The sequence below is a fragment of the Pogoniulus pusillus genome, chromosome Z (genome assembly GCF_015220805.1).
Source record: "Pogoniulus pusillus isolate bPogPus1 chromosome Z, bPogPus1.pri, whole genome shotgun sequence".
Lineage (NCBI taxonomy): Eukaryota > Metazoa > Chordata > Aves > Piciformes > Lybiidae > Pogoniulus > Pogoniulus pusillus.
In genome coordinates this window covers 90,454,787-90,657,905 of record NC_087309.1, presented here as the reverse complement: position 1 = coordinate 90,657,905, position 203,119 = coordinate 90,454,787, and the positions used below count along the sequence as shown (strand labels likewise).

At 46.2% G+C, this 203,119-nt stretch overlaps 6 protein-coding genes across 10 annotated transcripts; 2 read left to right on the top strand and 4 right to left on the bottom strand.

Moving 5' to 3' along the window:
- Positions 1-15,055: 15,055 nt before the first annotated feature.
- Positions 15,056-60,642, bottom strand: TBC1D2 (TBC1 domain family member 2). 4 transcript variants are annotated; one of them, XM_064176736.1, is made up of 15 exons: positions 60,539-60,642; positions 59,962-60,129; positions 57,596-58,097; positions 56,848-56,980; positions 42,213-42,354; positions 41,736-41,872; positions 40,977-41,164; positions 39,537-39,920; positions 38,643-38,753; positions 32,299-32,486; positions 31,363-31,833; positions 28,880-29,000; positions 20,092-20,277; positions 19,414-19,535; positions 15,056-18,167 (listed from the first exon to the last, which is right to left on the bottom strand). In XM_064176736.1, the coding sequence occupies exons 3-15, from the start codon at positions 58,001-58,003 to the stop codon at positions 17,966-17,968; spliced, it is 2,793 nt and encodes a 930-aa protein (XP_064032806.1). In that variant the 5' UTR covers positions 58,004-58,097; positions 59,962-60,129; positions 60,539-60,642; the 3' UTR covers positions 15,056-17,965. The 4 variants fall into 4 exon arrangements, with proteins under 4 accessions (XP_064032806.1, XP_064032807.1, XP_064032808.1 ...); XM_064176737.1 differs by lacking the exon at positions 60,539-60,642 and having other exon boundaries at positions 59,962-60,196; XM_064176738.1 differs by lacking the exon at positions 20,092-20,277 and having other exon boundaries at positions 15,057-18,167.
- Positions 60,643-62,894: 2,252 nt separating this feature from the next.
- ELP1 (elongator acetyltransferase complex subunit 1) lies at positions 62,895-117,853 on the top strand. The gene is made up of 36 exons (XM_064176661.1): positions 62,895-63,115; positions 73,532-73,684; positions 75,396-75,477; positions 77,369-77,449; positions 77,778-77,863; positions 80,546-80,645; positions 82,666-82,756; positions 83,429-83,552; positions 84,753-84,843; positions 85,294-85,524; positions 85,793-85,963; positions 89,078-89,177; positions 89,868-90,050; positions 97,095-97,201; positions 97,806-97,909; positions 98,475-98,528; positions 98,624-98,729; positions 99,389-99,504; positions 100,752-100,825; positions 101,639-101,717; positions 101,972-102,051; positions 102,903-103,043; positions 104,120-104,205; positions 104,768-104,916; positions 105,698-105,821; positions 106,443-106,540; positions 107,645-107,846; positions 109,083-109,144; positions 109,630-109,692; positions 109,799-109,859; positions 110,684-110,797; positions 111,483-111,594; positions 113,431-113,558; positions 113,933-114,087; positions 116,572-116,650; positions 117,461-117,853. The coding sequence occupies exons 1-36, from the start codon at positions 62,966-62,968 to the stop codon at positions 117,529-117,531; spliced, it is 4,008 nt and encodes a 1,335-aa protein (XP_064032731.1). The 5' UTR covers positions 62,895-62,965; the 3' UTR covers positions 117,532-117,853.
- A 479-nt stretch (positions 117,854-118,332) lies between these two features.
- LOC135192971 (actin-like protein 7A) lies at positions 118,333-119,445 on the bottom strand. Its single transcript, XM_064176359.1, has one exon. It carries the CDS (start codon positions 119,443-119,445, stop codon positions 118,333-118,335), a length of 1,113 nt encoding a protein of 370 aa, XP_064032429.1.
- Positions 119,446-123,341: 3,896 nt separating this feature from the next.
- Positions 123,342-144,254, bottom strand: APTX (aprataxin). 2 transcript variants are annotated; one of them, XM_064140582.1, is made up of 8 exons: positions 144,079-144,254; positions 142,860-142,996; positions 141,207-141,253; positions 134,838-135,167; positions 133,326-133,385; positions 130,411-130,637; positions 123,938-124,041; positions 123,342-123,668 (listed from the first exon to the last, which is right to left on the bottom strand). In XM_064140582.1, the coding sequence occupies exons 2-8, from the start codon at positions 142,987-142,989 to the stop codon at positions 123,514-123,516; spliced, it is 1,053 nt and encodes a 350-aa protein (XP_063996652.1). In that variant the 5' UTR covers positions 142,990-142,996; positions 144,079-144,254; the 3' UTR covers positions 123,342-123,513. The 2 variants fall into 2 exon arrangements, with proteins under 2 accessions (XP_063996652.1, XP_063996651.1); XM_064140581.1 differs by lacking the exon at positions 144,079-144,254 and adding an exon at positions 143,851-143,974.
- A 141-nt stretch (positions 144,255-144,395) lies between these two features.
- DNAJA1 (DnaJ heat shock protein family (Hsp40) member A1) lies at positions 144,396-152,563 on the top strand. The gene is made up of 8 exons (XM_064140580.1): positions 144,396-144,654; positions 145,244-145,421; positions 146,555-146,659; positions 146,762-146,989; positions 148,193-148,307; positions 149,901-150,016; positions 150,585-150,685; positions 151,331-152,563. Exons 1-8 carry the CDS (start codon positions 144,523-144,525, stop codon positions 151,547-151,549), a joined length of 1,194 nt encoding a protein of 397 aa, XP_063996650.1. The 5' UTR covers positions 144,396-144,522; the 3' UTR covers positions 151,550-152,563.
- A 7,559-nt stretch (positions 152,564-160,122) lies between these two features.
- Positions 160,123-174,302, bottom strand: SMU1 (SMU1 DNA replication regulator and spliceosomal factor). The gene is made up of 12 exons (XM_064140117.1): positions 174,189-174,302; positions 173,697-173,907; positions 173,450-173,602; positions 172,620-172,730; positions 171,919-172,047; positions 170,510-170,629; positions 170,032-170,148; positions 169,728-169,855; positions 166,254-166,380; positions 164,379-164,546; positions 162,749-162,901; positions 160,123-161,759 (listed from the first exon to the last, which is right to left on the bottom strand). Exons 1-12 carry the CDS (start codon positions 174,212-174,214, stop codon positions 161,661-161,663), a joined length of 1,542 nt encoding a protein of 513 aa, XP_063996187.1. The 5' UTR covers positions 174,215-174,302; the 3' UTR covers positions 160,123-161,660.
- Positions 174,303-203,119: the final 28,817 nt, after the last annotated feature.

Sequence of the window (203,119 nt, the reverse complement as noted above, 5' to 3'; positions counted from 1 at the left end):
GCCAATGACTCTCTCAGTGAAGAACTTTCTCCTCACCTCAAGCCTAAATTTCCCCTGGTGTAGCTTGTGTCCTCTCATTCTGATGCTGGCCACCTGAGAGAAGAGAGCAACCTCCTCCTGGCCACAACCTCCCCTCAGGTAGTTGTAGACAGCAATAAGGTCACCCCTGAGCCTCCTCTTCTCCAGGCTAAACAATCCCAGCTCCCTCAGCCTCTCCTCATAGGGCTTGTACTCAAGGCCTCGCACCAGCCTCATCGCGCTTCTCTGGACACGCTCAAGCATCTCAATGTCCCTCCTAAACTGGGGGGCCCAGAACTGAACACAGTACTCAAGGTGTGGTCTAACCAGTGCTGAGTACAGGGGCAGAATGACCTCCCTGCTCCTGCTGACCACACCATTCCTGATGCAGGCCAGGATGCCACTGGCTCTCTTGGCCACCTGGGCACACTGCTGGCTCATGTTCAGGCGGATATGGATCAGCACCCCCAGATCCCTGTCTGTCTGGCTGCTCTCCAGTCACTCCAACCCCAGCCTGTATCTCTGCATGGGCTTGTTGTGGCCAAAGTGCAGCACCCTGCACTTGGAGCTATTGAATGCCATCCCGTTGGACTCTGCCCATCTGTCCAGGCGGTCAAGGTCCCGCTGCAGAGCCCTTCTGTCCTCCAACGCAGCCACATCTGCCCCCAGCTTGGTGTCATCTACAAACTTGCTGATGACTGACTCCATGCCCTCATCCAGATCATCTATGAAGATGTTAAAGAAGATGGGGCCCAGCACTGATCCCTGAGGGACACCACTAGTGACTGGCTGCCAGCTGGATGTGGCACCATTCACCACCACTCTCTGGGCTCGGCCCACCAGCCAGTTCCTAACCCAGCACAGAGTGTTGCCATCCAAGCCGTGAGCTGACAGCTTAGCCAGCAGTTTGCTGTGGGGGACAGTGTCAAAGGCCTTGCTGAAGTCCAGATAGACCACATCCACAGGCCTCCCCACATCCACCAAGCGGGTCACCTGATCATAGAAGGAGATCAGGTTGGAGAGGCAGGATCTGCCCTTCCTAAATCCATGTTGGCTGGACCTGAGCCCTTGGCCATCCCTCAGGTGCGCTCTCATCACCCCCAAGATAACCTGCTCCATCAGTTTCCCTGGCACTGAGGTCAGGCTGACAGGTCTGTAGTTCCCAGGTTCCTCCATCCGACCCTTCTTGTGGATGGGGATCACGTTGGCCATTTTCCAGTCTCCTGGGACCTCTCTGGTGAGCCAGGACTGCTGGAAAATGATGGAGAGCAGCTTGGCCAGCTCAGCTGCCAGTTCTCTCACACCCTAGGATGGATCCCATCTGGTCCCATGGACGTGCGGGTGTCCAAGTGGCTCAACAGGTCCTGAACTAATTCCTCATGAATTTCCAGGGCAACACACTGCTCCCTGACCCCATCCCCCAGTTCAAGAGGCCACTTGCCCTGAACTCCTCACTGTTGAAAATTGAGGCAAAGAAGGTATTCAGGACCTCAGCCTTTTCCTCGTCGTCAGTTCTGATGTTCCCCTCCTGGTCCAGTAAGCAGTGGAGGCTCTTCTTGCCCTTCTTTTTAGCATTGATAAATTTATAAAAGTGCTTTTTGTTATCTTTCACGGAAGTGGCAGCCTAAGTTCTAACTGGGCCTTAGCCTCTCTAATTTTTCTCCTACGTAATCTGGCTACCTCCTTAAACACATCAGGAGAAGCCTTCCCCTCCTTCCAAAGGTGATACACCCTCTTTTTTCCCCCAATTCCTTCAGGAGCTGTTTGCTCATCCAGGCTGGTTGCCTTCCCCGCCGGCTCGTCTTTCGGCACATGGGAACTGCCAGCTCCTGTGCCTTCAAGAGCTCCTGTTTAAAGTAGGTCCAACTATCCTGGACCCCCTTGTTCTTAAAGACTGCTGCCCAGGGGACTTTGCAAATAAGTTTCTTGAACAATTTGAAGTTTGCCCTCCGGAAGTCCAAGGTGAGGGTTCTGTTATTGTTCCTCCTTATCTCCCTACATATTGAAAACTCCCCTATCTCATGGTCACTACACCCCAGGCAGCCTCCCACTGTCACATCTCCCACCAGTCCTTCTCTGTTGGAGAACAGCAGGTCAGACCCACAGAGATCCAGACCTGCCAGAAGGAACATCTACCACCTTTCTTGCTCCTGCAAAAGTGCAAGCAATAACTAAACATTTGAAAAAGAGTGATTGAAGGGAGGATTTAGGGAAGGGGACCTCTGGGACACAGGAGGAAGAAGAGGAGGAACACAGACTTAGAGAATTCGCCTAGGTACTCAAACTGCAATACAGTGATGAGAGAAGCTATCTGCGATTAGCTGCCAAGAAGGAGGATGGTGTGGTGGTTTAGGCCTCCCCCCCACCCCCGCACTTTTGGAAATGTCCCAGCTAGCTCAGATATACTCTAGGAATATAAATGAAGCTATTTATTTACAGCAGCACAATATACAAGCAGCTATTTACAGTATATACAGTTATATACTGAAATATACAAAGGATAAACAATACAGAAGCACAACTCCCTTCCCAGAAACCTTAGTCCCCAGGAGGGGTTCTCAACCACCCCAGCACCTCCCCCTGCCCCTCTCAACCTTATCCCAATCTTGAGAAAAGAATAGAGGTGCAGCCAAGAGGTTAAGGAGCAAGGTTAGTGGCAGTGAGATTAAGGAGATGTGGCTCAGTCTGAAGGCAAAAGCAAAGTGAGACAAAATGGAGAATGTTATCTAATGTTTACTTTTTGTTCCCGGACTTCTCAGCGAGACTGATAAGGGAAGAAGACATCACAATTGTTTTCATTTCACAGCCTATTATCTATATCTTTTCACCAAAATATTCTAGCCTGCTTCAAACTAGCACAGATGGCTCTGAGGAGTTTAAAAATGCTCTTAGGAAAGTTCTGTTTCTAAGCCAGGGACAACCAGGACAACAAGAGGAAGAGAAAGAGGATGACATCCAGGATTCCAATGATCCTGCAAAAAGCTTAGGGAAGTTAGAAAGGTATATGCAAGGCAATCAGGAGAGTCAATCCTAAGCTGGCTGGTGACATGCTGTGTTGTTGGTGCCAATGCCCTACAGGTAGGAGACAAATCTGCCAAGCAGCTAGGGCCACTCACAAAGGAGAGTGGAGTGCACAAATACCTAGCAAGTCCTCTTGGTAAGGTGTGGACATGCCTTCTGTTGGCTGTGGCTATGAGATATCCTTCTCAAGATGATCTACTATGGGTGGCCAAGATGTGGAACACCACTGAGCAGGGAATTAAGCTTCTGAAGGAGTTTGCTGTGAAGGAAGTGCTTTATAGAGATCATGGCACACATAAGCCTGATGACATTCCACTTCAAACAGGTCTCATGAGGAAGCTTATTAAGCTTGCTCCTTCAACCTATGCTAACATCTTGGCCAGCAAGTTTCTATCAAGGAATGATAATGAAAGGCTGTTGGTGAATTTGCTGACCACCTCAGGCAGATAGAGTTCAGATTGTCACATTCTGCCATAGTCTCTGCCATAAACACTATGACTACAGAGATAAATGAGATAAAGGATGACATTAAAGACAGCATGAGAGAACTGAAAGAGGATCTTAAAACCTCCACTTCCAACCTGGTAGAGGATACCATCCCTGCATCATCTGAATGGGTGCATGTTTCTTCCATCAGGAACAGACACCCACCTCCTGCAAGGCATTTCCAGCCTAGGAGGAGACAAATTCCACCTAGACATCAGCAATCATGTGGGTCACTGCAGATAATTCTGTGTGAGCAATTTGGTGAGAACATGAACAAGTGGGATGGTCAGCCTACTTCAGCTCTTTCAAAGAGAGTCAGGGAACTGCAGAGTGTCAGAAACAGAGGCAACAATGCCAGAAAAGTAGCTCTCACTTTTTCAGCTCCCCAGAGCAACTGCAATTATTCCAACAATAGCAGTTTCTCTCACAACAACACCAATTACTATGTACACCCTACATGCCGTGTTCAGCATTAGGGGTGCCCTGCCTCCAGCCAGCAGGAGGAAAGGGATAGTGGAGAAAACCAAATCTATTGGAATGTATTCATGAGGTGGCCTGGCAGTTCAAAAGTTTGGAAATACGGGGCTTTAGTTGACACAGGTGATCAGTGTACTTTATTACCATCAAATTGCAAAGGGACAGAGTCCATATCTATTTTTGGAATCACTGGTGAATCTCAAGAGTTAACTAAGTTGCAGGCTGAGATCAGTTTAACTGGTAAAGAGTGGAAGACACATACTATCGTAACTGGTCCTGATGCACCTTGCATTTTGGGAATTGACTTTTTGAGACAAAGTTGTTTCAAAGATCCTAAAGGTCACAAATGGGTTTTTGGAATAGCATCTGTAGAGATTGAGGATGGTAAATTGAAATTGTCCATTAGACCTGAACTTTCAGATGAATCTGCAGTTGTGGGACATCATGACATAGAGGATCTCAAAGTGCCAATTGCTACTCAAACTGTGCATCACAGGCAGTACTTCTGTATTGTGACTCTTTGTTGCCCATCCATCAGCTGATTTATCAACTGGAGAGTCAGGCTGTCATCGAGAAAGCTCATTCACCTTTCAGCAGTCCCATCCGGCCTGTGCATAAACCTAACAGAGATTGGCATCTGACAATAGATTGTTGTGCCCTCAACGAGGTGACTCCACCCATGAGCACAGCTGTGCCGGACATGCTGGAACTCCAGTACGAGCTGGAATCGAAGGAGGCTAAATGGTATGCTACCATAGACATTGCCAATGCTTTCTTCTCTATTCCCATAGAAAAGGAGTGCAGGCCTCAGTTTGCATTCACCTGCAGAGGAATTCAGCACTTAGTTCAACTCTTTGCCTCACGGGTGGAAACACAGCTCAACAATCTGTCACTCAGTGATGCACAACACATTGGAGAAAGCTAAAGCTCCAGAGCACATACAATTCATTGACGACATCATTGTGTGGGGCCAAACTGCTGAGGAAGTCTTTGAGAAAGGTAACAAAATCATTGACATTCTTTTGCAAGCAGGTTTTGCCATTAAGAGAGACCTGCCAGAGAAATTCAGTTTCTGAGGGTGCGGTTGTGGTCACATGCCACAGGATGTGATCTCCACCACGGCAGTTCTCACAAACAAGGACACTCTACCTTTCTCGGGTGCAGTGGGATTTTGGAGACTACACATTTCTGGTTTCAGTCAAACTGTTAAACCTCTGCACAATGTGACTTATAAGAGAAACAATTTTGAGTGGGGACCTGAACAACAAGCAGCCTTTGATCAGATCAAGTGAGAAGTAGTCCATGCAGTGGGATTGGGACCTGTGCGATCTGGAGCGGACATTAAAAACATTCTGTACACAGCTGCCAGTGACAATGGTCCAACTTGGAGCCTTTGGCAGAGAGCTCCAAACGAGACACATGATCATCCACTTGGTTTCTGTGGTCTACAGAGGTTCAGAGGTAAATTACACTCCAACAGAGAAAGAGATACTTGCAGCCTATGGAGGAGTGAAAGCAACTTCCAAAGTGGAAGTTGGAACTGAGTCACAATTGCTTTCAGCTCCTAGACTGCCAGTTCTAAACTGGATGTTCAAAGGCAAAGGTTCATCACCGCATCATACCACAGATGCAACCTGGTCTAAATGGATGGCTTTCATAACCCAATGAGCACGAATGGGTAATCGTGATCGACCTGGTCTGGTGGAGGTGATCACCAACAGGCCAGAAGGCACAGACTGTCAAAACCTCCAGAGGAGTAAATAATCTCTGCTGAAGAAGCTCCTTCTTATGGTGATCTCTCTGATCAGGAAAAGAACCATGCTTTGTTCACAGATGGTTCCTGTTGTCTTGTTGGGAATCATCAAAAATGGAAGTCGGCAGTCTGGAGTTACATAAGCGAAAGATGGTGAAGGTGAATCAAGTCACTTCACTGAGGTAAAAACTGTCCCACTTGCTCTTGATGAGCTGAGCATGAAAACTGGCCAATCCTTTACCTCTTCGCCATCTCATGGCTGGCAGCCAATGCTCTATGGGATTGGCTAAAAGACTGAAAAAGAATGGTTGGCAGAGGAAAGGAAAGTCTTTTGGTGTGCTTATCTATGGCAGGACATTGATGCACAACTGGAAAAAATTCCAGCTAAGAAGAGCTTTGATGCCATGGTGTTTGATGTTCTAAAGGTTTCTCCAGAGGAATATGCGGGGCAGACAACACTAATGGATGTCCCTGTACTTAAAGCGACTCAGCCAGATGAGCTGGCAAGCTGTGGCTGGAATAAAAAAGAGAAATATAGTTTAGCACCAAATGCTGTTACTTTCATCAGAAGATTCAAACACGTAAGCTTCTGGGTTGTTAGAGAGATTCTGCATGCACAAACCTTAAAAACAAGAGTTGAGGTTTTGAGCCACTACATTAAACTGCAAAGATGTGGCATGTAGAAGCACACATGCCTCAAAGCTGAGCTACTGAGGAACACCAACACAACCCTCAGGCAGATCAAGCTGCTAAAACGTCTCAAGCTGGTACAAACTGTGGTCCTGACCTTGATTGGAAACACTGCAGTGAACTGTTCTTAGCTCGGTGGGCCCATGATTCATCTGGACATCAAGGCAGAGATGCAACCTACTGATGGACAATCAATAGGTCAATGGACTTATCCATGGATGCTATCACCCAAGTCATTCATGACTGTGACATTTGTGCTGCTATTAAGCAGGCTAAGTGAATCAAGCCCTTATGGTATGGTGAGAGATGGTCAAATACCAGTATGGTGAAGCCTGGCAGATTGACTACATCACTTTACCTCAATCTCCTTCTGGCAAGCAGTATGTGCTAACGATGGTAGAGGCAAGCACCAGGTGGCTGGAAACCTATCCAGTTCCACATGCTACTGCACGTAACACCATTCTTGGCTTGGGGAGACAAATCACGTGGAGACATGGAACTCCAGAAAGAATCAAGTCAGACGACAGCTCTCATTTCAAGAACAATGTGGTGAAAAACTGGGCCAAGAGCACAGTATTGAGTGGATCTACCACATACCCTACTATGCTCCAGCTTCAGGGGAGATTGAGCACTATAACCATTTGCTGAAAACCATCCCAAAAGCCATGGCGGGGGGTGGGACTCTGGAAAACTGGGATAAGCATTTAGCACAAGCAACCTGGTTGGTAAATAGTAGAGGTTCAGTAAACAGAGCAGGACCTGCACAATCCAATTTGATACCAACAGTAGTTGATTATAAAGTTCCTGTTGTATGTGAAAAGAATCTGTTAAGAAAAACTGTTTGGGTATTTTCTCCTTTTTGCAAAGGGAAAGCTGTCCAGGGGGTGGTTTCTGCTGAAGGTCTTGTTCATACCTAATGGGTATGAACAAGAGAATGGTGAAATCCAGTGTATTCTACAGAAAAATTTAACTTTAATGAGGGAGTTTAAATTCAGAGTGTGTAATCAAAGCTCTTAGGATTATTCTGTTCTAGGTACTACCTGGTGTCCAAAGATAGATTCTACCAGAGAATCTACAGTATGTAAGCACAAATCCAACATCACCTGGGAGTCCTTTTTTTTCTCATCTGTGAGGAGACAAACTGTTTGCTGTTTTCTAAGCTTTTGAAGCACCTACATCTGAGATAGCTGGAACAAAGTGTGAACGGAACTTATAATATTCATTAGTGTAAATATTGTTTTAGATTAGACAGAATAGTTCTCAGCAATACTCTGAGTGCAATAGATAACGGTGGATTGCACTAGTTTGAGCTTAGCTAAATGTTTTGGTGAGAAGAATTAGATTACAGGCTGTGAAAAGGAAACAATGGTGATGTCCACTTCACTCATAGGCTTGCTGAGATGTGTAAGAGCAAGAATCCAAACATAGATAAGGCATTTGGGCACTGCCTGTGCTCTGGGCTGCATTTCTCTCTAACCTCACCTACCATCTCTCTGATTAACTCACTTGCTTCCTAACCCCCCTGGCCAACCCTCCATTCTTTCTTGGGCACAAGGCAACATCTGGGGTAAGGTTGAGGGGTGGGATCATTGGGAGCCCCTCCTGGGGACTCAGGTTTCTGGGAGGACTGTTGTGTTTCTGTAGTACCTTTTAACTCATATATTTTTGTCTCATCTGTGAGGAGACTAACTGGTTGCTGTTTTCTGAGCTTTTTGAATCACCTGCATCTGAGATAGTTGGAATGAAGTGTGAACTGAACTTAGAATATTCATTATTGTAAATATTGTTTTAGATTAGACATACAGTTTTCAGCAAAACTCTGAGTGAAATAGACAGGGGTGAATTGTGCTGGTTTGATTCTAATTGGAATATTTTATTGAGAAGAATTAGCTTATAGTCTGTGAAAAGAAAACAATGGTGATGTCTACATTACTCATAGTTTTGCTTAGATGTATAAAAGCAAGGACATCCCAGCTCCTCACCAGACCTGTTCTCCAGACCCTTCACCAGTTTTATTGCCTTTCTCTGGACATGCTCCAGCATGTCAGTGTCCTTGTAATGAGTGATGGGGAACCTGAGTCCACAGAGCTCTTTCCAAGGAGGTCCAGATCATCAACGTGGTTGTGTCCAACCCCTGGATGATATCTGCCCTGGAAAGGGGTTTAATATGCTACCGGGGTGAGGAGATGTCCTCCATAACCACAGCAAAGTGCTCAAGCATTTATCATTTTCCTGTGGTCAGGTAGCTAGCCCACCTGAACCAACGTGCAGTTCCCCATCACAACAACCCCATGACAGAAAGAGCACATGTCTCAGTGTGCTGATGTGCCTTGCAACCGTAGGAAAGGCATGGCCAGTTTGCAGACACAACATCCTCAAGCAGGTTCAGCTCAAGACTGTTACACTAGCACATGGTCTCACACCTGCACTGGAGAGGAGATGCTGCTCAAGCAGTGTGCTCTGCTTCACCCTAGTCTGTTGAGGACATGGGGTAAGTTTGGACAGAGCTGTGTTGAGGAAGCCATTAAATTAGTTATTCCCAGTTAGCATCGTACTTAACAAAGAGTTTCCCACTTCCCACTTCTCCTGTTGTAATTAGTTCCAGCTCCGCAAAATTCAGTATCATCAACAGTGCCACACAGGCAAGGGCAGATGGCATGGAGAGGTGGGGTGGAATCTTGGCCCACCCACCAGAGTCAGGGACTGGTTTGAAATACTGTTGTGATGGCAGAGTCAAAGCTGGAAGTCTTCTCAGGGTCCTTGGCATCAGCATTCCCTTCAATATGAGAGAGATTCTATCACATTGAAAGATGTTAAATCACCAGAAGATGTTGCATAAAACCCCACCAGTTAGTTTTACTGTCTTGTTGGAACTTTTCCCTGCAAAATGATGCCATAAATACTACTTTTTACTAAAAGAATAACAGTTGGAAGAGATCTCTAAGATCTCTTAAGATCATCAGGTCCAAACATCAACCTTACACCACAGCCAGAAAATCATGTCCCAGTATGCCATGGCCACATATTTCTCGAACACCTCCAGGGATGGTGACTTCACCACCTCCCTGGGCAGCCTGTTCCAATGCCTGACCACTCCTTCAGGAAAGAAATTATTCCTAACATCCAGTATAAACCTCCCCTGGTGCAGTTTTAGGCCATGCATAATTTCAGGGCACCATTTTGCAAAATAAAAAACAAAGGTATCATTTTCAGCAGGTGGCTGAGATGTTTGGCTCAGTACTGGTTTTTCACAAAGGATATGGAAATTTAATTGTCCTTACCTTGTATGTTGCCTCAAATCTCAGAACTTCCTGCCAGCTTGACACCAGAACATGCTGAAGAGGATCAGTATTATAAAAATCAAGTAAAAAAACACAGCAGATACTCATTCACCAGCTGGAATCTGAAAGCCAGACTTTGCACCTTGCAGAAAGTCACCAGTCAGTAACAAAAAGAAATGGGGACTTTGTCTCAGTGGTGTTGGACCATGTGCCTAAAACAAGCATCTGGCCACAATAGGACAGGGAACCCTACAAGAAACTCTACAAGGAAAGAAACTCTACAAGGAGTGGAAGAAAGGACAGCTAGAATGGGTGGTATATAAGGAAGCTGCCCAAGCAGCTAGGCATCTGGTTAGGAAAGTCAAGGCACAGATTGAATTGAATCTAGCCAAGGAGGTCAAAGGGAACACCAAGAAATTGTACAGGTATATTAATGGTAAGAAGAAGACTAGGGAAGGTGTGGGCCCCTTCAGGAAGTAAAAAGGTGAAGTGGTCACAAGTGACATGGAAAAGGCTGAGGTTCTCAATGACTTCTTTATCTTCTTTACTTCTTCACTGCAAAGGCCTCCAGCCACATTCCTGAAGTCATGGAAGATAATGGCAGGGACTGCAAGGAAGAACTGCCCATCATAAGTGAGGATCAGGTTCGTGATCATCTGAAGAACCTGAAACTGTTCAAGTCCATGAGACCTGTCAGGATACACCCACGGGAACTGAGAGAACTAGTGATGAAGTTGCTAAACCCCTCTTTATTCTATTCCAGAAGTCAGCAGTCTGGTGAAGTCCACACTGATTGGAAAAGGGGAAACATAAATCCCATTTTCAAAAAGGGCAGGAAGGAGGAGGGAAGGAACTACAGGCCATTCAGTCTGTCGTGTATTTTAAAGATAGCCAACAGAAATGAAGCTCTCGAATGAAATTGGAGAGAAAATACAGAATTTTATTTGGAGAGAGATACAGAGATTAAAAGCAATAACTGCATCCCTGGCAGACCCCCTTGAATTTTTCCCCCAACCCAAAATCTAATACTCCCCAGTGCTCCAATCGTCCCCTCCCACCAATGCCTCCACCATCCAAGAGGCCTGAACAAGCCTCTGGAGGCCCCAAAACAGGCCTACTGCTTACATGTTCTTCCCAATGAAGTGGCTACAGGGCAGGAGGAGAAGGAAAGGAGAATGAGCTGGTCTTGTGAGTTTATAAAGAGATAGCAGAATTATGGCATTGAATAACAATCTTCTAGTCCCCAGAAGATTTTTTGAACCCTATACTCTCAACCTGGGCAAAGTCTTACCTCTGTGTCTGGTAAGATCATGGAGCAGATCCTCCTGGAGGCACTACTGAGACAGGAGAATAGTGAAGAGGTGATTGGCTACAATCAGGGTAAATCCTGCCTGACAAACCCGGTGGCCTTCTATGAACAGGTCACAACATTAATAGATAAGAGGTGAGCAACTGATGTCATTTACCTGGACCTGAGCAAGGCCTTTGACATTGTCCCGCACCACATCCTGGTCTCCAAGCTGGTGAAACATGGGTTTGACGGGTGGATGACAAAACGGATAAAGAACTGGCTTGATGGCTGCACACAAAGATTGGCTGTCAATGGGTCCATGTCCAAGTGGAGGCCAGTGACAAGTGGTGTCCCTCAGGGATCAGTGCTGGGCCCCATCCTCTTTAACATCTTCATAGATGATCTGGATGAGGGCATCGAGTCAGTCATCAGCAAGTTTGCAGATGACACTAAGCTGGGGGCAGATGTGACTGAGCTGGAGGGCAGAAGGGCTCTGCAGCGGGACCTTGACTGCCTGGACAGATGGGCAGAGGCCAATGGGATGGGGTTCAATAGCTCAAAGTGCAGGGTGCTGCACTTTGGCCACAACAACCCCATGCAGAGATACAGGCTAGGGTCGGAGTGGCTGGAGAGCAGCCAGACAGAGAGGGATCTGGGGGTACTGATTGATACCCGCCTGAACATGAGCCAGCAGTGTGCCCAGGTGGCCAAGAGAGCCAGTGGCATCCTGGCCTGCATCAGGAGTGGTGTGGTCAGCAGGAGCAGGGAGGTCATTCTGCCCCTGTACTCTGCACTGGTCAGACCACACCTCGAGTACTGCGTTCAGTTCTGGGCCCCCCAGTTTAGGAAGGACACTGAGATGCTTGAGCGTGTCCAGAGAAGGGCGACGAGGCTGGTGAGAGGCCTCGAGCACAAGCCCTACGAGGAGAGGCTTAGGGAGCTGGGGTTGTTTAGCCTGGAGAAGAGGAGGCTCAGGGGTGACCTTATTGCTGTCTACAACTACCTGAAGGGTGGTTGTGGTCAGGAGGAGGTTGCTCTCTTCTCTCAGGTGGCCAACTCCAGAACAAGAGGACACAGCCTCAGGCTGCGCCAGGGGAAATTTCGGCTCGAGGTGAGGAGAAAGTTCTTCACTGAGAGAGTCATTAGGCACTGGAATGGGCTGCCTGGGGAGGTGGTGGAGTCGTCGTCCCTGGGGCAGTTCAAGGCAAGGTTGGATGTGGCACTTGGTGCCATGGTCTAGCCTTGGGCACTGTGGTAAAGGGTTGGACTTGATGATCTGTGAGGTCTCTTCCAACCTTGGTGATACTGTGTGATACTGTGATCTTTGTCAGTGACATGGACAGAATTGAGTGCACCCCCAGCAGGTTTGCTAACAACACCAAGCTGTGTGGTGCAGCAGACAAGTTGGAGGGAAGGGATCCATCCAGAGGGACCTGGACAGGCTGGAGAGGTGGGCACAAGCCAACCTCATGAGGTTCAACAAGACCAAGTGCAAGGTCCTGCACCTGGGTTGAGGCAATCCCAAGCACAAATCCAGGCTGGGCAGTGACTGGCTGGAGAGCAGTCCTGAGGAGAGGAACTTGGGGGTGCTGGTGGTCGAGAAACTCAACATGAGCCACCAGCGAGTACTTGCAGCCCAGAGGGCCAACCAGATCCTGGGCTGCATCAGGAGAAGTGTGGCCAGCAGAGTGAGGGAGGTGATTCTCCCCCTCTGCTCTGCTCTGGTGAGACCCCACTTGGAGTACTGCATGCAGCTCTGGAGCCCCTATTAGAAGAGGGATGTATACATGCTGGAGTGTGTCCCAAGAAGGGCCACTGGGATGATCAGAGGGCTGGAGCTCCTCTCCTATAAGGACAGACTGAAAGAGTTGGGGCTGTTCAGTCTGGAGAAGAGGAGGCTCCGAAGTGACCTTCTTGTGGCTTTCCAGTATCTGAAGGGGGCCTACAAAAAAGCAGTGGAGGGACTCTTTAGGATATTGTATAGGGTTAACACTCCAGGGGGAGTAACCCTGAACCTGACCCTGGGTGGTCTTGTCCCCTCCCCCAGGGGTGTGTCTGAACACCACCAGGTGATGGTTAGCCCACTGCCCCTTCCTGTCCCATAAAAGCAGGGGGACTTCCTGTTCCTCTCTCTCTGCAGCTCTCTCTGCGCTCCCTGCCTTGGTTATACCATCATTACCATCTGCTCCTGGTTTCTCTTTGTTACACCATGTGGCCATCACCCACGAGGCGGACCAAGACATGACAATTGGGTTGTATTTATACCATTTTGTATTTGCTATTTTCCCTTCACTAATCTTAGTAACTTCCCTACCTCAGATACCTTTTTTAAGTTGTTGTTAAACTTTTCTTTTTAATTTCCAAATTGAGTGAGATTTGATTTATTTGTGTGCTTACCTTTCCTCTCTCTCTCTCTCTCCATCCAATCCCTTTCTTTTGGGAAAGAAAGGGAAGAGGGAAGGACACTTTTATAAAATTTATCTGAGTATCTGGAAATTTAAATTAGAACTGAGACAGATATCAGGTTGTGACAGGACTAGGAGGAATGGAGCAAAGCTGGAGGTGGGTAGGTTCAGGCTGGACATGAGGAGGAAGTTCTTCACTGTGAGAGTGATGAGACCCTGGAATGGGTTGCCCAGAGAGGTGGTTGAGGTCCCATTCCTGTAGGTGTTTAAGGCTATGCTGGATGAGGCTCTGGGCAGCCTGATCTAGGGTAGGGTGTCCCTGCCTATGGCAGGGGGGTTGGAACTAGATGATCCTTGGGGTCCCTTCCAACCCTGACTGATTCTATGACATCCCCTCAGCCTAAATGTGAGGTGCTGGTTTTCTCTGTGGAGAGGTCATGAGGCTCAGCAGAAAGGGTATTTGTGTTATGGGAAAATGATTTGTCTTGCACCTGGCATGGATAATGTTCTGTAACGGGAGTCTTAGCACCGAGAAAAAGCTGGAGAAGTCCCAGCTTTGGTTCAGGCCACCAAAGCGAGTTCCTAAGTGGGAAAAAAGACAGCCCCCGGTGTAGTGCATGCACTGGTGGCAGGAGGCTGCCCAGTCTGCTAGTTGGAGGAAGAACTCAGTGCTGTGGGCATAGCTCCAGCTGCAGGTTGTTGGTGTTGCTTCCCTCTCATGGGCAGTGTCATGTCCCTCAGCTCTCTCCTTCACCCCGGAAGCGGGAGCTTGGGGTAAATATTAACTGAGCAATGACTCTCTCAGGAATGCCTCTTTCCAGGGCAGTGTGCCAGGCTCCAGGAGCAGGTCAAGTAGCTTTGCTGTGCATTTGCAGCAAGGGCTTAGCCACAACATATGGAGGTAATGGTGGCTCAGATCAAAGATCCTTCCAACCCAGTACAAACCAGGGCCAAAAAGCGGTGATGAAAGAAAGTCTCCTGGCCTTTGACTGTTTGCAGCTCAAGAACTTACTGAGGCAGCAGTCCTGTCTGTTTGGCCACTCTCCACCAGTCTGCCTCTCTCCACTCTTGCTGGCCCTAAAGTCCTGCAACAAGATGACCTACAGATTAACTATACATTCAGGGCAGGAGGAGGGAATTGAAACCACCTTTTTGAGGGCTGGAGCTGGTATCCCCAAGTTTAGGTTTATGCAGAGGCAGAAGGCTGTTTAACGAGTGGTGTTCACCCACAGCACAGTGCAGGATGGAGACATGTTTCGTCCACAGGCAGAGGGAGCTACTGGGCTGTGCAATCAGGTCAAACTGTTTTCGAACCACCACAGTTGTTCTGCACCTCGCATAGGGACAAGCTCTGTTCAAAACACTCCTGTGACTGACTGACACACAGTGCGAGCCTTGCAGAGTCCTGAGGGACTTCATAGAACGGTTTGAGTTGGAACAGAACTTAAAGGTCATCCAGTGCCAACCCCCCCCGCCATGGACAAGGACGCCTCCACCCAGACCAGGTTGCTCAAGGCCTCATCCAGCCTAGTCTTAAACACTTGCAGGGATGAGGCATCCACAATTTCTCTGGGCAACTTGTTCCAGTGTCTCATACACACACCTCCCCCCAGACAAAAGAACTTCTTCCTAATGTATAGTCTAAGCTCTAATTTAAAAGCATTGCTCTTTGTTCTATCACTACAAGCCCTTATAAAAAGTCCCTAGCCAGCTTTCCTGTAAGCCCCCTTCAGGTACTCAAAGGCAACAGCCTCCCCAGAACCTTCTCTTCTCCAGGCTGAACAGACCCAACTCTCTCAGCCTGCTCTCTTAGGAAAGGTGCTCCAGCCCTCTGAACATCTTTGTGCATAGAGCTAAGCTAATCTCTGTGTCCAGGTGGCATCCTGTGACTCCTATTCAGTGCTTTTCGATAGCCTCAAAGTCTGTGGGGCAGAAGGGTGGTAGCAGCCACAGGACATGCTAGCTTGGCTTCAAGGTGCAGGTCTGCATAAGCCTTGCAAGATAATCCCACATCTACATCTGATGAAATGGCCTCTAGCTGCACCACACGAGGTTTAGGTTGGTCATTAGGAAAACTTCCTTCACTGAGAAGGTTGTTAAGCTTTGAAAATATTGCCAATCTCTGGAAGAGGCTGCCCAAGGAAGTGGTTGAATTACTATTCCTGGAGGTATTTAAAACATGTGGTGTTGAAGAACATGGTTGAGAACCAGACTTGGGAGTGTTAGGGTTACTAGTTGGACTCAATGGTCTTAAAGGTCATTTCCAGCCTAAATAATTCTGTGATTCTATGATTTTAGTAAAGAACAGGCACAAGTGACTGGGTGGCATTATGACCAGAGGAAATGGCCTTCAACAAATGCACATGTGGTGCAAACCCAAGAGCTGAAGACACAACAAAGAGAAACTTCTAGCAACCCAGCTATGTTCTTCCCTTCTGTTTTCAATTACCTTCAGAATTTCTCAGCAAGGACAACGACATGGTCCTTGTGTCTTCTTCAGAAACATTTTTAATATGTCATTATATACCAGATGTTTATTTATAAACTGTAGACACCCATCAGGATCTGTTTTGGTCTAATAATGCATGTTCCAAGTATCTTCTACTAATTAAAAAACAAAACAACACAAAAAAACAACCAAACAGAAAAAAAACCACCAAACAAACAAAAAACAAGGAGAGGACAGAGGAAGCCTCTAGGAAAAATACAACTGTAAGCACATTTCTAATTTCCAGGGTCTTGCTTTAAAAGAAAAGGTCTTTCAAAAGTTCATGACAATAGCAAAAACCTTTGTTTGTGTATGCCCATGCACTAACCAATGTAAGTAAATAAAATAAGGGCCATCATCTGTGAAGACAAATCTTCTGCCACCTGCGCTTTTCTAGCCAGGTGGCACCACTTTAAAACCAGTGCATTTTTCTGAAATACATTTTTTGTCTTGACCCACACTTCCAACGTGTGCAGCTGTCAGTGACGTGCAGGCGATCTGCCTTGCTCTTGCCCATCTATCCACTCTTCCCAAACCTCAAATCACTTTGATTACTTGCATACTGCATGGTTGACCTCTACATCTCTCTCCAAATTCAGGCTTTAGTAATTCTTTGAATCTACCTGTCTGTCCAGTAGTGTCTAAGGCAGAGCTGAAGCAAACCACATCTCATCTGAATAGAGGCTGGTGCTGTTTTCACTGGAGCCTGAGACCTTAGCTGCAGCCCATCTGGCTGAGAACAGTATGGGCTATGAATGCTTCTCTTCCCTTACTCTGCCAGCACTGACAACTTTATGATGAAGTTTAAAGAAGGCCTCATCCACTGACTGGGCTTGGGTTCAAGGTCAGCAGAGCAAAGCTCCTCCTCACAGTGGGGTCTGCTGCATGCTGTCAGTATCAGCAGTACAGGCACACCTGGAATCAAGCCCTGCTCAACAGGAAAGCAAGGCAGCAGGACATCACAATAGCGTAAGTCGTATTTAACTGAGGCACTTGGTCTATCTTGGGTCTGTGGAGCACTAAGCAGCACAGGCAGGGAATAGGTGAGCCTGGGAGAAGGTAATCAGACCCTGCTTGCAGGGGTAGGCAGGACATTTCTGTGTGCTGGACTCATGGAGGCCAGCTCCTTGGTTCAGAGGAAATTAATCTTTTTTTTCTAAGGAATATCAAGCCATCTTTTGTTGTCTAGCCCAAGAGGCTTGCAGGTTTATTCCAAGAGAGCCATAGTCCATGAGTCGAACACCTCCAGTATCGAAAACCTCTGCAGGAAAGTCCACTTCACTCTCATTATGAATGAGAGTGAGAGGCTGGGATATCAATGTAGAATCCTGGCACAGCATGAGCCTAAATGGGGCAGAGTCAGATAGCTGCACACATATACTGGCCAAGTGTGAGGTGATCAGAAGACTCAGGAGTTCTCAGTAGGCAAAGTTTCCTTAACATTAGGCCCTGCTTGCTGCCAGGCTGTGGTTTGTTTTACACTGAGAGCAGAGGTTGTCTGTGGAGCAAACTCATCTCTCAAAGGCACAGCTCCCAAGACTTTTTCAAGGCCCAACACTCATTGAGAGACTGTCATAGCTTAGTAACTGGAATGTTAAACACGCTCTCCTAGCAGGCTAGCCACTAAGATATCATACCCTCAAAGAGCATTTTCCTTCCTAACCAATTCAAAAGCTTGAGACACCAATGAGGGAGTGCTCTCAGTTCATTATTTCTGGTGATTTCACTTGTGCCTGAAGATCTCTTTCAAGCCCCCACCAGAAAAGGTAAAAAAGCCCTGGCTGGCTGGGTCCTTTACACCATACCAACTTTTGTCATAATAGCACAACTGGTATTTCTAATGGACTTTCATCCATAATCCCAAGCTAAGCAGGACAGGGTGGGCTGAATAGGGAGAAGTACAGAAGAGAATGAAACTCCTTTGACATCTTGCTTCCTGGGGCAGATGAACTCCTGCTATGATCACCTTCCTCCCTCTGCTTCATCTCTTACAGACAGTTGCTACTGAAGACCTTCTGTAAATTGGGAGGGAAGTGATGAGGAAGTCTGGTTTTGTTAAATCTCTTCTTCCTCTTCACTAACAACCTCCTTCAGATCCTGAGGCATTTGCTCTGCTCTCTCTTTCACATAGGCTGCCTTGATCTGTTCTAGCTGACACAGCTCAGCCTCCAGCTCTTCCCTGTGTGCTGACCGTCGGTTCCTCAGCGCTTTCATGGGGAAGGGGTTTAAGTCATTGAAGGCAATGTTCATCAGCTTCCTGTGATGGAAAAGACAGCTCTGGTGAACCAGTTTACTGGCTGTTAAGAGATGATAACAGATACCTGTGCATCCTGAGGAAGGCAAAGAGTAGGCTCTCATATTTCAGCCTGCTGCACTCAAAAGTCACCAAGCATCAGAGTCCTAAAGGGACCACCAGCAATTCCTTCTCATGCAAAGCAATTCCTTCTCGCACCAGCCTAGACAATGCTTTACACAGCTTCACTCAACACAACCTTTTAAGGCACTGGGGTGCAGCCACCAGTGAGGAGATGGCTGATCAGAAGCCAATTCTGATGGTCCCTAGAGGAGGAATATTCCTGATAGGGAGCTCCTCTGATCACAGAAATCTTCCTCTGAGACATATGCTGCCACTACAGGGTGTGAGTGGTGCTGCATCCCAGACACCTCAATCACAACTGAAAGAAACTCAGCAAATGTCAGCATGAGCATTTCTGCAAAAAGAAAGCTGGCTCAGACTTTGTGGCCTGCTCTGCTATCAAATCCTTGCTATCAATACAGACTGGGGGATGAGGTGATAGAATCACAGAATGTTAGAGGTTGGAAAGGACCTCCAGAGATCATCAAGTCCAAAGACCCTACCAAATCAGGATCACCTAGGGCAGGCCACAGAGGAATGCATACAGGTGGTTTTGAAAGTCTCCAGAGAAGGAGACTCCACAATTTCTGGAGAAAAGAAGGCTCCACGGAGATATAACAGCAGCCTTCCAGTACATGAAGGGGGTCTGCAAGAAGAATGGAGAGAGACTGTTTACAAATGCCTGCAGTGACAGGACAAGGGCAAAGAGATTCAAACTAGAGAAGAGCCGATTTAGATTGGACATTAGGAACAGATTCTTTACAATGAGGATGGTGGAACACTGGAACAGGTTGCCCAGGGAGGTGGCTGGGGCCCCATCCCTGGAGATATTCAAGGAGAGATTTGACAGGGCTCTGGGCAACCTGATCTAGTTAAGGATGTCCCTGCTACCTGCAGAGGAGGTCGAACCTGATGACCTTTGGAGGTCTCTTCCAACCCAGACCATTCTATGATTCTATGACAAAGATTTAAAGTAGCACCATGAAAGGAAAGTTAAAAAGAGACAAAGTGATCCTGCCAATCCCATGAACCTGCCAGTGCACACCCATCTCTCTTCATAGGCTGGTCATGACTCTTTTTAGGCTGACCTAATAGTCAAGGAATCAGAAGCCTAGAGCGGAGAGCTGTCTGCAAGCCCTGATCCTACCTGCCATCTGTGATCATCCTTGTGAAGAAGCGCAGGTACTGGTAGATCTCCACACTGTCATGGATTCTGAGGATTTCCTCCTCGTTGTACTTGAAAATAGCAAGAGCGTAGCGAAAAATCACCTGGAGGGTTGAAAGATATTTGATTTGGAATAATCTTAGGCAGTTGTGGGACCAGGTCCTGCCAGTGTAAACTACAGGGTGGGGCACAGAGCACTCAGTACAGGCTGGAGACTGGGCTTCTCTTGCTCTCAGTATGCCTAATGAAGCACAGAGCTAACATCAAGAGAATGACCCTCTGTGAGCAAATTTACCACCTCAGTGGTCCAAGTTCTCCAATTTTCCCCAGGCACAGGAGAAATGCAAGGCTCGTTTTCAACTCTTTGCTCATCTTCTGCTCCATCTATTTGTCATACTCTCAGCCATGTCTTGATCACAGAGCAGGAGACACCATGGCCTGTCAAAGAGTTGTCTTATAGAAGCACTACCTGCTAAAAAGCACCAAGGACAGGGACAGGTCTGACTACCAGCACACAACACAGAGGCTGAAGACTTCAAGGCACCCCACCAAACAGGCAGGGTGCAAGAAGATCAACCTCACATCTATTTGACATATGCATGTACCCACCGCCCTACTATCATGTCACAGAGGTGGCATGGTCTAGAGGAGGAGTAGTACCTTGCTTCCCTCATACAAGAAGGCATCCCACACTCGCAGCAGAATGTCGCTGACCAGGCTGTCCACAAAGGCCACCAGAAACCAGTTGAAGGTGATGAGTGAGACATCAATCTGATACTGCTGAAAATGAGCTGTGAGGTGAGGCACCTTCTCTGACAGGAAGTCTTTGAAGACTCTCTGATCTACCTAAAGTTGACAAAATAGAAAACAAAAAAGTCCTAGTCAAGTTCTGGTGCTGGAGGAAAGGAGCAGTGCAACAGGACAGTGGCCCACACATGTTATGGTATCATGGAGGGCTCGAAGGCCTGAAAATAGGCCTATTTATGCCTTGACTTGCCTGGACATGTTTTTCTGCCCAAACCAGAGGTAAACACATTAAATGGATAAAAGGAGCACAATAGACCTGGTGCCATAAAGTCTGGCCTGCCCAGGACCCCTGATTGTGTAAACATGTTTGTGTAAGCCCATGCGCCCAGCTCATGCTTGCCGGGTGCAAGGCCTGTGTGTTCACCATATCAAGAAAGTCCAGGCCTGTGGCTTTTGCCTATTATGGTATTGTTTGGCTGACTGCCAAAACCTGATTTGCCATTCTAGTGGCCAAGGGGCCATTAATCTCAGCCCACATTTAATAAATAGGGGCACACAGGTAAACAATGTGCTCAGACTCCCTTGCATTACTTACGCTCATCTGCTCATTTTTAGGCTTAGACTCACCAGCACTGTTATTACGGAGACAGAATCTCCCATAGTCTCCCAGCCAGTTGTGCACACTTGCACGCCACTGTGGTGAGTTATCATGACCAGATCCTATATTGCCTGCCTTTACCTATGGAGCTCAGACTCCCGTGCAGCCACATACACTATTGCACGCCCTCTGCCTTATCATTGCCATTGCCACCGAGTTACCAGGAAGCAGACTCTGAATTGTCTGCATGCTATCGGCCCGCTAGCCAGCATGAGACCGTGCTCAGACTGCATGGCATCCTACTTCTGCACCTGAGGTCTTGCCAACAGTCCCTGGACAGAGCGTCCAGAAGAAGCCAGGCGACAAGGGCAGAGATTGCATCCTTTGCCAGAAGAACAAGGTCAGAGACTGTCATTTTCCCCAGAAGCTGAGAAGATTCTCCTTTCCTCTCAAGCCAGGAGGATTCCAGCCTAAGTCCACGGGCAAAGACTCCCCTGAAGTTTGGACGCTAGTAATAGGCTGTGACATAGCCCCGGAGGGTGATTGATAATTAATAAGAATTGTAAGTGAATGCTTTAATGCCTCTGTAATTTCTATTGCCTCCTGCCATAAAGCAGAAAGAGCTTTCAGCCCACCTGCTGGGCAAATAGTATATAGACCCCAAGCAGCATTAAGCCACAGGGAAACTCCTCTCTCTGTTTATAGTTTGAACTGTTTGCTGGTTATTAATGTTATGGCTTGATATTAATCCTAGGATGTTTTCATGACCATGTAAGATCCTTTTAATATTAAATTACAGTGGTTGGGGGTGGTGATAGTTCAGAATATTGAAGTTAATAAATATATTTTTTGATAGAATATTATCTCACACCAATTAATTTCTCCCCTCCACCACAAACGGCATAGGCAGCAGAATACCCCTCCACTACATATGGTAAATCACTGATGCTGCCTTCTAGCCTAACCACATTCTAGGAGGAGTACAGCATCTTCTGTCTCCCAACCCTTCCAAATAACCAAGCAGTGTACTTGTGTAATACTCAGTGCAGTGTGTGGAGCTGAAACAGAGCCAAGATACAAGAACAGACATGTTCATTCTTCTCACTCAGAGAACCATAGTCCTTCCCAAGCTCACAGTGAGAAAGGAACATGCTGCCACATCATCTCACACCAGTCTTACTGGAGTTTCCCGCAATGTCACAAGTGTCCACCTTAACAAGAAGGATTAAAACATGCCCACGTCCAAAGGACTGTACATGGCTGTCATGGAGAGTAGCAAAAGCCCCTCTAAAATCTCCATGTCATGCGGATTTCTAATGCCTCACATTCAAGCCAGAAGCATCGAAAAAACCAAAACAATCTTTCAGTCCCATGGGAAGATTTCTCCCTAGGGTAAGTGAAAGGTAAACACTGGCCATGTTTCTCTTTCACTTGGCCTTGCTTTCCAGACAACAAGGTATTGTTTTGGTTAGTAGAAACGACTTTCTCAGGCCTGCCCAACACCTGCAGGTGGGCTGGCCTGAGGAGGGGTCTTTATATTGTTTTAGGTAATGTTATCCAATTGTATAAGTTGCTTATTGTTTTTTACCAATGTATGTGAACAACGTAAAAGTGGTCCGAGTTGTGGGCTAGTCCTATTTTGGAACATTATAAAAATGGTGGACAGGCCAGGATCGAGGCTTTTGGCCCTTGTGCCCTTGCCTTTCTGGACCTCACCCTCGCTCCTTCCTCGGACAACAAGCTGCTTGCCGATCTAGCCTCGCCTCGGGCGGATACCCCGAGCCGCAGAGGCAGGAAAGCCTGCATATATCTGGACCCTCACCGGGAGAAAGGGACTCCCTACCAAGCTATAGACTGTGAGTAGCTGACGAACTGTTAACTCAAACCAGAGACTCAAAAGAACTCTCTTTAAACATCATAGACTCTTTAATTTGCCATTTTCGGAAATGTTACTTTGACCTCGATCAAAAGAATTCACAAGGGTGGTGTAGTTTCGGGAAGAGGGAATTCGAATTTTTTTTGCAATAAATCACTGATAAAATAGTCAACACCTCGCGTATTTTCCCCATAAACTCTGCCGCGAAACTGCGTTCCACGACAATGGCCCAACAGAATAAACACCCAGAACTCCTCTGACTTCACAAACAGGACCTGATCTTCTCCCTTAGCTTCTCTCTGAGGTCATGAGTACTGCCTGTGCTCTACTATTGGTTGCATGAGCCAAGACACAGAAGTGCAGTTGGTGAGACCCTTGATCCATGTTTATGAAGAATAGAACCATGGAATCATTAAAGTTGTAAAAGACCTTGAAAATCATCAAGTCCAACCATAATCCAACCACCATAACTATGAAACCATGACCTGAAGTGCCACACGTGGATACTTCTTGAGCACCTCCACAGATAACTCTCCAGCTCCCTGGGCAGCCTGTTCCAATGCCTGAGCACTCTCTTAGTAAAGAATTTTTTTTCCTAATGTCCAAACAAAACCTCCCCTGGTACAACTTAAGCCCATTCCTCTCATGCTATTATTACTTAACTGGGACAAGAGACCACAACAGCCTCACTACAACGTCCCCTGTGCCATATGTGTCAGCCCACTTAGCTGAGGCACAGTGGAACAAAACAGAGTATTTAAAATCTACTAGAGCTAAACCTCAAGTTTTCCACCAGTTCAGAGCTTTCACTTTATCAAGCAAACCCACAAAGCATCACCCTTAAGAATCCACTTTACATGGGTCTTGGCTAGGTTTTCAGAGACCAGCCATGAGTCAGGAAGCCCTTCTACACAGGCTCCCTCAGCTGACAGACTTTTCTAACCACATGTAGGTGAATCTCTGTGTCTTCAATGTTTGCCCTCTCAATCACTATCTGTCAGGCTTTGAGCACTACCTATTAAATCCCACAGCTGTGGGTTTGGTCTTTCCACCAGCAAGCCACTGTCCCAGCAAACATCAATCAAGCAATTCAGTGGCACAATCAGTCACTCCCGCATGCTGATGCTTGGAGCCTCACCTATTGTAGCGGGCCTCTTCCCTCTGAAAAGGCCACACAAGATATCAAGGTCACAGCCAGCTTCACCTAACTGGGCACTGCTGGGTATGGTTGGTGTGGTGACACAACTATAATACTTTATGTCTCTGTGTCTGCCTGGGAGGACATAAGACTTCTGATGCAAACCATCACAAAAACCATAAAATTCAGTGACTTCAAACCAGGAGGTTGTGTTACTCATGAAATATCTTACTTCAATGGCCAGAGGGCTTTCTGATCTGCAAGGAGCCCCAAAACCAGAACTAACAATGTACCTGATTGTGAACTAAGGCAAGTGCAGAACTAAGGCAACTAAAACTCTCAGTGCTTTCTTCCATCTGGCCATGGTGCTCCACACACTTTGTGCAGCTTCCAAAGAAACATCTGGAGGGCTGCAAAATGCTGCCTTCCTCATACTTTTAAACATGTTGGAGTTTGCTGCTTCACCTCAGAGAATCAAAGAAACATTCAGGTTGGAAAAGACCCTCAGGATTGCCAAGTCCAACTGATATCCCTACTCTACAAGCTGCACTCTAAACCACATCCCCAAGCACCACATCCAAAAGACTTTTAAACACATCCAGGGCTGGTGACTAAATGCCCTCCCTAGGCAGCCCATTCCAATGCCTGACCACTCTTGCTGTGAAAAATGTTTCCTAATGCCCAGGCTAAACCTGTCCAGTTGCAGCTTGAGGCCATTCCCTCTTATTACAGTACCACAGTATCATCAGGGTTGGAAGAGACCTCACAGATCATCAAGTCCAACCCTTTACCACAGAGCTCAAGGCTAGACCATGGCACCAAGTGCCATGTCCAACCTTGCCTTGAACTGCCCCAGGGACGACAACTCCACCACCTCCCCGGGCAGCCCATTCCAGTAGCCAATGACTCTCTCAGTGAAGAACTTTCTCCTCACCTCGAGCCTAAATTTCCCCTGGCACAGCCTGAGGCTGTGTCCTCTTGTTCTGCCGCTGGCCACCTGAGAGAAGAGACCAACCTCCTCCTGGCCACAACCACCCCTCAGGTGTTTGTAGACAGCAATAAGGTCTCCCCTGAGCCTCCTCTTCTCCAGGCTAAACAATCCCAGCTCCCTCAGCCTCTCCTCACAGGGCTTGTGCTCAAGGCCTCTCACCAGCCTCGTCGACCTTCTCTGGACACGTTCAAGCATCTCAACGTCCCTCCTAAACTGGGGGGCCCAGAACTGAACACAGTACTCAAGGTGAGGTCTAACCAGTGCAGAGTACAGGGGCAGAATGACCTCCCTGCTTTTGCTGACCACACCATTCCTGATGCAGGCCAGTATGCCACTGGCTCTCTTGGCCACCTGGGCACACTGCTGGCTCATGTTCAGGCGGATATCAATCAGTACCCCCAGATCCCTCTCTGTCTGGCTGCTCTCCAGCCACTCCGACCCTAGCCTGTATCTCTGCATGGGCTTGTTGTGGCCAAAGTGCAGCACCCTGCACTTAGAGCTATTGAACGTCATCCCCTTGGACTCTGCCCATCTGTCCAGGCGGTCAAGGTCCCGCTGCAGAGCCCTGCTGCAGAGCCCTTCTGCAGAGCCTCCAACCCAGCCACATATGCCCCCAGCTTGGTGTCATCTGCAAACTTGCTGATGACTGACTCCATGCCCTCATCCAGATCATCTATGAAGATGTTAAAGAAGATGGGGCCCAGCACTGATCCCTGAGGGACACCACTAGTGACCGTCCGCCAGCTGGATGTGGCACCATTCACCACCACTCTCCGTGTCCGGCCCTCCAGCCAGTTCCTAACCCAGCACAGAGTGTTGCTATCCAAGCCATGGGCTGACAGCTTAGCCAGCAGTTTGCTGTGGGGGACAGTGTCAAAGGCCTTGCTGAAGTCCAGATAGACCACATCCACAGGCCTCCCCATATCCACCAAGCGAGTCACCTGATCATAGAAGGAGATCAGGTTGGAGAGGCAGGATCTGCCCTTCCTAAATCCATGTTGGCTGGACCTGAGCCCTTGGCCATCCCTCAGGTGCGCTCTCATCACCCCCAAGATAACCTGCTCCATCAGTTTCCCTGGCACTGAGGTCAGGCTGACAGGTCTGTAGTTCCCAGGTTCCTCCATCCGACCCTTCTTGTGGATGGGGATCACGTTGGCCATTTTCCAGTCTCCTGGGACCTCTCCAGTGAGCCAGGACTGCTGGAAAATGATGGAGAGCGGCTTGGCCAGCTCAGCTGCCAGCTCTCTCACACCCTAGGATGGATCCCATCTGGTCCCATGGACTTGTGGGTGTCCAGATGGCTCAGCAGGTCCTGAACTAATTCCTCATGAATTTCCAGGGGAACACACCGCTCCCCGACCCCATCCCCCAGTTCAAGAGGCCACTTGCCCTGAACTCCTCCCTCCTTACTGTTGAAAACTGAGGCGAAGAAGGTATTCAGGACCTCAGCCTTTTCCACATCATCAGTTATAGTATTCCCCTCCTGGTCCAGTAAGGAGTGGAGGCTCTTCTTGCCCTTCCTTTTAGCATTGATAAATTTATAAAAGTGCTTTTTGTTATCTTTCACGGAAGTGGCAGCCTAAGTTCTAACTGGGCCTTAGCCTCTCTAATTTTTCTCCTGCATAATCTGGCTATCTCCTTAAACACGTCAGGAGAAGCCTTCCCCTCCTTCCAGAGGTGATACACCCTCTTTTTTTCCCCCAATTCCTTCAGGAGCTGTTTGCTCATCCAGGCTGGTCGCCTTCCCCGCCGGCTCATCTTTCGGCACATGGGAACTGCCAGTTCCTGTGCCTTCAAGAGCTCCTGTTTAAAGTAGGTCCAACTATCCTGGACCCCTTTGCTCTCAAGGACTGCTGCCCAGGGGACTTTGGAAATAAGTTTCTTAAGCAAATTGAAGTTTGCCCTCCGAAAGTCCAAGGTGTAGGTTTTGTTGTAGTGCCTCCCTACCTCCCTGCATATTGAAAACTCCACTATCTCGTGATCACTACACCCCAGGCAGCCTCCCACTGCCACATCTCCTACCAGCTCTTCTCTGTTGGAGAGCAGCAGGTCAAGCTGAGCTTGACCCCTAGTAGGCTCACTTAACAGCTGGGACATGAAGCTGTCCTCCATGCACTCTAGAAATCTCCTGGACTGCCTCCTCTCTGCTGAATTAAGTTCCCAGCAGATATCTGGCAGGTTAAAGTCACCCACAAGGACAAGATCTGATCTTGAGACAGCCTCCAGCTGTTTTTAAAATATCTCATCTGTTTCTTCATCCTGGTTGGGTGGTCTATAACAGACTCCAACCAGGATGTCAGATTTATTAGTCCTCCCTCTGATTTTAACCCACAAGCTCTCAACCCCTTCATCCCTCACCTCAAGCTCAGTGGCATGGAGTGACTCCTTAATATACAGAGCCATCCCTCCTCCTCTTCTCCCTTGCCTATCTCTCCTGAAGAGGTTATATCCCCCCAGCATAGCAGCCCAGTCATGCCTGTCATCCTACCAAGTTTCTGAAATGGCAACTATATCATAGTCACCCTGGTGGACCAGGACTTCCAGTTCCTCCTGCTTGTTACCCAAGCTGCGTGCATTGGTGTAGATGCACTTCAGCTGGGCTCTGGGTTCCCCAATTGTCCCTAGTTTCCTTCCCACTCTCTCCTTCTCAGAGAGAGTAATTGCCTCACCCACCCCCTTCAGACCTAGTTTAAAGCCCGCCTAATGAGCCCTGCCAACTCCATTGCCAGGATTCTCCTGCCCCTCCTAGACAATTGCACCCCATCACAACCAGCAGGTCCGGTGCAGTAAAAGTTCCCCCATGGTCAAAGAACCCAAAACGCTGCCGCTGGCACCATCCCTTGAGCCATTTGTTGATATTGTAGGTTCTGCTGTTCCTCTCTGTGAACTCCCTTGCCACAGAGGGAACTGAGCAGAACACCACCTGCGCTCCCGCCCCATCTATCAATTTCCCCAGGGCCTTAAATTCCTTTTTAATTGCCCTGGTACCCCTCTTTTCAATTTCATCCCTGCCAGCCTGTATTACCAGCAAGGGGTAATAATCAGAGGGCTGTATTAGATTAGGGATTCTCCTGGTGATGTTCCTAACCCGGGCACCAGGAAGGGAGCAGACCTCCCTGTGAGACGGGTCGGGACAACAAATGGGTCCCTCTGTCCCCCTCAAGACGGAATCTCCAACAACTATAACCCTTCTCTTTTTCTTGTTTTTTGTGGAGCTAGTCACCACAGTTGGTGGCGACTGCTCCACCCTAGGCAATGTCACAGTTGGATGCTCCTCATCGCTCTCACTCTCTGTACCCTCTGCATGCAGGGCCTCATACTTGTTGTGCAAGGGTAGAGGAAGAGGAGGAGAGGGCTGGGGTGGATTTCCCTTACTACCCCTGACAGGGATCTGTACCCATCCCTCACTGTTTCCAGGGGCAGCTTCCTTAGCAGGGGGGATCTGCAGAGCCTGCACACACAGATCCAGCTCCCTTTCATTCTCCCTTATTGACCAGAGCCTGGACACTTTGTCCTTCAGCTCGGCCACTTCATCTTTCAATTCCGCCACCAAGGTGAGAAGGAAGTTCACCTGCTCACACCTGGTGCAATTGTTCTCCCCTTCCCCTTCTGCAGCAAGTGAGAGGCTGCAGCACTCCCTGCATCCAGTAGCCTGTACTCCTGTGCTTTCCCAGGTCACGTCAGTCTATCACTATTGACCCGTGAGAAGAGACCAACAGCAACAACCTCTCCACGACATCCTTTCAGGCATCTATAGGCAGTGATGAGGTCTCCCTTCAGCCTTCTTTTTTCAAAGCAAACAGCCCCAGCTCCTTCATTCACTCTTCATAACATTTATTCTTGACTTATACTATTGACTGTGCCATTAATGGGCACCCTCCTTCTAACTAACTTGACCTTCAGGTGATTCCTGTGGAGTGGTGCCCAGTTTCCTGATTCTGTGTGTGCAACAACTTGGTACTGCAACAGAAGGGATTGCAGGGTGGTATCACTGTTTTGTGAGAAATCAACCACACTGCAAGCTAACTGCTTACTTTGAAACCTTCACTGCAAATCGCTGTATCAAAGCCCAGTCAGATGTGAGGTTGCTCAGCTCACCTGTGATGTTATCAGCGTGTCACTGTAATAATCTGCTGGCATTAGGTTCTCCACAATATGAACTAGGCACCAGAAAGCAGTTTCCTCCTCTTCCAGGACTAGGAGGGCCACAGCTGCCAATCTGTGATGGACAAGACAGGGTGAAGCAATGCAACACTGCAGGAGGAGACATAGGCAAACACAGGAACTGGAGAATCCAAAACTCCTCATGGCATGCCTCTAGCTCCATGAGTGTCCAAAACACCAAATGTGGCAGAGCAGTTGGTCAGAGAGGCAAGTGATCTGTTCTCTGGGTTTCTGATGGAATCACTGAACTGTGATTTTCTCTCCGTGCATCTGTAGCAGAAAACAGGAAGCACTAGAGACAGAACTTGTGAGAAAAAGCCAGACTCACCAGCAGAGGTGTGGTGCCAAGGAACATGGTTAAGGAGCAGGCTTGGATAATGATTGGATTTGACCACCTTAATGTTTTTTCCAAGCAAAGTTATTCTATGATTCTTCCACAGCACTTACTCCAGCTCTGACTTAACCCGCTTCGAGCAGACTGGAAAGATGACATCTATTAACAAGGGCTCTCTAGAGTGTAAAATGTCTTTCTGAAGATCATCCAAAGACAACAGAAATAGCCTACAAGGACTTTCCTCATGTGAAAAGCTCCAACCAGAAATTCCCTTCTTGCAGTGTCCAGTGCCTTGTTTACTCAGTGCCACACTTCTGAGAAGTCTGGTTTTGTCTTTCCTATAGGTTTCCCTGGGAAGTGACAGAAGCTTCTAGATTCCCTGAACCTTCTCCAGACCAAACAACCCCACTTTCCTGAGTCTCTCCTGTCATTTGCTGCAGCTCCCTCATCTCCAACAATTTCCAACCTCTCCTTCAATAATTTCTAGCAGAAAAAGGAATCATCAGGGAGTTCTGCTGAGCTCATTTTCAGAAGTTCGGCTTCATGTTGTTATTCTGGGTCTGCCTCACACTACCTGGCTGGAACACTCCTGCTATGAGGATAGGCTGAGCAAGCTGGTGTTTTTCAGCCAAGAGAAGAGAAGACTCTGGGGATACCTTACATCTGCCTTCCAATACTGTGAGAGTCTAAATCCCCTCTCATGTTCATCAACAAAGATAAAGACTGCCTTTGTTAACTTCCAGGACTCAGACTAGGTACTTGGGCCTAAAGCTCAGGGATGCAAATCAACAGACAACGCCTTGGAAGCTCCTGGACCTCAGCCTGGCTGGAATGCCCAGGATGCATACACCTCAGCTACCCCGAAGAGAAAAGGCTTATGTGTATCCAGGGTATGGACAGGTACAGCCAGGGAGGTGGTGGAGGCCCTCTCCCCGGTGGCGCCAGACCCCTGCGAATGCATGAGGATATACAGAAAGATTTCCTGTGGAGCTGCAGCTGGACACCAAGCAGAAAACTGTTTAAAAAGGCAGGAGGAATGCCTGCCAAAGTGTGGCACTCCCACCAGACCACCAAGGGTGCATTTCTACCAGGCTACCAGGTGTGCACTTCCACAAGACCACCAAGTGGACCTCCACCAGACTACCAGAGCTGCACCACCACCAGAAGAACCCCTGACGAACTTCACCGAAGATCATCCCTGGGCCCGCACCCATCTCTCTCTGTCCCCCACATCTGCGACTGAGGGTAATATGATCCCAGCTCTTTACCTTCCCTGCTTCTTCTCTTCTTCTCCGTCGTTCTCTTTATCTCCCACCCCCCACCCCGCCTCTGTTTTGTGCAACCTTATCCTTTAATAAATAGTTTTGTGGTGATATATGGTCTCATTTGCACCTTAATTTCACAACACAGAAATCCATAAAAACAGATCTTGCTTCTCTGGACAGAGATACTGTTAATCTCTGTTCTCTGGACCTTGACAAATACCTGGAGAGATCCTATAGGAAGGCTGCAGAGGGACTTTTAATAAGGATATCCAAAGAAAGAACAAGGGGGAATGGTTTTAAACTGAGGCAGAGTAGGTTTACACTGGATCTGAGGAAATTCTTCTCTATGAGAGTGGCAAGACTCTGGAATAAGCTGCCCAGGGAGGCTGTGGATGCCTCCTCCCTGGAGGAGTTTAAGGCCAGGTTGGATGAAACATTGAGTGGCTGAATCTGGTGGAAAGGTGTCTCCACCCATGGTGGGGAAGCTGGAGCAGATGATCTCTGTGGTCACTTCCAACCTAAGCCATTCTGTGATACCTCCTATAGTCGCTCCTTCCTGTTCTTTAGCTGTGAAGATGCCAAACAAGTGCATCCTGCTGCTTCCTTGATCCCAGCAACCACACTGGGTGTTAAAAAACAAAGACCAAAGGCAGAATTCTGAAGGAAAATACCTACTGCCAGGAAAAAACTCTAGAAAGACAGGGAACTGGGGTCACTTGAATTATAGTACCTTATCAGTGCTATCCCATGAACAAGCGGCACACTTGGCTCCTCACCCATTCCTCCTCACCCGCTCCTCCTCACACTGACTTCCTCACCTGTTCAGTCCCTGGCAGTATCCAATGGCAGGGTTGTGCCAGGAGAACGCCAGCAACACCCTGCGGAGCTTGGGGATAAGCTGTGAGGTGGGGGAGGAGAAATGCTTGTTGTTGGTGAGTGTGCGGGGTAGGTCGAGCTCGATCTGGCGGCAGGCAGGGTGCTCCGTTGCCTTGCTCTGCTGCAGCAGCTGCTGGTAGTGATGGGGCAGGTGGCCACAGCGCCAGCTGACAATCCACCTCCAGACCCGCTGACGGTGCTCTGCAGGAATGCCACTGCGAATCAGACTCTTCAGCTCTGCAGAAGGGTTCAGCTCCACAACACTGTTCCACCTGTCACGGAGAGGCTTCTCCACTACTTCGTGGCTGCGCAGGTTGTTGGACTTAATCTCCAGGGCTTGGATTTTGGCTAGAAGTTTCCAGTCCTCAACTTCATAGTCAGGTACAGTCATAAACCCATACTCATCATACTCACTGGAGGGACACAAGGCAAAGGTTAGTTCAAAGGGCAGTGCTGGTACCTGCACCAAGGGCTAGTCATTGCTTGAGGCCACGCCCACCACAGCCTGCTGCCAGGTTCCTGTCATCCATGCTGGAGCACAGGCATGACTTTGCATGTCTAGGACTAGAAAAATCTCAAGGATGGAGACCCCCACCTCCCAGGTGGCTTACTCTCCTGCAGAAGGAGTTTATCCCCAAATCCAGTGTTCACCTTGAAGGCGTAGTATGTCTTCTGCTATTCCCAAGAAAACTTCAGCTGTACGACCTTTAACTTCTTGTTCTCACAGTGATATGCTGCTATCAGATACTTATGGTTGCACACTACCAAAGTAAGCCAGCCTCCTCAACCTCAACTCCAAAGTCATGACTCCAGTGCATTCCCCTCCATTGTCAAGATTTCTAGATAGGTGTGAATATCATCATGCTGTTGCCTCTTACCTTACAGGGTTCACATTAAAACTTTCTTCTGTTTCCTCCTTCACATCCCACTGAAGTGCTTGCTGGATGAGGTTCCTCACCAACTCACTATGGGAGCTGGGTAAGCCAGGAACAGCCTCCTGCAGCTTCCGCAAGACTGTCAGGTATTTGCTCTCCATCTGGCAGTTTTGTGCTTGCAGGCAGGCACACTGAGGTAGAAACAAGAGGGAATGAGCTGGCTCATTGATGGTTCTTCCTGTCTTCACAGTGCTCTCTGATGGCCTGGTCTAGACTTAAAAGAAGGCTTTCAGAGAGCAACCCCCCCCCAGAACACATCCAGCAGTTTTCTGCAGTCATAGGAGAACTGCAGCCATAGTGAATCAGTATGGTCTGCAAAGAAGCATGAGCTGCAGCAGCCAGGATGCAACAGAAATTGCTTACTGAGTAGGAGACCTACTATAGGATCACCAACTGTAGCTGCTGCAGTGTTATCAGTGGACACCACCCAGCCTGGTTCAGGACACAAGCAAAGAACCACTACTGCTGCTGGGCTCTGTAGTCTTTTTCTCTGCTCCTCAGACGAGTTTTCTACCCCACACTGAGCTGTGCCCTGACAAAACACGATGCTCCTGTGACTGAGCTTTTATCATACCATTCTCAGGATACACAACAGCACCGCATACATGGTGAACTCATGCAACCCCAGGCTGGTGGTACTGGCGTGCAATGTTTCTCAAAAGAGTCCAAACAGCAGGACAATCTGTACCACCACCATATTGCCAGCCACATAAAAAAGAAAAAAATGGAACTATGACTGTTATTCCCACTCCACAAGAGGAGAACAGAGACCACCTGACTCACCCAGCACCTCACAGGAAGCTCTCTGAAGATTCCTACTCATTGAGAAGCAGTAGTTGAAAAACTAAACAGAATGCACAGAAAGAATTAGACTTCATACAGAAGGGACTGAAAGGAGTGTGGGATGCAACATTCTGCCTTGTATTGAGCATGTTTGCCTGATGACTTCCTTTCAGAAGTTCATGGCAGTTTCAGGATCAGAGGGGAGTGCAAAATTAGGGGGTAGGCAGGGTTTAGAATCATAGACTCAATCAGGTTGGAAGAGACCAAAAGGATCATCTAGTTCCAACCCCCGTGCCACGGCGAGGGATACCCTACCCTAGATCAAAGTGGCTAGAGCCTCATCCAGTATGGTCTTAAACACCTTGTGATGGTTTGGGTGTTCCCCACCCTCCCACGCTTTAGAAATCACCCAGACTAGACTCAGCCAGCTCTGGAAATATGAATGAAGCTTATATTTACAGCTGGCACAACATACAAGCAGATATTTACAGTATATACAGTTAAATACAGAAATATACAAGATAAAAGGTAACACAGAAACACAACTCCCCTCCCAGAAACCTGAGTCCCCAGGAGGGGCTCTCAACCACCCCTTCACCTTCCCCCTATCCCTCTCAACTTTACCCCAGTCCCAAGGAAGAATAGAGGTTCGGCCAGGGGGTTAGGAAGCAAAGTGGGTTAGTCCAAAATGGACAGTGAGGTTAGAGAGCAAGATGTAGCTCAGCCAGCAGCCCAAGCAAGAGTGATGCCGAGAGTGTTATCTATGTTTTGACTTATATTTTTTTACATCTCAGCAAGCCTATGAGGGAAGTAGACATCACTCCTGTTTTCATTTCACAGCCTATGATCTAATCCTTTTCACCAAAACATTCTTGCTAGCTTCAAACTAGCACACACCCACAGGGATGGGGCTTCAACCACCTCCCTGGGCAACCCATTCCAGTGTTTCACCACTCTCATTGTGAAAAACTTCCTCCTCATATTCAACCTGAACCTACCCACCTCCAGCTTTGCTCCACTCCCCCTAGTCCTATAACTACCTGCTGTAACAGCTTGACCTGCTGTTCTCCAATAGAGAAGGACTGGTGGGAGATGTGACAGTGGGAGGCTGCCTGGGGTGTAGTGACCATGAGATAGGGGAGTTTTCAATATGTAGGGAGATAAGGAGGAACAATAACAGAACCCTCACCTTGGACTTCTGGAGGGCAAACTTCAAATTGTTCAAGAAACTTATTGCAAAGTCCCCTAGGCAGCCGTCCTTAAGAACAAAGGGGTCCAGGATGGTTGGACCTACTTTAAACAGGAGCTCTTGAAGGCACAGGAGCTGGCAGTTCCCATGTGCCGAAAGACGAGCCGGCGGGGAAGGCAACCAGCCTGGATGAGCAAACAGCTCCTGAAGGAATTGGGGGAAAAAAAGAGGGTGTATCACCTCTGGAAGGAGGGGAAGGCTTCTCCTGACGTGTTTAAGGAGATAGCCAGATTATGCAGTAGAAAAATTAGAGAGGCTAAGGCCCAGTTAGAACTTAGGCTGCCACTTCCGTGAAAGATAACAAAAAGCACTTTTATAAATTTATCAATGCTAAAAAGAAGGGCAAGAAGAGCCTCCACTGCTTACTGGACCAGGAGGGGAACATCAGAACTGACGACGAGGAAAAGGCTGAGGTCCTGAATACCTTCTTTGCCTCAATTTTCAACAGTGAGGAGTTCAGGGCAAGTGGCCTCTTGAACTGGGGGATGGGGTCAGGGAGCAGTGTGTTGCCCTGGAAATTCATGAGGAATTAGTTCAGGACCTGTTGAGCCACTTGGACACCCGCACGTCCATGGGACCAGATGGGATCCATCCTAGGGTGTGAGAGAGCTGGCAGCTGAGCTGGCCAAGCTGCTCTCCATCATTTTCCAGCAGTCCTGGCTCACCAGAGAGGTCCCAGGAGACTGGAAAATGGCCAACGTGATCCCCATCCACAAGAAGGGTCAGACGGAGGAACCTGGGAACTACAGACCTGTCAGCCTGACCTCAGTGCCAGGGAAACTGATGGAGCAGGTTATCTTGGGGGCAATAACTGTGCACCTGAGGGATGGCCAAGGGCTCAGGTCCAGCCAACATGGATTTAGGAAGGGCAGATCCTGCCTCTCCAACCTGATCTCCTTCTATGATCAGGTGACCCACTTGGTGGATGTGGGGAAGCCTGTGGATGTGGTCTATCTGGACTTCAGCAAGGCCTTTGACACTGTCCCCCACAGCAAACTGCTGGCTAAGCTGTCAGCTCACGGCTTGGATAGCAACACTCTGTGCTGGGTTAGGAACTGGCTGGAGGGCCGAGCCCAGAGAGTGGTGGTGAATGGTGCCACATCCAGCTGGCAGCCAGTCACTAGTGGTGTCCCTCAGGGATCAGTGCTGGGCCCCATCCTCTTTAACATCTTCATAGATGATCTGGATGAGGGCATGGAGTCAGTCATCAGCAAGTTTGCAGATGACACCAAGCTGGGGGCAGATGTGGCTGCGTTGGAGGACAGAAGGGCTCTGCAGCAGGACCTTGACCGCCTGGACAGATGGGCAGAGTCCAACGGGATGGCATTCAATAGCTCCAAGTGCAGGGTGCTGCACTTTGGCCACAACAACCCCATGCAGAGATACAGGCTGGGGTTGGAGTGGCTGGAGAGCAGCCAGACAGAGAGGGATCTGGGGGTGCTGATCCATACCCACCTGAACATGAGCCAGCAGTGTGCCCAGGTGGCCAAGAGAGCCAGTGGCACACTGGCCTGCATCAGGAATGGTGTGGTCAGCAGGAGCAGGGAGGTCATTCTGCCCCTGTACTCTGCACTGGTTAGACCACACCTTGAGTACTGTATTCAGTTCTGGGCCCCTCAATTTAAGAAGGACATTGAGATGCTTGAACGTGTCCAGAGAAGGGCGATGAGGCTGGTGAGAGGCCTTGAGCACAGCCCTACGAGGAGAGGCTGAGGGAGCTGGGATTGTTTAGCCTGGAGAAGAGGAGGCTCAGGGGAGACCTTATTGCTGTCTACAACCACCTGAGGGGTGGTTGTGGCCAGGAGGAGGTTGGTCTCTTCTCTCAGGTGACCAGCACCAGAACGAGAGGACACAGCCTCAAGCTACGCCAGGGGAAATTTAGGCTTGAGGTGAGAAGAAAGTTCTTCCCTGAGAGAGTGACTGTATACTGGAATGGGCTGCCCAGGAAGGTGGTGGAGTCGCCGTCCCTGGAGCTGTTCAAGGCAGGATTAGACGTGGCACTTGGTGCCATGGTCTAGCCTTGAGCTCTGTGGTAAAGGGTTGGACTTGATGATCTATGAGGTCTCTTCCAACCTTGGTGATACTGTGATACCTGATATCCTAAAAAGTCCCTCCCCAGCTTTTTTGTAGGCCCCCTTCAGATACTGGAAAGCCACAAGAAGATCACCTCGGAGCCTCCTCTTCTCCAGACTGAACAGCCCCAACTCTTTCAGTCTGTCCTCATAGGAGAGGAGCTCCAGCCCTCTGATCATCCCAGTGGCCCTTCTTGGGACACACTCCAGCATGCCCACATCCCTCTTCTAATAGGGGCTCCAGAGCTGCACGCAGTACTCCAAGTGGGGTCTCACCAGAGCAGAGCAGAGGGGGAGAATCACCTCTCCCGACCTGCTGGCCACACTTCTCCTGATGCAGCCCAGGATCTGGTTGGCCCTCTGGGCTGCAAGTACTGCATGAGCTGGTGGCTCATGTTGAGTTTCTCGTCCACCAGCACCCCCAAGTCCCACTCCTCAGGACTGCTCTCCAGCCAGTCACTGCCCAGCCTGGATTTGTGCTTGGGATTGCCTCGACCCAATTTCAGGTTTCCAAGGACTGAAAAGCAAGCAGACATACAAATGGTAATAACACTTCAGAAATTGGTTGTTGCCCTGTTCCAGAACCCAAAATTCTGGAGAGGTACATTAAAAAGCCAGGAAAGTAAAACACAATGCAGAGAAAAACTCAAAAAACAAATGCCATCACTCATCACCACCCAGGGAAAATAGTTCAGGATTAGAAGTCTGGAATAGACAAATCTGAGAGTAACCAGGTTATTGTGATGGTCTGGGTATTCCCTGCCCCCTCACACTTTACAAATCACCCAGACTAGCCTCAGCCATCTCTGGAAATATAAATGAAGCTATTTATTTACAGCTGGCACAATATACAAGCAGATATTTACAGTATATACAGTTATATATAGAAATATACAAGGTAAAAGGTAATACAGAAACACAACTCCCCTCCCAGAAACCTGAGTCCCCAGGAGGGGCTCTCAACCACCCCTGCCCCTCTCAACCTTACCCCAGTCCCAAGGAAGAATAGAGGTTCGGCCAAGAGGTTACAAAAAAGCAAAGTGGGGGTTAGTCTGAATGAAGGGTGAGGTTAGAGGGTAAGATGTTGCTCAGCCAGCAGCCCAAGCAAGAGTGAGAGAAAAACGGCAAGAGTGTTATCTAATGTTTTGCTTTCTTGTTCCCATACATCTCAGAGAGACAGCGAGGTAGACATCACCATTGTTTTCCTTTCACAGCCTGTAATCCAGTTCTTCTCACCAAAACATTCTAGCTAGCTTCAAACTAGCACAGTTATGCACATTTAAAAAGTCAGATATGAAAACAGAGCTTAAGAATATCCACAAACTCTGATCTAGCTGCAGGACTGTCGGAATGGTACAGCTATTGCAACTTGAAATACTGGAACATAAGCCATGGACAGGCGAGAGTGCACGAGCTCAGAAGTACTGAGTTAAGATAAAATAGAAAGCTGGAATTATCTTAGAGAATGGTGTAAGAAATATAAACAAATGTAAGGCTGGAGCCTGTGGTTTTCGCCTATCTCTGCTGACTTAGATTGCTTAGACACTCTACATATTGTTGAGAGAATATGATGTATGTCTATGCCAATTAGTATGTAATTTCTAACGCAAGTATATGTAACCAATTACCAAATACAATTTGTAGCCTTCTGATGAAAGGTATATAAACACGTGTTTGGAATGCAATAAACAGATTGGATTGGCTTGCATCAAGTGTCTCACCATCTCTTCTGATGCCTGTAGCATGGTAGCCCATGGCACAGGACCTAAGAGCATTGCCACCTGACAGTGCCAAGCCTGGTGGAGAAATCAAGGTGAGATAGAGCCAGAGCTCAGTCAGTCTGACAGCTTTCAGGATTTTTTTCTGATTCCCTACATGTATTGCTCCTTTCTTATTTGCTTCCACAAGCACAGATGAAATGCAAAAATTTGGGTTAAGCTTCAGCATCCTTAAGCCTAAGCTCTTAAGGTATGTTGATTTTATTGAAGGATGAAAACAGTTGTGTCTGATTTGGGAGCAACACAAAGCAGAAAAAAAGGCACACTAAAGGAAAAAAAAACACACTGGAAACAAAGCTTATTTCTGGTGTGTTTTGGACCAAAATCTATTCCAGCACCAACTCTGGGGAAAAATTGGTAAGAGCTGTCAGCAAGGGGGAAAAAAAAGAATTCATTATTCCTTACCTTCATCAGAAGGGCTTTTTCATTCTCAGCAGCTCTCGTCCAGAGTCGAGTAACCTGGTGGATCTCTGAGTTGAGAAATTGGTTCTGGGTTTTGTACGCACCAATATCATCCTGCCACAGAGCACAACAGTCACACAAGAACAATTATGTAGAGGTCTGAAATCCCTTCCCAGTTCAGGGATCTCAGGATAAGGAAATACCTCAACATTTTTGTGTTCTGGGAAAAAAACAGAACTCCCCAGGGCAAATATTGCCTGCAGAGGAAATCAAGACACAACATTAAACATGAGTGTCATGCATAGACAAGATACTTGGAAATGCTAAGTGCACTGCATGTGCATGCTTAGAAAACAGACTTCTGAGTGATATAAAGCTAGAGAGACATCTCAACAAGAAGAACCTAAGTGTTTTGTTGTTTTTTAAAAACATGACAGAATGCTCAGCCACACAGCTGTCAGCACAAAATAAACTCTCTCACAAAGCAGTAAGTGGCTCTTAGTGAGTAGCCCTAACTAGTCACTATGAACTATGCACACAGTGGCACACAACAGGATAGACAGGAAAGAGCCAGATATATCGGGAAACTGCTTGCAAGAGGGAGACAAAGAGGAACAAAGCTAGTGAGGGCACCAAGGGAGAGTGCAGTTGTGAAACAAAAGAAGAGCAAAGAAAGAGGGAGACACCACTGCATGCTGACACAAATCAAACAGGCTCTGATTTGGAGATGAAATCGAGCGAGATGCTTTTGGGCACCCTACTGGAATCAGAGGAGCCCCTTTCCAGCCTGCCTTTGGTTTTGAGACTAGCAGTGTGCCTCCCACAAGGAACATCCTCCCACTGAACCAGAGGGCACAGAGATTGGAGCCCCTAAGTGACCTGTGCCATCTCACACACCTTCAGGTGCTCAATCTCCTCCTGCTGCTTATATAACGTCTCTGCAGCAATAGTGTTTGCTTGCAGGGGGTCAGAGAGCCCTCTGGCCATTTGCTCTGTCAAGGCCATGACGACTTCCTCTTTGGCATGGCTCTTCTCCATTAGAAGCTGCACATGCTCCTTGAGCTCCTGGATGTGGCTGTCTCTCAGAGTCAGTATCTGCTCCAGTTCCTTCTTTTCTTGCTCAAGAGCTTCCAGACGATTAGTGAGATCTTCGATTTGTCTCACTTTGTGGCGCACCAGCTCCAGCCTGTCCTTATCTTCTGCTGCAGTGAGATACATGCTAGATACTCCCTTCTCCTGCTGGGCTGCCTCCAGAGCTTTATGGAGAAGTTTAACCAGCTCCTGTGAAAAAAACACAAAACCATCACAATCTAGTGCTGCCCAGAGCAATGACAATATAGACAAGACAGACTGAACCAATAAGGAATGAACAGCAAAAGGTCCTCAGGATCTTGAAAACAACTCCTTCCAGAAGCAAAACTAATGCAGTGATCCTGAAAGCGTAGCACCTCCCCAGCAGTGAAGCGCTGCTCTCAAAGCTGGGCCTGAAAGGTCTCTATCACAGATGACATGAGTTCAGGTGGACTGCTAACAGGCAAGTTGCTGCTCACACTGAATTCTGGCTTTCCTACAGTCACCATTCTCAGGAGCTCTAGCAGAGACCAGAGAAGCTGGGCATCTGGTCAGCAGTGTCGAAAAATGGAAGGGATGGAAATGATGCAGTCTACATTTGTCTGTGCTACCAGAGGGAACCTGTTGCATCCATTCCAACCTTCCCTCTGCCAGAGTCCTCCTCCACTCCATGCCACATGAACATGCTGCTGATTAAAGCTCTGACATCTCCACTATTAAAGGAAGCAATATAACCAACTGCCCATCACAGGACCTGGTTCTCTCAAATCCTCTGTTTGAAGAGCTACCAGCATCACAGCACCATTCAGAAGAGACAGCCCTTGCAGTGACCCCTGCACTCATTTCTACAGTCAAATCAGCTCTTACTAGTGGATCGCTGCTGAAAAATAACGTGCTGTGAACAGCATGACTCAGCCTGGTAGTTCTTGACAGTGTCCAAGTGCCTGCTGAGGACAGGCACTCCTCCTTTGTATGTTCCCTGAGCATGAGAAATGCATGAGCAAGACGCCTGCAGAGCACACCTGAATGTGTTTTGCCTCCCTTTTCCAATCCCTCTGCCTTCTGCACTTCCCAGCAATGGCTGAAGGACAGCTCATCCTTCTTTCTCCTGGGCAGAACCAGGAACACACCAAAGGGGTAGCACCAGGAGCTTTAACTGGTCCCCACTGCATGCCTGCTGATCATTTCTTGGTCTAACACCAAGGTTCCTCTGACTAGTCTCAGAGCAGAGGCCCTTAGAAGCAACAGACTCTTTGCCACACTCACCTTCTGTGACTTGACTTCCTCTGTGAGTGTCAGGATCTGTTGCTGCAGGACACTCACTTTATCCATTGAGTTCCTCTCCCTGGACAGCTCTTCAGGCAAGCCTGGTAATCCACTGCTGATCCACTTGGCCTTCCTAACCCAGTTCAGCCTGGACTCCATCCTCCCATCCTCTGAAATGCTCTCTTTAACTGAAGGGAAATAGGGTTTGTTTACACAGAACTGAGTTATTGCTGTGCACACCTGTGTCTTTCTGGAGGGGACTCACAACAGCTCATCAGAGAAGACTGACACACAAGACAAGGAAAACTGCCCTGATAGAATATACAGGGTCATGGCACAGACAGTGGGGCTTAGCCACAGGTAGCCCCAGAATAAATAAAGCCATGATGTTTTATGGTACCTGTTAATCCACCCTGCACTCCACCCATTTATCTCACCCACAGCAAATGTAAGTTGCCATCATGCAGAGGTAATTTCCCAAGCATGCACTGGAGCTGCTGCATTTTACCTGTAAATGTGCATCAGTTTCACTTCTGCCTCAAAGAAGTATCAGTAAAGGAATGGCACCATGGATGATATTAACAGATACAGCCTGACTCAGAGCCAAAAGAGTCAGTTTTGTGCCAGCAACACAGGATGGAACCTGAGACAATATGGTAGAGTTTCATGCCCCGTGATGACTTGCCACTCTCTCCCTCCCTGACTCCCTTCTAGAAGGCATCACGCTCAGACCAGCTCACACAGTTGAGAAACAAGCACCTGCACATGCTGCCTCCACTTCTGCCTCTTGCTCCTCATCCAGGTTCTCAGGATGCTCCTGGAGTTCACTGAAGTTAAAGATGTTTCCATTGTTTCCCCAGAGCTGCTTGGAGCCACAGATACTGTAGACAGTGTTTCTGAAATAATAGCAGAAAAGCAGACATCTCTGACCTCAGAGCACATACCGGCACATAAGATCAGCAGGCTTTCATTCCTGTAGTTTACAGCTGGCACTCATCCAATGCAACTTCCTTATTTTTCTCTACTTTGTGCTGCACACTTTGTTTTTCCTCTGAGATGGTAGTAGCTCAGGGATCTGATGAACTTTGCTGAAATCTAACACACCACACTACTGAAGACCCAGCCTGACAGTGATAGAACCTGAAGAAATGTTCACAAAACCAAGGGGCAACATCATTTGAAGGTGAAAAGAAGACCACCATATCAACCACACTGCAGCTGTCCTTATATACTTACTGTATCTCTGTCCAAGGGTGCTTAAGGGAGATGTTATGCAAAGCAGTAGATGTTTGGGGTGCAGGCAAAGATGCTGCCTTTAAACCCACCGATTCTGTTGGTGTTTTCACTGGAGGCAGAAAGTCTTCACTGTCAGCAATCTCTATGTAAAAAGAAGCAAGTGAGCAAGACAGGTGAGATGTTTTGGGTGTTACCCATCCCCACACATACTTAAGAAAATCAACCAGACTAGACCCAGCAGCTCTGGAAATTGAATGAAGCTTTATATTTACAGCTTAGCACAATATACAAGCAGATATTTACAATATGTACAGCTGTATACAGAAATATACAACTTTAAAAGTAATACTGAAATACAACACCCCTCCCAGAAACCAGAGTCCCCAGGAGGAGCTCTCAACCACCCTTCCATCTTCCTCCCACCTTACCCAAGACTTTGCCTTACACTTATGATAGTTTGGAGGGTCAGCCAGGGGAGTTAGGAAGCAGATGGATTAATTGGGCAAGTTAGAGAGAGAAGTGCAGCCCATGAAAGCCCAGAATGAGAGAGAGACTCTCTTATCTATGTTTGTGTTCTTGTTCTTATACATTTCAGGAAGCCTATGAGTGAAGTAGACATCACCATTGTTTCCTTTTCACAGCCTGTGATCTAATTCTTCTCACCATAACACTCTAGCTAGGCTCAAACTAGAACAATCCACCCTTGTCTATTGCACTCAGAGTACTGCAGAGAACTATCTGTCTAATCTAAATCAATATTTACAATAACCAATATCACAAGTTCAGTTCACACTGCGTTCCAGCTATCTCAGATGGAGGTGATTCAAAAGCTCAGAAAGCAGTGAACAGTTTGTCTCCTCACAGATGAGACAAGAATAGGGACTCCCAGGTGAAACTGGGTTTGTACTCATGTACTGGAGATTCTCTAGTAGATTGTGTCTTACTAGACACCAACAATAACTAGAACAGGAAATTCGTAACAGCTTGTGTTATACACTCTGAATTTAAACTCTCTCATATAAAGTTAGATTTCTCTGTGGAACACACTGGATTTCACCATTCTCCTGCATTACCCAGTAGGTATGACCAGGACCTTCAGCAGACACCACCCCTCAGACAGGTTTCCCTTCACCCGAAGATGAAAATACCCAAACAGTTTTTCTTAACAGATTCTTCTCACATACAACAGGAACTTTACCACCATCTACTGTTGGTATCAAATCTGACTGCACAGGTCCTGCTCTGTTTACAGAACTTCTACTATTTACCAACCAGGTAGCTTGTGCTAAATGTTTGTCCCAGTTTTTCAGAGTTCCATCCCCCCCCATGGCTTTTAGGGTGGTTTTCAGCAAACTGTTATAGCGCTCAATCTTCCCTGAAGCTGGTGCATAGTAGGGTATGTGGTAGATCCATTCAATACCATGCTCTTTGGCCTAGTTTTTCACAAGATTGTTCTTGAAAAGAGTGCCATTGTCTGACTTGATCCTCTCTGGAGTTCCATGTCTCCACATGATCTGTCTTCCCAAGCCAAGAATGGTGTTATGTGCAGTAGCATGTGGAACTGGATAGGTTTCCAACCATCCGGTGCTGGCCTCTAGCATCATTAGCACATACTGCTTGCCAGAACGAGATCGAGGGAAAGTGATGTAGTCAATCTGCCAGGCTTCATCATACTTGTACTTTGACCATCCCTAACCATACCGTAAGGGCTTGATTCGCTTAGCCTGCTTAATAGCAGCACAAATGTCACAGCCATGGATGACTTGGGTAACAGTGTCCACAGATAAGTCAATTGACATATTGCATGCCCATTGGTATGTTGCTTCTCTGCCTTGATGTTCATGTGAACCATGGGCCCATCGAGCTAAGAACAGTTCACCTTGGCATTTCCAATCAAGATCAAGATCAGAGTTCGCATCAAGTTGAGAAATTTTAGCAGCTTGATCTGCCTGCTGGTTGTGTTGGTGTTGCTTAGCACCTCTGCTCTTAGGCATGTGTGCGTCTACATGCTGTACCTTCACTGGAATTCCTTCCAGACATGCATCAATGTCCTGCTATAGATCAGCACACCAAATAGGCTTTCCTTCCTCTGCCAACCATGCTTTTTCCAGTCTTTCAGCCAACCCCATAGAGCATTGCCTATCATCCATGAGTTAGTGTAGAGGCCAAATTTCATGTTCAGCCACATGAAAAGTTGGACAGTTTTTACCTCAGCAAAATTACTTGATTCACCTTCACCATCTCACACTTCGGTAACTCTCATGGTAGGACTCCTGGCTGCAGACTTCCACCTTTGCTTGTTCCCAACAAGACAACAGGAACCATCTGTGAACAAAGCATAGTTCTTTTCCTGATCAGAAAGATCACCATAGGGAGGAGCTTCTTTGGCATGAGTTATTTTCTCCTCTGGAGGTTTAGTACAGTTTGTGCCTTCCGGGCTGTTAGTGATCACCTCCACCAGACCAGGTCGATCGAGATTACCCATTCATGCTCGTTGGGTTATTGAAGCCATCCACTTAGACTGGGCTGCATCTGTGGCATGATGCGGTGATGAACCTTTGTCTTTGAACATCCAGTTTAGAACTGGCAGTCTAGGAGCTAAAAGCAATTGTGACTCAGTTCCAATCACTTCAGAAGCTGCTTTCACTCCTTCACAGTCTGCTAGTTTTTCTTTCTCTGCTGGGGTGTAATTTGCTTCTGAACCTCTGTAGCTATGATCCCAGAAACCAAGTGGATGACCATGTGTCTCATTTCAAGCTCTCTGCCAAAGACTCCAAATTGGACCATTGTCACTCACTGCCATGTACAGAATGTATTTAATGTCTGGACCAGATTGAACAAGTCCCAGGCCCACTGCATGGACTACTTCTCGCTTGACCTGATCAAAGGCTGCTTGTTGTTCAGGTCCCCACTCAAAATTGTTTGTCTTATGAGTCGCATCACGTAGAGGTTTGACAATTTTACTGAATCCAGGAATGTACATCCTTGTCCCGGGCTAGGGTGGATCCCTCCCCCCGGGAGAATAAACTGACCACAACAAAGATATTTTTTGAAAGTCGGAGAAGGAAAAAAATATAATAACCTTAAGGGAGATGGGGGAGGAGTCATGCAGCAGCAAAGCAGCAAAAGCAACAGCAGTCAAAACAGCAGCCGGGGAAGATAGGCAGGCACAGCTCAAGCAGCAGAAGCCAGCAGAGGGGAAAGAACAAGCTGTGCTTCTAGACATTAAGCTCTTGATGCTCCAATGAAATTACATTAACTTAGCTATTGTTGTCATTATATGGCCTATCCCTGGAACGTTCACCTCTACCCTATGTCTGAGATAGAAAAATCAGCTCAAACGGCCACAATTCGCATTGTAGCATCAAGTCATTCCATCCAACTAGGGATAACATCAGTGTCGTGGATGATCGCTGTCCAGGCTTCAGGCATTTTTCTCCAATTTACGTTCATTCATCTCCTCATTTCCGTCTGTCTCAGACATCGGTTAGCTCAAAGGTTTTCAAGAAACAGTCAGATGTTTTCTTCAGTTAACAGAATGGAGCAGGACTCATGGCAATCACAGGGTTCATGCTCATGGATAGTGGAGTCTTCGTGGGTTTTATGGGCACCACAATCATTTGCAAAAGACCTCATAACAATAACTACATTCTTTCTGCCAGTGTCAAGTTCTTTTGTGGAACACATTGTATTTCAACATTCTTTTACATAACCCAGTATGTATAACCAGGTCCTTCAGCAGAAACCACCCCTCAGACAGGCATAGCCTTCCCTGAAGGGGAGAATACCCAAACAGACTTCCCCAACAAATTCTTTTCACAAATGACAGGAACCCTGTCACCTTCTACCTTTTGTAACGCATCTAAATGAGCTGGACCAGCTCGGTTGGTAGAACCTCTACTATTCACTACCCAAGTAGCTTGGGCTAGATGTTTCTCCCAATTCTTTAATGTTCCTCCCCCCATTGCCTTCAGAGTTGTTTTGAGCAAGCCCTTGTAGCGTTCAATTTTGCCTATGGCAGGTGCATAATAAGGGATGTGGTAAATCCACTCAATGCTGTGCTTTTTGGCCCAAGTTTTCATGAGATTATTTTTTAAATGGGTGCCATTATCTGATTCAATTCTCTCTGGAGCACCATGTCACCAGAGGATTTGTCTTTCCAAGCCCAAAATGGTGTTATGTGCAGCAGCATGGGAAACTGGATAGGTTTCCAGCCATTCAGTGCTTGCTTCTACTATTGTCAGCACATACTGCTTTCCAGTCTGAGAACGAGGTAGAGTGATGTAATCTATCTGCCACGCTTCACCATATTTGTACTTTGCCCATCACTCACCATACCACAAGGGCTGCAGACGCTTGGCTTGTTTAATATCAGCACAGATATCAGTCATGTATAACTTGTGTTACAGTGTCCATGGATATGTTGATTGCTCTATCTCATGCCCATTGGTAAGTAGCATCTCTACCTTGATGTCCTGAGGAATCATGGGCCTACCGGGCTAAGAACAGTTCACCTCCTCAGTGTTCCCAGTCTGTTGTAAATGGGACTAGTTGAAATCTGAGTTTGGGGTAAAATGCAATGAGGCAGATTTAAAAGTTATGAAATATTTATTAATACACACAGAATAATTCCCCCAAACCTATTTACAACTATCCACACAAGTTCTTGGATGCAGTTAGCAGAACTATTATACAGAATGTCTATATACAACGGAAGTTTGAAAGATTTCAGAAAGTGTCTTTGATAGAGAGTCTGGCAGCTCAATTTGCTGCTTGTGAGGTTGATTAAAACCCTTTAGCAACTTGAACAAAGAATGGAGAATACTCCCTAGTCCTAATGTCCATGGCCCAAAAACGTAGGCAGGAAAATATTCAACAGAAGTCCTGTGGCAAATTCCACATGGGCTGCTGGCTGAGGTGGCTTGAGGCAGCTGAGGTGACTGCTGGGGCGACAGGCGGGCGAGTGGCAGATCAGCGAGGAATGAACGAGAATGCCAGCCCCTTTTCCCCTGTTCACCCCCATTTATAGGGTAATGGCCGAGGCTAATGGTCTCATTGACCACACAATCACCCAATCACCTCCGGCAATCACCCAAGTAGACACAGAAATGGAAGAACCCACAGGCTGTTGTCTTCCATAAAAATGAGGGGTGCATAGGCCTACCACGGGACAGGCCACAGTTCCCATGAAACCCCTCTCAGGCAAAGAAGTTAAGTTGCCTGGGTTTCTTTTGTCCTGTTTTCCTGCCTCTGGCTGCAATGCAGACAAGGAGGCAAATAAGACAGGACATGCTTAAGCCCATTTTATGTCCTTTAGAACTACTCACCACACAGTCTAAATCCAAGTTACAATTTACAATGTAATTTACACCTTGGCAGCCAAGTCTGCCTGATGGTTGTGGTGATGTTCCTCGGTAGCTTTACTCTTGGGAACGTGAGCATCTATGTGTCGTGCTCTTACAGGGATTTTCTCTAGACAGGTAGCAATGTCCTGCCATAGGTCAGCAGCTCAAATTGGCTTTCCTTTCCATTGCCAACTATTTCTTTTCCAGTCCTTTAGCCAACCCCATGAGGCATTAGCCACTATCCACAAATCAGTATAGAGGTAAAGCATGGGCCAATTCTCATGCTCAGCCACAAGAGCAAGTTGGATAGCTTTTACCTCTGCAAACTGTCTCAACTCACCTTCTCTAGCTTTTGCTTCAGCCTCTGCTCATATAGGGCTCCAAACTGCCCTCCATTTTTGCTTGCTTCCAAGAAGGCGACAGGAACCATCAGTAAACAGAGCACAGTTCTTTTCTTCTTTAGACAAATCACTGTAAGGAGGAGCCTCCTCAACCTGAGTTATTCGCTCCTCCGGAGGATTTATACAGTTTGTGCCTTCTGGCCAGTTGGTGATTATCTCCACTATGCCAGGTCATTCAAAACTCCCCAATCATCCTCGCTGTGTTATGAGTGCCATCCACTTAGACCAGGTAACATCGGTTGTGTGATGTGGTGATAACCCCTTTCCTGTAAACATCCAGTTCAAAACTAGTAATCTGGGAACAAAAAGAAGTTGAGAGTCTGTTCCAATTACTTCTGAAGCAGCTTTTACTCCATAAGCAGGAAGGATCTCTTTTCTGTTGGCATATAGTTTGCTTCTGACCCTCTATATCCTCTACTCCAGAAACCAAGTGGTCAGCCACGTGTTTCTCCTAAGGCTTTTTGCCTTAGGCACCAGATTGGACCATTATCACTTGCAGCCATATACGGAATGTTCTTAATGTCTGGACCAGTTCGAACAGGTCTCAAACCCATTGCATGAACTACTTTCTGCTTTATCTGATCAAAGACTGCTTGTTGTTCAGGTCCCCACCTAAAGCTGTTCCTCTTTCAAGTCACATCATACAATGGTTTTACAATGTGGCTGTATCCAGGAATGTGCAGCCTCCAGAATCCAACTGTTCCTAAGAAAGATAATGTATCTTCTTATTTGTGGGATTTGCCATGGCAGAAACTTTATTTATCACATCCATTGGAATGTGGCAGCAACTATCTTGCCAACGAATTCCCAGGAACTGAATCTCTCTAGCAGGTCGTTTCACCTTGTCTCACTTTATGGTGAAACCTGCCGTCAGCAGAATGTCAATTATTTTGTTGCTTTTCTCAAAAACTTCTTGTGCTGTGTTCCCCCAGACGATGATGTTATCAACAAACTGCAGATGCTCTGGAGCTCTGCCTTTCTCCAATGCATCATGGATCTCTGCATGACAGATCATTGAGCTCTGCTTCCACCCATGGGGCAGTTAAATGTATACTGAATCCCCCTCCAGGTGAAAGTAAATTGAGGTTTGCATTCCTCTGCTATTGTAATAGAGAAGAAAGCATTAGCTACATCTATGGTTGCATATCATTTCGCCTCCTTGGATTCCAGCTCATACTGGAGTTCTAACATATCTGGCACAGCAGAACTTATGGGCAGAGTCACTTAATTTAGGCCGTGGAAGTCAACTGTCAATCGCCATTCTCCTCTGCCTTTCACACAGGCCATATTGGACTGTTGAAAGGTGAATGTTTTTTTTTAATGATGTCCTGGCACTCCAGACAACGAATCAGATCATGTATGGGCACCAAAGAGTCAGAGTTTGTTCTATATTGCTGTGGTGTACAGTTTGAGTGGCAATTGACAACTTCACATCCTCCATATTATGCTGTCCAACAACTGCAGACTCATCTGAGAGCTCAGGCCCAGCAGAAAACTTCAGTCTGTCTCCAACAGCTTCTACAGTTGCTATTCCAAAGGTCCATTTAAAACCCTTGGGATCCTTGAAGCACCCTTCTCTCAGAAAGTCAATTCCCAAAATGCAAGGTGCATTTTGACCCGTTACAATGGCATGCCTTCGCCAATCACTCCCAGTCAAACTTATCTCTGCTTCCAACCTTGTCAATTATTGAGATCCTCCTGTGATTCCAGAAATAGTAATAGACTCCATTCCTTTACAATCTGAAGGCATCAATGTACATTGTGCACCTGTGTCCACTAGAGCCCTATATTTCTGAATTTTCAAGGTACAAGGCCACCTAACATACACATTCCAGTATATCCTATTATCTTCCTGGTACCTGGCTTCCACCTGGTAAGAGGCAGGGTCCCCCTAATGTTGACCATTACAAGTGCAATTGGCACAGTGTTCAATGGTATTAGCTGAATCATTGCCAGAACTGTCTGAGTCATGTGGGGAAACGGAGGCAACTACTCTTTTAGTCTTCTCACTCTGCAACTCTCTCACTGTTTTTAGGAGAAATGAGGTAGGTTTACCACCCCACTTATCCATGTTTTCACCAAATTGGTCATGTAAAATTATCCAGAGAGACCCACGTGACTGTTGTTGTCTATTTCTGAGTGAGTTAGTTTGAATTGGTCTTCTGGGAGGACGCTTGCCTCTGATGGCCGAAACATGTACCCACTCTAATGGCAAAGAATAAAGGTCATTGTCCTTTGCCAACTGGGATATGGAGGTTTTAAATTCCTCCTTGTTTCACGCCATCTTTTATCTCTTCAGTCATAGTATTTACAGCTGACACCACGGCATTAAACGTAAGGCTATCCTCCATCCGCCTCATCTGATCAGCAAACTCACCCACAGTCAGAGGAGTTGTTTCATTATCTTTCCCCACCATTTTACGGGCCAATGTGTGGGCATAATTAGAGGGGGTGAGCTAAATAAGTTTCTTTAGGAGAGCACAGCTCACAAGTATCTCATCAGGGTCCTCTGTCACATAATCTCTATAGATTAGCTCTTTTATGGCCTTCTCTCGCAAGCACTGAACCCTCTATTCAACTGTATTCCAGCATGAAGGTCTTCAGGGTATATCATCCCTGTTGGGGTACTGCAGTATCACAGCTGTCAATACATGTGACCAGAGGTTAGAATTGCCGCTGAGATGTCCTAAGTGCTTATCTATGCCACTGTCTTTCGAGAAAATTCCCAACTACCTCAGTGTCCAAGGGTTTATTTCTATGGTATCCATGCCTCCATCCCAGCATCTGTTTAGCCAACTCATCAACAGTTCTCACCCTTTCCAGGCATAATCTTGCCTAATATGTCTGACCTCCTTCCTTGGCAACAGGGCTTTCACCTCATCATCACTACCATTTGTCTCCTGAGTATGTTTTCCCTTAGCTTTCCATTCTGCATTCAAGAAAGATAGAGTGTCCTTCTTACTGGTAGGAACTGCCATGGTGGAGACTTTGTTTATCACATCCTGTGGCATGTGACGGCGAACCTCCTGCCACCACACTCCCAGAAACTGAATTTCTCTGGCAGGTCCTTTGACCTCATCACTCTTAATGGCAAAAACTGCTTGCAACAGAATGTCAATGATTTTGTTACCTTTCTCAAAGACGTCCTCAGCAGTTTGCCCCCACACAATGATGTCATTGACGAATTGTAAATGCTCTGGAGCTTTACCTTTCTCCAATGTGTTGTGCATCACTGAGTAACAGATTGTTGAACTGTGTTTCCACCCCTGAGGCAAACGGTTGAACTGGTACTGGATTCCTCTCCAGGTGAATGCAAACTGAGGCCTGCACTCCTTTGCTATGGCAATAGAGAAGAAAACATTAGCAATGTGTGTGGTAGCATACCATTTAGCCTCCTTTGATTCCAGCTCATACTGGAGTTCCAGCATGTCTGGCACAGCTGTGCTCATGGGTGAAGTCACCTCGTTCAGGGCACGAAAATCTATTGTCAGATGTCAATCTCCATTAGGCTTGTGCACAGGCCAAATCGGACTGCTGAAAGGTGAATGAGCTTTCTCAATGACAGCTTGACTGTTGATGAATCAGCTGATGAATGGGCAACAAAGAGTCATGGTTAGTTCTGCACTGCCTGTGGTGCACAGTTTGAGTATCAATTGGCAGTTTCAGATGTTCTGTGTCATGATGTCCCACAACTGCAGATTCATCTGTAAATTCAGATCTAATGGACAATTTCAGTTTGCCATCCTCAGTTTCTACAGATCCTACTCCTAAAGCCCATTTGTGACCCTCAGGATCTTTGAAACAACCTTGTCTCAAAAGTCAATTCCCAGAATGCAAGGCGCATCAGGACCAGTTACAACAGTATGTTTCTTCCACTCTTCACCAGTTAAACTTAGCTGAGCCTGCAACTTAGTTAACTCTCGAGATCCACCAGTGATTCCACCCCTAATGCGGAACATGGCATGTGGGGTGTGCACAATGCTTGGTGGTGTTGTGAGAAAAACTGCAATTATTGGAGTAATTGCAGTTACTCTGGGGAGCTGAAGAAGTGAGAGCTACTTTTCTGGCATTGTTGCCTCTGTTTCTGCCACTCTGCAGTTCCCTGACTCTCTTTGAAAGAGCCGAAGAAGGTAGACCACCCGACTTGTTCATGTTCTTACCAAATTTGTCACACAGAATTATCCACTGTGACACACGTGATTGCTGATGTAGGATCACAGGTCGTTAGTGTAGAACAATGGTCAATCATGGACCTGTTGCAACATAAGCCTTGGGCACAAACTATGTCACCGTGGTCCTGAACATTGTGCAAGAGAGAAGAATGAGAACTTGCAGATTAGAGGAAGCAAGGAAACAGGATCTTGTTATCTGATGAGTATGCCGAGACTGTTGCTCCACGGGAACCAGACATGGCAGACAGATTATAGATTAGAAAAAAAGATGATTTTTTACGTGACAAAATGGCCAATCAATAAGCAAAGCTTTAAGCCTAGAGAGTATATATATCCCTGTATGTTGCTAAAATAAATTGGAACTTTGCTTGCATCAAGCTGTCTCCCTGTCCCTCAGTCGCAGCATGCTGATGTCTAGGTGGCATTTGTCTCCTGGGATGGAATTGCCTTGCAGGAAGTGGACATCTGTTCCTGATGGCAGAAACATTCACCCATTCAGAAGATGAAGGGATGGTATCTTTTACCAGATTGGAAATGGAGGTTTTAAGTTACTCCTTCAGTTCTTTCATGCCATCCTTACTGACACCTTTTATCTCACTTATCTCTGTACTCAGAATTTTTACGGCAGAGACCCAAGCAGAATGTGACAAGCTGTCCTCTATCTGCCTCAGCTGGTCAGTGAGAAGCCTTCCATTATCACTCCTTGAGAGAAACCTGCTAGCCAAGATGTTAGCATAGGATGAAGGACGTAGCTTATTAAGCTTCTATTTGAAACCTGTTCCAAGAGGAATGCCATTAGGCTCATGTGTGCCATGATCTCCATATAGCACTTTTTTTACAGCAAACTCTTTCAGAAGCTTAATTCCCCGCTCAATTGTGTTCCTGGATGTCATCCTTCTCCTCCTCTTGTTGTCCTGGTTGTCCTAGTTGACTGTGGCCTAAAAACAGAATTTTCTTAAGAGCACTCTTAAACTCTTCAGAACCATCCTCTTTCTTGGCAACCAATCTCACAACGCCCTTATCATCAGAGTACTGAGATATGTTTGCCAAATCTTGAAGTCTGTACTTCTCTTCTTCCCCTTCTTGTGCACCAGAAGCTCCCTCCCCTAAATCCTCTTTTGAATCACTCTTTGTCAAATGTTTTGTTTTATCCTGGGCTTTCACTGGGGCAATAACAGTTTGAGCTGAAATGGGTTTGGACCTGCCTTCTAGCAAGTCTGAATTATTAGGCGTCTGACCTCATGCTTGTGAGTTTGAATCTGGATTAGGTTTAGGGGTTTCTGCTGCCTGAGGATTCGACCTAGGTGAAGGAACATCAGAAACTGCATTTGTTCCTTGGCTGCCTGCCATGTTATTGTCAACAACTGGGACTTTGGCAGTTGTCCTAGAACATGTGGGAGGTGTAGTGGTGGCCCCTCTTTGCTCTCCCTCTGAGTCAACATTGTTTACATGCTCTGTGACACTTATCTTGGACTCTCTAGGCAATGACACTCATCTCTTTTTCTGGTTTCTTAAAGAAATATTCAAATTTCTCATGCATAATGCCAGCATTAATACTAAATTCCTGTGCGATGTGACTCGTAAGAGAAACAATTTTGAGTGGGGACCTGAACAACAAGCAGCCTTTGATCAGATCAAGTGAGAAGTAGTCCGTGTAGTGGACTTGGGACCTGTGCAATCTGGTCCAGACATTAAGAACAATCTGTACATGGCTGCCAGTGACAATGGTCCAACTTGGAGCCTTTGGCAGAGAGCTCCAAATGAGACACGTGGTCATCCACTTGGTTTCTGGGGTTGTAGCTACAGAGATTCAGAGGCAAATTACACCGCAACAGAGAAAGAGATACTAGCAGCCTATGAAGGAGTGAAAGCAGCTTCTGAAGTGATTGGAACTGAGTCACAATTGCTTTTAGCTCCTAAATTGCCAGTTCTAAACTGGATGTTCAAAGGCAAAGGTTCATCACTGCATCATGCCACAGATGCAACCTGGTCTAAATGGATGCCTTTCATAACCAACAAGCACGAAAGGATAATCGTGATTGACCTGGTCTGGTGGAGGTGATCACCAACTGGCCGGAAGGCACAGACTGTACAAAACCTCCAGAGGAGAAAATAACTCGTGCTGAAGAAGCTCCTCCCTATGGTGATCTCTCTGATCAGGAAAAGAACAATGCTTTGTTCACAGATGGTTCCTGTCACCTTGTTAGGAACAAGCAAAGGTGGAAGTCAGCAGTCTGGAGTCCTACCAGGAGAGTCATTGAAGCGAGAGATGGAGAAGAAGAATCCATTAAGTTTGCGGAGGTAAAAGCTGTCCAGCTTGCTCTTGATGTGGCTGAACATGAAAACTGGCATATCCTTTACCTCTACACCGACTCATAGATGGCAGCCAATGCTCTATGGGGTTGGCTAAAAGACTGGAAAAATCATGGTTGGCAGAGGAAAGGGAAGCCTATTTGGTGTGCTGATCTATGGCAGGACATTGATGCATGTCTGGAAGGAATTCCAGTGAAGGTACAGCATGTAGACGCACACATGCCTAAGAGCAGAGGTGCTAAGCAACACCAACACAACCAGCAGGCAGATCAAGCTGCTAAAATTTCTCAACTTGATGCGAACTCTGATCTTGATTGGAAACACCAAGGTGAACTATTCTTAGCTCGGTGGGCCCATGATCCATCTGGACATCAAGGCAGAGATGCAACATACCAATGGGCACACGATAGGTCAGTTGACTTATCCATGGACACTATTACCCAAGTCATCCATGACTGTGACATTTGTGCTGCTATTAAGCAGGCTAAGCGAATCAAGCCCTTATGGTATGGTGAGAGATGGTCAAAGTACAAGTATGATGAAGCCTGGCAGATGGATTGCATCACTTTACCTCAATCTCATTCCGGCAGGCAGTATGTGCTAACGATGCTAGAGGCCAGCACTGCATGGCTGGAAACCTATCCAGTTCCACATGCTACTGCACGTAACTCCATTCTTGCCTTGGAAAGACAAATCATGTGGAGACATGGAACTCCAGAGAGGATCGAGTCAGACAATGGCACTCATTTCAAGAACAATCTTGTGATACACTGGGCCAAAGAACATGGCATTGAGTGGATCTACCACATACCCTACTATGCACCAGCTTCAGGGAAGATTGAGCGCTGTAACAGTTTGCTGAAAACCACCCTAAAAACCATGGGGGGGTGGAACTCTGAAAAAACTGGGACAAACATTTAGCATAAGCTACCTGGTTGGTAAATAGTAGAGGTTCAGTACTTAGAGCAGGACCAGTGATAAAGTTCCTGTTGTATGTGAAAAGAATCTGTTAGGAAAAACTGTTTGGGTATTTTCATCTTCAGGTGAAGGGAAACCTGTCTGAGGGGTGGTGCCTGCTGAAGGTCCTGGTCATACCTACAGAGCAATGCAGGAGAATGGTGAAATCCAGTGTATTCCACAGAGAAATTTAACTTTATCTGAGAGAGTCTAAATTCAGAGTGTATAATACAAGCTGTTAGGAGTTTTCTGTTCTAGATACCATTGGCATCCAACAATGAAACAATCTACAAGAGAATCTCCAGTACATGAGCACGAACCCAACATCACCTGGAAGTCCCTGTTCTTGTCTCATCTGTGAGGAGAAAAACTGTTCTGAGCTTTTGAATCACCTACATCTGAGACAGCCAGAATGAAGTGTGAACTGAACTTGTAATATTCATGAGTGTAAATACTGTTTTAGATTAGATCAAATAGTTCTCAGCAATACTCTGAGTGAAGTAGACAGGGGTGGATTGTGCTAGTTTGAGCCTAGCTAGATGGTGAGAAGAACTAGATTATAGGCTGTGAAAAGAAAACAATGGTGATGTCTACTTCCCTCACCGTCTGAGATGTATGGGAACAAGAAATGAAAATATTTGATAACACTCTTGCCATTTTTCTCTCACTCTCACTTGGGCTGCTGGCTGAGCAACATCTTACTCCCTAACCTCACCTTCCATTTGGATTAACCCACTTTGCTTCTTAATCTCTTGGCCAAACCTCAATTCTTCCTTGGGACTGGGGTAAGGTTGAGAGGGGCAGGGAGAAGGTGAAGGGGTGGTTGAGAGCCCCTCCTGGGGACTCAGGTTTCTGGGAGGGGAGTTGTGTTTCTGTATTACCTTTTACCTTGTGTATTTCTATATATAACTGTATATACTGTAAATATCTGCTTGTACATTGTGCTAGCTGTAAAGAAATAGCTTCATTAATATTTCCAGAGCTGACTGAGTCTAGTCTGGCTGATTTCACATGAGCTGTTGCTGTTCTCTTCACCCATCCCAATGTTTGATACTTACAACGTGCAAGCAGTATTCCACATAGTCTGTTGCCAAATTACTGCCTGCTGTAGAAGACGCCAAGGTACTCAGAACCTTTTAGAGCAGACACTTAATAGGAAGAGAGGTTTATGCTTCAAAATTTGCATGTAGCCATTACACTTCACATGTGTGAGGAAAACCAAGAAGGAACAACCTGAGCGCCTCGACCCATATGCTGTGGATTAGGACATCTCATTCACAGTCATCTATAGTAAGGCCCGGAAGTTCCAAGCATCTGACCAAACATTAACAATTGGCACCTGCATTTAAAATCCTGGCCAAAACCTCTTCCCACTTGCAGATGAGGAGCACCATTTATCACCAAAGGGGGTAAATGTAAAAGTAAAGCCAATATATGTGACACCTACTTGTTTTGTCAGCCAGAGGTTCATTCACAAGCTGAGACTGGCCCACAGGAAACCTGCTCTGAGTGTTGCAAAATTCCCAGCGTCTCATCTGTAGCTGCTGCAGCCAGTATACCATTGCCTGCTTGCTGATCGCCTAACAGAACACAAAAGAGGAAGAGGAACAGAGTCATTTCATCAGCATGAGACATATCCTGAAGGCCTGACCACCACTTTGATGCCCAAGTCAGCAGAAACAAGGGCCAGCTCTGTCAAGTCTGTCTTGCTCTAGGCCTAACACTGATCTGTGAGAGTAGAGTAAATCTTCAAGCGTGGCCTAAAGAGCAGAACTTTAAACAGTTTTTTTTGTTCACTATGCCCTAACATTAAGAAACATCTCAGCTATTTCAGCCAGGAGTCACCCAGAGCTTCTTCGTAGCAATTTTTCCAGAGATAAAAATCCAGCCCCGGCTCCTGCTGGGACAACTTTTTTAGATAAAGGAGTTTAATTCTGTTCAGCAAATTACACATGGACTGCAGGGCTCCTCAAGGATTTTAATTCAGCACCCAGTCCAACTTTGACTCCTATTCTGTTAAACATCATTCATCTCACAGCTAATGGAGTGTCAGCCTTGCCAAAACAATGCCAGTAGTTTAGCTATAGGCTAGGAGAACTAAAGTGAAACTCAAGTTAAAGGGTATCCTAGCAGAGATACGTCCTTCCTACTGGGAATGTTCCTAACCACCGTCTCAAGAAGTTGCTGCCTCGTACCTTCAGAGTAAAAACTCTACTTGGTGTTCCGATCTCAAAAATACCTTCCCCATTTTCCACCTTGCAGTCAAAGTTGGCACTGGAGAGGTTAATAGAGCCCAGAGGGTTAATGTCCTGTGCAGTTCTGTAGTACAGTAAATTACATTTGTTTTCATCATAGAAGAACCAGCGAGACTTCCAGGTCTTGATTGGCCCCTTGATGCCCAGCTTATTTAAATAGCCACAGAGTGCTTTTCTGGACGTTTCTCTGCTGGGTTTCATCTGGATGTTTTCCAAGTCTCCAGAAGATGAGAGCAGGTCTTTGTCTTTTGCTGGGACTCCATTGTTGCTGTTACTGTCTGGATTTGACTCCACCAAATTGCTTGGAGTGGCAAGGGAACAGGCTCCACCTTCTGGTCCTTTTTTCATCTCTTTCAGGAAATAAACTCACAATTGGATTGAAACAGGAAATTCTCTAGGTAAATAAGTAACAGCACGTCCTGACTATATCATGTTACAGAACCTGCAGCAAATAAAAAAGAAGGAAAAAGCTCAGGTCTGGCATATGACAAAAAACATTCACTAACTCCCAGACTGCTCCATCAAGGTCTCCAACTTGTACTTTTAGTTTTTGCTCCTTGCCTTCCTCATCTCATGTGACCTCTATGCATCTGTTTTCTCTCTTTTCCATTCCTAAATTAGCTTGGACTAGCAGCCAAGAAGCAATATCACAATCTTGAATGAAAAATAAGTACAATACGTGAGTATGCCAGAGCAGTAACCAAGGAATGTGAAAACACAGACAACCAAGTTTAAGTGGCAGTTGTAGCAAACGTGCCAAGATTATCAAGCTCTGGATGGGCAAATACTCAGGCCAAGGGACATCAGGAAAGTGTATCCTAGCATTTCCACTGAATGTTCAGCTTGTATTTTAAGCTATGGTGTCTAGAGAAAAATCCAGCTTTATGCATCATCCTCATGAATCATTTATGCCAGGTGAGGATTGCTGTTAAAAAGCCTTGATGTCATGTGTTAGGTCTCCACCTAAGAGGCCTCATATAATCAATTACACACCAGAAAAAGCAATGTTTTGATCCTTGCAAAAGATATTTTGTTATTCAGTGGCTAAAGCAACCTTCTGCATAACCCAAAGGAACATAAGATGGAAGAGAAAAACAAAAAAACAAGGTTGGAAGGGATCTGTGGAGATCTCTAGTCCAACTTCCCTCTCAAAGGTGGGGCTGATGACTCTAAAGCCACAGCCAGCCACTCAGGTCCACACTGAGATGTACTTTGATCATATGCAAGGATGGCAATTCTTCCACATTTCTGGGCACTTTTTCAAGGCCTTCACCATCTGGCAGGTGTGTTGGGTTTTTTTTTTTTTTTGCGCTTGGAGCTTCGGATACCTATGGCTATTGTTTAAGTGAAGCTAACAACACTTCCTGAAAAATACCTGTCTTCCATTTTTTCCCTGAAGTGAAAAACAGATTTAAAAATCAGACTACTAAAGTGTTCAGTTCAGGCACTAACAAAGCTGGTAAGTAATCAAATTAATTCTTGCACTGGTAAATTACTGGGAATCCAACTATAGACACAAACTATGGAAGATGACAGTTGCGTGACCACAGGTTTATAGACACTAATACAGTGGAGCACACAGAGATGTTGCCGAAGTTCATACTCTTAGGAGCAATTCATCATCACACCTGAAAGAAAGTTTACATATCCTACTGCTGGCTAAGTCGCATCACTGACCTTGCTGCTTGAAAGCACTCACAAATGCAAGGACGAAGCAGCTTTCATGAAGGTGCACCCCAGCCAAGTTTCTGAATCACCCAAACCTTAACTTCCAAGTTTATTTTGCTATGCACAAAGGAACAACCATCAGGAAGAATAAGCATTTTCAAGTCTCCCTAACAGACCTTGGATTTTTTACAGCTTAACCAGCATAGGGACCTCCTGTACCCACCTGAAAATTCTTATCACATTCTACCTCTTGTCAGCATGACGGTGCACAAGTCCACACCATGTCCTGGCCCAAGTAAGCATTTTGGGTTCAAGCATCAAGTTATAAGGAGTTACATCTCCTCTCCCTAGTAACAAGTAACAGGACAAGGAGAAATGGCCTCAGGTTGCATCAGGGGAGGATAAGTATTAAAATAAAATTCTTTACTAAAAGGGCTCTTACACTGGAACAGGATGCCCATGGAGGTACATGAATCCCCATCTCTGGAGGTGTTTCTAAAAGGCAGAGATGTGGTGCTGAGGTACATGGTATAAAAGCAGACTTGGTAGAGTTGGATCTTAAAGGTCCTTTCAAACTAAAACGATCCTATGATTCTATGTCAGATCTGAATTGGAAAGCACTCTAGAGAAGACCTCACCTCCTTATGAGAAGCTCAAAGATGCTTCTGGAAGTCACATTCTGCTGAAGGCTACTGCTGCAGGCACCATCAAGCAGGTCACCACACCCTCCAAAACAAATCCAACAGCAAGAGAAAAGAGTATTCTGCTTTGCGTTTCCTTTGGTCCAGTCGCTGCCCGAAAATTGTCTGAGGGGAAGACAGGGGGAAAGACATCAGTGAAAGCGGCTGTGACGCTGACTCATCGGTGGAAACAGATGAGGGCAAGCCCTGCATAGATGTGTGTCTGCAGAAGCTGGTGTGAGCAGCACCACGCAGCCCCCCCCCCGCGCAACCACCCCCGCACCCCGCCCCGTGCCTTCCTGGGAGCCGCAGAAGCACCTCCCAGCCCAGCTGCACCGCGCCCAGGCACCAGCGCAAGCTACTAGTGCCTGGCACCGAGTTGCGCCGCCCAATGCAGCGGGGGTCCGGAGTCTGGCACCATTGCGTACCGCCCAGATGGGGACCTCTGCACCAGGCGGAGGGCGAGGACACATCTGGGCCGAAAGCATGGCGGGGGTGGGTTGGCAGCCCTGGGGGTGATGGGGGGAGAGTGTACCTGCTCCGGCGGGACCTACTGCAGCAGCCTCCGCCCGGCCGGTCCGAAGTGCGGCGCGGGGCGGGGTGGCGCGCGGCGAGGCGGAGGCCAGGGAGGGCGCCGAAGACGTGGGCGTGGAGTGAGCTGGGTAGGAAGAAAATCACTAAAAAAAGACATCTCATGCGGGCGGCTGGAGAGTGCCCAAATGTAGTTGGTGGGAGGAGTGGCTGACACTCCTCAGGCTGCCCTTCAGCGACACCTGGACAGGCTGGAGAGAGCTGAGTAGAGGAACCTCATGAAGTTCAGCAACGGCAGGTGTAGGGTCTTGCATCTGGGGTGGAATAGCCTACACCTGAACAGGTGAGGGGTTGATCAGCGGGGTTGATCTGCTGGAAAGCAGCCCTGCAGATAAGGACCTGGGAATGCTGATAAATAAGACCATCATAAGCCAGCAATATGCCCTCGTGGTCAAGAAAGGCAATGGTGTCCTGGGCTGTATTAAGACAAGTGTCATGGGGGTAGGGTAGGTTCTCGTCTTCCTCTGCTCTGGTTAAGCTGCATTTGGAGTATTGTGTCCAGTTCCAGGCTCCCCCTGTTCAAGAGTGGCAAGGAATTACTGAAGAGAGTTCAATGGAGTGCCATAAAAATGCTTGAGGGAACTGGAGCATCTCTGTGAGGAAGAATGTCTGAGAGACCTGGGGCTGTTAAGATGGGAACAAAGACATGAGAGGTGATCTTATCAATGCATATTAACATCTAAAGGGCTGACTGTGAGATAGCTGGGGATAAGAAGAAAAGGATCAGCAGGTTCAAATTAGAAGACAGGAGATTTCACTTAAGAAGAAACTTCTTTACCTTGAGGGTGCCAGAGCAGTGGAAGAAGCTGCCCAAAGAGAGTAGAGAGTCTCCTTCTCTGCAGACTTTCAAAAACCCACCTGAATGCATTTCTGTGCAACCCAATTTAGTTGTACCTGCATTAGCAGCAGAGTTTGACTGGTCTAACTAGATGATCACCACAGATACATTCCATCTCCCACCATTCTATAACTCTATCATTCTATGGTGAGGAAACTAGAAAGCAAGTCCTGTGAGGGGCAGCTGAGGGAACTGGGATTGTTTACACTCAAGAAATGAAGGCTGAGGAGTGACCTCAGTCTCCACAACTCCCTAAAAGGAGGCTGGAGCAAGGCAGGTGCTGGTCTCTTCTATCCAGTGGTAGGACAAGAGAAAATGACCTCAAGTTATGCCAGGGGAGGTTTAGGTTGGACATGAAAAGGAATTTCTTCCCCAGAAGGGTTGTCAGGCCTTGAGAATAGGCTGCCTATGTGAGTGGTAGAGTCACCGTCTCTGCAGGCATTTAGAAGACTCCTTGTCCCCAGGGTAAGGAGACTGTATGGTTCCAGCTTTCTCTGCATGCCCTGACAGCTGAACCTTAATGACATGACTCATTTCCCATGGTGTAAAAAATACCCTGCATTTAGCCAACTTTAGTGAGTTTTATCACCACCTTTAGTCCATTTTAATGTCTGAGCAGCAAGAAGCAAAACTGCCCAGATGTCTCGTAGCCCATCCTTCCACTAGCCTAAGCTACCAAGCAGTGCACATGAAGCTTGCAAATTTTACATATTTGCATAGCCAGATCCAGTCTGACCCAAATTCAGCCTGCACAGCACCTATCTCTAGACTGGATCAGCACCACTGGAGTCCAGCTCCAACAAGTGCAAGAGGAAAGGGTGAAGTCCTTCTTGCCTCTGGAACCTAACTTGCCTTCTCCTCCCCCTCAGCTGCAGCTGGAAAGAGGGTGACAAAAAACGCTGCATGAGAGCAGAACTGCCCTTCCTGTGCGTAATCTGCCCTGGAAGCACCTTCAGAAGTCTCATCTGGAGAGAAGACTCGACTAGTTAGTACCAGGATTGCTGCCTAACAACCGTCCAGCTCCCACTGCTACACCTTGTCGCTGGCACAGCCATAAACACGACCACACGGGAGAGCTCAAAAGCAGATTTTGGCTGTCTAAATCCTAGCCCCACGTGGCTTCCAGACCCAGCACCCACTGCTTTAAGAAGCTCAGCAAGAGACCTGATGGAAGCAGCAAGTGACACTCGGGCAGGCGATGGCTGCATTACTGGGCGTGGCACTACCCACTGGCAGTCTCCCCTGCGTTCGTACCGAAAAGGCCCCAGTACATTCAGAAGCCCTTGGGAAGAGTTTGATAACAGGCCACCAAGCAAAGCCCCACACCTGACCACCATTTCCCATTCTTGTGAGACAGCACGGGGCTGGCCTGCGCCTGCGCTTGCGCTGTTCCCGCACGGCGCCTGCGCTGTTCCCGCACGGCGCCTGCGCTGTTCCCGCACGGCGCCTGCGCTGCCACCGCTGCCTGCTCGCCCGCCGCGGAGAAGATGGCGGCGGCATGAGCGTTGTGGCGCTGGCAGGCATCGCTTCACCATGAGGAACCTGCAGCTGCTGCGTACTGGGGGGCTCCGCTCCACCGCCGCCCCGGGCACCCCACAGTGCTTCTGCCTCAGCGCCGACCCCGGTACGGTCTTCGTAGGCTCGCAGCAGGGCGTTGTGGAGCTGGCCGCAGGCAGAGACTCGGTGAGACCTGCTGCCGCTTGTCGCTGTCGGGCTTTGGCCAGGGATGTGGCTTCGGGGGAGGGTGCCGGTGGCTCTTGGCTTCCGCACATCGCCGCACATCTGTGGTTACGGGTAGTCCTCTGATACTGTTCGCTTTTCGAAGAGGCGTCTCAGAGCCTTCTACTGTTCCCTGCCACCGCTTGTCGTTGTCTGATGACAGAATCAGTTAACAGAATAGTGGGAGCTGGAAGGGACCTCCGAACATGATCTAGTTCAAGCCCCCTGCTGAAGTAGGGTCATCTAGAGTAAATCACACAGAACATGTCCGGGCGGTTTTGAGTCTATGAGAACTCACAGACGCTCTGAGCAGCCTGCTCCTATACGCCAACATCCTCAGTGTAAATTAGTTTCTCCTTACGTTCGAGTGAAAATTTCTGTCCTATAGTTTGCACCCATTGTTCCTTATCCTACCCGTGGCCACCAATGAAAAGTGTCTGGGTCCATCTCATGATCGCCACTTTTTAAATGTTTATATGTTGTATTTATATGTATTCTCATGTCTGATCTTCTCCAGGCTAAACAGCCCCAGGTCACTCAGTCTCTTTTTGTCAAAAAGATGTTCCAGTCCCCTTGGCATCTTTGTAGGCTCCACTGTCCAGTAATTTCTGGTGTCTCTTGAACTGGGAAGCCCAGAACTGGACACAGTGCTCAAAATATGGCCTCACCAGGACAGAGCAGAGCAGAGCAGGAAGAGAACTTCGCTTGACCACCTCAGAAGCTGGCTGTGAGGCTGCACTGTGAGCTTAGTGGCTGAAACGATTTGCCGTGCTTTCAAAATACTGCATCTGCCTTCAGCTGGGTCATTGCTGTGCTTCGTCTTAAGCATGATCCAGCAAACCATCGTGTCATAGACACAACTTGTGGAACAGAAGCAAATGGGCAAAGGAATAGTGAGTGTGTGAGAATGCTTTTGAAATCATGCTTTAGGGAGAAAAAAACTGACTAAAAAGTGCTCTTCAGTCTTGGACTAGATTGCACTGTCTTCTCTGGAAACTTTCCACCTCTGAGCCGTCTTACTCTTTCATTCAGTTCTGAAGGTAGTTCGCAGAACTGCTTTTGGCCTTTCCCAGGACCTTGTTTTTTTGAAAGAGTGTTTTCTGAAAAATCTCCATTATGTGTTTGTGGAGACCATCAGCTAAAATATTTTTAGAATAAGTTTCAGATTTCTAATCCTTTTTATATCTGAAGCTGCTAAATATGTCAGCTTTAATCTGTGTTTTAGGGAGAGTGATGATGTTTCAACTCCATATTATAGCGCAAGAGCAGTGGTGGGAAAGCCTCGGTAACACCTAGCTGAGATGTGTTTTGGATTTGGTTTGCTTGGGCTTTTCGAGTTTACTTGGGGGCTTTCTGTGGGCAGAAGAACCCCAGGAAAAGAGCAGGACCATCAAGGGCTGTCCCAGCTTGCCTGCTGGGAAAGTGACATGGCTGGGGAGTGTAGCCAAGGGTCCTCACGAAATTTAAATGCCCGTTAGCGTGACACCCTCATTCCAACGCAAGAGCAGCTGTGGGAGAGCCTTCTCACTGGAACACGGTGAGTAGCGCCTGAGGGGTGGATGGGAAAAACCAAACCAAAACAAAACACACAACCCAAAACCTAGCCTACTCACTTATAAACCACATCACCATAGCAGGTAAGCATTATGGTCTCCACCTGGCAGAAGAAGGGCAAATTCTTGGTACCAGCTAAGATGGAGATGGGAACACAGACAGAGGATGAAATAAAGCAGGCTATGATGCAGACCACAGGCTGCAGTGTATGCCTCAGTCTCTTCTCGCTACCAGGAAATTGTATGTGCTGAGAGCATGTAGATTCCCTCCCCAAAAGAGGAGCACAGCTGGAAGATGATGTTGGAAGATTAAAGTTCACAGGCTCAGGGAAGCAGAAGATGAGGTAGACAGGTGGTGCCAGGCCTTAGCAGCCCAATGGAGAGACAGGATTACCCATTAAAAGATACTGAGAGTCAAGTATCCCCTGTATCCACCCCCTGTCAGATTGGGACCAGTAACTTAAAGGAAAAGGCAAGTCCATGGTCAAGGTAGTAAACAAACTCCTGCCTTGTGTGTCCTCCCCCTACCCCCTCAACAAGGGGCTGTGCAACAAGTGCCCACCTGATGTTTTGGGAATGTTGCTTCAGTTATTACCAGTGCCCCCCAGGTGCCCTTGCAGAACAGGTTTGATGTTCTGCAGGTACAACTGGACAGTGAAGAAGTTGAATCATCTGACTTGGAGGAATTTCCAAAATTAAGGAAGCCTAAGCCCACCATACAAACATCTTACATAAAAAAGAAGAGTTGTTATAGATGACTCCCTTTTGAAGGGAACAGAAGGCCCAGTGTGCAGGCCTGACCCACTCCAAACGGAGGTCTGCTGTCTACCGGGGCCCCAGGTCAGGGCTGTGCTAAGAAGGTGTTGTGGAGGCAGGGAATTAATGCGGCCAAGTCAGGAATTTTATATAAAAATAGTTCTTTTATTTTCCCAAAAACCCATCCCCAAAATTATATACAGAAATTAATTTCATTTTAATTAGCAGGTTCAGTTCGTTTGAGAAGATCTACAAGAATACCGTAGGTAATTTGACTTATTTTTGAAGTAAGAAGTTGGAAAAGGATTGTTGAGCTATTAAATGATAGCGTTTAATAATAAAGCTGAGCCAAAATTTACTCCCAGGTGAGTCAGGCTGGTTGAAAGAAGGGCGGTTCAGCTGCCTGTCCCCTCAGGCCGTCTGAGGGTCGTTAAGGCCTACTGAGTCTGCATAAAGGGTGCTGATGGTGGGAAGCTGTCCTTCAGAGCAGAGCACCAGGGGCTCCATCTGCAGAATCTATCCAGGCTGGAAGAACTCTCAGGCGGGGTCAAACTCTAAGGCAGGAACCCCAAGGCGGGAAGTCCCCCAATATTTATACCTTTCCTAGACAAAGAGACGAGTTAATACTTCCTAGGCGTGAAGACCACAGCCAATCCCTGGCCCGATTCCAGCGTGGGCACTGCACGGGGCACCCCTCATGCCAGAAGAGCCCCTTGCCCCCCCCCTTCATGCTTGCAGGGTCGGGGGGTGGAAAGCAGGTCTTTTCTGCCTTTTCCTCTCCCATTCAAACTACAGAGGGAGAGGAATTTAGGGATATACAGACTCCAGGAAAGAAGGCTTGCCTCAGTGGTACAGCCCATTGTTAACCTTCCACATAGGCTGTCGTGACCTTGGAAGAAAGTTAAAGGCTACAAAGAGAGACTTCAGGGCCTTGGGTCAGCTGGTCAAGGGAGTGGGCACACAGGTAATATTCTCCTCTATCCTCACTGTTGAAGGAACTGACCTAGAAAGAATGAGAACTCACCTGCTCAACTCACGGGTTTGAGACTGGTGCCTCCAGCAGGATTTTGGCTTTTTTGAGCATGGGTCTCCTAGCATGACACCAGGTTTGCTGACAGCAGATGAGGTGCATCTCTCTCCAAGTGGAAGAAGGTTTATATCGCAGGAGTTGGCTGGGCTCTTTAATTATGCTTTAAACTATATTGGAAGAGGGGGAGGATGAAAGCCAGGCTTACTAGAAGCAAACCTGAGACAACGGGGGGACAATGTTTCAGCTCCACTTCTATCTCAGGGGAGGTAAATAACAAAGAGTTGTGTGCTGGAGAGGATGGCACATCAGGGTGGGAGGCTAACAAGAGCCTTCAGACGGTTACCTTGAAACATGCTGGAGACACAGAAGAACTCTAAGTCTTACAGAGATGTACCATGGGAATTAAGTAATGAGGAATCAGCACACACAGATCTTACTGCTAGATTTGTGGCCATGGAAGAGGCTGGGAATGGTCAGACTGTAAGAGTGAAAGCCAATAGATAACTCCCTCCCTGAAATTCTTATGTACCAATGCATGGAGCATGGGGGATAAGCAGGAGAAGCTGGAGATCTGTGTTAGGCTGAATAACTGTGGTATAATTGCCATCACTGAAACATGGTGGGACGGCTCCCACGACTGGAATGTTGTCATAGATGACTTATGTACTGCTCAGAAAGGAGAGACCAGCAAGACAAGATGGGGGAGTTGCTCCCTATGTGCAAGAACAACTGAAATGTGCTGAGTGCTATCCAAGGAGGGGAGGCAGAACAGGTTGAAAGCTTGTGGGTAAAAATTAGGGATGTGGAAAGAAGATTAAAATACTGTGGGCGTCTATGATGGTTTGGGTGTTCCCCACCCTCCACACACTTTAGGAATCACCCAGACTAGACTCAGCCGGCTCTGGAAATACGAATGAAGCTATTTCTTTACAGCTAGCACAATATACAAGCAGATATTTACAGTATATACAGTTATGTACAGAAATATACAAGGTAAAAGGTAATACAGAAACAGAACTCCCCTCCCAGAGACCTGAGTCCCCAGGAGGGGCTCTCAACCATCCCTCACCTTCCTCCTAACCCTCTCAATCTGACCCCAGTCCCAAGGAGGAATTGAGGTTTGGCCAGAGGTTAAGAAGCAAGTGGGTTAGTCCAAATGGAAGGTGAGATTAGAAAGTAAGATGTTGCTCAGCCAGCAGACCAAGCGAGAGTGAGAAATACTGGTGAGAATGTTATCTGATGTTTTCATTTCTTGTTCAGCAAGACTGTGAGCAAAGTAGACATCACCATTGTTTTCTTTTCACAGCCTATGATCTAGTTCTTCTCACGAAAACATTCTAGCTAGGCTCAAACTAGCACAATCCACCCCTGTCTACTTCACTCAGAGTGTTGCTGAGAACTATCTAATCTAAACAAATATTTACACTACTGAATATTACAAGTTAAGTTCACACTTCATTCTCAGATATCTCAGATGTAGGTGATTCAAAAGCTCAGAACAGTTTTTCTCCTCACAGATGAGACAAGAACAGGGACTTCCAGGTGATGTTGGCTTCATGCTCACATACTGTAGATTCTCTCATAGATTCTTTCATTGTTGGACACAGATGGTATCTAGAACAGAAAAATCCTAACAGCTTGTATTATACACTCTGAATTTAAACTCTCTCAGCTAAGGTTAGATTTCTCTGTGGAACACACTGGATTTCACCATTCTCCTGCATTACCCAGTAGGTATGACCAGGACCTTCAGCAGGCACCACCCCTCAGACAAGTTTCCCTTTGCCCAGAGGCGAAAATACCCAAACAGCTTTTACTAACAGATTCTTTTCACATACAACAGGAACTTTATCACCATCTACTGTCTGGATCAAGTGTGATTGTGCAAGTCCTGCTATATGTACTGAACCTCTACTATTTACCAACCAGGTAGCTTATGCTAAATGTTTGTCCCAGTTTTGTAGAGTTCCACCTCCCCATGGCTTTTAGGGTGGTTTTCAGCAAACTGTTGTAGTGCTCAATCTTCCCTGAAGCTGGTGCATAGTAGGGTATGTGGTAGATCCACTCAATGCCATGCTCCTTGGCCCAATGTATCACAAGATTGTTCTTGAAATGAGTGCCACTGTCTGACTTGATTCTCTCTGTAGTTCCACGTCTCCACATGATTTGTCTCTCCAAGCCAAGAATGGTGTTACTTGCAGTAGCATGTGGAACTGGATAGGTTTCCAGCCATACAGTGCTGGCCTTTACCATCGTTAGCACATACTGCTTGCCTGAACAAGATCGAGGTAAAGTGTTGGGGTGTAATTAGCCTCTGAACCTCTGTAGCTATGTCCCCAGAAACCAAGTGGATGACCACGTGTCTCATTTGGAGCTCTCTGCCAAAGACTCCCAAGTTGGACCATTGTCACTGGTAGCTGTGTACAGAATGTTTTTGATGTCTGGACCAGATTGCACAGGTCCCAAGCCCACTGCATGGACTACTTCTCGCTTGATCTGATCAAAGGCTGCTTGTTGTTCAGGTCCCCACTCAAAATTGTTTCTCTTATGAGTCACATCATGCAGAGGTTTGACAATTTGAATCCAGGAATGTGTTGTCTCCAAAATCCCACTGCACCCAAGAAAGATGGAGTGTCCTTCTTATTGGTGGGAACTGCCATGGTGACTTTGTTGATCACATCCTGTGGCATGTGACGGTGACTTCTGTTTTTTATGCAGACAGGTTTTGAGTTGTGGGGAGATGCCAGAAGTTTTCCTCCTTTACTTGGTTATTGAGCAGGTCTAATTTGACTTGAAATGCTTTCACATGTGAATACATATCACAGATGAGCTTCCCCTTTCCTTGAAGCTGGACACTGAAATTGTTGAGTAGCTCTGTTAATCTGTCAGAAATGCAGGTGCCATTTCCATTCTGCATCTTTGAGCTCTGGTACTTTGTTTTTAGAAAGCATAAAATAATAAACCTGTGGAAGTAGGTCATAAAATCATTTCAAAACTCTCCTTCAATTCAGCCAATGGCCTTCTGTGTGGTACAGAATATCTTCATAGGCAACATTTAGCTCAGACAGAAAGTCCTGAAACTGTCTGTGGTTTAGTGCATGAGCTCTAATGAAGTTAACATAAGAAACCACAATTATCATGACAGAGTCCAGCTTCAGTGCTTGACAACACAGTGCTTGTTGGTGGATGATGCAGTGTATGGCCATTGGATATGAATGGTTGCATTTGTCCATCTCTTTGTTAATGTGTGCAACCACTCCTTTCATGGACCCCGCCACGCTAGGAGCACCATCAGTTGTCACACTGAATAGTTTACCCCAGTTCAGCTCCAAATCATTCATAGTTTGGCAAACTTTCTCATCGATATTCTTTCCTGTAGTTGTTCCTTTGATGCTTTTCAGTGTAGCTAGCAAGCAAGAATCATTTGTCCCACAAATGAAAATTAGAAGTTGTGGAGAACCACGAACATCATTGCTTTCATCAAGAGCTAATGGGAAATAGCAAAGTTTTTTTGGGGAGTTTTGCAGCTGCAGATTCAAATTTTCCTCCATTTCTTCAATCCTTCGTAGTAATTCTAGGTCCTGAAAGACTCGCTGTACTAAATAATTTGCCCACTCTGGACACATCTCTTTGGCAACAGCGGTGGCAGCACAGTTTGTAGCCAAGAGGCACCCCATGGTGGGGTCAGGTTGAGGACGAGGTGCTGGTTCCAGCCCAGTCCTGGCGGGTGCTTGGGGGTTGCAGAGGCCAGTGCACAGATTAAGTGGCAGGAAGTTATCTGCGGCTGCTTGGTTTACCCCCCAACCCCTGGCGGAGGGGGGCCAGATTGATGACCCTGGGGGGCCATATCCAGCCTGTGGGCCATTGTTTAAGGACCCTTGCCCTGGAGGATAAAGGAGCCCAAGAAAGTTTGTTAATTTTTAAAGACCACTTCCTCCAAGCCCAAGCTAGGTGTGTGCCCCTGAGTAAAAAATCAGGTGGATTGCTATAAGACCTGCATGGCTGAGCAAGGAGCTCCTGAAGGAAATCTCAGGGAAGAAAGAAACTTACAATTAATGGAAGAAGGGATTTGTTGCTTGGGAGAACTATAGAGAAGTTGTCAGGGCATGTAAGAAGGTGTGATGGTTTGGGTGTTCCCCGCCCCCCCCCCCCCCCCCAACCTTAGAAGTCACCCAGACTAGACTCAGCTGGCTCTGGAAATATGAATGAAGCTTATATTTACACCTGGCACAATATACAAGCAGATATTTACAATATATACAGTTATATATAGAAATATACAAGGTAAAAGGTAATACAGAAACACAACTCCCCTCCCAGAAACCTGAGTCCCCAGGAGGCGCTCTCAACCACCGCTTCACCTTCCTCCTACCCCTCTCAACATTACCCCAGTCCCAAGGAAGAATGAAGGTTTGGCCAGGGGGTTAGGAAGCAAAGTGGATTAGTCCAAAATGGAGGGTGAGGTTAGAGAGATGCAGCTCAGCCAGCAGCCCGAGTGAGAGTGATGTGCCGAGTGTGTTATCTATGTTTTGACTAATGTTTTTATACCTCTCAGTAAGCCATGATTTGTCTTTTCAAGCCAAGAATGGTGTTACGTGCAGTAGTATGTGGAACTGGATACATTTCCAGCCATCCAGTGCTGACCTCTAGCATCATTAGCACATACTACTTGCCAGCACAAGATCGAGATAAAGTGTTGTAGTCAATCTGCCAGGCTTCTCCACACTTGTACTTTGACCATCCCTCATAAGGGCCTGGTTCACTTAGCCTGCTTAATAGCAGCACAGATGTCACAGTCATGGATGACTTGGATGACACTGTCCGTGGATAAGTCAATTGACCTATTGCGTGCCCATCGGTGTGTTGCATCTCTGCTAAGAACAGTTCACCCTGGTGTTTCCAATCAAGGCCAAGATCAGAGTTTGTATGAACTTGAGAAATTTTAGCAGCTTGGTCTGCCTGCTGGTTGTGTTGGTGTTGCTCAGCACCTCTGCTCTTAGGCATGTGTGCATCTACGTGCTGCACCTTCACTGGAATTCTCTCCAGACGTGCATCAATGTCCTGCCATAGATCAGCACACCAAATAGGCTTTCCTTTCCTCTGCCAGCCATTCTTCTTCCAGTCCTTTAGCCAACCCCATAGAGCATTGGCTACCATCCATGAGTTGGTGTAGAGGTAAAGGATAGGTCAATTTTCATGTTCAGCCACATCAAGAGCAAGTTGGACAGCTTTTAGCTCACCTTTTACTTCAGTCCTGTTCAACGTCTTCATCAATGACATTGATGGGGGCACAGAGTGTCTGTTCAGCAAGTTTGCTGATGACACCAAGCTGGGAGGCTTGGCTGATACCGGGGAAGGCTGTGTGGCCATCCAGAAAGACCTAAACAGACTGGAGAGCTGGGCACAGAGGAACGAAATGACGTTCAACAAGGACAAGTGCAGAGTCCTGCACCTGAGGAGGAATAATAAACTGCATCAGTAGAGGCTGGGAGGTGATCTGCTGGAGAGCAGTCCTGTGGAGAGGGACCTGGGGGTCCCAGTGGATAACAAGTTAACCATGGCACAGCAATGTGCCCTTGTGGCCAAGAAGGCCAATGGGATCCTGGGGTGTATTAGGAGGAGTGTGTCCAGCAGATCAAGGGAGATTCTCCTTCCCCTCTTACTCTGCCCTGGTGAGACCTTGTCTTGAATACTGCGTTCAGTTTTTGGCTGCCCAGTTTAAGAGGGACAGGGATCTGCTGGAGAGGGTCCAGTGGTGGGCTATGAGGATGATTAGGGGACTGGAGCACTGCCTGACGGGGAGAGGCTAAGGGACCTGGAGCTTTTTAGTATGGAGAAGAGAAGACTTAGAGGGGATTTATTAAATGTTTATAAACATCTGAAGGCTGGTCCGGAGTGGGAGAGGCAGGCAGGCTCCTCTCATTTACTCCCTGTGATAGGACAAGGAACAATGAGTGTAAGCTGCAGCACAAGAGGTTCCACCTCAACACAAGGGGGATCTTCTTTACTGTAAGGGTCACAGAGCACTGGAACAGACTTCCCAGAGATGCTGTAGAGTCTCCTTCTCTGGAGACTTTAAAGGCCCATTTGGATGTGTTCCTCTGTGATCTGTGCTAGATTTTGTGGCCCTGCTCTGGCAGCGGGGTTGGACTTGATGATTTTCTTAGGTCCCTTCCAACTCTTAACATCATGTGATCCTGTGATTACTCAGAAGGGAGTTTCTGTGTTGAACAGGATGTGTAAAATGGTCATGCAGCTAAACCAGAGAGATGTTTTAGGTAAACACACTTGTTTTGCTTTGCTCTAAATGTTTTTTTTAATTTGTTTTCCCCTTTGATTTTTTTTTGGGTGCTGTATCTGTAAATTCTGAATTACTTTGTATTGAGACAGTTTAAGCATCTGCCCTTCTGCCTCTTAATAGTGACAGCGTGGAGAAGTGTGTAAAGGGGGTTGGAAGACAATCTGGAAGCTGTAATATTGCCACTTAATATTTGTTCCTTTCTCTGAGATTTTTCATTGTCTAGCATTTGTAATATGAAAGGACATTCACACTTTTTTGTGGATCTGACGAGAAATCACATAGGATCATAGAACCTTAGGGGTTTGAAGGGACCTCAACAGATCATCTAACCCCATCTCTCTGCCAGAGCACATTGACTGTTTCCTGTGCCATCCATGTACTTCCTGAATGGGATAGATTCGGGTTGGATATTAGGAAGTTCTTCATGAGAGTGGTTAAAATACTGGAACAGATTGCCCAGGGAGGTGATGGAAGCCCCATCCTTGGAAGTTTTTAAGGCCAGACTGGCTGGGGCTCCAAGCTACCCAATCTAGTGTGAGATGTCCCAGCCCATGGCAGGGGCTTTGGAACTAGATGATCCTTCGGGTCCCTTCCAGCCCTGACAATTCTGTGATTCTGCTGTGCAATGCTTTGCATAATTGCAGTAGCATGAAATGTACCCAGGGATGTTACTGTGTCATTTCTGCAAACATGCTACCACAATGATTTGTAATTAATGTCATTGGCCTCTCTCTATCTAGGTGACACGAGAAGTTTCCTTGACTGCAGGGGGTTTCATGCCCGAGGATGGAAGTGGTTGCATTGTGGGTATGGAATATCTTCCAGAGCAAGAGTGTGTATGTGTTGCTACAGCAGCAGGAGATATATTACTGTGCAATCTTGGCACAAAGGAGGTAATGTGGCAGTAAAGACACAACAATACTGAGAGTGTTCAAATGAAGGGATGAGTCTCTTTTAATTTCTTCAGGGGACAGTGTTATTTTTATTACATACTAAGTCATGGTACCGTGGGCAGGTGAGCTGATTTTCTGGAAGCTTCGAACAGGATTATGGACAGAATATACATTCCAGAAAAAAAAAGTGATAGAAACACTGTCTTGCTTGTCCACAGTCCTAGTGGTGTATAGTTGATTAGAGTGCTGTTGGTGCATACTCAAACACATGGGATCCACTGGACAGTCTTGCAGAAACAGGGTGTTACTGAGTTTCAGGTAAAGAGTAAAATAATATGTCCACAACTCACAGTGTAGCTACATTTTTTTATTACAACCAGTCAATAAAGAATATCATACTGACATAACGAGAGGTGAGAGCCTTGTGTGTTGTGATTTGAGGAACATTTGAAATAGACAAGTCCTAGAAAACAATGGGAAACCAAAATATCTTAGATAGGTAAATGTAACAGATTCTGAAATACTTACTTTATGTTCCTTCCTTGGTGTCAGATTTGTGGCACCTTTACTACCGCACTTACAACACCACAGCAGCACTCCCTGAAGCCTGCTTCCACTCCCACAACAGCAGCCCAAGGGTACACATGCAGGCAGATACCAGATGACAGTGGTCTGCTTGGGTTAGTTGATCATGTTGTGGTTGTTTGCAGATCACCTGTTTTGATTCTTATTAGGCTTTGGTTTGCAAATACCACTTTAATATATATAGTGACTGTCTCTGAAAAGTTTGACCCATATTGCAATTTAGAACATATCATAAGGGAATAGAGATTAACACAAGGTGTGGTACATGCGACTTTTTCTGCACTCATATATGGGTCACAGTTGAGGTTTAGCTTTGGATCCTTTATTTCAAAGGTTTTCTTTGCTTTCTGTCTCTGTTTTAAAGTTGTGTTCTTTCTTGGACACGAGGAAAGCAGTCTCAAAGATTACTTTGCTCATTCTGAAACTTTTTGTATGTGAGTGAAGGCTATCCTGTTCTCCATGGCCCAGTCACACTTTAAGTCAAAAAGATTGTGGCACCCAAACTTAATTCCTTGGATGGCATCATTTTGCTGTTCATCACAATTGTTTTGCCCCATGCCTTCTGCAGATCAGATTAACTGCTTGATGGAAGTTGTCTGCTCACTGCTGTTCCTCTTACACTTATGATGGCCAAGTATAACTGGTCTAGTTTTTTACAAGATTTGGAATTAGTGCAGCTGTATGCAATTGTCAAGTGCAGCCTGCACAAGCTAATCCATGCTTTAGTGCAAGTAGTGCCCCTTGACTGCATGTTTGGATACTGTAGGTAAGAACCATCATGATTGTGACTTTAGTGTGCTTACCAGCATCGCCACAGCCCTGGTTAGGCACTATGAGTGTTAGCATTATAAATGCTGAGACAAAACTGAGAGTTGCAGAATAAAGCTCTTGTTAAAACTGTAGAAAATGTTAACCTCCAAATTATTTGGGCTCTCGTGCATAAATATTCCAGAGCCATCTTTGGTTAAACGTTTCTGGTAAGAAATGTGTCCTGTTTTATTCAACAGGAAGAGCAGAGTAATGTGACTTTCCTAAGTAGGAGAGGATTTGACAGCCTTGGTAGCTGATTACTTACGTGCTGCACTGGTGCTCCAGAATTTCTGTGATGTTATTTTTGGTCTTGCAGGTGGAATGTGTTGGAAGTGTGGACAGCGGTCTGAGTACCATGAGCTGGAGTCCTGACCAAGAGCTTGTTTTGCTTGCAACAGGTATCAACAACAGCCTGTGAGCTTTTTGCCTTTAGGAACAATCTCACTATGGCCAAAATATAGAACAGAGTTAAGTGCAAGATACAAAAAGCAAAATACAAATTTCTAAAATTGAGATTAAGACTTAAAGAGAGATGAAACCCACCTGATCCTGCATGTGAGATTTCCTTTCATGAACATGAGGTGCTTTGGTGATCCAGGTAGAAGCTGTTCAGGCCTAAAAAGCTGAGTTTTATAGAACAATAACTAGTCTTTCAGATCTTCCATCTTACCTCTCTAAATGTAAAGGATCCTACTTTTGATCCCCATTTGATTTCTTAGTGACAAAACCTGCTTCTTCTGGTAGGAAATGTGCGTATCACAGGCTCAACTTAAAGATGTGTCTAACACAGAAAATAAAGTCAGCCTCAAAGAAAGCAGAATCACAGAATGCCTGAGGTTAAAAGGAAACTCTGAAGATCATCTCTTGTGACCCCCTTGCTCAAAACAGATTATCTGAAGCAGGTTGCCTGGAACTATCCCCAGTCTGGCTATGGGTATCTCCTGGGTTGGAGACTCCACAGTCTCTCTGGTGACCTTATGTTTTAATGGAATTTGCTGTACTTTAGTTTGTGCCCATTTCCCCTTGTAGTGCCACTCATCACTACCAATACTGTGGCGCTGTCTTCTTTTCTATATCCTACCTCCCACATAAGATACTAATACATAGAGATGAAGCTTCCCTTGAGACTTCCTTCCAGAGCAGTCTGACTTCTTTCATCTTCCCCTCATTCAAGAGGTTCTCCAAGCCTTTAATCATACATGTGCCCATTTTCTGGGCTAATGCTAGTATTGTCTTGTCTATCTTCTACTGCTGGCTCCAAAATGAGCCAGCATTCCACATGCGTCTCACCAGCTCTTAAATAGAGGAGTAGCATCACATCCCTCAACCTGCTGGCAGCACTGTTAATGGTGTTAGCCACCTGTGCAGCAGAGGCATGCTGCTGGCTCATGTTCAACGTGGTGTCCCCCAGGAAACACAGGTCTTTTTGCCAAGTTGCTCTCTAGCTACTTGTCTCCCAGTCTGTCCTAGAGCCTAAGGTGATTATTTTCCAGATGCTGGGCATAGCCTTTTTCCTTGCTGAGCTTTATAAGGTTCTTGGCAGCCCATCTTACCTACATGACAAGTTCTCTGGACAGCAGTACAACCTTCTGGTGTACCTGCTGCTCCTCCCACTTTGTGTCATCTGCAGATTTGCTGGCGGTCCCATCCTCCAGGTCTTTGATGAGGATGCTAAACATTTGTCCAGGTGCCCAGGCGCATGCCACTGGTGGCTGACCTCAGGCTGTACTTTTTGCCACTGATGGCAACCGTTTGAGCTTTACGGCTTAGTTGGTTTTAATGCCACTTCACTCTTCTTTATTTGTCTCATCCTTCATGAGTTTGTCTGTAGTGGTGTAGTGGGAGGCAGTGTGAAAAGCATTACTGGGATCAAAGTGACACTGGTCTTCCCATATCCAGAAGTTAGTCATCTTATTGCAGAAGACACTCAGGATGGTCAGGTGTGGTTTGCCCTTCATAAATCCATGCCAACTGCTCCCAGTCACGTTCTTCTTCTTCATATCTTAAGAGGAAATGTTTAAGAGTTCAGGTACTTGTTATGAAAAGGTGGAAAGAACTTTCTGACATTAGGGTTAGAGAGCATATTCTTGAAGATGAATTTTAAAGTGTTTCTTTGTTGCAGTTCACTATTTTCTGCTTTGAAGGATGTTCTGTCTTTGGTGTCATGTTGAGATTAGAACTATTTCTATATTCAAGTCCATGACAGACCAATAGGACAACCCAGGGGAACACTGACTTCTAATTTGCTGGAAACACCATTTAATACTGCATTTATTATCTTCCCTGCAGGTCAGCAAACACTTATCATGATGATAAGGGATTTTGAGCCAATTACTGAGAAGCAAATCCACCAGGATGAATTTGGGGAAGGTGAGAGCTGCACTGAAATGAAGTTGTTTAAACTGACGTTGTTGCTCTGTTGTCTTGTGTAGAAAGTGAAGAAATGGGCCTGAGCACTTAATGGGCTCCAGGAGATGTTTTAGACTGTGGTGATGCTTGGCAGATGAGCATCAGTAAAGTACTGGAACACAGCCCTAATTAAATTCCCTGTACTGGAGGACTTTCTGGGCTAAGTACATTTTTGCAGGTTTCTACAGTTGGGTAGAAGGTGTGGGTGGCTTGAAGCTGTGGTTGTGTTTACCACACCATGCGGAGCAGTTCTGTGAGTCTTGCACCACAGTGATTCTTTCTTCTTCAGGAAAGTTTGTGGCTCTTGGCTGGGGCAAAAAGGAGACTCAGTTCCATGGATCAGAGGGAAAAGAGGCTGCACATCGCAAGCAGACGGTATTATGCTAGTTGTCTTATGAATCATAACTCTTATAATCTATAGAGAGCTCCTTCTGTGGTGCCAGTTCACCACTGCCTGTCTGGTAGTTGTGTTCGTAGGTTTCTCTATTTCTGTTGTTAACTGAAATGCTGCGTTTTTGTCCTCCTAATGAAAGACAGCAGCTGGGAATACTTAAGGACTGTTTGTACAGAAACAGGGCTGATGTTTGCAGCAATAAAGCCACCTTCACATCAGCGTGCTGATCAAGAAAAATAACATGCAACTGAACTACGAGGAGATGAAATAACACTAGTTTGTGGTCACTAAAGGCAAGAGAAAAAGGATTTGGGCTGCTGAGCATCACCGGTTATAAAATCATAGAATTGTTTCAGTTGGAAACTACTTCTGAGGTCATCAAGTCCAACCATCAGCTGAACACCACCATGGCTGTTAAACCATGTCCCAAGGTGCCATGCCCACACATTTCTTAAACACCTTCAGGGTTGATGATGCTACCACCTCCGTGGGCAGCCTGTTCCAATGCCTGACCACTCTTTCAGGGAAGAAATTTTTCCTAATAGCCAATCTAAACCTCATCTGACACAGTTTCTCTCTTTCTGTCACCTGGTACTGGGGAGAAGAGACAAACCTCCACCTCACTAAATCCTTTCAGGGAGTCGTAGACAATAATGTGGTCTCCCTTTAGCCTTCTCTTCTCCAGACTAAGCAATCCCAGTTCCCTCAGCTGCTCCTCAGAAGACCTGTACTCCAGACCCTTCTCCATCTTTGTTGCCCTTTGGACATGTTCCAGCCCCTCAATGTCTTTCTTGTAGTGAGGGGCCCAAAACTGAATACAGTATTTTAGGTGTGGCCTCACCAATGCCAAGTACAAGGGCATGTGGGGCAGTTCCATTTGCCTGCACATTTCAGTTCTTTACTTCTTTGTTTGATGCTTGCTTTCTCTATTTTCTATTTGTTTAAAAGTCAGGTAGCTGAAAACACTCCACTGCTGGATTTTTTTTTTACTTGTGATTACAAGCTACTACACCAGGGGAGATTCAGTGTGGGTATTAAAAAATATTTCTTCATGGAAAAAGTTCTCAAACATTAAACATGAGAATGGTCTGCCCAGGGCAGTGGTGATGTCACCATCCCTGGGGGTGTTCAGCATGCAAACTTGGCTCTTACGGCCATGGTTTAGTGTTGACCCTTCAGTGCTGGATCAAGGGTTGGACTGGATAATCTTGGAGGTCTCATCCAACCATATGTTTTCTGTGAGTCCAGCAAAGGGCTGCAAAGGTGCTGAGGAGACTGGAGCATCTTGAGGCTGTTTAGCTTGGAGAAAAGCAGCCTGAGAGGGGATCTTGTCAATGCTGATCAATAACTAAAGGTCAGGTGTCAAGAGGATGGGGCCAGACTATCCAATGGTGCTCAATAGTAAGACATGGGGCAACCAGCATAAAGTAGAACACAGAAAGTTTCACTGAACAGAAGTAGAGACTTCTTTCTTGTGAGTGTGATAGAACATCCTTGGCCTGCCCAGGGAGGTGGTGGAGGCACCATCCCTGGGGGTCTTCAGGAAAAGCCTGGATGAGGCACTTAGTGACATGGTCTAGTTGGTTGGATAGGGCTGGGTGATAGGTTGGACTGGATGATCTTGGAGGTCTCTTGCAACCTGGTTGATTCTATGATTCTGAAAGAGGCTGCCTGGAGAGCTTGTGGAGTCTCCTCTACCTGAAGGGAGGTTATAGCCAGGTAGGGGTCTGTCTTTTCTCCCAGGCAGTCAGCAACAGAACAAGGGGACACAGTCTCAAGTTGTTCCAGGGGAGGTATAGGCTTGGTATTAGGAGGAAGTTCTTCACAGAAAGAGTGATTTGCCATCGGAATGGGCTGTCCAGGGAGGTGATGGAGTCGCCGTCCCTGGAAGTGTTCAAGAAAAGCCTGGATGGGGCACTTAGTGCCATGGTCTAGTTGATTGGATAGGGCTGGGTGATAGGTTGGACTGGATGATCTTGGAGGTCTCTTGCAACCTGGTTGATTCTATGATTCTGTGATTCTCTTGAGAGATTCCAAACCTGCCTGAATGTTGTGATCATGTGTAACCTGCACTAGATGACCCTTCTGTAGCAGGGGGTTGAACTAGACAACCACCAATTGTTCCTTTCAAACCACTAGCACCCTCCCACTCTCTTCTGTGATCTGTATTCTGCTCAAATGTTGATTTCTTTTTCTTTGTTGTTCTGCAAAGAACACAGTCTTCAAGAATGCTACATCTCATTCCACCTCCTGTCTGCTGTGCAGACTTTCTGGATGATGTTCCCATTCTCACCTCCTTTCTTCCAGGGGGTTGTGGCTTCTGGTACCAGTCATGAACAAACCCCAGTTCACCCTCGTATTCATCTTGTGGACAGTTGGTCTAGAAGCAGAGACCCTGATGAAGGGGCAGGGTAACGTTTGGTCATGTGAACAGATGTGGGTCATATACACTTGGAAGAGGCGCAGATTTGATTTAGATAGTTTTAATTTTAGTGTTTCCTAAAATAACCTTCTCAGCAATGATTTTTTAGCTTTGCAGCCTAAGAAGTTTTACTGGGTTGATCTCAAGCCACAGCTCTTGAAAGAGCTGGCAGGTCTTGCTTAGACAAAGGCAGCAATTGGCTTCCCAAAATTTGATGCCCTTTTCTTTTGTGTGACTTCAGGAAGTGTCATGTGCTTCAGCCTGGGATGATGGCAGACCTCGGATGACATGGAGAGGAGATGGGCAGTTTGTTGCAGTGAGTGCTGTCTGTCCAGAGACAGGTATGAGATCAAATTTCTTCAAAATGCCAGTACTTGTGAGAGGCTTCTTAAGCAGAAACCAGGCAAGCGATGGTGTTTGTGATCTCTTGACCACACAATGTAAGGGAGAGTAGAGGTAGTTAACTGCTCTTCTCCCTGTTGTGGTGTTCTCGGAGACATTGCATAGACACCATCTTTTGAACACATCCTTTGCAGTTTTGTTTTCCATCCAGCAAGAAGCCCTGAGAAGTTACTGATGTGTAATTACTATCTGACCGCCTGGACAGATGGGCAGAGGCCAATGGGATGGCATTCAATAGCTCCAAGTGCAGGATGCTGCACTTTGGCCGCAACAACCCCATGCAGAGATACAGGCTGAGGTCAGAGTGGCTGGAAAGCAGCCAGACAGAGAGGGATCTGGGGGTGCTGATTGATACCCGCCTGAACATGAGCCAGCAGTGTGCCCAGGTGGCCAAGAGAGCCAGTGGCATACTGGCCTGCATCAGGAATGGTGTGGTCAGCAGGAGCAGGGAGGTCATTCTGCCCCTGTACTCTGCACTGGTTAGACCACACCTTGAGTACTGTGTTCAGTTCTGGGCCCCGCAGTTTAGGAGGGACACTGAGATGCTTGAGCGTGTCCAGAGAAGGGCGATGAGGCTGGTGAGAGGCCTTGAGCACAGCCCTACGAGAAGAGGCTGAGGGAGCTGGGATTGTTTAGCCTGGAGAAGAGGAGGCTCAGGGATGACCTTATTGCTGTCTACAACTACCTGAGGGGTGGTTGTGGCCAGGAGGAGGTTGCTCTCTTCTCTCAGGTGGCCAGCGCCAGAATGAGAGGACACAGCCTCAGGCTGTGCCAGGGGAAATTTAGGCTCGAGGTGAGAAGAAAGTTCTTCCCTGAGAGAGTGACTGTATACTGGAATGGGCTGCCCAGGGAGGTGGTGGAGTCGCCGTCCCTGGAGCTGCTAAAGGCAGGATTAGACGTGGCACTTGGTGCCATGGTCTAGCCTTGAGCTCTGTGGTAAAGGGTTGGACTTGATGATCTATGAGGTCTCTTCCAACCTTGGTGATACTGTGATACCTGATATCCTAAAAAGTCCCTCCCCAGCTTTTTTGTAGGCCCCCTTCAGATACTGGAAAGCCACAAGAAGGTCACCTCGGAGCCTCCTCTTCTCCAGACTGAACAGCCCCAACTCTTTCAGTCTGTCCTCATAGGAGAGGAGCTCCAGCCCTCTGATCATCCCAGTGGCCCTTCCTGGGACATGCTCCAGCATGCCCACATCTCTCTTCTAATAGGGGCTCCAGAGCTGCATGCAGTACTCCAAGTGGGGTCTCACCAGAGCAGAGCAGAGGGGGAGAATCACCTCTCCCGACCTGCTGGCCACACTTCTCCTGGTGCAGCCCAGGATCTGGTTGGCCCTCTGGGCTGCAAGTACATGCTGGTGGCTCATGTTGAGTTTCTCGTCCACCAGCACCCCCTAGTTCCTCCCCTCAGGACTGCTCTCCAGCCAGTCACTGCCCAGCCTGGAACTGTTTCTCTTTCTGGTGCTAAATCACCACTCAAGCTCTAAGCAGTTTCTGATCAGCTTACAGTGCCAAATGAGTGAATCTGTTTGTGTTGCCATAACCACTGTCACTAATAGCTAGCAGTCTGGCCTTGTGCACTTTCATTTAGGTACTGGTAATGCTTTTCTCTAGGTTTTAACCCGAAGTCAAAGAGATAACTCTGTTATAGTCAACCTGTAACCCTAACCCTGTTAATTCAAACTGTATTAGCATTTTGAACTGCACCAAACTGCACTGCTTTTTCACTACTTTGGGGTTTTGCCTTCAGTAGTTTGGAACAGGGAGAGTCTTGCAGTAATAGGATTTTAACATTGCTGTGGTGGAAATTGGAGGGAGAAATGGCTGTTACTATGGGAGTAGAAAAGAGCTCTCGTTTTTATTCATGTGCATCAAAATTTGCTCCCCTAGCCTCATAAAATCAGAGAAGTCTCTTCCCAGTGCTTTCACACCTTTGACTCATTGCTTTCCCACCCTGTAGGTGCCCGGAAGGTCCGAGTATGGAACAGAGAGCTTGTACTGCAGTCAACAAGTGAGCCCATCTCAGGATTAGAACAAGCACTATCATGGAAGTGAGTAGCAAAACAGTCTACAGGCTGGCAACAGTGTTGCTTTTCATACTTGGTCATGGTCTATCAGCATTAGTTTAATTTCTCATGTGTTGGAATTTTTCCCCCAAAACCTGAAGAAAGCTTCCTCCTAATCCAGCATGAGCAAGAGTAGTCCTTTAACCCCAAGAATACTAATACTTGTATTATATGTGGGAAGAAGGAATGAGTTTTCTGCTCATCCTCAATGTCAAGTGGGTTGGGATTCAGATGTATAAATAGGATTATTACAAATCTCTTTACTACTCCTGACATATTAGGAGGAAGTTCTTCCCCAAGAGAGTGATTTGCCATTGGAATGGGCTGCCCAGGGAGGTGGTGGAGTCACCGTCCCTGGAGGTGTTCAAGAAAAGATTGGAGGAGGCAATTAGTGCCACAGTCTAGTTGATTGGATAGGGCTGGGTGATAGGTTTGACTGGATGATCTTGGAGGTCTCTTCCAATTTGGTTGATTCTGTGATTCTGTGAGTTCAGGAAAACATCTGTCTGTGCTGAACCTATGACTTTGATGAGGAAAACACATCCTCTACTGCCCTTTTCTTCATTTGCTGTGGAGAAAACATGAGATCATTGGTGTTTAAAATAACAACTGCTGATTATATGAGCAACCACTTTTCACTTGGCTCTTGTTTTTTAGACCCTCTGGAAACCTGATAGCATCCACACAAGAAAAGCCCAACAGACATGATGTCGTTTTTTTGGAGAAGAATGGACTTCTTCATGGGGGGTTCAGCCTCCCATTCCAGAAGGGGCAAGTCAAAGTAAGTGCTGTGTCTGGGTTTCCTTTGATTAGAGTTGTCATGGTTCTAGTTTAAATTTCCCAGAGACTCAAAAATAGTTAATAGAACTAATAACAATTTATAGGATACCTTTCCCACTCCCCCTTTTTTTTCAAAGAAAAGGAATTGGATGTAGAGAGGAAAAGGTAAAACACACCCAAATAAATAGTTTAACTTCGATTTGGAGAAAGAGAAAACTTTAACAACAAATAAAAGGTATTTGAGGTACAGGAGTTACAAAAAGGTATAGGGAAGGGAAAACAAGATACAATACATACATATATGCAACCAGATTGATGACAATGTTTTTTTTGTCCACCTCGTGCACTGATGGCCACGTGGTAAAACAAAGAGCAACAGGATCAGGAGGATGGTGCTGTCAAGCAGGGAGGCAGGGCAAGGGAGCAGGAAGCAGGAAGTTCCTTTGTTTTTATAGGGGGCTAGACAGGAAGTGGGTGTGGGCTAAGCACTACACCTGGAGAATGGTTCAGACCCACCCCTGGTGGAGTCAGGAGGACTCCGGTCAGGGTCAAGACCACTCCCCCAGGAGAGTTAACCCTTTACAAGAGTACAGTGGAGAGGAGGACTAGGTCTTTCTGAGATTCTAGGAGAAAGTTTTTGAAGTGGCAGTTAGTACTGGTCCTAACAGAAGAAGTAATCTGAAAATAGAACAGTGAAGAAGCTTGTGAAGATGACACAATGCCCTCTGCAGGTCCGTAGAACAGAAACAGGTGTAGGGGATTGTAACCCTGAGGTGTGTCTGGCCCCTGCATGCTTTCTGCCAGTCTTCAGAAATGCTGTTCAGTATGTAAGAGTTAGGTGAAATACTCAATTTATCCCAAGTAAGAGAAGTCACTTCTAGGTGTCAGTTGAACTTTTGCCTTTGGATGCTGAGAGGTGTTTTGCAGATGCTTTCTCCGTGCCAAGGAAAGCAAAGAGAGCACTGCTGTCATGTCTCTGGTCATATCACTTCCTCAGTTGTGTGGAACCACTGTGACAGGTCCTGCTGCAGGATGCTTCTGACCAGCTTTTAGGAACTTTATCATACAGAAGAGTTAAGTCAGTCTGCTAAGCCATGGACCCCAAGTTGGTGAAAATAAGGAGCAGCTCATGGTCTTGCAAAAGCATACCCACCATACACAGAAGGAATATTAGGAGTAAGAGCCATGTTTGTTTCTGCAGGTTAGTGAACTGCTTTGGAATGCAGATTCTACCATCCTGGCTGTATGGCTGGAAGACCTGAAGGTGGAGGACTCCAACCCAAACAGTTATGGTGAGAGCACTATGTGAGGGTCAAGCTCTTACACTTGCCTGCAGCTGTGGTTGGCAGTGGGTATTTCTCTGCAAATTAGGAGACATCAGAGGGGTGTACCTTCAGCTCTAAGATCCTTGTGCTTCTCAGGAAGAACTGGTGGTTCAGCCTGACTCCGCAGCATCTTCTAAGCTGCTCTGTCTGGAAGTGGAATTGATGAAATGCTTAAGACGTGAGCCCTTCAGAAAGCATGGGTTCCTTCTCATGATTGGAGATCAATGATTTCTAGGATTGATTTGCACAATGTTTGGGGGTTTTGTGCTGGGTGTTGTATGACAGAGCCCGTATGCTGAAGGCTATAGGAACTTATCTTCGTCATACTTGACACACCTGTAGAAAAAGAGTGGTGATGTGAAGGGTTTGAAATGGGTCTCAAGTAGCAGTCTGTGGTAACCATTTTATTTTCTGCAGTTCAACTCTGGACCACAGGGAACTACCACTGGTACCTGAAGCAAAGTCTAAATTTTGGTAGTTTGGAGAAGAATCATGTGGTGTCACTGCTGTGGGACCAAGAAAACCCATACAGACTGCATGTACTCTGCCAGGGTTGGCTTTACCTCTCCTATGACTGGCACTGGACCACAGACCATGGAATGGGAGAGAACAGCCAGCATGTGGCAAATGTGGCTGTCATAGATGGAGGTAAGCAGTGAGTCAGAAGAGGTGGTGTAACCTTTTGGATGCAGGCTGGGTGGGATTATGGTAGCTCTTCTGTTTGCTGTTACTACAAAGCTGTCACTCAGGAGCACCACAGAAGCTTTCAGTGATTCAGTGACATTGCCTAAGGGCAACTATATTTTCCTGTTACTTAGTTTCTACTTTCAGGTTCTTGTACCTACTTTCAGTAAAGAACCTGACCAGAGTGTCACTGGGACTGGATTACAGCTTGGGTTTTTCTTCTCATCCACAGATAAAGTGCTTGTCACAGCATTCCAGCATGCTGTGGTGCCTCCACCCATGTGTACCTATGAGGTCCAGCTCCAACAGGCAGTTAACCAGATTGCATTTCACACAGATCTCAAACATAGTGGAGACATGGCTATCTTGGATGCTGATAACAGGATCTCTGTGTACAGATATGGTGAGAACTCTGTCCTGGTGAAGGAGACCCTCTATCTCTCTAAGTGTGTTACCATAGAGGCCTAATAGGGTGGTGGTCACTTAAACCCTTTAGCAGGCCACCCAGAGGGGACCTTGACAGGCTTGAGGAGTGGCCTGGTGCCAACTTCATAAAGGTCAGCAAAGCTAAATGCAAAGTCCAGCACCTGCACCAGGGCAATTCCAAGCACAAATTCAGGCTGGAGGGAGAATGGTTAGAGAGCAGTCCTAAGGAGAAGGACTTGGGGATGCTGGTTGATGAGAAGCTCAGCATGAGCTGGCAACATGCACTCACAGCCCAGAAGCCAACCATGGCCTGGGCTGCATCTTCAGCGATGTGGGCAGCAGGCAGAGGGAGATGGTTGTGCTCCTCTACTCCACTCTCATGAGAGCCCACCTGGAATACTGTGTCCAGCAATGGAGCCATGAATACATGAAACTGTTAGAGTAGGTCCAAAGGAGGCCACAAATACAATCAGAGGACTGAAACCCCTTTGCTATGAGGCCAGGCCAAGAAATGGGGGGTCATTCAGACTGGAGAAGAGAAGACATCAGGGACATCTTACAGCAGCCTTCCAGTATTTGAAGGGGGCTGCAGGAGAGCGGGAAAGAGGCTTTGCAGAGGCATGTAGTGACAGGATGAGGAGTAACGGCTTCAGACTGGAAGAAGCTAAGTTTAAATTAGAAATTTCAAAGAAATTCTTGACCATGAGGTTGGAGAGGCACTGGAACAGGTTGCCCAGAGGAGCTTTGCTGGCTCCAGGCTCCAGCTCTGGAAGTGTTCAAAGGCAGCCTGGATGGGGTCCCAGGCAACCTAGTCTGGTAGGAAGTGTCCCTGCCTATGTCACAGGGATTGAAACTAGATGATCTTTAGGATCTCTTGTCACCCAAACCATTTTGTGATTCTGGTCAGATGCAAGATAGATCTGTTTTAACTATAGGTTTAAACTCAATTCTCTCGTCGTTAATAGTTTGTGTGGTACACACCATTTTAGTGGCACACTGGCTTGTGAGAAGGCAGTGTTCAGCACTTGACTATGTACTTATGCTGGCAATATTCCTCTGCCCTAGCATAAGCTTGAGTAACTTGTGCCATCTGTTTGGATAGCTTGTGGCTGATTAGATCCTAGGTGGTTATTCCCAGAGCTGTCTGAAGCACCTTGCACCTCCCAGAGCAGTCCTGTATTTTGTTGTCCAATGTGCTGCAAGACAAAGAGACTTTTGCTGCTAGCTCCGACTGTTCTGTTGTGACAGTACAAGGTTCCTCAGTCTAAAATGAGGATTAGGTGTTGGCTGTACCTGTAGAAATCACAGGATGTTAGGGATTGGAAGGGATACAAGGAGATCGAGTCCAACCTCCCTGCCAGAGCAGGACAATGCTATTGTAACACAAATCACAGAGGAACACATCCGGACAGGCCTTGAAAGTCTCCAGAGAAGGAGACCCCCCCTACCTCTCTGGGAAACCTATTCACAAGGAGCAAGTGGGAAGAGCCTGCCCCCTCCTCCTAGTCAGCTTTCAGATATGTATAGAAATTTACCAAATCCCCTCTAAGTCTTCTCTTCTCCATACTAAAAAGCTCCAGGTCCCTCAGCCTCTCCTCGTCAGGCAGTGCTCCAGTCCCCTAATCATCCTCATAGCCCACCACTGGACCCTCTCCAGCAGATCCCTGTCCCTCTTAAATTGAGCAGCCAAAAACTAAACGCAGTATTCAAGACGAGGTCTCACCAGGGCAGAGTAAGAGGGGAAGGAGAATCTCCCTTGATCTGCTGGACACACTCCTCCTAATACACCCCAGGATCCCATTGGCCTTCTTGGCCACAAGGGCACATTGCTGTGCCATGGTTAACTTGTTATCCACCGGGACCCCCAGGTCCCTCTCCACAGGACTGCTCTCCAGCAGATCACCTCCCAGCCTCTACTGGTGCAGTTTATTATTCCTCCTCAGGTGCAGGACTCTGCACTTGTCCTTGTTGAACGTCATTTTGTTCCTCTGTGCCTAGCTCTCCAGTCTGTTTAGGTCTTTCTGGATGGCCACACAGCCTTCCCCGGTATCAGCCAAGCCTCCCAGCTTGGTGTCATCAGCAAACTTGCTGAACAGACACTCTGTGCCCTCATCAATGTCATTGATGAAGATGTTGAACAGGACTGGCCCCAGCACTGATCCCTGGGGGCACGACTAGTCACAGCTCTCCAGCTGGACCTGGCACCATTGATCACCACCCTCTGAACTCTGTCTTGCAACCGGTTCCTAACCCACCTCACTGCTCTTCCATCCCACACTTCCTCAGCTTGCTCACTAAAATGTCATGACAGAAGTGTCAAAGGTCTTGTTAAGGTAGACTACATCCACTGATTTCCCAGTTGTGGCATCATAAAATGCTATCAGGTTAGTCAAGCATGACCTCCCCTTTGTAAATCCATGCTGACTACTGATAACCTTCTTCTCTTCCAAGTGCCTTGAGATGCCCCCTAACAGGAGCAGCTCCCTCATTTTTCCAGGGATGGAGGTGAGGCTGACTGGTCTGTAGTTTCCTGGAACGTCTTTCTTGCCCTTTTTGAAGAATGGAGTGACATTGGCTCTCCTCCAGTCGGCAGGCACCTGTCCTGACTGCCATGATTTGGCAAAAATGATGGAGAGTGGCAGAGTGATAACATCAGCCAGTTCTCTCAGCACCCTTGCATGCCTGTGGACTCGTGAATGTTCAATTTGTGCAACTGATCCCTAACCCAGTCTGTACTGACCAGTGGGGAGCATTCCCTCCTCCAGGCTTCCTCTCCTTCATCCAGGGTCTGGAGTACATAGGGAGGTTTGATCTTAGGTGTAAAGACTGAAGCAGAGGTGGCATTCAGCAGCTCTGCCTTCTCTGCGTCCTTAGTTATGTCTCCTTATTCCGCACCTTCCCTGTTCCTCGTTTTTCTACTGATATATTTGAAGAAGCCCTTCTTGTTCTGTCTTACTTCCTTTGCCAGCTTCAGTTTTGAGCTATTTCTAACTTCTATAATAGTTTCCTGTAACATCTGCTTTATGAGAATGAAGACAGAAGGGTTCTTAGGGCAGCATGCCTAAACTCTGCTTTCATCTTTGCTTGCTAGGACAGAGCACAGTGCCTGACCCCAGTGTCAGATTTGGAGCTGTGGGTGGAAATGGATTTAAAGCATCTGTGGAAACACCATGCCTGGATAAAACCTACAGGTAACACAGAACTAGAACAGCTGTAGCAGGGAGGAAAAACATAGTGCCTGGCTGCATATTTGGAGGTCTCAGCTGTGACCACATGCTTCAGGATGTTGAACACGTTGTCAGATAACATTGTTTCATTGTGCTGAGGCAGTGGCTACAGCTAGTACTAAGGAGAAGGCAGCCCAGTGGGCAATTTATCCTGAGCGTTGCCCTTGACTGAGGTCTTGTTCTAGCGGTAGCAGTGGCTGTGAGTGAACAGTACTAAGACAAACCTTCCTGTGCCTGGTGCTCTTGGCATTGTGGTGTTGCATTTTGTGCTCCTGCTGCCAGAGCCAAAGGAATGGCTGTGCAGTGTCCAGGCCCTTGATAGTGGCACACTGAGCCAACGGAGCTGCTTGCATGGCAGGGACAATGACAAGGTGGAAAAAGAAAACCTGACCTGTTCTACATTTGTTCCTGTACATAAATGGCACAGAAGCCTGGAGAAAGCACATGGGACTCCCTGGCCTCATGCTTCATCTTCAGCCTATCCTGTGGCAAGATTCATGTTTTGGGTGACTGTCTGTTTGTGCACTGGAGCCCTCTTAGCCATGTTTAGCCTGAACAACCAGGCTTTGCCTAGGAAGACTGTCCTTTCTCCGTTGAGGTGACCTTCTGAAATCAGGTTCTGTTTGCTTCCCAGTTGCTCTTATTTTGTGACAGAATTGACGTGGGCAGCAACAGCGCTGAAGTGATGAATCCTCTGGGGCTCCGATTTCTCACCTGGCTGCCAGATGACAGCTTCCTGGTGGTGGGTCAGGGTCAGCATGCTGCTCAGTCCGTCCTTCACCACCTGACTGCAGTGCCTCACACGACTGGAGATGAAGAAGGGTCCCTGAATTTAAGGTACTAGAGTTTTGATTGAAGTCTGAGACCACCTCTGGACACTATCTAGAAGAATAGAATAGAATCAACCAGGTTGGAAGAGACCTCAGAGATCATCCAGTCCAACCTATCACCCTTTTTTTTTACCAAAGTGCTTTCATTCTCCACTGTTCTGTTATCCTGAAAGACAATCTGTGGTTTCTTTTTCGTGTGCATTGATCTACTAGTATTGTTTGTTCTCTGACCAAGACATTGCTTGTCCTCTCATTACTTGTCCGACATCTGAAATATATTGAAAATGAGACAGTTTGAACAAGGACTGTTTTGCTATTACCCGCCCTGCCCCCAACTTTGGCAAATCACCCAGACTAGACTCAGCAACTCTGGAAATTGAATGAGGCTTTATATTTACAGCTTAGCATGATATACAAGCAGATATTTGAGGTATATATGGAAATAAACAAGTTTAAAAGGTAATACAGACACACAACAGCCCTCCCAGAAACCTAAGTCCCCAAGAGTGGCTCTCAACCACCTTGCCACATTCCTTCCACCCCTCTGCCTTACCCAAGACGTTGCCTTGTGCTCAAGATAGTTTGAAGGGTCAGCCAGGGGAGTTAGGAAGCAGATGGATTGATTAGTCACACAGATGGCAGGTTAGGTTAGAGAGAGAGGTTGAGCCCCAGAGAGAGAGAGAGTGACTCTGTTATCTGTATTTATATTCTTGTTCTTACACATCTCAGCAAGCCTATGAATGAAGTGGACATCACCATTGTTTCCTTTTCACAGCCTGTAATCTAATTCTTCTCAACAAAACATTCTAACTAGGCTCAAACTAGCACAATCCACCCCGTCTGTTTCACTCAGAGTATTGCTGAGAACTGTTCTGTCTAATCTAAAATAATATTTGCAGTAATGAATATTATAAGTTCCATTCACACTTCGTTCCAGCTATCTCAGGTGTAGGTGGTTCAAAAGCTTAGAAAAGCAAACAGTCTGTCTCCTTATAGATGAGACAAGAACAGGGACGGTGGGTTCATGCTCCCGTACTGGAGATTCTCTAGTAGATTGTGTCTTATTGGACACTGATAGTACCTAGAGCAGAAAGCTCCAAACAGCTTGTATTATACACTCTGAATTTAAACTCCTTCAGCTAAAGTTAGATTTCTCTGTGGAATGCAGTGGATTTCACCTTTCTCCTGCATTACACGGTACGTATGAACAAGACCTTCAGCAGAAACCACCCCTTGGACAGGTTTCCCTTCACCCAAAGGAGAAAATATCCACACAATTTTTCTTAACAGATTCTTTTCACGTACAACAGGAACTTTATCACCATCTACTGTTGGTACCAAATCTCATTTTGCAGGTCCTGCTCTGTTTACTGACCCCTACTGTTTACAAACCAGGTTGCTTGTGGAGAGTCCCAACCCCAATGGCTTTTAGGGTGGTTTTCAGCAAACCATTGTAGCACTCAATCTTCCCTGCTTTTTGGCCCAGTTTCTCACAACGTTGTTCTTGAAGTGAGTGCCAGTGTCTGTTTCACTTCTCTCTGGAGTTCCATGTCTCCACATGATTTGTCTTTCCAAGGGAAGAATGGTGTTATGTGCAGTTGCATGTGGAACTGGATAGGTTTCCAGCCATCCAGTGTTGGCCTCTACCATCGTTAGCACTTACTGCTTGCCAGAACGAGATGGAGGTAAAGTGATGTAGTCAATCTGCCAGACTTCTCCATACTTGTACTTTGACCATCGCTCACCATACCATAAGGGCTTGATTTGCTTAGCCTGCTTAATAGCAGCACAGATGTCACAGTCATGGATGACTTGGATGGTAGTGTCCATGGATAAGTCAATTGACCTATTGGCGTGCCCATCGGTGTGTTGCATCTCTGCCTTGATGTCCAGATGGATCATGGGCCCACCGAGCTAAGAACAGTTCAGTTTGGTGTTTCCAATCAAGGCCAAGATCAGAGTTTGTACCAAGTTGAGAAATTTTAGCAGCTTGGTCTGCCTGCTGGTTGTGTTGGTGTTCCTCAGTGGCTCTGTTCTTAGGCATGTGTGCGTCTACGTTCCGCACCTTCACTGGAATTCTCTCCAGTCACATGTAAATGTCCTGCCATAGATCAGCACACCAAATAGGCTTTCATTTCCTTGCCAGGCATTCTTTTTCCAGTCTTTGAGCCAACTCCATAGAGCATTGCCTACCATCCATGAGTCAGTGTAGAGGTAAAGGATATGCCAATTTTCATGTTTAGCCACATCAAGAGCAAGTTGGACAGCTTTAATTTCAGCAAACTGACTGGATTCTCCTTCTCCATCTCTCTCTTCAGTAACTCTCCTGGTAGGACTCCAGACTGCTGACTTCCACCTTTGCTTGTTCCTAACAAGATGACAGGAACCATCTGTGAACAAAGCATTGTTCTTTTCCTGATCAGAGAGATCACCATAGGGAGGAGCTTCTTCAGCACGGGTTATTTTCTCCTCTGGAGGTTTTGTACAGTCTGTGCCTTCCTGCCAGTTGGTGATCACCTCCACCAGATGAGGGTGATTGAGATTACCCATTCATGGCTCATTGGGTTATGAAAGCCATCCATTTAGACCAGGTTGCATCTGTGGCATGATGCAGTGATGAACCTTTGCCTTTGAACATCCAGTTTAGAACTGGCAATCTAGGAGCTAAAAGCAATTGTGACTCAGTTCCAATCACTTCAGAAGCTGCTTTCACTCCTTCATAGGCTGCTAGTATCATTTGGAGCTCTCTGCCAAAGGCTCCAAGTTGGACCATTGTCACTCAGTTGTGTACAGAATGTTTTTAATGTCCAGACCAGATTGCACAGGTCCCAAGCCCACTGCATGGACTACTTCTTGCTTAATTTGATCAAAGGCTGCTTGTTGTTCAGCTCCCCACTCGAAATAGTTTCTCTTACGAGTCACTTCATGCAGAGGTTTGACAATTTGACTGAATCCAGGAATGTGTAGTCTCCAAAATCCCACTGCACCCAAGAAAGATAGAGTGTCCTTCTTATAGGTGGGAACTGCCATTGTGGAGACTTTATTGATCACATCCTGTGGCATGTGACAGCAACCATCCTGCCACTGCACTCCCAGAAACTGAATTTCTCTGGCAGGTCCTTTGACTTTGTCTCTCTTAATGGCAAAACCTACTTGCAAAAGAGTGTCAATGATTTTGTTACCTTTCTCAAAGACTTCCTCAGCAGTTTGGCCCCACACAATTATGTTGTCGATGAACTGTATGTGCTCTGGAGCTTTACCTTTTTCCAATGCGTTGTGCATCACTGAGTGACAGGTTGTTGAACTGTTTCCACCCCTGAGGCAAAGGTTTGAACTGGTACTGGATTCCTCTCCAGGTGAATGCAAACTGAGGCCTGCACTCCTTTGCTATGGCAATAGAGAAGAAAGCATTAGCATACCATTTAGTCTCACAGTATCACAGTATCACCAAGGTTGGATCTCCTTCGACTCCAGCTCATACTGGAGTTCCAGCATGTCTGGCACAGCTGAGGGCACAGAAGTCTGCTGTCAGACACCATCTCCATTAGGCTTGCGCACAGGCCAAATCAGACTGTTGAAAGGTGAATGAGCTTTCTTCATGACAGCTTGACTTTCCAGTTGATGAATCAGCTGATGAATGGGCAACAAAGAGTCATGGTTAGTTCTGTACTGCCTGTGGTGCAGTTTGAGTAGCAGTTGGCAGCTCCAGATCCTCTATGTCATGATGTCCCACAACTGCAGCTTGATCTGAAAGTTCAGGTCTAATGGACAATTTCAATTTACCATCCTCAATCTCTACAGATGCTATTCCAAAAGCCCATTTGTGGCACTTAGGATCTTTGAAACAACCTTGTCTCAAAAAGTCAGTTCCCAGAATGCAAGGTGCATCAGGACCAGTTACAATAGTATGTTTCTTCCACTCTTTACCAGTTAAACTTATTTCAGCCTGCAACTTAGTTAACTCTTGACATCCACCAGTGATTCCAGAAACAGTTACAGACTCTGTCCCTTTGCAATTTGATGGCAATAAAGTACACTGAGCATCTGCGTCAACTAAAGCCCTGTATTTCCAAACTTTTGAACTGCCAGGACCCCTAATGGATACATACCAATAGATTCAGTTTTCTCTGCTTTGAAGTCTTCAAAAAAAAGCGTGTTTCAGAGGAGCTAGCCTCAGTGCTGCTCTCTTCCCCCATCAGGCTCTCATTCTGATACGTCTCAGCAAGCCTATGAGTGAAGTAAGCGTCACCATTGTTTTCTTTTCACAGCCTGTAATCTAGTTCTTCTCACCAAAACATTCTAGCTGGGCTCAAACTAGCACAAGGATTTTGTATGTTACGGATTAGTTGCTGCAGTTGCTACCAATGTTTATACAGAGAGAACAAGAGATAGAGAAGTCATTTTAAAACCAGAGCATTACTAGCTTGATGTACTCTTCTGTAGTTTTGCTGTGGTTACTCTCACATTAACTGCTGCTCCTCAGCATATTACAGGAGCTAGGGTTATTCTTCTGATACTGAGAAAAGAATGTTCATTGAGTAATAACCAAATAGCCACATTCATTGTAATAATGCTGTGAGCACCATTGACAACAACACACCTGTCTAAATAATATGCTTCCTTCATAAGGATTTTCTGAGATTGGCAGTTATGACTTTTGTCATTGCAGCAATGTGGACTTCAGAAACATTTCAGGGCACAAGACACATGCTGCTTTACTTAAGGCGAAACCAAGCTCGATTGTCCTCATCCTTCCTGTCCTCTCCTGCTCCCTCTCAGAATCACAGAATGGTAGGGATTGGAAGGGATCTCCAGAGATCATCTAGTCCAACCACCCTGCCAGAGCAGATTCACCTCGAGTAGGTTGCACAGGAACTCATTCAGGCAGATTTTGAAAGTCTCCACAGGAGGAGACTTCACAACATCTCTTCACAGCCTGTTCCAGTGCTCCATAACCTTTTCAGACTCCCCTTGTAAGATGCTTCAGTCTCCATATGATCTTTGTGTCCCTCCGTTGGACTCTCTTCAGTAGTTCCTTGTCTTTCATGAACTACAGAGTCCAGAAGTGATATAAAGTCCAGAAATAAATTTCTCAGTAGACATCCAGGCTTGGGGCTGCAAGGGAAATTAGCCTCTTCCTGAAGAAGGACCAAACAGCTCATGAAGCTGCTTACTGATCAGTGTCCCATCATGGTATGCATTGGAAGGAACCTCTGAAAATCACCTACCCTAACCTCCTGGAGTAAATCACACAGAAATGTGTCTGGTTGGGTTTTGAATGCCTCCAGAGGTGGAAACTCCACAACACCTCTAGGCAGCTTGTTCCACACTCAGCAGGGCAAGACAATGTATGCTAGCATGTGTTTGTCAGTGTAGAATAGCTCTGTTCCTTTGTCTGAATTTCAGCCCTTCATAGATGAGGGGTGAGCAACTGATGTCATTTGCCTGGACCTGAGCAAGGCCTTTGGCACTGTCCCGCACCACATCTTGGTCTCCAAGCTGGTGACACATGGGTTTGATGGGTGGACCATGAAGTGGACAAAGAATTGGCTTGATGGCCGCACCCAAAGTGTGGTTGTCCATGGGTCCATCTCCAAGGGGAGGCCAGTGGCAAGCGGAGTCCCTCAGGGATCAGTCCTGGGACTGGGCTTGTTCAACATCTTTGTCAGTGACATGGACAGAATTGAGTGCACCCTCAGCAAATTTGCTGACACCAAGCTCTGTGGTGCAGCAGACATGCTGGAGGGAAGGGTTGCCATCCAGAGGGACCTGGACAGGCTGGAGAGGTGGGCACAAGCCAACCTCATGAGGTTCAACAAGACCAAATGCAAGGTCCTGCACCTGAGTCAAGGCAATCTCAAGCACCAATAGAGGCTGGGCAGTGCCTGGCTGGAGAGCAGCCCTGAGGAGAGGGACTTGGGGGTGCTGGTGGATGAGAAGCTCAACATGAGCCAGCAGTGTGCATTTGCAGCCCAGAGGGCCAACCAGATCCTGGGCTGCATCAGGAGAAAGTGTAGCCAGCAGGTCGAGGGAGGTGATTCTCCCCCTCTGCTCTGGTGAGACCACACCTGGAGTACTGTCCAGTTCTGGAGCCCCCATTACAAGAAGGATGTAGACATGCTGGAGCGCGTCCCAGGAAGGGCCACTGGGATGATCAGAGGGCTGGAGCACCTCTCCTACAAGGACAGACTGAAAGAATTGGGCATATTCAGTCTGGAGAAGAGGAGGCTCTGAGGAGACCTTATTGTGGCCTTTCAGCATCTGAATGGGGCCTACAAAAAAGCTAGGGAAGGACTATTCAGGATATCAGGTAGTTACAGGACTAGGGGGAATGGAGTGAAGCTGGAGATGAGTAGATTCGTGAGGAGGAAGTTCTTCACTATGAGAGTTGTTAGACCCTGGAATGGGTTGCCCAGGGAGGTGGTTGAGGCCCCATGCGTGGAGGTGTTTAAGGCCAGGCTGGATGAGGCTGTGGGCAGCCTGATCTAGGGTAGGGTGTCCCTGCCCATGGCAGGGGGGTTGGAACTAGATAATCCTTGTGGTCCCTTCCAACCCTGACTGATTGTGTGATTCTATGTGATTCCCTTCTACCCCTTGCCCACCATTTTTAAAGACCAGAAGGGAACTGGTAACCTTTACTACACCTGTCCTCATCTTCTGGGCTCTGTGAGGTCAGTTAGGCTAAAATGAAACCACAGAAGGAAACCACCTGGGGTGCAGAAATCTGCTTCCCAAAAGTATCCTGAGAGTTGCCTTGTGCAGCCCTCACACAGCAAAGACAGGATTATGTGCATATGAACTGCAGACTAGCTGGGCTCTGCAGAGCGCAGTGACTAACACAATAAGAGGAATGCATGTTCGCTGGAGTTGCTGTTCCTCTGTTGGTGCCAGTGTCATCTGAGGTAGGTCTGAAAAGATTGCAGAAGATCCTTACAGGAACAAGGCATCTATCTGTGCTTGAGATGTGCGTCATTGCAGCTTGCCATAGGAAGTGCAGAACCCAGATGTTAAACATATCTACTGCGACTGATGTTCTGTGTCTTGCCTCCAGGTCATCTGTGCCTATAGATGGAGAAGTAATCAGCGTGTGCTGCAGCCCAGTGACCAAAACTGTAGCTCTGCAGCTGGCTAACAGACAGATCCTGAAGTACCTCTGGGGTAAGATGAGACTTACTAAAATAGCTAGTCTGGGGTGTAGTTATTACAGATTTCTCTAAAGATTTTATGAGGTCACTTGACCATGGGAGGCACAGGTGACCCTTGTTGGTAGTTGGTCACACCTTTCATGCTCTCTCTGCTCTAAAAATTTGGCCAAAATTAGTGATTTGTGTCAGAAAGCACTTGGTGTTGAGATTGAGGGCCCAAACTTTAGAATAGCCTGCCCAGGGAGTTGGTTGAGTCACAAACCCTGGATGTGTTTAAAGGTAGTTCAGATGTGGTGCTTGGGAATATGGTTTAGAGTTGTACTTTGTAAAGTAGGCTGAACTTGGTGATCCTGAGGGTCTGTTCCAACCTGAGTGTTTTTGTGATTTGGGAAGATGACTGGTTTAGTGATTTTATAACCGCTGGCTGACCGCCACGTCTTCGGCACTTCTTTCTTGTTCCACAGTGGAATAAAGATGGCGTGGGACCATTAGAAGTTACAACCTTCTTGTCTGTCAGCATGCCTCCTCTCTGTCAGATAGCATATATTATTCCCTGTCCTGTGGCTGTCCTGAATGAATCTTAGATGGGCTAGAAAACACTTTGATCTTCTTTTCAGAGTCTTCTACTCCAGTCCTTGAGCACTGGAAAACTAGCTGTGGTTCTGCTGTGCAGTTTCCCTACTCTTGTGTGGAGACTTCTATCACGAAGATCAGTGGTGAAGTAAGTTAGACTATGAGCAGACTCAGTGCCCTGTGTGCAGATTCAATGCTCACTTTTTCTTATGTCCCACATGCCAGAAAAAAAACCCAAGCCTGTTCTTTCTCAAACATGCACCATGATCCTCTGCCCAGGATCCACTGTTACTTTTTAATGATGTTCTTCACAAGGCTGCATCAAGTTACTAAAGCTATCCTACTACTGTTGTTTGCTGTTGGTGATGGTTTCTTGACAGCTTAAGGAACAACAAGCTGTTTTGATGGGAGTTTCAGGGATCCTTCTTTTCAGTGCGGGTGCTGTATGAAGCTACTTTGCTCTGTACTAGTGCCATTCCTCTGGCATTCTAGACCAAATCTAGTGTGGGTTCTGCTTCTGTTTTGTTACTGTGCAGTTTCTGTTACAGGGTGGACCAAGCTGAGTTTTCAGCCAGAAGTGTTTAAAGGCATTTAAATAAGCCTTTTTGGTGCAGAGGTTGCATGATCAGGTCCAGCTTCCCTAAGTAAATCATGTAAGGTACTCAGTACCTCACTGTAAGGTAGCTTCTCTTTGTCATCTTTTGTATTTACAGGAGGTGGTCTTGGGCCTCACAGATCGATGCCGGTTCTTTGTTAACGATGCTGAGGTATTGAAGTTTATGCCTCTCATTGCATCCTTTTGTCTTCTGTCAGAGGAACTATTCCACTTTCTGCAGTAATAAACTTCATCGTTTTTCTACAGGTTGCATCCAACATCACCTCATTTACAACATACAATGAGTTTTTGGTGGTGACAACCAGCTCCCACACCTGTCAATGCTTCTGCTTGAAGAACATGTCAGTGAAAGGTGACTCTGGCTTCCTGCTGCTGACAGCTCATGACCATTGCCTTGGAAATACAAAACATCTCTATGGTTAAGATCCAAACCTGATGTTTTTTGGGTCACTTGGAGCCACTGCTTAAGAAGTGGAGGAAGGGAGGTGCCTTCAAAACTCCATGGGGGAGCAAGGACCATTAAGGAACCAACTTTGTATCTCGCATCCACCTCTGTGGGGACAAAATTTGTCCTCTAGTTATTGTCCTTTCACTGTTTTCAACAGCTTAGACATTTCCTTCCTATGCTCCATGTCCAAATAAAACCAAAACATCTGCATACTATTTGAGGATGTGTGGTAAAGAAGGGATCCCAGTTAGAGATTCTAGAGGCATCTGGCTGTGAGAGGTGTGAAAACCATGGGGAGGGCAAAATAGCTACTTACTTGTCTGTTACATCTTTCAGTGCTCCTTTCATCTGGTCTGTTGAGCCTCATGACTCTGCTGTGTAGAGAACCCATCTCTACTTCATATGCAGCACTGCTTAGCTTTAAGAGATGCCCTTTCTGTCTGGAGCCTTTGGAGATCGCTGGTGTATTGATGACTGAGTTGGTCCAGTGTGGCCTAGCAGAACCTGACTGGGGGCACTGCACTGTACAGTGCTATGTGTGCTGACAAATGTATTGTCTTCAGCCCTTCAGGCTGGCCTAAGCAGTGCTGCTGCACCCAACAGTGAGACTCTGCGCATGGTGGAACGAGGTTCACGCATCGTCACCATTGTGCCTCAGGACACAAAGGTTGTGCTGCAGGTTAGTGTTCTGCTTATGTCTGTTGAGGTCTGCTCTCAGGGGAAGTAGAGGAGGACATCTCAGTGGGCAGCTGGCCAACCCACAGATAATGTGTGCTGCAGAGCTGCTGCCCTGAACAGGTGCAGCTCAGCATCTCCTGAATCTCTAGCAGCTTGGCTGGATTTTGAACGTGCCTGTTTGAGTCAGGCTTAGTGCCAACATCTGTGTGTGAACAGAACCGGAGAGGTCTTCTCAAGTTTCCAATGGCTGGGGTAATGTGCGTCATGTTGTGGCATCTTGTGGTATATCTAAACTCACCAAGTACTTGCCATATTCACAAGCAGCCTTCGACTGGCCCTGGCACAAGTTTGTCTGAAGTGCTGAGCTCATTCTTCAGAACCATCAGACATTCACAGAATGAAAAGGATGTCCTCTGAAAGGCATCTCTGGAGGTGTGTGGCTCAATGCTCTTCTCAAAGCAGGGCAACCTGGAAGCTTGATCAGGTTGCTTTGGGTGTTGCCTGGTTGAGCAGAGTCCAGTCTCCTGAGGAGGGAATGTTTCTGAACTGAGAGAATTTTCAAATGTACTTCCAGAAGCTGTTGAAGTTGTATGTCCTTCGAGGTGAATTGTGATGGTTTGGGTGTTACCTGTCCCCCCACACTTTGGAAATCACCCAGACTAGACTCAGCCGGCTCTGGGAATTGAATGAAGCTATTTGTGTACAGCTTAGCACAATATACAAGCAGATATTTACAATATATACATTTATATACAGAAATATACAAGGTAAAAAGGTAATACAGAAACACAACAGCCATCCCAGAAACCTGAGTCCTCAGGAGGGGCCCCCAACCACCCTTTCACCTTCTCCCCCCCTGCCTCTCTCAACCTTATCCCAGTCCCAAGGAAGAATGAAGGTTTGGCCAGGGGGTTAGGAAGCAAAGTGATTAATCAGAGAAACTCTAGAGGGGCTAGAGAGAAATGCTGCTTGGAGCTCCCCAGCAGAAGTGCCCTATGGATGTTTGGATTGTTGTTATTTTATCTCTCAGCAAGTGTGTGAGTGAGGTAGACGTCACCTTTGTTTTCCTTCCACAGCCTGTAATCTATTTCTTCTCACCTAAACATTCTAGCTAGGCTCAAACTAGCACATGAATGAACAGTCTTGTGTCTGCAGGTATCGGGCAGGCCTGGAAAATTGACCAGTCCTCACTGTGCCTTCAGTGCAAGCAGAGTAACTACAAGTAATTGCATGGATCTTGTGTTACAGATGCCAAGAGGAAATTTGGAGACTGTCCACCACCGAGCTCTGGTTCTTACACAGATTCGTAAGTGGCTGGACAGGTAAATCACACTGGTGTGTTCTGGTCTTCCTTCACCCTGTTGGAACTGTTAAAGGCTGACCTGGTTTTATTGTGCTGGAGGTAGCAGTGAGGCTAAACTCAGAGGAACTGATTAGGAAGAAGTTCTTGCCCATGAGAGTGACGAGGCACTGGAACAGGTTGTCAAGAGAAGTTGTGGAGGCTTCAGGCCTGAAGGTGTACAAAGCCAGGTTGGATGTGGCCTTGACCAGTCTGGCCTAGTGAAAGTGCAGAGTGATTGAAACTAGATGAACTTCAAGGTCCCTTCCAACCCAGCCCAAACCCAAATGTGTTACTTCATTAGTGGGAACAAACCTGTTTCTGGATCCACCAACAAGAATCCCAGCTTTCAGTAGTCCCAGGTGCCACTCACTTCACCACCAAAGGGCTTGTATGTGTGCTCAGACTGTAGGCTGTGTGGGTGGCAGATACCTTTGTCTGCTCCAGACATATCAATCACTTCATGATGAAGCTTGCTAGGTTTTATTTTTCATTTGTTTCATTGATTTACAATGATGTTTTATGACACAGAAGCTAGTCCCTTAGATTAAAATGCAGTTCTAAGAGAGAAGAAAAAATAATGCAAGGCCTGTGTCACTTTCTCAGCCTGGTGTGTTGGTCTGTCTTTCTAAAGAGATTGACAATGAACAGGACTGACCTTGTGCATCTTTTCTGGAAGGCTTGCTCCCTAGGCTGTTCCCTTCCCAGTTCTAGTCAGCTTCATTCTAGTCAGTTGCTTTCTTTGTAAATGCCCCTATCCACCATGTAAACTATCACACTCGATTCTTTTCTCCAGGCTTATGTTCAGGGAAGCATTTCAGTGCATGCAGAAGCTGAGAATCAACCTCAATCTCCTTTATGACCACAACCCCAAGGCAAGTATGCTCGATCCTGTTGTGATGTTTTTCATAGCCATCTAGCTTACAATCCACTGTCAGTGAACAGTGAGCTCAAAAGAGCAGGTGGTGCTGTCATCTCTGCTTGCAGCAGAGATGGATGCTCTGCATTGCTGCATTCTCATGCAGACAGGTTGGATTTAGTGTTTCCTGTCACTTGCAGGTCTTTGAATTTGGTCTTATGCTTAACATACTTGTTCAAAATAAATGGTTAATACTTTTGTTCATTTCAGGTGTTTCTGGAAAATGCAGAAACCTTTATCAGGCAAATAGATTCTGTGAATTGCATCAACTTGTTTTTTACAGAGCTGAAGTGAGTATATCTTTGCCAAGGGAAGCATGCATGTGTTTGGTGGTGATATATTATCCTTTCAAAATATTGCCAATTCTTCAGTGTGGGTGCAAGTAGTCAGAAACCTGGAATCCTGGGTTATAAAGACTTGGGTAAGCTCAGTTGTTTCAGAGAGAGTCAGTGTGCTGTCTTGGGAATTCCATCTTGCATGTGTAGCTATCAGATCTTTTTCAGCAGGGGATTAGTACATCATCTGACTGCTTTGGCTTGTCTTACTGTTTGCTATACAGGGTGAACATGAATTGAGAAAGTTCTCTTCTCTCACAAATTGGAACAGGACAGCACTCTTTATCTGAAGCCTGTGGGCAGGGTACTTAGAGACCCAGGTCAGGTCCACTCACTTCATTCTCAAAGGCTGAGTGACAAGAGGCTTTGAGGGCATTGGTAGCTTCAGGACTTTTCAAGCTTGCTAAATAATTCTTTATGACCTGGAGCTATCACTTATCTCTTCTGCTTTATTTTCAGTTTTCACTTGACTTTAAATCTTTGTCTAGAAATAAAAGCAAATGGCTGAATTTTCCAAAATGTTCTGTGGTTAGCTAGAAGATAGCTCTACCTTGAAAATTTTACCATCTGATCTTTTTTTGGGCAGCTGAAATAATTGTTCTGGTTTATTTTTAAATTTCCTCTTCTGTCTGAGAACCAATTGGGAAGGCTGAGGGATGTTTGAGAACTTTCCAGTGGTGTGTCAGGTTGTATGTTAGTATTGAATGACTTAAGATTTGTTTTTTGTTGAGTGGTTATTTTCTGTGTGCACTTGTGGTGGACTGTGTGAGGGACCATGCTCGTATTCATGGTGTCTTTTTATTTAGAGAAGAAGACTTCACAAAGAGCATGTACCCAGCTCTGAATGGTAGCAGTAACGCTCAGCTACACTGCCATCCTCACCAGACAAAAATTAACCTCATATGCGATGTGATGAGAGTTGCCATGGAACACATCGACCCTCAAAAGTAAGCCTTTCCTTCTCGTAGGTGGAGCCGTTAGACACATTTCTAGCAAGTCATTTGCAGAAAACAAAGCCGTCCTTAACATCAGTTATTTTGCTTTGGATCTGCTAAGGTGAGCCTGTGCTTCACCGAGCTTATGTAGCCACACCTTCTGCCTGCTGAGGATGCTGTCCTGAAAACCAGTATATGATAATTCCACAGACAGCAACTTTTTACTGCAGGGATTGAAGTAATAGATGCAGGATGCTGCTTAGAGTTCAAGAGATGTACTCAATTTAGGAGCAGTTTATGTGGCATAGAAGATAGACAAGCAAGACTTTCCAGTCAGGATGATTCTGGCCTTCTGGAGGCATCTCGGCTGTTCCATTTGAGATTAAATTATCTTTCTATCTGCGTATTTCTGAATGATTGCATCTATGGTTACCATCCTGCTTGGATGAATCAACACCAGACAAGGGTAAGAGGCAGGAAAACAGGATAATAATAGTGTTTATGAAGCAGTGTTAAGGAATTGGTGGCTTGTTCATGAAATAGTGAATAGAGGAGCAGCAGATGATGGGTTGCTGCTGAAGAGCCCTGTGAATGTAGACACTTTTGAACAAGCAGTTTTGGAAAACAAAGCATCCCCTCAGCTAGGAAGACTATTTCTGAAATGGTACATGTGAAATAGATGAAGGTGGAAATAACCTCCCAGAGAGTTTTCCCTTTAGAGAAGACCATTTTCATGCCAAATTTGCTTTGTAAAACTGTCCAGCTGTCTGGGGCTTGAGAGAGGTTTTCTCTCTTCATTATGCTGACTGGCATGGTAAAGAAACTCATTCTCAAACCACACCTCCAGTTTAGTGACATGTTTGGGGAAAACATGCTGTGTAGAAAATCCTCTCTGGTACATTCTGTTCTTTTCACATTTTCTCTATCTTCCTTTAAAAAGTCTGAAATAAGCTGAGTAGACTTTTTTGTTGGTGGTTTGGTTTTTGTACTATATTGTAAACTAGGACTTGCACAAACTGTGCTAAAATAGGAATAATCAGTGTTTCTGCCCTCTCAGTGTTCTATTTGCTGGCTTCTGTTTTCTTCAGATACTGCTTGTCAATACTGACATCACACATTAAGAAAAGTCCTCCAGAACTGGAAGCTGCTCTCCAGAGGGTTCATGATCTTCGAGGTGTTGTATCAGGAACTCAAAACTTTTGCAAATGGATGGTCTGCAAGAGCCTTTGTTGTTAGCATGATTTACCCTTAAAATTATTTTAAGGTGGATATTCATGGAGCAAGCCAGACAACAGAAGTGTACTTGGAACTATCTTTGTGTTAATGGAACAGCAGCATGTCAACTAAGAGACACTGCTGTACATGCCCTCAGCTCATCCTTTTATCCAAGTATGTCAGCAGACAGCCCAGAGTTGGAGCTGTTTCCAGTCAGATCTCTGGTTCTCTTAGCACAGAGTGGGAGATTCCTGTTTGAGATTCCCTGCAATCTCAAAGTGGCAAACTTTGCTCTTATTCTATGCTGATGCTTCTGACTTGTCACCGTTGGACACTTCACAAGTTACTGTACTTGGGATGGTCCTTGAAGTGTCCCAGGAAGAGAGCAAAGTAATCCCTCCTGCAAGACAGAACAGGCCCTTAGTTTGATGATCCCTACCTAGTGTCAAGGGTGTGCTCCCTCAGAGCAGGTGCCACTGCTGATGGTGTGACTACCCTTGTGCCTCATTTTATTGTTACAGGAATTACCACTCCGGATGTGAAAGCTGTGAGTGCAGAAAAAGCACTGAAGTACCTGCTTTTCCTTGTGGATGTCAATGAATTGTATGAATATGCCTTGGGGACCTATGACTTTGATTTAGTCATCATGGTGGCAGAAAAGTCTCAAAAGGTCTTGTCTTACAGTTCCACCCAAGCAACTATTTTTCCGCTTTCCCAAAAGATCTTTAGGTTGAGCCCATATATTTTGTTAGTCATAGCTCCCTTCCAGTTGCTTAGGAATCCTCTGTGTGTTCAGAGTGAGGATGGGAAGGAGACATGTCTCTGCACCTCTTGGTACTTCTTGAGCACAGCCTTAGAAACGTGCTTGTACTCAAGGGTTTTCTAGAGGAGAGTGGCAAAAGGCCTCCAGGGGAGGGAAGGACTGAGTTGTTGTGGCTGCACAGCTTTTGTTCCCAATTTTGGACTGTCTTAATTCTTGCTTATTTAGGTAGTGGCCACAATGATATGTGTCCTACAGCAAGTTTAATTTGAAGTCTCTGAATGGAAATGCCCATCAGGATCTTCAGAGTTTCCTTCTGCCTTCCAGTCAAATCACTCAATTGACATTAGCAGGATTTATGACCTTTGGTGTGGGGGAACTTGATCAGCTTTACAGATGCAAATGTATACATTATAATAGCTAATAGAAAACAATTTATTGGCATGGTAAATGGCTTTAAATTTTGAAAGCCAGCAGCCTTTAGACACTGCTGAAGCCTGACAATTTAAGTCATCATCTCTGGTGAGAGTACATATACAGCATTGATTCATTAAGGTGGCTTAGGCTTACTTTTGTTGTTGTTGCTTTAAAAGCCTTTTTAATGTATTATCATACAGGATTGTCTATTGGTGAAGATGAGGGCAAACAGGGGTCTTACAGATGAGCTCAACTGCAGTTTCATTCTTTGCAGGACCCCAAAGAATACCTGCCCTTCTTGAACACCCTCCAGAAGATGGAAACCAATTATCAGCGATACACAATAGACAGACACTTGAAGAGATACACAAAAGCTCTTGGGCACCTCAGCAAATGTGGTAGGTGTCCTGCATGCACAACATCTTTAAGGAGAAATTCCATAGTGAAACATTTCCATTTTGGAGAGCTTTTCGAGGAGAAATAGCTGAAGAAAGACTGATGATTGTTCAGGGTCATCTTCCCTCCTGGCAGTGCATGGTTAACTTACTTCTGTGATGTGTTTTGTAGTTTAGCTTGGCACAGGGTGGAAGGAGTGAGAATTATTGCTGCTTTATGATCATGAAGAACTAAGACTTGTTTTGTTCATATTGTGGATGACAATCCCAGTTAATGTTGCTGGTAAATGTGGAGCAGGCTGTCCAGAGAGAGTTGTGGAGTCTCCTTCTCTAGAGACTTCCAAGACCTGTCTGGATGTGTGCCTGAGTGACCTGCCCTAGGTAATCCTGCTTTGGCAGGGGAGTTGGACTAGATGATCTCCAGAGGTCACTTCCAACCCCTAGCACTCTGTGAGGTATGGAAAGTGGAGCAGACTTCAAGGAAGTGAACACTTTGGTTTTACAGTAGTAAAATAGGTGGTTTTGTGCTGCTTCTTTAATACGCCAAACCCAAACTGGCTGGGAGCGATAAGATCCTTGTGCTTTCTTCTTTAGTGCTACAAAAAAAATCAATTATTTCTGCAGGTCCTGAACATTTCGCTGAATTTCTGAACTTAGTGAAGGATCAGAGTCAATATTGTGAAGCCTTGAAGCTGTACCCCTCCGGCTCTCAAGAGTACACGGTGTGTAAGCATATGTCACTGCAGCATGCAGACTTTCTGTTCCCTCAGGCACGTTTGCCCATCCTCAGCTATTTGCAGCTGCTTGCCTTTAAGTTCAGCGGGTAGGTCTTTGCTGTTCCTGAGACCTTTCTCTGAGGTAACACCTGGCATGACTTAGCACTGACTCTGGGCCCAAAGTCTGGTCATCAAAGGAGTGGCTGTTACTTCTTTGAACCTGTGCCCAGAAGAGCACTTAAGTCCAGTCTCTACTGCACTGTCTTATGGTATGCTGAAGAACACAGAAGGATTTTCTAAACATGACCTTTGTGATACCAGCTTTTCTATCTGGCACCTGCAGGTTGTCTGGGGACCATTTCTTACCCTTAAAACTATTCTGAAGAGTGCTAGAGAGCTTGGGGCATTTGTAGATGAGCTGTTCCTTAGCATGTAGTGTCTCATGTTGATTTCGGTATTGCTGAAGAAGTTCAGCTTGCCCAAGGCTCAGGTTAAATGTAAGTGAATGCATTTAATATTTAATTTAGATACAAATCACACACACAAGTTTTTGTAAAAGAAATGAATGAAGAAAAGGGGAGATACAGAAACTCAGCCTGTTTGCAGCACAATGAGAGCAGAATGGACTCTCATAAAGAAGGTCTCTTCCTGACTGGCTCATTGGGAATCTTCTTTATTCCTTCTTTATTTTTCTGGTCAAATCCACCTGTCCCTTCTTGATGGAGACTCTGAGCTTTGAAAAGCATCATAAAGCACAGGATATTAATTCACAGCAGCCTGTGTCTATAGAGTTGCAGGGCTCATACTCTCCTTTGTGCCAGTGTTTGACTTCTGGTTCAGGAGTAGGTACAGGGAGACATTATAACAAACCCACTCCTGTGACTGGGGAAGAAGTGCCCTGTTTCCTGCAGTATGTAAGGTACCCAGCCTTTGTGCTGCAAGTTTAAGTCCTTCTTGTGTTAGCTCTCTGAAATGTTCTCCATGGGCTTGATACAAAGCCCAACATGGAGTAGGAACCTCATACCTGGAGGTTCTTTGAGGCATCTGTGTTGATGGAGGACTGCTACTGACTACATGTGATCCCTTATTTCTCTTGTCCCTTTGCTGTAGGACATCAGCAATGCATATGGGGAGTACCTGATCCAGAAGCAGCTGTATGAACAGGCTGCACTGATATTTGCTCGTGCTGGCATCTTTGCAAAAGCACTTGATGCTTTTCACAACAGTGGCAGCTGGCAGCAAGCCCTGTGCATGGCATCACGACTTGGTTACACAGAGGAACAGATGTCCAGCCTGGTATGCAGCATGACAGGTAGGCCTTGAGGAAATGGAAGTGTGCAGAGCAAAACTGACTGCTGTTGTGACTAATTTTGATTTTCTCCAAAAATTCATTGAAAACATCCATCTTCAGCAGTGTTTTCCATAAAGGGGTAACAAAGACCCCATGTTTCCCAAAGGCTTGTGTGATTGCAGATCACCTTTGTTTCTTACAGGAACCAAAAGATTTCACAGATGAGCTCGTAGGTGCTCAGGAGTTGCCAAGATAGTTGTAGTCTTGGCTGCCCTGTGCTGACTCCTTGCACTTTCCCTTGCTGAATCGCTATTCCAGATTGCCTCCTTGCTTAACCTCAGGCAATGGAGACTGAAGAGACTGGCCGATCTGAGGCCTCCAGAGATCACTAACATACTACTGCCCTTAATCACAGAGCTATTAGATTAATCACAGCTGCATCTCCATACCTTCTCTTCAGAGCCTGATAGCAGCTGGGATCAACTGGTACATGTAAAGCCATGTGCTCCTACTGCAGGAGAAAAAAGTAGCAACTATCAGAATTTGTGGTCTCTAGGACACTGCTAGACTGCAGTGGGAATATGACTTCTTCTAAAAGCTGGATGTCAGTGTTTTGTTTTTCAGTCACTTAATGAGATTTGCATGATTTGTGTCTTGCAATACTTTTTTCTACTGGTCACAATCATAATTTAGCAAAACAAGCAGACACATTCTGCTTATTTCCAGACATAGGCTGTGCTGAATGAGCTTGTCTTGCTTGGGTAATTTGATTTGAGTTTTTTTGTCTAGCATTATATGACTTGCTCTCTTACACTGTGACCTTTCCTACTGACCAGTGCCAAAGCTGATTCTGAAGAGCCTGATTCCCACAAGCTTGATGGTGGTTGTCCATGCTACAGAGAGCGGATGGCAAAGTACTCTCTGCAGACAGCTAGGTTGTGATACACTGAGGCTTTCAAGAGAGATTTCCCTTTTACATCCTGGCCCACTCCATTTAAGAGACTCATCACTATTTCTGTCTCAGACTTGGGGGGGAAATGTTCTCCATCTGGCCTAGAGGGATGTGCACTAGCAATTTGGCAAGCAGCTGGCTGATAATGTTGCAAGTGAATGAGTTCATAGCACCAGGGAGCCCTTCTTTTTTAACACACAGATTGAAACAGTATGTGCTCAGGTAGGAATTGTCCTCTATTTTGTAGTTTTGTGATATGAAATCCAAGCTTCTTCTGAAAAGCTGAACTCCACTTTTTTCTGTAGGAAAACTCATTGAGCAGAGAAAGCATGCAGAGGCAGCCATTCTCATGGAGCAGTATGCTCAGGTAATGGAATCACTCTCCTGTCTGTGCCCTAGTAATGTCCACTGTCACAAGCCATGTGTTTTCTCCATGTGTTTCTCTGGGACGTGTCATGTTTGCCGTCATGACAGCAAAACTGTCTATGTCATGGGCTCTTGGGTCCAGATGTGTCCCTGAAGAGCAGGTCTAGGTGATGCAGTGAGCAGGTGCATGAATGAGCAGAAGGATGATTACTATGTTCCGGAGTTTTTCCATTCGTGAAGCTGCCTCTGCTTTGGTATGAAAAGTTTTTGTCTTGGAGAGCTGAAGAATGAGCACTGGAATAAGGAAGAGTTTGAGAAAGATTTCCCCTTAACATGGGAGAAGTAACATAGTTTATGGGGTTTCTGTGTCAGCACTTCCAAGTACCCTGCAGCACAGTTTTCTCGCACCCTGTGATACTACTGCATAGAAATGTGCACCTGTGTTACTGGCAATGGTAACACTGCATGGTTGCTCTTCCCTTCTAGAACTATGAAGAGGCTATTCTCCTGCTCTTAGAAGGGGCTGCCTGGGAAGACGCTTTAAGACTGGTAAGACATTTCAGAACACAAGAGACAGAGTGGTAGTACTCCTTTGGAGCACAAGAACAGAGAGATGGGATTTGGCTTAATACCTTGTTTCCTCTCCGTGATCCAGATTCACAAGTACAATAGACTGGATATCTTGGAAACCAATTTCAAACCTGCTATTCTGGAAGGTAAATCTGTGCCAAGAATCTGAGAATTATCTGTGCTGTAGATGCTGACGAGGGTCTTCACTGGGTCTGTGGGAAGTCAGAGTTCTCAACTGCTAGATGCTGTATGGAATACTACTCAAACGGGTCGGCAGGAAGTCACAGATTCTCAACTGCTAGAGGCTGTGTGGAAGAATGCTTTGACTCTGTCTAACTGATGCTGCCCAGTTAGCTGCATTTGGCTCTACTCAATGCAGCTTTAAGCCCTGCAGTGTCGTAGGCTTGTTGCAGCTTAGCAGAGCTCCTTCTGAGATTTTCCAGACCTCACAGGCACAAGCTGCAAAGAGGTCTATGCCTGCGTGTCCAGGAACAGCAGGCAATGGGCATGTGGCAGCAAAACCATGGAATTAGAACATGCCTGGCTGTCCTGCAAGCTGTTTTTGAGTAGTTTGGGAACAGTCTGATTTGACAGCTGTACTCTCTCTTCCATCTGGGTAGGATGGTTGGTTACAGTGGGTTGTTTCTCCTTTGCATTCGTATTCAAATCTCATTGACATGGATTTGACCACAGAGCTTTTTGCCCTTCCTGTATCAGAAACTGACTCTTGTTCTAGAAAATGCTTTTTTAGCAGGTTGATTCACTCAGGTGTGTTGTGTTTGGTGGGCTTCTAATATTACAAGCTGTGAATTTCCTTCCACTCAAGTGCTTTTGCGTGCTTTGCTTTTGGCTTTTGAGCTTGTCGATGAACAACAACTTGATGAGCAAGTTCTTCAAACTTGTTATTAAAGTACCTGCTTTTCTGGTTGTCTTGCACAAATGTTCCTGGTGTGGTTTTCTCATTGGGCAGCTCAGAAAAGCCAGCTGGTCTTCCTGGATTCCCAGAAGACAGCATTTCTTCACCATAAGAGTCGCCTGCTGGTGATCCGAGAGCTGAAGCAGAAGGCTTCTGAGAGCCTGCAGGGTCAGTATTAAAATCCATGAGCTTCTCCTACATAAAGAACTGTGACCATGTCTTTCTTTGTGGCATACTTCTGCCTTGATGCAGCTGTTGCTCTCTTCTAGCTCTGGTGGTGTCTACAACAGTAGAATAAGATTCTTCTCACCCACTCCTTACATCACACTTGGGCTGTGGTTGTTTGCCCTTCGTTATTCTCTGTAGACAGCTTTTTTTTCAGCGCTATCTGTGTCTCAGCTTTCTGGGGATCAGAATGCTCCTGAAAGCTCTTCAGAATTGCATGGTATTGTTTCCACAGTGCTAGCTTGGCTGGGTCATACAGTGCTCAGCATGTCCTTTGTGCCAGCTATCTTCTAGGCATATTCACCTGCCAGCTCACAAAGGCTGAGGGGAATTTTCTGAAGGCAGAACATTTTGTCCTGGTCCAGATTTTGCTGCACTGAAATTGTCACACCCCTCTGATTGTGCTGTTTAATGTCACACCAAGACAGAGGAGCAGCTTTCTCACAGTTGCTGTTTTCTTTTCCTGTGCTGAGTGGGGTTGACAGCCATAAAGGCTTCAGATTCACAGCAGGTAGAATGAATCTGCCCAGGCTGCTTTTCCAACAAGCTGCATAGATTACCCGTAAAGAAAGCTTGGAATAAATGTGACCTTTTTCCATTCTTTGACAGTTTTTAACATGTTTTGCAGATTATGAAATGCCCACCTGCCCAGAGCTGGATCTTTTCTCTGAAACCAGCAGTGTTGTGACAGCCAGCGACATGAGCAGCAAATATTCACACAGCAATTCAAGAATATCAGCGTAGGTTTCTGCCTCTAAATTAGGTAGTGACTGTCCTGGCATCAGCATTTTGCTCAGGCTTGGCATGCTACTCCTCCTCACAGCTGCTGCTGCCTGGAAGTTGCTTTAATTTCCTGGTTATTTTAACTGTTGTTGAGAGGGAGAGAGCAGAAAACAGTGGAAGCTTCTAGTGCAGCAGAAACTGAACATCCAGCAGAGGAGCCTGTGGCTTTAGGGCTGGTTGCGAAAATAAGCTGGCTGTAGGAATCTTAACACATAATATGGGCTGAGCTACTCAGATATGAACAGATTCTGTGTGTGGCTTGTGCTTTGTCCTCGGTGCTGTGTTGGCTGAGTGATGGCTGCCACTGCTGCCACTTCTTATACCAAGGTCCTCCCACAGTGGGTGTCTGTGTTGTGTTTGAGTGCTCTCAGACATTGGAGCTACAGTGTAAAGTGAAATGTGTTAGAGGTCAGTGTTAGCCTGTGGGTGGGACCATTTCTGAATTCCCCAGCTGAAATGTAGGAAAACACACAAGCTATGGTTTAAAGCACTTTTTGTGGCCTTGGTAAAAGGAGGAACAGAATGCAATCTTAATATTCAGCATATAGAAGTGTCATGAAATTCAGCACAGGCAAGTGTGCAGTCCTGCATCTAGGGAAGAACCCACTCCATGGATCAGTACAGGTTGGGTGTTGACCTGCTGGAGAGCAGCTCTGAGGAAAAGGACCTGGGAGTCCTGGTAGACAACAGTAATGTGCCCTAACAGCCAAGAATGCCAATGGCATCCTGGGATGCATTAAAAGGAGTGTGGTCAGCAGGTTGAGGGAGGTTCACCTCCCCTTGTGCTCTGCCCTGATGAAACCTCATCTGGAGTACTGTGTCAAATTCTGCGCTCCCCAGCTGAAGAAGGACAGACAATTGCTGGAGAGTCCAGCTCTGGGCCACTAAGATGATATGGGGAACTGGAACATCTCTCAGAAGAGGCTGAGGCAGCTGGGACTGTTAAGCTTGGAGGAGGCTGAGGGGGGCAGATCTTATCAATACAAATGTCTAAGAGTGAATGTCAGGAAGATGAGGCTAGACTCTTCTCAGTGGTCCTCAGGGCAAGGACAAGAAGTAATGGGCAAAAACTTCCAAACAGGAAGTTCCATCTAAACATGAGAAGGAACTTCTTTACTTTGAGGGTGGCAGAGCACTGGAACAGGCTGCTCAGAGAGGTGGTAGAGTATGTCTGTCTCTGGAGACTTTCCAAGCCTGCCTGGACGCATTCCTGTGTAATCTGCTTTAGATGATCCTGCTCTGGCAGTGGGGTGGGGCCCGATGAATTTCAGAAGCCTCTTCCAACCCCTGCCATTCTGTGAAATGTGCTGGTGTGCCCACCATTTGGTGACACCATGCAGCTCATACTGGCCTGTAAGCAGGAGTTGCTCTCTTGTGCTGATGGACAGAGTACAGCTTACAGAGGCTGCAGAAAGGGAAATGTGCACAGGCAAGCAGACTCTGGCACCAAACTGTTCTAAGTGCCTTTCAACTTTGCCCAGTGGTGACTGCTGTCAAAGAACCTACCTGACTGTGTGCTTGGACACATGCTCTAACCTTGCTGTAACACAAACGAGGCCTTCCTGTAGTCCTCTCTGTAGAGAAACAGCCTAGCTACTGACTCCTGTTCCAGACCACACTGGGCATTGGTTGAACAGCATGGAAAACATTTGGCGCAAAACCAGTTAAGCTTACGTGTAGTTCCCTGTCACTGGGAAGACCACGGACTGGAATAACAAGGTTCATGCACACTGCTGATGTTCCTTCAGGCTTAACCTGTCCTACAGATTATCATTGAGTCTCCTCCTTTTCAGGAGATCCTCAAAGAACCGTCGCAAGGCTGAGCGCAAGAGGTACAGCTTGAAGGAAGGGAGTCCTTTTGAAGATGTGGCTCTTCTGGAAGCCTTGGGAAAAAACGTTCGTGCTGTTGAGACTGTGAAGGGTAGGACACTTAATGATCTTCATGCACTCAGCAGCTGGTGAGAACAGCTAAGGCAGCGTGCTCTGCCTTGTTCTTAATGGATATGCTAGGGAAAGAGACTGCCTGGTTAACAAGACCATCTCTGTTGGGCCTTGACATAGTTCATCTGCATCTGTGCCTGGAAGATGTAAGTCTTCCACATTTCAATTTTGGGAGCAGAGGAGAGAAGCGTTGTCAGTGCCATGACACACTGGTGCTTGGGCACTGAAGGGGCAGGGTACAGACAAAACCTGTTGTAATGTGCTGCTTCACATCCTGCTATCAGAGCAGTACAGCTGTTTATATAGGTTACTTGCATTAATTGCTTTTGCCGGTGCTTCTGTTACCTCCTGCAGGAGACATACACACCCTTCTGAAGCAGCTTGTGCTGTTTGGTTATGATGAACAGGCTGAGGCACTGCATCAAGTCCTGGAAGAGGTTTTGCAATTGATGGAGATCTCAATCCCAGAAATCTGGACTGCAGACCTGCAGCAGAGCTACACCAATCCGGTGTGTGCCCATCTGGAATACTCACCACACCCATGATACCAAGTATTTAGCATTCTTTTGTAATCTTCAGCAGAGAGTCCAGAATCCTTTCCTGGTGAGGTCAAATAGACATCCTATGCAGTGCCTGCCAGGGCACTCTGCTGAAGATGTGTACCACAGACTGCTATGTCCCTTGCTCTGAATACCACTGTGGACATTATGAGGTCTCAAAAGGCTTGTGTTACCTTGTCCTAGTGGGGACAGTATGAAGCCCATCCACAAGAAGGGCTGGAAGGAGGAACTGGGAAATTACAGACCTGTCAGCCTGACCTCAGTGCCAGGCAAGGTCATGGAACAGGTTGTCTTGAGTGCCATCACAAAGCACATACAGGATGGCCAAGAAATCTAGCCCAGCCAGCATGAGTTTAAGAAGGGCAGGTTCTGCCTGACCAACCTGATCTCTTTTTATGGTCAGGTTACCCACCTGGTGAATATGAGGAAGGCTGTGGGTGTAGTCTGCCCAGGCTTCAGCAAAGCTTTTGACATCATCTGCCACAGGAAGCTCCTGGCAAAGCTGGCAGCTCATGGCTTGGACAGATTCACTGTGATACGAGTCAAGAACTGGCTGGAAGGCCAAGCCCAGAGAGTGGTGGTGAATGTTGCCACATCCAGTTAGCAGCCAGGCACTAGTGGTGTCCCCCAGGGATCAGTGCTGGGCTCAGTCCTGTTCAGTATCTTTACTGATAATCTGGATGAGGGGATTGAGTCCATCATCAGTAAGTTTGCAGATGACACCAAGCTAGGAGCAGATGCAGATCTGTTGGAGGGCAGGAGAGCCCTGCAGAGGGACCTTGACAGTCTGGATGGATGGGGAGAGGCCAGTGGGATGAGATTTAATAAGGCTAAGTGCAGGGTTCTGCACTTTGGCCACAACAACCCCAAGCAGCACTACATGCTGGGGACAGAGTGGCTGGAGAGCAGCCAGGAAGAAAGGGACCTGGGGGTACTGGTTGCTAGTAGGCTGAACAGGAGCCAGCAGTGTGCCCAGGTGGCCAAAAGAGCCAGTGACATCCTGGCCTGTATCAGGAACAGTGTGGCCAGTAGGACAAGGGAGGTTATTCTTCCCCTGTACTCAGCACTGGTTGGGCCACACCTTGAGTCCTGTGTGCAGTTCTGGGCCCCTCAATTCAAGAGAGATGCAGAGATACTGGAACATGTCCAGAGAAGGGCGACAAAGCTGGTGAGAGGCCTGGAGCACAGCCCTGTGAGGAGAGGGTGAGGGAGTTGTTTAGCCTGGAGAAGAGGAGGCTCAAGGGTGATCTCATTGCTGTCTGCAACTACTTGAAGGGAGGTTGTAGCCAGGTGGAGGTCTGTCTTTTCTGCCAGGCAAGCAGCAACAGAACAAGGGGGCACAGTCTCAAGTTGTGCCCAGGGAGGTGGTGGAGTTGCCATGCTGGGAGGTGTTCAGGAAAAGTCTGGATGGGGCACTTAGTGCCATGGTCTAGGTGATTAGATAGAGCTGGGTGATAGGTTAGACTGGATGATCTTGGAGGTCTCTTCCAACCTGATTGATTCTGTGATTCTATGACTTACTAACTGTGGCTTAAGCAGTTTGTAGATCTTGAGTACAACATTTTCTTTTATATGTCTGGTGCTTGAAGTGTTAAAATAGCTTTTTTGTACCAGGGTAGTGGTTGTCCCATCATGGTCTTGTGAAGTGAAAAGCTTGCAGGATGGTCACTTTAGTTGGGACCAGTACATCATGAGAAAGAATAATTTTGTCAGGCTTCTAAGCTTCAGCTTAATGCAGAATAAGGAAATCACAAGAACTACACTAAGTAGGTTCTGAGCATTCATGGTGAACACAGCACAGTATCTTCTCCCTTAACTACTGGTTAGACTCTTAAGGACAGAAGAAGACTGTTCTGTGTGACAATAGGCTGAGACTCTCAGATGAACTTTAAATATTGCTGGCACTGTAGTGAAAGTAGTCCTGCCAAGTCAGCACTTCAGTGCAGTGAAGAGGTAGTTGCCGGATTAAGGGTTCTGCGTCCTGAGAAGCTGTCCAAAAGCATTTCTGCCTCTGTGTTAACTCTTCTGAGACATGGGAATGATTTTTAAGCAGAGGGAGAGTAGGCTTAGACTGGATTATTAGGAAGAAGGTCTTCAGCAGGAGGGTGGTGAGACTCTGGAATAGGCTGCCCGGGGAGGTTGTGAATGCCTCCTCTCTGGGCCAAAGGCCAAATCAGATGAGGCCTTGAGCATCCAAGTCTAGTTGAGAGGCATCCATGCCCATGGAAGTTGATGATCTCAAGGTCCCTTCCAGTCTGAGCCATTCTGTGATTACTGGGCTTCAATGGCCTATTGCTGGTAGCTTGGTACTGTCAGGGCTCCTGCCAGTAGCTATTTATGCTGGTGGTGACCAAAAGCAGAGTTTCAATACATGCCCTTGCTCTCAGCCTTGCTCCATGCAAGCTGGAACATGGGGATTTCTTATTTGTACAGGTCCTGGGACCCAACTCAACTGCAAACAGCATTATGGCTGCCTGTCAGCAGAGGAGGATGGTGACTCCTGCTATACAAGGTGAGTAGAAGTTCTGAAGTTAGGTCTGGATGTGAAATGTCGGTGAGATCTTTGGGCTTTGAGGTTCTCCCAAGCACCTGTCAACAGCTGTAGCATTTAATCAGTTGTGGGAGTTCACTGCTTTTCTTTGTGATGTACTCTCCTGCTTTGTTGTAAGTGTCCTGGGTTCAGTTTTGAGCCCCTTGCTCCAAGCAGAACATTGAGGAGCTGGAGCAGATCCAAAGAAGGGCAGGAAGGCTGGTTACAGGTCTGGTGAACAGGGCTGGTGAGGAGATGCTGAGGGAACTGGGGTTGTTCCATCTGGAGAAAAGGAGGCTGAAGGGAGACCCCATTGCTCTCTGCAACTCCCTGGAAGGAGGTTGGAGCCAGGTGGAGGTTGGTCTATTCTTAGTAGTATAAGGTGATGGGACCAGAGAAAATAGCCTCAAGCTGCCCTAGGAGGGGCGTTTAGGTTGGACATGAGAATAAGCTTCCTCCTGAAGGGGTTCTCAAAAACTGCAACAGGCTCCCTCTGGGAGGTGGTGGAAGTGTTTAAATGATGCAGCAGTGTGGTGCTGAGGAACATCATTTAGCACCAGCCTTGGTTGGGTTAGAGAATGCTTGAACTCAAACAGTCTTATTTTCCAACCAAAATCATTCTATGATTCTAAGTGAGGAGCCTTTTTTAGTAAGGTTTCGTTTGCTCTGATCTCCTGAGCTAAACGTACTGTCTAAACTGTGCCCCTGGCTTCCCATGTGATTCGTGTCTTGTCTGTTGAAAGGGAATGGGAAGTCTGTCTACCCTCTGTTCTTGTCTTGTTTGCCTTTCAGATCCAGAGTTACTTATTCCACCAAAAATCAGTAAAAATTTACAGTGGAAACTACATCTTCTCAGTAACTAAAACACAAAGGATCTTAGTGGACTCTGAACTGTGGCTTCCCAGATAATTCTGTTACATCTGTTACATTCTGTGGCATCACACCAATGGAGACAGTCACCTACAGCTATGTGCAGAGGTGGCTTCTGATAGTAGGGAGCAACCAGCTCTGAATACTGCTGGTTGAATCCATCTCTTCCTTACCTTCTGGGTGAAGCAATCCCACCAGTGCTGTGCCATCATTCCTCCCTTGCCCATGATGGCAGGTCACATTTTCAGCTGTTCAACCTGGTTTCAAACTTCTGAGTCTGTACCAATATCAAACTGTTGTAGTTGGTGAAAAGAAGTTGTATTTTTTCTCTGTTGGACCCTAGCAGCAGGAACAGAGGGTCGGAGAGAAGGAGGGGAGGGGGGAAGGGGGAAAGGGGGAAGGACGGGAGTGGGGAAGGTTGGGAAGAAGGAGGGAGGGGGTAAGGGGGAAGAGGAAGGTGGAGGAAGAAAGGGAAGAAAGGGGGAGAGGAGAAGGGAAAAGGGAGAGGGGGAAGGAGGGGAAGGGGAAGAGGAAGGGGAAGGAGAAGCGGAAGGAGAAGGGAAAGGGAGAGGAAGGGAAAGAGAAGGGGAAAGGAAAGGAGGGGGAGAAGCAGAAGGGGAAGGGAAAGGAAAAAGAAGAGGGGGAGAAAGAACTGTATGAAACTAAAACAGATTTAGTAGAAATCTGCATTACAGCTTGGGGTGGAGAGGGAGGTACCCTCGAATTGATTTGGGTACAATTGATTTGGGTACCCTTTGTCAGCAGAGATCTTCCTAAGTCATCCAGCCTGTCCCTCAGAAACACTTCTTCCAGATGCAAAGGGGACCATATTCTTCATATACACTCCTGGAAATCCAGAGGTCCTGGAAAGAGTGGAGCGAGGCCAGGATGGAGCCCCCTATCCAGACAGAAAACTTCCTGTGAGGGGATGCACTTATGCCAAGGCTGTCACTGGGGCACGCTGTGGCCAGTTCCAGCTGGAAACGGTCAGCAAAGCCCTCTATCATGGTGCTGCCCCCACACAGCAGGATGTTTCCCATCATTGTTTTGATGATGCCACATTCACGCTTCTTCAGGCAGGCAAGCGCCAGCTGTGAAAGGCCTGGCTCTTGTGAGCCAAGTAGAGCTGGCTGGAGGAGCGCTTCAGCACACAGGAATCTCTCCTTGCCTACAGTCAGGAGGCGTCCATCTGGCAACTTATAACCTATTTCTTGTTGTTCCACAGGCAAACTCAGGTCCTCTGTGAGGTCCAGAGAAGTGTAACAACACTTCTCCTTGATGTCTTGCACAATGTTTAGCTGCTGCACTGTGAACACAGTTCCAGACTCATTTAGTAACTTCCTGAGAAAACATGTGATGTCCAAGCCACCGTAAGCTACATGCTTAGTGATGCCATTTAAAATGTAACCTTCATAGATGGGAACTACATGTGAAGTTCCATGGCCACTTTCCACCACGAGAGCTGAGGTTCTTCCGTAAGAGAACATGGCTAAGTGGGGCTGGTAGGCAATGTGGATGGCAGGCATGTGAAATCCCTCGAGCATCATCTCTGCATACCTGCTTTTGTAAGTGAAGGGGCATGAGAGAGGCACTGACACCAGAGCAGCGTGGTCCTCTGCCTGAATCTTCATCTCTCTCTGGAAAATATGCTCCAAAGTATCTTGAATGCAGCTCCAGTCCACAACGAAGTCATGCTTTATATGGTTAGTGAGTGTGAAGGGCACATTGCTGTTCCAAGGCTCTTGTCCAACAAATGTTCCTTTTTGATTGCTCCCCACCCATATGTACTTATCAGATGGGACAACACAAGAAGGCCCCAGGTCCCCTGCAAAGCCACACTTGAAGTGACCTGTGCCAATGTCTACAACTACTGCTCTGGTTTCTTTTGTGGCCTTGGGACTACCCATTCTCCTCTGCAGTAGTCAAACAGCACTTGTGCCCTGCTAACATTCTTGGAGACCTTACCTGCACAGTTGCAACTTCATATAGCAAATGCTGGACATGCTTTTTCGTAGCACTGCTTGCCACCACTTCACCTGGTGCAAGCAACAGATGCAACCTGGAGCTACTGATGCCACCAATTTGTGATGTCATATGTAGACTTGCTCCTCAGAAACAAGTGCTCTGCGTCCTAGCGTGTGACCATGGTGACTTGGACAGTCACACACCAGTTCTATACAGATGATGGACAAATGTTCTGCTTCACTTTGACCTGCTCTGGGAGGTACTATTGGGCCAAACATACCCACCCAGCTGTGGCAGGCCATGGTGTATCACATGTTTAACTGTGAAACAGCATGGCTTACCTTTCTGGCCTGCCACTGTCACATGAGGAGGGCCACACTTGTCCAGCACTTGCAACTGTTTTTGGTCCAAAACAGTTCTTATTGCAAACCTTTAGTCCTGTTTCACCTCTGAGGCCAAGCAAGAACTTGGGGGTTGGACTAGATGACCTCAGAGGTCAAGTGAGGCCCCAGTGTGACACTGTCAAGAGCCACTTTGCCTGTCCTTGTTTCACTCTCTTAAGTAACTGGAAGCCTATTCACTCAGAGGACATCTTACTTAGCAAGACAAATCTGGCCTTAGAATGAAATTGAATCCTAGAAGCCAGGCCTAGGTCTAAGTCCAGGAAAAAGACTTCTGTTTCTGCTGCTGTACTGTCTGTCTGCGAGTCCACATCTTGAGAGCCATCAGATGATTGAGATCACCAGAATCCCACATGGAGAAACAGGGCAGCATGAGACCACAGTCACTTAGCAACCTCCACACAGGCAGCCAGTTCCTTAACTGCAAACCGTGGTGGGAAGCTGGTCATTGCCCATTTTTATCTGTTTATATATTGACATGATTACACAGAGTCACAGAATGTTACGGGTTGGAATTGACCTTGAAAGATTCATCCAATCCAAACCCCCCCCTGCCACGGCAGGATCAACTAGAGCAGGTCACACAAGAACGTATCCAGACAGGTTTTGAACATCTCCAGGGAAGGAGACTACACAACCTTTTTGGGCAGCCTGATCCAGGGCTCTGTCACCCTCACAATGAAAAAGGTTTTCCTTATGTTCACCTCCTCTGCTCTAGCCTGCACCCATTGCCTGTTGTCACTGAGAAGAACCTGCTTCTGTCCTGACACTTACCCTTCACTTATTTATAAACACGAATGAGATCTCCAACCTACAAAGACCCAGCGGCTTCAGCCTTTCCTCACAAGAGAGATATGCACTCCATCATATTTGTGACCCTGCACTGGACTCTTTCAAGCAGTTCCCTGAGATCCTTCTTGAACTGAGAGGTCCAGAACTGGACACGATATTCCAGATGTGGCCTCACCAGGGCAGAGTAGAGGAGGAGAACCTCTTTCAACCTACTAACCACACCCCTTCTAATACAGTTCAGGATGCCATTTGCCTTCCTGGCCACAAGGGTACATTGGTAGCTTATGGTCATCCTTCTGCACACCAGGATCCCCAGGACCCTGCCCTCTGCATTGCCCTCCCACTAGGTCAGTCCCCAACCTATACTGGTCCACTGGGTTGTTCTTTCCCAGATGCAAGGCTCTATACTTGCCCTTGCTGGATTTCATGCCATTTCTTCCCATGCAGCTCTCCAGGCTGTCCAGGTCCCACTGAATGGCAGCACAGCCTTCAAGTGTGTCAATCTTCATATTTTGCTGTCAGCTGCAAACTTGCTGCTAGTGCCCTTATCCAGGTCATTGATGGATATACTGAACTGGTCCCAGTATCAACGCTGATGGACCCCACTGGACACAGGCCTCCAACTAGACTTATTCTTGCAAATGAAAGAGCCACGCATCCATTTTACCAGGAGAGGCTGTGAGACCTGGGGCTGTTCAGCATGGAGAAGACTGAGAGGGGATCTTCTCAATGCTTATCAGTGTCTAAGGGGTGACAAGAGAATAGGTTCAGATGCTTTTCAGTGGTACCCAGTGACAGGACAAGGGACAGTGACCACAAACGAACACAGGGAAGTTCCACCTAAATGTAAGCAATGCTTCTTTGCCATGAGGGTGCTGGAGCCCTGAAGCAAGGTGCCCAGAGAGGCTGTGGCGTCTTCTCTGGAGAGATGCCAAACCCACCTGGGTATTGTGATCCTGGGCACCCTGCTGTGAGTGACCCTGCTTATTCTGGAGAAGCTGAGCTAGATGATCTCCACAGGTGCCTTCCAACCCCGACTAGGCTGGGAGTCTGTAATTCTGTGAAAGAAATAGGCTGACCCTCTTGAAGCCTGAGCAGTGGCCACCCTGTGAGGGGTGCCTGCTCCATAGCTGAGGGTAAGTTCAGCAGGACCGAAATCTTCAAGCACAGTGAAGCAGGATGCTGTAGCTCATGCTCCTTCCTATAGGCTCTCAGTACATTCCTTTCACAGCCACACCAGCTTCTGCAGTGTTTCCTTCAGAGAAGCTTCAGTGACACACAAAAGATACCAAATGAAAAACCTCTAAAGCATTGTTTGTTTCTTTCCTTTCTTAGTAGAAACCTAGGTCTGGGTTCAGTGCCTTGGCTTCTGAATTAGAATCACAGAATGATGCGGGTTGCATGTGACCTCTGGGATCATCTAGTCTAACCCCCATGCTAAACCAGGATTACTCACAACTTGGCCAGGATCAAAATGGCCAGGCAAGTTTGGAATCTCTCCTGAGGAAACTCCACAGCCACTCTGAGCAGCCTGCTCCAAGGCTCCAGCACCCTCACAGTGAAGAAGTTTTTTATGTTTATATTGGGCCTCCTCCGTTCTAGTATGTGCCTTTTGACCCTTATCCTATCACTAGCCACCAATGCAAGAAGCCTAGCCCCATCATCTTGATCTCCAACCTTTAGCTGTTGGCCAGCATAGATCACCAGACTAAACAGCCCCAAGTCTCAGCCTTTCCTCCTCACAGAGTGTTGCAGAGGCAGGAATTAATGTGTGGCTGAGTCAGGAATTTTTATACAAAAATAGTTATTTTCACAAAAACCCACCCCCAAAACTATATATACAAAGATTAATTTAGTTTAATTAGCAGATTCAGTTGCTTGAGAATTATCTACAGGGATACCATCAATAATCTGACTATTTTGGAAGTCAGAAGTTGGAAAAGGCTTTAGCTATTATTTAATAGCGGGTTTCTTACTAATAAAGTTGAGCCAAAATAACTCACGATCAGGCTTCCTCGTGGGGTCTGCCCCTCTCGTTCTCCTGCAGAAGCTGCCGAAGAGTCGTTAAGAGGTATTCAGCTCTTACAAAAGGTGTCAATGGGTAAAGCAATCCTTTTGGAGCAGAGCACCAGGCGAGGGCGGGGGGGAGAAGTCTCAGGCAGGCATGAAGGCTCAGACAGGGACGAACCCCAAGGCGGGAACCCCCAAAGGCAGGAAGCCCCCCAATATTTATACCCTCTCTAGACAAAGAGCAGAGTTACCACACCTTAGGTGCGAAAGCGCACAGCCAATCCCATCCCAATCCCAGCGCGGGCACTGCACGGGGCACTCCTCATGCGGGCAGGACCCCTTTGCTCACCCCCTTCACGGCTGCAGGGCAAGCAAGGGGGCGGGGAACCACGCGGCTTTCCCTCTCCCCTGAAGTCACGGCAGGAGAGGAATTTAGGGGTATACAGGACTCCAGGACACAGAGATGATCCAGGCCGCTCAGCATCTTTGTGGCTCTCCATTGGGACTCTACAGTAGCTGTCTCTCTTGACCTGGGAAGCCCAGAACAAATCCTTTCATCCAAACAAAACACCACCTCCAGCCTTCAGTGGACACAGATAAGAGTGGCAGAATGACAGCAAAGCTGCACACACCCCTTTGATTTCAGAAGTCACTTTATTGCATGTTGTAGTTTAAACTATTACAGTATCAAAAGTACACTGCTTTTCCAGGCTGCCAAACCCCACAGGCATCCATGAATGAACATTCCAGGGTTGGTGTTTCAACCTGGAACCTGCAGGCAGGTTGTGATGTGGGTTTTTTGCAGTGTCATTTTGGCCTGTGCTTCCCGAGATGTGCCTTTAACTGTGGCATAGTGGAGAGTTGTTGTTTGCAGTGATGGCATCTGAGGGGCAACTTGAGACATTCAGAGATGCGATCTCCCACCAGCACTTTTCCCTTGCTTCTGACCATCTCTATCACATCTGGAAAAAAAGAAGAGGCCAGAGATATTGGGACCATGTGCCACCACAGAGGATATGGCACTGCAGAATCTCTGCACAGCACAGCACTGCTATCTTCTCATTTAAACCAGTCATAGAACTTGATGGATTTTCACTCAGTGCTATTCCCCAATATCTGAAATTATACAAAACCTTCAACTTAGTACAGCAGAATTTATGGCTTACACATCTTTAGAAACAGAACCCACAAGCAGGGTTGCATGTTCTGAAATACCTTCTCTAATTTTTACCTTCAGAGTTCAAGAAGTAGTCTGTAGTAAAAGAGTTCCAGTGCTTTTTGGTCTTCAGAGCTGGAGAATCGAAATCCTGGCTGATGACATGCAAATGTAGCTGACTGAAGCAAAGAGATGAATGTAGACAAGAGAGAAGGTTAATGCTCCAAAATCTTTTGCAGCAGTGGCAGCTGGAAACATGACTCAGCAGAGTCAGACTGCCAGCCTTAACCATATCTGACCCATGGTCCTGCAACAAGAAACCTCAAGGTCTGTTCTGGAAAGACTGCCTCATTCCAAGCCTTTAAGCACTCAAGGTCACTGGTAGGCATCTCCATTAGCCCCTAACTGCAGTCTGCATTCCTATCAGCTTCCAAAAATGCTGTGGTTTTAATAAACAAAAGGTTTTAACTCTGTAGATCACCTGAATGGGACTGGATCAGTGATTTAGAGCCGGAAAACAACTTTGGAACACCAACCGCAATACTCACAGGCATCTAGACAGTGGAAGATCTGGATTTATTTACCCACAGGATTCAAATCCTTGTGCAGTTTCAGGCACAACTTGATAGGCTCACTCCCTAACCCCAGACTGGTTACCATGCGAGGGGGATACCCTAGCACTTGGCCACCAGCAGCATCACCCACTGTCAGTAGGACTGGACATAGGTGTGCTACAGCCCCAGCTACAGACCTCTGCTAAGGGAACTCAGCAGGCAGTTTCCACCAGGCCCAAGAGGCCTGGCTGTCCCAACATCATGTGCACAGAAGCACCCCAAGTGCTTGGACACCACAGTGCTTACGAGGATTACAAGTTCTGAAGCACTGCCCAAACGCCCTGCAGACTAAGCCCCTGTGCTAGTTTGAAGCTAGCTAGAATGTTTTGGTGAGAAGAACTAGATTACAGCTGAAGCAGCTGGCGGGCCCGCGACTGGTCAACTCCTCGAGATTGGCAGGTGAGCCCAGAGAAACTGCAAATGGGAAACCAGAGCTCCCATGAAGAAAGGGATGCTTATAAACTTATGAAGGAACTTGCTTGGAAGCATAACAAAGACATTTCAGGTCACGATTTAAAATTGGTAATGAGATGGGTCTGCAATAAACCCCCGGACACCACGGAAGTTAACGTCTTTACATCAGAACTATGGGAGATGATTTATGACAGGGATAAACATTGGGAAAGCTGTATCAGCTGAAAGTCGTAATTCTGAGGCTGAGGTCCCAGAAGAAAGAGACAAAAAAAAGAGCTCAGAACTTTTCCTCTCTATGAGAGACATTTAAGTTTTAAGAGTTATTTTTGCAATGCAAAAAGTCAGCTTTTTTATTCACCTGAGATGTGGTGACAAAAGCTGAAGCAAAAGCCCAAAAGTCTCATAAATCTGCCAATAAGAAAAGATGCAGAAAGAAAACAGAGAAAAGTAACAGAGAATTAGCAGCTACAAAGGTATTTGAAGAATTTCTGATGAGCTGGAAAGCCGTAAATGTCTTACAAGATTAACTGCCAACTCCTGTAAGCGTCTGCAGCTCCAAATTTGTCTGCAGAGAAATTTAACTTTTGGCTGTAAGATGGAAGACTGCAAGCAACAGAGAAGCAAGACAGAAGCAGCGAATCTGCTGATCTGTAGCACCTCTACTTGGGATGCCATGGCAGTCCACCAGACCCCTGGAAGTGGTGTACCCCCAGAGGATGTGGTGTACCCCCAGAGGATGTGCTCACGGCCACCGACGCTCGGGTGCTGCTGCAGCACGCAGTACCCCCCCACAACTTGGGCCACGAGGGGCTCACAACATGGCGGGAGGGCGAGCCCAGCACGTACGGAGGGAGAGGGACAGCAAGAGCGCAGCAACACCCCCTCACCTGCCTGCCCACCAGACTCGTGGGTGCTTACCCCGCCTTCTCCTATTTTTCTTACAGCTGCTCGGAAGAAGAATCACCTTTTCTTAAAGGGACCAGACTGAATTTCTAATAGCTGCCTTGCAAATTAAAATCCTGACAATGTTTCTAATTTTCACTGTAATACATCTTAGAGTTTTAGGAGTTTACTGAATATGTTGTTAATTCCAATAGGATAAGTTTAGGAAAAAATTAGCAGAATAATTGCAATAAGGCTTAAGTAATTAAAATAGGGTAAGTAATTAAAATAGAGTAAGTAATTAAAACAGAGTATATTAAGTAAGTGGTAGAATATAATCGAATATTAAGGTAAGAGTTGTTTTGTAAGTGTACCTGGTTTTGTGATTTAAGGTTCTTTTCCTTTTCTGAATACCAGGGTATTTTCAAGGAGCTCCATGAATGTATCATCTTCTTAGATTTTCTTTGCTTTTTTCCTCAATAATTATTTACTGGGTTAGACTTTTTAAGTTGATAATATAGTTAAGAGTTTATAATAGAATATTATAAAATATTTTTATATTTTATAATATTATCTTAAGTCTTTTCTGTATAGTAATATAGCATTATAGGATAAGGATTATATAAAAATAAATTAAAAACAAAACAAAACAAAACAAAAACAAAAACAGGGGGTATGAGGGCAGCAACCCTGAAAGAGGGACTGCAAAAAAAAAAAACCTTACGGATTTTCAATTTATAAAGTGCTTTCTTATGGGTAACAACCCCTGATTATCAGAAATTTCAATGCCAATGATTCTTTTGAGAAAAGAAGAAAAAATTGGAAAATTCTCTCTCATACAGAGAGATTCACCCTAGGGATTCTTTTTATGGTTTATGTGATTGTTCAGGCATGTTTACAGGCTTCTGATGGATACCAGCTCAGAAGACAGTTACTGTGGCAAGAACTTGAATCCTGAGATAATGGTTGTGTTTGTATGTGCGTTTGCATAGGTCATATGTTTTGACCACACTTAATCTACGTATATTCATGAGTTTCCAACAACTCCTACTCATAGGTAAAGATGGGAAACAACTGTTTTGTTGCCAATGTTTAAAGTGCCGTACTTGTCTTTTTGTGAAAGGCACCTTGCAGAAAGATAAGAAGCACTGCCTTTATTTTTAATAAAACAGAAAAAGGAGAAAAAAGTATATTCCACATCATTTAAAAAGATCAGCTCATGCTTTTCAACAAGATTGTAAAGATAATGTAGAATTCTGGAATGAAGGAGAAAGGATTGCTGCTTTCTTCTTTGCACCACAAGTAGCATCAGCCCAAGCTTTAGCAACATAAAACAAATTAGGATGCTGGTTAGCAAAACAAACAAATGCTACGAGCCTGGCAATTTCAGGTCTTCTACTAGATGATTGGATAGGGCTGGGTGATAGGTTGGACTGGATGATCTTGGAGGTCTCTTCCAACCTGGTTGATTCTATGATTATGATTATTATGATTATGATTATGTAGATAGTGTTAGACATGCTACCTTGCAAAATCAGGCTGTGATTGATTTTTTGCTTTTAGCTCAGGGACATGGTTGTGAAGATTTTGAAGGACTATGCTGTATGAATCTATCTGATCATTCTGAATCAATACACACAAGCATTCAATGACTGAAAGAGGGAGTCAATAAACTGCATTTGGATGACGGTGAAGATTGGTTTGACAAGCTTTTTGCAGGATGGGGATTGTGAGGATGGTTTCATAGTATTGTAAAAATGCTTTGTTATGTTATAATTGTAATACTCTTATTGCTTATATTGTTACCATGTTTTTTGCAATGTGTTCAGAGAATGATTGAACGTGCCACAGCCAAAATCTTTTTTGTGCAACGGAAAGGGGGAAATGTAGGATCACAGGTCGTTAGTGTAAAACAATGGTCAATCATGGATCAATTGCAACATAAGCCTTGGGCACAAACTGTGTCAGGGTGATCCTGAGCATTGTGCAAGAGAGGAGAATGAGAATTTGCAGATTAGAAGAAGCAACGAAACAGGACCTTGTTATCTGAGTATGCTGAGACTGTTGCTCCGGGGGAAGCAGACATGGCAGACAGATTACAGATTAGAAGAAAAGATGACTTTTCATGTGATAAAATGACCAATCAATAAGTAAAGCTTTAAGCCAAGATAGTATATTTATATCTCTGTATGTTGCCTAATAAAATCAGAACTTTGCTTGCATCAAGCTGTCTCCCCGTCCCCAGTCTCACCAGACCTGGTCTGGTGGAGGTGATCACCAACTGGCCAGAAGGCACAGACTGTACAAAACCTCCAGAGGAGAAAATAACCCATGCTGAAGAAGCTTCTCCCTATGGTGATCTCTCTGATTAGTAAAAGAACTATGCTTTGCTTACAGATGCTTCCTGTCGTCTTGTTGGGAACAAGCGAAGATGGAAGTCAGCAGTCTAGAGTCCTACCAGGAGAGTTACTGAAGCGAGAGATGGAAAGGTAGAATCCAGTCAGTTTGCTGAGGTAAAAGCTGTCCAACTTGCTGTTGATGTGGCTGAAAATGAAAATTGACCTATCCTTTACCTCTACACCAACCCATGGATGGTAGCCAATGCTCTATGGGGTTGGCTAAAGGACTGGAAGAAGAATATTTGGCAGAGGAAAGGAAAGCCTATTTGGTGTGCTGATCTATGGCAGGACATTGATGCATGGCTGGAGAGAACTCCAGTGAAGGTGCGGCACATTGACGCACACATGGCTAAGAGCAGAGCTACTGAGGAACATCAACACAACCAGCAGGCAGACCAAGCTGCTAAGATTTCTCAAGTTCATACAAACTCTGATCTTGACCTTGATTGGAAACACCAAAGCGAACTGTTCTTAGCTCGGTGGGCCCATGATTCATCTGGACATCAAGGCAGAGATGCAACATACTGATGGGCATGCCAATAGGTCAACTGACTTATCCGTGGACACTGTCATCCAAGTCATCCATGACTGTGACATTTGTGCTGCTATTAAGCAGGCTAAGCGAATCAAGCCCTTATGGTATGGTGAGAGATGGTCAAAGTACAAGTATGATGAAGCCTGGCAGATTGACTACATCACTTTACCTCGATCTCGTTCTGGCAAGCAGTATGTGCTAACGATGGTAGAGGCCAGCACTGGATGGCTGGAAACCTATCCAGTTCCACATGCTACTGCACGTAACACCATTCTTGGCTTGGAGAGACAAATCATGTGGAGACATGGAACTCCAGAGAGAATCGAGTCAGACAATGACACTCATTTCAAGAACAATCTGGTGAAAAACTGGGGCAAAGAGCACAGTATTGAGTGGATCTACCTCATACCCTACTATGCACCAGCTTCAGGGAAGATTGAGCGCTACAACAGTTTGCTGAAAACCACCCTAAAAGCCATGGGGGGGTGGAACTCTGAAAAAACTGGGACAAACATTTAGTACAAGCTACCTGGTTGGTAAACAGTAGAGGCTCAGTAAACAGAGCAGAACTTGCACAATCAGGTTTGGTACCAACAGCAGACAGTGATAAAGTTCCTGTTGTACATGAAAAGAATCTGTTAGGGAAAACTGTTTGGGTATTTTCTCCTTTGGGTGAAGGGAAACCTGTCCGAGGGGTGGTGTCTGCTGAAGGTCCTGGTCATACCTACTGGGTAATGCAGGAGAATGGTGAAATCCACTGCATTCTACAGAGAAAACTAACTTCAGCTGAGAGAGTCTAAATTCAGAGTGTGTAATACAAGCTGTTAGGAGTTTTCTGTTCTAGGTACCATCGGCATCCAACAATGAAAGAATCTATAAGAGAATCTACAGTACTTGAGCACGAACCCAACGTCACCTGGGAGTCCCTGTTCTCATCTCATCTGTGAGGAGTCAAACTGCTCTGAGCTTTTGAATCACCTACATCTGAGATAGCCAGAATGAAGTGTGAACTGAACTTGTAATATTCATTAGTGTAAATATTGTTTTAGATTAGATCAGATAATTCTCAGCGATACTGTGAAGTAGACAGGAGTGAATTGTGCTAGTTTGAAGCTAGCTAGAATATTTTGGTGAGAAGAACTAGATTACAAGCTGTGAAAGGAAAATAGTGGTGATGTCTACTTCCCTCATAGGCTTGCTGAGATGTGTAAGAATAAAAGCAAAACATAGATAAGGCAGGTCTCTTCTTGCTTCTGCTGGGGAGCTGGCTGAGCTGCATCTTACTCTCTAACCTCACCCTCCATTTTGGACTAATCCACTTTGCTTCCTAACCCCCTGGCCAAACCTCCATTCTTCCTTGGGACTGGGGTAAGGTTGAGAGGGGTAGGGGGAAGGTGAATGGGCAGTTGAGAGCCCCTCCTGGGGCCTCAGGTTTCTGGGAGGGGAGCTGTGTTTCTGTATTACCTTTTTTACCTTGTCTATTTCTGTATATAACTGTATATACTGTAAATATCTGCTTGTATATTGTGCCAGCTGTAAATATAAGCTTCACTCATATTTCCAGAGCTGGCTGAGTCTAGTCTGGGTGATTTCTAAAGTGGGGGGGGTGTGGGGGGTGTGTGGGGAACACCCAAACCATCACAGCCCCAAATCTGTGTCACGAGATTCACAGGGTCTCCAGTTGATAACTCATCAAGGTCTTACCTCATACTTGGGATAGCATGGTAACCCAGTCTGAACTCCAGATTGTGTCTTGCAGGGCACTGCTCGATCATTTTTTGCCCAACTGCATGCATATGTTCCAGCAGTTCAAGATGGTCCCTGGTAAGTGACTTCAGATTTGGAATGGGCTTCCATGGTAAGACAAGCCAGTGGTAATGTGATTTGGGATATTTATCTTTGATGACCACAGTCTTTTCATCTTTGTACACCTTTCAAAATAAATCACTAGATTACTGCCTGGAAGTTAAATATCTTCCTCCTGTAAGCCTTGTATGCAGTAGATATTGAGGTGCCACCCATTTCCCATCTACACATCCTGTCGTGGTTGCAGAAGACTCTAAGCACACAGATGTGTTGCTAAGGCAACTTGGACTGCCAAGAAAAAAAGTCAGGAAAGATTACTACTATCAGGAGGAAGTACCAAGTAGCAGAGCTTTCACTTCAAGGAGGATGGAACTAAACTGGACCAGGATATGTGCACCCTCTAATACACCATGCACCAGGCAGCTACAGAGAGATGCTGCAGCATCCATTTTTATGTACTTTAAGGAAAAAGCTTTTTGTTCTTGCTGAGCAATAAGTTAACCACTGCTACAGCTGTATATGAGCTTTCTTGAAGGTCACTTGACTCATATTACTGAGGCTAAGGAAACCCTACTCTGTCAGGCCACATTCAAGCTCTGTGGTCACTGAAACAAAAATCACAGTGTTGTGTTCAATATAGAGCAGGTAGGAATATGCTGGACTACCCCGTCCTTCATGAATTTATAAGGCCTTGGAGATGTTACCAACTGTGTGCTCAGCAGCAGAGACCTCCACCAGTGACAAAAGGACAGAAACACTAAAGTCTGAGCTATTTCAGTTCAAGTCCACTCACAAAGAATAGATACCTGCCTATCATGACCTTCTTCCTGCCTTTTGTTTTTGTCATTTTGTTTTGCCTTCTGCAACAATTTGATGCAACCAATGAAGAAAAACAGTTGCAAAGCATGTGGAGAACAGGAGCGAGAACCTGCCCCAGCAATAAAAACACACCAGGCTCTGCAACAGAACCTGCATGCTGCTCTTAGCAGCACGACTGTTGGTGAGAGATGGATGATGTCTTTGTCATCTCTGCTAATGATTCCTGTGTGTTTCTACATGGGGCTGATCAGTCTTGCTCTATAGGAAAGAAGATTAAAATTTGATCAGCACACAAACCACAGAGCTGATCCCGTCAGCAGCAAGACTAGTTAATGCTGCCATGTTGTTAGATGCAGACATGACTCTCTGCAGCTGGATCCAGGGAAATGGGATCGTAGAATCACAGAATGGTTTTGGTTGGAAGAGACCTTGAAGATCATCTAGTTCCAACTCCCCTGCCACAGGCAGGGACATCTCCCACTATACCATGTTGCTCAAGGCCCCATCCAACTTGGCCTTGAATGCTTCCAGGATTGAGATTTTCACAACTTCTCTGGACAACCTGCTCCAGTGGCAGTAACATGGAGTGTTACTTCAGACTTGCACCCTTTGCTACACTGCCCCAGTCATGGGGAAAGCTTGGAAAGGTGGCATCTCTAATTTTGTTTTTTTGTGTGAAAAACAGCAAAACTACTCCACAGATGGTGTGTTTTACTTTATTTTAAATACTAACCAATACTTCCTGCTTCTAAGTGGCTAGAACAGCCAGTTCTCTGGCAACCTCTTCCAGTTCTTCACCAGCCTCATGATGAAGAATTTTCTCCTAATGTCAAATCTAAATCTAATCAGGACCAGGTGTTTTCAGAAGAAAGAACTACTGCCATTTATTTAACATTTAATTAGATCGTAAAGACAGGAGCTCTTGTTCGTTGAGAACCACAGCTAACAAAGCTGACACTTAAGTCACAAGAAGGTATTTGTATTTTAAAATTCAGAAGAACAGTTTTAAACCTAGAATGCACTGAAAGTACTGTCTCAGTAAGTGCTGCATAAAATTATGCTTAAGGGATGAAAATTATGTTTTGTGTTTAAAAAAATAACTCTTTCATTAGCTCTCTAACACTAAGATGGCCAGCACCCAAGCAAAAAGGATCCAGGCTTCAGGCATGACCCTGCCAGACAGTGGGATATCAATGGCTTGGAAGCTGGCTATAGATTTGCTATAGCTTAAAAAAAAATCAGTTCAATACATGGATAAGAAAGATTCTCTCAGACTATAGCAATAAAAAAAATGTGTGCACATGCTGCAGTCACAAGACATCAGGCAGGTTTCTGTGTCTTGAGTTTGACCTCCCCAAAAGGAAGCAGCAGACAATTAAAACAAACAAAACAGAACAAAACAAAAAATCATTCCCCCCCCCGCCAAAAAAAAACCAACCAACCAAAAAAAAAACATAGGAAAAACATTCTGCATCCATGGGGAAGTAGATGGGAGGGAGGAACATTTGCAGGTTAAAAGAAACCACCCAAGAAATTCCTGTTGGCACAAAGAAATAGGGCAGATGGAGGAGGAGCTGGGGTGACATCCTGTCAGCTGACACAGCTGCTGCAGTGAGGAGTTTGCTGAAAAGCAGGAAACTGCAGCAAGCTTGAACACAAAGGCGTGCTAGCTGCTCGGAAACAGGCACATCCACCACTTGCTCAGCCTTTAACCACGCCTCTATTTTAGTTGCTTTCCGAAGAACTGCACTGCTTTCCTCTCCCAACAAAACTCTGTCATCTGTTGGCCAAAATCGACAGTGTAGAGAGCTCAAAAATCATTAGAATAACAACATTCTGCTAAAATCAGGGGAGTGGAGACTCAAAAATTAATGCTACTGCCAAGATAAATGCAAGCCTGGTTAATCAGCTCATCAAGATGAATAGCATGAGGAAGAAACAAAGGTAAATTATTAGACAGGAGCTACTGCAAAGTACAAGTGTATACCTCTCACCTGCATTTCTGGATCCTGCATGGAGCTCTTCAGACCTTGACTCCAATGTCCTAAATGTTCCTAAAGCACAAAAGGAGAAAACATAATAAAGAATTAAGAATCTGATGTTTTAAAGCATTAAATTACTTTCATTAGTATACAACAGTCAAACAACAGCTGAACGAGAGCTGAATTATTTCCTTTCAGTAAATGCCAACACTCCAGCTCCAACTGCCCCCACAAAGCTGCTTCCAAAAACTTCTAATAAGACACCATGACGATGCAAAGCTAAGTCTTTCAAATGTTGAAAATTTAACAACAGGGAGCTCTAATGTCACATGCATGTTACAGCACAGTCCCTGAATAGTATTGGAGACATTATTTCACTAGAAGACCCCCTACTTTATGGATCACAAGGCCCAAAGGAAGCACAAAGATTTCCAGAAATCCTTGTCTTGTCACATGCTGCTCTGCATAAAGAAGTTGCTATGGTTTGTGGCCCTGCTCCTAGAAGCCTTTTTTTGTTTTTCATATTGTGCAGGGAGTGGCTGGTACAGAAAACAAGTCTTGGCAGGAAAACCAGGCCATCAGGAGCACATACATCTTATCTTGGTTACTGAACACCCAACACAAGGTGTCTCAAGTGCACTCTGTTCAAGTGATAATGTTTATCTGCTCAGCTCACTTTAAAGGCATTGACAACAATGATATTCATCATGTTCTAGTGGAGGAAGATGATCAGACATTTTTATAGTGCTAACAAAAGAAGCAGTGTGAACTGTATTGTCTCCCTGCTCATGCCACCACAAATCTGGCCTGAGCTTCGCAAATGAAGCGGGCAAACCACAACCTGGGATTGACGTTTTATCCCGAGGGGTTTCATTTCTGTGCCTTCTTTTCCAGCAACTGCACTGTTAAAGTTCCACATGCACTAAGCAGCATTTTGTTTTGTCCAGGACTAAAAACTTGCTTTCAAAAGATTCTGGCTGCTAGCACTTATGAGTATAATAAACATGGCCTGTCATGTCTTCCTGCCAAAGCAGGAAGGAAAAAAAAAAAAGGGGGGGGGGGGGGAGCCACAATTAAAACCCCACATATTAGGGTCGAGTTGTTCCTCTCTGTATGGAACATTCTAGATAATCACTGCTGTATCTGAACACAGCAGATTTCACCTCCAGAGCTAGCACAGTATCCTTGTGTGACTCCAGCTTAACTACACCCACATGAACTGTCCTGTCAGCAGAGACTACGGCGGGAACCTGAGATTAAATCATCATTTGCTACAAGCAAGCCACTTCACACACACAAGCTACTCCACACCTCACGTAGAGTAGGGTCCCAGGCAACTTTTTTAGGACCTGCATGATGTCAGGAGCAGAGCCTTTGCCTCAGCACATGTCAGTTCACACGCTCTGAGCACTCTGAGGAGTTATGTTCATCTGAGATGCTTCCCCAGTGACACAACCTATGAAAGTAAAGCCCTTATGGAGGTGATGACCATGTCAGAACAAGTGCTGACACCAATACACTTGCCTTTTTGCTCGAAGTTCCTTCATGTGAAGATGCAGTGATGTTGCTTAGCTTGGGATTTGCAGAGCTGCCCTGTGTATCCACCACCTCCATCTTCATTCTCTTTCTGGACACAAGCTTTACATCATCATCCTCACAGGAATCCTCCCACAGTGTCTTGTTGATTTGTTTTTTTTTTTCTGCTTCTGCAACAGTTTTCCCTGACTCTTCAGCAAATTCCACCATGTAAGGGTAAAGTTTATTCACAATATACAGCACTTGGCCTGGCTTCATTTTCACCTCCTCATCCTTGCCAATATTCACAAGGTCAATGCTAGTTGGGTTGACTCCTATCTTTGGTTGAGAGAAAAATGGGGGGAAAAAGCAATTAATGTAACTGGAGTCACCAACTCCTGCTCTGTTGTCCTGGAGCACCACTGAAACACAAATGTCTTTTGTCTTCACTTGCTTGCCTCAAAAACAACAACCTGTTCCAAGGGAATCAAGGGAAGTGGCAACACTGAAGACACCTCTTTGTGGCCCAATTTTGCTGTCAACAGACCATGCTGGATCACCATGTCACAGTGACCTGGCAGTTCTCTGGCAGCTGGCTGCAGCAGTATAGTAAGACCTGTACTTCCTTTGCTCAAAAAAACCCTTTTGACCTTTGCTCAAAAAAATGAACCTACTGAACAACTGTTAAGATAGTAACAGCTTTAGGAACAATCATTCCTGAAGAGTAACAGTAGTTTTAACAAACTGTCCAATCAATGCCCAGAAGGTATCCTGCTTCCCAGTTAGTTTACTTTCTTCCATTTTTTTGCTACATTTTGTTTCCTGGTCCTACCAAATGCTATCCCATCAACATTTGCCTTCAAACACACAAGCACACTCCTCTGGCTCACTGCAACTGCTCACAGCTGCTGGCTTACCACTAACACTTGCAATGTCGACACTTCCATACTGCCTCCTGCACAGGCAAAACAAACAAACAACAAAAGCAAAAACAAGGGAAAGGAATCTGTTTGAGCCCCCGGAAGTGATTAGTACACAGGGATCTGCTCCTTGTTCCTACCTTTTCTTCCTTTCCCAAGCCTAATGTAACAGCTCTCCTCCAGCTCACAGAAAACTCCAGTTCCAACACAGTGGCAACATTTGTCCTGTTCCTTTGAGGAGGCTCTCTGCTCACCTCAGCATGAGCATACTATACAGCAGCCTATCTGAATTTTAATGCTATGCTTTTCAGTTTGCGTCTTACAGTTTCACAAAACAAATTCTGGTATTTATTATATTCCAGCAGAAAACAAGGGACAGAAAAATCAACTTTTAACCTGCATCTCTCATGGCATCAGTTTACAGCTATATGCAACTCTAAAATAATTTCCCCCTCAAAGGTCTTAACGGCTGAGAAGTTACCTGAAGTGTAGCTGGTAACTGACAAGCAATACATTTTTCTTTGTCTTGGGCACAGCTGATAACAAGAAGTGGTGTGGGCAACCTTCACTGACTACTTGGCAGGTATGTTTTGCCAGACCATGAACGTGACCCCAGACAAATTAGGGGCCTCCTACTTCAGCAAATGCCTTTGAGTAATTTTTATGTATGAAGTGAGCTTTAGGAAACCAGCTCTTCCCTGTGACTGATAAACCCTCTTTCTTCATCTGCTTCACTAGATGGTGCTGTGCCTCTAACCACTTCACTGTCATGAAGTACCTATCAGATTTCCATCTAGAACCTCTTCAGTCTACAGTTTCACAGTTTCACTTAAATCAAGTACACTTGTTAGGCCAGTGCATGACCTGACAACTGATGACTGGGAACTTGCGCCACACACTGGGAAGCAACTCTAGAGCAGGCAGTGCAGAAACATGGTAGCACCCAGCACTGGAAAGTATTCCCACTCCTGAGATTCCAGTGATAGGGTACTCAAACCAGCTGCCTGACACATCTTTACTGGACTCATGAGATATTGGTAGAGTTCCTATGTCTGCTGAGCTCCAGAGGCATTTTGATGGAATACCTCACTCCTCATCAGGCAGAGCACATTGGTGTGTTGTCCACACACGCTGATGTTGCAGAACATGTCCCAGCACCCAAAATTAGAGAATCTTCCCCTTCGTATTATCTCAGGGATACTGGTCCTCATCCATCCCATCCCTTCCCAGAGGTGACCATACCTTTAGCTCTATAAGACTTTGAAACATAAACTTTCCACAACTGCCCAGTCCTACCAACACAAGAACCAGTTTGATCTTAAGTAAAAGGCTACCTCAGCTGTGAACGTTTAAGGCTCAGGAAGCAGCTCAGAAATTTAAGGGAAGTACTCCAAAATCTCCTAAACATAGCATCTGGAAGAACAAGATTGAGGATTCTCTGTTTCTGCCACTCTGCAGTTCCCTGACTCTCTCTGAAAGAGCTGAAGTAGGTTGACCATCCCACTTGTTCATGTTGTCACCGTACTTGTCACGCAGAAGTATCCACAGTGACACACGTGATTGCTGATGTCTAGGTGGAATTTGTCTCCTTCTGAGCTGGAATTGCCTTGCAGGAGGTGGATGTCTCTTCCTGATTGCAGAAACATGCGCCCATTCAGATGATGAAGGAATGGTACCCCTTGCCAGATTTGAAATGGAGGTTTTAAGATCCTCTTTCAGTTCTTTCATGCTATCTTTAATGTCATCCTTTATCTTCTTTATCTCTGCAGTCACAGTTTTTATGGCAGAGACTGGGGCAGAATGTGACAAGTTGTCTTCTATCTGCCTCAGCTGGTCAGTGAATTCACCAACAGTGAGAGGCCTTCCATCACTCCTTGATAGTAACCTGCTAGCCAAGATGTTAGCATAGGTTGTAGGAGCAAGCTTAATAAACTTCTTCATGAGACCTGTTCCAAGAGGAATGTCATCAGGCTCATGTGTGCCATGATCTCCATAAAGCACTTCTTTCACAGCAAACTCCTTCAGAACCTTAATTCCCTGCTCAATGGTGTTCCACTTCTTGGCTGCCCATGGCAGATCACCTTAGTAAGGATATCTCATAGCCACAGCCAACAGAAGGCGTGTCCACAAGCTAACCTTACCAAGAAGACTTGCCAAATATTTGTCCATTCCACTCTCTTTTGTGAGTGGCCCTGCTTGGCAGACTTGCCTTCTACCTCTAAGTCATTTGCACTATTAGCACAGCATGTCACCAGCCATCTTAGGATTGGCTCTCCTGATTCCCTTGAGTATTTCTTCCTATCTTCCCTGACCTCTCTGAGGGGATCATTGGAATCCTGGATATCATCCTCCATCTCTTCCTCTTCTTGTTCTGGTTGTCCCTGGCCTAGAAACAGAACTTTCCTAAGAGCACTCTTAGACTCCTTTGAACCATCCTCTTTCTTGGCACCCAATCTCACAATGCTCCTCTCATCAGAGTACTGAGATCTGAGTATGTTGGCCAAATCTCAAAGACTATATGTCTCCTTGTATAGGGTTAACACTCCAGGGGGAGTAACCTTGAACCTGACCCTAGGTGGTCTTGATCCTTCCCCAGGGGTGGGTCTGAATACCACCAGGTGATGGTTAGCCCACTCCCCCTTCCTGTCCCATAAAAGCAGGGAGACTTCCTGTTTCACTTTCTCTGCATCTCTCTCTGCGCTCCCTGCCTCAGTCTTACCACCATCACCATCTGTTCCTGGTTTCTCTTTTGTTTCACCACGTGGCCATCACCCACAAGGCAGACAAAGCCATCACAATTGGGTAGTATTTATACAGTTTGTATTTTGCTTTTTTTCCTTCCCTGTACCTTTGTAACTTCCCTACCTCGGATACCTTTTTAAGTTTTGATAATTTTTTTTTTTTTTAACTTCCAAATCAAGTGAGATTGATTTATTTGGGTGTGCTTACCTTTCCCCTCTCTCTACTTCTAATTCCTTTCTTTTGGGAAAAGAGGGGGAAGAGGGAAGGGCACTCTACAAATGGTTATTGGCACTATCAAATCTATTGGAGTCTCTGGAAATTTAAATTAGAACTAAGACACTCCTCTTCCTCCTCTTGTGCACCAGAGGTCCCCTCGCCTAAGTCCTCTTTTGAATCACTCTTTGTCAAATGTTTTGTCTTAGCCCAGGCTTTGGCTGGCACCAAGAAAAACTGGGCTGAGGCTCCCTCTAGCAGGTCTGAATTATTCGGGGTCTGACCTGAGGCCTGTGAGTTCAAATCTGCCTTAGAGTCAGGTTTTTTTTCTGTTGCCTGAGTAGCTGAACTGGCTGAATTAGTTGAACTGGCTGAACATCTTGGGCCTGAGCCATTATCTCTGTTCCTGGGCTTTTTGCCACGCTGTTTTTATTACCTGGGACACTGGCAGCTTTCCCAGAATCTAGGGGAGGAGGTGCAAGAGGTGGCCCCCCCTTGCTCTCCCTCTGAGCTAGAATTGTTTCCTTTCTCCTTATCTTCACTCAAGTATAGCTGCTTCTTCCTCTGGCTCCTTAAAGACATCACACTCGAGTTTCTCTTATATAATGCCAAAATGAATATGAAATAAAAAATTATAAGACCTAAGATCACACACAACATAAATACTAGTCTCACATGAATAAAATTCAGAGCAAGGGTTAGGTGCCTGGGTCTTAGGCAAGATCATACGCATTAAGCCGTGGAAACTGTGGACAAAGCGGAATTATTTCCATTTCCTGTAATGCTACTGGTAAATGCTCCAGTAACGTTAAACCAAATACAGCCAAGGATATAGTCTCCACAGTTGCAAAAAATTGAGGTAACCCTTATCTTCTTCAAAATGAAATTAAACAAAAGGTAAACAATCTTGGCTTTGAGCCAATTATAAACAAGAAAACAGGCCACACAACAGCCCCCACTAAGTAAAATAGCTTCATTAGCTTCATTCTGATTCCCAGAGTTAATTAACAATCACTCAAAATTAATTTGCCCCACCTTGGGAGCCAAAATAAAAGATGTAGTGGTTTGGGTATTACCTGTCCCCCCCCACCCCCCACTTTTGAAGTCATCCAGACTAGACTCAGCCGGCTCTGGAAATTGGAATGAAGCTTATATTTACAGCTTAGCACAATATACAAACAGATATTTACATTATATATACAGCTATATACAGAAACATACAAGGTAAAAGGTAATACAGAAACACAACAGATGTCCCAGAAACGTGAGTCCCTAGGAGGGGCTCCCAACCACCCTTCCACCTTCTCCCACTCCCCTACCTTACCCCAGACGTTGCCTTGTGCCCCAAGGAAGAATGGAGGGCCAGCCAAGGGGTTAGGAAGCGAAGTGGATTAATCAGAGAGATGAAGGGTGAGATTAGAGAGAAATGCAGCCCAGAGCCTGGACAAAGAGCGATTTCCTTATCTGTGTTTGGATTCTTGCTCTTATACCTCTCAGCAAGCCTGTGAGTGAAGTAGACATCACCACTGTTTATTTTTCACAGCCTGTGATCTACTCCTTCTCACCAAAACATTCTAGCTAGCTTCAAACTAGTACACTGTCGAAGGTCCTGGTCATACATACTGGATAATGTAGGAGAATGGTGAAATTCAGTGTATTCTGTTCTAGTACTATCAACGTCCAATAAGGCACAATCTACAAGACAATCTACAGTACATGAACATAAACCAAATGTAACCTGGGAGTCCCTGTTCTCATCTCATCTGTGAGGAGACAAACTGATGTTGTCTGAGCTTTTAAATCACCTATATCTGAGATAGCCAGAACAAAGTGTGAACTGAACTTGAAATATTTGTTATTCATTGTTGTAAATACTGTTTTAGACTAGCTAGTTCTCAGAAAAACTCTGAGACAGGAGTGGATTATGCTAGTTTGAGACTAGCTGGAATTTTGCGGTGAGAAGAATTAGATTATAGGCTGTGGACAGGAAACACTGGTGATGTCTACTTCACTCACAGTCTCGCTGAGATGTATAGAAACAAGAACACACACAGAGAGCAGAGTTGCAGTGGCTCTTCGTTGCACCTGGTGTCTGTAATTTTCTCCTTGGACTGTTTTCTATGTAACTAATCCTTTTGCTTTCTAACCGCTCAGATGATCCTCTAAACTCACTTTGCACATAAGGCAAGGTCTGGAATAAAGTAGAGGGGTGGGAGGAAGGTGAAAGGGTGGTTGGGAGCTCCTCCTGGGGACTCTGGTTTCTGGGAGGGCTGTTGTGTTTCTGTAATACTTTTTAACGTATATTTCTATATATAGCTATATATATTGTAAATATCTGCTTGTATATTGTGCTAAGCTGTACATATAAAGCTTCATTCCTTAATTTCCAGCTGACTGGGTCTAGTCTGGGTGATTTCATAAGGCTGGGCGAGAAGGTAAGTAATACCCAAACCATCACACTAACCCAGTCTCAGAAAGATTGCACACCCATTTAAAAACATACCTGCTTAACTGTAACATATCCCTTGTTGCAGTCTGCTTTCAACTGAACTAGAAAGAAAGAACAGTGTCACAAAATAGTGTTAATAGACAGGCCAGAACTCTATTGAACCACTCTTGCACAAAAGATCTGCTGCCCTCTGGAGAAACACTTCTGCCTCATCCTGTTGCCAGGAGCACAGGTAAAACAGCATAAGCCCATATACTGATTCACACATGAGCATTTCACAATGCAAAATTCATAACAAAGGTGAAATTTGTGGAAGTCTACATTCTCACCAACCCTCGGCAAGGAGCAGATACCTCCAGCATCTGGGGAGGTATAATAAACTGCACCAGTACAGGCTGGGAGGTGATCTGCTGGAAAGCAGTCCTGTGGAGAGGGATCTGGGGGTCCTGGTGGATAACAAGATACCCATGGCACAGCAATGTGCCCTTGTGGCCAAGGTCAATAGGATCCTGGGGTGTATTAGGAAGAGTGTTTCCAGCAGATCAAGGGAGGTTCTCTTTTCCCTCTACTCTGCCCTGGTGAGACCTCATCTTGAATAGTGTGTTCAGTTTTGGGGGCTCTCCAGTTTAAAAGGGAGAGGGATCTGCTGGAGAGGGTCCTGCAGAGAGCTATGAGGATGATTAGGGGACTGGAGGGCATGGCTTATGAGGAGAGGCTGAGGGACCTGGGGCTTTTTACTCTGGAGAAAAAAAGACTTGGAGAGGATTTGATAAATGTTTATAAGTATCTGAAGGCTGGCCAGAAGTGGGGGGACAGGCTCTGCTCACTTGCTCCCTGTGTTAGGACACGGAGCAACGAGTGTAAGTTGCAGCAAAAGAGGTTCCACCTCAACACAAGGGGGATCTTCTTTACTGTAAGGGTCATAGAGCACTGGAACAGGCTCCCCAAATTGGTCGTGGAGTCTCCTTCTCTGGAGACTTTCAGTGCCTGTCTGGATGTGTTCCTCTGTGATCTGTGTTATATAGTATTGTCCTGCTCCGGCAGGGGGCTGGACTCAATGATCTCCTTGGGTTCCTTCCAACCCCTAATATCCTGTGATACTGTGAACTGTGTCCAGAGGGAAGTGAAGTAAGCCACAGAAGATGTGAAGGGGAGTGTTTCACAGATCTCTTTATATATCCTTCCAATACATCTATTACAAACTCGCACTAAAAATCAGTTGGTTGAAGACTAAGGAGATAAGTCACCCACAAAGCAAGAGTACTAGCAGAAAATGCAGGCCTGGGGACTCAAGCTGAAGTTCAGTGCCTTCATTTAAGGTGAATTTCCTGTTATGGGGTGTCTCCCTTGTATTTTTAGGACCCGGAGATCTCCATAAGTGCTTATGGAAAAGCCCTGATAACTTCAACAATCAGGCAACTCTACAGATCACACAGAGAAAGGAGACGACATGCCAGCTGACAGCAGAACCAAGCCTAAGGAAAGCCTGCTTAGAAAATTCTCAAGGAAAAACTGTTATTTCCTGTTTAGACCCTGGTCAAAGCAGCCTTCGGAATACTCGAGCCAAAACATTGCTCCATTAGCTTCACTGTAATTTACCCAACCAGAATAACATTTACTGACCAATATGGGTGTTGTCATGTTCCTCACACTCCACAAGTGTGGTTGCTGCTGTACGCAGAAGGTGCAATTCAAGCTAAACTTTACCTTGCTGCCGTGAACACTTCTTATCAGTTATCCCAGTCTCTGGGCCACGTCCAATTACTACTGCTTCCAGGTGTGGCAGCTTCATTCGCTGACTGCATTTCTCCTTCCCCACAAGCCAGCATACAAGCATCACTATGCTACAGAGCAAAACAAACAGCATATTACTAACACACAACTTCCCCATGGGTCTCCTTCCTTTGGAAGACAGTCCAGGAATTTTGCTGCCAGCCCACTCACTAGCTAATCCACTTTTGTTAACTCGTTTCATGCTTTCAAAATTCAAGGTAAAGCACAACGGCATGTAACACTAGCATAACGTTAAGAGCAAGTTGTTGTTGAAAAGGCATCCTAGTTTCCTACCTCCTACATCACCATGCATTCTTACATTCATGGATCAACAGCTCTGAGAGAAAAGCCTGTCCACTAAGTTACTTGCTTCCAAATAAATCAGAGTTGATCTGAGAGATAGTTAACCATCAAAGACACCAAGCAGAACGAGAGATGGTTAACAGCTTTATCCAGTAACACTCTGCAGATGGAACATGCTACATAAATGGGCCTACAAGTTTATTCAGATTTGACCTCAGCAAAGATCTCACATCCTCCCCAATGCCTGATGCTTGGCGTTCAGAGCTCCTCCTCCCAGCTCTGCGGTGAGCTTATCCTGGTGGAAAGCAACCCTCCATCCGCGGTGCAACACAAGAGCTCCCACACACTCGATGACATGCACAGCCAGCTGCACCCAGATGCTGGGGACAGACCCCTCCATCGCTCACTATACACCCTGCCTTTATCCTATCACCCCGGTAAGGGTCTAGCAGATGGAAACGACCGCCAGCACCGCACAGCCGATGCAAATGGACTGCTAGAGCACCCCAAAGGGGCTGGGAACCTGTCTCGCCTCACTGTCACCGGGCCGCGGTGCCGCAGGCCACGGCCTGCGGGGAGGACGATTCCCCGTCGCCATGGCAACGCCACCCCGCACCCTTACCGCGTGCAGCCGGCCCAGCTGCTGCACAAAACCCAGTGTGACCCCAAGGCACGGGCCTTCGGCCCGAGCGCTCCGAGGCTCGGCGTAGGCGCTGCACAAACCGAAACGGCGAGGGAGGTAGAGGCGGTTGCGCGGTAACTCCTCCCCGGCAGCGCAAAAGCATATGGGATGGGGAATGGGGGACAGCGGGGCCGAAAAGGGGGAGGTGGGGTCCGCTGCGCTGCGTACCCTCCGGCTACTCGGTATCTTCCCCACAAGGAATGGAGGCAGGGACTATCCGCTAAATAAGCGTAAAGCAAGACAACAGTGGTTGTTCCACAACACAACGGACGGCGCGGACGGAAATAACCTCCGCCACTCCGCGACCACACCGAGGACCCTAGGCCGCTCGGAGCATGCGCATCTGGGGGAAGGCGGTGGGCGAGCTAGGCTGCCAGAGACACGGCGGTGATTGGCCATCCGCCTTCCGCTTCCAGCTCCTATTGGATATTCGTGTGGCACAGCCCGGGGCCCCGTGGGGCGTGATTTCCGGGGCGGTGCCGTGCCCTGCCGGCTCAGAAGTACCCGGCTGCGGGACCGGCTGCGAACTTTCCAGAAAAGTCGGGATCGTCTCCGGTTGAGCGGCCGTCGCGGGGTGCGGGACGACCTGCCGCACAGGGGCCGTCCTCCGCCATGGTGAAGGAAACTACCTACTACGATGTGCTGGGCGTGAAGCCGAACGCCTCTGCCGAGGAGCTTAAGAAGGCCTACCGAAAACTAGCGCTCAAGTACCACCCCGACAAGAACCCCAATGAGGGCGAAAAGGTCGGCAGCTGGATGGAACGGGGCTGCGGGGCCGGGTGACCGGGGACGGGGTGGAGGTACAGAAGGGCGGTGGAACGGGACGGGGCCGCGGAGCGGAATGCTCCGGCGTTGGGGGGGGAGGAGCTCGTGTTGCACGGCGTGGTGCTGCGGGGACGGGTGCCTGAGGAGTGGAGAAGGAAGAGGTCGGCGGAGGGATGGGACGGGGTTGCGGGGACGAATGCTCTGGGAGCTGGTGTGAATGAGAAGATCGGCAGCGGGACGGGACTAGGATGCGGGTTCTGATGCCCGCAGTGGGGAGTGGGCTGGTAAAAGGGTCGCGGCAGGACGGGATCGGGGCTACGTGCTCTAGCGGTGAAGCCTAGAGTCTCCGACGGGATAGGATGGGGTTGTGGGATCGGATGCCCGGGGGGCAGAGGGCGAGAAGGACGGCGGCCGAACCTGGCGGGACGGAGGGCCCGGGAGTCGTATGTGTGTTGGAAGGCGGGAGGGTCTGGGGAGGAGTAGGGGAGCAAAGACGTGAGTGGCGGTGGAGTGTTCCCTAGGCGTTTGAAGGCTCCTGTGCCTGAGGCACGACGTGCGTCTCCCGCAGTTTAAGCAGATTTCCCAAGCATACGAAGTGCTGTCGGACCCGAAGAAGAGGGATCTGTATGACAAAGGAGGCGAGCAGGCCATCAAAGAGGGTGGCTCTGGTGGCGGCTTTGGGTCACCCATGGACATATTCGATATGTTCTTTGGCGGTGGTGGGAGGATGCAGAGAGAGAGGCGAGGTAACGTGCCCGATTCCAACATTTTTCCCAACTTTTCAGCATGAATGCTGTGGTCGACAGGATCTAAGTCACTGAGAACAATGCTGTAGATCAGGGGTTTTTAGTCGTATTAAAAAGAAGTCACAGTCTTACTCGCAAAGTCGCAGAAGCTGTTGTCTCTAGTCAGGTGTCCCTAACACTTGAAACGAGTAGGGTAGTATGTTTAGCTCACGCAGTGGTGTTTTGTCTCGTGTTAATAACTAACCAGCTACTGTGTTTAAAAAACCTCGATCTGAGCATAAGCCCAGCTACTAATAGGCTAAATAAGAAACAGAGTGCCAACATACTTTAAGATGTGAATTAGGGCTTTCATTACAAATAACTGTCTAAATAAGATAGCCAGATCAAATTCAGTCTGTGAAACCTCCACGTTTTCTGCTGTTCAGTGGAGCTGAGGCCAAGCTGCAGCAAAATGCTGCTCAGAAGTTAAAAGTCCAGATTAATCACAGTGGGAAAGGCTCTAGTGTTCACTAAACATGTTAACAGTAGCGCTGACCCCGTTTCTTCTCGTGGTAGAACCGGTTGAGTAAAGCATTAAAAAAGGATTTATGTCAAATTTTTATTGGTGCATTTAAGTGTTTCTAATGACTCAAACTTTGTGTCTTTAGCAAAATTAAGTCTACAGTAGCTAAAATTCTAATGAATTCCCAAGTGTAAAAATTTAATTACTCAGTTTCCCAGAAAGACCTCCCATGAGAGAAAGAAAAGCATTGTGCTGACTCTAGGTAGTGTCTCCCACTTCTGTGTAGGAGACACAATCAGTCATATTGTTAAAACTGAGGTCCTGCCTTATAAAACTTCGACAATTCTGTGTATTTTGGTTTTGCTACTGTTTCTTCCACCTGAGAGTCTGACTTACTTTTAACAGACAGGTATTACTGATAGTGCTACTAGAATTGTTACGTAATTTGACCTCAGATGGGAAGGACCTATTAGTAATACCAGCAAAACAAAATAAAAACACTGTATTAAAACATGATGTTAAAGTTCACTGACTTGGTACGTCCCGAGTTGGGTTTAGTGACTTGGGAAGTTTACTGCCATTTTAAGAGGTGGATTTCAAGCTTGAGTAAGTATTTCTGTTTATTCTGCAGGTAAAAATGTGGTCCATCAGTTGTCAGTAAGTTTAGAAGACATGTACAATGGTGCAACAAGGAAACTTGCCCTACAGAAGAACGTGATCTGTGACAAATGTGAAGGTAATGAGAAGCTGAAGTTACTAAGTTGCATCCAAAGCTTCTGGATACTTTTTTTTTTTCTGGCAGCATATAACCATCCTTCCCAATGTTCATTCTTCTCAGGTCGTGGTGGTAAGAAAGGTGCTGTGGAATGCTGTCCAAATTGCAGAGGAACAGGCATGCAGATCAGAATTCACCAGATTGGGCCAGGAATGGTGCAGCAGATCCAGTCTGTGTGTATGGAGTGTCAGGGACATGGGGAGCGTATCAGCCCCAAGGACCGGTGTAAGAGCTGCAATGGCAGAAAAATTGTTAGAGAGAAGAAGATCCTAGAAGTTCACATTGAAAAAGGTAAGGTCTTCTCCTGAAGTGAAGTGTTGAGCTTGGATGTGCTGAGTGGCTGCAGCACTTAACATGGAAGCTTTAGCAAATGCATGGTGTTGGTTTGGTGAGTAGCACTGCTGAACACAGAGAGGATGCTAAGTGGTGAACTATTTGTGAGCACCCTCACAAGGTGTCTGTCTGGGCTGACTTGAATGGAATTCATTGTTCTCTCAGCTTGCCTGCAGAGAAACTTGCAGACTCCGATTGCTTCTACTATGCTTCAGTGTGAAGGGGAACCAGGTCTGCTGGAGTAACAGGGTGCAAAGACAGTCCTAAGCCACTCATGCTTAGAACTGTTTGCTACACAGCTCTGACAGCACTGCTCAGTGCAGGGACCCGGACCCTCTGCCTGGCAAAACTCAGCTCCATACATGAACCTATAAGGTGCTGGGAGAATGCAAGTGCAGAGTGACAAATGCAGCTCTAAGGAGGCTGCTCAAAGGCAGGTGGGAGAAGGCTCTGGAGTACCACAGCTTGTAAGACAGAGCAAGCTGACAGGCATGTGGCTACTACAGACTTGTGCATGACTGTCACCTGCAGCTGCTGCACACGTGTAAGCACACCTTAGGCGATGCCTGGCTTTGTTTTCAACAGGGAAAATCCTATAGTAGCATTAAAAATGACTGAGGGAAATCACTGGTAATAGATTCTTTTTCCTTACAGAAAAACAGACTGAGCTAGCATAAGGCAGCTAGAATTTGTGGTACAGAGACTTCTGTGTGGGTGGAATGTTTTTTTACATGACTGTTATGGTCTTAGGGAGCGTGTTTTTTCCACTGACAGGCACTGAGATAACGCTTCCTAAGTAGCTCTGCCACATGTATGTATTTATACAACTGAAGAAGCCGATTGTCATTTGCTCTCAAAATGCTTTTTGTAGTATGTTTCTTTCTCAGTACTTGTGCATGTAATTAAAGTTGTTCTGGTAATATTTCCCTTAAGGACTTGGCAGGTGGCTGTTTTTCGCTACAATTAAGCTTAATGATCCTGAGCCACAGTTCACACTGGCACCACAAAAATCTGTTGGATGTGTGAGTGGACTAGAAAAAAAAGGGAAGGTCTCAGTGTTCAAATCCAGTGATGATCTACTACAAGACTGTGTCTATTAAAATACTTATTTCTGCTTTTTACTTAAAAATATAAAAAATGTGTGTTTGTTTTTTGCAATAGGAATGAAGGATGGTCAGAAAATAACATTCCATGGGGAAGGAGACCAAGAGCCAGGACTAGAGCCAGGGGACATTATTATTGTCCTGGATCAAAAAGACCACTCAATATTTATAAGGTAAAACTCAGGAATTCCTTTGTATGAACTCCCAAGATGCTTTCATGGTTGCCACTCACAAGTACTGAGATCTGTTTAATAAGTATTTAGGATTATTTATGTGCTCTTTCTGGACATCATTCCATCACCACTTCACATAGGCAGTACTTTGTCACCCACTTGGCCTCAAGGCACAGAAAGCTTCTAGCCTCTTCACTTTTGGTCAGGGATCTTATTCATGACAAGCCTATTGGTTTGCAGCATTCTGACTAAAGGTGGCTTCCCATACTTAATTTCCTGCCCAAGTGCACTGGACAGGGTGATCAGGGTGATTGTAATTCTTCCTTGGAAAAGCCAAAGTGACTCAAGCAGCACTTACCACAGTGTTATCAGACCAATGCTGCTTGGTGTTACAAGCCTCTTTGTTCCAGCTTGCTGTAAACCAGCACTGTTAATCTCACAGAAATGTTGTTGCAGTTGGTGTCTCCCTGTTTCTGTTCAGAGCAGTGAGGAGGGCATCAGTGGATGCAGAGGCACATGCTGAGTGTAGAGTTGGCATGTGTCTCAGCATCAGCCACTGGCCTTGTACTTGAGAATGGCGAGTCAGAAGTTCTTTGGAGACCTGTCTGACTGTCCTGGTTAGTGTTGAGCTTTGGAAGCTGGTGCCAGATCTTGGTGCCAAAGAACACCGAGCTCACAGGTTAAGAATCAGCTCTGTTTGCCTTGGATAAGCTTACTCAGCTGATTTTGCTTAACATCCAGTGAAACCAGATGCCAAATCGGCTGTGCCAGAAGAGCAATCTGGGCCAAACTCTTTGCATGGTTACCTGAGGCCTGGATTTATGACTCTGCTGGCATATTTTTTGTCCAGTTTCCTGCCCACTCTCTCCATTTCTGATGTCCTTAGTTAACTATAGATGTTACTTCATTTTGTCTCAGAATTGTAACCCCGTGGTTGGAATGTTCCCTTTCTGTCAGAGTCTCAAATAAGCTTTTTGGGCAAGTCTCATTCCAGAGACCTTTTAAACAGAGTGAGTGAGATAACAGTTGTTTGAAGAGACTATTTGGAGGGTTTTGTATCCCTTAAACATGCAGAGCATGCAGACGTCAACATTGGCATGCTGAGGTCAGAACAGACAGGTAATTATTGTTTCCAGATACTTTGTGGTGCTTTTTTTCCAGAGTGGCTGTCACCCATTCAAAGTTCCTAGTACCAGCTCTTGGAATGTAGCAGGACAATGCAGAGCTAGCTGGTGTGCTTAAAGTGTTCATCTCCTATAGAGCAAGCGATCAGTTGTCCCAGTTGCAGTGTTTACGAGGCTGAGAGAGAACTTGGCCCTAGAACTAGGAAAGAATGGTGAAGTGAAACTGGATGCAAGTGAACCTTACCATGTTTTTTTTTGACAGAAAACACTTCTGTCTTGTGGATAGCTGGGCTTGGTCAGCAGTGTCTCTCAACATGAGAAGCATTGCCCTGATTGCTGCATCAATATCCAGTATTGTGTCCTTGTCTATTAAAACTGCAGCTTTTTTGTCCTTACCAAGTTGTGAAGCAGGGTATGACCTTTTCTTGCTCCTCCCTATCTGACTGTTTTTGGTTTGGTTCTGCCCTAGACGACATGAAGAGCTTCACATGCTTATGAATATTCAGCTGGTTGAAGCATTGTGTGGCTTTCAGAAGCCCATCACAACACTGGATAACAGAACTATCATTATTACCTCCCACCCTGGTAAGTGCTTTCTGCTAGGAGTCCCAGGCATACATGAATATAAGCTGGAAATCTAAAAGAATAGAAACATCCTATCTTGATGTACAAGGGATGTGTTCTGGTGCAAAGGTAGTGTTTTGGGCTTTTTTCCTGGTCTTTGCAGTACAAATATTGAAGAAAGAAAAAAGGTCTTTGGATAGCAGTCAGGAGTAACTCTCTTTGCATGATACAGTAACAGACGTTACCTCATGGACATACTTGTATCCTGAGGATGCGTCATGAAAATTGAAGGCCCTGGGTCTCTGAAAACCACTTTTTCAGTATTGGAAGTGATGGAGGACTTCATGAATTTTTAAGTATGCTTCCTCTAGGAAGCATAACGAGATTGCAGTAATGTAACTACCAATGTGCTTTGCTACACAGAAGTTACCAGGCAGTAAGTCCCCATGAGACTACTACATATTGCTGTAATTAACCACAGCATAGAAGGTTACACAAATGCTGAAAAGGGTTAAAACCAAATCTGTTTCTGTTGCTTGCATTGTCTCTTCATTTTTATAGTCCTTTTTTTTCCCTTTTTTTTTTTTAGGGCAGGTTATCAAGCATGGGGCTATTAAGTGTGTGTTGAATGAAGGAATGCCGATATACCGCAGACCATATGAAAAGGGACCTCTGATCATAGAATTCAGGGTAAGTCAACTTGCTTCCATGGTCAGGTCTAGCTTACACCCTTATTTTAACCTCTACCTCAAGTAAGAAGAGATAATTCAGATGTCCTGATTTTCATTTGTTTTAACATGTAATTGTTTGCTGCATTACAGTTCAGAATGGACAAAACTTCCAGAACATTCAGTGCTGAAAGTTTGTTAAATACTAGAATTTCTCCAGATACCCTGAGGATTTTCACTTGTTTGACCTGTTCCTTACTTTGTATCCTCCTGGGGCAGGGATGGCTCAGTAGCTTTCCCTGTGCTGAAGCAAATTAATAAGCTGGAAAAAGCTGATTTAGTCTCTGAAGAGAAGCTTGGGCTGGGAGCTGTATCAGCAGGCTGTGTCTGCAGTGGTTTTAGAAGAGATTGAGCCATATCTCTGATGCCTCTAGGGTGATTCCAGAGGGCAGCCTGAGGCAGAAGAAACGTTAGATAAGACTTGTTTAAGTTATCATCTTCTTGCTATTATTAAAAAATACTCTAGTGGACTAGGTATTTCTTCTAAATGCCATGTTTAAGTCCTCTGTGGCAATGTAGCTGGCTCTTGCACATGTTTGACCCATAGTAAAATAGAAAAAGGCCAGTTCAGGCAGACCTGATTAACTTCAGTTCTTGATGATTTCAGGTGAAATTTCCAGAGAATGGCTTCCTTTCCTCAGACAAGCTGTCTCTACTTGAAAAGCTACTACCTGCAAGGCAGGAAATAGAAGAAACTGAGGAAATGGAGCAAGTGGATTTAGTGGACTTTGATCCATCTCAGAAAAGAAAACACCACTATAATGGAGAAGTCTATGAAGATGATGAGCACCACCCTAGAGGGGGTGTTCAATGTCAGACATCATAAAAGGGCCAGTGAATAACCTGTGATACTTGTTTTGTATGCATTAGTGAATGAGTGAAGGACTCCACCCTCACTTCCTGCTGTTTGTTGTTCTATCCAGCCATAGTTGTTTCTAAAAAGCATAAAGAAATAAAGTAATTCAACTGACTTTGCAATTTGTATAAAAGCTCTAGTATGCAAGCTCAAATGAAGGTGATGGCACATCACCCCTGCCTCTTGGTCAAGAAACTACTTTACCTGCTTTTTATTCCAGGCCTTGTAATTCCTGTATGTGTGCAGTTGCCCGGGCTTAAACTAAGATTCTGTGGTGGTCTTTTTAGAAATTCTAGATCTTCTATTCTGTTAAAAAGTATGCACAAGTACTTACAGTTCATGGTAAGATATACTTAAGTTTTGTACTGGTTAGGATAAGATAATGTTTTGGGCTTGTACTGGTGTTTGTTAAATGGGGATTGGCTCTACAGCAGCCACATGATAGGACAAGGACACAATCAACCTTCACAGGCCTGTTAAAGTCATGCGATCTGCAAGCTCCCTGAAGCTACTGCACATCAAGTAGTTCACTCCCTCTGCCAGCTTTGGTCCTGACCCTGGAGATAGATGTGAAGCTTGCTTTGATTCATTGCTGCCTAGCTACTGCAGGAGCTTCCTTTGCTACTGTGCATGAGTTAAAAAAACCAAACCCTTCAGGCTTTACTGGCACACATGTGGTTTGGAACCTTGTCGACCCACTGGCACGTGAAGCTTGATTTCCACCTTGACTCAGATATGCTGGAGTGGTGTGTCCTGGACAGCAGCAGTGCAAACCCCCTTGGTGGGCCTTTGTGAACTTGGAGAGAACTGCCTGTCAGTGAATACAACCATCTCAACGCATTGGGGATCTTTTGAAATTTAATATATTGTGTGTGTTAAATTTTAAGCTGACTCTTGAAAATTCTGTATGACTGTTCTAATTATTGTAGACAAAGCATTTCCAATATAATTACAAAATGGTTCATTGCCTGTTTTCTTAGGCCAGACAGTGGTTTAAAGGTACCATCACCCCCTTTTGAGACCGCTATTCAGAGGGGGGCAAGGGGAAATCATAGAAGTTTTGAACAACAACTAAACAAAATGCTGAGAAGACTAGTCTTGTTCCACCATCTGGCTTGGGACAGAGCTTCTATTTTTCATACTGATTTCAAGCAGAAACTCATAAAGACAGCTCTGTTCTTCCTGGAAGTAGCTGCTTCATGACACTACACATAACCACCAGTCTCTTATGTTAGGGATTCCCTTTCCTAGAGATGGTTGCTGCTATAGGTTTTGTGTTTCAGATGAGGTTCCCTTCTAGATTTCTACAGAGCAGCAATTGTTTTTTCTCTCTTTTTTTTTTTTTTCTCCCCCTCATATCTTTTTCTCAGCAAAGATAAAACTGTAGGCAAAATACCTTCCCAAATTGTGCTTATCACCGGGCTGTACACGTGACCACCTTTGCTCTGTGGACGGTTTGTTTGAAACAATGGGATGAACAGAAGGTTCCTAGTTCTGGTGAGGGCTGAGGTTTTCTCAAGGCTGAGAAGCACTTCTTTTTTTAACTTATCCACAGCTGAGTGCAGTTCCTTGAGGATGACGACAGGACCTTGTTTTGCTTCAAATGTTGGTGTATTGTATTAAAGCATTCAGTAGCATGTGCTTTTTTCCCCGGGGACACATATTTTCCTTTCACTACACCCATAGCTGCATGAACACTGCTGAGGTAATGCATCTGTTCTTGGTTTTCAACATCATAGTGGCCAGTTGCACTTTGTCCATGACACCACAGCTAGTCTAGAGGATGGGTCAGGTCTATCTTCCCGGGAGAGAGGCTGACCAAGACCCTCCAGAAGCCTTACCAGTAGGCAGGGGAAAAGATGCTCTTTGCTAAAGCAGGGAGGGTAGCAGAAACATCACCAGCTTAACTTTCTGCTTTGAAATGAGCTAGTGTCTGACGTGAAAAGCTGTCCCAGAGGAACACCTAGGCAACAGTAGAGCAAGTCCTTAGCAAAAAGCACCAGCAAATGAGGAAAGAGCTAGCAAGGACCTAGCTATTAGACCCAAGCTTTTCCCTTCTGTGATGCTCTGGATATCATACTGCTACAGCAAGCAGCAAAGCATGCAGTGTGCCTCTGAAAAAGTAGATCTTGTTCTGACTCCTTGTGTGGGATGCAGTTTCCCATTTTTGGGAATGAACTGCAAGGACAGCTGTAGAGATTTAGGATAGATTAGCACAAAATAGGTGCTTCCATGACTACCAGTCTAGTAATTGAACCTGAGTTATGTCTGCCATTGCTTCCAGTGTCTTGGTTTCTTCACCACCAAATTCCTACCATCAAGCTTACAGCCCAGTCCATCTGCTGTGCACCATGTGTATAGGACTCAGCTTTTATCCTCAGAAATCTAGCAGCTCTGCTGTTTCGCGGGTTTACTGTGAAGATGAAAATGCCCGCCACAGACTAATCTGACAGTCTGCTCTCATTTTTTATTCTGCCTGCAAGACTTCAGGTACTCCTCCCAGTGCTTCATCTACCTGAAATCCAGCAACAGGGCAGGAAGCTTGCTCAGACCAGGGTGGTGAAGGTGGTGAGCCCAAATCTTGCTTTAAGCTTGCAATGCAGACACAAGGACACAAAGTCAAACAAACAAACAACTTGGAATCATAGAATTGTTTGGGCTGAAAAAGACAAAGATCATGAAGACCAACCACCCTCTAATTCTACCAAGGCTGGTGCTAAACCATGTCCCTCAGCACCACACCTCTGTGTCTCTGAAACACTGGGGATGAGCATTCAACCACCTCCTTGGAGAGCCTGTCACAGTGCCTGAGAACCCTTTGAATGAAGAAGTTTCTTCTAAAAGTGAAGCTATACCTCCTGTGGCACAACTCAAGGCCATTTCCTCCTATCACTTGTTACATGAGAGAAGATACCAACCCCCACCTCCTTTCAGAGACTTGTAAAGAGCAAGAAGGTCTCCCCACAGCCTCCTCCAGACTAAGCAACTCCAGTTCCTCAGCTGGTTCTCACAAAAGCCTGTTCTTCAGAATGTGCTCTATGATTTAGCAGCTTCATCTGGGAATATGTCTTCCTATTTCCACTTGTTATTGACTGATGGTCAGACACACTGAGAGGAGGTTTGATTTGGGCCATGCTTTTCCAAAAGCGCAGGCAAAGACATGCCAGATTCCATAGTTTGTTTAGAAGGTAAGATGAGCACTTAATACAATGCCTAATAATGGAGTTCTTCAACCACACTATTATCTGTTGTCAGGGACCCAAGAGACAGCAGGAACACATCACTGGGAAAATCCTGACTCAAGTGATGGAGCAGCTAAGGAGGAATGGCCTGGTGGACCTCATACCTCCAGGCTTGCTGGGACTGTGAATGTTGAAGGTCTTGACTGCTGTGACCATGAGAAGGTGAAGTTCAGGCTCTTGAGAGGAAGGAGGAACATGAAAAACAAGCCCTCAGTGCTGCACCTTGGAAGCAGACTTTGGTCACTTCTGCTTGGGATTGTCTCAGGGATGAGGCCCTGAAGGGAAGAGGTGCCTGAGAAAGCCAGTTAGTATTCAAAAGTCATCTCCTCCTTGTCCAAGAGCAGTCGAACCCAGGGAACAGGAAATCAGGCAAAAATGGCAGAAGATCGAAGTGGGTGAAGAAGGAACTGCCAGCCAAACTCAAACACAAAAAGGAAGCATCCAGAAGGTGTAAGCAAGGGCAGGTGGCCTGGGACAAATGCACAAGTGTCCAAGCATTTGGAGATGAAGTTAAAACAGTTAAATCTCAAATGGAGTTGAATCTGTTCCTGGATGTCCAAGACAAGGAAGGCTTCTGGAAGGCTTCTGGAAACACATAGGTGGGAAAGGCCAGTGAAAATGTTGGTCTGTTGCTGGATGAAATGGTGTACCAGGACGTAGGAAAGCTTGAGGTATTGAATGGCTGCTTCTTTGCCTCAGTCTTGTCAGCAGCACTGTTAGTCAGGCATCTCAGTTCCCAGAGGCCTGAGGGACCAGGGAAAGTCTGGAGCAAAAAGGTGTACCCCTGGTGGAGGAGAATCTGGTCACAGAAAACAGGCAAATTGGACATACATAAGTCCTGATGATACACTCACAAGTACTGTGGAAGCGTACAGATGTCACTGTGAGGCCACTCTTGGCAATCTCTGATTGTTAGTGACAATTGGAGGAAGTTCTTGAAGAATGATAGAAAGCAAATCATAGAATGGTAGAATGGTCTGGGTTGGAAGGGACTTCCAAAGATCATCTTCTCCAACTCCCTCTGCAGTCAGCAGGGGCATGCTCAACTATATCAGGTTGCTCAGAGACCTGTGAAGGCCTCACTTTGAATAACACCAGGGATACGGCCTCAACCACCTCGCTGGGCAACCTGTTCCAGATTTCCAGCATACTCATGGTGAAGAACCTGTTTCTAACATCCAGTCTAAATCTGCTCTTCTCTAGTTCAAAGTCAATGCTCCTCATCCTGTCACTGAAGGCCTTTGTAAACAGTCTCTCTCCAGCCTTCTTGTAGCCTGCTTCAGGTACTGGAAGGCTGCTTCCCAGCTCACTCAGTCTGTCCTCATAGGAGAGGTACTCTAACCCCTCATCATTTTCATGGCCCTTCACATGGACCCACTCCATCAGGTCTATGTGCTTCCTGTATTGAGGGCTCCAAAGCTGGCTGTAGCACATGAGGTGAGGCAACGCCAGAGCAGAGCAAAATGGCAGAATCACCTCTCTGGATCTGCTGGCAATTCTGGTTTTGATGTACTTAGGATGTGATTTGCCTTCTGGGCTGCAAGCTCACACTGTCTGCTCATGTTAAGCTTCTCGTCCATCAGCATCCCCAAGTCCTTTACCACAGTGCTGCTTCCTATCACCTCCTCTCCCAGTCTGTATTGATATTGAGGGTTGTTCCCGCCCAGATGCAGAACCCTGCATTTGCTCTTGTTGAACCTCATGAAGGTCAGCTGGCCCCACCTCTCCAGCCTATAAAGGTCCCTCTGGATGCCATCCTGTCCCTCTGGCATATTGACAGCACCACTCAGATTTTTGTCATCTACACAGTTGCTGATAGTGCCCTTGGTCCCACTGTCTATAGCATTGATAAAAACACTACACAGTGCAGATCCCAGTGTGGACCCCAGAGGGACACGACTTGTCACTGCTCTCCATTTGGACTTCGAGCCATCTAGCCGATTCCTTATCCACTAAACAGTCTACCCAAACATAACTTCTGTCTTTAAGAAGAGCAAGGAGAGTGATCCAGGGAGCAAAAAGACTGTCCACCTTACCTGAAACCTGAATCTGGTTTTAGGCTCTTCAGTACAAGAGGCAGGAACATGCAAAAGTCTGGCAAAAGTGGAACAAACTGAAGCATCTCTCCTACATATGGAGAAGTGCTGAGAGAGCTGGGAATGCTCAGCTGAAGACATCCCAGGGGGAACCTAATAAACATATATCAATACCTGAAGGAAGAGTGCAAAGAAGACAAAGCCAGACTCTTTCCAGTTGTGCTCAATGCCAGGACAAGAGGCAGTGGGCACAGACTGAAACACAGAAGGTGCCTTCTGATCATCAGGAAACACTCTTTCACTGTGAAAAGTGACTAAGGACTGGCACAGATTACCTGTGGAGATGGAGTCTCCAACCCTTGCAACCCTCAGATGTCCTGTCATTCTGTGAAATCAAACTTGAAGGGCCACTTTCGCTTTGGCTTACAAAGCTTCTGATGGGAAGACAGGAGAGCCTTAACCTGCTGGCAGCAGCACATGCCTGCTCCCAGACTACCAAATGCCATTTCCTGCCCAGCCAAGCAGAGGCATCACCAGTTGCTTCCACACATGGAGCATTTTTACAGGCTAAGGGACATTGATGAACTACAGAAGGTTTCATCACCCTGCTTCATAACACAAGCAGCACCTGTTAGAGGTAAAACTCTTAGGGTCTCTTCAGCATGCACATCCTCCTTGTATCTTGCTCCATAGAAAGACAAAGAACTCTCACATGATTCCTACCCTGTCCCTTAAATAAAGTGCTTATCCCCTTTCTCCTTGGGATTGTCCTCCTCTGCTTTTTGCCCTGACATCAGATGCAGATTTGCTCAGCCTGCCTCTCATGAACTGCCAATGATCCACAAGGTCATAAGTTATTTACAGTTGTCCATTGACTGCACTGGAGCCGACATCATCAACACGAACTGGAGGTGGAGTAACCATGCTTGAGGAAAGCCATGTGGATCCTAGACTGTGAAGAAAAACTGTACTTGTACAGCATTAATAACTGACTTCGAGTATCACTTTTCCTATAAAGCTCTGCAACATTTCTCTCGTCTCATGTGGAACACCTGCAGCTCCCTGAAAGGATGCTGTAGTGAGGTGAGGGTTGGTCTCTTCTCCCAGGTAACAAGAGACAGGATGAGAGGAAATGGCCTTAAGTTGCACCAGGGGAGGTTCAGTTTGGTTACTAGGAAAAAAATATATTTCCCCAAAGAGTGGTCAGATATTGGAAGAGGCTGCCAAGGGAAGTGGTAGAGGCATCATGGCTGGAAGCACTCAAAGAATGTGTAGACATGGCTCCAAGGGACACAGTTCAGTGTGGGACTTGGCAGTGTTAGATTAATAGTTAGATTTGATCTTGGAGGTATGTTCCAACCTTAATGGTTCTACGAGTTTATGGTTGGTGTTAACAAGGTGCCCCCAAAGCACAGGCAAACCCTGTCCCTCAAGCTTGTGGTTCAAAACCATCAGCAACATGCAGCATCACAGCTCTGAGGGGGCTGGCAGGCACTCATGGAAGTATTCCAGTCCCTCAGACCCCAGGACAATTTGCGTGCTTTGTGAGACAATCACAAAAGATCTTTGACAGCAAGTCTTCACTTCTCAGGTGGCCTCTAAATCTTAAGAGGAATTGTAGAATGGTTTGGGCCAGAAGGGACATTTAAAGGTCACATTTTCCAACACCACTGCAGTCAGCAGGGACATTTGCAACTGGAACAGGTTGCTCAGACACCCAAACCTCACCTGGAATGTTGCCAGGGATTGGGCATCTGTCACCCTTCTGGGCAACCTGGGCCAGGCTCTCACCACCTTCACTGTATAAAATGTCTTCCTTCTCTCCTGCCTGAATCTCCTGCTTTTAGTTCAAATCATCACCCTTTGTCCTGTCACAACAGGGCCTGAGGAAAAGTCTATCCCCAGCTTTCTTAGAGGACCCTTTAAGCACTGGAAGACCACCAGGTCTCCTTCAAGCCTCTTCTCTGAACAAGCTCAACTATCTCAGCCTGGCCTCTCAGCAGAGCCTTTCCAGCCCTGACAGCACTGCTGTGGCCTCCTCTGACCCTATTCCAACAGGGCCCTGTCTGCTGTGCTGAGGACTCTAGCTGGCCCCAGTACTGCAGTGATGGGGGTCTCAGCAGAGCACTATCAGACTTTGGAAATGAAGCTAAGCAGCAGGAAAAACTCATTGTTTAGGACAAGCTCATTACGGGCTTTATTGTGTATCATTGGGAACTCCTTTTGCCAGAGCTGGTTAATAAACATCATTAAATAGCTTTTGTGCCATTGCTGTAGGGAATAAACATGGGAAGGTTTGACTGCACAGCCAGCCAGTCGTGGTGTCTGAGCAGGACTACCCTCCAGGCTTGTGTTCCTTGTACAAAGTATTAGCTCAGTTAAACCAAACAGTTACATCCAGCACCTCCTGTAGCTGTGCAGGACCCAAAGCTTGCTGATTTTTTGCTGAGCTGGCAGTAGCCCCTCCATATACACTCTGGGAAGGACACAGTGACAGGCTGCTGCTACTACCACTCATCAAGGATGGAATTGATCCCCAACTCACAAACTGATCTATAAGCCTTTCACAGCATGGTGTTCCAGCCCACAAAACATTCCATGCTCCTCTCTCTTTGATGGAACTCATCACCTCCAAGACAAATGACTTGACAACCACACAACCCAAAGGGTGAGTAATGCTCTCTTTAAGAGCAGTTTAAGCACTAGATGTTGCCTTGCAGGCAGCCAAGTGGTGTAGCACATGGTTGATTCTCCAGAGAAAGGTCCTTCCTTCATTATTTAGCACAACATTGTTAAAAAGGGACATGTTTAAAAAAAATTTCAAGACTATCCAATGCTACTTTCTTGCCAACTGCCAGATACTTCACAGCTGCAGGCCAAGAACTTAAGTTTTACTACTGCCCTTTCCTGTCTAAGCAGAAGGGGTTTTTTTGTACTTGGTGCAGTTAAGCTATTTTTTTTTAATTTAAAAGTATATGAAATGCCAGATTTTCTCACATTTTTAAGCTAGATAATATTACTTCTGCCTTAAAACATTCACGGTTATGAGTCTTGCACTTGCTATACCAAGAGCAAAATAAGACACAGCTGATGTTGAGGAGTAGCAGTTCTGTGTGGTATGAAAACAAAATTAACCACCAATTTTGGATAATATTGGAAAGATTTTTGCCAAGCTTTTCTCCCGAGTGCCAGTGGAGCCCCTTTGTGTGACTGGCAGGTGCTTTTGACACACTGATGCCTTTCCCAGGCAGGAAAAAAAAAATCATTTTTTTAAATATCTAAAACAAACTTTATTGCCATATCTGAGGAAATTAAAAAGAAACAAAGCAAAAAAACCCCTTAGGAATTAAAGCATTACAGCTAAAACCAGAACACAATAGTTGTAGTGAACAAGCAGTGCTCTGCGAGATGTAAGCTGAAGGGAGTTTCCGTCTCCTTAGACCAGTATGAACACAGATCAAGCAAGTGGTGATAGAGGTCAATACACTAGGACCAAGCCCTCCAGCTGAAATGAAATCATCCTTAGGTGATTTAAATTAGTTCTAATTTTATTAAGTCAAAAGAAAGAAGTTTTTGAGATATTACCACGGCAGGAAAGCATTCTACAAGTTACAAGGACAGGGAGTTTGAGGATTCAAATCTGCATGCATTTCTCTTGTCATTATAGACAAAAATCTAGGTGTTTTTACATTTTTTTTCTGCATCCTACAAAAAGCCTACAAACTCGGTAAGATTCTGGTGTCCATTCACAAGACCCAGGATCTCAAGCTGAGTCACCACCATCTGTTCCAAGCTGAAGAACTGAGAGCTTCTTCATTCTCATGGTGTGGGGCACAGGTATATGAAATTTAAAAAAAAAACTAAGATAGAATTATTAAAAACTTTTGGGAACACAGTAAGCTGTATGGAGGAAAACTAGGTGGAGGTGGGTGTGAAGCACCATTACAATTGCAGCCTATGTAGTATCAGAGCAAGAGGAATTCTACCCACATAACCCAGCTTTGCATGCTTTAAAATAGTGATCCCCTGTAGCATGCTGCAGCCAAAGCTGATCTGAGGACACTTTGCACTTATAGGAAGAAGGCCCAGGTAAAGATTCCTTTTAGTCTGGAAATAAAGTAAAACATAAGAAAAGAAAATGAAAACAAAAAGCCAAGAAGCAAGAACTCAAAACAAAATTACACAGAACAAAAATCCCCAATTACTATTTCACTACCATGTTAAGATAGGAAGTCCTGGGAGATGGGAAATACCAAGTTTTGCTCCCAGGAAGCTCTGTGACACTTAATGTGCATAATTGGGAAAATCCCAGTGAAAATTCAACACAGCAAAAACCAGGGGACTAGAAAAGAAAGCCTCTGCCTTCAAAGTGAGGACAGAGCTGCCTCATCTGCAACCCAGGAACACAGTGGATGTGTTTTTCAGCAGTAGAGAGAAGGCAGCTTTCCCGTTCCACATAATTAACTCTAATTAAAACCCAACACTTCACTGTATTCTAGGAAGTCAGCAACCACTTCTAAGTGTATCTAGTTCCCAGCTCTTTCAAATTTCACAAGCACTGTAGAGAAGAGTACAGACTTCAGGGGATAGAAAAACAAAACCTCCACTAGCAGTGAAGATAATTTGGTAAAAACATTTAAACAACAATTTACTTAACGTTGTAAGTAAGAATGTCATCCTCTGGAAAACTGAACTGAAAACTGGGAAAATTTCACACACTGTGCATTTAGACCTTGTTAAAAAGCACAAATACCACCAGCCTGCAACCAACAGGCAGGCTTCACAGCTCCTTCTAAAGCCAAGCTATGGCTTCCAGAGCTTGAGGAGGCCATCTTCACTGTAGGTGGCAATGAGGTTCTGGTGGGGGTGATGAGCGATGCCAATGACATCTTTTTCATGAACCTGGAAAGAATAAGCAGAAAGATGCATCAGCAGACTGAAGGTAAATACTCTCTTTGAACAGTAGCTGGAGTGAGGTGTGCCATGCTCTGTGCAGAGGAATGTGCCTCACTCCAGACAATTTTAGTGACATGGTTACTTTGTGTGGGGCGAGGGACAGTTCAGTGAAAGTTTACATCCACTGAAATACAGGGCATCTGACTGTTCCTCATGACATTCAGACACTTGAGCATCCCTCTTCAGTTTAACCCTAGGCAAACTGAAGCCTGAAAGCATGGTCATGTTGGAGCTGAGGATCAGAAAAGTCTCTTCCAACCTCAGCAGCTCTATGATTCTGTTCTCCACCAGCTGGAGCCCACATGAAAACGTAGACTCAGACTGGTCTAGGTTGGAAGAGACCTTAAAGATCATCTAGTTCCAACCCCCCTGCCATGGGCAGACGCCTTCCACATCCTCTAGTTAAGGTTAGTTTGAACAAGACAAAGAGAATGGAATGAAGCCTGAGGTGGGCAGATTTAGACTGGACATATAGAAGAAATTCTTTACAGTGAGGGTGGTGAGACACTGGCACAGGTTGCCCAGGGAGGTTGTGGATGCCCCCTCCCTCGAGGTGTTCAAGGCCAGGTTGGATGAGGCCTTGAGCAACCTCATCTATCAGAAGCTGTGCCTGCCCAGCCTGCCCACAGACTTCAAGGTCACTTCCAATCCAAACCATTCTATGCATCTATGAACCTATTCACTCTTAGCTTAGGGGGAAACATTATCTCAAGTTTTAGAAACAAAATGGTTCTACTAAAACCTGTAGACTTTTAGGTTTTTGACCTGCAGCCAAGTGTCCTGGAATGCATCTGTTACCAATCATGGCTGCTACCAGATGTGAAAGATTCCCTGGAAGGACTGCTTGGTCCTTCTCAAGGACTTTATAAACAATAAACATTTACGTACCACCCTTGTGTTTACAACTCTGACAAAGACCAAAGCTCAGAACTTACAGTCAGGGTTCTCTCCAGCTTGCCAGTCACTGTGCTGAAGCAATAGAGTACAAAATCTTCACCCACACAGTAGATCCACTCTCCACGAGGCGAAAGTGCGCAGCAGACAAAGTCACCTCCTTCTCTCTTACCAGAGCTGAAACTTCTTACAATCTGTGAAGACAAGCCCCCCAAAAATACAAATATGAATATATTTGGCTGAATTAAATATCAGCACATCACTGCTACGTTCAGGGCAAAGACACTGAGACATCACTAGGTGTGCTTGGAACACAGTTACAAGTCAGGCTGGGTACAGAACAACTGGAGAAAGCCACCTGGAGAAACCAGGTTTAACCTAAGGCCAGGTTATACTCATGGAAGCTATACTAAAGCACAGGGAGGACAGGAAGGTGAATTTGAGACAGCCAGCACGGCTTCACCAAGGGCAAGTCCTGCATGACCCATCTAGTGGCTTTCTGCAATGGTGTAACTACATCAGTGGACAAGGTAATACCAATAGTTGTCATATGCCTGGACGTCCATGAAGCCTTATACACAGTCCCCCACAACATCTTTTCCTCTGAGCTGGAGATACATGGATATGATGGGTGGGACTGTTTGGCAGATAAGAAATTGGCTAGGTGGTTACATCCAAGGGATAGTGGTCAACAGCTCAATGTCCAGATGAAGATGGGAGGCAAGTGATGTCCCTCAAGGGTCTGTACTGGGACCAGTGCTGTTCGGTATCTTCATCAGCGCTACAGACAGTGACACTGAGGCACTCTTGACAAGTATGCTGATGGTACCAAGCTGAGTGGTGCAGCTGTTAAGACTAAAGGACAGGTTGTTGTCACCCAGAGAGACCTGGACAGGCAGGCTAAGGGAGAATCTCATGAGATTCAATAATGTATAGTACAAGGGCCTGCACCTAGGTCAGGGCAACCGTTGATATCAATACAGGCTGAGAGATTATGAGATTGAGAGCAGTCCTGCAGAAGAGAGTTTGGAGGTGCTGGTGGATGAGAAGCTGGACATGAACCACTGGCATCCTGGGCTGCATCAAAAGCAGCATGGCCAGCAGATGGAGAGAGGGCATTCCGCCACTCTGCTCTGGTGAAACCTCACCTGCTGTACTGCATTCAGCTATGGGGTGCCTAGCAAAAGAGAGACATGGACCTGCTGAAGTAAGCCCAGAGGAGGCAAGAAAGATGATCAGATAGTTGGAGAACCTCTCCTATGGGGACAGGCTGAGAGCTGGAGCTACTGAGCTTGGAGAAAAGAATGCTCTGGGGAGACCTTAGAGCTTCATTTCAGTATCTGAAGGGGAGCTATCTGAGGAGGGACTGTTAAGAAGGGCCTGTGGTGATAGGACAAGGGGCAGGGAAGATTTAGGTTGGATTTAGAAGGAAGTTCTTTACAACAGGAGTAATGAAACATTGAACAGGTTGCCCAGGGATGTGGTTGAGTCCCCATCCCAGGAGACATTCCAGATCAGCCTTGATGTGTCCTTGGGCAACCTGATCTAGTTGGAGGTGTGCCTGCTTATAGCAGGGTGGAGCTAGACAAGATGACCTTTGAGGGTCCCTTACAACCCAATGCAATCTGTTATTTCAAGAGACATGAGGGACTTTTAAGAGACCACACACACCTGTCCTTGCATGTTCATAATGACAACTGTGTTGGATCTGTTGCAAACCACAAAGTGCTCTGGGTTTTTGGGCAGCAGAATGACACTGTTCACAGTAATGTCTGTCCCAGCAGTGCTGCCAAGAGATTTGAAGGTGTTTGAGCATTCGGTTGTCTTCACATTCCAAACCTAGCATAAAAAAAAAAATTGGATTATAAAAATATATATAAACGGGATGTTTCAGGATATGGACTTCTGATTGTTTTTAAGGTTTCTGAAGGGAAATATTAATCCCAAAATTCATAGTTTAAAGCATCTTTTTTGAAGTGTGGGCACCATGACTACATTTCACCAGAGCTGAATTAAAAGTGAATTCGCATTACCCATATTCAACCTGGTTCGATGAGGGGTGAGTCTAGATGACTTTCTGAGTTTAGCTTCTACCTGTGATACACCTGCAGCCTCTGCACATGAGATTTCTTACACAAGACTGACATAAAAACTGTTGAAAAAGGCAAGTGTCACTGATACCAGTGAGACGGGCATCCCAGCTCAGAGCTGCTCCAGGCTGTTCTACTCATTTAGAAGCAGAAAACTGAACTGCTTGGTTTGTATTTCAAGTGAAACTTGCCACCTGTGGAGTATTTTTGCTATTTTTCACACTAGTACAACCAAATTTAGAGACGCCACCTTTCTGTGCTCTCCCCATGACTGAGGCAGTCTAGCAAAGAGTGTAAGTCTGAACTAACACCCCATGTTACTGCCACTGGAACAGGCTATTGAGGGAGTCTGTGGAGACTTCAAGCGTGGAAGCGTTTAAGGCCAGGTTGGATGGGGCCCTGAGCAACCTGGTGTAATAGGAAGTGTCCTCACACATGGCTGGAGGGCTTGAAACTAGACAATCTTCAAGGTTTCTTCCAACCCAAACCATTCTGTCAATCTATGTAATAGGAGAACAATCTGCCACGTCTATAAACTAGGCTGGTTTAGCCACAGCCACACACTTCATCAGTGTCCTACTCAATGTAGTTATTTCTATATTAATTTATTTACTATTAGTCAGTGATGGCCTGTACACAACAATGCTTTACTCCTCTGAACAGAGTAGCTCCCCTCTTTGCTGAGACTAGAAGTAAAATGTTTCACTTCTACAATCAGTTTCATTAATGCTAGATTATTTTTCATAGCAAGGGACTCCAAAGCAACAAGAAATAAACAGGAAGCCAGAAAATACTTTTAATTCAGACAAGGGAATCCCCACATTCTGGCTTGGTTTATTTTAGGGGAAGTCAGAGTGAAAGACACAGAATTAAATGGGATTTTCAAAACAGCCTTAAGTTACACCCCTGCTGCAGTCAGAGGAGTTGCTAGGCAGTATACATATGTCAGACCTATACAGAACTCGTTCATGCCTACTGGAAGCACAAGTTTATCCAGGTTGAGCTCTATTCTTGTAAAACTATTAACAGTAACAAATTTAAGACACCTTAGTGCATTTGGCTGCATAGATAAGAGTGAGTCAAGGTATAGCTATGTGGAATCCTGTTGTTTCCATGCCTGACTTTAACCAAATAGTGACAATTTAAACTAGGTCACAGCCTGTTGCTAGAATAAAGCAAGAATGGACAAGTTAAGTACTGCACTTATGTCCTCCTTTGCTGCACTTATGTCGTCCTTTCATAAACACAGCAGAAACTGCAGCAGTTTGCAAGCACAGCATGAAACTTCATTAGCTCGCTTTGCCACCAATCCACAGCAAAGGTCACAAACAGAAAGACTGATTACAGCAGACAACCCGAAGTCCTTCTCTAGTGACTGCAGCAGTTGTAATAAATTGGTGACAACATGCAAGGAGCCTGGATGTGTTACTTGCAAAGGGTCAGTGCTGTGTCTTACCTTCACTGTGCCATCAGAGGACGCACTGATGATGTAGTGGCCATCCTGGGTGAAAGTAGCCTCGTTGACAAAGGAAGAATGACCACGGAATTCCTTCAGAGTCTTTCCAGATTTTAAACCATGAATCCTGTCACATAAAGAGAAGTGACAACTAAGAGAGCAGCTGAGATAGCCTGAACTACCCTCCGGCCTCAGCCTATTTTAATTGTGAGACACCTTTGAAAGGTAACACTAATTAAAAAAAAACACAACACCTTTATTACAAGCTCTTTTCATCACAGACATCACGTGTCCCTGTGAAAATGTGGGGGAAACACCACTGACCTTCAACCTCAGGGACCTGTGTGTAGGACATACCCTACCTATTAGAAGAAAGGACTGAAAAAGGGGAAACTACAAAACGGACAACATGACAATTGCAGAGATAAAGTTTGAAGCAAACTCTCTGGCCCAACTCCTCGACTTTCAGCTTGCTCAGGGCCTCGAAGAAGGCCTTATGCAGTTCTGTTAAGGAAAATTCTCTCCTTAGACCCAGTCCGAATTTTTCTCCAATAAACAAAACCCCAAACCAAAATATCTTTCCTTATGCCCAAACAGGCTTTTCTCTGACAGGAGTTGTACAGCCCTAGGACAGAAGCAGTGAGGTCTCCACCACAGAGATTTTGTCCACTGGACAAAGCTCTGAGCAGGCTGTCCTAACTGCAAGGTTGGTTGTGCCTTGAGAAGCATGATGGACTAGAGACAAGAGGTACCTTCCTGTAATTTAGGTGTAGTCTGCCTCACACATTGCACAAAAGCTTGAGCTTTCTTAAAGCACAGAGCAAGCCTTACCACCTTCACACCTGTTTCACAACCCACTGCTTTATCATTTTGTTGCTTCACAGGTTATCAGCACACCAGCTAAGCTGCAGTAACTGCATGCATATGCCCTGGTCTGAGTTAGACCAGAGCTAATTCTGGTCTGGGATTTGACTTCTCAGCTAAATGAGAGCACTTTCTAAAGTTCAGTGCATGTTCGCACAGCCCGAGGCTGCCTCTAGCAGTGATAACACTGAGGGACAGTTACTGCCAAGGGCTGCGCTACAGGCCAAGCATTGCTAACCCTTGTATGCCATGCTGGGGTTTAGAATTATGAGGCTACAAAGGACTAGTGATCCCGAACTAACCAACAAGGGATTCGATTCTGTCTATATCATATTCAGGATAAAGCTGAGGGATTGCCAGGGTCCCTGAGTAGGACTCTGTATGTTCTGCCTCTTATTCTGAGCCATGTGCTCCCAAATCCAGTTCCAGAATCCAGCTCTTGAATCTGATTCCCATATCCCAGTAAGTCCAGCCTGGGACTTCCCCAGTGCCTGCCCACAACATCAGTGGTGACAGTGGCTAATTGCCACGGGAGTCTGGGTTCTGTATTGGTTTGTATATACTAAATATAAAATGAAATAGCAGGTATCTCCATTTAAGCTGGTTTAGGTTTCCTTCCCAACCTGCAGTCTCCCTTGCTTACTCCCTTTCTCCTCCCTTTCAGAAGGGGCAAGGGAGAGCCTCTGTCACTCATTTCATGGGTCTAGTCCTAATACTTGACAGCATCTAAGTCTCGGCACAAGGGAAGTGTCAGTCAATGCCAAGTTTGCTTCGTTTAGCCCAACCACTTCAAGAGGGACATAATTCCTTGGGTTTTCTGCAGACGGACCTTGTATCCGACTGCTGTAACTGAGCTGACACCCTACCAAGTTGCTAAACTACTCTAACTGGGCAGTGCACCAAAGTGACTCCAAAGTTTGTAGAAAGACTTAGCTTCCATTCCTGGGTTCCCAAGACCTCAGCTTGTGAGCCTTCAACATTACGGACAGTTTCACTGCCCAAAAGGAAAGCCACAGATATTGGGAAATTGAACTATACAGATGGAGAAATGGAAAGAATTCCCATGCCCAGAAGCAGAACTTCAGAGACAACCTGGAGAAAATGAAACTATCTTTTGGGAGTAAAAAATGATCCTGTGTCTATAGCTCTTCTTTCAACCACCGAAATAAGTTGTTTTTTTTCTCTTGCCAGCAAAAATTTATAAGCCATCTGGTCATGTGATTTTTGTCTAACAGATTCCAAAACATCTCAAGAGAATCACATGGTATCTTAGGCTGGGAAAGACCTTAAAACACTTCTATTTCTCAAAACAACTTTTAAGTCACTCATGGTCTTGTTCAACTTAATTTCGAAAGTTTTCAAGGGTCCTGGCCCCAGCCTTACCGAGCTCTCTCAGCATTGTCCAACTACAAATTCTTTCTCGAGGAAAAAAAAAAAATCTCATTTGGTAGGAGCCTTGGGAACAGTGTGCGTCTTATCTATGACCACCTCAAGATGAGGCAACCAGCTCACTCCTCATCCTGTTTTCTTCAGGACTGATCAGGCTCAGCTCTGGGCCTTCCCTCTCATACCATATACATCTGAAGACATACTGAGATCAAAATCCAGCACCCTAAGCACAGGAAGGACTGCCCTATGATTTACTCGTACAAACTGCAATTCCTGCTCTTGAAGCTCTCAGTGCCCATCAGCCTGGCTGTCTCTCAGCTGGATCACTTGTATTCCATGTCAGACTGCATGGAAGAATAGATGACCAGAGAACATTTTGTGTCCTTTTTTCTCTTGTTCCCACTCTACAAGGAGCTAGAAAGATTCAGGGGAGGTATAGGGGTAGATCTGGGATTATAGGGACAGATTCAGGGTGTAAACTGGGACAAGAATCCTTTTAAGATAAGAGCTGGCAACGCATGACTTAGACTGGGAGCAGCAACATGAGACAAAGTGATTGCCTCTGAATGTACAGGGATAAACTTTGTCTCCTTACACACACATACAGCTCAGAGGACAGAGAGATCCTTATTCAAGCCCACAGGAAAGCCATGAGCATTGCCAATTGAGGGAAGTTCTGCTTTGTTGAGAAACTATTAGGAAGAGTCAACTAAAATACTTCAAGCTGCTTTCAGAAGACTTCTTTGGTTAACAGAAAAAAAAAAGAACCCCTGACACTGATTCATAAGGAAAATAAACTGGATGGAGCCAATGCTAGCGAGGTATAAGCTTGTTTCAAAAAATATCTTCTTGTTTTTCTAGATATTTTATCCTAACCTTATTATTAAAAAAAAAGGGAGAAAAGAAGAGAATATTTTGGAAGGCTGGCAGCTGTTTTTAGAACTTAAGAGGGGTCTCCCAGAAAAAAAAACTTGCAAGGTCAGTGTAAATGTCAGCAGAGCAGAGGAAGCACTTGTCTCCTTATCACATGCAAGGTGCTAAGTCAGACTTTCAGTGTGCTCCTTTCCCAATGCTCAGCAATTGTGCTCTCCTATTAGTATTAAAAGTCAATGCAAAAGTATCAAATCCCATTTCAAATGAATGCATATTCTAAAGTTTAACTGCTCAATCTGCAAATTCTGTTCCCCCCTGCACTGTAGCTCTCAATCTCAGTTTCTTTACCTGATTGTCTGATCAAAAGAAGCACTGAGGATCTGGCTGCTGTCTTTAGAGAAACTGAGGCACGTAACACCTTTACTATGTGCTCGTTCAAATCTTCGCAGACACTGACCACTCTGGATTTTCCACACCTACAGAGGAAACAGAGAATGAAACAGGTGATTACTTCGTTATGTGATCAGAGGACCTTAAACATTAGAGTCAATACATATCTGTTTGTAAGCCACCCTAAACCTCATTTGTTTTGGATGGAATTGCAACGTCACTCTCACTGCAAGTGTATCTTTGTGGTCATCACGTTTTGTACCTTGATCTTTCCATCCTGTGCTCCAGTCGCCAGCATTTCTGTATCTCTACTGAAGCACATGCACAACACTGCATCATCCATCATCATAAAATTATCTTGCGCCTGGTACTTCAGATCCTAAATAAAAGCAAAAGACCAGATGGTCAAAACAGTAAATGCAATGAAATATATTTTAAGCCAAAGTGCAAAAGTACTAGTAGTTTTAACTTCAATTATATTTTATCAGCAACATTCTAACAGGGACTATATCACCATTTTAGCGGTAACAATGATGCAGAAAGGTTAAAAAGCAAGACTATGACAGAGGGCAGCCTGTGACAAACCACTCAAACCCAGAAAAAGATTACAGACTGATAACAGAGCAGATAATCGTTTCAGAAACACATTCTCCAATAAATGAAAATAAAGTATAACCTTAAAGTATAAAGCCAGGTGCTCTGGCCTGTGCACTATTTCTGTGAAATAAGGCACCATTTACCTTCCTGATTTTTCCAGTAGTGAAGTTCCAAACTTCAATGAAACCATCAACAGAGCCAGTAACCAGGTACTGTCCATCTGGGGAAAACCGAGCACACTCCACATGTGACTTCTGCCCAAACTGTTGTGGAGAAGAATGTAAATTAAGATTAATAATCAAATTAAAAGACACACCTCATTAAAACAAAACTATAGGCTCATCTCAGTGGCCAACTCATAGTATTTTCTAGAAGCATGCATTCACAAACTGAGTGTGAAGGTTTAGAATTCCTGGCAATGACTACACACTAGCACTTCAAGAACAAACATAAAACCCCTCCTTTTATCTGCGAAACCGACATCACACATTCTCTGCTTACAGCAGCAGTTGGGCTGGCTCATTTCCTATTTTCAGAGGTTTTTTTGCAGTGAACTGTGTATGTTGCCAAACAGTTATCCAGTACGCAGCACATATAGCTAGTGACAGTGAGCCTCCACGTACCTTCCCTAATTCCCCCCGAACTACCTTCCGTGACACATCCTTCAATAATTTCTGAAGTGGTAGAAGTTTTTTAAGATGGAATTAGATTTTTTTCCCCTAGTGAAATTTAAAAACAGAATGTTTGGGGATTTTTTTGATAAAGTGTTTAAGTACAAATGATCATGAGAACTGAGTACAGAAAAACATTTCTACTGATCAAAATGAAGATCCAAGGTCAGTAATGGAAACCAAAATAAATTCTACTAAAGCATTTGTACAGAGCTGCTAGTGAGCACTACAAGCTGATTTCACAAGCTCCAGCTCATGACTTTTGAAAGCATGATCTTCTGCTAGTTGTGACAACTATGAGAGCCTCTACAGCAAACTAACACTTCTCACTGCACAGAAAACTGCCTGGTGACGCTGAAAAGCTTTCACGGGAGCAAACTGCCTGTTCCACATTGTGTGCGGCAGGGCAACTATGTCATTGCAGCACTGCTTCTTCTCTAATCATGTTGGCAGACCTGGTTCACGAGCAAAGCTGATCTGTGGCTCACATAAGATAATATGCATGAGACTCCTTGTGCAAGTAAAGAAGGGGACTAAGAAAACCACTTCTGAAAACTCAATGATTCTGAACTGTTAAGTTAAATAATTAATACATTTATCATATTCTCAAATACCACAAGCACCCAGTCTTGTTAAAGAGCCTCATTTCAAAAAATCATGAAAAACCCCTAATGAAATAATGTGTGGTGAAAAAGCAAAAACAAAAGGGGAGAGAGGTGAGAGGTGGATAGAGGTGAATAGAGGAGAGGATGAGTAGAGGTAGCAATGACTTAAGGGAAAAAAGGACCACAGGAATTCAGGTTTACTCTTATCTCCCAAGCTAAAGCATAGGAAGAAAGAAGCAGCAGCAGTAACACACATAAAAACAAATGTAACATCACCTTAATGTGTCTGCTGAGCTGTGTGGGAAACTTTTCTTCTTCTACATCTTTCACAGCTGCTTTGCCTCTGAACAAGTCAATTGTCATACCAGGAGGAAGCAGGCCCTGATGCTGCTGCCACTTCAGCGCCTTTTGAGAAGGTGGAAAAAAAGAATTATTAGCTATTAGTTAACATATGTCTTCTTCATCAAAGCTTGCTTCTAACTAACACAATACCACAACAGTTTCTTGTACTCTTAGAATTAAGTCTAAACGACACTTAAATGACACAGTTTTGTGGAAGGCATGAGGGCACATCATTGAAAAGACAGAACCTTATACAACTCCTTGAGCAGGAGGCATAATCTGTTTGTTATGCTGAAAGAATTTATTCAGCATATGCATAAGCTCAAAAAGCAAGATGCAAGCCATAAAACAGCAAATTACACTAAATACTGTCCACACAAAAGACACATTCTGAGCAGCAAAAGAGAGGTCTAAGTGCAACAATGGAAACTCTATTAATGTGCACTTTGAAAACACTTTTTCCTATGTGCTAAGTATTTATTCTGTGGGGTAGTAGTTTAAACTCAGTCAGCAACTAAGCTCACTCACTCCTTCCCATTCTCAGCTTTACTTTTACAGAACTAGGAGAACCAACTACACTGTGGTTAGTTTATCTGCTCACTATCTACAGAAGATGGTTATTTTTCAATAATTACCTGCCCCAGCAATGCCATGAGACGAGATGGAGGTACCACACTGACTTCTCCAGCTAGAGCTTGTGCAATAGCAGCTCTCCGCTTCTCTTTGCTACTTCCATCTGGGTATGCCTAGGGAGAAGTTAATGAAGTGAGTCTTCTAAGCCATTTGCCACAAAAACATTCCCCGCTCTGAACTGAAGCCCCTTCCACATTAATTTTCTATTAGGCCCTTTGTCATAAACAGCTTTTGTCTTTACCACCAACCCCTGGAACATCTGGGATATGCTTTCACTAAAAAAGTCAGCCTGACATAATCAGGACTAGTACCTCTACTATTCCACAACAACACTTCTATCTACAAAATTTAGATTTCCCTCTACAGGAAAAACAAGGCACTGATGAGAGTTAGGGGACTTATACCTGTATCGTGCCACAGGACCAGTGGCATGATACAGGTATAAATCCCCCAAACTCCCACCTGCAGTATACTTCAGAACCACTGCTCAGCTGCCTCATGGTCCAAGGATTACACTTCCCTTCTCACTTAAACAATGGCAAATCAAAGTGTGAAACTGCACATTCTCACTCCCAGAGTGGAAAAGATAAGCCATTATCTAAATCCCCCAACTCCCACCTTCAGTATACTTTAGAATGCTCAGATACCTCATGATCCAACTGTTACCTCTCATTTCTCAAACACTTATACTATATAAAATCAGCAAAGAGTGAAGCTGTATGTTCTCATTCTCACTCCCAGAGTGGCAAATTTAATCCACTAGCACCTCGGGCCAGTGCCTGGGGTCGTGTGGAACAGAAATTGAGAGGCCTCGAAGAAATGTGCTACATACCTCACGAGGATCAAAGTAGGATCTCGCAAGAAGGTTTTCAAGATGGATGTAGCGCTCTGGCTGAGTTTGTTTTAGCATGATCATGGGATCTGTTTGTCTCAGAAGAGACCTGGCAGCACCAAGCTCCCGAAGTTCAATCAACTCCAACACAACCTGCATCCATAGACAAATATCTGCATCAGCAAACAGAAAAACCACGAAGGGCTTCCACACAGATCAGAAAAGGCCATCCGCAGCCTGCACTCACCTGCTCGTACAGATCAATGAGGGTCTTGTCGGGCAGCTTCAGTGACTGTATAGCTTGCAGCACCGTGTCCCAGTGTCCACTGTTTATATCTGCCACGAAGCTCTCTATACTGTCCACAGTGTTGAGCGATACGGTAGTTTCTTCCTGAAGGGTGGCGAGAGCTCGGTGGAGGCTGTTCTCCTTTAAGTATTGCATGATCAGACGGATCACGCTGCAGAGGGAACAACACGAAGTCAGGGAAGCAACTCCACGACACCTTTCCCCACGGTTCTGCCTAGCTGCAGCAGCCCCCATCCGTCCCGCTGCCCAGTCGTGGCGGAGCAACCATCAAGACCAAGACTGTGACTGTCCTCTTCCCCCGATCATCTCCGGCACAGGCCTCACACACACACCGTCCCCAGCCACAAGCCACGCCGCTGCCTCGGCCCTCCTCTCCCGATACCGCTTCACCACTCCCGGCACCGCCACCCTTCTCGCTACCGAAATACGTACTCGGAGGACTCGATTTCGATCGACATCTTGATGAGGAGCCACTGCTGCCGACGCAAGCTCCCCTGGCTGCCTCCGCCGCCTCTAAATAGCACTTCCTGCCTCGCGCCCGGCCGCTTCCGACCCGCGCCACGCCGCCTGGCACCACCCCTCGATCCTGACGTAATGAAGCACGTCCTATGGCGGGCGCAGGGACTGGATCGTGCGCCCCCTGGCGGTGGCGGGCGTCCACCGCAATAGGCAGCGTAAGTGGGGTGCTGGGGCCTGGGCGGAAAGCTGCGGCCGTCTCAGGCTCTCAGTGGTGCTTAGCGGGCGGGGGAGTTCAGGGCTCGTCCTCGGTAGTGCTGGCACACCCAGCAGCCTCACTGTCCATGTTGTTACTCATCAGGCAGATAACTTGGAGCCTTCGGCGCAGCAGAGACAGGGAGCTGTAGGAGCAGGACTAAAGGAGGTCACAGCAATGCTAGAAAGGATGAAAGTGCTCTGCTGTGAGGCCAGGCTGAGGCAGTTGTGCTTGTTCCGCTTGCAGAAGTCTTATTGTGGCCTTTCATTGTTTAAAGGGACTTAATGAACAATCTGAGGAGGGACTTTAGAGCAAGGCCTGTTGAGACAGGACAAGGAGTTACGGTTTGAAACTAAAAAGAGGAGACGTTTAGCTCAGTTGTAAAGGAAGACAATTTTTCCAGTGAGGGTGGTGATACACTGACTCATGCTGCCCAGAGATGTGGAAGATGCCACATCCCTGGAAACATTTCAGGTCAGGTTGTTTGGGGGTTCTGAGCAACCTTCACTGGTTGCAGATGTCCCTACTTATTGCAGGGAGCTTGGACTAGGTGACCTTTAAATGTCCCTTCCAATGCAAAACATTCTGTGATTATGTCATTCAATTACTATTGTATTTAAGGCTTGTAATGAGCACAGACTTAATGGAAGCAGAATTACTGATGAACTCAATACAGGCCTGACCTGGCCAGGAACGCTGAGAGAGAACATGTGAAGGAAAAAAATCCCCAAACATCAACAAAGTATTCTCTCAGGAGTGGCTGTCATCTCTGGGAAGTAAAAAGGGCTTTTGGGATGGGATTGTTTTGGTTTGTTTGTTTGTTTGATGGGCATTATTTCTCTGTTCTGTTTTGTGGGGTGGAGTTTGGAGTTTGGGGTTATTTTTGGTAGTTTGTTGGTTAGTTTGTTGGGTTTTTTTTCATGTCTCTCAAAATAGTAGCATTTGAAGCAGAACAGCCACTTCTCTGAGCACAGCAAGTGTAATATGAAGGTAAGAACCTTCATGGAAGTTAACCTGCATAGTTACTCTTAAGGTTGGGTTTTGAGTATTACCTTAGACCTGTGGTCTATGCCTTCAGCATAAGGCCTGCTTGAGTGTTTGCAGTCTGAATACAGAACTCAGGTTTTCCTGATGGTTTCCCGCAAAGCTTCAGTCTACCCACAATCCTTCTCTCATCAGGATTTCAGATTTCCTGCAGTGACATAAGTGTGTTGGAGTGCAGATGGATGTGGAACAGTCCCTTGGCTGACTGCTCCTTTGCACGTGTGAGGTTTGCAAATGCAAACCAGGCATCTCACTTGCTGTTTGCAAGCCTTAAGTGTAGCTCTGGGTTTCAAGTGTGGTCTGTGTATGAAAGAGTGACACTGCATAAAGTCATACTTCATTAGCAGGGTAATTAATAGCATATTATAAAGCAGTATAATTATATACTGCTTTAATTAAGGACTAAGAATTGAAAAAAAATGCAGCTATACTGGGCAGAGCCCTCTAGTGACAAGGAGGGACAGGAGAGACACCTGTCCTTCAAACACACAAGGAGTGGCTGTGGTAAAGCACCTGTGCTGCTTGGACTCTCACCAAAGCCAAAAGTATTCAAGCCCAATTAACACCAGAGGAAAGTAAAGCTGTGTTCCTGCTGGCTGCATGTAGACTTAGGTGACCTTGTCAGAAAGTGAGCGTCTTACTCCCTAAGCAGCACCAATTCCCTTACAATTAATGTCTCTCTGCTGCGGGGCACTTAACACCTTCAGCAGTGCTCCAGGCTTGGGGCAGAATGGCTGGAAAGCTGCCCGACTGAAAAGGACCTGGGGATGCTGTTTGACAGATGGCTGAACATGAGCCAACAGTGTGCCAAGAGAGCCAATGGTATCCTGATGTGGAATAATGTGACCAGCAGGATTAGAGAGATGCCCAGGGCAGTTGTTAGAATCACCATCCCTGAAGGGATTTCCAAGCCATGGTGCTGGGGGATGTGGTTTAGTGGTGGCTTGGCAGTGCTGGGTTAACTCTATGATCTGAAAAGTCTTCTCCAGCCTAAAAGATTCTGTGAATCTCCCAGTTAAATACCTGATGCCAGTGCTACACTGCCAGCAGGCTGGGATATGAAATCCTATCTACTCAGCTCCTCTTGGATGGACTTGTTCCTTGCTGTTATTTTAGGCTTAGGCTACAATTTGCTGGATGAGTCATGGAAGACAGAGCCGTGTGTGTGAAATGACCTGCCTCTGCCAACCCAAGCTGTTTCTCTCTGTCTCTCTCCCCAGAGTACTTAAGAAAGTAATCCAACAGCATCAAGTTGAAGAAACAGCAAGGCACATGGTGGATGTTATGCATCCTGTTGTCCCCTCTCCCAGATCTGAACTCATTTTTCTCAACTACTCTTACCAAGCTGCAGAGATTCCTGCAGATTAATTGTCCCAGGCAGATTTGTTATCAGTAACAGGTGTATTTATGTCTGCAAAAATTTGTTTTGAAAAGAAGCCTTCATCCAGACTGTAGCAAAACAGCTGTAAACCCCAAAGATGGCAGCTATTTTTGTGCTGACAGCACATGGGAGTGGGCACCAATTCACCAGTAAATTCAGCTGGTGTTCTGCCTGCTCTTCCTCGCTGCTGTGTTAGTGGCTGCTGTCAGGAAGTGACAGACAGGATACCTGGTCCTGAACCATCACTGTCTTCAGGATGGCTTTTTTTCTCACAGATGAAACTAGCACAGGGACACCCTATGAGGCTGGACAGATATTGGTGCTGAATACCCTTTCCATCTCTGGTGGCTGCAGGGGGAGGTGGACACCCCAGCTGCATGAGATTGCAGTGGGGCTAAAGGCACAGTGTTGGGTTTGGAACAAGACTATATGCAGTCTGTTAATTGTGTTTTTCTTTTGGAGCAAACAATGTAATTTCAGTATCTTAAGGGGGCCTACAAGAAAGCTGGGGAGGGACTTTTTAGGATGTCAGGTAGCAATAGGACTAGGGAGAATGAAACAAAGCTAGAAATGGGTAGATTCAGACTGGATGTTAGGAAGAAGTTCTTCACTGTGAGGGTGGTGAGATTCTGGAACATGTGGCCCAGGGAGGTGGTGGAAGGCCCGTTCCTGGAGGTGTTTAAGGCCAGCCTGGGTGAGGCTCTAGAAAGCCTGATGTAATGTGAGATGTGCCTGCCCATGGCAAGAAAAGTGAGACTGATCCTTGTGGTTCCAACCGTGACTGATTCTATAATTCTATGATTCTAACTATCCATGAACTTCATCCAATAGAAGGGTCCTGACCCACCAAGTACACAAGAAACAGGTTTTGGCTTTGTGGCTAGACACAGCTACAGCCAACCTGATCTTGTGGTGGCAGTAGTCCTGCCTCTGGAGATCTCCAGAGCTCCTGCCAAGAGATGCAGGATGCCAGGTCTGGGCAGAAGAGAAGAGAAGAGAAGGTTTTGTGTTTTGTCTCCACGAGGAAATGGATGCAAAGGGAGGTGACAAGTCAGGCTGCAGTTAGGCAGTAAAACAGAGGTGAGCCCAGTTCTTGTTTGTCCCAACAATATGAGTGCTGAGTTGAGTGAGCCTTGCTTTACACTGACCAGGTCACCTGCTTGGGGTCACATACCAGCTGGGGTGCAGACTCACCATGAGGACCTTATTTTCCCATGTGGCTTCACATGCATCTGTGTTCTGCCTCACAGTCTGCAAAGCTCCATGTTCTAGGGCTGTGCAGTGGCACCAGGAGGCCCACGTAAGCATATGTTAACAGTGATGTCCTTTCTCTGCCCTCCAGAAGGCCCTTGTAACCTGCAGTAGAGTTTTGATTTTTTTTTCATCTTGAAAACCACAAGGCCAGAGCAAGTCCTCCTGTCAGAACCCGTTTGCTGTGGTCTCAAAATAAGATGCACCCCTCTAGGGCCAGCACCAGCTGTGTGTGGGAAACAGACGCTTCTGTTTCTCTGTTCTTGAGAAGAGCTTTTATAGATTCTCCCCCAGAATTCCCAACCCACCTCAAGATTCACATCTTGCAGGAGAGATGTGACTTGAAATTGGCCTGCAGTTCCAGAAAGTCCTTAAACCTGTGCAAGACCAAGCTTTGTTTCTCCTTGCTGGTGAGGTAAACCAAGTGCTGGGCCATGTGAGGAGATGCAGATTAAGGGGCATGATTAGCCCCTCTGCTAAGCATTCATCAGAGAGGGATGTGGAGAAGATGGAGGGGGTGTCACCAAGCAGCTGCAAGGTGGGCAGAGATGTGGGACACGTGGGCAGGCAAAGCTGGTGCGAGCTAGTCTTGGCTTACCTCGCTGAGGGGAAACAGGTTTAACAACATCTTGAAACTACCGCAGAGTCAACTGCAAGAGGCTGGAGGCTTCTCTGGTAGTCTCAGCTGATGCCAGAAGGGGTCCCAACCACACCACGCAGGAGGGCTTTATCCAGCACAAATTCACCAGCGGCCCTGGGACAAAGCACCGGGGAGGTGGAGATGTTCCCTGTCCTGGAGAGGGGATTTTCAGCTGTCACTACACTGAAAGAGCCCTGCCACCGTTGTGGCTTGGGCTGAGACGCACACACACACCACGCACACATGCATTGAGGGCCCTGATGCTGCTGCAGCCCACGTTCTGGATTTATACAACCTTCGTTGGGAAGGATTAGTAGTTTAGGGCTGTCTCTCAGAGATATCCAGTGAAATGTATCTTGGACTAATGAGGCTTTAGTCTCAGGAACTCAGTTCCAATTGCCTATGTTTTGACCATTCTTTTCTTTGAATTTCACAGAGAAGATGGGAAAGGAAATGAGAGGAGAGGCCCTGCTTTTCCTGTAAAGTGCCTCATTCCTTATAAAATCGTTTGGCAGAAATCTCTTTCAGCTGGACAAGTTGAATACTTTAATACATGCCTGCAGTCATTTTCCTCTGTCTGCACTTTCCTCTCTGGCTGCTCAGTCACTGCTCTGCCTCATTCAAACTGTGGATGCACAGTGTGATGGTTTGGGTTTACCTGTCACCTGTCCCCCACCCCCACCCCCCCTTTGGAAAGTCACCCAGACTAGACTTAGTGGCTCTGGAAATTGAATGACACTTCATCTTTACAGCTTAGCACAATATACAAACAGATATTTACAGTATATACAGTTATGTACAGAAATATACAAGTTAAAAAGTAATACAGAAACACAGCTCCCCTCCCAGAAACCTGAGTTCCCAGGAGGGGCTCTCAACCACCCCTCCATCTTCCTCCCACCCCTCTACCTTACCCAAGACTTTGTCTTATGCACAAGGTAGTTTGGAGGGTTGGCCAGGGGGGTTACGAAGCAGATGGATTAGTCACACAGGCAGCAGGTTAGGTTAGAGAGAGTTTAGCCTCGGAGAGATAGAGAGCGACTCTGTTATCTATATTTGTGTTCTTGTTCTTAATAAGCTTGTGAGTGAAGTAGACGTCACCATTGTTTCCTTTTCACAGCCTGTGATCTAATTCTTCTTACCAAAACATTCTAGCTAGGCTCTAACTAGCACACCCAAACAGAAATACTCCTCAAGGAGGCAGCAGGAGAGGTCTCCAAAAGTGTGTTAGGGTACTCTGAGTTGTATGAGCTGTGTTGTTTCCTGAGTTGGCTGGAAGTGCACAGCCCCACACAGTACAGTGGTGCTAGCTCCGGCTGAGGCCACCCTGCTGGGATACACAAGTTCCAACCTTTACCAGTCCATGGAGAAACCATACCAAAGATCCTCCCTCCCCTCTTAACCTTACATGAGAAGGAAAGCTGCTCAAACATAGCATGAGAGACATGTAGTAGCTCAGATCTGTCCCTGGGCAATGGAGTTTCAGAGCACAAGGTATCCAAAGGCACCAATGAAGGCAACCATATTGCCTCCCTCTCACCATAATGCAGAACCACCAGGAGGTCCTGTTAGGAAGGCAACTACAGAGGCTGTAGTCCACCTCCCTAGTACAAAGCTAGATGAGGTTGTTCTGGACCTTGAGAAGTTGAATTCTGCACACCTCTAGTGAAGGAGATCTGGTCTCTGAGATGCACCACCTTTCCACTGAGGAGTAATCTTGTGCCCAGCTGTAATGTCTTATCCTGCACTCTGTGCTTGTAGCCCCACATCCTGTTCTTACCTGCCTCTGAAAAGAGTCTGGCTTGTTTTATTCTGTAACCAACATTCAAGCAGTGGATGATTCCTGTAAGGACCCCACATTTGTCTCCTCTCCAGGCAAGGGAAGCACACTGCCCTTAGCACCCCTTTATATGCCCTGTGCTGCAGCATCACCACTGAGGTGGTGTCTGCTGAACTTTCTAATTTTATCAATTACTTTCTTGTACTGGATAGTCCTGAGCTGTATGCAGTACAGTGATGAGTCCTCAGCAAGCAATGAGTGGTAAGGAGAGATCACCTCTCCTATGCTGAACTTCATGAGGTTGCTTCTGGCCCATTTCTGCAGCCTGCTGAGATCAGACCAGGCAGCAGGCTTCCTCCCCAAACTGCTGTCTCCACAGCTGCCATTAGCTGTGGTATTTTCTCATTTTTTATTTGGAATGAGTTGAAACCCACTTCTCCAGCATGTGTGCAGTAGGTTAGCAAGGGTCCAAAGAGCTGCATGGAGTTTCCTTCTCATCTGGGCATGCAAGGAGAGCTGTGGTAACTGTTGTTTCCCTGGAAGGTGGCCTAACTGAAAAAAGTGACTTGCATATCATGTGGTTAGAGCTGGAGCCACTCTTACTTCTCCTTTTGAGAGGTGAAAGGACAGCATGAGTGTGGTCAGAGATTTCCTTCAGCTACATTCAGTGGTGGGACACCTGCAGTCCTTGAACCAGAGGTTTCACATCCTCTTGCCCACCAAACATACCCTACTGCTGTGAGGACAAGGACTGAATCTGGCTGCCACAGGATCTGAGGTCTGGTTTGGATGAAATGGTGGTGGTGAGTCTCCAGCTTGGACAATGCTTATGTGTGCCATGGGGTCTTAAGGGCAGCAGCATGTGAAAGGGCCCATTCTCAGACTGCTGACCAGCTTCATCTCATAGTATCATAGTATCATCAGGGTTGGAAGAGACCTCACAGATCATCGAGTCCAACCCTTTACCACAGAGCTCAAGGCTAGTTTGGGCATCTCTATAGCACTGGCACCTTCCATAGGTTGCAAGGAGCATCTGACCTAAGGTTGAATGTGGTAATGTGCTGTGTTACCCTTGCCCTGTGCCTGTATTTGCCATAACTCTGCTCCAGTTACAGTCACCCATGATGATCATAATGTAGCCATGGTGCTGGTCAATGTCCCACTCAAGCTGAACTGGAAGGAACTAACACCTGTAGCGGGTATTTAAATATGGCTATAAATGAATTCTCTCACTCCATAAGCAGTGGACAGCCTGATGAGCTTTCCTGCACAGCAGTGGGCTGCATGCCAGGATCTCCCCTTGAGAAGGGACACCTCTCAAGGTTACTTCTCAAGGAGGAGAGTCCCTGCTGCAATGGATTCTCAGAAAGGGATTAACATCATGCTAACCTTTGAAATCTTATCTAGGTAACATAAAGAATCGATTTAGGTATACAACCTTTAGGACACAAACCACTGACAGTTCTGGGAACAAAGAAGAATCCGTTCACACCCAGATTCCTCTGAGCAGCTTAGAAAGCAAGGGGTTCCTTTTTGAACCTCATGACTCAATGGGAAGGTCTCCCTGAGAGTTTTGTCTGGCCTTGTACTCAAACTCAAATGTCTCTTGCCATTGAATCTTGTGCAGCCACCATCGTATTTATTGTCAAACTTCCTGAATCACTGTTTTATATCAATAAACACATTGCTGGTTCCCTTTCACGATTGCAGTGTGTCACTCCATCCGCGACCAGCTGTTGTAGTCAGCAGTGTCACTGATTATTTACATCGAGTCCCATCTTCTAGGAAGGGACTCATGAAAATTGACTAACAAGGAAGACCTTTAAGAGCCCCTAAAAGTGAGGAGGTGCCCCACAAAAGATAGAGAAGATAAAGGAATTATCTGCAAGATCCTCGGTGATAACGCTCAGAATTAACACACGGAATTGTTAACTACAACCCTGAAATGGGCGGGGCGGCTGCTGAAACCCAAAACCTGAAGCTCCAGGGAGGAGATCACAAAGACCTGTAAAACAGGGAACAGACCCTGGATCAAAGGCAAGCAAATTTAAATACCCCAAACAGCATCTGAGGAATGGAGGAAGGGATTAGGGAGGAATGCATTAGCCCCAGGCATTCCCAGAGCCCCCATTCAAGGTCAACATCCTGAGTCTAATTGAAGCATTCCAGAAAAGAGATAATGGTAGAAAGGAGGAGGGTGTTTCAACCCCTGTGCCAGTGCCCGGGAATAGAGCACCCCTTCCTCCTCTTTAGGGAGGATTGCGGGACATGGAACAAAAACCTCGAGTGATACCTGTGTGGCAGTTGAGCGACTCACTGCTAAACTTCCAGATGTTTTAATCCCAGTTGCTTCTCAAGGACAAGTGGTGATTTTTTTTTTATATAGACACAGAAACACACATTTTAATACTAAAACCACAAGGTGACACGAAGCTGGGTGTGCAGTCACCGGTGTGAAGGGAGCAGGACTCATTCATCAAGTTGCTAAGGTTAATTTATGGCTCCCAGGCAAGAAGCATATGTCAGTTGCTGGCTTTCCAATTAAAACCATCATAAACATACTTCAGGTTTAGATGCTTTAAGTGTCCAAACCTGACCCAGGCTTGCCAGTGTATGGTCTTTGTGTCTCAGACATCAATCCCCATACTGATGGGAAGCAGTTGCTACAAGTGTGGGTGCCCCACTCAGCCCACATACTCTCTCATTAAAAAAATTACTAATGTACCATAATGTCTGATTTCTGCTGCAGCACGAAGTGGGATTTCTGAAGATCTTAAGAAGTGACAAGTTATCTGCAGGACACACAGCTCCTCTATCTCACCTGCCTGGCCAGTCTGAAAACTGGACAGGAAATGGTGTTTAACAATTAACTATCAGAGCCTGAGTGCTCAGCACCTGCTTTGCCAGCAGCTGCACACCCATGGATGGCATCTCTAGGTGTAAAGGGTGTGTTCTTTATGGTTCCCTTGAAGCAGGAAGATAAAGAGAAGTTTGCTGTCTCTTAAGGGGACCACACCAATAATAGACTCCTACAGAGGTGTGAGCTCCACCCGCATCTGCTCATGCATCACTTGTTGAACGCTTAAGGAAGAAGTTCTTTGCACTGAGAGGAACAGCAGAACCCATGCCATCAACAACTGGCTCAAGGAATGGTGCCAGCGGCAGCATTTTGGGTTCTTCGACCATGGGGAAACTTTTTCTGTGCCAGATATGTTAGATCCTGATGGGGTGCAGTTGTCTAGGAGGGGCAGGAGAGTCCTGGCACACTGGAGTTGGCAAGGCTCATTAGGTGGGCTTTAAACTAGGTCTGAAGGGGGTGGGTGAGGCAATCAGTCTCTCTGAGAAGGAGAGAGTGGGACGAAAACCAGGGTCAATTGAGGAATCGAGATCCCAGCTGAAGTACATCTACACCAATGCATGCAGCTTGGGTAACAAGCAGGAAGAGCTGGAAGTCCTGGTCCACCAGGGTGACTATGATATAGTTGCCATTTCAGAAACTTGGTGGGATAACAGGCACGATTGGAGTGCTATACTGGGGGGATACAGCCTCTTCAGGAGAGATAGGCAAGGGAGAAGAGGAGGAGGGATGGCCCTGTATATTAGGGAGTCACTCCTTGCCACTGAACTCGAGGTGAGGGATGAAGGGGTTGAGAGCCTGTGGGTTAAAATCAGAGGGAGGACTAACAAATCTGACATCCTGGTTGGAGTCTGTTATAGACCACCCAACCAGGATGAGGGAACAGATGAGATATTTTACAAACAGTTGGAGGCTGTCTCAAGATCATCAGATCTTGTTCTTGTGGGTGACTTTAACCTGCCAGATATCTGCTGGAAACTTAATTCAGCAGAGAGGAGGCAGTCCAGGAGATTTCTAGAGCGCATGGAGGACAGCTTCATGACACAGCTGTTAAGTGAGCCTACTAGGGGTCAAGCTCTGCTTGACCTGCTGTTCTCCAACAGAGAAGGACTGGTGGGAGATGTGACAGTGGGAGGCTGCCTGGGGTGTAGTGACCATGAGATAGTGGAGTTTTCAATATGTAGGGAGATAAGGAGGAACAATAACAGAACCCTCACCTTGGACTTCCGGAGGGCAAACTTCAAATTGTTCAAGAAACTTATTGCAAAGCCCCCTGGGCAGCAGTCCTTAAGAACAAAGGGGTCCAGGATGGTTGGACCTACTTTAAACAGGAGCTCCTGAAAGCACAGGAGCTGACAGTTCCCATGTGCCGAAAGACGAGCCGGCGGGGAAGGCGACCAGCCTGGATGAGCAAACAGCTCCTGAAGGAACTGGGGGAAAAAAAGAGGGTGTATCACCTTTGGAAGGAGGGGAAGGCTTCTCCTGATGTGTTTAAGAATGTAGCCAGATTATGCAGGAGAAAAATTAGAGAGGCTAAGGCCCAGTTAGAACTTAGGCTGCCACTTCCGTGAAAGATAACAAAAAGCACTTTTATAAATTTATCAATGCTAAAAGGAAGGGCAAGAAGAGCCTCCACTGCTTACTGGACCAGGAGGGGAACATTATAACTGATGACGAGGAAAAGGCTGAGGTCCTGAATGCCTTCTTTGCCTCAATTTTCAACAGTGAGGAGGGAGGAGTTCAGGGCAAGTGGCCTCTTGAACTGGGGGATGGGGTCAGGGAGCAGTGTGTTGCCCTGGAAATTCATGAGGAATTAGTTCAGGACCTGCTGAGCCACTTGGGCACCCACAAGTCCATGGGACCAGATGGGATCCATCCCAGGGTGCTGAGAGAGTTGGCAGCTGAGCTGGCCAAGCCACTCTCCATCATTTTCCAGCAGTCCTGGCTCACTGGAGAGGTCCCAGGAGACTGGAAACTGCCAACGTGATCCCCATCCACAAGAAGGGTCAGATGGAGGAACCTGGGAACTACAGACCTGTCAGCCTGACCTCAGTGCCAGGGAAACTGATGGAGCAGGTTATCTTGGGGGCAATAACTGCACACCTGAGGGATGGCCAAGGGCTCAGGTCCAGCCAACATGGGTTTAGGAAGGGCAGATCCTGCCTTTTTAACCTGATCTCCTTCTATGATCAGGTGACCTGCTTGGTGGATGTGGGGAGGCCTGTGGATGTGGTCTATCTAGACTTCAGCAAGGCCTTTGACACTGTCCCCCACAGCAAACCCCCACAGCACCCCCCACCCCCTCCAGAGCAGGATCACCTAGAGTAGGCTACAGAGGAACACATCCAAGTGGGCTTGGAATATCTCCAGAGAAGGAGACTCCATAACATCTCTGGGCAGCCTGCTCCAATGTTCTGTCACCCTCACAGTGAAAAAGTTTTTCCTTATGTTTATGTGGAACTACTAATGCTCCAGAAAGGAGATACAACAATGAATGGGAACTTTAGGATACTGAAAGAAGCATACACCTGGATTTTTTATGACTTCTATGCACTATGGTCACAGAAAAGCAAGCTCTAGCAGGTGAAATTGGAACATAAAAAAGCAGTGAAGTCTCTTAACTGATTAACTAAGAATGTATTAGTTACAGCCAAGTGGGATTTTACCCAACACACTGGCCCTGATGGGCCAAAATGAGCTCTGTTGTTTAGCTTAACTGCATTTAAAAAAGCTCTGAACAGTGGAAAGAGACTTTTATCTTTAGTCTGAGCAGTTAAACAAGTTAAGTAAATACATCAGGGACAACCTGTGCAAACTAGAGAACTGTTTAATATACTAGAGGCAATCTCAAAGGGAACTGCTTCCCCAGAAGGAGTTGCATAACACTCCACTATCAGAAAATAGGATGCCTATCAGAAAACTTGCAGTTAATCGAAGGTCTCACTAAGGTTTCCAAACAGTAGATACCTATAAATACAGACCTTTTAGTGCCACAGCCTTCTAAAACCTCACTACTCCTCTCTGGGGGTACATTGGCAGAAAACATTAGGGTTATGGATGCTTCAGCAAAAAGGGTGAATGACAAATGGCAATCTAAGGAGGTAATTAGATATTACCACGGGCTAAATAGTAACAGAAGGAGATGAAGGCAATGCACAAGTAGGAGAAACAATAACAGTTATTTTGGCAGCACAGAATGTCTGTAGACTCTCAGTTATGAGGGCTGGTGCCATGCAGTGGTTCTGTCAGTGGGAAAGCTTGAAGTGGAAAGTAAATGGATTCCCAGATTGGAGAAGCAAAGATCGGCAGTTATTACTAAACAGAGCCAGGGAAACACCTCTCAAGTTGGGACGGGTAAAAGCTCAGGCAAAGACTAATCAGCCAGCCATAAAGAGGAATCAAAAGGCAGATCAGTCAACTAAAATTAGGAAAACCACCTGAAATCCTGGGTGTATGGACTGGTGGTTCCAATGGCTGCACTGGAACCAAGGCAGCCTAGTATCAAGGGTTAGGGCTGAGCTGGCCACTGAAGAGGGGGCAGAGGCTCTCCATGAACCCCTTTCTCTTCCTGAAGGGAAGAGAAAGGGAATACAAAAGAGTGGGCTGGGAAAGAAATTAAACCAGCTGGGATGGAAATAAGGAAAACAAAGGCTGGCCTAAAAAAAAAACCCAAAACACACACACACGCAAAAACAACAAATAAACAAACAAAAACCCAACTGAACTTGTGTACCTGTGCTTAGAGAATATGCCTGATATAGACTGAGATTACAGATGACTCCACTAAAGCACCACCTCTGCATATCAGTGGTCTGTAGGGCAAACTGATCATTTCATCAAATTCTCTGAGACACGCCGGAATAGCCTTCATGGGTGAAAGTAGTCTCTGACCTGCTTATGGCACCAGATGTTGGAAGTCTGTTCTTTTGATCCTCAAATCTAGTTGCTCCTTATGCTATCGAAAATGTTAATGACTCCCATTTTTGGTGTAAGGCAATGCAAGATAAGGCAAAAGGACAAGGAATTGAAAGCTGTCTCACACCCCAAATTACCATTAATCAGTGAAATTGTAGATAGCTAATGGCCCATTGAAAAGGAATCTCAAAACCACACCAGACTCAAGGGGATGGAGATCTACCAATTAAAGAGCTGATGCAGACCCACTGAAACTCTCAGAACCTGAGCAATCTTTGTGAAAAACAAACATAGCATTCCACTTACTGGGAAAAGAGAACACCTAGAAGAGCCTACCATCCATCCATGCTATGACTGTGATTTCAACTAAACTTCGTGGCTCATTTGCCTGGGAAGCTATTGATAGCAGTGGTGCAAGACACAGATGCATTGTGCAATGCATGATGGATTTTCCCTTCTAATGAGGTTACTTTTTTTGGAGTCTCCCTACCAAAACAAGTCCCTGTTTTCTCTTACAGCACCCTGCCAAATGGTGACTGGAAATGCTGTGTTCATCTGGCTGTAAAGTGAGTGCAACAAGTGATTTAAATAAATTAGAACACTCATCGTGGTCTTCTCTGTTAGCGCTGGGAACTTACTCGTAAGTCTTATCTGATGTATTACATCAGAGGCATATAGACTAATCACCAGCTAATTGCAGATGCATTTGATGTAGCCCAGGATAATGTTTCCCCTGCTCTTAATTGTATCTAAGATCAATCAGGTGCAATCTGTTGTAGCAGCAATTATAAGGTGAAGAGGTCACCTTTTCCACAATAGGTAATTTGGGATAATGCAACTGTGTTTGAAAAGGAATTCCAATCCTGGTGGTATTTAGGCAGCCTTACTTCTGACCTCATCAAGAATCAGGCCACAGCTTTTATCTTAATAGTACATAACGCTTTGGTACATACCATATACTCCAGCCATTGCAGTGGGATTAAATCATGATGGAGCTATGCACAGGTGATCAGAGCATAGAGCATGGGCTCAATGAAGCAGAAACAAATGGTAAATTGTTGATTTTAACACCTATGCTGTGGAGGAACAAAGAGGATTTATTTGTGAGAATAACACCATCAAAGCTCAAGATGTTTGCTTGACACTGAACAAAATGTTTGAAATAGATCCAGATTAAACCCCTGAAACTGTGCTTGTGTGTATTGGGAAATGATGTATTTGTATGGGAATGCTGCCCTGGTTTGAGTGAGAACAGGGATTTGGCTTCTTTGTTCAGTATGGCACCTTCTGAAGGTCAGTGGCTGCTTCTGGCAGTGAGAACGCTGATGGGTAGAGTTACTGCCAGGGGCTAGGGTACAGACCAAGGTCACTGCTAAATTCTATCTGCATTAAATGGAGAAAGTTAGAGTTAGCACATGCAGGGATAAGCAGACAGAACAGATGACCCTAAACTGACCAACAAAGGATCCCATTCCATGGACATAATATTCTCTATAAATCTGAGGGATCACCAGGGTGTCGTGGAAGGCTAGTTGGCCTATTAGATGTTCTGGCTTGCCCCACCCTTCTGTTGATGGGGGAAGCAAGGACAGGAGGAAAACAAAGGCTTGGGCCATTTTGTCCACTCCCAAAGTGATAAACAGGTACCCACAGGTGTTTAGGTACTTGTTGGTGTCTTGCCCAAATAAAGGTGAGCAAGCCCTGGTTTCATCTAATCTAATCAGTTTTGCAGATGCCATTTTGATTGGTGAATCTCTGTGGCCAAAAGAGACATTATATTCAGGCAAATAATACAAACTGGGCTAAGTTGCAAGCAGTTGTGCTGCTTCTGCCTCACTGTCCTGCCTCAGTGTATGCTGCCTCTGCCCCACGGAGCTGCTTCTGCCTCGCCGCTCTTGGACAACATCTGCTGCTCTGCCTCATGCTTCAGACCATCTTAACTCTGATATTTTGGGCTTGAACTACCTGGAAAGTTAAATGCCTCAAGCTTCCCAGGAGAAGAATTTAAGTGCCTCACAATGTGGCAAGAAGTGCCACCAACATGTGCTGTCCGCACATCTGCAAGAGATCCTGCCTGCACCTCTGCAAACCTCATGCCAAGAAGAACCAAGATCAGGTCAGAGATCATCTGCCTCTTTCCCAGCACCTTGGGAAGATCTAGAAGTCTCTCAATGTCTGAGCAGTTCCAACACTACCATAAAGGAGCCAGGGACTATACTGAAATTTCTACCCCACCACAGTGACTAGAACAGACTTTCCTAGGGCTCCAAGCTACCTATTTGTAAGTGAGGCAAAGCCATTTTGTGGCTAAACTTTTCTAATTTTCTCATTCTCAAAAATGAATGAATTGCCCATAAGCATCCTTATGAAGATTTTCCCGACTAAATTGGAACCCAAATTTAGCTAACTTGTATCTAGTTGTGGGCGAGGCTTTCCAGAAATAAAACTGACTACATATTTTATAATTCCTGCCTCATTAATTGCTCAAATTAAATCACAGGATCAATCCTCTTCTTCAGCTGTTGATATCTGAAGAGGACTCTCCCTGTTCTGCATTCAATCCCAATCCATGAGTTCCTGAATCCAGCTCCTGCGTCTTGCTACCATTTGCTGCTGAGTCCAGCCTGGGACTTCCCCAGTGCCAGCACCCAGCATCAGTGGTGATGGTTAATTGCCAGCACAGGTATTTGGTTTAATATTGGTTTGCATGCATTTATATGTATTTTATTCTGTTATTATTTCCATTAAAGTAGTTTTATTTTTTCTTTCCCAATCCATTAGTCTCTTTTAGTCTCTTTTCTTCCTCTTTGGGAATGCAGAGGGGGTCTTAGAGGCCACCTGTTGTTCAATTAGTGGCCAGCCCAGACCTAACCCTTGTCAAACTCTTTGGTTTTATATTTGTAATAAACATATTGTAGCTACCAGCAATCTCTCAAATACTTGGTTTAATAACTTTCTTAAAATTATGGGATGTAATTTTTAATTATCCATCCTCTGTTATGTCTTATCAGTTGCTACAACCTAATTAGGCACCAAGTTGGGGTTTATTACCTATGCCCATTGGAATCTATTGTACATTGATGAAGAAAGTACTACAGCAAGATGACCTGTGTCAACTGCTGCAAAATGTCAAAAACAAAGGACACAAACCACTAATCACCACTGATCATGATGCAGAATAGATACACTGTGTTGTGAAAGAAGGGAAGAAGCATGAACAAACCACTGGTTAGGAATTTTCCAGGGGCTTTTAATTTCATACTTCATCTGCTAACTCCTAACATTAATATTGACTGGTATTTATAATTATATGGTGTAAATAAAAGTTTGGTACATGATGAAACAACGAACCCAACTCCAGCCACCTAAGGTATACCAGCTAAGATATAATTAATATCAGTGCTTCACTATCTACTTACTGTGGATATAAAATACTGTTGGTGGCACAGAGGCAAGAAGTGAACACACTTTGTGAATATAAGATTAATTGATGACAGTTACAGGGTGCAACATGGTGGTGTGCTCCTCTAGCATGCCCAACCTGACCTGAACTGCCTATAAAGCTGCTGAAGTTATAACCACCAGTGCCAAATGTAATGGATGTGTCTGCTGGTATGGATTCTTGGAAGACCAAATAACAACACATTACCCAAAGTCTGATTTGGGCAAGCATCCTCCCAGCCACAGTGCTGGTCATTGTCCCACTCAAGCTGAACTGGAAGGAACTAACACCTGTAGCTGGTATTTAAATATGACTATAAATGAATTCTCTCACTCCATAAGCAGTGGACAGCCTGCTGGGCTCTCCTGCTCAGCAGCGGGCTGCATGCCAGGATATCCCCTTGAGAAGTAACCTCTCAAGGTTACTTCTCAAGGTGGAGAGTCCCTGCTACAGTGAGTTCTGAGAAAGGGATTAACACCATATTTACCCTTTGAAATCTTATCTTGGTGACTTAAAGAATTGATTTAGGTATACAACCTTTAAGACACAAACCACTGACAGTTCTGGGAACAGAGAAGAGTCCAGCCAGATTCCTCTCTGAGCATCTTAGAAAGCAAGGGGAACCTCATGACTCAATGGCAAGGTCTCCCTGAGAGTTTTGTCTGACCTTGTCCTCTGTGCTGTAAACTCAAATATTTGTCTCTTGCCATTGAATCTTGTGAAGCCACCATTGTATTTATTGTCAAATTAGTTGAACTACTTACTTATATCAGTAAACACATTGCTGCTTCCCTTTCACGAGTAGTGTGTCACTCCATCTGCAACAGCTGCTTAGGAAAGAGGTCTGCTGGAAGAACAAGGCCCATGAAGGTCGTGCAGGGAAGTTCTCTGCCATTTGCAGTGAGGAGCAGCAGAGTAGGAGCATGAAACGATCCAGCACAATTTGCAGTCTTGCAAGCAGCTGCTGGACTTCCCATGGGTGACAGTTTCCAGGTTCCAGCCCTCCAGCATCTCCAGAAAGCATCTGCAGAAACCAGGCATGCAACTGGTGTGGGTGCAAGGGGGTACATTAATCCAACAGAGCCACGGGTACCCCTGCACAGATTTCACAGCAGTGCCTGATATGATATACTTCTTATAGGGTCGTAGATTATTTGTGCTGGAAAAGACCTCCAAAATCATTGAGTCCAACTGTCATCCTAATACCACCATGGCCATCAAACTGTGTCCCAAAGTGACATGTCCACATCTTTCTTGAAAACCTCCAGGATTGGTGGCTCGACTACTTCCCTGGGCATCCTGTTCCACTCTTTCGATAAAGAATATTTTTCCTAATCTCCAACCTAATCTTCCCCTGGTAGAATTTCAGGCCATTTCCTCTCATCCTATCACCCGATACTAGGTAGAAGAGATGGACACCCACATGGCTCCTTTCAGGGGTTTGTAGAGAGCAGTGCAGTCTCCTCTCAGGCTCCTCCAGATTAAGTAATCCCTCATCTGAGTTCTCTCAGATGCTCCTCATCACACCTATTCTCCAGACCCTTTACCAGCTTTGCTGCCTTTCTCTGAACCTCCTCTGGCACCCCAATGTACCATTTATCTGGGCACCTAAGAAAGTAGAGGAGACCTCCTGGAACCTAAACATGCCATGACGTACTTACACTTTATGGTCTTGGAGAAGGAGACCATGTTGCAGATATATTTCTGAAGATGGACCTTGCAGCCTGTTGGAGTGATTTTTAACATGTGACTCATGTCAAAACTCCTTCAATGGCAGAGATCAAATTAAAAATGAGGTTGAAAGGGCTGTGATTCACAGGCAAGATTGTGTTCAATACATTTGCCTTTCATTTTTGAAGACTGCAGGCAGGGAGGCCTATGAAAATAATAATTCCTCTGTAACTGAAGACTAATCATGAATAATGACACTTCCTGGTGATGGTAAATAGGATTGAGTATATTTAACTTGCAGGATGTGTTGAATTTCTAAGTCCTAATCTTGGGCCGGGCTTTTGGATGCTTTTACAAATGAGGCAAGATGTGATAACAGGAGCCACAAGAGTACAGAAGGGACAGCAAATACTGTTGGTGGCTTGGCAAGAAGCAGGGTTAGGCCCAGTCTCAGTCCCTGCTTCAGGATTCTCCTCATAGCAAAGTTCTCAGTCTCCTCTCTGAGGAGCTGTGGTCTCGGTTCCTCATCTCTGGTGTGAAATGCCTTTGCCTGTGAGTGAAGCTTGGCTCTGGAGCTGAACAAACAGTCTGATAGCATGATGATAGCTTGTCTGCACCCAGGTGCAGACTCAGAGGGCTGCTATTAGATGGCAGCATGGTAGGACAGCATCCAGGTGGCTGGGATTCCAGGTACTAGGGGCATAACAAAAGCAATTTCAGTGCTCTTTGTCTGGCCAGTGTCTCTTGGGGCTGCAGAACTGGGGACCAGCTACTGTCCCACTGAACGAGAGGCATTTTGCTGGAGAAAGATGCCTCTTCCCAGGTTAAGTGTGTTCAGGACAACCATAACTTCTCTCCACCATTTGTGTGGGAGCCTGGGCAGGGGAAAAATTGCCAGATTTTTTTTTCCCAGTCAGCAAAGGAGGGCGAGACTGATGAAAGGAACTGTTAACCAAGACAGAGAAACACTCCAAGCAGCCTGTACTGCTGCCAGTGGGGTGGCAGCATGGGAGCTGGTCCTTTTGTTGCTCTGTGTGTAGCCTGACCACCATAAACCTCACAGTTGACAAGGCACATTTTGGAGACCCGCAGAATCCTCCAATTAAAAGGGCTTTTAATTTTTTTCCCCCTAAAATCTGCAAAATCAGCATGCAGTAAAGTGGCTGGATGAGATCCCCAAGTATCCTGTTCCCCTTCCTAAGAAGCACACACCTCAAAAGGGCTAAAGTCAAAGTTTGAGAATCTTGCAAATATTTGCTGGGACTCTATTCATGTATTGTTTTTACAGCCAAGACCTCAAGCTGAGCTCCTTTTGCCAAAGGAGAAAAACCTCTTGACATTCAGGGGGAAAAAAAAAAAAGGCAGCTAATTGACATTCAGAAAAAAGCAGATCTGTCCTGAATTGTCTTCTGTGCCTGCAGAATTCTGTGTAAGCCAAGATGAGAAAGCCACAGTTGCCATGGTGTCATTAAAAAAAAAAAAAAAAAAAAAAAAAAAAAAAAAAAAAAGACAGATTTAACAGGAATTTGCATCTGAGTAGGATTTTCTTTTATTTGCTGCAATATGAAAAGCTGTAGGCATTGCTTAGGCATTTGATTTCAGTTGTATACCACATCTTACACTTCACTGAATAGTTTAATACAATCACCTCCAGACTATTTATGACCGGCTTGCTTCATGGAATCATAGAATTGTTGTAGCTGGAAAAGACTGAAGATCTGAGATCATCGCGTCTAACCATCAACCTGACACCGGTAAACCATTTCCTGAAGTGCCATGTCTACATATTTTTTGAACAACTCTAGGGATGGTGTCCAAGAAAAGCTCTTCAAGACAATGCATTATAATAAAGTGAAATGCATGGTGATGAAGGCAAAGTGCAAGAAAGGTTCCTTCACAGCCTTTTGCAGACCTCCTGAGGTGACAGGTTGTAAGACTGGTGGAAACCCAAGTGCTTCATCAGGGAGACCAAATGGGCAGGCATGCTGGTGTTAGATGTTTCGCTGTGTGTTCAACTGGAATGAACACTACCTAGCTTGCTGGCATGGCCAAAACACCTCATTGCATTCTCTGGACCCGCTCTAGCACCTCAATGTCCTTCTTGTAGTGAGGGGTTCAGCACTCAGGATCTGATGTATGGCCTCACCAGTGCTGAGTACTGGGGCACAATCACTTTACTCCTTCTGCTGGCCACTCTATTCCTGATCCAAGCCAGGATGCTGGTGGCCTTCTTGGCCACCTGAGCACACTGCTGGCTTGTGTTCAGCCAGCTATTAACTGACCAACATCCCCAGGTCATTTTGCCACCAGGCTCATTGAGCTGCTTTCCAGCCTCTGTGCGCCAAGACTGGAGCAGTGCGGAGAGTTGTTGTGACCCAAGTGCAGGAGCTAGCACTTGGCCTTGTTAAGCTTCATGCAACTGACTCTGGTAAAACCAGGCTTCTCTTTTTAAGCAGAACTGAACCAATGGCCTAAGGATGGGGCAGCCATGAGAGCCATGCTGGGTGTCTTGGGTTCAAATGCAGGTTCCCAGAGACTCTTATAAATTTGGTAGACCCAATGACAATTTATAGAATTTATAGAGTGCCCTCCCCTCTTCCCCCTCCTTTCCCCAAAAGACAGGGAGAGAGATAAAGGTAGGGACACCCAAATAAATCAATCTCACTCGATTTGGAAGTTAAAAAGGAAAAGTTTAACAATAACTTAGAAAAAGGGGATTGGAGGTAGGGGAGTTTACAAAGGATAAGGAAGGGAAAACAGCAAAATACAAACAGGGATGGATACAACCCGAGTAGTGTGATGGTGTCTCTGCCTCGTGGCTGCCACGTGTTGTGCTGGTATGCAGTATCAGTGTGTGTGTGTGATCATGAATGCAGGAAGAGAGAAAAGAGCAAGAGGGAGAGACAGGGAGGTCCTGTCTCTTTTATACCACAGGAAGTGGGGGGAGTGGGCTAACCATCACCTGGAGTGTGGCCCACCCCTGAGGAGGGGCCAAGACCCCTAGGGTCAGGTTCAGGGTCACTCCCCCAGGAGTGTTAACCCTACACATTCCACCCCTTGGTTAGACCACTTCCACCTTCCTAAGAACAGTCTTCTTCTCCAAAGATGGGAAAAAGTGTCCACGGGTTAAGGGTTCGTGAAGCCCTTCTTGGTCCCCGGCTGTATCTCAAGGCGATGTGCTCCTCTGGTCCATCTGGTCCGGTGCAGGTTGCTGAGATGTGAGCAGGGCAGGAATGGAAGAAAAGTCAGTGAAGCAGGAACAGTTCTTGTTGGAACTCAGGAAAAAAGTCTTTTCCCTCTGCGAAGAAAACATCAGGAACAGTCTCTTGGTGTCTGGCATCAGGGGAACAGGTGTAGATGAGATGGCTGTAGACATCCTCTGGAGGGAAATCAGGAACAGTCTCTCACTGCAGGGCATCAGTGACGAATCAGATGCAGGGTTCTGGTTGGACGCCGTGGTGTGATGCGATGCTGTAGGACTCTGGATAGCTGCTGCTGTCATGTAGGTTCTGTTGGACGCCGTGTAGTGGTGAGGGTATAACTACAAAAACAACTTGTAACCCCTTATGAACTATAATACAAGTATTGCACAACTATGATACAAGTTTTGCACAACTACGATACAACTATTATACAACTATAATACAAGATAACCTGAAAGTATCTGGAACACATGGAATCAACTCTGAGATTTCAAAACCTTTTCAGCTAAAGAGAGATTTCTCTGAGGGACACACTCGATAACACCAGTTTCCATCATCACCCAGTATGTGTGACCAGGACCCTCTGCAGATACCACCCCTTTGATAGGTTTTCCCCCACCAGAGGCAGGAGCAACCCACACAGTCTTTCCCAGTAGATTCCTTTCACAGACTACAGGAACTCCATCTCCCTCAACTGTGGGCAGTAGGGCAGAATGAGCAGGACCAACTCTGTTAACTGATCCCCTGCTGTTCACCAGCCAAGTGGCTTCTGCAAGGTGCTTCTCCCAGTTTCTGAGAGTTCCACCTCCCATAGCCTTCAGGGTGGTTTTCAGCAGGCCATTGTGTCGCTCAATCTTTCCTGCAGCTTGTGGGTAGTATGGGATGTGGTAAACCCATTCTATCCCATGCTCTTTTGCCCAGTTGCTTACAAGATGGTTCTTGAAATGGGTCCCATTGTCTGACTCAATTCTCTCTGGGGTTCCGTGTCTCCACAGGATGTGGCTCTGCAGGCCCAGAATGGTGTTACGGGCAGTAGCATGAGGTACTGGGTAGGTTTCCAGCCACCCCGTGCTTCCCTCCACCATGGTTTACACATACTGCTTGCCACTGCGAGACCGAGGCAGAGTGATGTAATCGATCTGCCAGGCCTCCCCATACCTGTACTTTGACCACCATCCCCCATACCACAAAGGCTTCATGCGCTTAGCTTGCTTTATGGTGGCACAGATGTCACATTCATGGATAACCTGAGTTATGGCCTCCATGGATATGTCCACGGACCTGTCTCGGGCCCATTGGTATGTGGCATCTCTTCCTTGGTGACCAGAAGAGTCATGTGCCCACCGAGCTAAGAACAGTTCACCTTTGTGCTTCCAGTCCAGGTCAATCTGGCAGATGTGGGCAGCCAGGTCAGCTTGGTGGTTATGCTGCTGCTCTTCAGTGGCTCTGCTCTTTGGGATGTGAGCACTGATGTGTCGGATTTTAACTGGTCATTTGTCCAGGCGTGCAGAAATGTCTTGCCAGAGGTCAGCAGCCCAAATAGGCTTCCCTTTTCTCTGCCAATCATTTCTCTTCCACTCCTTCAGCCACCCCCATAAGGCATTTGCTACCATCCATGAGTCGGTGTAGATGTATAGCATTGGCCACTGCTCTCGTTCGGCAATGTCCAGGGCCAGCTGGATGGCTTTCACCTCAGCATACTGGCTGGATTCACCTTCTCCATCTCTTGCCTCTGCAACCCTGCGTGTGGGGTTCCAGACGGCAGCCTTCCATCTTCGCTTGCTGCCTACCAGACGGCAAGATCCATCTGTGAAGAGAGCATATGCCTTTTCCTCCTCAGGAAGGTCACTGTATGGGGGGGCTTCCTCAGCACGGGTCACTGCCTTCTCTTCTGCTGGCTTTCCAAAGTCAGTGCCCTCTGGCCAGTTGGTGATGACCTCCACAATGCCTGGATGCTCGAGAGTCCCCATCCTAGCCCTCTGAGTTATCAGAGCCATCCACTTACTCCAAGTGGCATCTGTGGCATGGTGCGGAGTCGAACCCTTCCCTTTAAACATCCAAGTCAGGACTGGAAGCCTTGGAGCTAAAAGGAGTGGTGACTCCGTCCCAATCACCTCAGAGGCAGCTCTGACTCCCTCATAGGCAGCTAGGATTTCTTTCTCTGTGGGGGTATAATTGCTCTCTGAGCCTTTGTATGCCTTGCTCCAGAACCTGAGTGGGCGGCCTCTTGTCTCATCAGGAGCTTTCTGCCATAGGCTCCAGCTAGGGCCATTCTCACCAGCTGCTGTGTAGAGAATGTTCTTGATCTCTGGGCCGGTTCGAACTGGTCCCAAAGCCATGGCATGGACCACCTCTCGTTTGATCTGGTCAAATGCCACCTGCTGCTCAGGTCCCCACCCAAAGTTATTTCTCTTTCTTGTAACGTCAAAGAGGGGTTTCACAATTTGACTGTACCCGGGAATGTGCATCTTCCAAAAGCCCACAAACCCCAGGAAGGATTGTGTCTCCTTCCGGTTAGTGGGTTCCACCATCGTGGCCACTTTATTCACCACATCCATAGGGATGTGGCGTCGGCCATCCTGCCATCGAACTCCCAGGAACTGGATCTCTCTGGCAGGCCCTTTCACTTTGCTTCTCTTAATGGCAAAACCAGCATCCAACAGGATATTAATGATCTTCTCACCCTTCTGGAAGACCTCCTCTGCTGTCTCACCCCATACAATGATGTCATCGATGTACTGCAGATGTTCCGGAGCTCCACCCTTCTCCAGTGCAGTGTGGATGATGCTATGGCAGATTGTAGGGCTGTGCTTCCACCCTTGAGGCAGTCTGTTCCAGTGGTACTGGACTCCTCTCCAGGTGAAGGCAAACTGTGGCCTACATTCTTCTGCAATGGGGATGGAGAAGAAAGCATTAGCAATGTCAATTGTGGCATACCATTTGGCCTCCTTCGTTTCCAGTTCATACTGCAGCTCCAACATATCAGGCACGGCTGCGCTGATTGGAGGAGTCACTTCGTTCAGGCCTCGGAAATCCACCGTGAGTCTCCACTCCCCCGTCTCCTTTCGCACTGGCCATATCGGGCTGTTGAAGGGCGAGTGGCTCTTGCTGATGACAAGCTGCTGCTCCAGGCGGCGAATCAGCTGCTGTATGGGTAGCAGGGAGTCTCTGTTGGTGCGGTATTGCCTGCGATGAACTACACGAGAAGCAATAGGTAACTTGACATCTTCCACCTTGTGGGTACCAACCACGGAAGGGTCATCTGACAAGCCAGGCATGATAGACAGCTGCTCTTTGTCTGCAGTCTCTACAGCTGCTATGCCAAAAGCCCACTTGTTCCCCTTCGGATCTTTAAAGTACTCTTCCCGGAGAAAGTCGATCCCCAGGATGCAAGGTGCATCAGGGCCAGCTACTATGGAGTGCTTCTCCCACACATTCCCGGTGAGGCTTATCTCAGCCTGCAGCACAGTCAACTCCTGAGACCCCTCTGTGACTCCTGCAATTGTAACAGTTTCTGTCCCCCTGTGGCTGGAGGGGATCAGAGTGCATTGGGCACCGGTGTCTACCAACGCTCTGTACTTCTCGGCTTCAGAAGTGCCAGGCCATTTCACAAACACGTCCCAATATACTCTGTTATCCCTGGCCTCCGCCTGGCTGGAGACAGGGCACCTCTAATTCTGAGCAGTGTGACCACATGAGGCACATGGACCTGAGTTACTGGCTTCACCACCCCTTGAGCGAGAGGGCTGCCTGCAGGACACTGGGGCAACCCCTCTTCTGGAGGAGTTATTCCCCGTGTTTGTCCCCTGCAGTTCCCTTACCCTGGCCGATAGAGCTGAGGTGGGCTGGCCATGCCATCTGTCCATGTTTTCCCCATGGTCACAGAGTGTTCTCCAGAGTGACCCCCTGTGTGTACCCTGTCTGCTCTGGGCTGGTCTCCTGCGGGGAGGAGGAGGAGCACGGCGGCGTGTGTTCCTTACAGCTGAGACTTGCACCCATTCTGAAGGTGAAGAGCAGTCATCCTCTGCCTTCTGCATTTCAGAGAAAGAGGCTTTTAGCTCGTTCATTTCTTGGGTGAGGGTCTCTACAGTGGCAATTAAGGTTTTCCTTGACAAACTGTCTTCAAACTGTCTTAGGTCATTCACAAACTCCCTGATTGTGGGAAGGTTGTTGGGGTCTCTGCCCAGCAGCAGTGCTCCCAATGTGGGGGCATATGTGGAAGGGGCACACTGAGTCAGTTTCTTTAAGAGGGCTGGCTTCATGCGGACATCATCAGGGTCCGAGGGCATCTGGTCGGCTCCATAAATTATCTCTTGAACCGCCATTTGCCTCAGGTATGAGATCCCCTGTTCCATATCTGTCCATCTAAGGGGATGGAAAATCATGTCATCCTTAGTCGGGTACCTGTACCTCACAGCTATCAGAAGCCTGGCCCAAAGTGAGTGGGTACCATCGAGCCTTCCCAGCTCCTTATCCACACCTCCATCCCTCGACAAGGATCCCAGCTTCTTTGCCTCCCTCTGATCTAGGTCCACGGTTTCTGCTCCTGCATCCCAACATTTCAAAAACCAGGCTAAAAGGGACTGTCCATTTGCCCTTGCATACTCCTGCCTTGTGTGCCTGATTTCCTTTCTGGGCGTGGAGCTGATAAGGATCACTCCATTATCAGGTCCATTTCCAGCTGGTTGCTGTTGCTGGGGGGTGCTGGTTCCCGAAGAGGTCCCTTGCCCTGGATCGGTATCTGCGGGAGGGTTTGGGTTTGATCTTGCTGGCCGCGTGGTAATCGGAGCCAGATGGAGTGGGCTGGGCTGAGGGGGCAGGGTCCGGGGGGCTGCCCTGGGCGGGACCGGAGGCGGAGTTCGGGGCGGAGCCGCGCTAGGGGCGGTCTGACCAGTCTGCCCTGTCGCCCAACCCCCGCAGCTGCAGCTCGGGCAGTGAGGGCCACCCCTCCCCCTAAGCATCCTAATGGCGGCACCCACTCGATACTTCCACGTGTCTAAGTTCAGAGCTACCTTGTTCATTCCCAAACCCACATTTACACACAGTGAAATAACAGCTATCCAGTACCATTTCTCACCCAAAATATCTGGAGCTTCTGTGCTCCAATGCATATACTCAGATTGATTCCATGTTCCAGAAACATTTCTAAACACAGTGATATTACTAACAGAATTCAGGAAATAGGCATAGACTCGGGCAGGCAAATGCTTAGAATATTCCCAGAGCATATCAATGACAATCCAGAAGACATGGTAACTTATAAACTTTAACAGCCAGCCCCACAACAGCCATGCAAAAGCGTTAATGATTAAGACTTTCAGAATATCCATTTTTTAACTTCCAAATCTTCTCTGAAAGAATTCTTTCTACCTAGCCCCACGTTGAGACGCCAAATAAATTGTCTTGGGTTCAAATGCAGGTTCCCAGAGACTCTTATAAATTTGGTAGACCCAATGACAATTTATAGAATTTATAGAGTGCCCTCCCCTCTTCCCCCTCCTTTCCCCAAAAGACAGGGAGAGAGATAAAGGTAGGGACACCCAAATAAATCAATCTCACTCGATTTGGAAGTTAAAAAGGAAAAGTTTAACAATAACTTAGAAAAAGGGGATTGGAGGTAGGGGAGTTTACAAAGGATAAGGAAGGGAAAACAGCAAAATACAAACAGGGATGGATACAACCCGAGTAGTGTGATGGTGTCTCTGCCTCGTGGCTGCCACGTGTTGTGCTGGTATGCAGTATCAGTGTGTGTGTGTGATCATGAATGCAGGAAGAGAGAAAAGAGCAAGAGGGAGAGACACCACAGGAAGTGGGGGGAGTGGGCTAACCATCACCTGGAGTGTGGCCCACCCCTGAGGAGGGGCCAAGACCCCTAGGGTCAGGTTCAGGGTCACTCCCCCAGGAGTGTTAACCCTACACACTGGGGCACAGGTTGCCAGCAGCACCATCCCTTCTGCTTCCTCCTGGGGCCAGCAGTCCAGCACACTGGAAAGGCAAAGGTTAGGGTGGACCTTATGACATACCCTATTCCTTTCTCCACCAAAAGAGGAGCTTTCTGGCAATGCCTGCCATCTTTCAGCTTGTTCCTGTGTTTTGCCTCTACTAGGTGTTGTTTTCTCTGGAGGCTTGTAATCCTTGGCCACACCACATTTCCAGTGCCAATGCATGGTTTCTGCTGGGTGAGTTTCTGACCATCACACCATCTTGAGTGAGCAGAGCAGGGGTTACTAAAATGCTGGCACAGTCTCTGCCCTGAGCTGTTGGTGCAACAGCAGTTCATGGAGTTAAAAATCAGCAGGAGCCACTGATTTTCTCCTGAAGGAGGGTATTTATGGCTCTGCCTTGGTTTTGTATTGTAGCCTCAGCAATGCTGTAACTGTGACAGCAGGGGTTATAAATCTGATTTGTTAGGACACTGCAATGTCATTATGTCTGGTGCCTTTTCAGAGTTTCCTGGATATTATTTAAAACCCGATAATCACTCATGTGCAACCAATGACCACATGGAAGCTGCTCACAAAATCAGCCACAGCCTTTACAAACGAAGGGAACTCCTTTCTGGTTGATTTTGCCAACTAAAAATTCCCTAAGCAAAGTCATTAAATTTCTCCCTTTCTTCTGGTTTTTGTGCTTACTCTCACTTACAAGTAAACCCCAGTGCGGGCATGGACGATGCAGGACTTTTGTCTTCGAATAAGGGCCTTGGTCTGAAGTTCTTCCTGTGGACAATTTTTCCTAGTCCAGAAATGTCAGAATGGGGAAGATTTTTCTTCCTTGGACTCATTTGTCTAGTGCATTCACATTACCATAGATGGAATACTTCAGAGGAGATGTAAGGGAAGGATTTCTGTTTAATCAGATCCAGGCACAAATTTTGTACCTACAGCTAGTGCAATACTGCATCAGCAACATCTGTCTCCTCTCTTCACTCAGATCCAAGAGGACCAAGAGTCGTCCAGGCATTTTTATGACAATAAGATTTGCTTATTCAAGAACAGGATCCCTTTTCCTCCTCTGCAGTTGCCTGCTTGGTGTCACAAACATGAATTGGTCACCTTTATTAATGCCAGGTCTGAAAGACATTTCTGTGTTTAAATGTAAACACAGAAGGGCTTTGCTTTGGTGTAACCAACATGAGTAATAGATTACTGACAGCACCTTCATCTGCTTGAATATCCCTGAGAGATAGACTGGGCCAGGATTTCTAGGACTGAGAGCCTGAGGCAGGGGCAGGCCATGAAGAAGTCAGCTTCCCAGAAGGAAATGAAGCTATGCTCAATTAGGGTAGAGTGGTTGGCACGTGGGCATAGCTGGGGTGTAAGAGACATGGTCAGAGGAAGTGCTGGTGTGTTATGACATTACATGGTAGCTGAGCAGGTCTGGAAGATGAGTGGAAGAAGCTACACGATGTCTAACTGTACAGAGAAGCAGCAAGGAAGCCCAAGTCCCTGAGCATGGAGTGGGGCC

Bases quoted from the DNA above. Each gene is read 5' to 3' on its own strand.
- TBC1D2 (XM_064176736.1), bottom strand. From the start codon at position 58,003: ATGAAAAAAGGACCAGAAGGTGGAGCCTGTTCCCTTGCCACTCCAAGC. The intron at 42,355-56,847 runs GTAGGTGTCACA...CTTTTTACATAG, and splicing joins ACCTCTGGCTGACAAAACAA to AGATTGCTGACAGTGAAGAC. The intron at 18,168-19,413 runs GTAGGATCAGGG...TTTCCATCACAG, and splicing joins AGGATGATCACAGATGGCAG to GAAGCTGATGAACATTGCCT.
- ELP1 (XM_064176661.1), top strand. From the start codon at position 62,966: ATGAGGAACCTGCAGCTGCTGCGTACTGGGGGGCTCCGCTCCACCGCC. The intron at 80,646-82,665 runs GTATGAGATCAA...CCCACCCTGTAG, and splicing joins TGCTGTCTGTCCAGAGACAG to GTGCCCGGAAGGTCCGAGTA. The intron at 110,798-111,482 runs GTCAGTATTAAA...CATGTTTTGCAG, and splicing joins GGCTTCTGAGAGCCTGCAGG to ATTATGAAATGCCCACCTGC.
- LOC135192971 (XM_064176359.1), bottom strand. From the start codon at position 119,445: ATGGGTAGTCCCAAGGCCACAAAAGAAACCAGAGCAGTAGTTGTAGAC.
- APTX (XM_064140582.1), bottom strand. From the start codon at position 142,989: ATGCTTGTATGCTGGCTTGTGGGGAAGGAGAAATGCAGTCAGCGAATG. The intron at 141,254-142,859 runs GTAAAGTTTAGC...CTTTCTTTCTAG, and splicing joins GAAGTGTTCACGGCAGCAAG to TTCAGTTGAAAGCAGACTGC. The intron at 123,669-123,937 runs GTAAAAATTAGA...CTTTTTTTCCAG, and splicing joins CTACTTCTTGAACTCTGAAG to ATGTGATAGAGATGGTCAGA.
- DNAJA1 (XM_064140580.1), top strand. From the start codon at position 144,523: ATGGTGAAGGAAACTACCTACTACGATGTGCTGGGCGTGAAGCCGAAC. The intron at 144,655-145,243 runs GTCGGCAGCTGG...CGTCTCCCGCAG, and splicing joins ACCCCAATGAGGGCGAAAAG to TTTAAGCAGATTTCCCAAGC. The intron at 146,660-146,761 runs GTAATGAGAAGC...CATTCTTCTCAG, and splicing joins GATCTGTGACAAATGTGAAG to GTCGTGGTGGTAAGAAAGGT.
- SMU1 (XM_064140117.1), bottom strand. From the start codon at position 174,214: ATGTCGATCGAAATCGAGTCCTCCGA. The intron at 173,908-174,188 runs GTACGTATTTCG...TTCCCTCTGCAG, and splicing joins ATCGAAATCGAGTCCTCCGA to CGTGATCCGTCTGATCATGC. The intron at 172,731-173,449 runs GTATGTAGCACA...ACTTCTCCCTAG, and splicing joins CCTACTTTGATCCTCGTGAG to GCATACCCAGATGGAAGTAG.